This window comes from Felis catus, chromosome A3 (genome assembly GCF_018350175.1).
Source record: "Felis catus isolate Fca126 chromosome A3, F.catus_Fca126_mat1.0, whole genome shotgun sequence".
Taxonomy (NCBI): domain Eukaryota; kingdom Metazoa; phylum Chordata; class Mammalia; order Carnivora; family Felidae; genus Felis; species Felis catus.
This window is the reverse complement of record NC_058370.1, coordinates 49,512,070-49,800,427: the sequence shown is the minus strand read 5'-3', so window position 1 is coordinate 49,800,427 and position 288,358 is coordinate 49,512,070. Positions and strand designations below refer to the sequence as shown.

At 43.7% G+C, this 288,358-nt stretch overlaps 4 protein-coding genes, 1 long non-coding RNA gene and 1 other non-coding gene across 25 annotated transcripts; 3 read left to right on the top strand and 3 right to left on the bottom strand.

Annotated features, from left to right (window-relative positions):
* Positions 1-91,870: 91,870 nt before the first annotated feature.
* Positions 91,871-98,851, top strand: VSX1 (visual system homeobox 1). Its single transcript, XM_019826923.3, has 5 exons — positions 91,871-92,753; positions 94,498-94,576; positions 95,018-95,141; positions 96,193-96,373; positions 97,803-98,851. The coding sequence occupies exons 1-5, from the start codon at positions 92,330-92,332 to the stop codon at positions 98,087-98,089; spliced, it is 1,095 nt and encodes a 364-aa protein (XP_019682482.3). The 5' UTR covers positions 91,871-92,329; the 3' UTR covers positions 98,090-98,851.
* Positions 98,852-121,161: 22,310 nt separating this feature from the next.
* ACSS1 (acyl-CoA synthetase short chain family member 1) lies at positions 121,162-180,865 on the top strand. 6 transcript variants are annotated; one of them, XM_023251525.2, is made up of 14 exons: positions 121,162-121,396; positions 131,463-131,559; positions 149,941-150,140; positions 157,129-157,304; positions 157,701-157,853; positions 162,342-162,489; positions 163,787-163,924; positions 167,912-168,004; positions 169,161-169,273; positions 169,658-169,784; positions 170,529-170,656; positions 170,772-170,835; positions 173,192-173,310; positions 180,078-180,865. In XM_023251525.2, exons 1-14 carry the CDS (start codon positions 121,177-121,179, stop codon positions 180,255-180,257), a joined length of 1,956 nt encoding a protein of 651 aa, XP_023107293.1. In that variant the 5' UTR covers positions 121,162-121,176; the 3' UTR covers positions 180,258-180,865. The 6 variants fall into 6 exon arrangements, with proteins under 6 accessions (XP_023107293.1, XP_044909888.1, XP_044909885.1 ...); XM_003983846.6 differs by lacking the exon at positions 121,162-121,396 and adding an exon at positions 121,457-122,091; XM_045053950.1 differs by lacking the exons at positions 121,162-121,396; positions 163,787-163,924 and adding an exon at positions 121,453-122,091.
* A 2,697-nt stretch (positions 180,866-183,562) lies between these two features.
* LOC109498103 lies at positions 183,563-194,573 on the bottom strand. 7 transcript variants are annotated; one of them, XR_006595421.1, is made up of 5 exons: positions 194,479-194,573; positions 191,281-191,343; positions 189,790-189,988; positions 187,428-187,609; positions 183,563-185,194 (listed from the first exon to the last, which is right to left on the bottom strand). It is a non-coding gene; the product is annotated as an uncharacterized LOC109498103 (long non-coding RNA). The 7 variants fall into 7 exon arrangements; XR_002740039.2 differs by lacking the exon at positions 183,563-185,194 and adding an exon at positions 185,775-186,063; XR_002740040.2 differs by lacking the exon at positions 183,563-185,194 and adding an exon at positions 185,775-186,060.
* Positions 194,574-194,603: 30 nt separating this feature from the next.
* Positions 194,604-231,622, top strand: APMAP (adipocyte plasma membrane associated protein). 2 transcript variants are annotated; one of them, XM_006930005.5, is made up of 9 exons: positions 194,607-194,775; positions 205,758-205,874; positions 210,802-210,917; positions 217,350-217,442; positions 220,889-221,005; positions 222,217-222,391; positions 222,992-223,126; positions 223,570-223,762; positions 229,355-231,622. In XM_006930005.5, the coding sequence occupies exons 1-9, from the start codon at positions 194,684-194,686 to the stop codon at positions 229,562-229,564; spliced, it is 1,248 nt and encodes a 415-aa protein (XP_006930067.3). In that variant the 5' UTR covers positions 194,607-194,683; the 3' UTR covers positions 229,565-231,622. The 2 variants fall into 2 exon arrangements, with proteins under 2 accessions (XP_044909889.1, XP_006930067.3); XM_045053954.1 differs by lacking the exon at positions 222,992-223,126 and having other exon boundaries at positions 194,604-194,775.
* LOC111559921 lies at positions 216,803-216,904 on the bottom strand. The gene has a single exon (XR_002741389.1). It is a non-coding gene; the product is annotated as a U6 spliceosomal RNA (small nuclear RNA).
* A 3,278-nt stretch (positions 231,623-234,900) lies between the features above and the next one.
* Positions 234,901-247,635, bottom strand: CST7 (cystatin F). 8 transcript variants are annotated; one of them, XR_006595419.1, is made up of 5 exons: positions 247,403-247,613; positions 237,800-237,993; positions 236,018-236,134; positions 235,560-235,627; positions 234,901-235,440 (listed from the first exon to the last, which is right to left on the bottom strand). XR_006595419.1 is itself a non-coding variant. In XM_019826920.3 (4 exons), exons 1-4 carry the CDS (start codon positions 247,470-247,472, stop codon positions 235,622-235,624), a joined length of 387 nt encoding a protein of 128 aa, XP_019682479.2. In that variant the 5' UTR covers positions 247,473-247,613; the 3' UTR covers positions 234,901-235,621. The 8 variants fall into 8 exon arrangements, 6 of the variants coding, with proteins under 6 accessions (XP_019682479.2, XP_019682478.2, XP_003983897.2 ...); XM_019826920.3 differs by having other exon boundaries at positions 234,901-235,627; XM_019826919.3 differs by lacking the exon at positions 235,560-235,627 and having other exon boundaries at positions 247,403-247,591.
* Between the last annotated feature and the right edge of the window lie 40,723 nt (positions 247,636-288,358).

Genomic DNA, 288,358 nt, shown 5'->3' with positions numbered 1-288,358 from the left:
ATCCCTCAGCCTGCATACCTGCTCCCTGGGATTGCTCCCCAAACCAAGCCTGCATGCCAGCCTGTGTCAGGTTCCACCTTCTGTGGACCAGCTGTTAGCCTCAAGGTTAGACTGAAGGATACTATATGTTTGTACCTTTACAGGGCAGGGTGGAGGCTTGACTTTGCTGTGGGTATGTCAGAAAGCTCAATGGGATGACAAAGTAGTTTAATCAGATCAACACTAGGTTGCAGGGCAAGCAAGGACTGGTGAGATGGGGAAATTCTTCCAATGTGTCAACCATGTCTCCATGTTCAGAAGTAGGCAAAGGGCAGAACAGTATTGAGGATTGTTGCTCAACGCATTTCTTTCCAAGGTACAGAGAAATTTCAGGGGAAGGGTCACCTCTTCATTTTTCCTCATTGTCCTGGAATTCGGGGCCACAGTGTGAAACAGCACTGTTGTCACTGCCCCTTGCTGACAGCAACTGTCTGAGGGGCTCATGTGGCAAATCCAGAGAGCACCTATGTAACCGTGTTACATTTATCAAAACTAAAAGCTTCATACTGGTACTGCTGTTCACTGAACTACAGACTTTATTTGGATTTCACTAGTTTTAGCTCTGTCATTTTTCCTGTTTCAGAACCCAATCCAGAATGCCACATTGTGTTTACTCACTGTGTCACCTTAATCTTCATTTCTGGCAGTTCTCAGTATTTCCTTGTTTTTTCATGACTTTGAACTTTTGAAAAGTGTGTTTACCAATTTTAGAAAAGTGAAGCTGGCTGACAACCAGGTTGGTTGTTTTGTTTCTGTGACTTTTGGCATTCTGGCACGTGAGACCTAATTTCACAACAGCCAGAGGTCATCTGCATTCCCTGGTGCAGTGAAATCATCAAAGATTTCCAAAAATGAATTGAATGTCATTGTTTTCCCATGTATGTGCGCTTTGATGCACTCTTTTGTCGTTGGAAGGGTGCTCCTGTGAAAATAGGCTGCAGTAGGAAGCATTTGGAGATGGTTGCCCCACATGCTTGAGTTTCTGTAGTAAGGGCACGTTTTAATCCCCACAAACCGCTTGTTCCAGCGTGGTGATGTGGTTCTCTCCTCCTGGCACCTGCGTGGAAGGCTCATCACCTCTGCGGGGAATTCTCCCTTGGCTCATGTTCTACCCAGCAGATGTCAGTCAGTCTCTGCGGTGGTAGCTCCAGGCCAATATGGTTCCTTTTGGCCCTCCTTGGCCCTCTTCCCTGAACAAGGTTCATCTGTGTTTCTGTGCAGAAACAGCCCTGTAGAACCTACTGGGATGAGCTCCTTGGATTGCAAGTACTAAGTGCTCTGGATTCAGTCTCTCAGGACTTGTCTCTGCATTTGTATGGTTCCTTAAACAGGCTTGGGAAGTACAAGGGAGAGAGACAAGAAGGAAGACAGCCAATTACCAAAGACCCTTAGAAGCCATTTGAGTGATTTCAGACTCCATGTCCTCATTGGTGAGGGTGCCCCTGGCACTTCCTGGCTTTCTCTGGGTGTGGACTGAGAAGGTTCCCAATATACCCAGAAAGCCCCCAGCATTGTGATCTTTTTATTTAAAAGCAATTTGGCTGTATTGAAATCCTGGGCTCACATATTCTTGCTTTGCATCTTAAATGGATTTCTCTAATTCTTTTTGGAATAAACGTTGCTGTCAACACTGATGGTGATCTGATTTTCTATCCCTTTTTTATTATGTCCAGTCATGCCCTTTTTGCCCAGCTGTCCAAAGGAATTATTTATTTGACTTTAAAGCTCAGTACTTTTACTAGGATCTGTCTTGGCTTTGGTCATTCTGGTGATATTCTCAGGTGTGTATTGTGCTCTTTCCAAATCTCTTTCTAACCCCTATGTTTCAGGAAAATTTTCTGCAATTACAGATTTCAAAATTTGTTCTCTTTCTTTACTCTTGTTTTTTCTTCAGGTACTGCTATTACCTATATGCTGACTTTGTTGTTGTTGCCTAAATGTCACTTCTAGCAAATTCCTTTTTGCATCTTTTTAGATTTCCTTATGATTAAAATAATGTTCTATTTTTCCCAAGGCATTGACTGTTGTGTTATTTGCTCTTATGTTCCTTGAAATTTAGTCTCCATCTCTCAGGTGATTTTCTTTCTATTTGAATTCTTTCCTGAGTTCTCTCTTTTCTGGTTTCTCCAGTTTCCTTCACTTCTCTCTCCTCTCTTGACACAGTGGTGATACCAGGCAGGGCTCTGGCCATATGGTGGTTGTCCTACTTGCTTGTATTTGGGGACTTCGGGGCAGATACTTTCTCATCTAGTTTTGTCGTAAGTTTGTTCATGTGTTTTTGGTTTCGCTTTCTAATTGTCATATTATTTTTGTTATTATTAGGATTCAAAGAGATTCAAAACTTTCGTTACTACTGCTATCTTCCCAGAAGCCCCTTAAATCCTCCTGGATTTGATGACATTAAGCATGTTCCTGAAAGCCATCCCCATGCTAAGATGGCTGCAGTAATCTAGCTGCAACCAGAAGTGATGTGAGTCACATAAGTGCATCCCCCACTCAACTTCCCCCGAATGCCTCCCACCACCCAGAGCCACTTGACACACAGGATGTGAGGGAGACAGGTTGGAGAGGTCTTAAGTGCCTGCAATTACAGTAGTTCACTGTGTCAGATTTTACAAAAACATATGACCATGTGAACACATTGCTGGAGCTCTTTCTAAGACCTTGAAAAGGCCAGATAAAGACTGTAAACCAGAGGGTATTTGTAAGATGAAATATTACACAGCTGAGGAGAACAATTTTTTTGTATTTAAAAATAATCTTTTCATAATAATAAATGTGCATTTCAGAAAATTAGAAAATATAGATAAAACTGCATAATATAAGAAAATAAAAACATCATATTCCTGTCACCAAGAGGTGACCACTGTTAATACCTTAGCATATAGCTTTGCAGATTTTGAAATCTCTTGATGACAGTTAAAACTGCCCAAAAATGATGTGGAGTGAAAAAAAAATCATTACAAGTTGTCTCAACAATGATATTGAGTTGTGAAGTTACATATACGTTGAACAGTATTAAAATGAAATATACCAAAAATGTTAACAGGGTTTATTTGTGGATCATAGGTGTAGGGGGATTGTTATTTTCTTATTTCCTATATTTCCTACATCAGGCATGCAGACTTTTATAATCAGAAAAAAAATGAATCATTTAGAAAAGTAATTATAGATTTCCAGAAGTGAGATGCAATTATGAGCGTATGTAAAATCGGATAAACAGCTTATTTTGTGTCTGATGATTATGTAGCTGCATTATGGTGTTTCATGTTCTCCTTCCTTAAAAAAAAAAAAAAACAAAAAAAAACCCCAAATCAGATCAGATTGTGATTTTGTTCCCTGACATTAACACGTGGACATTACAGGAACGTGTATGTCACATGGTCAATTCATTGCCAGAAGGATTATGTCGTCAGGGAAATAAATTTGAAATTCTCAAGGTACTTTGCTCTGGTAATCAGGACTTTATTTATCTCTAAGCTAAAAGAGGGGATTGAATTCTTTAACAATGATCAGAAAATGCTTTTAGGAAGATTCCTTTCCTATTAAAATTTTTCTTAAAGTTGCAGCAAACACTGTGTGATGTGCCCGTGCAGGTGGAGCCAGCAGAAGGCTTGATGAGATGGTTTCCTTTTCCTTGAAAGACACAAGAAAGAATGTCACAGGACGCATGGAGGAAAAATGATTTGTAAGAGGAAAAGTTTGAGTAAGGTGCAGTCAATGATAGTGATGACATATTGGCAAGGTTTCCTGGCATAGTCACTTTTGGGGACTTTGATTTTCCAAGTAAAACTCAGTTGGTGACAAAATTCCCACCATTGGCCACAGAGTATTCTTAACTATTTGAGAAATGTAGGCCTTAAGTTAAAATCAGATTTATGCAACTTAATTACACTTTAGTAGTTCAATTTAAGTGCAACTTCTGTGTTTGAAATGTGTCTAATTTTTTTAGTGTAAATTGGAAGGGCTAGTACTTACCAGATGGCTGAGCCTCAGAAGACCTGAATGCTTCCAGTGAGAAGACCCTAGACCACACCCACTTAACCCTACCCTTTCTTTGGGGCTGCTGGAGATATCCGATATTTCCCATGGTTCATACTATTGCACTTACACTGTTGGAAGGGAGTGGTGGAATTGCTATCCCCATGCCACTGCCCAGAGGAGAGGACCCCATTTCCCAGGAACAATGACTGTCCTATCTCCTAGGCAAGAAAGTCAGCAGGAGCCCTTGTGCAGCGGCAGCAGCTTAGGTATGGGTCCTCTGCACTCCTCTCTTCTGCTTCTAGAGAGGCTTGGAAGATAAGGGAGTATTCCTACTTGCTTCTAGGTGACTCTTACCTGGGTCTGGATCCAGACTCACTCACAGGAGAAAGAACCTACTCATTTCCATGTTCAGAACTGAAAGGTGCATCTTTACTCAGACCAGAAAGTAGATAGTTACAACTTTGACCCCGGGGGAAAGCCACAGCTTGGACACTAATAAATATTATGTGTGGTTCTTTTTATCTATAAATCATATGAGAGAAGTTAAGTTGTGAGTCATGTACCTTGATAAACAAGAGATAAGAAGATAAGAAGAGATCAGGTGGGCGAAACTAGGTCAGACACAAGGAATTTCTAAGCTGGGGAATGGTGAATACGTGCAGTGTTTACCCATAAATGTTGTGTGGCCTTCATTACTTGTAATCACTGAGGATAGACACTCCATTTGCTCTGGAGAGTGATTGAGTGGCTGCACCACTACAGTGTAGATCTCAAACGACTTCAAATAGAAGGCATGAGTACTAGTGGCTTGGGAAACTCGGAGGTCCATGCCCTACTGCCAATGAAAGAACCGGGACCCACGGACCTGCTTGATGAATCCCAGCTATCCAGCCCATCACAGCTTAGTAAGGCTCTCTCTCAGTTGGGAGCACATGGGCAGAAGGAATGTATACAACAATTCAAGGGCAGCTAGGGCATCTGCTCATGGCACGTCTTTTTCTTGCCACTATCTCCAGCACCATATTAGGCACTGGGAACATGAAGAACTGAAGCAGTGCAGCTCCCGCCTTGGCTTGCTGCAGGTAAGTCTTCCTTGGTGGCACTCCCTGGTCCTGTCAGTCTTGGGTAATCATCATTAGCCCCTCCATGATTCAAAGGGACCACAGGCCATCCTAGGGTAACTCCCCTCTGATCTGTACCTTGTAAAGGTGTGGACACAGCGACTCCAAGGACTTGGCTGACAAACAGTGAGTGTCTTTATCTTTCTTTATCCTGAGGGCAGTAGTTCACCTGCATCACTCTGCACTACAATTGCTCCCTCAACACACAGCTGAAGAGTGAGAGCAAAACAGTATGTCTATTACATATTATCTAATTCAGAATTAGATTCCTAATTCACTCAGAAACAGCCATATTTATTCTATGTCTGTGGCAATTGGCATGGCACTTTCATTGGCTGATTTCCCATTCCATAAATATTTCTTCTCTCAGATTCACTATTCAGACTCAGACGTGGTGTGGGATTAGCTGTGGGAGACTCAGGCAAGCAGAAGGAGAGTTTAAAGCATTGTAAATGCACTTTGTAGACAAACTTACAATTATTGTCTGGTTAACTCTGTATGTCTACATTTCAGTTTACATATGTCAGGTTTAGGTAGACTTCAGACTTAGGCTGAATACCAAAACTGAAACCAAACTTCAGTGCATTTCTACATAATATTTTCCCCTTAGAGTTTAAGGTGGATGGCGGTGAAAGGCATATTTCATATTGATGAATATACAAGTCACCCAGAGGATATATCACAAACCTTCATGTATCTAACTACGTTGTCAAAATAATGTCTGAGACACATGTTTTTTCACCTTTAACATTTCCAAAATGAGGATGTGCCATAATCGGAATGTCTTCCAAGAGCTATCAACCAGGTGGCAGTCACTGCCTGTTAACACAAGAACTGGCCTGTTACTCCTAATGGCCAGATGGATGATGACAACCGCAGCATGTCTGTCAGGAAACCAGGTGAGGGTCACCGGGGAGCATCATTGTCTGAAGAGCTTCTGGTAATACATCAACAAAGCAGCAGCTTTGATATGAATGGATATGGACACCTAGGAAGGAAACCTCAAAGACAATAGTGATGAACTTTATTTTTATTTATTTATTTATTTATTTATTTATTTATTTATTTATTTATTCTTTTTAAAAATGCTTATTTATTTGTTTTTGAGACACAGAGAGAGAGAGAGCGATTGAGAGAGAGTGATTGAGCGAGAGAGATTGAGAGAGAGCGATTGAGAGAGAGTGATTGAGAGAGAGAGAGAGAGAGAGAGAGCAGGAGAGGGGCAGAGAGAGAGAGTCAAACAGAATCTGAAGCAGACTCCAGGCTCCAAACTTCCAGCACAGAGCCTGATGCTGGGCTCGAACCCACGAACCGTGAGATCATGACTTGAGCCAAAGTCAGATGCTTAACTGACTGAGTCATCCAGGCACCCCGAGAGGCACTTTATTATTTTTTTAATATGAAATTTATTGTCAAATTGGTTTCCACACAACACCCAGTGATCATCCCAACAGGTGCCTTCCTCAATGCCCATCACCCACCCTCCACACCCTCCCACCCCCCCATCAACCCTCAGTTTATTCTCAGTTTTTAAGAGTCTCTTATGTCTTGGCTCCCTCACTCTAACTTTTTCTTTTCTTCCCCTCCCCCATGGTCTTCTGTGAAGTTTCTTAGGATCCACATAAGGGTGAAAACATGGTATCTGTCTTTCTCTGTATGACTTATTTCACTTAGCAGAGCACTCTCCAGTCCCATCCACATTGCTACAAAAGGTCATGTTTCATTCCTTCTCATTGCCAAGTAGTATTCCATTGTGTATATAAACCACAATTTCTTTATCCATTCATCAGTTGATGGACATTTAGGCTCTTTCCATAATTTGGCTATTGTTGAAAGTGCTGCTATAAACATCGGGGTACAAGTGCCCCTATGCATCAGCACTGCTGTATCCCTTGTGTAAATTCCTAGCAGTGCTATTGCTGGGTTATAGGGTAGATCTAGTTTTAATTTTTTGAGGAACCTCCACACTTTTCCAGAGCGGCTGCACCAGTTTGCATTCCCACCAACAGAGCAACAGGGTTCCCGTTTCTCCAAATCCTCGCCAGCATCTATAGTCTCCTGTTTTGTTCATTTAGCCACTCTGACTGGTGTGGGGTGATATCTGAGTGTGTTTTGATTTGTATTTCCCTGATGAGGAGCGACGTTGAGCATCTTTTCATGTGTCTGTTGGCCACCTGGATGTCTTCTTTAGAGAAGTGTCTACTCATGTCTTCTGCCCATTTCTTGACTGGATTATTTGTTTTTCGGGTGTGGAGTTTGGTGAGTTCTTTATAGATTTTGGATATTAGCCCTTTATCCGACATGTCATTTGCAAATATCTTTTCCCATTCCGTTGGTTGCCTTTTAGTTTTGTTGATTGTTTACTTTGCAGTGCAGAAGCTTTTTATCTTCATGAGGTCCCAATAGTTCATTTTTGCTTTTTTAATTCCCTTGCCTTTGGGGATGTGTCAAGTAAGAAATTGCTGCGGTTGAGGTCAGAGAGGTTTTTTTTTCTGCTTTCTCCGCTAGGGTTTAGATGGTTTCCTGTCTTACATTCAGGTCCTTTATCCATTTTGAGTTTATTTTGTGAATGGTGTAAGAAAGTGGTCTAGTTTCATTCTTCTGCATGTCACTGTCCAGTTTTCCCAACACCACTTGCTGAAAAGACTGTCTTTATTCCATTGGATATTCTTTCCTGCTTTGTCAAAGATTAGTTGGTCCATTTCTGGGTTCTCTATTCTGTTCCATTGATCTGAGTGTCTGTTCTTGTGCCAGTACCATACTGTCTTGATGATTACAGCTTTGTAGTATAGCTTGAAGTCTGGGATTGTGATGCCTCCTGCTTTGTTTTTCTTTTTCAAGATTGCTTCGGCATTTGAGGTCTTTTCTGGTTCCATAAAAATTTTAGGATTATTTGTTCTAGCTCTGTGAAGAATGCTGGTATTATTTTGATTGGGGTTGCATCAAATTTGTAGATTGCTTTTTGAGTAGTATTGACAGTTTAACAATATTTGTTCTTCCTATCTAGGAGCATGGAATCTTTTTCCATTTTTTTGTGTCTTCTTCAATTTCTTTCATAAGTTTGTATAGTTTTCAGTGTATAGATTTTTCATCTCTTTGGTTAGGTTTATTCCTTGGTATTTTATGGTTTTTGGTGCAACTGTAAATGGGTTCGACTCCTTGATTTCTCTTTCTCTCACTTCATTGTTGGTGTATAGGAATGTAATCGATTTCTGTGCGTTGATTTTATATCCTGCAACTTTGCTGAATACATGAATCAATTCTAGCAGTTTTTTGGTGGAATCTTTTGGGTTTTCCATATAGCATATCATGTCATCTGCAAAGAGTGAAAGTTTGACCTCTTCCTGGCTGATTTGGATGCTTTTTATTTCTTTGTGTTGTCTGATTGCAGAGGCTAAGACTTCCAGTACTATGTTGAACAACAGTGGCGAGAGTGGACATCCCTGTCTTGTTCCTGACCTTAGCGGGAAAGGTCTCAGTTTTTCCCCATTGATGATGACATTAGCATTGGGTCGTTCATATATGGCTTTTATGATCTTGAGGTACGCTCCTTCTATCCCTACTTTCTTGAGGGTTTTTATCAAGAAAAGTTGTTGTATTTTGTTAAATGCCTTCTCTGCATCTATTGAGAGGATCACGTGGTTCCTGTCCTTTCTTTTATTGATGGGATGAATCACATTGATTGCTTTGCGGTTATTGAACCAGCCCTGCATCCCAGGTATAAATCCCACTTGGTCGTGAGTGATTAATTTTTTTTTCAATATATGAAATTTGTCAAATTGGTTTCCATACAACACCCAGTGGTCATCTCAACAGGTGCCCTCCTCAATACCCATAACCCACTCTCCCATCCCTCCCACCCTCCATCAACCCTCAGTTGGTTCTCAGTTTTTAACAGTCTCTTATGCTTTGGCTCTCTCCCACTCTAACCTCTTTTTTTTTCCCTTCCCCTCCCCCATGGGTTTCTGTTAAATTTCTCAGGATCCACATAAGAGTGAAAACATAGGGTATCTGTCTTTCTCTGTATGGCTTATTTCACTTAGCATAACACTCTCCAGTTCCATCCACGTTGCTACAAAGGGCCATATTTCATTCTTTCTCATTGTCACATAGTACTCCATTGTGTATATAAACCACAATTTCTTTATCCATTCATCAGTTGATGGACATTTAGGCTCTTTCCATAATTTGGCTATTGTTGAGAGTGCTGCTATAAACATTGGGATGCAAGTGCCCCTATGCATCAGTACTCCTGTATCCCTTGGGTAAATTCCTAGCAGTGCTATTGCTGGGTCATAGGGTAGGTCTATTTTTAATTTTCTGAGGAACCTCCACACTTTTCCAGAGTGGCTGCACCAATTTGCATTTCCACCAACAGTGCAAGAGGGTTCCCGTTTCTTCACATCCTCTCCAGCATCTATAGTCTCCTGATTTGTTCATTTTAGCCACTCTGGCGTGAGGTGATACTTGAGTGTGGTTTTGATTTGTATTTCCCTGATGAGGAGCGACGTTGAGCATCTTTTCATGTGCTTGTTGGCCATCTGGATGTCTTCTTTAGAGAAATGTCCACTCATGTTTTCTGCCCATCTCTTCACTGGATTATTTGTTTTTCGGGTGTGGAGTTTGATGAGCTCTTTATAGATTTTGGATACTAGCCCTTTGTCTGATATGTCATTTGCAAATATCTTTTCCCATTCCATTGGTTGCCTTTTAGTTTTGTTGGTTGTTTCCTTTGCTGTGCAGAAGCTTTTTATCTTCATAAGGTCCCAGTAGTTCATTTTTGGTTTTAATTCCCTTGCGTTTGGGGATGTGTCAAGTAAGAAATTGCTGCAGCTGAGGCCAGAGAGGTTTTTCCCTGCTTTCTCCTCTAGGGTTTTGATGGTTTCCTGTCTCACTTTCAGGTGTGAGTGATTAGTTTTTTAAATGTATTGCCCACAATACATCTGGTTGGCTAATATCTTGTTGAGGATTTTTGCATCCATGTTCATCAGGGAAATCGGTCTATAGTTTTCCTTTTTAGTGGGGTCTTTGTCTGGTTTTGGAATCAAGGTAATGCTGGCTTCATAGAAAGAGTTTGGAAGTTTTCCTTCCATTTTTATTTTTTATTTTTTATTTTTATTAACACTTTCAAGAAAATAGGTGTTAACTCTTCCTTAAATATTTGGTAGAATTCCCCTGGAAAGCCATCTGGCCCTGGACTCTTGTTTTTTGGCAGAATTTTGATTACTAATTTGATTTCCTTACTGGTTATGGGTCTGTTCAAATTTTCTATTTCTTCCTGTTTCCGTTTTGGTAGTTTATATGTTTCTATGAATTTGTCCATTTCTTCCAGATTGCCCATTTTATTGGCATATAATTGCTCATAATATTCTTTTATTATTGTTTTTATTTCGGCTGTGTTCGTTATGATCTCTCCTCCTTCATTCTTGATTTTATTTATTTGGGTCTTTTTCTTTTTCTTTTTGATCAAACTACCCTAGTGATTTATCAATTTTGTTAATTCTTCCCAAGAACCAGCTTCTGGTTTCATTGATCTCTTCTGTTTTTTTTTGTTTTTTTGTTTTTTTGTTTTTTTTTGGTTTCGATAGCATTAATTTCTGCTCTAGTCTTTATTATTTCCTGTTTTCTGCTGGTTTTGGGCTTTATTTGCTGTTCTTTTTCCAGCTCCTTAAGGTGTAAGGTTAAGATTGTGTATCTGAGATCTTTCTTCCTTCTTTAGGAAGGCCTGGATTGTTATATACTTTCCTCTTATGACTGCCTTGGCTGCATCCCAGAAGCTTTGGGTTGTGGTGTTATCATTTTCATTGGCTTCCATATACTTTTTAATTTCCTCTTTAACTTCTTGCTTAGCCCATTCATTCCTTAGTAGGATGTTCTTCAGTCTCCAAGTATTTGTTACCTTCCAAATTTTTTTCTTGTGATTGATTTTGAGTTTCATGGCATTGTGGTCTGAAAATATGCACGGTATGATCTCAATCTTTTTGTCCTTGCTGAAGGCTGATTTGCGTCCAGTATGTGGTCTATTCTGGAGAATGTTCCATGTGCACTGGAGAAGAATGTATATTCTGCTGCTTTAGGATGAAATGTTCTGACTATATCTGTTAATTTCATCTGGTCCAGCGTGTCATTCAAAGTCAGTGTTTCCTTGCTGATTTTTTTGATTAGATGATCTGTCCATTGCTGTGAGTGGGGTGTTGAAGTCTCCTACTATTATGGTATTACTATCAATGAGTTTCTTTATGTTTGTGATTAACTGATTTATATATTTGGGTGTTTCCACATTTGGCACATAAATGTTTACAACTGTTAGGTCTTCTTGGTGGATAAAACCCTTGATTATGATATAATGCTGTTCTGCATCTCTTGATACAGACTAGACTTTATTTTAAAGTCTAGATTTTCTGATATAAGTATGGCTACTCTGGCTTACTTTTGTTGACCATTAGCATGATAGATGGTTCTCCAACCCCTTATTTTCAATCTGAAGGTATCTTTAGGTCTAAAGTGGGGTTCTTCTAAACAGCATATAGATGGATCTTGTTTTCTTACCCATTCTGTTACCCTATGTCTTTTAACTGGAGCATTGAATCCATTGACCTTTAGAGTGAATACTGAAAGAAATGAATTTATTGCCATTATGATGCTTGCTTGTAGAGTTGGAGTTTCCGGTGGTGTTCTCTGGTCCTTTCTAATCTTTGTTGCTTTTGATATATATATATATATATATATATATATATATATTTTTTTTTTTTTTTTTTTTTTTTTTTCTGCCCTCAGAGAGTCCCCCTTAAAATTTCTTACAGGGCTGGTTTAGTGGTCACAAACTCCTTTAATTTTTGTTTTTCTCGGAAACTTTTTATCTCTCCTATTTTGAATGACAGCCTTGCTTGATAAAGAATTCTTGGCTGCACATTTTTCTGATTCAGCACATTGAATATATCCCGCCACTCCTTTCTGGCCTGCCAAGTTTCTGTGGATAGGTCTGCTGCAAACCTGATCTGTCTTCCCTTGTAGGTTAGGGACTTTTTTTTCCCTTGCTACTTTCATGATTCTCTCCTTGCCTGAGTATTTGTGAATTCGACTATGATATGCCTTGTTTATGGTGGGGTTTTGTTGAATCTAATGGAGGTCCTCTGTGCTTCCTGGATTTTTATGTCTGTGTCTTTTCCCAGTTTAGGAAAGTTTTCTTCTATGATTTGCTCACATAACACTTCTACCCTTATTTCTCTCTCTTTCTCTTCTGGGACCTCTATGATTCTGATGTTGTTCCTTTTTAATAAGTCACTGATTTCTCTAATTCTTAAATCGTGCTCTTTTGACTTAATCTCTCTCTTTTTTTCTGCTTCATTATTCTCTATAAGTTTGTCCTCTATATTGTTGATTCTCTGTTCTGCCTCCTCCATCCTTGCCGCCATGGCATCCATCCATGATTGCAACTCAGTTATAGCATTTTTTATTTCATTCTATTTTTTACTTCGTTTATCCCTGCAGAAAGGGATTCTAATCTATTTTCGACTCCAGCTAGTATTCTTATTATCATTATTCTAAATTCTGGTTCAGACATCTTGCTTGTATCTGTGTTTTGCTCTTTGTTTTGGGATGAATTCCTTCGTTTTGTCATTTTGATGGGAGAAAAGGAATTAATGAGGTAGAAAATTAAAATTAAAAAAATTAAAATTGGGGCACCTGGGTGGCTCAGTTGGTTGGGCGACTGACTTTGGCTCGGGTCATGATCTCATGGTTTGTGAGTTCGAGCCCCACATCGGGCTCTGTGCCGACGGCTCGGAGCCTGGAGCCTGCTTCAGATTCTGTGTCTCCCCATCTCTCTGCCCCTCCCCTGCTCATGCTCTCTGTCTCTCAATGATAAATAAATGTTAAAAAAATTTAAAAAAAATTAAAATTAAAAAAATATTAAAATAAAAAAATTCAAACCCCCCCACACAAAAAAATCGAATAAATGATGGTAGATCCTAGGTTTGTTTTGGTCTGGGTGTTGAAAGTGGTTTGACAGATTAGAGGAAAAAGTGGAGGGAAGAGGAATCATGTGAGAATTTGAAAAAATGAATACACTGAAGTAGACTAAAATAAGATGATGGGAGTAAAATAGAATTTGGAAAAATTTACACAAAAGTAAAGAATATAGGAGAAAAAAATAAAGAAAAATATTTTTAATAAAAATTAAAAATAAAAATGAATTTTTCTCTTTCTGTATTCAAGAAAAAGAAACGCAATGAAAAAAAGAAAAAAAGTCAATCGTTTGAAAAATTTTAAAAAGTGAATACACTGTAGTTGACTAAAATAAAATGATGGAAGTAAAATAGAATTTGAAAAAATTCACATAAAAGCAAAAAATACAGTCAAAAATTAAAGAAAAATATTTTTAATAGAAATTGAAAATAAAAATGAAGTTTTTCTCTTTCTGCATTCAATAAAAGGAAAAAAACGAAAAAGAGAAAAAAGAAAAGAAAAAAAGGAAATCACTTGAAAATTTGAAAAAAGTGAATACACTGAAGTAGACTAAAATAAAATGATGGAAGTAATATAGAATTTGAAAAAAATTACACAAAAGTAAAAAATATGTTAAAAGAAATGAAGGAAAAATATTTTTAATAAAAATTGAAAATAAAAATGAATTTTTTTCTCTTTCTGTATTCAAGAAAAAGAAATGAAATAGAGGAAAAAAAAACAAGAAAGAAAATTGAATAGGTGGACCTGCTAACACATTGAAATAGGACTGAAATTACTTTGTTTTCCCCTAGAAGTCAGACTATGAAGTGCTTTATAGTCCATATACTAAGTAGGCAGTGAGACTTGTGTTCTTCAAGAGTGTGGTTGGCCCAGTTGGGCGGGGCTCAGTGTAATGGCTCTGTTATCCAATAGATGGCGCTGCTAGCCTACTGGGGTGGAGTGTTGTGGTGCTCATAGGTGCATATGCAGATGTGTGGGAGCGGTGAAAATGGTGTCACCCAGTTACCCAGTCTCTAGTATCAGAACTCTGTTCTCCCTGATCAGAACCCGTCCTCTGTCTTCAGCTCTCATCCACTCCCCGTTTTTTCACTGTCCTTGACCAGGCCCCAGGCAGTACCTCTCTCGAGGTTTGTCTCAGATGTGGCTGTTTTCCCTGGCCCCTTACTTCTGAAGGACTGCGGCTTTGACCTGTTCTGCCTCTCTGCAGGAGGGTCTCATGGAGCAATGGCCGAATGAGCAATGGCCGAATGTCGGCTGCACCCAGGAAGGCTTGCTGGACCCTGCTGCTGCTGGTGCCCTGAGACTGCAGCTAGGTGCCAGCCTGCCCCAGAAAAAGTTTGTGAGATAGTGTAGCAGCAGCTTTTCAGGGATTATGGAAAATCACAACACACATTTGGCACCAGGCTTCACCCTTAATGACCTTGTTCCAGCACCAGAGAATGTGGCCATTCTCTGGGGTCTGCTGGAACCAGGTGGTTTCAACAGTCTCTACCAAATGTCCTTCCAGCAGTGGAACCAATTTTCCCCACGTGGCCCGAGAATCTCCCAGACCCCATTCTGTTCCTGGCGATTTACCCTTCCCACCAGAGCACCACCAGGTATCGAGCTGTGGAGTTGGAGGCTTTGCACTCCCCTTGCTTACAGTCTTGAGTTTATACCCTCTCCTTTCTCCTTTCCCCCTTTTTAGTTTAGTCCCTGCGGCTGTTTCCAATTTTCCACTTTCTCTCCAGCTGCTTTTGGGGAGGGGTGCCTTTCCTGTATTCTCCTCCTCCCCGTCTCTGTCCTCTCTCCACCCGCAAAAGCACCTCCCTGCCTTCCATGGCTTCTCGTTTCCCATGTTCACCTTTCTGGGCCATTGTACCTGCTGAATTCTGTGGTTCAGGTTGTGCAGATTTTTGTGTTAATCTTCAAATTAGTTTTCTAGGTGTGCAGGATGGTGTAGTGTTGGTCTCCTGTATTTCATGGATGTGAGACACACAAAAAACTTCCATGCTGTTCTGCCATCTTGGCTCCTCTTACCTTTTCTTTTATTAATGTGATGTATCAGATTGATTGATTTGAGAATATTGAACCAGTCTTGCAGCCCAGGAATGAATCCCACTTGATCATGGTGAATAATTCTTTTTATATGCTGTTGAATTCGATTTACTAGTATCTTGTTGAGATTTTTGTGTCCATATTCATCAGGGATATTGGCGTGTAGTTCTCTCTTTTTTTGCTGGGTCTCTGTCTGGTTTGGGAATCAAAATAATGCTGGCTTCATAGACTGAGTCTGGAAGTTTTCTTTCCCTTTCTATTTTTTGGAACTGCTTGAGAAGGATAGGTAGTAACTCTGCTTGAAATGTCTGGTAGAATTCCCCAGGGAAGTCATCTGGTCCCAGACTCCTATTTGTTGGGAGATTTAAAAAAAAGTTTTTTTAATGTTTGTTTTTGAGACAGAACATAAATGGGGGAGGGGCAGAGAGAGAGGGAGACACAGAATCCAAAGCAGGCTCCAGGCTCTGAGCTGTCACCACAGAGCCCGACACGGGGATCAAACTCATGAACTGCGAGATCATGACCTGAGCCGAAGTCAGATGCTCAACCGACCGAGCCACCCAGGAGCCCCTGTTGGGAGATTTTTGATGACTGATTCAATTTCTTCACTAGTTATGGGTCTGTTCAAATTTTCCATTTCTTCTTGTTTGAGTTTTGGTAGTGTGTGGGTGTTTAGGAATTTGTCCATTCCTCCCAGGTTTTCCAGTTTGTTGGCATATAATTTTTTATAGTATTCTCTGATAATTGCTTGTATTTCTGAGGGATTGGTTGTAATAATTCCTTTTTCATTCATGATTTTATCTTTTGGGTCCTCTCTCTTTTCTTTTTGAGAAGCCTGGCTACAGGTTTCTCAATTTTGTTTATTTTTTTCAAAAAACCAACTCTTGGTTTCTTTGATCTGTTCTACTGTTCTTTTTGGATTCTATATTGTTTATTTCTGCTCTGATCTTTATTATTTCACTTCTTCTGCTGGGTTTGGGGTATCTTTCTAGTTTCTTTAGGTGTGCTGTTGGATTTTGTATTTGGGATTTTTCTTGTTTCTTGAGATAGGCCTGGATTAAACTGTATTTTCCTCTCAGGACTGCCTTTGCTGCATCCCAAAACATGTGGATTGTTGTATTCTCATTTTCATTTGTTTCCAAATATTTTTTAAATTTCTTCTCTAATTGCCTGGTTGACCCATTTATTCTTTAGTAGGATGTTCTTTAACCTTCATTTTGGAGGTTTTATTTAACCTCCATAAAGAACCTTCTTCCATAAAGAAGGTTCATTTAACCTTCTTTTTGGATGTTTTCCAGGCTTTTTCCTGTGGTTGATTTCAAGTTTCATAGCTTTGTGATCCGAAAGTGTGCATGATATGATCTCAATTCTTTTATACTTATTAAGGGTTGTTTTGTGACCCAGTATGTGATCTATCTTGGAGAAGGTTCCATGTGCACTCGAGAAGAAAGTATATTCTGTTGCTTTGGGATGCAGAGTTCTAAATGGACCTGTCAAGTCCATCTTGTCCAATGAATCATTCAGGGTCATTTTTTCTTTACTGATTCTCTGTCTAGATGATATTTCCATCGTTGTAAGTGGAGTATTAAAGTCCCCCGCAATTACCACATTCTTATCAATAAGATCGTTTATGTTTGTGATTAATTGTTTCATATATTTGGGTGCTCCTGAATTTGGCACATAGACATTGTTAGCTCTTCCTGATGGATAGATCCTGTAATTATTAAATAATGCCTTTCTTCATCCCTTGTTACAGCCTTTAATTTAAAGTCTAGTTTGTCTGGTAGAAGTGTGGCTACTCTAGCTTTCTTTTGACTTCCAGTAGCATGATAGATAGTTGTCCATTCCCTCACTTTCAATCTGAAGGTGTCCTCAGGTCTAAAATGAGTCTCCTGTAGACAGAAAATAGATGGGTCTTTTTTTTTTATTCATTCCGATACCTTATCAGACAAACTAGATATTTAACAAAAGACTGTAACAAGAGATTAAGAAGGGCATTATATCATAATTAAGGGGTCTATCCATAGAAAATATCTAACAGTTGTAAATATTTATACCCCTGTCTTGAACACCCAAATATATAAATCAATTAATAACAAACATAAATAAATTCATTAATTGTAATACAATAATAGGATGGGATTTTAACACCCCAGTTATAGCAATGGGCAGATAATCTAAGCAGAAAATAAATAAGGAAACTGACTTTGAATGACACATTGAACTGTATGGACTTAACAGATATATTCAGAACATTTTATCTGAAAATAGCAGAATACACATTCTTTTCAAGTGCACATGGAACATTATCCAGAATAAGATCACGTACTGGGTCACAAATCATCTCTCAACAAGTACAAGCAGATTGAGATCATGCCATGTATTTTCAGACCACAACACTATGAAACTTGAAGTCAACCACAAGAAAAAAAAAATGGAAACCCTCAAATACATGGAGGTTAAAGAATATTCTACTAATGAATTAACCAGTAAATTAAAGAAGAAATAAAAAAATACATGGAAGCCAATGAAAATGAAAATATGACAGTCCAAACCCTTTAGGATGCCACAAAGGCAATCCTAGCAGGAAAATGCATTGCAATTCTGGCCTATCTCAAGAAGCAGGGAGGTCCCCAATAACAACTTAGCCTTACACCTAAAAAAGCTAGAAAAGGAACAGCAAATAAAGCCTAAAGCCAGCAGAAGAAGGGAAATAATAAAGATTAGAGCAGAAATAAATGATATAGAAATCAAAAAACCCAGTAGAACAAATCAATGAAACTAAGAGCTGGTTCCTTAAAAGAATTAACAAAATTGATGACCCCCTAGCCATACTTATCAAAAAGAAAAGATAAAGTACCCAAATAGATAAAGTCATGAATGAAAGATGAAAGATCACAATTCAACACCACTGAAATACAAACAATTATAATATAATACTATGAAAAATTATATGCCAACAAACTGGACAATCTGGAAGAAATGGACAAATTCCTAGAAACTCACAAGGTACCAAAACTGAATCAGGAAGAAATAGAAAATTTGAACAGATGCAAAATGAGCAAAGAAATTGAATCAGTTAATCAAAAATCTCCCAACAAAAAGGAGTCCTGGGCCAGATGGCTTCCCAGGGGAATTCTACCAGACATTTAAAGAAGAGTTAATGCATATTCTTCTCAAACTGTTCCAGAAAATAGAAATGGAAAGAAAACTCCCAAACTCATTCTCCAAATCCAGCATTACCTTGGTTCCAAAATCAGGCAAATACCCTGCTAAAAAACATTATCACAAGCCAATATCCCTGAAGAACCTGGATGCAAAAATTCTAATAAAATACTATCATATTGAATTCATGGGACATTAAAAGAGTTATTCACCATGTTCCAGTGGAATTTATTCCTGGGCTGCAGGGCTGGTTCAATATTTGCAAATCAATCAATGTGATATACCACATTAATAAAATAAAAGATAAGAACTATATGATCCTGTCAATAGATGCAGAAAAAGCATTTGACCAAATATGGCATCAATTTCTGATAAAAATCTCTCAACAAAGTAGGGATTGATGGTACATACCTCAACATCATAAAGGCCATATACAAAAGACCTGCAGCTAATATCGTCCTCAATGGGGAAAAACTGAAAGTCTTTCCCCTACAGTCAGAAGAATCAAGAAAAAGATGTCCACTCTCACCATTACTATTTAACATAGTACTAGAAGTCTTAGCATATGAAATCAGAAAACAAAAGGAAATAAAAGACATAAATCATCAAGGAGAAAGTCAAACTTTCACTATTTGCAGATGACATGATACTCTACATAGAAAAACCAAAAGATTCCATGAAAAAATTGCTAGAGCTAATACATGAATTCAGCAAAGGCAGATTCAAAATCAACATATAGAAATCTGTTGAATTATATACACCAATAATGAAGCAGCAGTAAAGAAATCAAGGAATAGATCCCATTTGCAACTACACCAAAAACAATAAGATACCAGGAATAAATCTAACTAAAGAAGTAAAATATCTATACTCTGAAAACTACAGAACACCTATGAAGTAAACTGAAGAGGACACAAAGAAATGGAAAAGAATTCCATGCTCATGGATTGAGAGAACAAACATTGTTAACATGTCTATCCTACTTAAAGCAATCCACACATTTTATGCAATCCCTATAAAATAACCAACAGCATTTTCTGCAGAGCTAGAAAAACAATCCTAAAATTTGTGTGGAATCACAAAAGACCATAAATAGCCAATCCTGAAAAAGAAAAACAAAGCTGGAAGCATCACAGTTCTGGATTTAAGGCTATATTACAAAGCTGTGGTCATCAAGACAGTATGGTACTAGCACCAAAATAGACACATAGGTCAATGGAACAGAATAGAAAACCCAGAAACAAATCCATATATATGGTCAACTCATCTTCAACAAAGCAGGAAAGAATATCCAGTGGAAAAAAGACAGTCTTTTAAACAAATGTTGTTGGAGAAACTGCATGGCCACATGCAAAGGAGTGAAACTGGACCACTTCGCTACACCATACACAAAAATAAATTAAAAATGGATGAAAGACCTAAATATGAGACAAGAAACCAGCAAACTCCTAGAGGAGAACACAGGCAGCAACCTCTTTGACCTTGGCCAAAGCAACTTCTTATTAGATATGTTGCTGAAGGCAAGGGAAACAAAAGCAAACATGAACTATTGAGTTTTCATCAAGATTAAAATCTTTTGCACAGCAAAGGAAACTATCAGCAAAACTAAAAGCAGCCTATGGAATGGGAGAAGATATTTGCAAATGATATATCTGATAAAGGGTTAGTATCCAAAATCTATAAAGAATGTAATCAAACTCAATACCAAAAGACGAAATAATGCAGTTAAGAAAGGGGCCAAAGAGAGGCACCTGGGTGGCTCAATAGGTTAAGCATCTGACTTCAACTCAGGTCATGAACTTAGAGTTCGTGAGTTCGAGCCCTGCATTGGGCTCTGTGCTGACAGCTCGGAGCCTGGAGCCTACTTCAGATTCTGTGTCTCCCTCTCTCTCTGCCCCTCACTTGCTTTCACCCTGTCTCTCTCTCTCCCTTAAAATAAATAAACATTAAAAAAATTGTTTTAAAATGAAAGGGGCAGAATACACAAATACAATTTTCCAAAGAAGGCATCCAGATGGCTAACAGACACATGAAAAGATGCTCGACATCACTCATCCTCAGGGAAATGCAAATCACAACCACAATGAGATACCATCTCACACCTGTCAGAATGGCTAAAATTAACAAGGCAAGAATCAACAGGTGTTGTCAATGATGTGTAGAAAGGGGAGCCCTCTTGCACTGCTGGTGGGAATGCAAACTGGTGCGGCTACTCTGTAGAATAGTATGAGGGTTCCTCAGAAAATTAAAAATAGAAGCACCTTAGAATTCAGCAATTACGCTAATAGATATTTACCCGAAGGATACAAAATACAGATTCGAAGGGATACATGCATCCTAATGTTTATAGCAGCATTATCATCAATAGCCAAACTATGGAGAAAGCCCAAATATCTATCAACTGATGAATGGATAAAGATGTGGTATGTGTGGATATATATGTGTATAATATACACATATATATATGAATATATAATATATATATAAATATGTATATATATAATATTCCCTTGATATGTATATATATACATACATACAAGGGAATATTACTCAGACATCAAAAAGAATGAAATCTTGCCATTTGCAATGACGTGAATGGAGCTAGAATGTATTAGGCTAAGTGAAATAAGCCAATCAGGGAAGGACAAATACCATATGACTTCACTCATATGTGGAATTTAAGAAACAAAACAGATAAACATATGGGAAGAAGGGGGAAAGAGAAGAGAGGGAAACAAACCACAAGAGACTCTTAATGATAGAGAACAAACTGTGGGTTGACAGAGGGAGATGGGTGGGGGATATGGGCTAGATGGGTGATGGGTACAAAGGAGGGCACTTGTGATGAGCGCTGGGTGTTGTATGTAAGTGATGAATCACTGAATTCTATTCCTGAAACCAATATTGCACTGTATGTTAACTAAAAAAAATTTTTTTTTTAAATAAAAAGAGTCAAATGCCTAACCAACTGAGCCACCCAGGCCCCCTTTGAGTGACTTAGATCTAAAATAAAAACTGATGGAAATACAAAGAGAAATTTATTTATTTGGTTTTAAGTTTTTTTTTTAAATCCACTTAGTCAACATATAGTGTTATATACATTTTAAGTGTTCAATATAGTAATTCAACACTTCCATACAACATCCAGTGCCAATCATGACAAATGCATCCTTAATCCCCATCACCTATTTCACACATCTCCCTTCTGGTAACCATCAGTTTGTAACTTCACCATTATGAGTGGGAATTTTAATGGACATTTCTCAAAATTGACAGAGATCATGAAGATAAAAATAAGCAGAGCATTTGAATACTACAGACAACAAACTTCATGTGATAGATAATAGGTCTACTGACCCATGAGAGAATCTACATTATTTTCAACCATACATAGCATGGTCACAGAAATTGAGTATGTGTAAGCTATAAAGAAATTGTCAGGGCACTTGGGTAGCTCAGTTGGTTAAGCATACAACTTCGGCTTAGGTCATGAACTGGCTGTTCATGAGTTTGAGCCCCATATCAGGCTCTGTGCTGACAGCTCAGAGCCTGGGACCTGCTTCGGACTCTATGTCTCTCTCTCTCTCTCTCTGCCCCTCACCCACTCATTCTCTCTCTCTCTCTCTCTCTCTCTCTCTCTCTCTCAACAATAAATAGACGTCTAAAGAATGTGTGTTTTTCAAAAATTGTCAACAAAAGAAAAAAAATAGAAATCATGTTATAGGTCACACTGATCACAACACAACACAATAAAATTAAGAATTGACAACAGAAGATAATATATAAATATACTCAGAAATGATAAACTATATAGAAGTAAATGTTGTACAAAGTTTATCATTGTTAGTAATAGGAAAAGTACAAATAACCTAAATCCCCTTCATTAGGCAAATAGTTACAACCATGGTACATCCATAGTATGGGATGCCATGCAGCAGTTAAAAGAATGAGGTAGATTTATTATATACATAAACATGAATGATATCCAAGATATGTTGATAAATGAAAAAGCAGTTTGAAGAGCAGTAATACACTGTATGACAGAGTTTGTGAAAAAACCCACAAAATGAAATTACCTTTCTCATTAAATTAAATCCATTTCATACCTACACATACACATGATATGTAATACAAAGAAAACTGTAAAGGAAAATTCTGGGATATTAGATCAATGAGATAACAGTGATTGCCTCTGGGATGGGCCTGTCATTCAAGGTAATGTAGTCAAGATGTGGTTTCTCCTTTTGTAGCAATGTGGATGGAACTGGAGAGTGTTATGCTAAGTGAAACAAGTCATACAGAGAAAGACAGACACCATATGTTTTCACTCTTATGTGGATCCTGAGAAACTTAACAGAGTCCATGGGGGAGGGGAAGAAAAGAAAAAGTTAGAGAGGGAGGGAGCCAAACCATAAGGGACTCTTAAACACTGAGAATAAACTGAAGGTTGATGGGGGGTGGGAGAGAGGGGAAAGTGGGTTATGGGCATTGAGGAGGGCACCTTTTGGGATGAGCACCGGGTGTTGTATGGAAACCACTTGACAATAAATTTCATATTAAAAAAAGAAGGCACTTCTCATCACATGCATTGTTAGACATTCTTATAATGGTGATATATGTATGCACTATTGATAGCATTTTTAAACCACTTAAAATAACAAGAAATGTAAGAAAAGAAAAACAGTTCTGGGTACCACTGTCCAATGGAAGTACAAGAAGGTTTGCTTGTAATTTTTTCTCTTCTTCTTGTTCATTCTTCATCCTTCACATCCTCTACCAATGCTTACAGTGTCATGGACTTGACATGGACTGCTCATCATTTCCTGTTTTCATAGATTGTTGTGTCTCTGTGTTAGCCAACTTCCAAGATGGTTGTCAGTGATTCTTGCCTCCTGGGAGCCACACTTTCATGCACCCACACCGAATCAAGGTGGACCTCCAGCCTCCATGGCTGAGAAATCATTGCAGTTTCCATCTTGCTCTCCTCGACAGCTCAGGCTGAGGGAAGCCAGCCACCCTGCCCTAAGGATGCTCAAGTAGGCCATTGGAAGGGCCCGTGGAGAGAGGTGCTAACGCTTCCCCCAAAGCCAGCACTACCTCAATAGCTATGTGAGGGGACTAGTAGGAGCTTCCCAAACGAAGCTTCAGATGATGGCAGCCCAGGCAGATGTCTGACTGTAGCCTCTTGAGAGACCCTGAACCAGAATCACCCAGTAAATTCCTGACCCACAGAAATCATGAGAGATAATGATTATTTCTGTTTTCCACCATTAAGTTGTATGATACCTGTTATGCAACATTATGGGACATTCTCCCAGGTACCTTCCATTCATAGCCATCTAATGATTTCAGCTATAATTGATTACCCTAATCAGCATCCAATGCCATAATCTGTGTTTGATGTTGGATCATCCCTCTCTGACCACTCATCTTTATTCACCTGCCTATGAGGCCCCCACCACTTGGCCTGCCCCCTAGGATGAGGAAAAGTCATCAGCATGCCGGTGGTTGACCCAAGTCTCCCACTTGGACACTGTGGCAGACATGACAGTTTTGTGGGCCAACCTTTGTGTAAGTTTGTAGCTGGACAAGGGGTTCCAAGGAGGACAGAGCCTCATTTGTTTTCATGGCTTAATTCTCTTTTTATTTTCTAGAGGACGAACCATTGTGGCGGGAACACTATCCTGACACAAGGGGCCAGACCAGCTTTGGGCAAAGGCAAGGGAAGTCCTTTAGGGCCAGGAATTTTCTGGAATGTGTTTGAGTGGTTTAGGGGGTCAGGTTGCTGAGTATCCAATGTTTGGTAATGGAAGCCTCCACCTCGTGAGTACTGTAGAATAAAGCCTTTTTAGGCCTGGTTTGCCACCAAGATGCCACTTGGCTATCTAATGGCAGTCCCAGGTCTGAAGAGAGGAGTGGGCTGGTTAACAGGAGGAGTCTTTCCAGAGCACCTCCTGGTGGAAGAGGTAAGACTTCCTGGGTGGCAGACTTCATGTTGCTCACTTTGGGAAGGCTGACAGGCAGGTTTTAATGGATAACTTGGATAATCAGAGCTGGAAGGGAGCCTAAAAAGTCATCTAAAATGCTAAGCAAAATACATTAGTCAGAGAAAGAAAAATACCAAATGAATTCACTCATATGTGGAATTTAAGAAACAAAACAGATGAACATAGGGAAAGGGAAAGAAAAATAAAATAAGATAAAAACAGAGAGGGAGGCAAATCATAAGAGACTTTTAACTATAGAGAACAAGCTGAGGGTTGCTGGAGTGGAGATGGGTGGGGAATGGGCTAACTGGGTGATAGGCATTAAGGAGGGCACTTCTTGTAATGAACACGGGGGGTTATATGTAAGTGATGAAGCACTAAATTCAACTCCTGAAACAAACATTACACTGTATGTTAACTAATTTGAATTTAAATAAAATCTTGGAGAAAAAAAAATGACCTATCAGGTTTTGCACAAAAGTAAAAATATTGAAATGATCCCCTTAGGATCTATACAGTATATATTGCAAACAAGGCAATATAAATTATCCTCTTGCACTTAAAAAATAACATAAAGGGTGCCTGAGTGGCTCATGAACTGAGCTGAAGTCGGACATTTAACCATCTGAGACACCCTCATGGCCCTGTTGATTTTAAATAGATTTGGTATGAACAGATAATAGGGGCACCTGGGTGGCTCAGTTGGTTGAGCAACCAACTCTTGATTTAGGCTCAGGTCATGATCTCATGGTTTGTGGGCTTAAGCCCAGTGTCAGGCTCCATGCTGACAGCTCAGAGCCTGGAACCTGCTTCAGATTCTCTATCTCCCTCTCCCTCTGCCCCTCCCCCACTCACACTCTGTCAGTCTTTCTCTCATTCTCTCTCAAAAAATATTAAAAAGTGGGTTGTTCTCAGAGAAGATGGTGGTGTAGGAGGACGCTGGGCTCACCACGTCCTGCTGATCACTTAGATTCCACCCACATCTGCCTAATTTACCCTGATAACCACCAGAAGACTAGCAGAATGGACTCTCTGGAGCCAAGCATAGATGAGAGGCACATGGAAGAGGGTAGGAAGGGCAGAGAGGTGGTGCACGCTACATGGACTGGCGGGAGGGAGCCAGGGCGGTGGAAGGGCAGCCAGCCCACCCAGCAAGGCAGAGCCCCTGAGTCTGGCTAGCAAAAGTGGAGGGGACAGAAGGAGTGTTCTCTGACAGCCAGTGGGACTTAACATCTGGAATGTTATAAGTCAACAGCTCTGTTCAGAGAGTGGGAGGGAGAGTTGTTGAGCCCGGGAGGACAGAGCTCAGCTTGATGGGGAACAAAGGCGCTGGGAAGCACTGTCTCCCTCGCCCATCCCCCAGCCAAAATCCCAAAAGGAACCAGTTCCCATCATGGAACTTGCTTGCACTGCACAAACACCCAACGCTGTGCTTCTGTGGATCCATCCCTCTGACGGGTCTGCCTCCCTCCAGGTGCCATAGGGCCCCTCCTGAAGTGGACCACTGAAGGCAAAGTGAGTGGAGCCTGCCCCTCCCACCCCTGTGCACCTTGCGAATCCACCACAGCTAATACGCCAGATCCCATCGAAGCAGTACCACAAGACTGGCAGTGTGCAAGTATCCCAGACAGAGGCCACACCAATCCACGGTGAGTCCTGCCCTGGGAGAGGGGATGATAAGGTATACACCAATCTGACTGTGGCCCCAGCGGTGGGCTGGGGGCAGACATCAGGTCTGACTACAGCCCGCCCACCAACTCCAGTTATTCAAGACAGCACAGGGGAAGTGCCCCGCAGTCCTGCACCACTCCAGGGACTATCCAAAATGACGAAATGGAAGAATTCCCCTCAGAAAAACATCCAGGAAATAACAACAGCTAACAAACTGATAAAAAATGATTTAAACAATATAACAGAAAGTGAATTTAGAATAATAGTCATAAAATTAGTCGCTGGGCTTGAAAAAAGTATAGAGGACAGCAGAGAATCTATTACTACAAATCAAGGGACTAAGAAACAGTCAGGAGGAACTAAAAAATGCTATAAATGAGCTGCAAAATAAAATGGAGGCAATCACAGCTCGGATTGAAGAGGCAGAGGAGAGAATAGGTGAATTAGAAGATAAAATTATGGAAAAAGAAGAAACAGAAACAGAGATATAAAAGAAATCCAGGAATATGAGGGGAGACTTAGAGAACTAAGTGACATACTTAAACGAAATAATGTATGCATAATTGGGATTCCAGAGGAGGAAAAGAGAGGGAAAGGTGTTGAGGTGTACCTGAAGAAATCATAGCTGAGAACGTCCCTGAACTGGGGAAGGAAAAAGACATTGAAATCCAAGAGGCAGAGAGAACTCCCTTCAGACGTAACTTGAATCAATCTTCTGCATGACATATCATAGTGAAACTTGCAAAATACAAGATTAAAGAGAGAATTCTGAAAGCAGCTAGGGATAAACATGCCTAACATATAAAAGATGACCGATAAGACTTGTGACGGATCTGTCTACTGAAACTTGGCAGGCCAGAAAGGAATGGCAGGAAATCTTCCATGTGATGAACAGAAAAAATATGCAGCCAAGAATCCTTTATCCAGCAAGTCTGTCATTTAGAATAGAAAGAGACATAAAGGTCTTCCCAAACAAACAAACTGAAGGAATTCATCACCACTAAACCAGCCCTACAAGAGATCCTAAGGGGGATCCTCTGAGACAAAGTACCAGAGACATCCCTGCAAGCATGAAACTTACAGACATCACAATGACTCTAAACCCATATCTTTCTATAATAATACTGAATGTAAATGCACTAAATGCTCCAACCAAAAGACATAGGGTATCAGAATGGATACAAAACCAAGACCCATCTATTTGCTGTCTACAAGAGACTCATTTTAGACTTGAGGACACCTTCAGATTGAAAGTGAGGGGATGGAGAAATATCTATCATGCTACTGGAAGTAAAAGAACGCTGGAGTAGGCATACTTATATCAGACAAACCAGACTTCAAATTAAAGGCTGTAACAAGAGATGAAGAAGGGCATTATATAATAATTACAGGGTCTATCCATCAGGAAGAGCTAACAACTATAAATATCTATGCGCCAAATACAGGAGCCCCCAAATATATAAAACAATTAATCAAAAACATAAGCAACCTTATTGATAAGAATGTGGTAATTGCAGGGGACTTTAGTACTACTTACAACATTGGATAGATCATCTAGACACAGGATCAATAAAGAAACAAGGGCCCTGAAAGATACACTGGATCAGATGGACTTGATAGATACATTTAGAACTCTGCATCCCAAAGCAACAATATACTTTCTTCTCGAGTGTACATGGAACCTTCTCCAAGATAGATCACATACTAGGGCACAAAACAGCCCTTCATAAGTATACAAGAATTGAGATCATACCATGCATACTTTCAGACCACAATGCAATAAAGCTTGAAATCAACCACAGGAAAAAGTCTGGAAAACCTCCAAAAGCAAGGAGGTTAAAGAACACCCTACTAAAGAATGAGTGGGTCAACCAGACAATTAGAGAAGAAATTAAAAAATATATGGGAACAAATGAAAAGGAAAATACAACAATCCAAACTCTTTGGGATGCAGTGAAGGCAGTCCTGAGAGGAAAATACATTGCAATCCAGGCCTATCTCAAGAAACAAGAAAGATCCCAAATACAAAATCTAACAGAACACCTAAAGTAAAGAGAAGCAGAACAGCAAAGACACCCCAAATCCAACAGAAGAAGAGAAACAATAAAGATCAGAGCAGAAGCAAACAATATAGAATCTAAAAAACTGTAGAGCAGATCAATGAAACCAAGAGTTGGTTTTTTGAAAAAATAAACAAAATTGACAAACCTCTAGCCAGGCTTCTCAAAAAGAAAAGGGAGATGACCCAAATAGATAAAATCATGAATGAAAATGGAATTATTACAACCAATCCCTCAGAAATACAAGCAATTATCAGGGAATACTATGAAAAATTATATGCCAACAAACTGGACAACCTGGAAGAAATGGACAAATTCCTAAACACCCACACACTTCCAAAACTCAAACAGGAAGAAAGAGAAAGCTTGAACAGACCCATAACCAGTGAAGAAATTGTCTCAGTTATCAAAATTGTCCCAACAAATAAGAGTCCAGGACCAGATGGCTTCCCAGGGGAGTTCTACCAGACGTTTAAAGCAGAGATAATACCTATCCTTCTCAAGCTGTTCCAAAAAATAGAAAGGGAAGGGAAAATTCCAGACTCATTCTATGACGCCAGCTTTACTTTGATTCCCAAACCAGACAGAGACCCAGTAAAAAAAGAGAACTACAGGCCAATATCCCTGATGAATATGGATGCAAAAATTCTCAATAAGATACTAGCAAATCGAATTCAACGGCATATAAAAAGAATTATTCACCATGATCAAGTGGGATTCATTCCTGGGCTGCAGGGCTGGTTCAACATTCTCAAATCAATCACTGTGATACATCACATTAATAAAAGAAAAGATAAGAACCGTATGATCCTGTCAATCGATTTAGAAAAAGCATTTGCAAAATTCAGCATCCTTTCTTAATAAAAACCCTCGAGAAAATCGGGATAGAAGGAACATACTTAAAGATCATAAAAGCCATTTATGAAAATCCCACAGCTAACATCATCCTCAATGGGGAAAAACAGAACCTTCTCCCTGAGATCAGGAACACGACAGGGATGTCCACTCTCACTGCTGTTGTTTAACATAGTGTTGGAAGTTCTAGCATCAGCAATCAGACAACAAAAGGAAATCAAAGGCATCAAAATTGGCAAAGATGAAGTCAAGCTTTCACTTTTTGCAGATGACATGATACTATACATGGAAACCCGATAGACTCCACCAAAAGTCTGCTAGAACTGATACATGAATTCAGCAAAGTCGCAAGATACAAAATCAATGTACAGAAATCAGTTGCATTCTTATACACTAATAATGAAGGAACAGAAAGACAGATAAACTGATCCCATTCATAATTGCACCAAGAAGCATAAAATACCTAGGAATAAACCTGACCAAAGATGTAAAAGATCTGTATGCTGAAAACTATAAAAGCTTATGAAGGAAATTGAAGACATAAAGAAATGGAAAAAACATTCTGTGCTCATGTATTGGAAGAATAAATATTGTCAAAATGTCAATACTACCCAAAGCTATCTACACATTCAATGCAATCCCAATCAAAATTGCACCAGCATTCTTCTCGAAGGTAGAAGAAGCAATCCTAAAATATGTGTGGAACCACAAAAGGCCCCGAATAGCCAAAGTAATTTTGAAGAAGACCAAAGCAGGAGGCATCACAATCCCAGACTTCAGACTCTACTACAAAGCTGTAACCATCAAGACAGCATGGTATTGGCACAAAAACAGACACATAGACCAATGGAATAAATAGAAACTCCAGAATTGGACCCACAAAAGTATGGCCAACTAATCCTTGACAAAGCAGGAAAGGATATCCAATGGAATAAAGACAGTCTCTTTAACAAGTGGTGCTGGGAGAACTGGACAGCAACATGCAGAAGATTGAAACTAGACCACTTTCTTACACCATTCACAAAAATAAACTCAAAATGGATAAAGGACCTGAATGTGAGACGGGAAACCCTGAAAACCCTAGAGGAGAAAGCAGGGAAAAACCTCTCTGTCCTCAGCCGCAACAATTTCTTACTTGACACATCCCCAAAGGCAAGGGAGTTAAAAGCAAAAGTGAACTATTGGAACCTCATGAAGATAAAAAGCTTCTGCATAGCAAAGGAAACAATCACCAAACCTAAAGGCAACCAACGGAATGGGAAAAGATATTTGCAAATGACATATTGGACAAAGGGCTAGTATCCAAAATCTATAAAGAGCTCACCAAACTCCACACCCGAAAAACAAATAATCCAGTGAAGAAATGGGCAGAAGACATGAGTAGACACTTCTCTAAAGAAGACATCCAGATGGCCAACAGGCACATGAAAAGATGTTCAATGTCACTCCTCATCAGGGAAATACAAATCAAAACCACACTCAAGTATCACCTCACGGCAGTCAGAGTGGCTAAAATGAACAAAACAGGAGACTATAGATGCTGGCGAGGATTTGGAGAAATGGGAACCCTCTTGCTCTGTTGGTGGGAATGCAAACTGGTGCAGCTGCTCTGGAAAACAGTGTAGAGGTTCCTCAAAAAATTAAAAATAGACCTACCCTATGACCCAGCAGTAGCACTGCTAGGAATTTACCCAAGGGATACAGGAGTACTGATGCATAGGGGCACTTGTACCCTAATGTTTATAGCAGCACTCTCAACAATAGCTAAATTATGGAAAGGGCCTAAATGTCCATCAACTGACGAATGGATAAAGCAATTGTGGTTTATATACACAATGGAATACTACCTGGCAATGAGAAAGAATGAAATATGGCCTTTTGTAGCAACGTGGATGGAACTGGAGAGTGTTATGCTAAGTGAAATAAGGCATACAGAGAAGGACAGATTCCATATGTTTTCACTCCTATGTGGATCCTGAGAAACTTAACAGAAGAACATGGGGGAGGGGAAGTTAGAGAGTGAGGGAACCAAAATATAAGAGACCCCTAAAAACTGAGAACAAACTGAGGGTTGATGGGGGGTGGGAGGGAGGGGTGGAGGGGTGATGGATATTGAGGAGGGTACCTGTTGGGGTGAGCACTGGGTGTTGTATGGAAATCAATTTGACAATAAATTTCATAATAAAAATATTAAAAATTAATAGTAAAATAAAATTAGAGTGCCTCCCTCTAGTGGGAGACTCTGCAACCTAAAGAAAGAGAAATGACACAGCACTTTTGAGCTGGCATGGCACAATTCCAAGGTGTGTTGTGAGTGAAAAATGCAAGGTGTGGGAGTTCTGTGTAAATAAAATAAACCATGCACTTGTTAATAAATGCATGAACTACTTCTGGAAACATGCACAAGTGGGGTTGGGGTGAGAGGGAGATTATCACAGAATATACTTTGTAATTTTAAACTCGAATTGTCTGCATTTATTCTTTTTCCAAGAATAAAATACACAGAACACAAATATATCTAATTTAGCTTCCCTTTTACTGATCATCAAAGTGGTGGCCAGAGAAGGGTCAGACAGTGAGTCATGAGGTTAGGACTGGAATCTGCATCTTCCAACTTCTATTTCTCTTTGTCATTACTTGTTTCAACTTTCTGAGGCACCTGCTGGCTCTTTGCAACCCATTTTTTATGGGAATACCCCCAAGTTATAGGATGTGGGGTGGGGGTTACAAGCTGGGCTGGAAAGAGGGCTCTCTGTGACACCTTCTTAGGCCATCATCTATCAGGTGGCGGGGGGTGGGGTCTGAAATATGCATGTTGATTCCACACACAAGAAGCAAATTTTTCATCTGCAGAGGTTGAATCTCGTTGTGCTGTTAGGAAGGATTTCAGATGTGATATGTTGTATAGACATTGTTGGAGCCCATACCATTTCCATCTGACTATGATTCCTATGCTTTTTTATTTGCTTTCCATTCCTAGTTAAGTAACTATTATTTGGAAGAATTTGATGCTGTTGTCCTTACTGAACTTCTCATGGTTTTGTCTCTTTGGGCATCCACTTGGCCTTATAGTATCTCTTTCCCTAGTTCCCTCCCTTTCTTTAAGCCACTATCTACATGGCATAAAACATAGTAAATAATTGCACGATGGTGGTGATGGTGCCAAGGAACTAAAATCCAAGACATGATTGTCTACCTGAGCTATAAAACTTTTCTAACAACTTTCTGTATTTTTAGCTTTTGCAAATGGGAATCTTAGGCACCTTTGGTGATTTTTACTCCATTCCCTAATGTTAACCAGTCATTTATATGTGCTAGACATTGTACTAAGCATTCAGGCATTGTGCTAAACATGCTAACACACCTGTATACAACAATGTGTTGGAGATATTACAGGTCCAGTTCCAGAATAAGGGTTCTGGAAATTTTGACTCATAAAATCAAATTAATTTTTTGGTTCCTCAATGCATATAGAAGTTGTGTTCATATTATACTGTAGTCTGTCCAGGGAGCAATAGCATTATTGCTAAAAAAAATGCCAACCACACTATCTGAGCCTTCAGCAGGCATAATCAATGATCATAGATTGCCATAACAAATACAGTAATAATGAAAAAGTTTGAAATATTGTAAAAGTTATCAAAATGTGACACAGAGACCCAAAATGAGCAATGCTATTGGAAAAAATGGTGCCAACAGCCTTGCTTAATGCAGCATTGTCCCAAACCTTTGATTTGTAAAAAATGCACCTTTAAAGTGCAATAAAGTGAAGCAGAATAGAATAAGGTATGCCTGTATATCAAAAAAGGCACATTTATTGTCTCCATTTTACAGAGAAGAAAACTGGAGCTTAGAAAGGCTGGGTGAACTGCTCAAAGTGCACACAGCTTGCATGGAGAATGAGCCCATGGTGGTCATGGTCTCCATCATTCTGTGGGCCTGCATCCCACAGAATGTTCATGCTCCCACAGCCTCTGATCAGGGAAATCTTTGCTTACAAGGGGTCTCAAAGGAAGGCGCTCATGTGGGCTGGGGCTGAGGCTGGCTGAGGCTGAAACCATGCAAGGGGGTTGGCCATAGAGAAAGAGGTGGGTGTCTCTAGTGGTGGGAACAGTATATACAAGGTTCAAGGTGGGAGAGAGAATGTGGCTTCTCTGAGATTTGTCAAGAGGTAGGAGTGGTGGGCAATGAACAAAGTAAGGGAACACTTGGCTGGGGTAGCTGGCCTCCAGGGGTCACAGGTCACCCATGGGTGTCAAAGGTCACCCATGTCCCAGCCCTCCAAGCAGATGCCCCTCTGATGAAAATTTCCCAATTTCTCCACGGAAGCCTTTTGCCAGCTCAGGTAGTCACAGATGCACAGGGTTTCCTGAAACAGTCCTACTTTCATGAAGTTTAACATTTTCAGTAAGATTTGGTTTATTAATTATATAACTAAATGTGGTTTACTTACGTGTAATCCTTGGTAAGAAATGCTCTCATATGAAAAAAACAGTTGAATAGAAACTTTCCTTTTCTAGATCATGCTTTGATCTTGACATCTGATACTTTTGAATCTTTTGGATCCATCCAGACCTTTGGTCCTGACATCCATGTACAAGCTCTGGCTTACTCTCTATACCTTTAAGCCATTGTAGCAGATGTTTTTTGTGCCCTGTCCAGACCCTTGGGATCTCCTTTTCTGGTCAGAGGGTATGTCCTCCCCAGATATATGGGGGTTTGGGTTTCACTCCTGTCACCTGCACCTGGGCCCTTCCAGGGAACTGAAGCTGCCTGGTCCAGAGCAGCTGCTTCCATCTGCTGATGCCTGGTTGCCTGTAGCCTCTGATTGCCTGGCTGGGGTGGGTGCCATGTGGGTACAAAGTCCCTGCCTCCTGTCTTAATAGGATGGTCCCTGCTCCAGGACCCCTGTGGGATCAGTTTGGAACCAGACTTCACCTGAAACCACATTCTTGCTTCTCTCTGTTTCCTGCCCTGCTTCTTCCCTCTTTCCCAGGGTTTACTCCAGTGCACTATGCACATATGGATCCCATCTGGGCTCTGCTCCCTGGGGGCAGGGGATATGGACTGGCATTTTTGGCAACTCCTGATAGTCAGGCACAGCATGGGGGTTCTATGGACCTGAGATGGTGTAGATACCAGTTAGACAGTGGCTGGACCTACTTGTAGAAAGACCACCAGAAGAAGGTGGTAGATGATGTTTCAGCCTCCCTGGTGAGAGAACAGCTCACCAGGTGGTGACCTAGGTAAACGGGTTAGTCAAAGGTGGTTGATTGGTGGCTATGTAAGATATGCAAACCAGATGTGAAGCTGGAAGGTAGAGTGGTGGCAATTCGCAGGGCTCAGCATTGGTGGGAAGGGGCATATGGGACCAGGATGAAACAGCCATAGCTAAGTGTTGCTGGTGATTCCAGGAAACCCCAACCTGGAGAGGAAAAGTGAGGCAGGCAGTGGGGGCAATACCATTGTGGATGACTAGAGCTTCTTCCCAGAGGGGAGCACTGGGAACCAGAGAGCAGGTACCTCAGGGTCATTGTAGCTAAAGTCCATGGAGCTGGAACAGTTGTCTATCAGCTCCTGCCCTTGTTTTTTGGGGGCTATTTCTGGGGCCATTAACTCTCTGGAACTCCCAGTAGTTAGGTAAGTGTCCAGGCCAGAAAAATTCCCAGAGGCAGAGTTATAGGTGTTTACAGTGTGAAACGTAAAATGAAATGGAGTCACTTATATCAAAGAGTTTTAATTCTTTCTTTCTTTCTTTCTTTCTTTCTTTCTTTCTTTCTTTCTTCCTTCCTTCCTTCCTTCCTTCCCTCCTTTCTTTCTTTCTTTCTTTCTTTCTTTCTTTCTTTCTTTCTTTCTTCTTTCTTTCTTCCTTCCTTTCTTCCTTTCTTCCTTTCTTCCTTTCCTTTCTTTCTTTCATGAGCTCTATGTAGGGCTCGAACTCATAACCCTGAGATCAAGAGTTGCATGCTTTACCAACCAGGTGCCCCTCAAATGGTTTTAAAATGAACCAGGGGGGGGCGCCTGGGTGGCGCAGTCGGTTAAGCGTCTGACTTCAGCCAGGTCACGATCTCGCGGTCCGTGAGTTCGAGCCCCGCGTCGGGCTCTGGGCTGATGGCTCAGAGCCTGGAGCCTGTTTCTGATTCTGTGTCTCCCTCTCTCTCTGCCCCTCCCCCGTTCATGCTCTGTCTCTCTCTGTCCCAAAAATAAATAAACGTTGAAAAAAAAAATTAAAAAAAAATAATAAAAAAATAAAATGAACCAGGGGGCCATTAAGGAAATGGATCTCATTGTAATACAAATTTTTGTAATACATAAAATGACATAATACAAAAATATAGAAGCAAAGTTAATTGTCTTCCCTTGTCTGCCTTCTGATTAAGCCTGTCATTTCTCTCTGGAAATCAATTTTAGTGGTCTCGTATATATTTTTCCATACATTTTTGTTGTTCAAATGGATATATAGCATAGAAAGGGATTTTGGTTGATTGATCATTTGTGCTTAAATGGTATTTTATTACACACGTAAGTTATTCTACAGTGTCCTTTCACTTGTCAATATGTTGTAGAGATTTCTAGAAATCAGTAAAAACAGATCCAACTTGCTTTTCCAATTTCCTTATGTAGACAAAAGCACACAAATATTATAATGATAACCTAATGATCTCATATCTTATATATGATTATATCATATACATATATAACATATATATTCATATGTATAGCATTTTTTAATTTTTTTAAAATTTACATCCAAATTAGCATAGAGTGCAACAATGGTTTCAGGAGTAGATTCCTTAGTGCCCCTTACCCATTTAGCCCATCCCCCCCCACAAGCCCTCGATTAACCCTCAGTTTGTTCTCCATATTTATGAATCTCTTATGTTTTGTCCCCCTCCCTGTTTTTATATTATTTTTATTTCCCTTCCCTTATGTTCGTCTGTTTTGTCTCTTAAAGTCCTCATATAAGTGAAGTCATACTATTTTTGTCTTTCTCTGACTGACTAATTTCACTTAGCATAATCCCCTCCAGTTCCATCCACGTAGTTGCAAATGGCAAGATTTCATTCTTTTTGATTGCTGAGTAATACTCTATTGTGTGTGTATATATATATATATATATATATATATATATATATACCACATCTTATTTATCCATTCATCCATCAATAGACATTTGGGGTCTTTCCATACTTTGGCTATTGTTGATAGTGTTGCTATAAACGTGGGGGTGAATGTGTCCCTTCGAAACAGCACTCCTGTATCTCTTGGGTAAATGCCTAGTAGTGCAATTGCTGGGTGTAAGGTAGTTCTATTTTTAGTGTTTTTTAGGAACCTCCATACTGTTTTTCAGAGTGGCTGCACCAGCTTGCATTCCCAGAACCATGAACTTTTAACTGGGCCAAACAGCAAATATTCCAAGGACTTTGCTGGAAAACCTGCAACTTGCTACAGTGAGAGACTTAGCTTAGTGTTAGCCTTAGCAACCAATCATATTTAGTCACGATTAGCTTTCTATCACCACAACCAATCAAAATTATTTGCAAACAACACATACAAGTATTCCTTTTGTCTTCTAAAATCCTCGACTTACTTTTGTTCCCTAGGGGGATGTAATTTGGGTTATTACCCCTATTGCTCCCCGAATTGCAATTCTGAGACCCCAAATAAATTCTTTTGTTCTGTTTTAGCTCTGCCTTCTTTCTCAGTTGATAGTAGGAAGTACTTTCAGCATTTGCAGGAATAGAGGGGGTCTGGCCAGTGAGTCTTACTGGTATTATGTTCTATCTGTCCTGAGTTGAAAGATAAACTGAGTCATATTAAAGGCTTTAAGAGTTTATTTGAGCAAAAATTTGAATAAGGCAGCATCCAATCCAGCAGATAGAAAGGAGCTCAGAGGAACTGCACAAAATGAAAGGCTTTTACAGGCAGAAGGGAGCAAGAGCCAAGAAGTTATAGTAGGCAAAAAGTGGGTTGGTTATTGCAAGGTTACTTTCCTTTAGGGGATTGCAAGGGTCTATCAGGCAGATATCCAGCTAGTGCTGATCAGGGAATTCCTGACTGACTGGTTTATGATTCCATTCCTGGGAGAGCTGAAGCTGTAATTAAGTTAGGTCTTGGTTTGATGACATGGGACTGAGCACAAGAGACTCCATTTTGGGCTCTTTGTCTTGTGTCCTAAAACCTCATTCCTTCAATCCTTACCACCACCTGTGGGATACACAAGACTGCTATCATATTACAGAAAAGGACACTGGTGGAGGCTGTAAGAGGCCACATCAGCTGCTGAGTGTTGCACAGCCACCAAGATGAAGAGTGGGGACTCAAGTCAGCCTGGCCCAGAGCTCTTGTCCTACCACCACCCGAGTTGTTTGTAGTCTAAATTGGAACTTCCCCACATGTTCTGAAGGCAAGGGCAGGTCCCCACCCTCCATGGACCATCCCATCCCATCTTGGGGCCACTGTAGCCCTGCAGTGGCCCTGCTCCTTAGGGCTGTGCTCTGGGGCTGAGCATGCTCATCCCCCCAGTTCTTCTATCTAGCCTTCCCCACACCTGGTGTGGGGAGTTCTCCCTCACTCATGATAAAGGATAATTTCAACTTTTAATATTTATGAACTCTGCTTCTGGGCTCCCAGGGAAGCTATACTTTAACATTCACTAAGGTCAAACAAAATGACTCGGCAAAACCTTAAAGTATGACCTCTATTTCTGCCCTGGGCACACATTGTACGTCTGCTTTTTAAACAAAGCAAAATAAAAAACCAAAAAGGAGCATTCCAAACATAAAGATAAGAAAAACAAAAATACCTCTCTGGTTCCCATAAGACTCAAGTCCTATAGCCTTAACACACACTAAAAACATGAGATAAAGTCTGTAACTTTTTGGAATGTCCTTTACCATGATGATTTGTAACTCTTTATGTAAAAAATATATAACCCTGCACCAAATGTTCCTTCCCTGGAGCACTCTCTTCTTCATGAAGATTGTGTACCCTGGACAGCTGTCCTCACTTGGGCTTGAATAAAACTCTTTTCCTTTCTCTTTAAAATTTTAGTGTTTATTTATTTTTGAGAGAGAGACACACAGTGCGAGTGGGGGAGGGACAGAGAGAGAGGGAGACACAGAATCTGAAGCAGACTCCAGGATCTGGGCTGTCAGCACAGAGGCTGATGCGGGGCTCAAACCCACAAACTGTAGGATCATGACCTGAGCCAAAGTCAGATGCTTAACTGACCGAGCCATCCAGGAGTCTCTTTCTTTAAAATTTTATAAAAGGTTTGTTCATTTTGGGCCTAAACTCACTGAACTCATACAAGTTGTTAATCCCTGCTTGGAGTCGGGAGGAGAGGCAGGTGGCTGCAACTCATGTTCATGTCCACATGGGAGTGTGATCAGAATTTCCTGCTTGCCTCTGTGAACCACAAAAGGGTTAAACACTTTATTTAGATGGCTTTGCTTGTTCTGGAGAATTAATGGAAGATAAGCTAAAAGTTCATTTATAAGAGTATTAAAGGATAATTATGATGGAGTAAGTGCAGAAGGTCAAAAGGCATTATGATGAACAGACTTATGACACAGAGCTGGGAAAATAGGCTACAGTATATTCAGTAATGCAGCACCCAACATTTCTCCCACAGATTCCAGTATATGTGAAAATTTCTCTCCCTCCTTTCCCCTGTTTCCCTGCCCCCCTTTTAATTAAAAGAATAATAATTCAATCCCTGGTTAGGTCATCTATGAACTTATAATTATAAATTTATCCCAGGAACTTAAGAGTTTCAGTCAGATGCAAATAGGTGACCTTTTAATAGCTACAAAATTAAAAAAAAAAAAAAGACTTCGTACAAAATCTGCTTCAATCAGATTAGATGGAAAGTGGGTAAAGCTGATTACAATCCCACTAAAGACAGTATTTGGGCAGTATTTGTTCTCAAACAATAGTATTAATTCTTCTTTAACAAGCATTATCTGGAAAAAATCAATAATTAATGGGAACTCAGTATTAACTCAGTATTAACTCATGCTCCATGTGGCATAGGGAGAAGGAAAGATTGAAGCCCTGGCTGTTGCCTGACCCGAGGAAAGCAGAAGTCACCTGAGTTCCTCAAGTTTTGGGTTAGATTTGAGCATGTTTGCCTGTATAAAACATAACACTTTTTTTTGAGGAATAATTAATGCACTATGAAATCCAACCCTGTAAAGTGTACACTGCAAGGTTTTCAATGACAGGATGTTGATAATATTCTGAGGTTTTCAGCAGACACTTGACTGATAAAATGGTAGGGGCTTTGTGGTGATCTTTAGCCGAGGACTGTGTGTCTATACAGGCATGTGTGGTACAGGATGATCTGTCAGGCACCACCCGGTGGGGATGCATTTTCCCAGACATAGCCCTCAGCTCCTGCCCAGTTTCCAGGAATGTTTTGTTTGGCCCCAAGTGTATTAAAACAAAACTTTGAGCTACAATGAAAAATAGATTGATTTTATATAAATATATGGATTTTTTCTTTTTTTAAAATATGAAATTTATTGTCAAATTGGTTTCCATACAACACCCAATGCTCATCACAAAAGCTGCTCTCCTCAATACCCATCACCCACCCTCCCCTCCCTCCCACCCCCCATCAACCCTCAGTTGGTTCTCAGTTTTTAAGAGTCTCTTATGCTTTGGCTCTCTCCCTCTCTAACCTCTTTTTTTTTTCTTCTTCCCCTCCCCCATGGACTTCTGTTAAGTTTCTCAGGAGCCACATAAGAGTGAAAACATATGGTATCTGTCTTTCTCTGTATGAGTTATTTCACTTAGCATAACACCCTCCAGTTCCAACCACATTGCTACAAAAGGTCATATTTCATTCTTTCTCATTGCCACGTAGTATTTTTTCTTTTTACAGAGACATCAGAAGAGCTACAGAACTCCAGGCTCTCATTTACCCATGGTCATGACGAGCTGTTACCTGAGAAGTGTGTCCCCTTGGAAGAGGTGCTCTGTTTCCCCCCAGTCCCCACACTCCCTATCCATTCCCAACACTGTGTGTCTGTACATGTGCAGTTACCTAAGAGGAAAAGAGCATTTCATTGCAGTGTTGCCACTCTCAAGAGGGCTTAAATAAATAATAGTTGGGAAGGCCTCATGGTCATTTTCATACTCCTTTCACTTTGTTTATCACCTGCCTGGTTCCTATGCAATTGTTCTATCTATGTATCATCTATGTTTTCAATTAAAAAACTGGCCTAAGTTTGTTTTTCATCAACTTTGCTTTAGTGACAATTTAAGAAACAAGTAATCAACTGCCACATATAGTGAAATTGGAATAGGAACTGAATAAATAGGCCTTCGGTGTGAGGTTTTATGTTACCCTGGCTGGGAACTGTATGTATTTTGCCTGTACTTTTGGTGTCATGTCCATGAAATTATTGACAAATGCAGTGTCTTTAAGCTTTCACCCTATGTTTTCTTCTAAGAATGTTATGGTTTTAGGTCTTCAATCCACTTTGAGGTAATTTTTTTAATATGGTATAAGGTAAGGATCCAACTTCATTGTTTTGCATGCAGATATCCAATTTTCCCAATACCATTTGTGGAAAAGTCTGTCTTTTCCTCACTGAATGGCATTGGCACCCATCAAAAGTCATTTGACCATATATGTGATGGTTTGTTGCTGGGTTCTCTATTCTATACCACTGATGCATGTGTCTGTCTTCACGTGAGTACCATGTGGTTAGGTGACTATATCTTGCAGTAAGTTTTGAAATTGGGAAGTGTGAGTCCTACAGTTTTGTTGTTTTTCAAGATTGTTTTGGCTACTCCAGGTCTTCTGATATTCCATATGAATTTTAGGATTCTGTTTCTGCCATAAACATTATTGGGATATTGATGGGGATTGCATGGAGTCTGTAAGATCCCTCTGGGTGGTATGAACATCTTAATAATATTAAGTCTTCCAGTCCACGACCACAGGATGTCTTTTCATTTATTGGTGTCTTCTTGAATTTCTCTCAGTAATGTTTTGTAGTTTTCAATTTATAAGTTTTCACAACCTTGGTTAAGTTTATCCCTAAGTATTTTATTGTTTTAGAAGCTATTGTAAATGGATTTTTTTCTTAGCTTCCTTTTCAGATGTTCATCTTTAGTATATAGAAACAACATATTTTTGTGTGTGGATTTTGTATCCTGCTGTGTGTGTGTGTGTGTGTGTGTGTGTGTGTGTAATCTTAAGGGTTTTCTACATATAAGATCATCTCATCTGTGAACTGGCCCTCATTATTGAAAGATTATATCAGATGGGTAGAATGCTAGGATTCCAGTTATTTTTTTTAACAGGAGAAAATCAAATTTAATAGGTGTACATAAGGGGAACCCATAAAGGCATGGAAATTCCAAAGTTAGTCCGACAAAATGAATCCTGAACTAAGAAGAAGGGGGCAGGGGGCAGGGATTTCAGAGGAAAGGAATGCACTTCACAGGGTGATAAGAGGAGTAGATGTTTGGCAGGTGGATGTTTACCCTATGATACAGATGGGTCACCCAGATGAAACTTATCTCCATTAATAACCCTTATTCTGGGAAAGAGCTTCAATCTAGATTCTTCTGTGAAAGTTATTTTCTCTCAGTTTTTGAAGGTATCAACCACTGTCTTCAGGTGTCCATTGTTGCTAGAGAAGTCTAACTGTAGCTTCTTTGCAGGTAACTCTGTTTTATCTCTACTTGCTTTTTAAGATCTTCTTTTTGTGGGGCGCCTGGGCGGCGCAGTCGGTTAAGCGTCCGACTTCAGCCAGGTCACGATCTCACGGTCCGTGAGTTCGAGCCCCACGTCAGGCTCTGGGCTGATGGCTCGGAGCCTGGAGCCTGTTTCTGATTCTGTGTCTCCCTCTCTCTCTGCCCCTCCCCCGTTCATGCTCTGTCTCTCTCTGTTCCAAAAATAAATAAACGTTGAAAAAAAATAAAAAAAAGATCTTCTTTTTGTATTTTTGTTTTATCCTTCTTGGTAAATATTGCACTTTTGTATCTGCAGGATTCAAGTCTTTCCTTAATCCTGAAAAATACTTAGGAATCATTAGGACAAATAACTCCCTCTCCCTTATTCTCTCCTTCAGAGATTCTGATTAGACACAAGTTAGGTTTTCTTTTTTCTTGTTATCTCTCTTTCATATTATCCATGTCATTTTCTTCCCTTGCTGAAATCTGGGCATTTTCTTCAGCTTTGTCCTGTTCACTATTTCTGTTTTCAGCGAGGCAATGAAATTATTACCTTAGTGAATATGAAATATTCACTAAATACTCACAATGAAATACTTTTCTCAGAAATTTCATTTTCAAACTATGTTAATTTAAAAAATTTCTTGATTGTTCAGTTTTGATAGTATTTTCAGCCTTGCTCATTTTTTAACATCACTGTTTATATCCTCAAACTTTTCACATGTAACAATTTTATAGACCATATTTGATAATTCTAATACTTAAAGTCTTGGAGGGGGTATCTAAATCTGATGCTTACTTTCTGTCTTCATTTTGAGTCATTAGCTGAGTATGAACCGTGAGAACTCTTAGCAGAACATTGTGTTTTTTCTTTAGAGTTGATTAGCACTTTCTAGTGGCATTTCTATTGGTGCTTTCCATCTGGTACGCAGATGATTAGGTACCAGAGAGCACAACCAGCCTTGAAATGATTTAATTTAATTTTACTGCAATTATTTTGTTTTAATCTCTTGGGCTTGGCCAGGTTACTCTTTTTTTTTTATATGAAATTTATTGACAAATTGGTTTCCATACAACACCCAGTGCTCATCCCAAAAGGTGCCCTCCTCAATACCCATCACCCACCCTCTCCTCCCTCCCACCCCCCATCAACCCTCAGTTTGTTCTCAGTTTTTAACAGTCTCTTATGCTTTGGCTCTCTCGCACTCTAACCTCTTTTTTTTTTTTCCTTCCCCTCCCCCATGGGTTCCTGTTAAGTTTCTCAGGATCCACATAAGAGTGAAACCATATGGTATCTGTCTTCCTCTGTATGGCTTATTTCACTTAGCATCACACTCTCCAGTTCCATCCACGTTGCTACAAAGGCCATATTTCGTTTTTTCTCATTGCCACATAGTACTCCATTGTGTATATAAACCACAATTTCTTTATCCATTCATCAGTTGATGGACATTTAGGCTCTTTCCATAATTTGGCTATTGTTGAGAGTGCTGCTATGAACATTGGGGTACAAGTGGCCCTATGCATCAGTACTCCTGTATCCCTTGGATAAATTCCTAGCAGTGCTATTGCTGGGTCATAGGGTAGGTCTGTTTTTAATTTTCTGAGGAACCTCCACACTTTTCCAGAGCGGCTGCACCAATTTGCATTCCCACCAACAGTGCAAGAGGGTTCCCGTTTCTCCACATCCTCTCCAGCATCTAGAGTCTCCTGATTTGTTCATTTTGGCCACTCTGACTGGCGTGAGGTGATACCTGAGTGTGGTTTTGATTTGTATTTCCATGATAAGGAGTGACGCTGAACATCTTTTCATGTGCCTGTTGGCAATCCGGATGTCTTCTTTAGAGAAGTGTCTATTCATATTTTCTGCCCATTTCTTCACTGGGTTATTTGTTTTTCGGGTGTGGAGTTTGGTGAGCTCTTTATTGATTTTGGATACTAGCCCTTTGTCCGATATGTCATTTGCGAATATCTTTTCCCATTCCGTTGGTTGCCTTTTAGTTTTGTTGGTTGTTTCCTTTGCTGTGCAGAAGCTTTTTATCTTCATAAGGTCCCAGTAATTCACTTTTGCTTTTAATTCCCTTGCCTTTGGGGATGTGTCGAGTAAGAGATTGCTACGGCTGAGGTCAGAGAGGTCTTTTCCTGCTTTCTCCTCTAAGGTTTTGATGGTTTCCTGTCTCACATTTAGGTCCTTTATCCATTTGGAGTTTATTTTTGTGAATGGTGTGAGAAAGTGGTCTAGTTTCAACCTTCTGCATGTTGCTGTCCAGTTCTCCCAGCACCATTTGTTAAAGAGGCTGTCTTTTTTCCATTGGATGTTCTTTCCTGCTTTGTCAAAGATGAGTTGGCCATACGTTTGTGGGTCTAGTTCTGGAGTTTCTATTCTATTCCATTGGTCTATGTGTCTGTTTTTGTGCCAATACCATGCTGTCTTGATGATGACAGCTTTGTAGTAGAGGCTAAAGTCTGGGATTGTGATGCCTCCTGCTTTGGTCTTCTTCTTCAAAATTCCTTTGGCTATTCGGGGCCTTTTGTGGTTCCATATGAATTTTAGGATTGCTTGTTCTAGTTTCGAGAAGAATGCTGGTGCAATTTTGATTGGGATTGCATTGAATGTGTAGATAGCTTTGGGTAGTATTGACATTTTGACAATATTTATTCTTCCAATCCATGAGCAGGGAATGTCTTTCCATTTCTTTAAATCTTCTTCAATTACCTTCATAAGCTTTCTATAGTTTTCAGCATACAGATCCTTTACATCTTTGGTTAGATTTATTCCTAGGTATTTTATGCTTCTTGGTGCAATTGTGAATGGGATCAGTTTCTTTATTTGTCTTTCTGTTGCTTCATTGTTAGTGTATAAGAATGCAACTGATTTCTGTACATTGATTTTGTATCCTGCAACTTTGCTGAATTCCTGTATCAGTTCTAGCAGACTTTTGGTGGAGTCTATCGGATTTTCCATGTATAATATCATGTCATCTGCAAAAAGTGAAAGCTTGACTTCATCTTTGCCAATTTGGATGTCTTTGATTTCCTTTTGTTGTCTGATTGCTGATGCTAGAACTTCCAGCACTATGTGAAACAGCAGCGGTGAGAGTGGGCATCCCTGTCGTGTTCCTGATCTCAGGGAAAAAGCTCTCAGTTTTTCCCCGTTGAGGATGATGTTAGCTGTGGGCTTTTCATAAATGGCTTTTATGATCTTTAAGTATGTTCCTTCTATCCCGACTTTCTCAAGGGTTTTTATTAAGAAAGGGTGCTGGATTTTGTCAAAGGCCTTTTCTGCATCGATTGACAGGATCATATGGTTCTTCTCTTTTTTTTTTTTTTTTTGTTAATGTGATGTATCACGTTGATTGATTTGCGAATGTTGAACCAGCCCTGCATCCCAAGAATGAATCCCACTTGATCATGGTGAATAATACTTTTTATATGCTGTTGAATTCGATTTGCTAGTATCTTATTGAGAATTTTTGCATCCATATTCATCAGGGATATTGGCCTGTAGTTCTCTTTTTTAACTGGGTCTCTGTCTGGTTTAGGAATCAAAGTAATACTGGCTTCATAGAATGAGTCTGGAAGTTTTCCTTCCCTTTCTATTTCTTGGAATAGCTTGAGAAGGATAGGTATTATCTCTGCTTTAAACGTCTGGTAGAACTCCCCTGGGAAGCCATCTGGTCCTGGACTCTTATTTGTTGGGAGATTTTTGATAACCGATTCAATTTCTTCGCTGGTTATGGGTCTGTTCAAGCTTTCTATTTCCTCCTGATTGAGTTTTGGAAGAGTGTGGGTGTTCAGGAATTTGTCAATTTCTTCCAGGTTGTCCAATTTGTTGGCATATAATTTTTCATAGTATTCCCTGATAATTGTTTGTATCTCTGAGGGATTGGTTGTAATCATTCCATTTTCATTCATGATTTTATCTATTTGGGTCATTCCCTTTTCTTTTTGAGAAGCCTGGCTAGAGGTTTGTCAATTTTGTTTATTTTTTCAAAAAACCAACTCTTGGTTTCGTTGATCTGCTCTACAGTTTTTTGTAGATTCTATATTGTTTATTTCTGCTCTGATCTTTATTATTTCTCTTCTTCTGCTGGATTTAGGCTGCCTTTGCTGTTCTGCTTCTAGTTCCTTTAGGTGTGCTGTTAGATTTTGTATTTGGGATTTTTCTTGTTTCTTGAGATAGGCCTGGATTGCAATGTATTTTCCTCTCAGGACTGCCTTTGCTGCATCCCAAAGCATTTAGATTGTTGTATTTTCCTTTTCATTTGTTTCCATATATTTTTTAATTTCTTCTCTAATTGCCTGGTTGACCCATTCATTCGTCAGTAGGGTGTTCTTTAACCTCCATGCTTTTGGAGGTTTTCCAGACTTTTTTCTGTGGTTGATTTCAAGCTTCATAGCATTGTGGTCTGAAAGTATGCATGGTATAATTTCAATTCTTGTAAACTTATGAAGGGCTGTTTTGTGACCCAGTATATGATCTATCTTGGAGAATGTTCCATATGCACTCGAGAAGAAAGTATATTCTGTTGCTTTGGGATGCAGAGTTCTAAATATATCTGTCAAGTCCATCTGATCCAATGTCTCATTCAGGGCCCTTGTTATTTATTGACCATGTGTCTAGATGATCTATCCATTTCTGTAAGTGGGGTGTTAAAGTCCCCTGCAATTACCACATTCTTATCAATAAGGTTGCTTATGTTTATGAGTAATTGTTTTATATGTTTGGGGGCTCCGGTATTCGGCGCATAGACATTTATAATTGTTAGCTCTTCCTGATGGATAGACCCTGTAACTATTACATAATGTCCTTCTTCATCTCTTGTTACAGCCTTTAATTTAAAGTCTAGTGTGTCTGATATAAGTATGGCTACTCCAGCTTTCTTTTGGCTTCCAGTCGCATGATAAATAGTTCTCCATCCCCTCACTCTCAATCTAAAGGTGTCCTCAGGTCTAAAATGAGTCTCTTGTAGACAGCAAATAGATGGGTCTTGTTTTTTTATCCATTCTGATACCCTATGTCTTTTGGTTGGCGCATTTAATCCATTTACATTCAGTGTTATTATAGAAAGATACGGGTTGAGAGTCATTGTGATGTCTGTATGTTTTATGCTTGTAGTGATGTCTCTGGGACTTTGTCTCACAGGGTCCCCCTTAGGATCTCTTGTAGGGCTGGTTTAGTGGTGACAAATTCCTTCAGTTTTTGTTTGTTTGGGAAGACCTTTATGTCTCCTTCTATTCTAAATGACAGACTTGCTGGATAAAGGATTCTTGGCTGCATATTTTTTCTGTCTAGCACCCTGAAAATCTCGTGCCAATTCTTTCTGGCCTGCCAAGTTCAAAAGAGAGATCAGTCATGAGTCTTATAGATCTCCCTTTATATGTGAGGGCACGTTTACCCCTTGCTGCTTTCAGAATTTTCTCTTTATCCTTGTATTTTGCCAGTTTCACTATGATATGTCGTGCAGAAGATCGATTCAAGTTACGTCTGAAGGGAGTTCTCTGTGCCTCTTGGATTTCAATGCCTTTTTCCTTCCCCAGTTCAGGGAAGTTCTCAGCTATTATTTCTTCAAGTACCCCTTCAGCACCTTTCCCTCTCTCTTCCTCCTCTGGGATACCAATTATGCGTATATTATTTCTTTTTAGTGTATCACTTAGTTCTCTAATTTTCCCCTCATACTCCTGGATTTTTTTATCTCTCTTTTTCTCAGCTTCCTCTTTTTCCATAATTTTATCTTCTAGTTCACCTATTCTCTCCTCTGCCTCTTCAATCCGAGCCGTGGTGGTTTCCATTTTGTTTTGCATTTCATTTAAAGCGTTTTTCAGCTCCTCGTGACTGTTCCTTAGTCCCTTGGTCTCTATAGCAAGAGATTCTCTGCTGCCCTGTATACTGTTTTCAAGCCCAGTGATTAATTTTATGACTATTATTCTAAATTCACTTTCTGTTATATTATTTAAATCCTTTTTAATCAGCTCATTAGCTGTTGTTATTTCCTGGAGATTCTTCTGAGGGGAATTCTTCCGCTTGGTCCTTTTGGATAGTCCCTGGCATGGTGAGGACCTGCAGGGCCCTTCCCCTGTGCTGTGGTGTATAACTGGAGTTAGTGGGCGGGGCCGCAGTCAGACCTGATGTCTGCCCCTAGCCCACCGCTGGGGCCACAGTCAGACTGGTGTGTGCCTTCTCTTCCCCTCTCCTAGGGGCAGGATTCACTGTGGGGTGGCGTGGCCCCTCTGGACTACTTGCACACTGCCAGGCTTGTGATGCTGGGGATGTGGCGTATTAGCTGGGGTGGGTAGGCAAGGTGCACGGGGGCAGGAGGGGCAGGCTTAGCTCGCTTCTCCTTAGGTGATCCACTTCAGGAGGGGCCCCTCTTCCGCGGGCCTCTCGTCTGTGCTTGGCTCCGGCGACTCCATTCTGCTAATCCTCTGGCGGTTTTCTAGGTTATTTAGGCAGGTGTAGGTGGAATCTAAGTGATCAGCAGGACACGCGGTGAGCACAGCGTCCTCCTATGCCACCATCTTGACTAGAATCCCCCCGGCCAGGTTACTCTTACTGCTTGGGCAGTGTAAGATTACCAGATCCACATGTTCAATTATCAGGGTAGTCTAATTTTTTCTATCCAGATCAGGGCAGAGAGGAGGGCTTTTGAGGATACTTATGACACCATACCTCCAGAAGCAGAAATCAAGGTAGCTTTTCCAGAGTTTTACAATTTCTCCCTAATGTTGTACAGGTATAATCTCCGAATCTAATTTGAAAGTTTTTTTTTGTTTGTTTATATCTTGTTGGTTTACATATTATTCATATCTTATTGGTTTACATATTACTTCTAATTCTTTGTTTACAAATTATTTAACTAACTTGCATAATGTAGACAAGTACAACTGGCATAGATAGCTTTGGTAACAACCCCTACAAGCACACTACTTGATTAGTAGGAATGGAAGTATGAAGTCATTTTTGAAAGTAACTATAAGCATTCAGTGTGCATTTGGATTACTGCAGAGGAAATAGAGGATGTCTTTTGGCTTACTAGAGATTATTTTAGAGACCCTAAATGTAGTTTAAAAACTTAGGGGTGCCTGGGTGGCTCAGTCAGTTGGGCATCCAACTTCAGCTCAGGTCATGATATCACAGCTTGTGAGTTTGAGCCCCACATCAGGCTCTGTGCTGACAGCCCGTAGCCCGGACCCCACTCAGATTCTGTGTCTCCCTCTCTCTCTTCCCCTCCCCTGCTCACACTCTGTCTCTTTCCTTCAAAAATAAATAAACACTAAAAAAAATATTTTTTTAACTTAAGACTACTGGTAGCTTATAAAGTACAATAATACCTTGGTCCAAGTAGCATTTCTGGTGCCCCATTGCTACCCACTTTGTCCATCTCAGATGTTATCTGTAGTCTCAGTGTACATGCTCATGAATTCCTACCTTGAGCACCTGCATCTATCTGCTTGAAGGTACAATTTGACCATAGGAGTGTGCTTGGTGCATGCATGGAGCAGGCACAAAATTCCAGTGAGTTAGTGCCTCCAGGAGCAGCCCTCAGTCAGTAAGGGATGAGTAGTGATAATTCTGGGTATGTTCTACATAGTCTCTCAGAGATTTCCAGGAGGATTGAGCTCCAGCTGTCTACAGTGGCAACCTGATCATTAATTCATTCTGTATTGGCTTCCTTCCTTTCCCTGTCCCACTCTCCACTTTGTCTACCAGTGTTTCCTGGAATCATCTTCCAAATAAACTTCTTGTACTAATTGCCTGTTTTAGGATCTGCTTTGGGGAGAAACTGGGCTAAGATGTCCTACTACTTCTCACCCTCCCTTCCCACTGTACAGAGGCAACAAATTCCAATCCTTTTAGCTATTTCTAGAATTTATCTTATTACTAAATAACATGTTTATCTAGCCATTTCTTGGTACAAGCATTTTAGAGATTATAGTGTATTAGGACTTTGCTATCTTCTCTGCTTTCTTCTTTTTCTCACATCCTCCTTATAATTTTTGTTAAACTGATTATGTTTGTATTATTAGAACTATGTAGTGTGTTATAACTACAGTTGATTTCTTGTAGAACTTCTTGTTTCCCTGGAGTTAATGATTGTCTCATTTAAAATTTGCTTTGTTGTATGGAAAGAGACCAAATGTCTTTTGACGGATGAATGGATAAAGATGTGGTTTATATATACAATGGAGTATTCCTCGGCAATCAAAAAGAATGAAATCTTGCCATTTTAAACTATGTGGATGGAACTAGAGGGTACTATACTAAGTGAAATTAGTCAGTCAGAGAAAGACAAATATCCTATGACTTCACTCATAAGAGGACTTTAAGATACAAAACAGATGAAGATAAAGGAAGGGAAGCAAAAATAATATAAAAAGAGGGAGGGGAACAAAACATAGAAGACTCTTTAATATAGAAAACAAGCAGAGGGTTGCCGGAGGGGTTGTGGGAGGGGGAGGATGGGCTAAGTGGGTAAGGGGCATTAAGGAATCTACTCCTGAAATCATTGTTGCACCATATGCTAACTTGGATGTAAATTAAACAATAAATAAGTTTAAAAAATTTGCTTTGTTTTCTGAGAATACCACTAATTCTTTCTCCACCCTCTGACAGCCTGCTATCACAACATTTTTTTTTATGCTGCCAAGTATGTCAGATAACATTACTGATCTACTGATCTATTTTCCCTACAAACATATCTCCTGGAGCCCTCCAATCTCCTCTTCAGCCAGAGAGTTGCACAGATATCATCTTGGAATTTCTTCAAACTCCCAGGAGTTTCTTTGGGTTTTCCCTTATGTGACCTTTTTTCCTGGATCCCATATTTTCCTCTTTCTCGGTTTCTGGCCTTCATTTTAGTGGAGTGCTTTTTCCAGTGGCTTCATCTGGGAAGATGAGTCAAAATTGTTGCATCCACATGACTCCTGAAACAGAATGCTACAGGCACCAGTGACAGTCACAGCAAAGTTTATTGCAATGAGAGGCAAGGCCAACCGATCTATCGGGACCAACACTCTTGACCAGAGTGTGGTCCTGAACAGCCGGGATACAGAGTTTTTATAGCTGACTACATCCTCTTATCATCACCTGGGAACAAAACAAAGAAATAGTTCCCAAATGGGGGTGGAAACAGTTCAGACATGCCCTTGCCCCAGTCCAATCAAACACGAATCCAGTTGATTTTCCTTGAACTTTTGTTCCCTTGATTGATAGGTCAAGGCTGTTATCTCTTAATCTAAAGTGTTAAAACAAAGCTGTTATTTCTTAAAGCTACAGGTTAGCCCTACACTACAATTTAACCCTTACAAAAATAATATTTCAAGTCTTATAGATCTGAGAAAAGCCTAATTTTCACATTAGAGATCACTTCCCAATTGATTGACAGTTTAGTTGTGGATAAAGTTCTAGGTTGGAAGCAATTTTCCTTCAGAATTGTGAAAGCAAGTCCCCCTTGGCTTCCATCATTGTGTTGGGGAATCTTTTCCAGTTTCTCACCCTAGGTTTTTGAATTGTTTTTTCCTCTCTAAGGACTTCTGGGATCTTTTATTTGTCCCTAGTACCCTGTAATCTCTTCGTGATGTGCCTCAATGTTGGGCCCTCCATCATTTCTATTTCTGGGTGTCTGGTAGGCCTTTTGATCAAGAGAAAAATTCTGTTCTGGGACATTTTCTTGTATGCTTTGTTTGGTGATTCTCTCCATTTCCCTCCCTTGACTCCCTTTGTAGAACTCTGGTCAGCCAAGTGTTGTATCCCTGAAGTGATTCCATAATTTTCCTTAAAATTTTTTAATGTTTATTTGTTTTTGAGAGGCAGAGGAGAGACAGAGTTAGTGGGGGAGGTTGCAGAGACAGAGAGGGAGACACAGAACCTGAAGCAGTCTCCAGGATCTGAGCTATCAGCACAGAACCCGACGTGGGGCTCAAACTCATGAGCTGTGAGATCATGACCTGAGCCAAAGTCAGATGCTTAACTGACTGAGCCACCCAGGCACCCCTGATTCCCTAATTTTCTTACATTTTCTCATACTGTTCACCTCCTTGCCTTTCTCCACTTGCCTTCTGGAGGATGTCTTCAACTTTATCTTAAACTCCTGCTACTGAACTATTTTTGTTTTGGCTATCACATTTTTTAATTTTCAGGAAATCATTCTTAATTTCTAACTGTTCCTTTAAAAAAAAGTATGTTCTAGTTTCATAGATAAAAATATCATCTCTTTGAAGATGTTAGTTATAGTTCTTTTAATGTTTTCTGTTCCACACTTTCTCTATTTCCATTGGGTTTCTCTAGCTCTTGGTTATTTGTTTTCATCTCTGTGTCCAATATTAAGGGCTTTCCTCAGCTAGCCCCTCACATTTAAGAATGATTAACCCCAAAGCAGATGGAAGTTTTGTACATAGGTGTGGTGGAGTGTGTGGATGTGTGAGAGTATGTGTGTGTGTGAGTGTGGGTGTACATATGTGTGAGTGTGAATGTGTGAGAATGAGAAGAGAGTGTATGTCATTGTGTTTGTGTTAGTGTGTGGTGGGGGTGCTTGTTGACTGCTGGCTTTCCCTGTAGGTAATTAGGCACCAACCTAGTGTCCTGGCCAGGGGGGTCTCACAATTTCTTCTCAAAGTTGCCACTTTCTGTCTTGTGCCAAGCCTTTCCCTCCACTGTGATCAATGTCGCCACCTCTGGAGCATTTCTGGGTTAATTTCTCTAGAGAAAAAGCCCTGGCTTCTGAAGTGCAGGGAGAGGAGTGGTCCTGTGGTGAAAAGGGATGGCTCTGTGGGAGTCTCCTTCTTCATACAGATTGCTCCCACTTTTAGCCCCACACCTTGTCCTGCCTGCAGTGGTACGTGGGTTTTCAATACCGGAGGCTTCCTGGGTCTCTGTGGCACGTGATAGCCCACATTTCATAGGTGTTCCTGCACCAGCCCTCAGGCCTTTCTTGCTCTGCCCTGAGCACCAGTCCTCTGTTTACTGTCTCTGAAGTTTTGTTGACCTTTCCTGTCTACTGTTATCTCCTATTCCATTTGCCATTGTAGGTTTATACATCTTCCCCCTTTACTTTCATTTGGCAGAATTTGGGAAAGTAATGAGGACAAAATCTGCTGCTCAATTTATCACTGTTAACCAAGTGTCAGACTCCTGTGTTAATGGTCATATCATAACCAGTCAAATGAACTTATAATTATTTATTATCTGCCTTAAAGGGATATTTTAAGCTCTTCTCAGTTTTTTGCTATTTAGCAAATACTTCAATGGACATCCATGTAAATTGAGCCCTTTATTTCTGTTAAAATTTTTTTCATTAAAAAATTGAGATACAATTGACATTTAACATTGTAGGTGTTTGAGATGTACAGTGTGTTGGTGAGATACATGTATGTATTGCAATATGATTACTAACTATAGTGGTGTTAACTAATACCTTTATCATGCCACATAATTGTCATTTCTTTTTTGTTTTGAGAATAGTTAAGGCCTAGCCTCTTAGCAACTTTGAGTTTATAGCACAGCATTATTTACTATAATTACTATGTTGTGCATTAAGTCTTCAGAACTAATTTATCTACTAGTTGTAAGTTTGTACCCTTAAATATTTCCCCAGTTCCCCCAGCCCCAGGTTACCACCATTCTACTCTCTTTTTGCAATTCAGTTTTTTCAGATTGAACATGTGAGATTGTATGTATTTGTCTTTCTCTGTTTGACTTTCCTCACTTAACATAAAGCCCACCCCACAGTTGTATCCATGTTATCACAAATGGCAGGATTTTTTTCTTTCTCATGACTGAAAAAATTCCATGTATATATACTCCACGCCTTGTTTATCCATTTATCCACTGAATGACATTTAGATTGTTTTCATATCTTGGCTATTGTGAATAATGCTGCAATGAACATGGGAGTGCAGGTATCTCTTTGAGACCCTGACTTCAAGTCCTTTGGGTATATACCCAGGAGTGGGATTGCTGGATCATATGATAGTTCACTTTTTAGTTTTCTGAGGAACTGTCTTATTATTTTCCATAACAGTTGCACCAATTTACATCCCTACCTACAGTGTATAAGGGTTCCCTTTTCTCTACATCCTCACCAACATTTGTTATCTCTTGTCTTTTTTGACAAAAGCTATCCTAACAGGTATGATGTGATACCTCATTGTGGTTTTGATTTCCCTGACAACAAATGATGTTGAGCATGTTTTCCTTTGTTAAATGATCTCCTTAGGATAAATTCCTGGGAGGGCACTGGTGACCATCCTCATGAACTTTTGTACCTATTGTTTTCTCACCTGTAGCCACTCCCACCTGAGGATGTGTCCATATTGGCTTTTATTTTCAGTTGGCAGCAATGGTGCTAGTTGTCCCAAAGTGTCCTCTGTGTTCACTTGGGAACAAGGAGGAGCACATGGGTTCACCTCTGAAGAAGGCCCACAACTTACAAGGAAATGTAGGTTTTTTTGACAAGTGGTGGCACTGGCTTTAAGAAGAAAAGAACAAGCTGTGGATGAAGGGGGAATGAGGGAGCCTCACAGAGGAGGAGGTGCCTCTGCAGTTTCATTTAATCACTGGACATTAACAGAGGACATCTGTCACTGCCCTCAACAGGGAGGGCAGGCTTGCAGCCTTGGTATGGCAATATGTTCTGGGCCTCATAATCACTTGAAAAATACCACTTTTGCAGAGGGTTCTTCCAACGTTTGTTGTAAATCCTTCTATTTTATTACAGAAATCCGAGGCAAATCCTTCATCAAGGGGGGCTTTCTATTAACATGCAGCTGTTAAGTGAAAAATAAACAAGAAGAAAACTATGCCACACCCCGAATAATCACACTGACCCTGTGAACACAGCACAGTTAGGCAGAGGAAAGCCTTTAGAGCTTTGAGCAGTGCTCTTTTGAAAGGCAGAGCAGGAATCCCAGCCCAGACTTTGTCATAGATTACCAAAGGAGCTTGGAAGACCTCTTCTGTGGGTGGGGAATGTGGCCATAGGTCCAGACTTTCCTGCCTCCTCTCTTTTCCTTTCCATCTCTTGCTTCCTCCTTTTCTCCCAAAAGGGAGATCACTTTTGTTGTTGTTGTTACTGTTATTAGCCATTGTGAGCATGACATTTATTCTTCTTTATTTTTTATTTTGATTTGAGTATAGTTGATACACACTGTTACATTAGTAACAATTGACTTAGCAATTGACTAGTTTATACATTATGATATGTTCACCACAAGTGCAGTGTCTGTCCTATTACATTGTTGTTACAATATCATTATATGTATTCCTTATACTCTGCTTTTTATTCCTATGACTTACTCATTCCATAACTGAAGGCCTATATCTGCCTCCCACAAGGGAGATTTTAATTGTACTTGGTCAGTACTTGGGACACCATGGAATGACCCAACCCTTAGCTCATTCTCTCACCTGTGAGATGTTGCACATTAGGAAGCCTAGAGAATATTTTAAATGCAGGAAGGGATCCTTTGTCATGCTTCCCTTCTTGCTTTTCTGAAATCTTCCCTTGGTTAACATGTTATAAACAGAGATCTTTTGTTCTTGCAATAATAACTATTTTTCCATGGAAGTTCATCTTCCTTTTAAAGGGCAGGTTTATTAAGGTAAAATGGAAAGGCAGTGGGATTCATCCTGTTTGATGCACAGTTCTATGAGTTACACTCATGTACCCACCACTTGGAGGCCCATTCTTCTGTAACCACTTGGCTTAGGTGGGTTTCCTGGAATCAGTGTCTGAGATGGAATTTGTGCCTGTGATTTGTTGAGGGAGGGCTCTCAGGGAGTGAGGAGGTGGGATGGGCCAGGAGAAAGAGCTGAGCAAGGACATGGAGCAGCAATTGTACCACAGCGAATCCCATCTTGAGGCTGGGGCTATACCTGAGGACTTGCTCAGTCAGTCAGTGTCTGCTACTGAGGGGAAGTTGAGTCCTCAGGTACTTGAGGGCATGGCAGTTCTGTCAGCCTTAGGAAGATCCCCAGGGAAGGATGTCCAGTGAGCCCATAATCAACAACTCCCACAGCAACAGGGGATTGGTGGCACTGGCCCAGCAAAAGCATTTGGGTGGGCACTGACCTTCCATCTACACTTCCTTAGAAGCAGAATATTTAACATTCACAAAAACCATCCTGGGAAATACCAGTGTCCTAGAAGCATGCCAGTTCTGCATCCCCTGACTTCTCAGTTATGGGGAAAAGCTTGTGGGTGGTGAGGCCTGTGTCTCTGCTCTGTGTGTGTATGTGTGTGTGTGTGTGTGTGTGTGTGTGTGTATAATATTTATATATTATATATAAATATATATGTGTATATAAATATATATATTATTTATTTATTTATTTATTTATTTTGAGAGAGAAAGAGAGAGAGAGAGCACAAGTAGGGGAGGGGCAGAGAGAAGGGGAGACAGAATCCCAAGCAGGCTCCATGCTGACAGCACAGAGCCTGATGCAGGACTCAAAGTCACAAACCAGGAGATCACGACCTGAGCCAAGATCAAGAGTCCGACGCTTAACCGACCACACCATCCAGGCACCTCACTGCTGCATATTTTAATGTCAAGGCAAAAGAGGTGAAAATTTTCACCTTTACTTCTGACTAATAAATATTCTATTTGCATGTAAAAATATGTTGGAAATAAGTTCTGAATTTATATTTTTGAAAAACATTCATCTAAATTTGTAGGAAAAATATCGTCATTGACTTTTGTAAAAAAAAACAATTTTTGGGTACTGGAAATCCATGAAATAGAAAATAAAAATAAAAATATATTTTACGTTGGCACAAATCTCCTGCTGTCACTCATGAGACATTTCTCTTCTCTTTCACTGGTTGGGGAGTGCGTTGTGGAATACTCTGTAAATAACGCACTTAGAAGCAGTCATTCATGCCCCTGCTGTAAGCCTGGATTATGATGCTCTCCTACCAGCAGAACATATACTGCACACATGTGCAGGATAAACATCTTCCTACAACATAATCTAGGAATCAATTCCCTGAATTTGAGAAAACCGGCTTCATTTGAGTAGGATTAATTCCTCCCTCTCAGATGTGGAGAGGCTGTGCTAATTCTGTCAGAAACATTAGTGTGAAGTCAACTCCTCTGTGTGTATTATACATATATCTGTCTCTCTGTCAGGCATTTTATTTTTAAGCACTTTAAGATAACATATAAAATGGAAATTGATTGAATGTATTAGTTTTTGCTCAGCATTGCTGGAACATTTCTAAAATGCACATCTTTGAATCTTCCCTCAATTTCATGGTTTTGTTCCTTAAACAAGTTATCTCTAATAGATCCTAGGAGATGGTACTAATCAAGGTGCCTGTAAAGCAAAAGAGTAGTAGGTATAATTGACAGTCATTTGATAGATCTAAATAAAACCTTTTGGGTTATGCTTTTTTGAAAAGGAAAAAGTGAAAGACTCCAATGGCTGGATAAGAAATAATTTTGGCAGTTTTCTTATTTTTGTTTTAACAAATTGAAAGACTACCTGATTAAGTTGTTAGTTAATAGATAATTGAAAAATGGGACTTGGGGTGTGGGATAAGAAAGGGTTCAAATAATTGAGTGAGGTTGCTCTGAAGAAACTGCTTCGAGCTCCATCCTCTTCTTTACATAAACAGGCAATCCAATGCTCTGCAATACTCTGTACATAAAAAATGAGAATTAAGACAAAATGGATGATGTAAGCTGTCCCAGGTTAGCAACAATGAGTATTCACCCATGCATACATGAAGTAATTGACAAAAGTTCTATTTTAATAAAAGATACATTTCCAATAAAACTGAAGTTTCTGTATTCAATGGTTATTTAAAACTGAAGTATGTTTATTGTGTACTGTTCAATTGTGCATTAATAATAATTGTTATAATTCAACTCAGGTGACTTTTTTTTAGTTTTTATTTAAATTCCAGTTAGCTAACATACAGTGTAATATGTATTTCAGGTGTACAATACAGTGATTCCACAATTCCATTCAACAGTTGGTGCTCATCACAAGTGCACTCCTTAATCCCCATCACCTATTTCCCCCCTTACCTCCCATCTGGTAACCATCAGTTTGTTCTCTATAGTTAAGAGTCTGTTTCTTGTGTTTTTTTTGTCTTTTTTCCCTTTGCTTGTTTGTTTTGTTTCTTAAATTCCACATATGCATGAAATCATATAGTATTTGTCTTTCTCTGACTGACTTAATCTTGCTTAGCACAATACTCTCTAGCTCCATCCATGTTATTGCAAATGGCAAGATTCCATTTTTAGTGGTTGAGTAATATTCCATTTTACACATATACCACATCTTCTTTATTTATTCACCACTTGACAGACACGGGCTGCTTCCATGTCTTGACTATTGTAAATAATCCTGCTGTAAACATAGGGATGCACGAATCCCTTTGAATTAGTGTTCTTGTATCTTGAGTAAATACCCAGTATTTTGATTACTGCATCATACAGTAGTTTTATTTTTATCTTTTTGACGAACCTCCATACTAGTTTCCACAGTGGCTGCACCAGTTTGCATTCCCATCAACACTCTAAAGGGGTTCCCCTTTTTTTACATCCTTACCAACATCTGTTGTTTCCTATGTTGTTGATTTTAGCCATCCTGACAAATGTGAGGTGATATCTCATTGTGGTTCTGATTTGAATTTCCCTATGATAAGCATCTTTTCATGTGTCTTTTGGCCATCTATATGTCTTCTTTGGAGAAATGTCTGCTCATGTTGTCTTCTGCCCATTTTTAATTGGATTATTTGCTTTTATAAGTTGTTTATGTATTTTGGCTACTAATCCTCTATTGGATATATCATTTGCAAATATATTTTCCCATTCCAGAGGTAGCCATTTAGTTTTGTTGATCGTATCCTTTGCTGTGCCGAAGTTTTTATTTTGATGTGATCTCAATAGTTTATTTTTGCTTTTGTTTCCTTTGCCTCAGGAGACATATCTAGAAAGTAGTTGCTATGGCCTATGTCAAAGAGGTTACTGCCTGTGTTCTCATTTAGGAGTTTTATGGTTTTGGGTCTCACAGTTAGGGCTTTAATACATATTGAACTTATGTTTGTGTATGATGTAAGAAAATGGTCCAGTTTCATTCTTTTGCATGTAGCTGTCCAGTTTTCCCAACACCATTTGTTGAAGAGACTGTCTTTTTCCCATTGGATATTCTTTTCTGCTTTGTTTAAGATTAATTGACCATATAGTTGTGGGCTTATTTCTGGGTTTTCTATTCTGTTCTACTGAGTTATGTGTCTGTTTTTGTGCCAGTACCATACTGTTTTGATTACTACAGCTTTGTAATATAGCTTGAAGTGTGGAATTGTGATGCCTCCAGTTTTGCTTTTCTTTTTCAAGGTTGCTTTGCAAACTTTTAAGGTCTTCTGTGGTTCCATACAAAATTTAGGATTATTTGTTCTAGTTCTTTGAAAAAATGCTATTGGTATTTTGATAGGGATTGCATTAAAAGTGTAGTTGTTTTGGGTGGTATGGACATTGTAATATTTATTCTTCCAATCCATGAGCATGGAATGTCTTTCCATTTCTTTGAGTCATCTTCAATTTCTTTTATCAGTGTTTTATAGTTTTCAGAGTACATATCTTTTGTCTCATTGGCCAGGTTTATTCCTAAATATCTTATGGGTTTTGGTGTAATTACAAATGGGATTGATTCTTTAATTTCTCTTTCTGCTGCTTCATTATTGGTGTGTAGAAATTAAACTGATTTCTGTACATTGATTTTTCATACTGTAACTTTCCTGAATTCATTTGTCATTTCTAGCATTTTTTTGGTGGAGTCTTTTGGTTTTCTACATCCAGCATCATGTCATCTGCAAATAGTGAAACTTTGACTTCTTCCTTGTCAAATTTGGATGCCTTTTATTTCTTTTTGTCTTATTTCTGAGGCTGGGACTTCCAGTGCCATCTTAAATAATGATGGTGAGAGTGGACATCCCTGTCTTGTTCTTGGGTGCAGAGGAAAAACACTCAGGTTTTCCCCATTGAGGATGATATTAGCTGTGGGCTTTTTATATATGGACTTTAATATGTTGAAGTATGTTCCCTGTAAAACTACTTTGTTGAGGGTTTTTATCATGAATGGATGCTGTACTTGTCAGATGCTTTTTCTGCATCTATTGACAGGATCATATGGTTCTTATTCTTTCTTTTATTAATATGGTGTTATCACATTGATTGATTTGCAAGTATTGAACCAACCACACTTTGAACCCAGGAATAAATCCCCCTTGATTCTGGAGAGTGATTTAAAATTTTTTTTAAACGTTTATTTATTTGTGAGAGAGAAAGAGACAGACTGTGAGTTGGGGAGGGCCAGAGAGAGAGGGAGACGCAAAATCTGAAGCAGGATCCAGGCTCTGAACTGTCAGCACAGAGCCTGACACAGGGCTTGAACCCACGAACTGTGAGATCATGACCTGAGCTGAAGTTGGATGCTTAACTGACTGAGCCACCCAGGTGCTCAGAATGATTTTTTTTTAATGAATTGTTGGATTAAGTTTGTTAGTATTTTATTGAGAATTTTTGCATCTATGTTCATCCAAGGATATTGGCCTCTAGCTTTCTGTTTAAATGGAGTCTTTATCTGTTTTGGTATCAGGGTAATTCTGGCCTCATGGAATGAATTTGCAAGTTTTCCTTCATTTTCTATTTTTTGGAATAGTTGGAAAGACTGGATAGTAATTTCTCTTTAACTGTTTGGTAGAATTTCCCCGTGAAGCCAACTATCCCTAGGCTTTTGTTTTTTGGGAGATTTTTTTTTATTACTGATTCAGTTTCTTTGTTCATTATTCATCTGTTCAAGTTTTCTATTTTTTCTTGTTTCAGTTTTGGTAATTCATATATTTCTAGGAATTTATCCATTTCTTCTAAGTTGTCCTTATTGGCATATAGCTTTTCACAATATTCTAATTGTTTGTATTTCTGTGGTGTTGGCTGTTATTTCTCCTCTCTCATTTGTGATTTTATTTATTTGGGTTCTTTCTCTTTTGTTTTTGATAACTCTGGCTAGAGGTTTATCAATCTTATTAATTTTTTCAAAGAGCCAGATCCTGGTTTTATTGATTTGTTCTATTGTATTTTTAGTATCTGTATCATTTATTTATTCTCTAATCTTTATTATTTCCTTCCTTCTGCTGATCTGAGGTTTTGTTTGTTGTCCTTCTTTATCTTTTAGGTGCAAGGTTAGGTTGTTTATTTGAGATTTTTCTTGCTTCTTGGGGTAGGCCTGTATTGTATATACTTCCCTCTTAGAATCTCTTTTGCTGCATTCCAGAGGTTTTGGACCATTGTATTTTCATTTTCATTTCTTTCCATGTAATTTTTAATTTCTTCTTTGATTTCCTGGTTGACCTATTCATTGTTTAGTAGCATATTATTTAACATCCATGTATTTGTGCTCTTTCCAGATTTTTTCTTGTGGTCGACTTTTAGTTTCATGGTGTTGTGGTCAGAAAAGATGCATGGTATGACTTCACTCTTCTTGAATTTGTTGAGACTGGTTTTATGAGTTAATATGTAATCAATTTCCATCTGAATTTGAAAAGAATGTGTATTCTGCTGTTTTATGATGGAATGTCCTGAATACATATCTGTTAAGTCCACCTGTTCCAGTGTGTCATTCAATGCCATTGTTTCCTTGTTTTATTTTCTATTTAGATGATCTGTCCATTGATATAAATGGGGTGTTAAAGTCCCCTAGTATTATTGTATTATTATCAGTTAGTTCCTTTATGTTTGTTATTAACTGTTTTATGTATTTGGGTGTTCTATGTTGGGTGCATAAATATTTATAATTATTAGATCTTCTTGTTGGATTGTCCCATTTATTAGTATATAGTGTCCTTCTTTGTCTCTTGTTACAGTCTTTGTTTGAAAATCTATTTTTTCCAAAATAAGTATTGCTATTCCAGCTTTCTTTTGACATCCATTTGCATGATAGGTGTTTCTCCATCCCCTCACTTTCAATCTGCAGGTGTCTTTAGGACTAAAATGAGTCTCTTTTTATAGGCAGCATATAGATGGATCTGCTTTTTTATCCACTCTGCCACCCTATGTCTTTTGATTGATTTAGATATGTATTTCTTGCCATTTTATTACTTGTTCTGTGATTGTTCTTATGATTTTCTGTGATCCTTTCTTGTCTTTTTCTCTTTCATAGTTTGCTGATTTCCTTTAGTGATATATTTACATTTATTTCTCTTTGTTCTTTACATGTTTATTAGTGACATTTGATATATGGTTATCGTTAGGTTTGCATATAACATCTTCTGAATATAGCAGTGTATATTAAGTTGATGATCATTTAAGTTTGAATGCATTTTTTCTTCTCTCCTCATTTTTATGTATATGTTATTATATTTTATATCCTTTTTTATTGAGTTCCTTCATTTTTTATAGAAGTATTCATTTTCACTGCTTTGTGTATCCTACCCTTTTACTGTCACTTTTGGTCTCTCCTTTAAACTCAAAGAGTTACCTTTAATATTTCTTGTAGGGCTGGTTTAGTGGTCACAAACTCCTTTAGTTTTTGTTTCTAAGGAAACTCTTTATCTCTTCTCCTATGCTGAATGATATCCTTGCTGGATAGAGTTTTTTTTGGCTAGAGATTTTTCTCACTCAGTACTTTGAATATATCATCCCTCTCCCTTCTAGCTTGCAAAGTTTTGTGGAAAAATCTCCTGCTAACCTCGTGGTCTTCTCTTTTAAGTGAATGACTTCTTGCTGATTTTAAGCTTTTTTTCTTTACTGCTATATTTTGCAAGTTTAATTATAATATAACTTGCTGCTGGTCTCCTTTTTTTATTATATATTTTTATTTATTTATTTTTTCAATATATGAAATTTATTGTCAAATTAGTTTCCATACAGCACCCAGTGATCATCCCAAAAGGTGCCCTCCTCAATACCCATCACCCACCCTTCCCTCCCTCCCACCCCCCATCAACCCTCAGTTGGTTCTCAGTTTTTAAGAGTCTCTTATGCTTTGGCTCTCTCCCACTCTAACCTCTTTTTTTTTTTCCTTCCCCTCCCCCATGGGTTTCTGTTAAGTTTCTGAGAATCCACATAAGAGTGAAAACATATGGTATCTGTCTTTCTCTGTATGGCTTATTTCACTTAGCATCACACTCTCCAGTTCCATCCACGTTGCTACAAAGGGCCATAATTCATTCTTTCTCATTGCCACGTAGTACTCCATTGTGTATATAAACCACAATTTCTTTATCCATTCATCAGTTGATGGACATTTAGGCTCTTTCCATAATTTGGCTATCGTTGAGAGTGCTGCTCTAAACATTGGGGTACAAGTGACCCTATGCATCAGTACTCCTGTATCCCTTGGGTAAATTCCTAGCAGTTCTATTGCTGGGTCGTAGGGTAGGTCTGTTTTTAATTTTTTGAGGAAACTCCACACTGCTTTCCAGAGTGGCTGCACCAGTTTGCATTCCCACCAACAGTGCAAGAGGGTTCCCATTTCTCCACATCCTCTCCAGCATCTATAGTCTCCTGATTTGTTCATTTTAGCCACTTTGACTGGCGTGAGGTGATATCTGAGTGTGGTTTTGATTTGTATTTCCCTGATGAGGAGCGACGTTGAGCATCTTTTCATGTGCCTGTTGGCCATCTGGATGTCTTCTTTAGAGAAATGTGCACTCATGTTTTCTGCCCATCTCTTCACTGGATTATTTGTTTTTCGGGTGTGGAGTTTGGTGAGCTCTTTATAGATTTTGGATACTAGCCCTTTGATATGTCATTTGCAAATATCTTTTCCCATTCCGTTGGTTGCCTTTTAGTTTTGTTGGTTGTTTCCTTTGCTGTGCAGAAGCTTTTTATCTTCATAAGGTCCCAGTAATTCACTTTTGCTTTTAATTCCCTTGCCTTTGGGGATGTGTCGAGTAAGAGATTGCTACGGCTGAGGTCAGAGAGGTCTTTTCCTGCTTTCTCCTCTAAGGTTTTGATGGTTTCCTGTCTCACATTTAGGTCCTTTATCCATTTGGAGTTTATTTTTGTGAATGGTGTGAGAAAGTGGTCTAGTTTCAACCTTCTGCATGTTGCTGCCCAGTTCTCCCAGCACCATTTGTTAAAGAGGCTGTCTTTTTTCCATTGGATGTTCTTTCCTGCTTTGTCAAAGATGAGTTGGCCATACGTTTGTGGGTCTAGTTCTGGGGTTTCTATTCTATTCCATTGGGCTATGTGTCTGTTTCTGTGCCAATACCATGCTGTCTTGATGATGACAGCTTTGTAGTAGAGGCTAAAGTCTGGGATTGTGATGCCTCCTGCTTTGGCCTTCTTCTTCAAAATTACTTTGGCTATTCGGGGCATTTTGTGGTTCCATATGAATTTTAGGATTGCTTGTTCTAGTTTTGAGAAGAATGCTGGTGCAATTTTGATTGGGATTGCATTGAATGTGTAGATAGCTTTGGGTAGTATTGACATTTTGACAATATTTACTCTTCCAGTCCATGAGCACAGAATGTTTTTTCCATTTCTTTATATCTTCTTCAATTTCCTTCATAAGCTTTCTATAGTTTCAGCATACAGATCTTTTACATCTTTGGTTAGATTTATCCCTAGGTATTTTATGCTTCTTGGTGCAATTATGAATGGGATCAGTTTCTTTGTCTTTCTGTTGCTTCATTATTAGTGTATAAGAATGCGACTGATTTCCATACATTGACTTTGTATCCTACAACTTTGCTGAATTCATGTATCAGTTCTAGCAGACTTTTGGTGGAGTCTATCGGATTTTCCATGTATAATATCATGTCATCTGCAAAAAGTGAAAGCTTGACTTCATCTTTGCCAATTTGGATGCCTTTGATTTCCTTTTGTTGTCTGATTGCTGATGCTAGAACTTCCAACACTATGTTAAACAACAGTGGTGAGAGTGGACATCCCTGTCGTGTTCCTGATCTCAGGGAGAAAGTTCTCAGTTTTTCCCCATTGAGGACGATGTTAGCTGTGGGCTTTTCATAAATGGCTTTTATGATGTTTAAGTATGTTCCTTCTATCCTGACTTCTGAAGGGTTTTTATTAAGAAAGTTGTTGAATTTTGTCAAAGGCCTTTTCTGCATCAATTGACAGGATCATATGGTTTTTATCTTTTCTTTTATTAATGTGATGTATCACGTTGATTGATTTGCAAATGTTGAACCAGCTCTGCAGCCCAGGAATGAATCCCACTTGATCATGGTGAATAATTCTTTTTATATGCCATTGAATTCGATTTGCTAGTATCTTATTGAGAATTTTTGCATCCATATTCATCAGGGATACTGGCCTGTAGTTCTCTTTTTTAACTGGGTATCTGTCTGGTTTAGGAATCAAAATAATGCTGGCTTCATAGAATGAGTCTGGAAGTTTTCCTTCCTTTTCTATTTCTTGGAATAGCTTGAGAAGGATAGGTATTATTTCTGCTTTAAACGTCTGGTAGAACTCCCCTGGGAAGCCATCTGGTCCTGGACTCTTATTTGTTGGGACATTTTTGATAACCGATTCAATTCCTTTGCTGGTTATGGGTCTGCTCAAGCCTTCTATTTCCTCCTGATTGAGTTTTGATAGAGTGTGGGTGTTTAGGAATTTGTCCATTTCTTCCAGGTTGTCCAGTTTGTTGGCATATAATTTTTCATAGTATTCCCTGATAATTGCTTGTATTTCTGAGGGATTGGTTGTAATAATTCCATTTTCATTCATGATTTTATCTATTTGGGTCATCTCCCTTTTTTTTTTGAGAAGCCTGGCTAGAGGTTTGTCAATTTTGTTTATTTTTTCAAAAAACCAACTCTTGGTTTCATTGATCTGCTCTACAGTTTTTTTAGACTCTATATTGTTTATTTCTGCTCTGATCTTTATTATTTCTCTTTTTCTGCTGGGTTTAGGCTGTCTTTGCTGTTCTGCTTCTATTTCCTTTAGGTGTGCTGTTAGATTTCTATTTGGGATTTTTCTTGTTTCTTGAGATAGGCCTGGATTGCAATGTATTTTCCTCTCAGGGCTGCCTTTGCTGCATCCCAAAGCGTTTGGATTGTTGTATTTTCCTTTTCGTGTGTTTCCATATATTTTTAAATTTCTTCTCTAATTGTCTGGTTGACCCACTCATTCTTTAGTTGGGTGTTCTTTAACCTCCTTGCTTTTGGAGGTTTTCCAGACTTTTTCCTGTGGTTGATTTCAAGCTTCATAGCATTGTGTTCTGAAAGTACGCATGGTATAATTTCAATTCTTGTAATCTTATGAAGGGCAGTTTTGTGACCCAATATGTGATCTATCTTGGAAAATGTTCCATGTCCACTCGAGGAGAAAGTATATTCTGCTGCTTTGGGATGCAGAGTCCTAAATATACCTGTCAAGTCCATCTGATCCAATGTATCATTCAGGGGCCTTGTTTCTTTATTGACCATGTGTCTAGATGATCTATCCATTTCTGTAAATGGAGTGTTAAAGTCCCCTGCAATTGCTACATGCTTATCAATAAGGTTGCTTATGTTTTTGATTAATTGTTTTATATATTTGGGGGATCCCGTATTTGGTGCATAGACATGTATAGTTGTTAGCTCTTCCTGATGGATAGACCCTGTAATGATTATATAATGCCCTTCTTCATCTCTTGTTACAGCCTTTAATTTGAAGTCTGGTTTGTCTGATATAAGTATGGCTACTCCAGCTTTCTTTTGGCTTCCAGTAGCATGATAGATAGTTCTCCATCCCCTCACTCTCAATCTGAAGGTGTCCTCAGGTCTAAAATGAGTCTCTTGTAGACAGCAAATAGATGGGTCTTGTTTTTTTTATCCATTCTGATACCCTATGTCTTTTGGTTAGCGCATTTAGTCCATTTACATTCAGTGTTATTATAGAAAGATATGGGTTTAGCGTCCTTGTGATGTCTGTATGTTTTATGCTTGTAGCGATGTCTCTGGTACTTTGTCTCACAGGGTCCCCTTTAGGATCTCTTGTAAGGCTGGTTTAGTGGTGACGAATTCTTCAGTTTTTGTTTGTTTGGGAAGACCTTTATCTCTCCTTCTATTCTAAATGACAGACTTGCTGGGTAAAGGATTCTCGGCTGCATATTTTTTTTTCTGTTCATCACATTGAAGATATCCTGCCATTCCTTTCTGGCCTGTCAGGTTTCAGAAGAGAGATCAGTTACGAGTCTTATATGTCTCTCTTTATATGTTAGGGCACGTTTATCCCTTGCTGCTTTCAGAATTTTCTCTTTATCCTTGTATTTTGCCAGTTTCACTATGATATGTCATGCAGAAGATCGATTCAAGTTACATCTGAAGGGAGTTCTCTGTGCCTCTTGGATTTCAATGCCTTTTTCCTTCCCCAGTTCAGGGAAGTTCTCAGCTATTATTTCTTCAAGTACACCTTCAGCACCTTTCCCTCTCTCTTCCTCCTCTGGAATATCAATCATGCGTAGATTATTTCTCTTTAGTGCATCACTTAGTTCTCTAATTTTCCCCTCATTCTCCTGGATTTTTTTATCTCTCTTTTTCTCAGCTTCCTCTTTTTCCATAATTTTATCTTCTAGTTCACCTATTCTCTCCTCTGCCTCTTCAATCCGAGCCGTGGTCATTTCCATTTTATTTTGCAGCTCGGTTATAGAATTTTTTAGCTCCTCTGGACTATTCCTTAGTCCCTTGATCTCTGTAGCAATAGATTCTCTGCTGTCCTCTATACTGTTTTCAAGCCTAGCGATTAATTTTATGACTATTATTCTAAATTCACTTTCTGTTATATTGTTTAAATCCTTTTTGATATGTTCGTTAGCTGTTGTTATTTCCTGGAGATTCTTTTGAGGGAAATTCTTCCGTTTGGTCATTTTGGATAGTCCCTGGAGTGATGCGGACCTGTATGGCACTTCCCCTGTGCTGACTTGAATAACTGAAGTTGATGGGTGGAGCCACAGTCAGACCTGATGTCTGCCCCCAGCCCACCGCTGGGGCCACAGTCAGACTGGTGTGTACCTTCTGTTCCCCTCTCCTAGGGACAGGATTCACTGTGGGGTGGTGTGGCCTGTCTGGGCTACTTGCACACTGCAGGGCTACTTGCACACTGACAGGCTTGTGGTGCTGGGGATCTGGCGTATTAGCTGGGGTGGATCGGCAAGGTGCATGAGGGCAGGAGGGGCAGGCTTACCTAGCTTCTCCTTTGTGATCCGCTTTGGGAGGGGCCCTGTGGCAGCAGGAGGGAGTCAGATCCGTGGCAGGAGGGATGGATCCGCAGAAGCACAGCATTCGGTGTTTGCGCGGTGCAAGCAAGTTCTCTGGCAGGAACTGGTTCCCTTTGGGATTTTGGCTGGGGGATGGGTGAGGGAGATGGCGCTGGCAAGCGCCTTTGTTCCCTGCCAAACTGAACTCTGTCGACCTGGGGCTCAGCAACTCCCCCTCCCGTTGTCCTCCAGCCTTCCTGCTCTCCGAGCAGAGCTGTTAACTTATAACCTTCCAGATGTCAAGTCCCGCTTGCTGTCGGAACACACTGCCTCCGGCCCCTCCGCTTTTGCAAGCCAGACTCAGGGGCTCTGCTTGGCCAGCCGGCAGCCCCTCCGCTCCGGCTCCCTCCTGCCAGTCCGTGTAGCGTGCACTGCCTCTCTGCCCTTCCTACCCTCTTCCGTGGGCCTCTTGTCTGCGCTTGGCTCTGGAGACTCCATTCTGCTAGTCTTCTGGCGGTTTTCTGGTTTATTTAGGCAGGTGTAGGTGGAATCTAAGTGACCAGCAGGACACATTGAGCCCAGCGTCCTCCTACGCCGCCATCTTCCCCTGGTTGAGTATCGCTGCTGGTCTCCTTTTGTTGATTTTGTTCGAAGTTCTCTGTGCCTCCTGGATATCTGTTTCCTTTTCTAGATTAAGGAAATTTTCATGTCTTATTTCTTCAAAATAATTTTCTGCCTTCTTTTCCCCTTCCTCCTCCCCCTCTTCCCTCTCCTTCCCCTCCCCCACTCCCTCCCCCCCCCCCCTCCTCCTTCTTTCTGTTCTTCTACTCCTTCTCCTTCTCCTTCTCCTGGTCCTCCTCCTCGTCGTTGTCCTCCTTCTCCTCCTCCTCCTCTTCTTCTGGGACTCCTGTAATATGAATATTATTATGTTTGATGTAGTCACCAAGTCCCTAAAACTATTCTCATTTTGTGTAATTCTTTTTTCTTTCTTTTTGTTCAGCTTTATTATTTTCCATTACTCTTTCTCCCAGGTCACTAATCATTCCTCTGCTTCTTCCACCAGCTATTAATTTCTTCAAGTGTGTTTCTCATTTTGTTTACTGAGCCATTTACTCTATTATTCTTTGTCTCTGTGTTAAGTGTCTCACCCATGTCTTCCACTCTTTTCTCAAATCCAGCATGTATCCTTATGATCATTGCTCTAAATTATCTATCAGACATATTACTTATATCTGTTTCACTTAGCTCTCTGGCTGTGTCTTTTTCCTGTTCTTTTATTTGGGATAAATTTCTCTGTCTCCTTATTTTGTCTGCCTCTCTGTGTCTGTTTCTCTATCAAGAAAGTCAGCTGTGTCTTCTGCTTTTGAAAGTAGTGACCTTATGAAGAAGGGGTCCTGAGGTGTCCTGCAGTGCAGTGTCTCCTGTTCACCAGAACTTGACATTTCAAGAGAATATCCTATGTGTGCTGCTTATGCCCTGCCATTGTATCTGAGTCACTTTTCTTTTCAGTGCAGTCATCTGCAGTGACTCTCTTTCTGTTCTGGGCTGTGCTTTCTCTGTGGTGTTAGTGGGACCCAGGCAGTCCAGCTTTATGGAGGATGCCCACCGGGGAACTTGGGAGTGGAGTGGAAGTAATAGCAAAATCTGCATTAGACCACTAGTCCTATGCAGTACCCCCAAAGCACTATGGTGGCTGGGGGCTGTGTGCCAGGGCTGCCAAGGGTGTGCAATGATGGCTGGAGGCATGTGACAGGGATTCAGGGTGGATGGATGTGGTGCATGTAGCAGCTGTGCACACAGAGGCTGGTCAGGGTGCATGCATGGCCAGGACCAAGGCCAGCAGGTGGGAAGTGGACTAATATTCAGGAGAACTCAGGAATGTGATGCACTGCCAGCAGGTCAGGCAGCAAGTGTGTGTGCAGCCTCACCTCTTGCAGGTTGCTCTGTGTTTATGCTGGGGGTGGGGCAGGGGAGGAAATTGGCACCTGTCAGCTTCCTCATTTTCAGAGAAGTCCCCCAACATGCTTCAAAATCATTATGAGCAGAGCTGTCTCCCATTTGTCCCTGGCATTGTGCAAACTGCCATTTTTTAGATGCCTGTGTGTGCAGACTGCTGTCTCTTAAAGGCAACAACCCAGCTATCACTCACCCTTCTGGCCTGCCCAAAGCTGAGTAAGGAGACTTTTAAACCTTCAGATCCATTGATTTTATAAATTCATGGAATTCAGTCCTTCTGGCTTTTAAAGCCAAAAGTTATGGGGATTAGTATTTCCTGTGTGAACACCCTGGTACAAGAGCTTGCTTCTCTGCTCTCTCTACACACACACATGCCTCCCTCCTGTGGGCAGCCTCCCTTCACCTTTCTGACTTTTCTAACCTTTGAGCTATAGATTCTTCCCTTTATTTATTTATTTATTTATTTTATTTTATTTTTAAAATTTTTTTAACATTTATTTATTTTTGAGACAGAGAGAGAGCATGAACAGGGGAGGGTCAGAGAAAGAGGGAGACACAGAATCCAAAACAGGCTCCAGGCTCTGAGCTGTCAGCACAGAGCCCGACGCGGGGCTTGAACCCACAGACGGGGAGATCATGACCTGAGCCGAAGTCGGACGCTTAACCGACTGAGCCACCCAGGCGCCCCATTTCTTCCCTATATTTAGTTACAGAGTTTGTTTTTCCATCTTTGGACTGGTTTCCAGTTTGTTGACTTGGGTGTAGATAATATCTAGTCAAAAATGTGGGATGGAGTGAGCTCTGGGTCCTTCTACTCTGCCACCTTCCCAACCTCTTGATTCAAGTTGTTTTTGACACCTGCACCCAGAAGAGCCTTGAAAATATTTCTGAGGGAAAGTATCTGATTTCCATTTGGGGCCATAATTGTGAACTAATTACACTAACAGCCTTACCTAGAAATGCTGAATAAAATATAATAAGTGTCCTTTTAGAGTCAAAGCTTATTTCTCATCATTCAAGGGGAATTTCCAGGGACTATTTATAGTACACATTTATGTGTACAAAAATCAGGAGTGTGAAGTACTGAGAGCAAACTTTCCCTTGTGGGCCTTGCCAACATCAATGATAAGACTTCATTTTTTTTTTCTTTTAGTTTTAAAAGTTGAGCAGAAAGTACAGAGGATTCCTATATACAAAATCTGCCAAAACACATACAAGAAGAAATAGACAATCTGACTAGGACTCCTATCACTAATTAACAACTATTTACTTATTTTAAAATGTTTATTTATTTATTTAATTTTTAAGAGAGAGAAAGCACAAGCGAGGGGTGGGGGCAGAGAGAGAGACACAAAGAAATCATAACCTGAGCTGACATCAGATGCTGAACTGAGCCACCCAGGTACCCCGATAATTAATAACCTTTTAAGTAAAAAAGCACCATGCCCAGATGGGTTCAGTGGTGAATTCAACCAAACATTTAAGGAAGAGATTATACCAATTCTCTGTAATTTCTTTTAGAAGGTACAGAAGCAGAGAAAATACTTCCTAACTCATTCTGTAAGGCCAGCATTATTTTAATACTATACGTAGATAAAGACATTACAAGAAAGGAAAACTACAGTATCTCTTATGAACATAGATGCAAAAATCCTTATCAAAATATTAGGAAATCCAAGTCCATTAATTTATAAAAATAATTACATCATGACCAAGTGGGGTTTATCCCAGAAATGTAAGGCTGGCTCAACGTTTGAAAATCAACTAACATGATCCATCACACCAAGAGTCTAAAAAAGAAAAATCACATGATGGTATCAATAGATGCTGAAAAAGCTTATGACAGAACACAACATCCATTTATGACCAAAACTAGGAATAGAGGGGAATTCTGTCAACTTAATAAAGCATAAATATATCAACAATAGCCAAATTATTGAAAGAGCCCAAATGTCTATCAACTGATCAATGGATAAAGAAGATGAGGTACATACATACAATGGAATATTACTTGCAAATCAAAAAGAATGAAATCTTGCCATTTGCAACAATGTAGATGGAACTAGAGTGCATTATGCTAAGTGAAATAGGTCAGTCAGACAAAGACAAATATCATATGATTTTACTCATATGTGGAATTTAAGAAACAAAACAGGTGAAACACGGGGGAAGTGAAGGAAAAATAAGATAAAAACAAAAAGGGATGCAAACCATAAGAGACTCTTAAATGCAGAGAACAAACTGAGGGTTGTTGGAGGGGAAGTGGGTGTGGGGATGGGCTAAATGGGTGATGGGCATTAAGGAGAGCACTTGTTGGGATGAGCACTGGCTGTTATATGTAAGTGATAAATCACTGGGTTCTACTGCTCAAACCAATATTACACTGTATGTAGGTTAACTAACGAATTTTAAAAAACAGAATACCTATAAAACCTACAGCTAACATCGTACTTTTTAATTTAATTCTAGTTAATTGATATGGAATATATTAGTTTCAAGGGTACAACATAGTGATTTGATTTTTTTTTTACATTACAAAATGATTACCACACAAAATTATTATTTAAAAAAATTTTTTAATGTTTATTTATTTTTGAGAGAGAGACAGAGCACAAGCAGGGAAAGGGCAGAGAGAGAAGGAGGCACAGAATCTGAAGCAGGCTCTGGGCTCTGACCTGTCAGCACAGAGCCCAATGTGGGGCTTGAACTCATGAACTGTGAATCATGACCTGACCCGAAGTTGGCCCTTTAACTGACTGAGCCACACAGGTGCCCCCACACAAAATTATTTTAATATTATTGTTGACTATATTCTCTATGCTGTATATTACACTCCCATCATTTATTTATTTTATAACTGAAAGTTTGTACATCTTAATCCCCTTCACCTGTTTTGCCTTACCCCACCCCCCTCCCCCCCACTGTTGGCAACCACTGTTTTTTTCTATGTATCTATGGGTCTGTTTCTGTTTTGTTTTGTTTTTTAGATTCCACATATAAATGAAATCATATTGTATGTCTTTCTCTGTCTGACTTATTTCACTTAGCATAATACCCCAAGCTCTATCCATGTTGGTGCAATATATATGTATGTATGTATACTACATATATATTATCTCCTTTATCCATTTATCTATTGATAGACAATTGTCTATTGTAAATAGTGCTGCAATGAACAGAGAAGTACACATATTTTTTCAAATTAGTGTTTTTGTTTTCTTTATATAAATACCCAAAAGTGGTATTAATAAGTGCTGGATCATATGGTAGCTCTTTTTAAAACTTTTTTGAGGAATCTTCATACCATTTTCCATAGTGGCTGCACAAATTAACATTTCCACTAACAGTGCATGAGGTTTCTCTTTTCTCTACATCCTTGCCCACACTTGTTATTCCTTGTGTCTTTGATCATAGCCATTCTAAGAGTTGTCAGGTATTATCTTATTGTGGTGTTGATTTGTATTTTCCTGATGATTACTGATGTTGAACGACTTTTCATGTGCCTGTTGGTCATCTGTATGTCTTCTTTGGAAAAACGTCTATTTGGATCCTCTACCCATTTTTAAATTGGATTCTTTTTGTTATGGAGTTGTATGTGTTCTTTACATATTTTGGATATCAACCCCTTTGTCACATATATTGTTTGTAAGTATCTTCTGCCATTCAGTAGTTTATCTTTTCATTCTGTTAATGGTTTCCTTTGCCATGCAAAAGTTTTATTAGTTTGATATTCTTATTTGTTTATTTTTATTTTTTATTTTATTCTTTTGCATATAGCTGTCCAGTTTTCCCAACATCATTTATTGGAGAGGGTTTCTTTTCCCCCACTGTATATTCTTGCCTATTTTGTCATAGATTAATTGACCATATAAGTGTGGGTTTATTTCTGGGCTCTCTATTTTGTTCTGTTGATCTATGAATATGTTTTTGTGCCAGTACCATATTATTTTGATTACTATAGCTTTGTAGCTTAGTGTGAAATCTGGGATTATGATACATCCAGCTTTGTTCTTACTCAAGATTGCTGTGGTTATTTTGGGTCTTTGTGGTTCCACAAAAATTTTAGGATTATTTGTTCCAGTTCTGTGAAAAATGACATTGAAAATTAGATAAGGATTGCATTGAATCTGTAGATTGCTTTGGGTAGTATGGACATTTTAACAATACTGATTCTTCCAATTCATGAGCATGGTATATATTTCTTTTTGTTTGTATCATCTTCAATTTCTTTCACCGATGTTTTGTAGTTTTCAGTGTACAGGTCTTTCACCTCCTTGGTTAACTTTATTCCTAGTTATTTTATTCTTTTTGATGAAGTTATGAGATTTTTTTCTGAATTTCTCTTTTTAATGATTCATTATTAGTGGATAGAAATGTAACAGGTTTCTTTACATTAACTTTGTATCCCAAAACTAATAAATTCATTTACTCTGATAGCTTTTTTGGTGGTGTCTTTAGGGTTTTCTATATATTGTATAATGCTGTCTGCAAATACTGACAGTTTTACTTCTCCTTTTCCAATTTGCATGACCTTTATTTCTATTTCCTGCCTAATTGCTGTGGCTAGGACTTCTGATACTATGTTGAATAAAAGTGGTGAGCATTGGCAACCTTTTCTTTTTTCTGATCTTAAAGGAAAACCTTTCAGCTTTTTACCCCTGAATATGTTACCTGGTGGTTTGTAAATACAGCCTTTATTATGTTGAGATTCATTCCCTCTATACTAACTGTTGTAAGTTTTTACCATAAGTGGATGTGAAATTCCATCAAATGACTTTTCTGCACCTGTTGAGATGATCATATAATTTTTCTGCTTTGTTTTGTTAATGTGGCGTATCACCTTGATTGGCTTGTGGATGTTAAACCTTCCTAGTGATCCTGGAATGAATCCAATTTGACCATGTTGTATGATTATTTTCATATATTGTTGAATTCAATTTGCTATATTTTGTTAAGGATTTTTGCATTTGTGTTCACCAGGAATTGGCCTGTAATTTTCTTTCTTTCGTTTTCTTTTATTAAATATAATTTATTGTCAAATTGGTTTCCATACAGCACACAGTGTTCAATCCAACAGGTGCCCTTCTCAATGCCCATCACCCACTTTACCCTCTCCTCTAATCCCCATCAACCCTCAGTTTGTTCTCAGTATTTAAGAGTCTCTTATAGTTTGCCTCGCTCCCTATCTGTAACTTTTTCCCCCTTCCACTCCCCCATAGTCTTCTGTTAAGTTTCTCAGGATACACATATGAGTGAAAACATATGATATCTTTCTTTCTCTGTATGACTTATTTCACTTAGCATAACCCTCCATTTCCATCCACATTGCTGCAAATGGCCAGGTTTCATTCTTTCTCATTCCCAAGTAGTAATCCATTGTATATATAAACCACATCTTCTTTATCCATTTGACAGTTGATGCGCATTTAGACTCTTTCCATAATTTGGCTATTATTGAAAGTGCTGCTATAAATATTGGGGTACATGTGCCCCTATGCATCAGCACCCCTCTATCCCTTGGGTAAATTACTAGCAGTGCTATTGCTGGTTTTCCAGAGCAACTGCACCAGTTTGCATTTGCACCAACAGTGCAAGAGGGTTCCCTGAGTTACTCATTTTACCCACTGTGACTACCGTGAGGTGATATCTAAGTGTGGTTTTGATTTGTATTTCCCTGATGAGGAGCGACATTGAGCATCTTTTCATGCACCTGTTGGCCATCTGGTCTCTTCTTTGGAAAGGTGTCTATTCATATTTTAGCCCATTTCTTTACTGGATTATTTGACTTTTGGTGTGGAGTTTGGTGAGTTCTTTATAGATTTTGGATACCAGCCATTTGTCTGATATGTCATTTGCAAATATATTTTCCCATTCTGTTGGTTGCCTTTTAGTTTTGTTGATTGTTTCCTTTGCAGTGCAGAAGCTTTTTATCTTGATGAAGTCTGAACAGTTCATTTTTGCTTTTAATTTCCTTGCCTTTGGAGATGTGTCAAGTAAGCAATTGCTGTGGCTGAGGTCAGAGAGGTTTTTCCCTGCTTTCTCCTCTAGGGTTTTGATGGTTTCCTGTCTCATATTCAGGTCCTTCATCCATTTTGAGTTTATTTTTGTGAATGGTGTAATAAAGTGGTCTAGTTTCATTATTCTGCATGTTGGTTCTCCCAGCACCATTTGTTAAAGAGACTGTCTTTATTCCATTGGATATCCTTTCCTGCTTTGTCAAGGATTAGTTGGTCATACTTTTGTGGGTCCAATTCTGGAGTCTCTATTCTATTCCACTGGTGTATGTGTCTGTTTTTGTGCCAATACCATGCTGTCTTGATGGTTACAGCTTTGAAGTAGAGTCTGAAGTCTGGGATTGTGATGCCTCCTGCTTTGGTCTTCTTCAAAATTACTTTGGCTATTTGGGGCCTTTTGTGGTTCCACACAATCTTAGGATTGCTTGTTCTACCTTCGAGAAGAATGCTGGTGCAATTTTGATTGGGATTGCATTGAATGTGTAGATAGCTTTGGGTAGTATTGACATTTTGACAATATTTATTCTTCCAATCCATGAGCACAGAATATTTTTCCATTTCTTTATATCTTCTTCAATTTCCTTCATAAGCTTTCTATAGTTTTCAGCATACAGATCTTTTACATCTTTGGTCAGGTTTATTCCTAGGTATTTTATGCTTCTTGGTGCAATTGTGAATGGGATCAGTTTCTTTATCTGTCTTTCTGTTCCTTCATTATTAGTGTATAAGAATGCGACTAATTTCTGTACATTGATTTTGTATCTTGCCACTTTGCTGAATTCATGTATCAGTTCTAGCAGACTTTTGGTGGAGTCTATCAGGTTTCTATGTATAATATCATGTCATCTGCAAAAAGTGAAAACTTGACTTCATCTTTGCCAATTTGGATGCCTTTGATTTCCTTTTGTTGTCTGATTGCTGACACTAGAACTTCCAACACTATGTTAAACAACAGTGGTGAGAGTGGACATCACTGTCGTGTTCCTGATCTCAGGGAGAAAGTTCTCAGTTTTTCCCCATTGAGGATGATGTTAGCTGTGGGATTTTCATAAATGGCTTTTATGATGTTTAAGTATGTTCCTTCTATCCCGATTTTCTCGAGGGTTTTTAATAAGAAAGGATGCTGAATTTTGCAAATGCTTTTTCTAAATCGATTGACAGGATCATATGGTTCTTATCTTTTCTTTTATTAATGTGATGTATCACAGTGATTGATTTGCGAATGTTGAACCAGCCCTGCAGCCCAGGAATGAATCCCACTTGATCGTGGTGAATAATTCTTTTTATATGCTGTTGAATTCGATTTGCTAGTATCTTATTGAGAATTTTTGCATCCATATTCAGCAGGGATATTGGCCTGTAGTTCTCTCTCTCTCTCTCTCTTTTTTTTTCTGGGTCTCTGTCTGGTTTGGGAATCAAAGTAATGCTGGCTTCATAGAATGAGTCTGGAAGTTTTCCTTCCCATTCTGTTTTTTGGAATAGCTTGAGAAGGATAGGTATTATCTCTGCTTTAAACGTCTGGTAGAACTCCCCTGGGAAGCCATCTGGTCCTGGACTCTTATTTGTTGGGAGAATTTTGATAACTGAGACAATTTCTTCACTGGTTATGGGTCTGTTCAAGCTTTCTCTTTCTTCCTGTTTGAGTTTTGGAAGTGTGTGGGTGTTTAGGAATTTGTCCATTTCTTCCAGGTTGTCCAGTTTGTTGGCATATAATTTTTCATAGTATTCCCTGATAATTGCTTGTATTTCTGAGGGATTGGTTGTAATAATTCCATTTTCATTCATGATTTTATCTGTTTGGGTCATCTCCGTTTTCTTTTTGAGAAGCCTGGGTAGAGGTTTGTCAATTTTGTTTATTTTTTCAAAAAACCAACTCTTGGTTTCATTGATCTGCTCTACAGTTTTTTAGATTCTATATTGTTTGCTTCTGCTCTGATCTTTATTGTTTCTCTTCTTCTGTTGGATTTGGGGTGTCTTTGCTGTTCTGCTTCTCTTTACTTTAGGTGTGCTGTTAGATTTTCTATTTGGGATTTTTCTTGTTTCTTGAGATAGGCCTGGATTGCAATGCATTTTCCTCTCAGGACTGCCTTTGCTGCATCCCAAAGCATTTGGGTTGTTGTATTTTCATTTTTATTTGTTTCCATATATTTTTAAATTTATTCTCTAATTGCCTGGTTGACCCATTCATTCTTTAGTAGTGTTCTTTAGTAGGGTTTTCTTTTGGAGGTTTCCAGACTTTTTCCTGTGGTTGATTTCAAGTTTCATAGCATTGTGATTTGAAAGTGTGCATGGTATGATCTCAATTCTTGTATACTTATGAAGGGCTGTTTTGTGCCCCAGTATGTGATCTGTCTTGGAGAATGTTCCATGTGCACTCAAGAAGAAAGTATATTCTGTTGCTTTCGGATGCTGAGTCCTAAATATATCTATCAAGTCCATCTGATCCAATGTATCATTCAGGGCCCTTGTTTCTTTATTGACCATGTGTCTAGATGATCTATCCATTGTTGTAAGTGGAGTGTTAAAGTCCCCTGCAATTACCACATTCTTATCAATAAGGTTGCTTATGTTTGTGATTAATTGTTTTATATATTTGGGTGATGTTGAATTAGGTTCATAGACATTTATAATTGTTAGCTCTTCCTGATGGATAGACCCCATAATTATTATATAATGCCCTTCTTCATCTCTTGTTACAACCTTTAATTTAATGTCTAGTTTGTCTGATATAAGTATGGCTACTCCAGCTTTCTTCTGACTTCCAGTAGCATGACAGATAGTTCTCCATCCCTTCACTTTCAATCTGAAGGTGTCCTCAGGACTAAAATGAGTCTTTTGTAGACAGCAAAGAGCTGGGTCTTTTTTTTTTTTTTATCCATTCTGATACCCTATGTCTTTTGGCTGGAACATTTAGTCCATTTACATTCAGTGTTATTATTAAAAGATATGGGTTTAGCGTCATTGTGATATCTGTAGTTTTCATGTTTTTAGTGGTGTCTGGTACTTTGTGGTCCTTGCAACATTTCACTCACAGAATCTCCCTTAGGATCTCTTGTAGGGCTCATATAGTAGTGATAAATTCCTTCAGGTTTTGTTTGGGAAAACCTTTATCTATCCTTGTATTCTGAATGACAGATTTGCTGGGTAAAGGATTCTTGGCTGAATATTTTTTTTCTGTTCCTCACATTAAAGATTTCCTGCCATTCTTTTCTGGCCTGCCAATTTTCAGTAGATAGGTCTCTACTACACTCATGTGTCTACCTTTGTATATTAAGGCCTGTTTATCCCTAGCTACTTTCAAAATTCGCTCTTTATTCTTGCATTTTGCCAGTTTCACATGATATGTCATGCAGAAGATTGATTCAAGTTACATCGGAAGGGAGTTCTCTGTGCCTGTTGGATTTCAAAGCTTGTTTCGTTACCCAGATCAGGGAAGTTCTCAGCTATGATTTGTTCAAGTACACCTTCAGCCCCTTTCTCTCTCTTCTTTTTCTTCTAGGCTCCTATGATACTGATATCGTTCCGTTTGCATCACCTAGTTCTCTAATTCTCCCCTCGTACTCTGGGATTTTTTTTTTATCTCTCTTTTCCTCAGCTTCCTCTTTTTCCATAATTTTATCTTCTAATTAACCTATTCTCTCCTCTGCCTCTTCAATCTGCACTGTTGCTGCTTCCATTTTATTTTGCACCTCATTTATAACATTTTTTTAATTCATCATGACTATTTTTTAGTCCCTTGACCTCTGTAGCAATAGATTCTCTGCTGTCCTGTATGCTTTTTTCAAGCCCAGTGATTAATTTCATGACTATTATTCTAAATTCTTGTTCCATCATATTGCTTAAATTGGTTTTGATCAATTCATTAGCTGTCGCTACTTCCTGGAATTTCTTTTGAGGAGAACTCTTCCATTTCATCATTTTGGCTAGTTTTCTGTCCCTTATGCATTTTAAAAGCTTGTGTGCTCAGCACCTGCCAGCACTGCTATATGAAAGGAGGGTCATACACTGTCCAGGGCCTGGCCCTTCAGGAGGTGTTTTTTCAGAGATTGTTACTTGATCTCTGTTGTGACTTTGCTTATTTTATTACCCTACTTGTAGTAATAGTTTGGACCCTCCACCAGGTGTGCTTTGATTTGTTCCTTGGAGTAGCCCTGTAAAGGAAAGCAGACAAACAGGAGACAAAAACATGCCAACACACAAACAAATAACACAAACAAACAAAAAACAAAAGTAAAAACCTAAAGACTAAAAACAAAAAACCCCAAAACACCTAGTACAAGTAAAGAAGAGGGTGGAGGTGGTGTGATGGAAGAGCACATACAAAGAGAGAAATGACAGGAGTGGGGGGGAGGAGGGATAACCATTGATTAGGCAGAGAGACTAACTTAATCCAGAGAGAGAGAAAAGAAAATAAAGGAGGCAGGGAAAATGAAACAAAGATAAAGTTACCAAGACAGAAAAACTATATGGCTTGATTATTCCAGAGAGAGAGAAAGGAGTGTAAAGAGGGAGGTGTAGAACATGTATCAAGACAATGGATTAAATATGTCTGTTTAGACAGACCAATAGCAAGAGTAACCAGCCTAGGTGAGGGAAGAGATAAGGAGGAGAAATGGGGACGAGGTGGAGAATATAGCTATATATCCAGAATTGACCTAGAGTTAATCTAGGCAATGCTGCATCACTTGTTGGGAGTAGCTGTCCATTGGGTCTGTGCTGCTCCGGTGGATTTGCAGTTACCCAGTGCAAAGCGGTGTGGTTTGGCATAATCTGAACCCATCTCTACTATGGGCCCGGGACTGATCTCTGAGGCCCCGCCTTGGTGGTGGTAGGGGCAGAGGAAATGGTGATTCCCCAGTCTCTTCTCCATGGAGCTGGACCCGTGGACTCAGTTTGAGTCGTCCTGACTGTGCCATGGGTGCAGATGGGGTGGTCCTTCTCTCTCCACCAACTGCCCTCACCCTACACGCTTGGCTAGGATTCAAAGTCCTGCTCTGTGTGCTCTGGCCCTGGGGAAGCGCCTCTCAGTGTGGTGATATGTGGTCCTGGCTGGTTTTGTGCCACAATATTTCAGGGAGGACCGCCTTCTACTGCAAACTGAGCCACTGCCCTTGCCGCCTCCAAGCCCCTGGGGTGGGGGGATGCAGGCAGCCTTTTCCTTTTCCCCCCAGCACTCTAGGGAAACAGTGGCGTTTTTTTTTCCTGCAGATTGTGCTCTTGGCCCAGCCACTGCACCCGGTGTGGCTAATGCAGGCAGATTCTGTAGTAAGGTGCAGCCCTCCAGGGAGGGAGGGAACCACTTTCTCCAGCTTCAGACTGAGCCCCTGAGCTACAACCGCACCCAGGCCTGGCTCCCCTTATAAAGAACTCTTTTTTAAAAAAATGTTTATTTATTTATTTTGAGAGAGAGAGATAAAGTAGGGGAGGGGAAGAGAAAGGGAGAGAGAATTCAAAGCAGGTTCCCTGCTGACAGCACAGAGCCCAACACAGGGCTTGAACCCACAAACTATGAGATCATGACCTGAGCTGAAATCAAAAGTTGGACACTTAACCGAGTCACTCAGTTGCCCTTAAAATGTATAAAAAACTTTTAAATCTCAACGGTAAGAAAACAAACAATCTGATTAAGAAATAAGCCAAAGACCATAGCAGACACTTTACCGAAGTAGATATATAGGTGGAAAATAAGCATGTGAAAAGATGTTCCACATTATATGTCATCAAGGAAATGTAAATTAAATCAACAGTGAGATACCACTGCTATTAGAATGGCTAAAATCCAGAACACTGACAACACCAAATGCTGGTGAGGATGTGGGGCCACAGGGACTGTCATTCATTGCTACTGGGAATGCAAAATGGTTCAGCCATTTTGGAAGACAGTTTAGTGGTTTCTCACAACACTGAAAATACTTTTACCATAAGATCCAACAATTGCACTTGTTGATATTTATTCAAAGGGATTGAACACTTATGTCCATACAAAAACCTTCACACAGATGTTTATAGCAGCTTTATACATAATTGCCAAAACTTGGATGCAACTAAGCTAAGATATCATTCAGGAGGTGAATGGGTAAGTAAACTATGGTACCTGCAGACAATGGAATATTATCTAGCACAAAAAAGAAATGAACTATCAAGCAATGAAAAGGCATAGAAGCACCTTAAGTGCATATTACTAAGTGAAAGAAATCAATCTGAAAAGGCTACATAGCATACAATTCCAACTATATGATATTCTTGAAAAGGCAAAGCTATGGAAATGGTAAAATGAGTGGTTGCCAAGATTTAGAGGGAGGGAGGAATGAACAGGTGGAGTGCAGGGGATTCTTAGGATAGTGAACCACTCTGTATGATACTGTAATGGTAGATACATGTCATTATACATTTGTCCAAACCCATAAAATGTACAACACAAAGAGTGAACCAAATGTAACCTATGGACTTTGGGTGATAATGATGTGTTGATGTAGCTTCATCAAATGTAACAAATGTACAATCTGGTGGGGGATGTTAATAGTTGGGGAGGGTGTGCATGTGTGCGGGTAGGAGGTATATGGGAAATCTGTGTACCTATGCTCAATTTTTCTGTGAATTTAAAACTGATCTAAAAAAAAGTCTTAATAAAAAACAAAAATCAAAACAAAACTACTCTGAGCAGGAGTCAGCAGAAACAACAAATAACAGAATTTAACCTTTAAGTGCTCAAATACTGTTTGAGGCAGATTCTAAAATGAGTGAGTTTAAATCAGACAGTAATGAAAAATATAGCCACTGAACTTAAAGCACAATAGACTACTTTAGGAGATTGGGCACAATTTAAGAGATATTAGGGAATATCAAGTTAAAGCTGTAGCAAAACAAAAATATGAAACAGAGGCTTAAGAGTCATGGAGGAGAGAATAAGAAAGTCTGACCAAAGAATAACTGGAACTCAAAAGGGACAGCCTAGAAGGAATGGAGGAAGGACCATATTAAAAAGGATAAAATCTGATAATTTCCAGAACAAATGAAACAAAGGTGACCCCAGGCTGGGGAATCACCAGTGACTTCCCAGCATGTGAGGAGTATGCAATGAAAGTCCCTCCAAGTGTGAGAGGACCAAGAACACAAATCACTTCTAAATACCTTCCCCTTTTGGTGGGTGAAAGCCTCGCCTGTAATAGCCCTGTAAAGAATGAAATATCTCAGTGTTTGCCACTTCCTCTCTCTCTGGGGAGCTGCCCTTTGAATAGAGGCATCTTTGTTGTGTTCAGGAAGGGCTGATTTAAAGCATACGACAGCCTGTGGTGGCGGGGGGGGGGGGGGGGGGGGGGCGGGAGGCTTCACTGTCATACCTTCTTTTCTGCTTCCTCCTCTCCTCTTTAATGAGGATTTCTTTAGTCAACTTGAAGATGTCTGGTTAGTTAGCATGTTTGGAGGTAGTGAGGTAGAACAAGTAAGATTCAATCACCAGATAGACACGCTGCAGTCCTTGCCCAGGCTGATGGAGCACAGATGGCTTGTTCCAGCCCCATCCTGCCAAAGACCTGGGCCACCACAAGTCCCATACCCACTCCAGCCTCTAATGCCACCTCCTTTAGCCTCACAGGCAAAAACCCAGCACAAATGAAAATACAGTTTCAGAGTGGCTGCTTGGTGCCATGCATTTCAAAACCTTGGTTGGCAGCAGTGAACACAACAGCTCTGTGAAAAGAAGTACTAGGCAGGATGACTAGTCCCAGGGTTGGGTTGTGAGTTCCAATGTTGGTCTCCTTTCTGCCCTGAGTGCCAGGGTTGCTATGGAGGAGATGTGCTCTCAGCTCATCTTTGTGGACCAGGCCTTGAGCTTCTGGGGTGTGAACTCTTGAGAAAAAGTGCTGAGTAAATGGGGAGGAACTGAAGTTTTGGCAACAGGCATGTGGTCTATATGTGTCACACCCTTGGATTCTTTCATTCAGCAAAGCTTCCAAAAGCACTCATTCTGTGCCAACCATGTGCTGGACACTGAACACACAGTGCTGCCATGCTGGCTTAGCCCTGCTTTTGTGGAGCTTATCCACTGTTAAGGTTTCAGTCCCTTCCCCCCACCCCAAAAACCCTGAGACAGGGACTGGGGTAAAATAGTTCACCTGGAAAGTGAAACAAGGCAGCTCTGGTAAGGGAGAAGTGGAGGAAGTCTGTGGTAATGAGTGGTGTTTGCTGGGGCTCAATCCTGATGGGGTCTTTGGAATGACTGTGTAGAATGCCCGCAGTCTCTTTGCCCCAATTGGAAAGGATGCTTTGGTATTACCCACCAACTCCCAGTCATACTCAGAAGTTTGCTGCTGAGGCCGTTGCCTCCCCAGACACCAGACCTGGCCACTGCATTCCTGGGGCCTGAGAATGTCTTTAGGCAGCATTGAAGGTGCTGTGGAGGAAGCTGTTGGTGTGTTTGGGAACTGTCCACAGATGCTGCAGGTGACCTAGGGGGCTGGTGGACAGTCCTCAGACAGTGCCAGCTATACCATCTTGTAAGGGGGATAGGCAAAGCACAATAATCCTCTAGGCAAATGAATAATTACAAATGTGGCAGGTATTTCTGAGAGAGCTGACAGAGAAAAGTGCTTGGCAGGAACAAGGACCTCCTTCAAATGGGAGATGTCTGTGTCCTTGGGGGGTGCTCCTTGAGCTGGAGGAACCTGTAGTCACCCCTCCCTGGTGGAACTGTTCTTACCTTCACCCAGAGCCTCAGTGCCTAGGTATGGACCTGGATGGTGATCACATATTCACCTCTTCTACAAATTGGTTACAAACTCATTATCATTTGCTGCCAGATAGTTGTCTCCACCAGTAGATGACCTAATGCATGTTTAACACTGGAAATGAAACTCATCAACAGCTCCTGTCTGCCCTTAGTGTCCCCTTCCCATGACCTTTTGGTTGACATGACCTGTGCCATTACCCCCTCACTCCATTCCATGCCCAAGCAACATACCTGTTGGTGTCTCTTCCTCCCATTTGGTGAGGCAATGCACACCTTCTGTCTGCCCTGGGGTTCAGTTGACTCACAGATGGCAATCATGATTCATGGCCGTGAGTCCTTTTGATGACCTATATTGAAGGAGGCGCTGAGCAGGAGGAAGAAGAAGGAGGAGAGAGACAGATACAGGGTCCCAGAAGGAGGAAGGAAAATACATTCCTTGGGGCCAAAGTGTTACCTACATTCCTACCTGGGATTTCCCTACTATCTCAGAACCTAAGGAGAAAAGACCAATGATGGGTATGTGAGTCTCTCACAGAAATCTGCCTCAAGCCCACTGTACCATCGACTGACAGCAGTTAGAGACGTGCCAGATTAAGTCCTTTACAGGACCCAAGCATATAGAAATCAGGCCAAATCCAATGCCAAACAACAGACAAGTGTGAGGAACATTGTCATTTTCCCCATCATGACTTTGCTGCTTCAAGGCTGACAGTCAGGGTCTGGATCCTGACTTCACTTCCATCCAGGCAAGTTACAGTTCTGTGCCGTGGTTTTCTCATCCACAAAATGGGGATAATAATAAGACTTCTCTCATTACTGTTGTTGCAAGCATTAAATTGATACATATAAAGCACTTGCACAGCACATGGCACACAGCCAGTGCTCCACTACTGGGGGATATTAGTTTTATTATTAATATATTTTTTGACATACAACATTTTTAAAATAAAAGTTTCTCTCCTCGTTTTTTTTATGCCCTTGATTTACAGGTCCTTTTAGCTCACATCTGTCTGCTGTGAGTTCCTCAGAGCATTGGGGAATAACTGGGAGTTTGTGTGCTCAGACCATATTTGTTAAACAAAGAAGAACACAAGGTTCATGAAGCATTGCTAGAAGACCCTGTTTCTCAAGCTTGAACAGGCAGCGGAGTCCCCTGGAGAGATTACTGGGTCCCACCCTGAGTTTCGATTTAGTAGGTGGGTGGGGTCCAGAGTTTGTTTTTCTAGCCAGTTCCCAGGTGATAACTGATTCTGCTGGCCCAGGGACTACACTTTGAGAACCACTGGTCTAGAGTGAGAAGATAAATCCAGAAGCCACATGAAAAAATGCATTGTTTTAGATGATAAAGAACATTTTTCTGGGAATATGATTGTAAGACTTGGTCCTGGGCACCTGAAGACAATGGAAGGATAAAGACAGAAAAGACTGAAGGGCAGGACAAGATGCATAAGGAACATCAAGTACTGCAAGAATGTGGAAGAGATTTTTTCCATTGGGGAATCTGGGAAGGACTTAAGGTGAGGAGCCCTTTGCACTGGCCTTCTATGGCTGGGTGACTACTGTTCAGCACCTGCCTTTCAACTGCAGTGTGGAGGTCTTAAAACATGTGCTTCTGGGGCACCTGGGTGGCTCAGTCGGATGAGTGTCTGCCTTCAGCTCAGGTCATGATCTCACAGTTTGTGAGTTTCAGCCCCGGGTTGGCTCTGTGCCGGCAGCTGAGATCCTGGAGTCTGCTTCAGATTCTGTGTCTCCCTCTCTCTCTGCCCCTCACCTGCTCACACTCTGTCTCTCAAAAATAAATAAATGTTTAAAAAAAATTAAAACATGTACTTCTGCTATGGAGAGGTAGGGTCTATGTTCTATCCTTGACTCTGGCTGGACCTGTGCCTGCTCAAATCACAACAGAGACAATTTATTGATTAGACACAGCAGGTATGGTGCCCAATGGCTTATACTTTAGGTCCCATGAATATATTTTAATTTATTTTAAAATCAGAAATAATATAATTATAATGAACAAATAATAATGAATCCAGACTGGATTACACTTACTTTTATACCAACACAGTCGTAAAATAAAATCTGAATATTTTTTATGGAGGAGGGGGCCATTATGGCAAAAGTTCCAAGGTCCCTAAAGTGTCATAATGTGGCTCTCCTAGTTGAGAGTGCTGGAGGTGCTACTCTGTGACTTTTGAGGCAATGTCAGCAAAGGCCATGCAACTCTGGTTCTCTTGGGAGGCTCCCAACTCCCCTAACTCAACCATGCTGGAGAGGCCATGGCCCCATCAGCCTTGGGCTGAGTGAGTGAGCCACCTTGGACACTAGCCTCCCCAGAAGACTGCAGCCCCACATAGCAATAACATGACAGGCTCCAAGCCAGATCTGTGCAGTCAAATTCTCCCAAAATATCTGATCCACAAAACCATGACCACAATAAAATGTTTCATTTGAAGCAGCTAAATTTTAGGACAATTTGTTATGCTGAAATAGTCTGCAGAACATTCAGCCAAGGAAGGGACCTCAGAAGTTGGGGGCCTCATGGGGGTGATGAAGGATAGGTAGTTCCTGATCCCAGCACTTCCCACAGTTTTGGGTCAGTTTTATAAGAAACTAAGTTGCTGACTCCCTATAGTCCACTAATTCATTGATGAGCCCTGCATGTGATGGAATCTCTTCTTCAGTCAGTGGAATTAGGGGCATTGGCAGTGGGATCTTCGCTGTTGGGGAATTTGAGGTCCTGAGCAACAAGGTTGCATTTTAGAGGGATCACTGTGGCTGAGGAATAAAGATCAGTAGGGGAGGTATATGGGAAGTGGTATAAGGAAGGTAGGGGAGATACCAGAGGAGAGGCCCAATGCCTAAGACAGGGTTCTTGGATTCAGATCTCAGAAACCACATCCAGCTAATTTATGCAGCAAAAAAGTTTACTAAATGGCACCTTCTCCCTCTCCCACTCCAATTGATGGAAGCCTGGAGAAAAAGGGCAGGGATTGGCAGCCAGACATCTGTGAACAAGGCCAAATTGTGCCAAAGGACAGTGACAATGATATGCAGAGTAGCTGTTGGACACTCAATGCTGCCATTGTACAAAAATCACCACCTCTTCCTCAGTCTTTGGGGGGAGGTCCCAGGTAACTGAACTGCCAGAGAGTGGGAAGAGAAAGCATCTACCCCACCTTGAGGTACCATCTTTGTGGGCACCTCAAGACTTGTTTGGATACTGAGTAGCCCTAGACTGACAAATACATTTCCCTTCAGAAAGTGCAAACTTCTCCTGACCCACAGTGTGGTGATGGGCAGGGAGGAGAACTTGAAGACAGATGCAGGCTAGCTAGTGGAACAGAACCAGGCATTAGTCTCACAGTTGTTTGGTTCAAATCCTGGCTCTGCCACTTGGCAGCGGGGTGAATGTGGGTAACTTATGTGATTATTTGTCCCCCTAAATCTTTGCTTCTTTACCTGAAAGATATAGGACAATAATAGCATCCACCCTTAGAGCTGTGGTCAGGATGAAACATGATCCTTTTGATAAGCATATGCAATAGTAGCTGCCCATAGTAAGAACCTAAGACGTATTAGCCCTTGTCGTTATTTATGTTATTTTTGGCAACTGAAGGTAGACCTGTGGGCAGCGTGCTGTTTGGGCCTGTGGGGTGAAGGTGAAGAAGTCTTGGGGAGATGTACACTGGAGGGTGCAGATGTTGCATTCAGCACTGGTGGGCTGTGCTTTGGTGCTTCTGTGAGACTGGGACAGAGGTCCAGAAGGCCATAGATGTGCATGAAGGAGCATGTACCCAGGCTGGAGACAGATTTGGCAGTTCTTGGCAAGCAGATGATGACTGAATCATGGGATCTCACATGCGGGAGAGAGAAGAATGCCCAAGGGAGCTTGAGAAATACAACGTGTGAGTCTGGTTTTTCCTAGAGGCAGGCTCTGAGTCAAGCACTCCAGCATAAGTCATTTATCTGGGAGATGCTTTGGGACAACACCAGTAGGGGAGTGGGGAAGCAAGGTGGGAACAGGTCCCTAGAAGTAGAGCTGAACAGAGAGTAGGATGTATGAGCTTTATTGGGGAAGGGTCTGAAGAGGTCTCAGGGGTGAGGGAGGTCAGAAAAGAAGGAGGAATTAGGCAAGGGTGTGCTCGTAGGTCCAGCTGAGCCTTGGCCTGATCTATGAGCAGAAAGAAGTTTGGAGCAAAAAAGGCTCTGCAGAGTTGTCCCTCTGCAGGCAAGCGGTAGCTTTGTATCAGTCTAATATGTCAGTCAGACATTGTGGATGTGGGGATAGAAGGGTCTAGGTTAAGGGCTTTTGTCAGCAGAGGGCAATTCTCATTAGGGGCAATGGTGAGCTGTTAGCAGCCTACAGTCAAGGCAGCTGAAGGGAGGTGTCAGAGCCCAAGAATGGGAGTCTGGGTGGGGCACCTACAGCACCTAGGAAGAAAGCAAATTGAAATGTAATAATTAGCAAGTAACTGGGGCACACCCTTTTGGGGACTTCTGGGAAGCAGAATAGAATGCAAGTGTGAGTTATTCTACCCTAGGCCTGGGGCTGGTGGTCCAGGGCTTCTCAGGGCCTGTTAAGCCTTGGCACCTCTGGCTAGGAGGCAAAGTGGCCTCTGGAGACCAGACAAAGACCCCAGGCAAAGACGTGGTCGGGTTGGCACTGGAGGCTGGGCTGCCTGTAGGCAGAATGGTCAGGGCATGAGATGGTGGACAGGGCAGAGCAGTGTCTACACAGCCTTTGAGGGGCGATATGGAAGAAGGAGCAGCCAGAGAGGCAGGAAGTAAATCAGAAGAGGAATGAATGAATGGGCTTGTTTGTGCACTCACATGGCAATACATTTTTTTCACCCGTGTCTATCCTACTCCGATTGTATCTCTAATGCTGCCAGCCTGGCCAGGGCCGTCTCGGAAAAGCTGAGGAGTCATCTCTGTTGAGCCACTCACACCTGGTCTGCTGAGAAGAGCTGGGATCCGTGGGAGACCAGGGGAAACGGAGCGCACATTCCTGGTTAGCCCCAGAGAGGAGATGGAAACATTCCTTGGAAAATAATGAGCAGAGGAACCTTTACTGATTAGTTAAATCCCGGATAATCCCAGTTGAGGAAGACAGATCCGGACCCCTTAACAGATTTAGGGTTCCAAAATGACTCCGAGAGTGACCCGGGGCAGAGAGGCTCGAGAGGGCTCTGCCTCTGGCTGCAGATTTGTTTGTGAAGAGAGGGGGCTGGGAGGAGCCTACCCTTCACCCTTTCAGGGTCGAAGTTCCCCAAATTCTTGCTCCCGCCCATAGACTCTCTAACTGCAAGGGGCGCAAGGGGACTCGCGGAGTGTGGGTAGGCTCGGGGACCAACTCGCACTCTCCTTTCCCAGTCTCCTAAACGACTGGAAGCGCTCCCCACACCGTGGCGGTCGTGGAGCCAGGCGCTGGGTCCTGCTCCGGTGGCTGCGTTCCCATCCTTGGGCGCCGGGCCTCTGAGCAGATCCCGCAGAGTCCTGCGCGGTAGGCGACCTTCCGCCGCAGGCTGCTGGGGATGGGAGTGTGGACCTGGATTAGCGCTGCGAGAGAGAAGGGGAGGCACTTCTCACTGGGGAGGAGACCATGAGAGTGCCCTCAGGCGCTGCGTTCCAGTCGCCGCCACAATTCAAAAAGGAAGACACCCGGAGTTCAGCGGTCTCTCCAACCTGGTCTGGCGGACCCCTTCCTGCAGGTGGAGCAGGAGGAGGCCGTAGGGATGCTCCTATACAGGAATTGCAAGGTTCCCTTAGAGCTCTGATTCCGGCTCCTTCTCTCGGCTTTCTTTCAGCTTCGCTTTCCCGGTTTCTCTGTGACCGGTGTGACCGGGTTAATAAGCCTCAGTAGTTTTCATCTGCAAAAGAGGTTTTGTAAGATCCTTCAGAATGGGTTTAACCGGTGTGCTCTTGGCTCACCCCACCGTGTGGGGTGGCCGAAGTTGGGCTCCTCCCGCCCTACCTTTTGGTACTTTGGGATTCCTAGCCATCCACTTGAGGTCTGTCCTCTCGGTGATCACCTGCCTCTTCTGCAGAGGGGAGGGGAGGGAGACTTCAAGACCCTAGTGGAGGCGAGGGGAAGCTGTCGGCACTCCAAACTGCTAGAGCTGCGAGAGCATCCGGGCTAGCAGGGGAGCCGCCTCTTAGACCCTCCCCTTACGAGTGACCCGGGTTGGGCCACCCTAGGGCCAGTGGTTCAGCCTGTTGGCCCAGGAGTTGGTCTGCAAAATGTGTGGATCGTTAGGTGTCTTCCTAAACTGCGGCCCCAAATTCTGAATTACAAAACGACTATTCTGCAGGGCAAAGAGCTAGAGCACTTTGGTTTGGTCCTTTACCACCAACACCCTACTTTAAACCCAGAGATAAATTTGGGGAAAATTCCTGGCGGAGCCGAAAACGACGCTGGCGTCTAAAGCCGCCCCCGCCCCTGAACGATTCAAATGACAATTATCTCAGAGGAAAGTTATTGTTTTGCTAATCCCAGGAACAGCTTGCGAGGGGGAGATTTGGGTCTTCCTTTAATAATGGAAAGCTAATGCGCAGCCTCTTGTAATTATCTTTATCTGAAACCCCTCGTTTAATCTGCATGTTTAACAGTGGCCCCACTCGAAGGCGCAGGGAGCGGGAAACCCACTTTCCCTGACTCGGGGTCCTCTCTGGCGCGCTCAGGGAGACAACGCCGCGTACGGGTGGTCTCAGAGAGTTGCCGCCTGCTCGCTGGGCGACCTCAGACCGCTGGGCCCTTAGGAGGTGGGACTGAGGAGATTCTGTGTCCATGGTTCTATGTTTGGGAAGGGTGGGCTCAGGGTTTCGAGCGATTCGGGTTGAGTGGACTCAAATTTTCACAAATTTCACTTGTGAGCCAGGAGTGATTTACTCACGTGCTTTGGCGCCAACTTCAACAAGCCAGGGAGTTTCACAGGAAAGTCTTTCTTTGAATAATTGTAAAATCTGACAGTAATTTGTTTGCCTCCGTGAAGAGGGGTGTGTCCCAGTAGACAGGTCCTATGTTCCAATTTACGCCCCCCCTACACACCCAATTTAGAACTGTCAGATAAAATACTGATACATACTCATACTAAAAAAAAAAAAAGTTCATTGTATATCTGAAATTCAAATTTCACTGGATCTGCAGTATTTTTGTTTGCTAAACCGGCACCGTTCCTTAGTCCACTCTTTATCTGTTTCTCCCTACTCCCCCTTCTCTCAGCTCTTGTGAGTTTTGTGGCCCGCTGCAGCTCAGCCATTAGGGCTCTGGGGGTGAATTTGGCTGGAGGTGGAGTGGGCGTGGATTAAATAAACGTTTTCCACTCCTCTCCCTTCAGAGGTTTTCGTGGAAGGTCTTGGCTCTGGCGGTGGAGTTGGAGGGCTGGTGAGTGTCATACTGGTGGTAGTGTGGCTAGGAATGAGGCCCTAGGTCTTAATGAGCAACTGTGTCTTGGGAGGGAGCCTTCGAGGTAGCTGTGAGGGGGACCTCCACCTAGAGAATCTGGAAGGAAAGGAAGACCACTCCGGGGCCTGGAAACTGCAGCTCTTTAGAGGAACCAGCAGATAGCAGGGTCGTGCCCTCCCTACTTTCCTTTCACGGAGAACGGGGGAGGGGGCTGTCGGGTGGGGACTGGGCAGGGGGACAGCTGGAGAGGAGAGAGAAGGAGGTAATTGAGGGGACTGCAGCTGGGAGGGCGGCGACCGAGGGGAGGGAAACTGGTGGCGTCCCCATCTCGCAGGGTCCTGGGCGATGACGCGTCCGCGCCCCACTGATTGGAGCCCTCCCGGCCTTCCGCGCCCGACGGGCTGTCAGGGAGTATAAAGCATCCTCCGAGCTGTGCCCTCTCCGCAAACGTGACCTAGAGAAAGTCAAGCCTCACCGACTGAGAAGCCATGACATGCCGGGACGCACTTTGCGACGGGCGCTCCAGGAGCAGGGTGCTGGTGCCTGGCAGCTCCCCCAGCGGCTTGCGCCCCCGCGGGTTCGCCATTACGGATCTTCTGGGCCTGGAAGCTGAGGTGCCCGCGCCTGCCGGCCCCGGGCCAGGATCTGGCTGCGAGTCCTCCGTGGCCGCACCCTGTACGGGTTCGGGTCTCGCGGGCTCCTGCATGGCGCGCGGGGCCCTCCCATTGGGGCTCGGCCTTCTATGCGGCTTTGGCGCACAGCCTCCCGCGGCCCCTCGGGCGCCTTGCCTGCTCATGGCCGACGTGCCGTTCCTGCCACCCGGGGCGCCTGAACCCGCTGCCCCGCAAGCCCCTGGTCGCCCGCCGCCCCCTCTCGGCAGCCAGAAGAGCAGCGAGAGCGTCTCGACGTCCGGTAATCAGGCCAACGCATCGGGGTCTTGCCCCTGTTTCCTCAGGCTTGGGGCCGTACAGGGGTAACTCACCATCGTCTCATTGAGCCCCTACTCCCAGCATCCCGGATCTAAGGGAACTCGGGACCCCAGAGCGCGGCCCCGTCGGGGGAGGCGTATTCTAGCAGTCTCGCTCCCTTCCCCTTGTCTTTCCCTAAGTCCCTGCCTCTTCTCCGGGACCTGGTCCCGCAGCACAGCAGATACTGCCACCACTCCGTTCCGGACCTACCCCGGGGGTCTTGGCGACTAAGCAGCGGTCTCTGAGGGTTTTTCCCTAGCCCCCGCCTGAGCCTCGGTCTCTGCGAACGGCATAGGTCGGGGGAGCCAGGGCGTGCTTGTTCATCACCAGCACAGAACCCACTACCCCGCGGGGGCTCAAAGGTTTGCTGGATTCAAAGAGTGAAGAGCGCAGGGCCTGGAGGCCTAGAACTGTCCGCCTCCCGGGGTGCTGAAATAGGAGCCTAGGTACCGCGCTTTTTTCCTTGCGTTGCCTTCCGTCCTCCCGCACACATGAGAAAGGAAGCAACCTTGCCAATTTCATTGCAGCTATGCTCAACATTTTGTTCCAAGTCCAGCTATTTCTTCAAAGAAGTTGAGGTGCATTACGGGGAAAGAGAAGGCAATGAATGTCTATAAAGAGCAAAGGCCAAGAAATTGAGAGGTTTGGGGTGTGGGGGGAATAAAATGGAGAATTATACAAGAAAACGCAGACTGAGAGAAACTATGTAGTAAAACCTAGAGCTAAGCCTCTAGTAGGCAGATGAGGCAAAAAAGTACGTTGAGTCTCTCCACTGAAACTAAAAGTAATAATATAATAAAAGTAAGCATGCCAATTTAGCAGACAAGCAAGCTTTCATTCAGTTTTTTAAAAAAAACAACACTTCACAAGTCTCTGTGTAAGATAAAATGACGCCTTCTATTAGTGGTTTCATTAAAAATGCAAAAACCACCTTCATAGGATGAATTCTTTCTGTGAGAAAATGAAAGGCAAAATACCACTAGATCTTGTCAAGAGTGAATTTCCTGGATCTGCTTCCAGAGATTTGGAATTGGTACAGGAGAGCAGGGAGTGCACGTCTGACAAAGGTTTTGATGTCAAACCTTAGCCGCCCCACTTAGAGAAATGTTGGTTTATTGGTTAAGATGAGGAGTTGGAGGCAGAAAGAAGTGGATGAATTTGGGAGCTAAGTGGGAATAGAGAGTGTCATTAATGGCCAAGTAGCTTCACGCAGTCTGGGGTTTGACTCCCAACTTCACCATGTACTACCTGTGTGATCTTGGGCAAGTTACTTAATCTCTCTGCACTTCAGTTTCCTCATCTGTAAAAATAGAATAATACTAGTAGCTATCTTGGAGTTCTTTTATGAAGAATAACTGTGATAATGCATGGAAAATGTTAAGCACAGTGACTGGAATATAGTGAGTGCTAAAAATGCTAGCGGATATTGTTAAATACTCACATTCTCCAGCAGAATAATAACTTCAAACCTCATATTAAAATCCAGAGAAGAAAGTGAAAAATGTGCTCACCTTTAAAAAGTTTTCCTTCCTTCCTTCCTTCCTTCCTTCCTTCCTTCCTTCCTTCCTTCCTCCCTCCTCCTTCCTTCTTTCTTTCTTTCTTTCTTTCTTTCTTTCTTTCTTTCTTTCTTTCCTATAAAAGGTAATATGCTCACTTTTAAAGTCCTCTCTTTTCTCTGGTGCTAACAGATGAGGACAGCCCATCTGAAGATAGGAGTGACCTGAAGGTGTCCCCCACCCTTGGCAAGAGAAAGAAGCGGCGACACAGGTATACAGCCAGGCTGTCCTCCCTGGCTATTTCCTCAGGACACAGTATCTGAGAATATATGATGCTGCATTATGGCAGGCCCAGTGACCTCCTGGTTGGCACATAGTAGGCATTTGGGAACATAATTCTGCTATTCATAGGAGGCTACAGGACAATCTTTGTAGCATTTTAAAGACAAATTTGTGGACCTTTAAAATAGATATTCTTGGAATGAGTTGATAGAATTCATTGAGGAGAAAAAAATGTCAAAGAACTTTATTGTTGTTTTTGAACGAAACTTCTGGACTTTCCAGAGGCTAATCATTCAGAGGTGATATGTCCAGTTATCATGAGGAGGGCTTTTAGGGTGTGGAAAGGCAGGCATGGGGTCTTCTAAGTCTGGGAAGCCTGGTAGCCTCCTGCGGACGTGTGCCCACGTATGTGCTTTGGGCTTCCCTACAGGACTGTTTTCACCGCCCACCAACTGGAAGAGCTGGAGAAGGCATTCAGCGAGGCCCACTACCCTGATGTGTATGCCCGGGAAATGCTGGCTGTGAAAACTGAGCTCCCTGAAGACAGAATACAGGTGTCTAGGGTCCCTTTTCTCTTTCCCAGAGACATCACAGAGAACATGTTTTTCTCACACACAGTGGGTCAACCCACAGCCACCTGTAGACAGCCTAACACATTCCCATTGACACACACTGAGGCTCACTGGCTGCAGGTACCACAATGCCAGAGACTTTCTGTATTTTTATTCCAAGAAGATATTTCCTGTAATCTGCATGTCTTTTTTTCCTTTTATTTATTAATTCTTTAAAATTACACAATAATGTGTGCTGCAACTAAAAACTACATATATAGCTATATATATCTATAACTCTATTATCTATCTATCTATCTATCTATCTATCTATCTAATCTTTGACTATCACTCCTTGAGAGAAAACAATGTAAATATCCTGCTGTAATCTTCCTTCACACCATCTCTGTGTTTATATCTGGCTGTGAATATGTTTATATATCTCTATCTCTCTATCTCTATCTCTAGCTCTATCTCTATCTCTATCTCTATGTCTATCATCTATATCTATACTTACACACACAGGATTTTGTGTGTAAGGTATTGAGTTATACTTCTTAGTCTTTTGTTTGACAATGCACCTTGAACATTTCTCTAGGAAAGATTTGCCACTAACTCACTCTTTTTTTTAACAGCTAAACAATATTCCATATTATTCCTTTATTAAGATAATATTTTCCAGGAGAATTATCACCAACAACCCAAAACCTGGGGGTTAGAAAGGACCATTGCCAGTGTGAACTCTTTCTAATCAATTAAAAAAAATCAGGAAACATAATAGTCTACTTCTTTACACAATCTGCGAAAGAACACTTTGATTTTATTTTTTGTCATTTCTCATTTTCTGGAAACCCTCAGTGGAAACTGCACATTAGCCCCACAATGATGAGTCCTTTTGAGTTCTGAGTGAGCAGTAGGTACAGCTCCTCAAAGGTCTGGGACTTGAGTGGATAGTGGCCCTTTTAGAACTCCCTGCTCAGGGGAACCTAGAAGCATCCTCTTTACTGTGTCTCCTCCTGTATGCTCTTCTGCTTCCTGTCCTGCCTCATATTAGGTCTGGTTTCAAAACCGGAGGGCCAAGTGGCGGAAGCGGGAGAAGCGCTGGGGTGGCAGCAGCGTGATGGCGGAGTATGGGCTCTATGGGGCCATGGTGAGACACTGCATCCCGCTGCCAGACTCTGTCCTCAACTCCACCGAGGGTGGCCTGGTTGGTTCCTGTGCACCATGGCTTCTGGGTAAGGAAGAAGGGCCCTCCAGCCAGCAAGAGGCCCAGAGATACTGGGGGAGGGAGTGGGGTTCCCACAAAAGGCAGCCATTTGCAAAGCCAATCAATGTAAATTTACTCAGATTTGGGCCCAGAATATCACATCCAATTTTTAATTAATTCAAAAGGTTGAACTGTGGTCAATTGATTTATTTTGCATTGGAACTGTGTACACAGTGTGTGGAAAGGTCACATTAAGCCTTGGTTTTAAGAGTGGAATGATGTAATATGTGAAATACATTCCAAAATGTTAGAATTTTTGGAAATCATACAACTTAGAGCTTGTGGTAATAGTAATGAGGGCAGTGCTAAGCAGTGAAACCTGCAGGTGATTAACGCCCTACAAATCAGAGCCAGGAGGTCTGGGTCTGGGTCCTGGCAGTCTGCCACTAACAACCTGCTTTTCTGTCTCTTAGACTTTTGGTGCTAGAACAGCCTACACTGGTAAGGTCCAAGTTTTGAGGCTAGGCATTCTGGTGTTTTCTGTTGTTACTAGAGACCAATGGGCAGAGATCACACCTTAGAGGAATGAGTCACAAGATAGCACCTAGGGCAGGGTGGGAGATTAGAGTTAGGTGTATGTATGAGGAATTCTAGGCTGGTAGGGGGAGGAGGTTTTTTGTTTAGCAAACATTTTTTTTAGCCCCTACCCCCAGACACTATGCTGAGACTAGAGATACCAATAGTAAATATGGTCCTGACTTTGCCCTCAAAGACTGAAGAGACAGAATTTGGGGCAGGGAACCAAGTTCACCCTTCTGAACTTCCACAAGCAGGTCAGTTGTGGGGCAGTGATGCTCACTGGCATCTGCATATCTGTGGCCTTGTAAGAAAGTGGGCTCAGTGCTGCCAGACACTCTTACTTCCAGAGAAGCTGGAAATCTGGCTTTTGATGTAAAATCTCCTGATTTTAAAATATTGGCAACAATTAAATTTGAACAATTACTGTGATATCCAAATAAGGCACCTTTGTTGGGTACACCCCACAGACAGATATTAGATTTAACCCTTAATGGGGGTAGTTGCCTAGCTGGTTCCCCTAGAGGCCCTGGAGACAGATGCTGATGAAGGCATTTTTTTTAACGTTTAATTATTATTGAGAGACAGAGAGAGACAGAGCATCAGCATGGGAGGGGCAGAGAGAGGGGGACACACAGAATCAATCCAAAGCAAGCTCCAGGCTCTGAGCTGTCAGCACAGACCCCCACATAGGGCTCCAGCCCACAAACTGTGAGATCATGACCTGAGCAGAAGTTGGATGCTTAACCAACTGAGCCACCCAGGTGCCCTTATGATGAGGACATTTCTAATGGGATTTAGAGAAGCTAGACAAGGAAGAATTTACAAAATTGCTGAATTTGGAGATACCTATTTTTATTTTTTCTCTTCTTTTTTGCAAGGGATGCATAAAAAATCCACAGGGATGATAAGGAAACCAGGAAGTGAAGAAAAGCTGACAGGACTCTGGGACTCAGACCAACTCCAGGAAGGTTCTAGCCCAAGGCAGACAGGATCCCAGAGAAGCTCAGATGAAGCCAGCCCTGAGAATGGCTTGGAAGATATGGCCATTGATCTCTCCAGCTCTGCCCGGCAGGAGACCAAGAAAGTACACCAGGGCACCAATGCTAGAGGATGCTCAGACTCCTCAGGGCTGGAGGGGCTCCAGCCAGGGAAGGTGGGAGCCTGATGAGGCTGGCAAGTTCATCCCTTATGGCATTTTCCACAAGATAACAGTTGTCTAAGACAAGGACTCTCAGTTGGGTTTTCTTCTTCCAGTGTCAGGATAAAATGTAATGCCACTTGCTTTAAGAAGACAAATGGGTACCTTAGGGAAAGCCCATTTCACCCTAGAATGGAAACCATTCCTTAAAGGCAGTTAATTTTATGTAAAATTTTACTTCTTTTTTGTAGAACTTGAGAAGGGAGGATTTAAAGTTCAAAAAGTGTATTCACTGCTGGGCCTCATTTGAGATTTGGTTCAATATATTTGGTTCAATATACTGTGTAATTTAATAGGTGGTCTGATGTCCTCCATCTGAATTTGAAAATATAAATGTATTTAATATCCAGAGAATCAGATGTCTTTATAAATAGCAAAGACCCCATACAGACATATGAATGAATTATAGTATCTTTACCTTGAACTTGGCTTTGGACATTTCACTTTTCTCATTAAGCAATACTTTGTATTATCCTGAGTGTCATTTGATAGGCTGTGCATATCAGAACTCATAAACAAGAAAGCAACCCATACTTTCCCTTCCCTTCTGAAATAGGATGGGGCTGTGTTTAATATCTATAAACAGTGTTTTAAGGTCAGACAAAGCTTCTTGGTCTTTTAAAATTTATGTTTGAAAGCACTTTAGCAACTTGGATTTCATGAATGTTTTGTTTCTTGTATTTCCTTTGCAATTTATTTATTATTTAAGAATAAACATTGTGTGGTGTGTTTGCTTCTCAAGGCACTATTTCTGTTACACATATGTGTATCTCCAAGATCACTGATCCCCTAATGAAGCTCTCCCCCCATCCCCCATTCCTATTGGCCCTTTTCAATCTCAGGATTGAAGGATTGAAGGATTTCATTTTCCAGGCTGCAGCACGTGTCATGTGTAGCTTTGTAAACTCCCATAGGGTGGTGGCTGGGTCTAATTCACCTTTTAGAGTTCAAGTTCAGAGAGACTTAGGTTTGAGGGGGAAATGTGAAGCTTCATGAAGAAGGCAGAATGGGGAAGGAAAGTGGGGAGCTTGAGAGGCTTTCTCTGGAAATCAGTGCAGTCAGGCTGGGCCTGCTTTCTCTCATCTCTCCATGAGAACACAAAGGATCCCTTCCTTTGGCCTATTTTTCTCATCCTTGTTAATTCCATACTCTGTGAGAATTAAATATCACCTATCCTTACTGCAGAAGCAGAAAACCATGAGCACTACCTTCTTTTATTCATTCTGGCTCATAGAAATTATTGCTGAATCCTGACACTGCACAGCGAAAGAGCAGGTGTTGGTGAAGAACTCTAGAAGTTATGTTCTATCTTTCCTGTCTAGAGGCAGCATGCCAGGCTCTAAGCCAAGTGGCCATACTTGCTCTGGACCATCTTCTGCCTTCCAGCTGGTCATAAGATTCTTGCTTCCATCTCTCATCCTTAGTTTATCCAGGGTTGAATTTGAGCTAGTAACCTGTTTAACTAATATACATCGCACTCATAGAATAAAATATTGCGCAACCTCTAAAAATGTTAACAATAGGGCATATTGTTTCATGTTTCATATTAATTAAATATTGGTGATTAAAAACTAACTCTAAATAAATGGAAAGAAAGATATAAGTAGAAGTAAACAAATATGTAAAGCAGAATGAAATAAAGAAACAATTAGTTTTACATAAAAATATACAAATAGTGGACAAATTTCTATGAAATATTATAAAGAAAGAACAAACAGGAAGAGGCAAAGAGAAAGGGACCAGAATGAGTAATGTAGACAATTTTAAATACATAAGAAAATACTATTCACGACTGGCAAGTATACTGATATGTTTTAAAACTCCCCCACAAATGGGCACATTTTCTGGAAAAATACGTATTACTAACATTAACTCTAGAATAAACATGGGATTTGAAAAATCACTAACCAAGAAAGTCAATTGTATTATAAAGTGGCTCTAGATCTAGATGGGGTTACGTGTGAATTCTTGACATTTTTGAAGGAAGAGATCATTTTCATGGTATATAAGTTGCTGCTGAGCATAGAAAGAGGTGAAAGGGTTTCTAACCCTAACATAACCTGGATTCCAAAACCCAATGAAGACAGTGTAGCCACTCTCCTCAAAACTCTCTAGTTAGCACCACTAATGGGAATATGAAATTCCTAAATAAAGTGTCAGTGTCTGGAATTTAATAGTATGCTGGAAACAATCTTGGACGACAGAAGGTCTACCCCAGGAATCCAAAGAGAATTTAATATTGTGAAAGAAAATTATTTAAACATTTTATTGACAACCCAGATAAACAAAAAGCTATCTTAACAGATTCATTCAACAAATACCTATTTCTTTTTTTTTTTTTTTCAACGTTTATTTATTTTTGGGACAGAGAGAGATAGAGCATGAACGGGGGAGGGGCAGAGAGAGAGGGAGACACAGAATCGGAAACAGGCTCCAGGCTCTGAGCCATCAGCCCAGAGCCGATGCGGGGCTCGAACTCACTGACCGCGAGATCGTGACCTGGCTGAAGCCGGACGCTCAACCGACTGCGCCACCCAGGCGCCCCAACAAATACCTATTTCTTTAAAAAAAAAAAAACCTTAAAGGTAGGAATAGAAGGATGCTTATTTCAAAAACAGCATCTCAATATTTTATAATGCACATATACATATATATAAAAACACAGTCTTTGAGGTAGCTCTGTTACCTTCTCACTTTGTAACTGTGGATGCATTACATAACCTTTTTGATCTCTCACTTTTTTCAGTCATAAAATGGGGATAATAATAGAACACTCATTTTCCCGGAAGATTAGATGAGAGAACATGAGTAATGTACTTAGCTTGGTTTCTGGCATGCAGAGAAAGCAAAATAAATATTAGCTATCATTATGACTATTAATGGCATTCCTATTAATATCAAGACTCAAATGAGAATACTTACCACCATTATTTAACAACATGGTACCAACTAAGTACAGGATGGAATAGTAGTAACCTGTTGGAATGCTTTGTGTAAATAACATTTAGGAAGAGCTCCAGGAACAAAGTAGGACAGACTTTTGGTCTTTTTTCATGTTTTCTAAGTTCTGTAAAGTTGGTATGTAAAAATAAAATAAATTTGTTGTTAATATTAATATTATTAAAATAGTAATACCTCTTTTTCAATTTAAGACTAAGTTCACACTGGACAAGAACTCTTTTAGGGGTGCCTGGGTGGCTTAGTCAGTTAATCATCTGATTCTTAGGCTCAGGTGATGATCCCAGAGTCTTGGGAATGAGACCTGTGATGGGCCCTCTCCCACCCCCCACTCCACCCCCACCCACGTGGCTTGGGTGTGGAGCCACCTTGAGATTCTCTCTCCCTCTGCCCCTTACCTCCTTTCTCATGCTCTTTGTCTCTCAAATTAAAAAACAAAAACAAAACTTTTTAAAAACACAGTGTGAAAACTTTTTTTGATGAGAAATCTGCACTTTGCTCATGTCTCCTGTCTGGTTCTCGAAAGTGCCAATTTAATAATGAGGAAACAAGCAGGCATTTTATACAAGTGTTTTAAAATCCTTACTAAAATCATGCAGCAGGTCAAATTTAAGCCTGACCACAGACTGACAGCAGGACTGAATCATTTCCAGCTTTCAAAATTGTTTTCTGGCTGAAATGTGGCTGTAAAAGCCCCAAAGCAGATTTTTAAAAATTGCAAGGCCAATTTGGAAAGATTCCTAATATGTCACACTCCCAGAGTCATACTCCCAGCTGGCTGAGAGTATCAGGAGGCAGCATATCAGTGCATGAGAAACATTCATGATTTCAGGAGATATTTTCAGAAATGACAGAAGAACAAGAGATAGAAATCAATATTGTTTCCTTTGGTTTAGCAGTATAAATACAATAAACTATCCACACACTATGTATATACATACATACATATCTGAACCATTTGAGAGGAAGTTGCATACAAAATCTGCCCCTTTATTTTTTTTATGGCTTTATTGAGGTATTATTGACATAGGCCATTTTGTAAATGTAAGATGTACAATATAATGATTTGATACATGTATATATTGCAAAATGTTTGCTGAAATAGGTTAGTTAACACATGCTTCACCTCACAGAATTATCATTTGTTGTTGTTATAGTGAGAACATTAAAATGCTACTCCCATAGCTACTTTCAAGTATGCAATACAGTACTGATAAATATAGTCACCATGCCGTACCTTAGATCTCCCAAATTTATTTATCCTATAACTGAAAGTTTGTACCTTTTGACCATATCTATCTATTTCCTTCACTCCTCTGCCCTGGCAGTCACCATTCTACTCTCTGTTTCTATGGGTTTGGTTTTTTCAGATTCCACATATAGGTGAGATGATATAGTATTTGTCTTTCTCTGTGTTGGTTTGTAAGCCCCTTGGGAGCATCCTAGGTAAAATCTGAAACCTGCAACTGTACACTGAAGGCAGAGAGAAATAAAGAGGCGGCCACTCAAGGTTGGTAGGTGGGCATTCTAATACACAAAGAAAACTCACGTATGAGGCTTGTCTTGGGTGGCAGCAAGACAAATAGATTTCTGCACCCACCTGCCAGATCTTAAAAGTTTTTACAGAGGCCTTTACTGGGTTTAGTCATATATACTGCCCAGATGGTCTCAGGACCACATTCACTTTCTCAAGGTTGTGTCCTTGGGGAAACCTCTAGAGTGGGGAAAAGCAAGTAGAATACATATTCTAAGAACAGGGGAGGGGGTGAGGAGCCAGATTGCCAGGGTCCAGTTCATAGGTGAACCAACAATCAAGTCATATCCCCCAAAAATCTATCTGACTTATTTCACTTAGCATAACCACCCCCACCAGGTCCATCCATGTTATTGCAAAAGGAAGGATTTCCTTCTTTTTCGTGGCTGAATAATAATCCATTATTGTTATTATATATTATAATATTATATATTATATGTATATCACTTTCTTTAAAAATTTTTTAAATGTTTTTATTTTATTTTTGAGAGAGAGAAACAGAGCATGAGCAGGGGAGGGGCAGAAAGAGAGACACAGAATCTGAAGCAGGCTGTACTGTCAGCATAGAGCCTGATGCAGGGCTTGAACTCATAAACCTCTAGATCATGACCTCAGCTGAAGTTGGTGCTTAACCGACTGAGCCACCAGGTACCCCATATATCACTTTCTTTATCTGTTCATCTGTCAGTGGACACTTAGGTTGTTTCCATGTGTCAGCTATTATAAATAATACTGCTATGAATATGAGGGTGAAGTTACCTCTTTAAGTTACTGATTTCATCTCCTTTGGATCTACCCCCAGAAGTGGGATTGCTGGATCATATGGCAGTTTTATTTTATTTTATTTTATTAAAAAAAAATTTTTTTTCAACGTTTATTTATTTTTGGGACAGAGAGAGACAGAGCATGAACGGGAGAGGGGCAGAGAGAGAGGGAGACACAGAATCAGAAACAGGCTCCAGGCTCCGAGCCATCAGCCCAGAGCCTGACGCGGGGCTCGAACTCACGGACCGCGAGATCATGACCTGGCTGAAGTCGGACGCTTAACCGACTGCGCCACCCAGGCGCCCCGGTAGTTTTATTTTTAATTTTTAAAACAACTTCCATTCTCTTTTCCGTTGTGGCTGTGCCTTTTTATCTCTTAACACTGTGTGTATTTCCTAAGAATAAGGACTTTTTTTTTAATGTTTTTTACTTATTTTTGATAGAGACAGACATAGCAAAAGTGGGGGAGGGGCAGAGAGAGAAGAAGACACAGAATCTGAAGCAGGCTCCAGACTCCTAGCTGTCAGCACAGAGCCCAACGTTGGGCTCAAACTCACAAACCGCAAGATTATGACCTGAGCCGAAGTCAGATGCTTAACCAGCTGAGCCACCCAGGTGCCCCAGGACATTCTTTTATATAACCTGAGTAGTTATAAACTTCAGAAAATCTGAATCAATATTTTGAATATGAACACAATATTCTAAAATTGAACAGAATACAGTATTTCTCAATCTGAATCTTACATTTTTATCTGATACAATACAGTATCAATTAGATACATACCTAATACTGAATTAAATACAGTATTCTAATCTGAACATACATTTTATTTAATACAACTCTGTATGATTACAATATTCTAAATCTGAAAAAAAATACAGATTTCTAAATGTGGATGCAAGCCTCTTATCTAACCCCACAGTCACATTTCAATTTTGCGAATTGATTCCATAATGTCCATTGGTTCCATAATGTCCATAATGTTACCACAATTTCCTTTTTCCATACAGAATCCAGTCGAGAATCATGTATTACATTTAGTTGTCATGTCCCTTCAATCTGGAACATTGCTCAGCCTTTCGTTGTCTTTCATGACATTGATATTTTTTAAGCACATGGATCAATTATAAGATGCCCCTTCAGTTTGGGTGTGTTTAATGTATCTTCATGAGTAGATTTCAGGTTTGGTGAGACTATCCCTGATGTGAACAGCTGACAGGATTAGAAAGGTGGCTGAGTAGAAAGGCTGCAGGTGGGAGATAGGAGAGCAGGGGCTCCTGTTACCTGCTATACATCCACTTGCATTATTTGAGCTCTTAACATATTACTATTTGATAACTTTTTTTAAGACTGTATTTTTAAGTAATCTCTACACTCAACATGGCGCTTGAACTCACAACCCTGAGATCAAGAGCCGCACACCCTACTGACTGAGCCAGCCAAGCACCCCAACAATTTTTTCAAACTAAGGGAAACTTATATTGGAAGGCACATATTTTGGAGATAGATGGGCATGGTAGTTGTTTTTCAAATCCTTTGAGGAGGTTAAAGAGATGGACAAGGCAATACATGATCTAAGGAAGAATCTTTTCTATTGAGGAGAGTAAATCACTTTCCATCTACTTAGACATTTCGCAACTCTTGGAGGTGGTGTCCTAGAAATTCAAATCATAAGTGCTTTGAAGGTTGACAGACCTAGACTTTCTGCTCTCCCTTTCATGCTGGGCATATAATGGCAGCTCATGAACTCTGGGCCATTGGTTCAGATATTGCTTTTGAGATTCTTTGGCCTCACTTTGGATGCTGAGTAAGGGCTGGAAAGTTTTTAAGAATTCTGGGAATGGGACCATGGGTTTGTAATGGGTGTAGTGATTTCCCTAGCAGTTCTAAGATCTGACTTTCCAAGAACTGTTGTGAAATACTCTCACAATTTTAACTTCAGTTCATCTAGGCCCCTATTTATAGGATTTTATCAGATAGCAAGCAAGCCGCTTCAAACTCTGTTTTGGTTCATGATCACCTTTAGCTACACCCTCTACTGCTGTTGAATTTTGCTCCTCTGGGAAACTTCTCATGAAGTTTTGTTCTGCCTAAATAAACATGCCAATTTCCCTTTGTCATCACTTATGATCCCCTTTCCAGACTCCCCACTTGCAGGCCTCCTAGAAATGCAAAAATTTCCCAGGTGGTTGTATTCTTTCCCACATCTGGTACCTGGCTGATGAGAGTAAAATCTTATTTGTGACATCTAGGTCCAACATACAGATGCAGGAATCTGTTCTTTTGGAAACACCTCTCCATATTAAAGGGCTTTGTCCATCCTCTCAAGTACTCCTACAGCACTTATCTGTCAGGAAGGAACTATAGATACCCATGGTGCTATTCTCACTTTTTGGATACCTCCTTTCCTTAAAAGTTCACCCCAAGGCTGGTTATTTTCTCTCTTTCTTCTATAAAGGAAATAAAGAGAAAAAGAGAGAAAGAGAGAAAGAGAGAGAGAGAGAGAGAGAGAGAGAGAGAAAGAAAGAAAGAAAGAAAGAAAGAAAGAAAGAAAGAAAGAAAGAAAGAAAGAAAGAAAGAAAGAAAGAAAGAAAAAAAGAAAGAAAGAGAAAGCGGGAAAGAAGGAGCAAAGGAGGGAGTGAAAAAAGGAAGGAAAGAAAGGAGGGAGTGAAAAAGGGAAGGAAGGAAAGGAGATAGGGAAGGAAGGAAGGAAGGAGAGAAAGAAGGAAGGCAGGCAAAAACCCCCAAACCCAAAACTCACATAAGCATCACAAGTTTACCCACTGGTGCCACCTGTTGGCAAGCACACTGATATGCTTTTGCCTTGCTTGTAGCTTAATATCCATCTAAATTCACAGCTTGAACATTTTTATGTGAAGGACATTCTGTGTTTTTCTACCTTCATTTTTCTAACTCATTAGCCACCTTGCTTGTTCAGCTTCACAGCCTTAGGATTTCTCTTTCACTCCCTTCCACCCAAGGCCACCTGCACTATCTCTTTTCTCTTTCTCTCTTCAACACACTGTCAGTTTTGTACAATGACTGAAATTGCATTAAATCCTGAGCACAGGGAATGGGGATGCAGCCAAGGATGGGAGGTAGGGGATATTCTGGGATATCTTTAAATGTCATGTGTAGGGAGCCCATGGCCGGGCTGGAATTCCATAAAAATAACCAGTGTAAGCCCAATATTGCAAAGAAGTATGTGTTCATGTGTGTGTGTGTGTGGGGGGGGGGGGGGGACAGAAATCCATTTCTTTTACCAAGCAATACAGTGAAGAGTCCTTCAAGAAATTTCTGATTGAGATACTCTTGTGCCCCACATTACATCTTCTCGAACATCTCTTAACTTTGGCTGTATGCACTGGCTTTGCAAGTCTGGGCACTGCATTGAATGTCTCCTGCTTTCTGCCTGAGATTCTGGAACACTGAGGCGTGGATCCTTCTGGGAGTCCACCTGGTACTTCCACCTGTGAGACCTGGAAGTGCAAAAAGTCATAACTCATGACCAGCAGGTGGTGGAATCCTTGTGGATGAATGCTCTCCTTTCCACCTCTGTGATGGACAACTCTACCCTGCGTTCTACAAAGCACCTTGAAAGCCTTGGTGGATCCATCTCTCATGGTCCACAGGAGTGACAGACAGGAGAATGGACTCTTGCTGTGGCATTCCCTCTTTCTTGTTCTGTCTTGGACTCCTCTATTACCCCTCCTCTTTCTCCCTGGATGTCTTCTCAAGCCAAACCACCTGTCACAAATTCTCAAGGGTCTCAGGCGGGTGTGGTAGAACAACATCCTAACCATGACAGAGTGTAGTGGAAACTGAAAGAACTCTTATGATCTGAAATTCCACCTGCACACACAAACTGGCTTTACTGAATTCAATTTTGTAAACAAAGCTTGAATCCAATCAAACAGCCATTTTTGTAAATCTAAATCCAGTCACTGTCCCGATTTTTATAAGATGGTTTTGGGATTGTGTATACATGACCTGAAAATTATGAGGGTTAATTTGTTGGTTTCTCCTTGTATTTCTGTCAATTTTTACTTAATGCTTTTGGAGTTGTATTTTTTTTATTTTTATTTTTTTATTTTTTTTATATATATGAAATTTATTGACAAATTGGTTTCCATACAACACCCAGTGCTCATCCCAAAAGGTGCCCTCCTCAATACCCATCACCCACCCTCCCCTCCCTCCCACCCCCCATCAACCCTCAGTTTGTTCTCAGTTTTTAACAGTCTCTTATGCTTTGGCTCTCTCCCACTCGAACCTCTTTTTTTTTTTTTTTCCTTCCCCTCCCCCATGGGTTCCTGTTAAGTTTCTCAGGATCCACATAAGAGTGAAACCATATGGTATCTGTCTTCCTCTGTATGGCTTATTTCACTTAGCATCACACTCTCCAGTTCCATCCACGTTGCTACAAAAGGCCATATTTCGTTTTTTCTCATTGCCACGTAGTACTCCATTGTGTATATAAACCACAATTTCTTTATCCATTCATCAGTTGATGGACATTTAGGCTCTTTCCATAATTTGGCTATTGTTGAGAGTGCTGCTATGAACATTGGGGTACAAGTGGCCCTATGCATCAGTACTCCTGTATCCATTGGATAAATTCCTAGCAGTGCTATTGCTGGGTCATAGGGTAGGTCTATTTTTAATTTTATGAGGAACCTCCACACTGCTTTCCAGAGTGGCTGCACCAATTTGCATTCCCACCAACAGTGCAAGAGGGTTCCCGTTTCTCCACATCCTCTCCAGCATCTATAGTCTCCTGATTTGTTCATTTTGGCCACTCTGACTGGCGTGAGGTGATACCTGAGTGTGGTTTTGATTTGTATTTCCCTGATAAGGAGCGACGCTGAACATCTTTTCATGTGCCTGTTGGCCATCCGGATGTCTTCTTTAGAGAAGTGTCTATTCATGTTTTCTGCCCATTTCTTCACTGGGTTATTTGTTTTTCGGGTGTGGAGTTTGCTGATCTCTTTATAGATTTTGGATACTAGCCCTTTGTCCGATATGTCATTTGCGAATATCTTTGCCCATTCCGTTGGTTGCCTTTTAGTTTTGTTGGTTGTTTCCTTTGCTGTGCAGAAGCTTTTTATCTTCATAAGGTCCCAGTAATTCACTTTTGCTTTTAATTCCCTTGCCTTTGGGGATGTGTCGAGTAAGAGATTGCTACGGCTGAGGTCAGAGAGGTCTTTTCCTGCTTTCTCCTCTAAGGTTTTGATGGTTTCCTGTCTCACATTTAGGTCCTTTATCCATTTGGAGTTTATTTTTGTGAATGGTGTGAGAAAGTGGTCTAGTTTCAACCTTCTGCATGTTGCTGCCCAGTTCTCCCAGCACCATTTGTTAAAGAGGCTGTCTTTTTTCCATTGGATGTTCTTTCCTGCTTTGTCAAAGATGAGTTGGCCATACGTTTGTGGGTCTAGTTCTGGGGTTTCTATTCTATTCCATTGGGCTATGTGTCTGTTTCTGTGCCAATACCATGCTGTCTTGATGATGACAGCTTTGTAGTAGAGGCTAAAGTCTGGGATTGTGATGCCTCCTGCTTTGGTCTTCTTCTTCAAAATTCCTTTGGCTACTCGGGGCCTTTTGTGGTTCCATATGAATTTTAGAATTGCTTGTTCTAGTTTCAAGAAGAATGCTGGTGCAATTTTGATTGGGATTGCATTGAATGTGTAGATAGCTTTGGGTAGTATTGACATTTTGACAATATTTATTTTTCCAATCCATGAGCAGGGAATGTCTTTCCATTTCTTTAAATCTTCAATTACCTTCATAAGCTTTCTATAGTTTTCAGCATACAGATCCTTTACATCTTTGGTTAGATTTATTCCTAGGTATTTTATGCTTCTTGGTGCAATTGTGAATGGGATCAGTTTCTTTATTTGTCTTTCTGTTGCTTCGTTGTTAGTGTATAAGAATGCAACTGATTTCTGTACATTGATTTTGTATCCTGCAACTTTGCTGAATTCCTGTATCAGTTCTAGCAGACTTTTGGTGGAGTCTATCGGATTTTCCATGTATAATATCATGTCATCTGCAAAAAGCGAAAGCTTGACTTCATCTTTGCCAATTTTGATGCCTTTGATTTCCTTTTGTTGTCTGATTGCTGATGCTAGAACTTCCAGCACTATGTGAAACAGCAGCGGTGAGAGTGGGCATCCCTGTCGTGTTCCTGATCTCAGGGAAAAAGCTCTCAGTTTTTCCCCGTTGAGGATGATGTTAGCTGTGGGCTTTTCATAAATGGTTTTTATGATCTTTAAGTATGTTCTTTCTATCCCGACTTTCTCAAGGGTTTTTATTAAGAAAGGGTGCTGGATTTTGTCAAAGGCCTTTTCTGCATCGATTGACAGGATCATATGGTTCTTCTCTTTTTTTTTGTTAATGTGATGTATCACGTTGATTGATTTGCGAATGTTGAACCAGCCCTGCATCCCAGGAATGAATCCCACTTGATCATGGTGAATAATTCTTTTTATATGCCATTGAATTCGATTTGCTAGTATCTTATTGAGAATTTTTGCATCCATATTCATCAGGGATATTGGCCTGTAGTTCTCTTTTTTTACTGGGTCTCTGTCTGGTTTAGGAATCAAAGTAATACTGGCTTCATAGAAGGAGTCTGGAAGTTTTCCTTCCCTTTCTATTTCTTGGAATAGCTTGAGAAGGATAGGTATTATCTCTGCTTTAAACGTCTGGTAGAACTCCCCTGGGAAGCCATCTGGTCCTGGACTCTTATTTGTTGGGAGATTTTTGATAACCGATTCAATTTCTTCGCTGGTTATGGGTCTGTTCAAGCTTTCTATTTCCTCCTGGTTGAGTTTTGGAAGAGTGTGGGTGTTCAGGAATTTGTCAATTTCTTCCAGGTTGTCCAATTTGTTGGCATATAATTTTTCATAGTATTCCCTGATAATTGTTTGTATCTCTGAGGGATTGGTTGTAATCATTCCATTTTCATTCATGATTTTATCTATTTTGGTCATTTCCCTTTTCTTTTTGAGAAGCCTGGCTAGAGGTTTGTCAATTTTGTTTATTTTTTCAAAAAACCAACTCTTGGTTTCGTTGATCTGCTCTACAGTTTTTTGTAGATTCTATATTGTTTATTTCTGCTCTGATCTTTATTATTTCTCTTCTTCTGCTGGGTTTAGGCTGCCTTTGCTGTTCTGCTTCTAGTTCCTTTAGGTGTGCTGTTAGATTTTGTATTTGGGATTTTTCTTGTTTCTTGAGATAGGCCTGGATTGCGATGTATTTTCCTCTCAGGACTGCCTTCGCTGCGTCCCAAAGCGTTTGGATTGTTGTATTTTCATTTTCGTTTGTTTCCATATATTTTTTAATTTCTTCTCTAATTGCCTGGTTGACCCACTCATTCGTTAGTAGGGTGTTCTTTAACCTCCATGCCTTTGGAGGTTTTCCAGACTTTTTTCTGTGGTTGATTTCAAGCTTCATAGCATGTGGTCTGAAAGTATGCATGGTATAATTTCAATTCTTGTAAACTTATGAAGGGCTGTTTTGTGACCCAGTATATGATCTATCTTGGAGAATGTTCCATGTGCACTCGAGAAGAAAGTATATTCTGTTGCTTTGGGATGTAGAGTTCTAAATATATCTGTCAAGTCCATCTGATCCAATGTCTCATTCAGGACCCTTGTTTCTTTATTGACCGTGTGTCTAGATGATCTATCCAATTCTGTAAGTGGGGTGTTAAAGTCCCCTGCAATTACCACATTCTTATCAATAAGGTTGCTTATGTGTATGAGTAATTGTTTTATATATTTGGGGGCTCCGGTATTCGGCGCATAGACATTTATAATTGTTAGCTCTTCCTGATGGATAGACCCTGTAACTATTATATAATGTCCTTCTTCATCTCTTGTTACAGCCTTTAATTTAAAGTCTAGTGTGTCTGATGTAAGTATGGCTACTCCAGCTTTCTTTTGGCTTCCAGTCGCATGATAAATAGTTCTCCATCCCCTCACTCTCAATCTAAAGGTGTCCTCAGGTCTAAAATGAGTCTCTTGTAGACAGCAAATAGATGGGTCTTGTTTTTTTATCCATTCTGATACCCTATGTCTTTTGGTTGGCGCATTTAATCCATTTACATTCAGCGTTATTATAGAAAGATACGGGTTTAGAGTCATTGTGATGTCTGTATGTTTTATGCTTGTAGTGATGTCTCTGGGACTTTGTCTCACAGGGTCTCCCTTAGGATGTCTTGTAGGGCTGGTTTAGTGGTGACAAATTCCTTCAGTCTTTGTTTGTTTGGGAAGACCTTTATCTCTCCTTCTATTCTAAATGACAGACTTGCTGGATAAAGGATTCTTGGCTGCATGTTTTTTCTGTCTAGCACCCTGAAAATCTCGTGCCAATTCTTTCTGGCCTGCCAAGTTCAAAAGAGAGATCAGTCACGAGTCTTATAGATCTCCCTTTATATGTGAGGGCACGTTTACCCCTTGCTGCTTTCAGAATTTTCTCTTTATCCTTGTATTTTGCCAGTTTCACTATGATATGTCGTGCAGAAGATCGATTCAAGTTACGTCTGAAGGGAGTTCTCTGTGCCTCTTGGATTTCAATGCCTTTTCCTTCCCCAGTTCAGGGAAGTTCTCAGCTATTATTTCTTCAAGTACCCCTTCAGCACCTTTCCCTCTCTCTTCCTCCTCTGGGATACCAATTATGCATATATTATTTCTTTTTAGTGTATCACTTAGTTCTCTAATTTTCCCCTCATACTCCTGGATTTTTTTATCTCTCTTTTTCTCAGCTTCCTCTTTTTCCATAACTTTATCTTCTAGTTCACCTATTCTCTCCTCTGCCTCTTCAAGCCGAGCTGTGGTGGTTTCCATTTTGTTATGCATTTCGTTTAAAGCGTTTTTCAGCTCCTCGTGACTGTTCCTTAGTCCCTTGATCTCTGTAGCAAGAGATTCTCTGCTGTCCTGTATACTGTTTTCAAGCCCAGCGATTAATTTTATGACTATTATTCTAAATTCACTTTCTGTTATATTATTTAAATCCTTTTTGATCAGCTCATTAGCTGTTGTTATTTCCTGGAGATTCTTCTGAGGGGAATTCTTCCGCTTGGTCATTTTGGATAGTCCCTGGCGTGGTGAGGACCTGCAGGGCACTTCCCCTGTGCTGTGGTGTATAACTGGAGTTGGTGGGCGGGGCCGCAGTCAGACCTGATGTCTGCCCCCAGCCCACCGCTGGGGCCACAGTCAGACTGGTGTGTGCCTTCTCTTCCCCTCTCCTAGGGGCGGGATTCACTGTGGGGTGGTATGGCCCGTCTGGGCTACTTGCACACTGCCAGGCTTGTGATGCTGGGGATCTGGTGTATTAGCTGGGGTAGGTAGGCAAGGTGGACAGGGGCAGGAGGGGCAGGCTTAGATCGCTTCTCCTTAGGTGATCCACTTTAGGAGGGGCCCTGTGGCAGTGGGAGGGAGTCAGATCGCTGCCGGAGGATTGGCTCCGCAGAAGCACAGAGTTGGGTGTTTGCGCGGAGCGAGCAAGTTCCCTGGCAGGAACTGGTTCTCTTTGGGATTTTGGCTGGGGGATGGGCGGGGGAGATGGCGCTGGCGAGCGCCTTTGTTCCCCACCAAACTGAGCTCTGTTGTCAGGGGGCTCAGCAGCTCTCCCTCCCTTTGTCCTCCAGCCTTCCCGCTTTCCGAGCAGAGCTGCTAACTTATGTCCTCCCAGACGCTAAGTCGCACTTGTTGTGGGAACACAGTCCGTCAGGCCCCTCCGCTTTTGCAAGCCAGACTCAGGGGCTCTGCTTGGCCGGCAAGCCGCCCCTCCGCCCCGGCTCCCTCCCGCCAGTCCGTGGAGCTCGCACCGCCTCGCCGCCCTTCCTACCCTCTTCCGTGGGCCTCTCGTCTGCGTTTGGCTCCGGCGACTCCGTTCTGCTAATCCTCTGGCGGTTTTCTGGGTTATTTAGTCAGGTGTAGGTGGAATCTAAGTGATCAGCAGGATGTGCGGTGAGCCCAGCGTCCTCCTAAGCCGCCATCTTGCCGGAACCAGCTGGAGTTGTATTTTTAAGTGTACACAAGTTAAGAATTACTGATGACCATTTATCATATGTAATTTCCCTCTTATTTTGAATTACTGTCCATTTTGTCTGATATTTAATTCATATTCATTTGGTAAATATTTTCCATGCTTCATTATCAATATTTCCATATATTTACATTTTATTTTTTCCCACATATTTACATTTTAGATTGAGGTAAATTTCTTGAAAAAGTATCTAGTTGGGATTTTTTTATCCATTCCAACAATCTTTGTTTTTAATAAGAGAATTTATTCCATATGCATAGAATATAATTATTGACCTTTTTGAATTTATTTTCACTAATTTATTTTTATGTGTATTTAAAAACATTTTCCACCTTTTCTTTTTTTCTTTTAAATTTGTTTCTTTCTTTCCATTTCTCAGATTGCTCAGACTTTCTTACTCCATTTTCCCTGCTACTAGACTAGAAGTTATAGATTCTGTTTCTATCTATGGTTAATCTAGAAATTGTAACAGGCATATTTATTTAAGTTTAAAACTCTCCTAACCGTGGGAAGAATTATAGAATGCTACTCCCATCAACTTCAACACTCCTGTTGTTCAGATTTTGTTTCCATCTCATTCATTAACTCCACCATGTAGACATTGTTACAATTTCATATAGATAATGTTTGTTTTGATTTACCCACAAGTGCAATGATTTCCTTGCTTATCCTTTTGAATTTCAGATCTTTATTTGGGGCTAAATTCTCTCTCTTCCTTCTGAAGTAATTCATTAGTAAAGGAATAGAGAACTCTATTAGTTTTTGTTTTGTACTTTGTACTTGTTGAAAAATGATTTCACTAACTACACTATAGTTGACAATTATTTTCCTGTAATACTTTATTTTTTTAAAAAAATTATTTATTTTGAGAGAGGCAGAAACAGCACGAGTGGGGGAAGGGCAGAGAGAGAGGGAGACAGAGAATAATCCAAAATTGGTTTCACATTGTCAGCATGGATCCTGTAATACTTTAAAGATATTCCTCTTTTGCCAGCTGTCAACCTAATTATTATTCCTGTGCAGGTGATCCACCTTTCTTTTATGTTTAAAAAAAGTTTTTTAAATGTTTTATTTATTTTTGAGAAAGAGCGAGTGAAATCGGGGGAGGGGCACAGAGAGAGGGAGACACAGAATCTGAAGCAGGTTCCAGGCTCTGAGCTGTTAGCACAGAGCCCAACACGGGGCTTGAACTAACAAACTGTAAGATCATGACCTGAGCTGAAGTCGGACATTTAACCAACTGAACCACCCAGGAATCCCCCCTTTTCTTTCTGTTTTTATGACCTGCTATTTGTCTTGTCTTTGATTTCTGACAGTTTTACAATGATGTGTATAGGTGTTGATTTCATTTTGTTTAACTGGCTCAGAATTTGTGCACTTTAGAAGTTGAGTATTGTCTTTCATTAATTCTATAAAATTTGAAGGTTTTTAGTCACTGAGTATTGCCTCTTCTCACTCTCTCCTCTAAAACTCCAAGGGTGTGTGTGTGGGTGTGTGTGTCTTCCACACTCCATGTCTTGCATCCTCTTTTCCAAACTCTTTATCCTTTTGACTCTGTGATACAATGTCTATTTAGTGGGGGGAAATTTGATTAATTAATTCATAGCTATTACTGATATGATGTTTGATATACCCCTTGATCTTGTTTTATATTTTCTAATTTATCATTCTTGCTTGTTCCTTTCCCATCTTACCCATTTCTGCTTTTTATTTTTTGATTGACCAAATTTTGTTCCATTTCCTTCACCAATGGTTTGTAACTACATTGCCTATTTTTAGTTTTCTAGAATTGTTTCTAATTTCTAAGAACATACTCTATGTGTGTTTTGGGCTGTAGTTTCTTCCCAAAATTCCACCATTTGTCTCCTATCTTCCAAGGGCTCCTCCCTCAGGATATCTCTTCAACCAGTTATTATGGACCAAATGTTTGTGTACCCCCAAAACTCATGTGTTTAGATCCTACCCCCAGGGTGATGGCATTAGGAAGCAGGGCCTTTAGGAGATGCTGAGGTCATGAAGGTGAAGCCCCCCTGATCAGGTTTAGTGCTCTTGTGAAAGAGACCCCAGAGAGCTCACTCACCCCTTCCACCATGTGAAGACACAGTGAAATGATGGCTGTCCATGAACCAGGAAGAGGGTTCTCCCCACCAGACACCAAATCTGCTGGCACCTTGTCTTGGATTTTCCAGTCTCCAGAACAATGAGAAATTAACTTTTGTGTTGAAGTCAACCAGTTGGTGGTACTTGTATAGTGTTGCATCCACACGACTCCTGAAACAGAATGCTACGGGCACCAGTGACAGTCACAACAAAGTTTATTACAATGAGAGGCAAGGCCGACCGATCGGGACCAACACTCTTGATAAGAGTGAGGCCCCGAACAGCCGGGGTACAGAGTTTTTATAACCGATCACATCGTTTTATCATCACCTGGGAACAGAACAAAGAAACAGTTTCCAGATGAGTTAGAAACAGTTGCCTAATGAGGTGTTTACTTTAGACTTTCTGCCTCTAAGTTGCAACCAGTGGGTCTCCTTGACCCTGCCTCTGATGCTCTTTTCTTTGAACTTTTGTTTCCTTAATTGGTGAAGCCTAATTTACAAGAGTATGAGTCATAGTTTACCAGAGCAAAGCAAGGCTGTTATCTCTTAACCTTCAGTGTCAACACAAAGCTGTTATTTTTCAAGCTAAGCATTAGCCCTACACTACAATTTAACCCTTACAATCGCAGCTAAAATGGACTAAGACATGAAGTCTATCTTTTCCCATTTTATCAGAATTTCAAATAAATTATTTCAGTTATTTCATATACCCTGTCTACCACCTTGATATCCCCCACCGTCACCGCCCTCCCCCCTTCCCCCGGTCATATATAACAGATGTCTCATCTCCTTAACCAGAGTGTCTGTCCCTTGAGCTCAGGACTGCCACACTGCTTTGTACATAGTCAGTCTTTGTTCACGAACTCACTAAAGAGACAAAGACTATTTCAAGGGGTGTCATTATTCAGGAAATATTTCTGGTCTTTCTTTGATGATGACATGATTTCAAGGAATGTGTTGTGTTCTTCTGGTTGACCTTTCCTGTAAATTATAATCATTAGGTTTCCCAGTCAGGATAGGAAGTAACTTTAAAGTTACATGTAGACTCCCCATAAAAAAGAATGAAATCTTGCCATTTGCAACAACATAGATGGATCTAGAGAGTATTATACTAAGTGAATAACATCAGTCAGTCAGAAAGACAAATACCATATGGTTTCACTCATATGCGGAATTTAAGAAACAAAACAAATGAGCAAAGGGAAAAGAGAGAGAGAAGCAAACCAAGAAACAGACTCTTAACTATAGAGAACAAACTGATGGTTACCAGGGGGGAGGGAGGTTGAAGGTTGTGTGAAATAGGTGATAGGGATTAGAGTACACTTACGATGAAAAAAAGTTAAACATAGAATCTATCACCAGGTGGCAGTGTTGGCCAGCTTGAACTTTCTCAAAGTCCTTGCTGTCAGAAATTTGATTGATACTAGTTTTGTATTTTCTATCACTGATTTTTCCATCCAATCAATCAATATAGCAATCAATACACATCCTCTGGACACTCAGTGGGTGCTTTCAGGGTTGGGACACTGTTTAATCTCTCTTTGGGACCCACAGGGATTGGCCCCAGAGAAAGCAGTGTCCATTCCAGGCAGTCAGCACATGTTTGCTGGCTGACCCCTTTCCTGCCACAGTCTTTGTCTCAAAGCTGTGCGTGTATGTAAACCCTTACACTTGGGTTGATTGAGCTAAGAGGCTGGAGAGCCCCTGGAGACATTACCAAGGCCACAGCAGAGATGGCAAGAGTGGTTTCAGCTGCCATTGCCCTCTTGGGGCAGGAAAAGGGGCCCAACTCCTCAGACCTGCCCAAAGAGTTCTTCCTGGTTTGCCTTCCTCTCTTATAGACTCTTGCATCAGAGAAGCCAAGCATCCAGGGTGATCACTGCCAGACAAACTTCTGAGCAAAGATATCTGTTGGACTGAAACCATGAATGGGACAGGGTGGGCATTAGGATCTCACCAGGAGTGAGTGGACTCTACAGACTTCTGCCAGATGACGAACCCATAGGATGAACCATGAGGACAAATGGCCACTGGGCCTTCCTGGCACACGGGGAAATCCACACACTGTTCAGGATGACTGTCCTGGTTTAAGAGTTGGCTTCTCTGAGCAGTGTTGCTCTTGGCTGTCTCATCTGCTTTGCCCTCTGGAGTATAAATAAGCCTCCTCCTCCTCCTGTTATCTCTCCACTAGTCACCATTTGAATTCAAAGAAAACTCTAAGAGTGAGCTGAGAGCACTTTCTCTAGCTGTCCACCCCCTCAATTTTTTGTTTTATGCAAGTTGAAATAAAAACCTTCCCAGGCAGAACTGGCTGCCATTCTTAGAAGCTGCTGGATCAGAAACCCATTAGACGTAAACTCTGATTGCACTTCTGTCCAGAATAAAGCCAATTCTAGTTGTGCCAACTTTAAAGGAAATCACAAACAGTGCTCCTGACTGCATCACTCAGCCCTAAAGGAGTGTGAGACACAGTGGCTGTCCTGATCTGATGGGGACAGTGCCCATCGAGCTGGGCTGGGGGCAGTTTACTGAGTTGGAAGCCTAAGAAAGATAAGGAATGGGGAGGGGATAGGGCATGAGATCCATAAACCTGAAGAGCAACAGTCTTTAAATCTATCATTAAGTTTCCCATACCAACAGAAGCTATGATTTTATTGAAACAGAACAAAAAAAACCCTTTGATATTAAATCTGGCATCTTCTTATGAGGAAGAATACACTGCTTGGAATTTTAGAGCGAAAGGATTTAGAACTTGCTACATTTGCTCATCTTGTAGATAAGAAACCTGAGGCCTAGAGACATCATGGGGCTTGCCACATGGTGGGCTGGGGGAAGAACTGAAGGCCTAATCCAGTCTCTTGGCACCCTGTCCAACGCTGTCTGTCTACTCAGCTTCCCCAAGGGCTGCTGAATGAGGAAGCAAGGGTTTGACCCATGGATGATGGTTGCCAATGGCTCAAAGTTCTTACCACTTGGTGCTTGGAGGGACCCTCATTGTGTCTGTATGATCACCACTAATAATGTCAGCCTGCCATTGGGTGAGAGCAGGCAGTGCTATTTCGACAGCAAGGGTGTCTGCAGGAGAGGCAGCTCTGAGACTGAGGAGAGTATACGTGGGTGCAGGGAGCCTTGCTCTCTTCCCTTGGCCCTGTGGACCCTAGCAGTTAGAAGATTGGTTCTTCCAGCTATCAATGACTATAGACACAGAGATGCCATTGTCTTTACTGACGATGCTTTTGACTATGTGGGCTTTTGTGTGTGAGGGGGAGGGGGTCTTATGGAGGTGAACCCAAGAGCATAAATCCTTTCTGTGGGTTTGTGGATAAATGACACTCTAGCCTTTCATACTCATGTAGGGCTAGATAACTTCCAGGGCTTGGTGTTGATGAAATTGAGTTAGCATATTACTAGAATTGACAGAGAACACACCTGCCACAATGTCTGGCTGCTGTACATGCAGCACTGCCTTCAGATGGAGGGTCCCCCACATCCAGGAGGACACTCGCTGTCAACCCAGTACCACCTGGAGGTGGTCCTGGTTTTCACTTCCTCTCTGTTTTGTTCTTTGGTGGTGAACCCTCTTGCTCTGTGGTTGCTGTGCATGTTGGGTTAACCCCACAGGGTAGATACAAAGTAAGCCCCAGCTTCCTATGGAAAATCTCTCAGGCCTCCCTACTTCTGCACCTGCCAACGTACATCTTTCAGCTGTAAGGGCTTGGCCCAGGGGCCTCTTGGGAAGAACATGTGACTAGCACTTCCTGGATGTCCTGCTGCTCTCTCTCAGCACCACTGAGGCTCCACAGAAGCAGTCTTGTGGATATGACAGGGGCAGATGGATAGAGTGGTTCCACCTTGTTCTGAGAGATAGGCTTCCTGGAGGCAGCAGGGATGGCCTTGGCCTCAGGGGCCCCAAGGGCTGTGACACTCAGGAGGAAGCTCCTCCAAGTCACCTCTTGGGTAATGGGCTGCAGGAAGTGCAATTCTGTACCACCCGAATTCTGAAATATTTTATGTACACATAATAACTTTTCTTTATGCAACCTGAAGGAAATAAGAATTATGTACTTCTTTGTTTTATTAAAATCTTTTTTAACATTTATTTACTTTTGAGACAGAGAGAGACAGAGCATGAACGGGGGAGGGTCAGAGAGAGGGAGACACAGAATCTGAAACAGGCTCTAGGCTCTGAGCTGTCAGCACAGAGCCTGACACGGGGCTCGAACTCACGGACCGCGAGATCATGACCTGAGCCGAAGTCGGCTGCTTAACCGACTGAGCCACCCAGGTGCTCCTATTTTAAAGTTGAGTCAATTCTATGTACTTTCCTCATTGTTCTCATTGTGGGGTCTCTTCCTCTGGAAGGCTATATGGGCTCCCTTACAGCATCACAGCTGGGTTCCAAGAAAGACGGGGCTGTGGCTGGGGTCTCACAGGGCCTAGACCTAGGTCCATCAGAGAGGGGTGCTCCCTGTGTTCCAGCATCAAAGCAGTCCACCAGCCTGCATTCAAGAGGTGGGGGACAGGCTCCTCATCTTGCTGGAGTGTACACCATCACTTACAGGGGATGAAATGTTGTTAGCCATCTTTGGGATCCCCTGCCAGTTATAATCTTCATTCACAATTCTATATGTTCTATTAAAATGAAGATCCAGGCCAAATGGTGAAGCAGATAATGAGGAAGGAGCGGGGGTGCTGGATGTTACTGCTGCTCCTCCACTGTTTATTTCTTTGGGCTCAGTTTCCTCATTTGTTCCACCAGGGGGTTGGTAATTAACAGAAATTGATTGCCCTAGATAATTTTTAAGCTAAGTAAAAGATGCGTCTGGCATAGAGCAAGGCACATGTCTAGTGCTAGCCGTTGTCACTGGCTTACCAGCCTCAAAATCCTTCATTCTCTGGCAGAAGACAGGCATTACACACACACACACACACACACACACACACACACACACACGGCCTGGGGTTGACTTCCAGTGGAAGCTCCTCCAAAAGACCGTCTTCTGCATTGTATTTCCCTTTCCAGATCTTACAGCTAACAGGAAGTAATCTTTCCAAACCCAAAGAACTCAACCAACCAGTTTTCCAAATTCCCTTTCCCCTCTGTTTGTCTTCTTTAGTATGTGTTTACTCCTTGGGTGTTGATATATTTAAGTATCTGGTTGAGACAAGATTCTATGAGTTTCCTTCTTAGCTTGACAACAAGAACACAGCCTCCACCACTGGGCTTCCTGTGTGCCCATTCCAGGCTAGACTTTTCAGATACTACTGCATTTAGTTTTGACTGAGGCCCTGGGGAAAGAGATGTTACTCTTGTTTTGAAGAAAAGGAAAATGAGGCACAGAGAGGTTAAGAAACTTGCTCAGGGTCACAGAGCTCGAAAAGTCAACGTTTGAACGCAGGCCACAGACGCTGGAGCAATGGGAGAAACCTTCATGTTTCCAAATCAGCCAAGGTTAGTAGGCCATTTGCTTCCCTGTTACACTCTCGCTCACCTCCCCTTAGCAGGTGACCTCCGCGAGGGCTGAGGCCGGCAGCTGGCTGATAAGAACATCAGACTCCGGACCAAGGTCCTGGCCCAAGGATCACTAACCAGCCCATTTGGCCCACGGGAGCCACTTGTGTGTATGTTGGGGGGTGGGGCATGGGCCAGCCTGGCAGGGTGACTGGCTCACTCTCAAGGGTACACAACGGGATTAATACTTTGACTTCAACCTATGAGATGCTGAAACGACCTAACTTTGGTGGTCCTCGGACCCACCTGCTCGCTTCTCTCCACCAGTCACATTCTGCGCTGGCTCCTTCCTATTGCAGACGGTTCCGGGAGCCACTGCCTGGGAGCCTGCGTCCCCCAACGCAAACAGGTCGCTGTTTTGTTCTGTTTTGTTTTTTCGTGGCGCAGCTCTCAGATCCTGAAGACCCACAAACTGAAACCAAAACATCCTGGCCTGATGCCCAGAGTCTGGACGGGAGCGAAGAGACGGGAGGGGGGCTGTGGCATCGCAGTCCCGCGAGAGCCGCGGCCCTCCCTTTCGTATGCATGCCCCAGCGCTTCTTCCTCCGCGGACCCCTTCTCAAAGGCCGGAGAAGAAAGGGTGGGACCCGGGCAGGTCCGGGAGAGAGGCAGGTCCCTACAGGACCCGGGCCCCGAGAAGTGGGTGGTGGTCGGAGGGCGGAGACGGGGCGGGGCTCGCGGAGACACCAAAGGGCGCCCCCGGCTCTCCGCATCAGATCTCGGCTCAAGAGTGCCTCCGGGCGTCGGGCAAGATGGCTGCGCGCGGGCTGGGTCGCAGCTTGGGGAGACTCCTGGGCAGCCTGAGCTGGCGCTCCGGTCAGCCCGTGAGGCCGCTACGCGGGGTGAGCGCCCCCGCCGCAGCCGCAGCGCAGCCCGGCTCATACCAGGCGCAGATCGCACAGGCGGCCCGAGAGCCCGCCGCTTTCTGGGGGCAGCTGGCACGGGACATGCTCGTGTGGGACACCCCCTATCACACTGTCTGGGATTGTGACTTCAGCAGCGGCAAGATCGGCTGGTTCCTGGGAGGCCAGTTAAACGTGTCTGGTGAGTGGGTTGCCGGGGACCCAGGGCGCCTTTAGCTCACGCGTCTCGAGGGGACGTGACAGAAACTGGCGGGCCCAGCCGTCCCCGGCCCGGCGGGTCAGGCCCCACGGGAGGCCCTTTTTCCAGTCTTCTGCTAGTCGAGCTCTCAACTGTGGCGCCTCGCCATCCCCGCCCCCATCCTACCCAGCCCGGCAGGCTCCAACTGCCACTGCAACCCCGCGCCCCGACTCCACCTTCCCGGCTTCCGCACGCACCTGTGGAGACCTCCGGGCATGAGCTTGAGTCGCCCAAAAGCTGGCCTTGTCCCAGCGCGGCTCCTGTCTCCACTGCCTCCAGAATGAACTACTTGGTCCCACCGCACTGCGGAGCGCGCGCCTGCGGAGTTGCGGGCGAACTATGTGCCAGGCTGGGGTGTAGGGTATGGGGCGCAGAGGTGTCCGTCAGGACTTGCCCGTTCCTATCCCTGGGGGAGGCAAAAAACGATAAGTGTCTGACTTGTCACCGCCAGTTGCGGGGCCCAGCGACTTGCCTGGGGAGAAACTACCCATGTAAACAAACATAGGAGTGGAAGGCATTCGGGTAGGAACAAATCCTGAGCCAACAGTAGGAATCGGTTATTTCCTTGCTTCTGGGACTGTGGGTGGGAAGGATGGAATGGGTGTCTCCTAACTGACAGTTTCAGCTGCACCCAGAAGACCCACGACTTGCTTCAGACCTGGTGGTGATTGAGACCCCATTAACCAGTTTCATATCTGCTGAGATTGAATCCGTTATAGTTTCATTAAGATTTGGGATTGGGAACACTGTGTTCCCATACCACAAGGGGAGAAGGTCCAGGAACTGGAGGCAGTAGTGGCCAGGCAGGGTAGGCCTGGTGTTGGTCTGCTGGGGCAGGATGGGACTTGCAGGCAGGTGCGGTGGTCAGAGGGGCTGCCTCCGGTCTGGGAATATGGAGTTAGATGGGCTCTGGGAGGTGTTTAAGAAAAGGGCCTTCAGGTCTTCACCGCAGGGCCATGCCAGGGTCTGAACTTGGAGGTTGGATCTGCTGTCTGGCACAGCTCCACCAAGTTTTTCTATTCAGAGCCTCAGTCTTCTCCTGTGCAAACTGGGGGTGATAATGCCCACCTGCTACTCTGGTTGTCAGAACAGAGTGCCAGAAAGTATGGACCAGTCCAGCATTTATTGGTGATCAATAGGTAGTAATGATTTTAACTTAGTACATTCTGAAATGGTCTTAAAATTATAGGTAGTGCCTGGCAATTATTTTTCCGGCAAAGAAACTTAAGGGAACTTTGGACCATGTATATATTTTTTCATACTGTACATTACTTTGCTGGTTTAATCAAAATGAGTCACTTACTAGCTAAGTGTTTTCTCTAAAATTGAGTCAGCAACAAGTGTCCTTGAACTAAGTGGGAAAAAAAACCAAACCCTTAGGTTTGCAGAGTGGGTGGAATGTGCCTTTGAAGGGGAGGACAGTGACTTACAGAAGGAAGGTGCATAAAGTGCAGCTCCTTGAGGCTGCTTTTGGACGTGGAAGGCCTGAAGTGGGTGTAAACATTCATGGTTAGCTTGTGCGTACTTGCAGCCTCTTACTCTTTGATAAGAGAGTGAGGATGGACCTTGTGGGGCAGGTACCTAGGGCCTGGTGAACCTCAGTCAGTCATGGCTGGGTGTGGTCAGCAGGAATTCTTCTGCCTCTTTTTCCTTCACTTATTTCTCCTTTATGGCTGCCTAGCCAGCAGCTGAGCTTCAGGAAACTGTTATGGAGAGAGACAGCTTTTTGCAGCTTCCTTCCTCCAGTGTGTATGCCCACCCATTCATCTGCCTGGGATATCTCTGTCCTTTGCCAGTGTCTGTAAATCACAGAGGTGACACTGTGGAAGAGGATCAGGCCAGGCCATAGCTGCCCTGAGTGCCATCTAGAGAGTTGTGGAAGGGGTGGGGGTGTTTTGGCCTGATCTGTCTGTGTGATAGCACAATGATGGCTTGTTCCAAAGGTGCATTGCTCTCAAAACTGCCATTACCCCTTCAGGGTACTAGCAACTGTACTAGCAGTTTTCAAAGTGTGGTCCCCAGACCAGCAGTATCAGCATCACCTGGGAACTGTTTAGAAACACAAGTTCTCAGACTCCATGCTAGACTGTCAGAATCAGAACCCCAGTGAGTGGGGCCCTGCCATAACAAGCCCTCCATGCACATTCAAGGTGGAGAACCACTGACCTATCAACCCCAAACCAGGGCAGATGAAGGCACTTTTGAAATGGGCAGGATTGGGATTAGTGTCCTGGAGATGACTCTGCTGAACGAACAAAAATGGTATATGAGTGATGCAGTACAGTTTAGTGGTCCTGGGTGTGTCTAGAATCACACCTAGGTTTGAGTCCTTACTTTCCCCTTACTGTTCTTCGTATGCATCTCCTCCTCTGTAAAGTACAGATAGTGTATAACCAAACTCTGTTCTAATTACTATTGTTGCATATCCACCACCCCACGTTTACTGGCGTAAGGTAGCAACCATTTTATTATTCTTGCAGATTCTGTGGCTCAGGGCTTTGGACAAGGCCTGTTGGGGATGACTTATTTCTGCTCCTGAAGGCTGTCTGGGCTGTTGCATCTGCCTTGTTTCTCAGTCCCAGGTCTGGGGCTTAGGCTGGGATGACTGCAGGCTGGGCTCAGCTGGAACTGTGGCCCAAAGCACCTACACAGGGCTTGTCACAGCATGTTGCTGGGCCTGGGGAATGCTGATGACCAGTGGTCTCAGAGACCAAAGCAGAAGCTGCTAGGCTTCTTCTGACCAGGAGGGAACAACCTGGGGACCCCTGGGGCTGTGGTTAGCAGCAAGTGAGAAGTGAGAGACCTTGTACCCAATCACTGGCTTTTGTTATTTATTAATGAATCATGGGGAAGCCTGTGACCTTGAACTTGGCCTTCAGCAGTGTTACTGGGAATGACGTTTTCTGTTAAGACCATAGGAGTTTGCATTGGATCATTCTTGGATAAGCGGGAAGCAGGCTTGGGAACACATGCTGGTGGCCGACATGGCTCTCAAAGTCCATCCTGGGGCTCTGGGATAGCTAGAGTGTCAGGTGGGGTCATGGTGTCAGAGGACCCCTGAGCAGGGCAGATAGAGTATCCAGCCTTCACTGATTTGCTTCTATTACATTTACATAAAACTGCTTTTCAAGTTTCTGTGGAAAGCCAAGACCTAAAACTGATTCTAAAAAAGATTCTTTTTTTAATTGAGTTTTTTATTTTAATTCCTATGTAGTTAACATACAGTGTTATATTAGTTTCAGGTGTACAATATGGTGATTCAACAATTCTATGTATTACTCAGTGCTCATCATGATAAGTGTACTCTTTAATCCCCATCACCTATTTCACCCATCCCCATACCCACTTACCCTCTGATATTTGCAAATGACATAGCCGATAAAGGGTTAGTATCTAAAAAGGATTCTTACCAGTCTTTGAAATTTGGCTCTGTCTTTTGCAGGGCTCAACAGATTAAGGTTTTTGCTCTGTGGCATATAAACTCAGGATGTCAGGAAATTGCAAATGCAGAACTGGAGGGTAATGATGTGTGTTGGTTGCAAAACACACAACTAAATTCTGTTTTCTGAACACCAAATTCTGCATCAGATTTTTAAAAACTTTTTTATTGAACATTTTTTAAAATGTTTATTTACTTTTAAGAGAGAGAGACGAGTGCGAGCAGGGGAAAGACAGAGAGAGAAAGAGGGAGACACAGAGTCGGAAGCAGGCTCCAGGCTCTGAGCTGTCAGCACAGAGTCTGATGAGGGACTTGAACCCACAAACCGTGGGATTATGACCTGAGCCGAAGTTGGACGCTTAACTGACTGAGCCACCCAGGTGCCCCAATGAATCAGATTTTTTTTTTTTTAATATGAGTTTTCTTACTTTTAAGCAAGGGTGTAGAAAAACTATTTTTAATCCAGAGATTTCTGGATGCTTTTTGGAGCATGAGTTGCAGCTGTGGAAACCATTTTGCTATACTTTTCTCCTCTTTACAATTGCACCTCCCCTAATTCAGAAGACAGACACACTGAGAATGGAAGATGCTGCACTTCTGTGGTCCACTTTTCTGTCAATGGTTAAAGTAACTTTTCTGAAGTCTTTCAAGGAAGTCTAAATGAAAGTCTAACCCCAGGTCTTAGGAGGAATGTCCTCCTGAAGACACTGAATCCTTCCCAGTTGTCAGACGCACAACTTACTTTAAATAGCAGATGCTTCTGGAAAATTGGCAAATATAATTTATGACTGATGTAATCTCTTAAAATATGCCAGGGAGATTTCCTATTTAAAGAAAACCCATTATGAATCCCTTTGTGAATATTAACTCCCTCATTTCTTTTGATTAAAAAATTGAATTTCCGTATGTGGGTTCACTTAAAGTTGGGGAGGGGGAGGGATGTACTTAAACATCTGACAAGAGTTCTTGAAAATCCCTACATAAGTGTGTGTCATCTTTATAATGGAAATGATAATCCTATTGTAATCTTTTTTAAAAAACACAGCTCAAGGGGCGCCTGGGTGGCTCAGTCAGTTAAGCAGCTGGCTTAGGCTCAGGTCATGATCTTATAGCTTGAAGGCTCATGGGTTTGAGCCCTGAGTTGGGCTCTGTGCTGACAGCTCAGAGCCTGGAGCCTGCTTCCAATTCTGTGTCTCTCTCTCTCTGCCTCTCCCCTGCTCGTGCTCCATCTCTCTCTCTCTCTCTCTCTCAAAAATAAATAAACATTAAAAAAAAATTAAAAAAAAAAAACACAACTCAAAACCCATGAACCACCAGCAGGCTTTGCTTATCTGTTTGCAGAGTAGTGTCAGGCCTGAGTTGTAGATCTGTACTTAGGAACATCTCTTCTCATCTCATCCTCATGACACCAGTGTGAGGTGGTTGGTCTTCCCATTGTACAGATGTGGAAATGAAGGCTGCAACTTAAGCACAGTGATGAACAGTACAGAAACCACGCCAATCCCACAGGGCATACATTCTGCCCAGGAGACGAACCACAAATCAATAAGTGAGAAAATCCACACTGGGGTAACTTGCTCAAGATTTTTCTAGCTGCTAAGGAGAGAATTATGATAGCGCCCTTCCACCCCAACCCCGTGATAAATGAATCTTAGGCACATGGTCCCTGTCCTCAGGGACTTGTGACCCAGATGGGGGAGGATTTTGCAGAGTTAGCATTATGTCCCAGAGTGGAGACCACTGGGCAGGTAAGTAAGCATTAAATGGTGTGAGCCATGGAGTGACAGGGAGGGAGAGGTCACTGTGTGCTAGGATATTGGAAAAGGCTTTTAGTAGGAGGTGGTGTTTGAGCTGAGCCTTAAATCGACCTAAGTCCTTGCCCACTTGTTCTTGGAAATGGAATTTTCTTGTCCCACTGCCCAGTTCTTTTGGTAGAAGCTTTGTTTTAAATGTGGAGAAGGGGGAAGTGCTTGGGTGGCTCAGTTGGCGTTTGACTCTTGATTTTTGCTCAGGTCATGATCGTAGGGGTGTGGGATCAAGCCCTATGTTGGACTCCACACTCAGCGTGGAGTCGGCTTAAGATTCTCTCTCTCTCTCTCTCTCTCTCTCCCTCCCTCCCTCCCTCCCTCCCTCCCTCCCTCCCTCTCTTTCTCTGCCCCTTCCCCTGCCTCAGATAAAAAAATTAAATGTGAAGAAAGAATTTCCTTTCTTTCACTCCCATCCCCCTTCTTTCTTTTCCTCCCTGCAATGAAGGCAATAGCAGGAACCATACACATGTGTTAAAAGCCAACACATACATGGCATTTTAGGACCACTATCATCTCAGACCCTGAGCTGTGCTTTGTGTATGTGTTTGTGTCATCTGAACATCATCCAGGGCAGCTGTGGAGGGTGCTTCTCTTGGGGACACAGCAGAACCATCTGACCCCATGCAGGAAACCCTCAAATGGCCTTTAATTCTTACCTTCTCTCTGAATCAGGAGCCATTACCCCCATGATGGATTAGGAAAGCAAGATTTAAATTAGATAAGCAAAGCACTGTCTGTGGTTAGTGAGTGGTTGGACAGGGTCCAGATACCAGAGCATGGGTTTTTCACATGATTCCAGGCTGCCATCCAGCAAAGGTCTGGCCAGATGTCTTACAGAGAGTCTTATTTTTAAAAAAATTTTTAATGTTTATTTATTTTTTAGAGAGAGACACAGAATGTGAGTGGGGGAGGGGAAGAGAGCAGGAGACATAGAATATGAAGCAGGCTCTAGGCTCTGTGCTGTTAGCACAGAGCCCGGTGTGGGGCTTGATCTCATGAACTGTAACATCATGACCTGAGCTGAAGTTGGACACTTAACCGAATGAGCCACCCAGGTGCCCTGAATCTTTAATTACTCCTGTCCCCAAAGGGAAAAGAAAGGCCCCCCCCGCCCACCCATCCCAAATCTAGAATAGATTGTGTGTAGATTTATGCATTCACATCTATCTGCTGGGGCAGGGTCCTGAACCACCACCAGCAGCAGCAGCAGCAGCAGCAGCAGCAAGTGGGATCTTCCTAGAAGTGAAGATGTTCATGCCCACCCAGACCTGCTCATTCAGAGACTCAGGGTGAGGCCTCACCATCTTTGTGCTAACAAGCCCTCTGGGAGTTCTGGAGGATTCAGAAGTGCTAGTTTAGATTAGAAAGAGACTCTGAGGGATAAGGCCACAAAGACAAGAGGTCTGTTCTTTCCCTAAGGGTGGAGCTAACCTGGTGTCCTTTAGACTCCAGTGTTACCCTCCAGCCTGAGGACTTGAATGGTCTGTCCATCATTCCGAGCTATGGTACTTCTTTGCTCTGTGCTATGGGTGAGGCTTAGAGTTTGCTCTTATAACTAGCTCCCCTGTGATGCCTGGAACAGCCAGGGGCCAGTGAGCACTCATGTGCACATGGGAGCAGCCCCCTCCTCCCGCTGGACCACCCATCCCCACACAGTGCACAGCTGTAACCCAGTCTGTGGATTCTCAGCTGGGCACTTTCAGGTTTGTTGTGACCTTCCCAGGGTCACTTCTTCCTGATTCATCACTTAAATCCTTCAGGACCCGGAAGCATGGGTGGAGGGTGGGGTGGTGGGCTGGTGTTGGGGGGTGGGGAAGTGGGGGGTATGAGTGAGAAAGGGTAAGTCCCTCCTGGGGAGGGGGCAGTCACTGCTTTAGTTCCTAGGTGAGGATGTGGCCTCATCTGCTGATTGTTCGAGAGAAGCCAGAAATCTGTGGTTTTGTGTGAAAACTCTTGATTTCTAAATTTTGGACTAATTGACACCCCCCCCCCCCCACACACCCACATACACATACTGAGGTCAGGTTTCTTGTGCAAACCCAGATTTTGCTACCAATCTCCTCAGTTTGACTTCTTTTTGCATTTTCTATCTGCTGTTTTTTTCCTCTCTCTTTTTTTTAATGTTTATTTTTGAGAGAGGGAGGGAGAGAGAGAGGGAGAGAGGGAGAGGGGCAGAGAGAGAGGGAGTCACAGACTCTGAAGCAGGTTCCAGGCTCTGAGCTGTCAGCACAAAGCCTGACGCGGCACTCGAACCGATGAACTGTGAGATCATGACCTGAACCGAAGTTGGACACTTAACCGACTGAGCCACCCAGGCACCCCTCTATCTGCTATTTTTATGCAGATAGAATCTGCTATTCTTCTCTTTTGTTTTTCTAGTAATTTAAAGAACTTTCCTGCATCAGTAAGTACTAATAGTATTAATAATTTTTCCAGATGACCTCTATCTTTGTTTATTAAATTTTTTGAGGTATAACTTGTATACCTGTTAGGAGTCAGAAAGTTCAAATGAAAATTTGTTTAATGTTTATTTATTTTTGAAAGAGAGAGGGAGAGAGATAGAGCATGCACACATGCGGGTGCAAGGGAGGGGCAGAAAGAGAGGGAGACAGAGAATCCCAAGCAAGCTCTGTACTGTCAGTGCAGAGCCCCATGTGGGGCTCAAACCCGTGAACTGTTGAGATCATGACCTAAGCTGAAATCAAGAGTTAACTGACTGAGCCACCCAGGTAGCTCTGAAATTTTTTTATTATAAGAGTAAATGATAGATAAAATAACCCAAGAAGGAGAAAATGTAATTCAGATGCACATGCAGCTAAAGTATGTAAATATTTTCGTGTGGGTTCACCCTGTCAAGAATTATGGGAATCACATGATCTTTTATGAGCTCCCATAACTTTTGTCAGAACAGTTACTTCAGCAAGAAATATTTATTAAAGTCTCTGTAGCTCACTGCATGGTATTATCAGTTGATAACAGTACCTTGCATTCATATAATAGCACTTCAACATTCAGTCTTTGTATTTGATATATATATATATATATCAAATATGATATATATATATCAAATATATATCATATATATATCATTTGATATATATATATACATATATATATGTATTTGTACATATATATATATATATATATATATATATATATATATGCCTGAACACTGGGGTGACTTTGAAGACCAGGTTGGCAGAGGCCTGCTGGCCCCAAAAGCTGTTTGTGGTTTTTGTTTTTCCTGTTGAAGGAGAAGTGAGTAATGAAAATCTGGCTGTGAGGGCTGATAGGAAAGGGCGCCTGCATGAATCAGGCAGATCGAAGCTCACCTTGAAATCAAGAGTACTGAACAGGATGTTAGCAAATGAACCTGATCTTACTAATCTTCAGGTTTACAGTAAATCGTCAGAACTGATTTTCTGTTTTTGCGGGCAGTCATGTGATCTGAGCTTGGGTAACAGAGGGGGTGGGAAGCAGAACCTTCCGGAAAATGAGCATGACATTTCTCCATCATTTCATCACATGGAGTAGAGGCTTGTTTGTAGGGTACTGGCTGGACATCTGAGAAGGGATATTGATCCTTGTCTTGGGTCGCACCTCCAGCAGACTCCAGAGCTTTCTGCATGAACTGTATACTGAATCGGGCGGCTTGTTTGCATTAAGCATTCTTTCCAGCATCTCAGGTTACAGTGCTCAGCCCCAGCTGCATGTTAGAACTACCCAGGGAGCCTTGAAAACCATGGAGCTAATTGGGTCAGGGTCCCTGGGGGTGACCTGGGTGACACCCATGTGTGGCCAGGGTTGGGCCCGCAGAGATGAAGTTCCTGCTTCAGAGTATTCACAAGAGATCACCCTGCACATGTGAAATCCTATTTGTGTACTGGTAGTTTCATTTTGCAGGCTCTGACAAATCACCTTTCCTGCAAGGAGGTAGAATACTTGCTTTTGAGGATGGTAGGGTCCACCTCAGTGGAGAGTAGCCCAAGCCACAGCAAACCAAACCCTCCCCTTATCCAACTTTAAAAGCACCAAGTGTAACATCCGTAAAACCTGTTTTTGTGCAGTCAACTGCTTGGATCAGCATGTTCGGAAGTCCCCAGAGAGCGTCGCTTTGATCTGGGAGCGGGACGAGCCTGGAACTGAAGTGAGGATCACCTACAGGTATTGTGTATCCCCTGACAGCATCTCAGTGCCCAGCAGGGTCTCCTGGGCCTTTACATGTGTGTCTGTGGTACACACCAGCCCCAAACACTTTTGATGGGCTGTTTATAGGAGCAAGATTGCCCAGCCTGGGGCAGGGCTGCCCTTGTTCACCTCAGCAATACTTGGTGCTGTTAGGTTCCCACAAAAAGAACTGGGTCTTTGGACACAAATATGACAAATGTTCAAGGCATGGGGAGGCTTTTGCCACAGTGCTGTGTGCTTCTGTCTGGTTCTGAGCAGGAGGTCATCTGAGTATCAAGGGGCATGTTTCAGCTTTGGAAATGTTCTCTGGTCCCAGGAAAGTAAACATGAATGCAAACTGAATAAAATACATGCTGGAATTAACAAATGAGTCTAATTAGCATCTTTCTCCCAGTGCTCTGAGAGTGGCACCATAAATAAGATCAAGCCATTTCAAGAGGGGTCCTCCCGACATCTTTAGATAAGTGTTCCACACGTTCCATGTGTCAAGCACCTTTTGGGATGTTGTGTGCATGTTGAGGGTTTGAAGGAACCCTGTGTCCAGGAATAGTAACCTGGCTTCCTAAAGCACTGCCTCCTTCTGGAACTGCCTTGCTCAGGGATCTCTGTGGTCAGTCACTGCAGGGCATTGGTTTCCCCTTCCAAGGGGTAAGCCCCCCTCTGCTTAAGCCTAAAGTTACCTTTACAATGCTATCTCAGACCCACTGTGAATCTAAGTCATATGACCTTTATCACTACGCACCCTTCACCATCAACTAGTGATCACTCTCCTTGTGGGCAGCTTGTGGCTTTTCTCGTCCAATCATTCAACAAGTTTCACTGAGTGCCATTGTATCTGTCAGGACAGGCTGGGGTATATTGTAGTAACAAACAGTCCCCAAATACATGGTAGCATGTGGCTGGATGGCTACTTTAGACTGAATAGTCTGAGAAGGTGACATTGGAGCTGAGGTCTTGTTGCCAAGAAGGAGTAGCCAAGATTGGGGGGAGAATTCTCAGGCCCACCCGGGACTCTTAATAAGCACAGGTGTCCAGGAAACACCTGTGGCTGGGGCAGTAGGAGCGAGGGGGGCATGGTAGAAGGAGTGTTCAGGGAAGGAGGGGGCCTGAGAGTGGCAATAACTCCCCTGCCACTTCGGTGACTTGGGGACTACTGGGCACCCCTAGTTTTCTGTTTGTTTCTCAGACTCAGGTTTTATCACAGACCAAATTCATCAAACCTGGTAAGAGTGTACTCATTGACTTTTGGATGCAGCAAAGTGATGTTTGTTAATCTGCTGCAGCTCCTGGTGGGCACCACCTTACCATCCCCCAACTTCAACAACCCTCGGCTGTCCCAGCTTTTACCAGTGCCTGCATTGTTTGCTGACCTGTCTCTCCATGAGCCTGTACAGATAAACCTCTTGCCTCCATGCAGCCCACCGGCCAGCAGCATTGCCCCCTGGGAGCCTTGGGCCCCATGCTGACAACTGAGGCAGAGCCCCAGGCCCCTATGCACATTTGAGTTTGAGGAACACTGCTCTAACAAACAAACTGGCTTCACTGTTCATTACTATTATTGGCCCAGCTTGATTAATGTGTGATTCTTTAGTAAAAGATTAAGACTGTGGGTGGGGGTAGAAGGGCTTACCAACTAGTTGTTGGAGATAAGCTGGCCCAGTGATGAACCATTTTCCCTTTGTCACTGCCTCAGGTGTGCCTGGACTCCAAGGATACCCCCTTAACTGGACACCCCCCATCCACACTGAGTTAATGGTCAGCAGTGTTAAGTGATCCGAGAGCTGGGCTTGGTCTGGCCTGCTGAGATGTGTGGTTACATGTAAGCCATGGGGGAATTTTCAGGACTGCAGCCAGTGTGTTAAATCTCAGTTCAGTTGCACCAAAGCAGTCCCAGGCAAGGGACATGCTTATGAGTACAGGCAAAGTATTTATTATTCTCTTTCTAAAAATAAGCAGACTTAGCTTGAAATGGTTTTATAAACCTTATCTGGACTTAGTACCAGATGACTGTTTCTAGTTGCTGTTTGAGTAAGTGTGTGTTTGAGTAAGCGTTTGAGTAAGTGTGTGTACAGGTTGTTTATAATTCCAGCTAGTTTTTGAGAGATATGGGTTAATTATTCTCCTGGTCATTTTAGGTTTTTGACATGAGGTTTTCTTTCTCCCTGTTCAGAGGAAAGCCACCTAGACATTGGTGCTGGATGTCCTGCCAGCATATAAACTGGCACTAAAATAAAGTGCTCTCCTGCCCAGTGTCTCATGTAGTGGCAGCCAAGGTGACTTTGTCGGCATGAAGACCAAGTTCCAGACTTGGAGCCCTAGCTCTTTCAAGAAACTCTGTGGGGCTGGGGTTCTCAGAGGCTGTGTGCTGGGGACCACACCCACCTTGTCTGTTTGGAAGTTGTGGGTGGCCACTCCAAACTCTTCCCCCACTGTGACCTCAGACACAGAAGGTAGCAGGTTGATGAGTCCAGGACTCACCCCTGAGACAAGCACTGTGGCCTTTGCTCTGGACATGGAGGAATTTGCAATCTGCCATTCTGAAGCTGCCTCCTACTAGCTGGGTGATCTTGTGAAGCTCTGTAATCTCCCATCTGTAGGATGGGTTAATTGTGATAACCAAAGTAATTGTAGGCATGGGGAAGTGACAAAATGTGTTGGAGGTTAAAGTAGTACTTATTAAATGAACATGGTGATGATTATGGTAGCCGCTACTATTTATCAAGTACTTCCTGGGTTCCAGAACTGTTTTAAGCATTGTAGCTAAGTTATTTTGTTTAAGTACCACCGCCTGATTACATAGGAATTATTATTGTTCTTATTGTTACTTCCAACATTTTATTATGGAAAATTTCATAATTTGAAATTTTTCAAGTAGTGCACCTACTGTCTCCCTACCACCTAGATTCTACCCTTAACATTTTACAATGCTTGTTTTTATCACATGTGATTTATATATCCATCCCTCCATGGGTCAGTCCATCTTATTTTTTGGATACATTTCATAGTAAGTTGAAGACATTAACATACGTCCCCTGAGCAATTTGATGGCATGATATTAACTACAGTTAATTGTGTTTATTTTCTATTTTTTGCTGTGAGGTTTATATACAACAAAATGCACAAGTGTGCGTTTGCTGAGTTTTGATCAATGTATATACCTGTATAACCCAAACCCCTATGAGATACATAACAAGGAGCACTGTCCCAGAGGATTCCCATGGCCTTTCTCAGTCACCATCCCTACCCTCCTGAAGCAACCGCTGTTCTGATTTTTTTTCCCAAATAGGTTGTCAAAGCTTTATCTTACAGATAAGGAGGAGACTCAGAGAGAGGAGTTGATCTGTCCTGGGGCAGCAAGGTCAGAGTGGTGAAGCCATGTCCCATCCATCACCTACCTCAGCCATGATCAGCAGTCTCACTGGGGCCCGATGATGGAGTCTCTCAAATGGGCTGATGCGGAGCCTCTGCCTGGGGTTTAGCTCACAGGGAATGGTCACTAACTTGTCTCATTCCTTGGGAGCCCAGAATCTCTCCCTTCTGTGACTGCTAAAGTTTTTTGAGGAAGCATGTTCCTGGAGAATCATTGTAGAGCTGGTAATGGGCGCAAGTGACACCTCCACCCTGCTTACCAGAATCTCCACTATTCATCACATGTCTGGGCAGACACACACGTGGTACACTTACACACGTACATTTTCAGTGTGCTTATTCTCCAGGTGCATTTCTACAACCTGCTTTCTCTTAGTGCTTGGGATCTGTCCTGGAACGTTCTCTTGGGTGGCAGGTAGGGTCCTGCCACCTGTTCTGGGAGCTGTGCCCAGAGTTGCCTGTGTGTGGACTCTGCTATTCTGAATACTGGCACATATTTGTAATCTCACCTCCCTCGGGTGGGGAAGGCCTGGCAGGATTGGCTTTGGGAATCTTGGGGAGGCCCTGTGTCCTCGCCTGCCCCATCAGTTCCTTCCCTCTGCGACACCAGCTGGCACCGGTTCCAAGGCGTACCCTGCCAGATTGACCAGGAAGCTGCAGGAATGTGCTCAGCAGTGCAGGTGGGCCCTGGGATGGCAATGGGGCTCTGGGAGGAGGCGAGATAATCAGCATGGTTCTGTTGAGCTCCCTTCTTTAGAGGTGTGACACTTTTTTTCCTGCAGGGAAGTGAGGGAGCAGGAATGCTTTGCTTGGCAGGGATCAGCCTGGGACGGTCTGTGCACATCTCCCAGAGAAGAAGGCAGACTGTGACTTTAGGCTGGAGCCAGAGCCAGAGGGCTGCCCCAGCCCACCTTCTAGCCTGCCTCTCTGCCCAGAGAGATGTGTTCAGAGCCAGTTGGAGGAAGCTGTTCTATCCTAGTGAACCAGCAGACTTGAGACCCTGGGCCCCTTCTGCATCCCCTGAGGCTGGGCCTGTGGGCTTGAGGTCTCCGAGGGCAGGGACTTCAGAGGCCAGCTGGGGCACAGATAAGCTGGGTGGCTCCTTGAGGCTGTGTAGCCAAATAGCACTCTAGGCACTGCCCCTTTCAACTGTCCACGTGTCCTTTTCTAGCATAGTGCCTTTTTAGAAGATTGTCCTTCACCTGTAGTTCAAGTGACAGATTCTAGAGGTCCCTGGGGATGAGGATGTGGAGAAAAACAAACTCCTCAGGAAGTTGGTGGTGAGGTAGATTATGAGGCTTCAAGATTACTGTCTGCCTGGAGCCTGGAGGTCTGGACTAGGGATTTCGGAAGCTGGACGAGGGCATAGAGTGGAGCAAACTGAGGTCCTGTGGCTGGTCCCAGACTGTGGGGTATACGTGGGTGCCCTGAAACAGAGGTGACAGCAGGATGTGGGTGTCTTACGTAGAGTATTTACCAAGGCTTAGCTCATCTTTTGTCTGAGTTCTCCAAAAAGAGGTCTGAACTTGAACTCGAGCCCAGAGCTTAAGAATTTTAGCCCTGGCCAGTTCTGTGACCTTGAAGCCTGTCACTCTGGGCCTCAGTGGGCCCAGCTATAAAATGAGGGACCAGATAAGACCTGCACTATTCCAACACCGGCAGGTGTGGTTCAGTGTGGTGGTCACGACCAACATAGTTCAATAGAGCTGGACGTCCACAGGCTTCACCAAAAAGGGTAGGTGTTGTCTTGGGTGTGCCCACAACATGAACTGAGTATAGTTTTCACTGTGGGTCAGGGCCCTGGAAGGGGTGATTTCTATGGCTGTTCCATCTTCTTACTGGTAGCAGGTGTACACAGTGAGGAACCCCTGTCCAGAGGAGTGAAGGGGATGTCAGGCCTCCTTCTACCCTGCCTGCCTCAGAACCCCTGGATGGACACTGAGGAGACGGCTTTCTTCCCAGACATGGTGGGCAGACACTGGGTGTTATTGAGACTGCACAGCCTTGTGCCTAATGTGGAGGGCCCACAGAGAATACAAGATGGGGCCCACAGGGAATACTCTTTCTGGGGCAGCTAGACCAACACACATAGAGCTGTGGGGCAGGTCTGCAGTTTGGAGGCACCTCCTGCACAGGCTTCTTTGTTTCCTTGGCCCTGTTTGTGACAGAAAGGAGGGTCCCTCTGGATTCCAGCAGTAGGAAGTAGGACTCCAGCATGGACACCAGGTTGGAGAAGGCTTTGGGGAAGTTCTGAGGAGGGCTGGGTTTTGAGAGGCACAAGAGGGGGCAGTGTGATGAAGACAGAGAAACAATGGCAGGTGAGGGCACTGTAGGGTGAAGTGGCCAGGGAGGGTGGAGGTGGATGGACCCTGTGCTCCGTGCCTGCTCTGTCCTCTGGCTGTGTATGACCTTGAGTAAGTCATTCTACCATTCTGACCCTCTGTCTCCTCATCTGCAAAATGGAAACATCCTTCTCCTCTGCTGGGTGTCTGAGTGTGGAGCATGGGGAACAAAAGCCCAGAACAGTGTCTGGGATGATGAAGATTTCAGATTTGATGATGGAAAGGCATGGAATGGCCCTGTGGGGTGGCGTTTTCAGAGTGAGGACTTCACCTCAGGAGAACAATCTCTAGTCAGCTAAAAGGCAGCCCCTTCTCCTTCTTGTGGGCCCAACCCTTGCTGCTTGCTCTTCTCCTTGCCCCCAAATTAATTACTTAAATGAGCAAACTCCTTTGTTAAAATATTAGGGCAGTTGAAGGGGAGGATCCTTAATGGGCATAATGAGGTTGATGGGTTAGGTGCTTTGGGGTAAAACAGCCCTGTGATTAGTGAAGTTTCCCATGGCACGGGCCATCTGTCACACAGAGCAAAGTCAGTTTGCTCAGTGGGCTCCCCTGGATATGGGGAGGAGAGGCCAGAGGCCCTGGGCTCATGTGCTGTGTCCTGGCTTCCCTGACTAAGAGGAGGGAGGTGCCCTGGGCACACTCTTTCCCCTGCTGACCTCTGAGTAACTCTGATTGCAAAACTTGGTCGGGAATCCGCATGCTGACTGCCAGGATCTGGTAGAAACCCTGGGTCACTTGGATTGTGTACTTATCTTTCCTTAAGACTTTGGCTCCAGATGTTGAAACTGAGGAGGGTTTTGAATCTTTCTATACATGATCACTTATTGTTCTTGTTCTTCTTTTGAACCAGCTAAGTCTCTTGGAATTTCATATTTTAGAATGCCAAATCTTGGGACTACAGCAGGAATATTGTACCCTGAGAATGTCTATCTTCATGGCTAGGGAAACCTCCTTGATGGGGACCCTTCTGAGAATTCTCTGGGGCAAACAGTGGCAGAGGTTTACTTCTGGGAGCACACTTAAGCAAATGCCTCCCTTGGAGCTGGATTCCTCTTCTGCATGCAGGGATTATTGGGGGATGGTTGGGTTGTGGGAGGTGGAGGGGCACAACCTGGTGAGGGCATGGTGCAGGCCCTGGGGTGGGAGTGGACGGGGGAGCACACACCTGAAGGGTGGGGAGGAGTCAAACTCTGGGGTGGGGAAGGGGCTTGATGCATGTTCCTGAGGAGTGGGGACAGTTTGGGGAGGCGTCTTCTAAGACTAGGTGTTGTCGTTTCTGACTTTTTTCCTTTCTGCTTCTGGAGGCTCAAGACAGTGGGATGAGCCTGACTTACAGCTTCACTGTGGGTGGCCGTGTGGTGTCACATGGCCCTTCCCCATGTTGGTTTTCATCAGGGCAGCACCGTGGGCACAGAGGGCAGTGGTTGAACCTCCTCACCTGTCCAGAAGTGCACATCGAGGGGGCTGCATCTTCATTTCTGCCCCCTCTCCCTCCCAGTGCCCATTTCCTCTCATGCTAGGTGGATACAGAAGGAAGGGGTCACAATGAGGTTAGACATACTGTCCAATGTAGAGTTGACAATCGATGCGCAGCTAGAAGGGAGTGGGCCCCTGGCTGGCTGGGCCCCTGGGGAGGGTGATGAAGCATGGCCCTCACTGCTGGGGGGCACATATGGCACTGCACTTGGCCCAGTCCCCAGCGGTGTGGCCCCTGCAGTGCTGGCTTCTGGGCACCCAGTCTGGGGCAGGGCTGAGAGGAGGGCAAAGTGGGTAGGTGGCACGTGGGTGTGCCCCGGGGGTCCCTTCCCATGCTCAGCCCAGTGTCCAGTCTCCAGTGCCTGCCAGGCTGGATCCTTCTGTCCATGGCCTGCCTGGAACAAAGGGCACCAAGAACAACTCCTGGGAATATTCCTGGTGACTGAGAATGGGGTGTCCAGACTTCCATTCTCCAAAAGTCATGTCTGACCCTGCTGTCTGGGGGTAGCCCCTGGCTGATTGGACAGGAACTCACACTGATGATCTTAGCTCACATTCATGGTCATCCTTGGTTTTAAAGTCCAGGACCTGAGGTCCCAGTGAGCTTCCAGGATCCTCAAGCTTACTCACCTGGAAAGGTCAGAAATGGGGTTTGAGTTCAGCTTTGTCTGGCTCTAGCTGACGTACTGAGGAATCTGAGTCTTCTTTCTCCATCCTGAGAGAGGAGGTGACAGTGTAAAGGGGCCTCTGGCTGCTCTGCTATACTAACTCGGTGACAGGCTGGACTCCTGGTGGTTCCTGGTGGTTCCTGGTGGTTCCTGGTGGTATGTGCAGAGAGGGTGAGCTCTGCTGACAATAGCCTTTTACTGACCAGGACCCTGTGTTCCCAGCATCTGCCCCCACCCCCTGCTTAAGCACACGTTCATTAAGTGCTAACATCAGCTGGTGATGAGGAGGCTTGTCAGTGCCAGCATGCTCTGGGTGGCCTTGAAGAGGGACAAGGGTCAGCTACAGAAGAAGGCGGGGCTAAGGGCTGTGGAGTCCTGCCGTGACTGTGGGACAGTGAGGGGCAGGAAGCAAAGTGTGTGAGTGGTGCTCTGGGCCTTGGAACACCTTAGAGGCAAGGGTGGGGGATGCCATGGGTGCTGGGGGAGGGGTGACAGAGTGACAGATGGGTGCTGTCAGAACAGGGGCTGGCTGGCCTGGCACTCTCTTACCCTTCACTCTTTGTCCTGGGCCTTCCGTGGCTGTCTTGGACCTATTCTTCCTCCTGGCCCTGCCCAAGACTGTCTTGCACCTCATCTGAATGTGGTAACAGCAGTGGGTCAGGTTTGAATGAGAGGCTTGACAATTTTCCATCAACAAATCCATGTAAACTTCCTCTGAGAGGGCTGGAGTGAGGTTTCTGAGCCTTTGGCAGATAAGGTGACTCATTTGGGCCAGCATATCCCCATTCTCCCTGCTGGTTTTGTTTGAAGTCTTGGGGACACAAGCTTTGACTGAGTTAATGTGGCAACAAGGACATGGAATTTGGAAGAGGGCATGTAGGGTCCTATCAGATGCAGACATCTTCAGAAATTCCGAGTGGTCTCCACACCTCAGTGATGTGTCATTCTGGTATCATCTAAAGCAGTGATTTCTAGCTCAGGGTGTGCCTGACTCCCCTGAGGAGGTTTCCAACAATAAAGACCCAGCCCTGCTTGGGCCCTGCCGAGTCAGGATCTCCTGGGGGTGTCTGGAAACTTTATTTGAAAATACATCTCTGGTTATACAGCTGCTGGCACCCATCATAGGGAACATATCTGTTAGGATTCAGCTGTAGAAAAGGGAAGTCAGTGCCACTCTTTTAAGCAGAGAGGGAGCTTACACAGAGTGCTTACAAAGCCTTTGGGCTGACTCCAGGCCTCACCCTCTGGCACAATCAGAATGGACTCAGGAGACCCCGCAGGCACTGCTGAGTGCTCAAAACACACCACTGTGGCTCTGGTCTGGGGCCAGGAAACCACCATTTTGATGGCTCAGCTGCTCAGTTTTCTCTTGACATCTTTGTAGCTAGTGGAATCTCTCCAGGAAAACCCCAGCATCTCCCAAACTGCAGCAAAACAGCAGCCCACACTGCAATTGCTCCCCATGTGCAGCTACCAGGTGCAGCCTGAGTCCTAGATGAGAATTCCAGATGAGAGGTGTCTGAGGTGGCAGGTGCATCCTGAGGAGGCTGGAACAGATGCCGAGTGAGAGAAAAGCATGGTGACTGCAGGCAGGTCTAGTCCAGCATGGGTTTTTGGACCCTGATTCTGTTCGATTCCTGTGCAGTTGAATGTAACAGTATGAGGACCGGGCCTATAACCGCCCAGATCCCAGGCCACTCAGGTGGGGCCTGGTGGTCCTTCCTCCTGGTGCAGGTGAACAAACCCTCTGAGTCACTCCTGTGTGTGCCAGAGCAGTTCAAGGTCTGCTCTAATAGGTTCTGATCTTAACCCTGTCACTCACTTAATCCTTTCACCAAGGTAGGCCTGGCTAGATATGGATTCATTGCAGGATAGGCCATTTTCCAAAAGGGCAGTCTTCTATCCTCACATTATAAACCTGTTAGTTTTCTGGGCTTTATGACTGAACTGTGGGACAGTTTTCCAGTCTAGTGTTCTACCTGAGGAGGTCTTTGGCATGTTACCAGCTGGTGCAAATGGGGGCACTTTTGTGGGCCTCCAAAAGGGTGCCCCTCAGAAGGGGTGTGCAGCCAGCATCCCGGGGCAGGTGCCTTTGAACAGGGCTGAGCTGAGCAGCCATCTGCAGGGGCCCTGGTGACAGGGTTGCTGTGGAGTATATGTGCACAGTAGGGGGAAAGCCTCAGAAAGCCCAATTTCTGAACTTACACAGAATGCAGTGCCTTAAACTCAGGGTCAGAGAGACTGTGGCCTGAAAAAGGAGCTGGCTTGAGTGGAAGAAAGAGTGTGCATTTTGCTCCTCCCTTTCCTTCCAAATGAATATTTAAATTTCTATTAGCAATTGTTTGCTTATTATTAAATGCATGATTATTAATGAGTTAAATAAGCAAACAACAATTACTGCTTTTATGAAAGAAACAGTTGAAGTAACCTTTACGGACAGCCTCCATGGGGGTCACAGGCAGCTTTTGGGGTGTTGAGGGCTCATGAGGTGAGTTCTGGTGTCACAGGGGCTCCCCCTCCTGGCCCCTTGCTCAGTTGGTCAGTAAATTGTGTTGGTAGCTGGAAATCTTTCATGGGGGGAATATTCACACCACAATAATTGGCAAATGCTATTATAAATCAGGGCTTCCCCCCGCCCCACCGAGATAATTTGTTATTAAACATTTGGCAGCACAATAGTATGTTTCATGGACCCCTTATTCTTTTTTTTTTAACGTTCATTTATTTTTTGAGAGAGACAAAGACAGAGAGACAGAGCATGAGATCATGACCTGAGCTGCAGTTGGTGTCCCAGACCCCCCTGTTCTTTTTAGCAGTTTCTCCAAGCTGCTACCAAGAGGCCGGAAAGGCACCCTGGACCCGAGGCAGTCGTACCAAATTCTTGCAGCCTCCAGATTGCCACTGGTGCGGCTGTGTCTTCTTGCGTACTTTACTCTTGCTAACTTGGAATGTTCTGCAGACTCACAGGAATGCCTGGAAATAGAGGAACCCCTGGGTCCTGTCTGGTCTGGAAGTGTCGGCGTGAGCTCTGCTGCCCTGTGTCCTGTTGCCCTTGCTGTCCAGGCAGCAATGTGGAAAGAGCTGCCACACCACACGTGGGACATGTGAGCCTGGAGTGGGACCTGAAAAACATCCTGTGGCTTTTGTTCTTTTTAAACCAGGGAAAAGGGAATGTTTTTAGAAAGTTAAAACTTCATTCTGTTCCAGATTCCACCAGGGAAAAGAAATACTTCTGTGACTTTCCCTGGGAGTAAACATGCCTGGCCAGCCAGTGGGTGAATGTCCTGCCAGGGCGCCAGCTGTTTTCTGGGCTGGTGGCCAGGACTGGAGTCCACCAGCGCAGTCTTGACCGGGGCCGCTAGCCTGGCATCTGGCTCCCTCAGTTTTGTGAACTAGGCTTTGGGTCTGGAAAGGAAAGAACTCCTTTTCCGGAGACAAGACTTGGCTGGAGGCCAAGCATTGAGGTCTGAGGGGAAATCAGGCGTTAATTAGGACAGAGATTTTTTTCAAGTGTGACTGTTACCTCCATTCCCCAGGGGTTTGTCTAGAGGCCGGCTGCATGTCAGGTTGTGTCAGAGCAGGAGAGAAAGACTTAGGGTGAACGCTTCAACCTAGATATGCCTAGCAAGGAATACCCTTGGGCAGGTGGTCCTGAATGCAGAGCCAAACACAGAATCATGAAGGAAAAGTACACCCCACCCCCATCCCCATCCTCTCTCTTGTTCTCCTCTATCCTAATTACAAGAAAGCCTCCATGTAACTACAGTGAGCTGGCTTTGAACACTGCTCTTATTAATTTTCCTTTTGAACAAGGTCAGCCTCAAGTTTAGAGTTTTTAGTTTATTCTTAAAAATAATTTATGTTAAAAAATAAACTACCCTCCCCCAAATGTTACATAAATAACAATAGAGTTGGCAGATAGCAAAAATTATGAAATTTAGGAAGCTTTGCCATGGAAAACAAGCTGTCCTGATGCTGAAGGCTATGGTGGGGTGGGGGGAAACTGCTTAAGAGCAGGACCCTCGGAACCACGCCAGGTTCAAATCCAGCCCTGACCCCTTCAGGAAGTCAGTTAAGTTCTGTTTGCTTCAGCTTCTTTATCCAAGAGATGGAAGGGGGGTGGTGGTGATGGCAGCTCATACCCATGAGCTGTTGTGAGGGGTAAATGGGTGTGTGCAGTCAGAGCAGTCCTAGGCACTGGACATTCACTGAATAGCTGTTACTGTTGTTCCATGGGAAGAAAATGTGAATGGGGGGATTGATAGGCAGGAGGGAGGTATCCTGGATGCCAACATATGGGGGTTGGGGAGGGAACTAGAAGGTAGTCATGGTTGGCCTGGAGAGGAGGTTCCTTGTATTCACAATAGGCGACAGGTGTTGCTGGAGAAGGTGGGGCAGCTAGTGGAGATGGTGGAGACACAGTAGGTGACAGACAGGTGGGGTGCTCAGAGCATGGCACCTCCAGCCTCTCAGAACCAAGGCCAAGGGCTGAGTGCCTGTGACCTGCAGGACATAGGCAGTTCCAACTGTGCATGACACATGCTTCTCAAATCCACTGACCCCCTCAAGGTGAAGCCTTCCTGTTGCCACCTGCTGTGAGGGTACAGAACAGGTGGGCTATGCAGATGAGGGCTTCAACACAAGGCATTCAAATATCCTTGAGTCTCTTTCATCCTGAGCTAATGACACCATGACTGACACAAAACCAAACTGGGATTTTTATTCTTTCTCCTGAGAAGAAGCATGGGGGTTACCCACTTCTATTAAGGAATCACTGATTTACACTGAGTTTCTTTTTCTGCCATAATTATCGCTACTGTTTATAGAATGACTTTAAATGTGCATGGGACTTCATATTTGGTCCTTCTCTTCATCTTTTGGGGCTGCTGTAACAAAACACCACATCCTGGGTGTCTTATAAACAACAGAAACTTATTTCTCACAGTGTGGAGCCTGGAAGTCCAAGATCAAGGCACCAGCATGGTTGCATTCTGCAGAGGGCCTTCTTCCTGGGTGATAGCCATTGTCCTCTCACATTGTTCCTGTGGGAAAGGGCAAGGGAACTCTGTGGGATCTCTTCTGTGAGAGCATTGACCCCACTCCTGAGGGCACCCTCATGATCCAATCACCTCATGACCCCATGCCCCAGCTCGTAAACCGTCATCTTTGGGGTTAGGATTTCCATGTATGAATCTGGGGACACACACATCAGACCACAGCAGTCCTCACAGATACCTTGGTAATGAGTCCTGTTATTAGGCTGTTGTCTAGATGAGACAGTCAAGGCCCCAAGTGTATAGGGAGCTGGGGTGGGAACCCGTTTCTGATCAGATGTAGTTTGACTTCTGATGAGACACTGTCCTGAGATATTAGCTCCCCAAATCCAGTACTTTCCATAAACTACAGCATAGCCTCGAGAAAAATACACTTGTTTGCCAAACACTTGTTTCTGTAGAAAACATGCAGCTGTAGTGACCCCAGGTTCACTGGTTGACCTAGTGTTACCAGTGGCAATTCAGCTATTATTTCTTGAAAACCCTGTGTCTGGGGCCTTCCTTGGCAAATAGCAGCTTCAACAATTTTTCATCTTTAAGTGTGGTTACTGTTTTATATTCCACTGCAGCTTTTCTTTGCTAAAGGTCATGGTCATGAAAACAAATGATTATGTATAAGAAATATCAATCTTGGTTTATGAACGTATTTAGCCCATTTCCTGGGTGTCTATTCTCCCAGTGGTAGTGAGTGGCAGAGTGACCAAATTTTATCACCATTAAATCAGATTTAGCAGCTACAGTAGGGGTCTGCTCAGAGGAAGGAGTTTGTTCCTAGAGCTGGTTCTGAGATTCATGAGCCATCTCCATGCCCCATCTGGCCCTCCAGGCAAACCCTGTATGAGGAAGGGATCCTCATGCTTTCTTCTCATTCCCTTTCTTCTCTTACTATCCCATCTTCCTGAAATGGCTTGCTGAAGAGAATATCGAACTGCAGAGAAGCAAGATGAATGTCCTTTCAAGTTCTGCATCTAGACCCTGGAGTTGGCCCCTCCTCTGTCAGCACCAGGCTTGCTGGGGAGCAGGGACTATGAAGTACTTTGTGTCTGTCACAAGCCTTACATTCACAATATTGACATAATTGCCTGGGTTTATTTCCCTTATTGGCATAAGAAAATGAAGAGAAAAGTAGCTGTGAGTAGTTTATCAGTGGGAGTAGTCCTTCCCATTTGCTGTCAAAGGGATAGGACATCCTGCCAGTGTGACACTGATGTGATGGCCAGCCTCACCTTTTCTAGCACAGAGAGACAGAAGGCGTCTGCAGAGTGGACAGGTGCTCATGATAAGACCACAGGCCCAAGTTGTCCTACATATGCCAGAGTTCTCATCATTTCTCACTTATCTGCTGTTCTTACTGATTCAACAAACATTTATTGAGCGCCTTCTATGAACTAGGCTCAGCTCTAGGCACGGGGAAGAAGGCAATATCCCCTAAATCCTTACCCAAGTAGAGCTTGTACTTAGTGGGGCAGATGGACAATGAAGGTGGTAAGTATCTATTTAATGAACACTAAGAGCCAGAGTAATTATAGGAAGTGAGCAAATCATGCATTCCTAATTTGTTTATTTCTTAAATACAAGACGCACATACACACACAGCTTTTCTTACTTCCCTGGATTGGGAAATGGCTAGGAGGGAAAGATACTTTCAAATAGTAGCCATGAAAAAACAGCTTTAATTAGAAGATAGATAAATAAATAAATAAATATCAGTGTATTTCTTCCTTGGTTTCTTCTGAACTCTGTTTCCAGCTGTGTCCTGTTTTGGACTGAGTTGGGCCAGGGAGCCTTTATCCCTGCTGACAAGTGTCATGTTGTTTACAAATACTTGAGGCCAGATTATGTCTTTAGCATTATATAAACATTATTCTCTGCTGATGTTTAACAGTTGGCTATAGAATGTCTCCTCCCATTTCCCAAGGTCAGTCAGCGTTTTGCTGGTAGTAAGCACCATGAAAACCATGTCAAATTTATGTATTTGTGCACATTATTTCCATATGTCCACATTGAAGGTTTGGCCTTGAGGAGTCTACATTGCAGATAAACTTCAATATCTTGCTCAGTACCTGACAAACAAATGTTACTTTTCCCTTTGCACTTGAAAATATAACTAACTCACTTCAGTGAGATCATTTCTCAGAAAGCTGTATGTTGCCATCCCTTGGAAAGACCCTGTAGGCACAAGGAAGCCAGTATTTCCTGCAGTGACATCCTAAAGCACCAGCCTCTGAGTGGCTGCTTTATCTTTTTGGTACAGAAATAGTAGCATTTTAGTTTGTGGGAGTCTTTGAGAAGTCACAAATGTCCAAGAACATGCTTTTGAACAGGTTTTGAGTATGTAGAATGACAGGATCACTCAAATGACATTGATTTTTCAATGATTTGAAGACCCAGGTTTGCTGATCATATTTTCCAATGGTACAAGTGTGGAGGAAATTAATGTGCTCTTAATTTATATTATTAAATGTAGAGTTGAGGTTAAGGGTCTGGGTACCCATATTCTTCACTGAACAGGCACCATGGGAATGTAGGGGTCCATTTGGTAACCTGGAGGTATGTCTACAGAGAGTAAGTGGGGTCATGGATGGCTGAATAAAAGAACTGGGAGAAGAAAGGCTTCTTGGGGTGGGGGTATTGAAGAATTTGAAGGGGTGTTATTGAATGACAAATTAGATTTATTCTGGGTAGCTTTAAAGGGCTGAGCCAAGACTGATGGTTGGAATTTGAATGGCTACAAAACTTAGTCCAATTTTAGGAAGACTCTTTCTCTACTAAAATGACAAAGCAAGAAGCAGCCTGGTGAGATGGTGACCTCCAGCAGTATGATACTGAAACAGAGGCTGGGCCACTGTGGGCAAGAGTATGGCAACGAGATTTCTGGACCCCAGGGAGGCTGTACCATCTGACCTTCAAGGAGCCCTTTGATTTTGAGGTTTATGGCTTTGGCAGAGTGCATAGGAAGGGGAGTGTGCTTGGAGATTTACCCAGATCAAATTCTTTATTAGAAACTGCTCCTGATGCAGAAGCAAGAGTATGGGACCCACTGCATGCAGCTCTGGGTCCAGCACATGTTGATACCCCTTGATCCTCCAGGGAACATGTAGGTTGCCTCAGCTTGGTCTTCAGACCTCCTCCAGGGCCATAGCTCAACTTCCCTACAACAGCCAGGTGACTCTTGCCCCTGTAGGGAAAATCCACCGTTCCTTTCCTCTTTGCTGCCTTGCTCCTCCTCACCACAGACAACTTTTCCAGAAAGTTCTCCCTGCTGCTCTCAGCGACTGTAGCATGAAGTTGAGGTGATAAATGCCCTTCACACTGTCATGCATGTGTCTGCATTTCTCTAGTCAGAGCTGTGGTCCTGGAGGATACTTTCTCTCTAACCCTGTGGTGTTTGGAATGGAATTTTTAACATCTTAGGATTTAACCAAAGTAGTTAGTTGATTTTAGTGGTTTTAGAAAATGATTTTAAACACAGACATCTGATGGGAAAGGTAATGCTTACTGAATGTTTGGCAGGGTCCTGGGTGGATGACGCTTGTCATTAACACTTGTGACAGTTACACAAGGTGCATGTCACCTGTTGTTTCTCAGATGATCACATGGCAGCTGAGAAAGGTAAGCTGCCATGTTTAATACAGCTACTATGGAAAGCTAACCCAGGCCACTCTGTCTAGACAGTTCATACTTGTTCCTTGACTTCTGACTGCTGCCTTTGGTCTGCAGGATAAGGACCGAATTTCATCACCATATGCGTAACACACATTCAAGCCTCCATCTCCCTGAGCACTGCTCAGAAGCTTAAATCCTTAGCTATGAAAATGGTGCCTGCACTGGACTTGAATTATTCTCCTGCAACACTGATCATAGCTACCTCCTCAGTACTGTCACAGGCTGTCCCATCCTCCTTCCCTGGAGTAGTAGGAGTGCTTCTGAGCTCTGGATTCTGGGGAGTTTGGTGTTGGGGACTGTCAGGAAGTGCTCTTTCCTTCATCATAAACTTAGGCAAGGGGTGGGTGAGGCACCAGTGAATGGAGCCTTTGTCCTGAAAGCTTTAAGGAGAAAAGATGAAATCCTGCAGAAGAGGCAGGCTGGGGCCAGCCTGGGCAGAAACCACTGGTTGGAGGGCAAAGTGCAGGCTGGGCTTGTGATCTTGTTCTCATTAGGTCTCCTTGCAGGATGGCTTTGGGAAGAAACAAAGGCCCCCCTGAAGTCTCTGCCTGAAATGGGGAGTGTTCATTTTCATTCCATTGGTGTTTCCAGGCGGCCTCTTGTTGAACTTGGCCTTTCTCTGGAGCCCTCTCCTTGATGAACAGAGGGGAACTAGACACACAAACTTTTAAGGAGCTTTGTGAAGCTTGGAGGGTCTGGCCTCTGGCTTCCAGAGCCTGCAGAAGTCGGTGCTGCCCCACTAGGGCCTGCTGAAGTGATGCAGAGGCTGGTGTGTGGTTCAGGTGGTTGCCCCTCATTCTGTCTTTCCGTGTTAGTTCCGTGATTAAATAACAAATTAAAATCAAATTGTGTACACAAAAATGGCAAAATGACTGGCTATTTGCTAAGTCCAGGGTCAGCTGGACCAGCTGGTGGAACAAGATGGAAGGGAGTGCCTAGTTCTCAGGGTTGCCTTTTCTCCACTTCCTGCCCCACAGTCAAGTGGGCGGTGCCTGCGTGTGCTCCCTGTTTCCAGAGTTGACTCTCATTGACTCTGACTGGGCTGGATTAGGTCACATGCCAATCCCTAAACCAATCCGTTTTTCCGGGGAGATGCTGTGCTCTGATTGGCAGGCAGAACCTCAAGATTAGCCTGGGAGTGGAGGGAAGGGTCTCATGGGTAGGAGAGGTGCCAGGTGGTGGGTGTCAGGCTGCCTCTGTGTATGCTCTGCCTATTTCCATCACGCCAAGCCCATTCAGTGCCTGGACCGGAGGAAAAGGCGGTGCTGTCACTACCCCACAACCATTCCTTGGGGCTACAGGGTGGTTGGTTGTCCTGCGACCTGCTTTCCCTCCCTATTCGATGTGGCTATGCAGAATAGGAGTCTCTTGCATGAGCCTGGGCCCTTCTGGCTAGAGCCTTACTTGATGGCCTGCATTGATTCAGAAAACTGGGGCCTTACTTTCCCCACTAAAGGCCTTAGGAGATCTCTTTTGAGGACGAACATTTCCAGAAGTCTCAGGGATATGATGATTTTAGGCTTTGGACTCTGTGTTGAGAAGCCCTACTGTAAATGGACACAAGGACAGCCATTTTACCACAGTAATATGGGTGTGAATCTCTGTAACAGCCTACAAAATTGAAAACATTATTTTCTGGAAAAGATCTTGCCATGCAATAAGCACTTGAATGCCTGCTGGGTGTACAGTACTTGCTGTTTGCAGAATTATTCCACCCCAAATTACTCTGTGTTTTGGCCCTTTCCTATCTCTGATGCCCTTCTCTCCCTTGTGCTGCAGGGAACTGCTAGAGACCACGTGCCGCTTGGCCAACACGCTGAAGAGACATGGAATCCGTCGAGGGGACCGTGTGGCAATCTACATGCCTGTTTCACCACTGGCTGTGGCTGCAATGCTGGCCTGTGCCAGGGTTGGAGCTGTCCACACGGTTGTCTTTGCTGGCTTCAGTGCAGAGTCCCTGGCTGGGAGGATCAATGATGGTGAGCATGTGGGAAGGACCCTAGTCTTTGTTCCTTGGGGCCTGGCCATCAGGGACTTAGACAGATATTAATAAAAGTCACACAAATGACAGATACCACCAGGGACAGGGACATGGCTGAGTGTGCATTTAGTTCTCAGTTCTGCGAGCTGAGATCTGAGGGCAATGAGATGAAGAAGGGAAAGAAGATTCCAGGTGGAGGGAACAGCTAGGTACCAGCTGACTGGTTGGAGGAGCACAGCTTGTGAGGGCTTGAAGGAGGCTGGCGTGGCTGTGGTGGAGGAGGGAAAAAACATGTAGGGTGAGATAAGGCTGGAGATGTATGGGGAAGGTCTCACAGGTCAACAACTAGAAGACTTTCATCATGAGAGAGGGTGGGTGGACCACTTCTGGAGGCCTGGAGTCAGGTAGGGGCTTATGTTGCATCTTTAAGGCTTTCTGTCTACAGGTAGGTCAGAGTCTTTTGCACAGTGTGCAGAACAATAATGTCTCCCTTCTTTTTCTGGTGGGAGAGCTGAATGTATGGATGGTGACCCCATGTCTGCAAAGTCTGACCGCTGCTCTAGTAAGATCCTAGAGAGTCCCCTGAGCTGGTTCCCTAAGAAGGTTGCCAAATTATGGGGGTCACTGAGAGTTCTTTGTGTCTCACTGAAGACTTGCCTTTGGGTAGTGAACAGAGCTAAAGGGCAGAATTCTCAGAACCCTGCTGACTACCTTTAGGAAGGGCTGGGAAGCCTTTCTACTTTCATTCTGTGTCTCTCCCTCCACTTTCAAGGGTTGGTGCTGTCATTCATTTCTCTTTCTCTCTTTAAACTCTGTAGCACTGACTATGTGCCAGGCACTGTTCTAAATACTTTGCAAAAGTCATCTCCTTAAATTTGACTAACTTTGTATTTGTAAATATGGTATGAGATAATACTCTATTTCTCCTTTTCTTCATTTTTTATTACTGTTATTGCCATCCTAGAGTATACAATTCAGTGGCATTGAGCACATTCATGCAATGAATGTTGTGCAAACACCATCACGGTCTATTCCAGAACTTTTTCATCACCCTCAATGGACACCTCATACCCATTAATCAGGAATTCCCCATTTCCCCCTCCACCCAGCTTCTGGCAACCACTAATCTGCTTTCTGTGTCAATGATTTGCCTATTCTGGGTATTTCATATAAATGAACTCATATAACATGTGGCCTTTTGTTTATGACTTCTTTCACTACTCACAATGTTTTCAAGGTTCATCCATGTTGTAGCATGTATTATTGCTTCATTTCTTTTTTCCATAAATAAAATTTCACTGTATGGATGTACCATGTTTTGTTGATTTATTCATCTGTTGATGGACATTTGACTTGTTAACACTTCTTGGTTATTGTGAATAGAGTTGCTGTGAACATTCATGAGAACATCTGTTTTCAATTTTTTGTGTATATACCTAGGAGTAGAATTGCTGGCCCATATGGTAAATCTATATTTAACTTATTGAGGAACTGCAAAACTGTTTTCCAAAGTTGCTGCTCTGTTGTACCTTCCCACTAACAATGTATGAAAGTTCTAATTTCTCTGAATCTTCATCAACACTTGTTATTTTACTTTAAAAAAAATTATAGAGGCACCTGGGTGGCTCAGTTTGTCAAGGATCTGACTCTTGATCTTAGCTCAGGTCTTGATTTCAGGGTCATGAGTTCAAGCCCCACATTGGGCTCTGTCCTGGGTGTGAAGCCTACTTAAAAAAAATTATAGTCATCCTGGTGGGTATGAAGTGGTTTTTCATTGTGGGTTTGGTTTACATTCCTAATGACTAATATCACTGAGCATCTTTTCATGTGCTTGTCCGTTACTATGTCTTCTTTGGAGAAATGTCTACTTAAGCCCTTTGTCCATTTTTTAATTGGCTATTTGCTTTTTGTTGTTGAGTTGTAAGAGTTCTCTGTATGTATTCTGGATGCCAGACCTTTATCAGATTTATAATTTGCAATGATTTTCTCCCATTCTGTGGGTTGTGTTTTCATTCTCTCCATAGTGTCTTTTGATGCACAAAATTTTTTAATCATGATGAAGTCTGGATCACCTATTTTTTCTTCTGTTGTGTGTTGTTTTGGTGTATTATTCAAGAATTCATTACCAGCTCCAACGTCATGAAGATTTGTTCCTATGTTTTCTTCTAAAAGTTTTATGGTCTTAGCTTTTATATTTAGGTCTTTGATCCAATTTGAGCTCATTTTTTGGGGGTATGGTGTGAGATCCAATTTCATTCTTTTGCCTCTGGGTATCCAGTGGTACCAGCACCATTTACTGAAGAGACTGTTTTTTTCCCCCTCATTGGATGGCCTTGGCACTTTGTCAAAACTAATTTGTCCTATTGAGGGCTTATTTCTGAGTTCTCTATTCTATTCCAATGATCTGTATATCATCCTTGATTTTCATGTGTCAAACCACCCTTGCATTCCAGGAATAAATTCCCCTTGGTCATGATGTGTAATCCTGCTAATATGCTGCTGGATATAATTTGTTGTCATTTTGTTGAGGATTGTTGCATCAGTGTTCATAAGGGGTATTGGTTTGCAGTTTTTTTTTTTTTTTTCTTGTGATGTGTTTATCTGACTTTGGTATCAGGGTAATGCTGGCCACATAGAATTAGTTAGAAAGTGTTTCCTCCTCTGTAGTTTTTGGGAAGAGTTTGAGGAAGACTGATGTTAATTTGTCTTTAAATGTTTGGTAGAATTCACCAATAATACCATCTGGTCCTGGGCTTTTCTTTGTTGGGAGGCTACTGTTTTTGAAGGTGAGGAGACTGAGGCACAGAGAGGTTAATTGACTTGCTCAAGGTTACATTGCTAGTTAATGACAGAACTAGGATTTGAACCCAGGCATTGGGCCACCAGAGTTCATGCTTTTAGCATTACACTAGGCTGCTCTTTTTCTCTCTTGTTGACATGGTCATGGTTGTCAAGTGTTTCTGTTAAGATTCTTTTTTTTTTTTTTAGATGTTTTATTTATTTATTTATTTATTTATTTATTTATTTATTTAAGTTTTTATTTATTTTGAGAGAGAGCGTGAGCAGGGGAGGGAGAGAAAGAGGGAGATGGAATCCCAAGCAAGCTCCACACCATCAGTGTGGAGCCTAATGTGGGGCTCAAACTCATGAACCATGAGATCATGACCTGAGGTGAAACCAAAAGTTGGATGCTTAACCAACTGAGCCACCCAGGCACTCCTGTATTTTTATTTTTTTGAAAGACAGAGAGAGGGCACAAGTGAGTGAGGGGCAGAGAGAGAGACAGACAGAGAAGGAGAAAGAGAGAAGCAGGGCTCACCTGAAGCAGGGCCTGTGCTCACCTGAAGCAGGTTTCAAGCTCACCCAATGTGGGACTTCAACTCATGAACTGTGAGATCAGGACCTGAGCTGAAGTCAGATGCTTAACTGACTGAGCCACCCAAGTGCCCTAAGATTCTTTAAAACAAGCAAAAGCAGTGGGCCCTGGAGATTCAGTAGCTGGGTGCTGGAGCAGATCCAAGAACTTCAGAAATCCTAAACAACAGGCCATGGAAGGGTAGGAGCCAGGTCATATCTGAAGCCCTCAGCAGGGGAAACTCCTGTAACTTCTTTCTGGAACTTTACCATTAAGAGGCTCTTACGCAACACCTACAGCCTCCATGTACATCTGTTCAGGTGTCCATTTCCAGGGACAAGACTCTACTGGGACAGTTGTTTGCGTCAATGAGGGTTTTTTTTTTTTTGTTTTTTTGTTTTTTTTTTGTTTTTTTTTTTGTTTTTTTTTTTTGTCATTTATTGCTGTGTAACAAACTACTCCAAATCTTAGTGCTTAAAACAGTAAATTTTATTATTATATTTCATGATTCTGTGGGGGCAGGAATGCAATGGGCTTAGTGAGAATGTCTTTTTTTTTTTTTTTTTTTTGCTCCATGTAATCTGGTATATAAACTGATTGGTTTACATGATTGGAGCCTGCTGTGCATCTCTTTCATGTGGCCTGTTTGTATGACTAACCCAGACAACCTCAGGCAGTCAGACATGTTATATGATGGTTCATGGTTCCAACAGGAAGGAAGTGGAAACTGCCAGTTGCCCTAAAGGCAAGGTCCAGAATACACATGGCATCATTTTTGCTATATTCCACTGGTTCAACCGGTCTGGACATTCCAAATTCAAGGGAAGGAGACCAGGACTCTACTTCTACTTGAGAAGTACTATGAGACCAGGTGAAGGAATTTGCCATTACCTTTAATCCATCAGTGTGAGGGGCAGGGTGAGAGTGTGAGCATGGCCACCAGGGTCTCATCATGAGTTAGGCATGGAAACCTCAGTCAGTGTGTTCTAGTCTAAAGTTTCTTTCTCCTGGCCTGGCATCCAGGCTCTGACCACTCCTCTTCCCTTTATGTTCTCTGTTGCTTTAGGCTGTGTGAGGAATAGAGAGAGAGGACAGTATGGTGGGGAGGGTAGAGGACAACAGGAGGATGATTCTGAGAGGTTGTGGGTAGGGGCAAATAATGGCCACCACAGATGTCCACGCTCTAATCCCCCCAAACTTTGAAATATGTTACCTTACATAGCAAAAGGGCTTAGGAGATGGGATGGGCCCTAAAATGTGGAGATTATCCAGGTGGGCCCAATCTAATTACATAAGTCCTGGAAAGCAGAGAACTTTCTCTTGTTGGAGGCAGAGGACATGTAGCAGAAGGGGAGTTCAGAGCATAAGAAGGACTTGACCTGCCTTTGCTGGCTTTGAAGATAAAGAGGGTCACAAGCCGGGGGATGTAGGTTGCTCTAAAACCTGAAAATGATCCCTGGATGACAGCAAGGAAAATGGGGAAATGGGGACCTCAGTCCTCCAATTACATGGAGCTGAGTTCTGCCAACACCTGGGATAACCTGGAAGTAGACTTTCCTCCAGAGCCTTCAGATAAGAACTCTGCCTGCTGACACCTTGATTTTGGGCATGAGATTCCAAGAAAAGAACCCTATCAAGCTCACCTAGACTAGAGAACTGTGAACTAAATTATGAGTTTTCCAAACCACTAAGTTTGTGGTAATTGGCTATGGGAGCAATAAGAAATGAAGGTAGATGCCAATACCTGCTCAAAAACCAAGGAGGTAAAATTGAAGCTTCCTAGATAAAGTGTCACACTGATCTGGTCTGTGCCCTAATGCTATACACACACCCTGTGCCCATCACACAGCCTCGGTGGGGGGAACCACAGAGTGAGCTGTGCTCTCCAAGCACCTCCTAGGGACTGGGCATGTGCACGCAAGTTCCTGCCCTGGAGAACTGTTTGGGCAGGAAGCCTTGGACAAGTGAGTGGCAGGAACAAGGCAGGTGCCATGGGAGGCTGTGGAGGGGCCATAACCCACATAATGTGATTCTAACACCCGAGATGGGCTGGGGCCACTACTTTCTCCTGGGGGATCCTGAGCTTTCTTTGTCTATCATCCCCTTGAGGATAGTCTCTTTCTACCTGCTGGGTCTTCTCTCTTCCTGCCCCACTAGTTGTTTACCTGGACCAATTCCAGCTTCCAGGATGTAGGCCAGGGTGGTCTCTGACAGACTCTGCCCAACTGATTTAGTTGTCCCAGGGTGACCGATGGCCAAGGCCTGAGGAGCAAAGAGTGTGTAGCTGGGGGCCTCTGGTGTGCAGAGCTGGATGACACTGCCCTGGGCACTGCAAGCACTCTGTATCTATCTGACCCTGGGTGACCCAGAGAAGGACTGAGAGAATTCTTAGGTGGTCCTCAAGGTCATGTCATCTCTAGCGCCCTTGGAAGGAAGAAAGAATGAGTATGTTGCTAGAAGGCACTTTTCACACTGAAAAGCTGAAGGAGATTGGTGCCTCAGTCAGGGCTCCTGCAGAAGCAGATGCTAAGAGCTCACGGTAGCCAGTTCATTTGGGAGGTGGTCCTAGGAAGCACTGTAGGGCAGTGGGGAGTGGAGCTGGAAGAGGAATCCACCAGACAAGCATCCACAGTGGGTGCCCGGAGCTCAGTCCCTCAGGGAGCCCTGGGAGGTAATGGAACCACATGTGTCAGGATGTGACACCACATGTGAGGGACCTGGGGTATGTATATTCCAGCTCTTGAGTCATTGGTGGAGGGCTCCTGGGTTTGTGTAATCCCCTAGTGCTTCTTCCTTTGGCTTTGGAAGAAGCCCTTGATGCAGAGTGATAAAAGGTCTGGGGATGTGTGTGGGACCCTGGCAGTTAGTACTACAGCTGAGTATTTGTTCTGGGATCTTCCTTAGGGACCAGCTATATAATAGCCCACTACAGCCTTGATCCCTCTGGGTCATCCCAGGTTGAGGCACGATGTTGGTGGTTGGGGGGTCATTCCTTTGCCTGTGGTTCTGATGCCCAGTTTTTGTCTGTACCTGATACCTTGCTCAGGGCCCACCCTAGGTCAGCTGTGGAAGCTTGGGTCTTCCCTGCATTGCCCTGGGCCTGGCCAAGCCTAACCAGGTTGTTGAAGAGCAGGTGTGAATCTTGGAGCTCCTTCAGTTAAAGGCAAGGGTAGGGACTGGCAGCTCCTGGCACCCACTGGGGTGTGGCCTCTATTTTCTGGGCAATGAAGCCTCTTGACCCTGGACAGGGCAGGGGCCACACAAGACATGTTGGGGCTTGGTCTCTGGCTGCCCAGCTTTCTTGGTCTCTGCATCTTAATGTTGCTTTGCCACTATAGTGGCTGTGGCTGAGGGCAGTATGATGGCCTCTCACCTGGGAAAGCTCCCAGGGCAGGTGGGAGGGAATGGTGGAAGTCTCCCACTCAGAGCTGGGAAAAGGCCTGGCATTTCTGCATTGAGCACAAAGATCACAAAGCAGGCAGACCCCCTCCCCCCACATTTTGCTGACTCTTTTACTCAAGAATGGACTTTGTGTATCACACTCTTAGGCCTGGACTGTGTGGCTGTCAGTCTGGGCTGTGAGAGTCATAGTAGGAAGGAAACTGACCAGAAATATGTTTGTCTCCATTAGCTAAGTGCAAGGTGGTCATCACCTTCAACCAAGGACTCCGGGGAGGACGCGTGGTGGAGCTGAAGAAGATAGTAGATGAAGCTGTGAAGCACTGCCCGACCATCCAACATGTCCTGGTGGCTCACAGGACGGACAACAAGGTCCACATGGGGCGTCTGGACATCCCCCTCGAGCAGGTGGGTTTGTCTCACATTGTACAGTTTAAGGAGAGGTTAACTCCTATTGGGTTAACTGGGTCTGAGTCTTGTCGGATCGTGGTTCTCAACCTGGGTCCCCCAGCAATGTTCAGGGTTCCCTGATGGTATCTGATGGACTTACATCCTGGTTGGGAAGATGGAGCTCAAATACCACAAACATACTGAAACACTTAATGGAATAGAAATGATCAGATCCATCCTTTTATTTTGTGTTCTCTGCATCTGGAGTTGAACTAGGGCAGAGTAGAGCAGGTGAACTGAATCTGGTCTGGTGAGGCCTGCAGCAGCTGGGCAAGAGGTGTTCCTTAGGATGGGTGAATGTGGAGCAGAGCGTAACTGCCTTGGATGGGGCTGTTTGTGTCTTCCCCCTTCTAGGAAATGGCCAAGGAGGACACTGTTTGTGCTCCAGAGACCATGAGCAGTGAGGACATGCTCTTCCTGCTCTACACCTCGGGGAGCACCGGAACACCCAAGGGACTCGTCCACACGCAGGCGGGCTACCTGCTGTATGCCGCTGTGACGCACAGGGTACGGGCCTTGGTGGGGAAGGTTGAGAGTGCGGGGTGTCCCACCTCCCGGGCAGGGCTCTGAGCAGGGGGCCAGGAGAGGCTGAATTTAGGGCTAGAACTCCTGCTGTAACATAGTGCCTGAATGCATGAGGTGTTAATGTTTCTTCTTGTGTGCTCAGGAGCAGGGCCGTTGTGAGTTGTAGCACTGGCATAGCGAGTGGTAGGCATGGGGACTGAGTTCTGTCCTTGTTGGGAGAGTCTGGATCGAAAATTTGAGACTCACTGCAGGTCTTTAGCCCCTTTGCACCTGTGTCTGTGCTGTCTGCTTGCTCTGTAAGAGTTGAGCCCTCCCCAGGTCTGACATGTTCACTGGCACAGCTGTGTTCTGATGCTCAGGGGCCCAGGTGCTGAGGCCATCCTGGGCCCCTCCCTCCCTAAAAATATGTCAAAACTCATGTTTTACAACTGAGTTGTTATAGAGATGAACATGTTAAAATGTTCTCTTCTACTTAAAAGGTCTTTTTTTTCCTTGTGATGTTAAAAGAAAGGAAAACATCTTTTTTTGTTAAAAAAAATTATTTATTTTGAGATTGGGGGGAGGAGGGGCAGAGAGAGAGGGAGAGAGAGAATCCATGCTGACAGCGCAGAGCCTAATGGGGTTCCATCTCACAAACTGTGAGATCATGACCTGAGCCAAAATCAAGAGTTGCACACTTAACCGACTGAGCCATCCAGGGGCCCCTGGGGCCACATTTTAAAAGTAAAATTAGAAAAAGATTTACTTTTGTAAGGAAACTTAAATTTAGTATATGGCAATTATATTACAGTGGGCCATCCTTTAGGGCCTATAAAGCAGATGGTATGTCATTTTTTTTATTCCAATAAGTGCATTTAAAAAATCAGTTCTGATTTGGGGGCACCTGGGTGGCTCAGTTGGTTAAGTGTTGACTCTTGATTTCAGCTCAGATCATAATCTCATGGTTTGTGGGGTTGAGCCCTGTATCTGGCTCTATGCTGAGTATGGAGCCGGCTTGGGATTTTCTCTCTCCCTCTCTGCCCCTCCCCTGCTTGCACTCACTATCTCTCAAAATAAATAAATAAACATTTAAGAAAAAAAATCGATACTGATTTGAATATTGGTGGGTTGTGGGGGTTGTGTTTTAATGTGTCATCCCTGATTACTTGGGGAGTAGTTGACTTTTCCCAGGTAGGATTTGGTTTCAAGATAGTGTTTATGCACCTGTCTGTTGCAAAAGGCACAACTGCACTGCTGGTGCCAGCTGCAAAGGGAACTGGGTAGCCAGGTGACCAGCAAGCCCAGGCCCATCCAAGAAGGGCTCCGATTTTGGTCCCGCGTGGTGGCATCTCTCCTGCCTTGGCCCCCTTCCTCTGTGCTGACCACATTCCTTCCCAGGGACTGGAGAGAGCCTCATAGTGCCAGCAAAATCACTGGCCTGGTTGCAGTCAGGGCCCCATTTGCCTCAGTCACTGTGGCTAGGGATGGGGGTGGAATGTGCTCATTGGTCAGGCTTGGTCATGTGGGAGGTGAATCTCCTGAAATGAATGGGGAGGAGCAGGTGCTGGGAGGCAGGTAGCAAGCATGCACACTGCGCATCACACAGTCTCTGAGTGGTGCTGCACCAGTCCCACTGGCGGCTACTCACACCCAGGACTAACGATGTTGAAAAGCAGAAAGACAGATGTTGTACCGAACCAGGCTGAGCAGACAAGTACCTGAACTCAAATCCATATTAGAACAGTTGTCTTCTGCCTGCTGGGTGACCTTGAGCATGCCACAGAACCTTTCTTGACCTCAGTGTTCTCAACTGGAAAACCCCACCCCTCTTCAGCTCTCGGTGGTGGGAGGAAGGTTGAAGGATTGACACATCATGTAAGTAAAAATACTTTGGAAAATATAGCTAATGAAACCAAATACCAAGAAAGTCACAGAGTAGATCAAATTGTTTCCACAAGTTTACAGTGAAGTTAACATTAGGGAAGCTGTAAACATGGAGAGAGATTAGTTTTTAGTAATAATAATTACCAAAATTGTTGGAGGACCCAGTCTACATGAGCAAAAGCAGTCAGAGTGTAGGCATGGGACCATCTTTTGAATTTCTCTTCAATAAGAATTTTTTTTTTTAAGAATTGGGAATAGAAACTTTGAGCCTACTATAGATGAAAGTATGCACACATGTGGTTCTCTAGGGGATAAGGACAGTTGGCTTTGAAGGGTGTGAAGAGATTTTGGAGGTATACAGTAGGGTCAGGCCCTTTGGAGCATGGCTGGCCCCAGGCACTTGCTACCCTTCCCAGAACTGCAGGGAGAGAAAGACTTGGCAATTTGGTCCAAGTTGTATTAAACATTCTTTCAGTCCCCAGTGCTGTGGGGCTTTGGGTGTGGGCGTCCTGATGCTCTGGTGCTGTGAAACCACAGTCTTCCTTGAAATAATCCCCCCAGCCCCCTGCCTTGGGACACAGCTCCACAGGGCCCTGCCCATCTCCAGACCACTATACTGTCTGGAGACTCCTGGGGATTCTCCACATTCATCTGTGGCAGCAAGAAACTGGTCCACTTGCCCAAAGATTGATTGATTGATTGATTTTTATTTTTTAATATGAAATTTATTGTCAAATTGGTTTCCATACAACACCCAGTGCTCATCCCAACAGGTGCTCTCCTCAATACCCATCACCCACCCTTCCCTCCCTCCCACCCCCCATCAACCTTCAGTTTGTTCTCAGTTTTTAAGAGTCTCTTGTGTTTTGGCTCCCTCCCTCTCTAACCTCTTCTTTTTTTTTTTTTTTTTTTCTTCCCCTCCCCCATGGTCTTCTGTTAAGTTCCTCAAGATCCACATAAGAGTGAAAACATATGGTATCTGTCTTTCTCTGTATCACTTATTTCACTTAGCATAACACTCTCCAGTTCTATCCATGTTGCTACAAAAGGCCAGATTTCATTCTTTCTCATGCCCAAGTAGTATTCCATTGTGTATATAAACCACAATTTCTTTATCCATTCATCACTTGATGGACATTTAGGCTCTTTCCATAATTTGGCTATTGTTGAAAGTGCTGTTATAAACATTGGGGTACAAGTGCCCTTATGCATCAGCACTTCTGTATCCCTTGGGTAAATTCCTAGCAGTGCTATTGCTGCGTCATAGGGTAGATCTATTTTTAATTTTTTGAGGAACCTCCACACTGTTTTCCAGAGCGGCTGCACCAGTTTGCATTCCCATCAACAGTGCAAGACGGTTCCTGTTTCTCCACATCCTCTCCAGCATCTATAGTCTCCTGATTTGTTCATTTTAGCCACTCTGACCCACTCGCCCAAAGATTTAAAAGAAATCTTTTTATTGCAAAATAGATCAGAATACAGAATAGAATCCAGAAAACCACTCAAATCCCATGTGTGGCTTACTGAATTATTATAAGGCAACCCACTTCAGTAAAGAAGTGCAATGTCACTGGGGTACTGGGTGTTGTATATAAGTGAAGAATCACTGGTTTCTACTCCTGAAACGAATACTACACTGTATGTTAACTAACTTGAATTTAAATAAATTAATTTAAAAAAAAGGAGTGGAGAAATGTCCTGTCAGCCTCACAGAAGCCCGTCCTGGCCTGTCCAACCACAGTCCCTCCCCCATATCCTGACTTTGATAGTGTCACTGCTCCGTGTTTCCCCTCTTCTTGCTTAGTCACCCAACATGCATCCCCTGATACTGTAGCTTACTGTTTGTTTTTTTTAATATGTCTTTTAAGCCTTTTTAACCTGTTGGTTCTCTTCTATCCCTTCCGTTTCCTTCAACTTTGTTGTAACACCCAGAGGTTTGTCCCTCTGATCTCTGTGTTTCCTGCAAAGGGGCATTTGTATCCAGAGGTAGGTCAGGCTCAGGTTGGACCCTGTGGCAAGAATGCAGGAGGTGCATGTCTCCCTGCTCAGGCTCTCAGAAACTGATGATGCTTGAGGCATTTCTTGGTCTTTTTGGCTTTCTTTTTTGTTTTTGTTTTTTTGTTTTTTTGGCAATTTTTGAGATTTAAGAAATTGGAGTATAACTTAATGCAGAAAGGTGCCCTTATTTTGGACATATGGCTAGATGAGCTTCGACCTGTGGATACACACTTGGCCACCACCTGCCTCAGGACTTGGGGCGTCTCCAGCTCCCAGAGGCGCTGACATGCTGCTGGCAAGCAGCCCCCCAGCAGGGCTAGTACTAGCATGACCTCCAGTATACAGATCAGCTTTGCTGGGTTGGGGCTCATACAGTATACACCTGGGGTCTGGCTTCTTTCACTGTCATCTGTGAGAATCCACATGTTGTGTGTGGCAGTAACTCTGTCTTGTTACTGCTGTAGCTTCATTGAGCTCTGGTGGTGCACTTATTCTTCCTGCTCTTGGTGGCCTGGGAGCAGCTGTGTCTTGCATTTATAGAACACTGTTAGTGACTTATGGGAGCATGGGGTGACAGGCTCCTAACAGCCTCTTTTCCTGTTTCTGCAGCTTGTGTTTGACTACCGGCCAGGCGATGTTTTTGGCTGTGTGGCCGACATTGGCTGGATCACAGGACACAGCTATGTGGTGTATGGACCCCTGTGCAATGGAGCGACCACTGTCCTTTTTGAGAGCACCCCAGTTTACCCTGATGCTGGTGAGGACTGGGGACCAAACAGGGTCCCCAGGAGGAAGCTTGAGGAAGGAGGAGAAGTTCACAGGAGGGTGGAGTAGATTCCCTCACTCTGTCCCGGCTGTGGTCCTTGTGGTCACGTGGCATAGCTGCCAGGCCTTTCGCTCTGCCAGGTGGGCTGGGGCCAGGGGCCATGTCTGCAGTAAGATCAGATAAGCAGTAGATGGGAGTGTGATTTGTCACTGGAAGCTGTCTCAGGACAACCCACTCCAGAGTTCTTGTCCTGCTAGCAAACTGGGTGCCTTGGGCCATCCCCTTAGCACTGTCCCTCTCCCCTCTCTAGCCACCTGACCAGATCCAGCCCTTAACACCCAGGCCAGCTGCCAGCCTCCTGTTACCACAGACAGGGGGGGTTTTCTCCAGCTCTGCTGCCTGTGCCTTCAGGGACATCTGTCAGAGAGCATTGTATGTGTCCTGGAGCCACCTCCATGAATTGAGATTGCTTTGAGGACCCACATCTTGCTCACCTTGGCATCTCTCTTTCAGGCAGCACAAAACCCCAAGTATTTGTTATAATTCAGTTGAATTGTGGTGGCTCTGCCAAGCATTCCACAGTGCTAATAATGATGTGTGTAGAACTTCTTTGTCACCTCCCCTGCTCCTCTTCAGCCTCCTGATGGACTAGATGCACCCTAGGAAGATTATGTAGGGGGCATAGTGAGGGATTAAGGGCCACACCTTAGGTGTGATCTCAGGCTCATCACTTCAACCCCTCGAAGCTCAGCCCACTCCGTGTGTAGAGCCATGGTGGTGAGTTGAGGGGGATTGTGGGAAACCAGGTGTGTGTGTGTGTGTGTGTGTGTGTGTGTGTGTGTGTGTGCTGGACAATTGCCCTGCTCCCCAGGGCTCACTCAGTTGTGGCCACTGCTATTCCAGGGGAAGCACCTGTCACAACCTCAGAGACATCTAAGTGTGAACATAAGTTCTTTGTTAGTGCTACATGGGTTATTTTTTAAATTCACAGTGATATCCCTTTGAACCAATCTTTGCTGTATCTTGTGGGATATACCACGTGGATGCAGCCATCCAGAGCCAGGGGAAGGCTGTTTCCAAATGCACCAGCCCTGGATGTGGGGTGTGCTGGGTGATGATTGCCACAAGGCTCCCTTCCTATCCCAATGATGGGTGTTGGATTCCTTTCTGTTAACACAGGGGTTTGCATGTATCCAGCACACAGTAACTGTTGTCTGATTTCTAAATAAGTTAGAATAGATGCTATCTAGTGGGCTCAGACTGATGGTGAACTTGGGCCTTTTTGTAGGTCGATATTGGGAGACAGTGCAGAGGTTAAAGATCAATCAGTTCTATGGGGCCCCGACGGCTGTCCGGCTATTGTTGAAATATGGCGACTCCTGGGTGAAGAAGTACGACCGCTCCTCCTTGCGGACTCTGGGGTCAGGTGAGTGGCCTGCTGTGCTGCTGGAGAGGTGTGTGTGCCATGTGGCAGAGCCAGTGCAGGCTTCAGGATGGTTTTAATTATGAAAGCTGTGTGGCTATGGCTGTGGTGAATTCAAACAGTGCCATACTGAATAGAAAGCAGATGTCCCTGCCCATAAGCAGCTTCCTGGAGCCCCCAGGTGATAACAAACAGTCTGGAGCACAATATTCCAGATGTTTCTGTGCCTGAGTTCTGTGCTTCATCTTCATTATGAAAAATTCCCAACCTGGTAAGGTGGCCCAAGCCCTCCTTCAGTGGTCACATGGGACTGCAGTGCAGGAGCTGACTGGGTCACTAAGGTGTTCCTCTGTTGCTTATTGCTGGATAGTCCCAAGGACTATAATAAACATCATTCTGTGCTTGTGTGCTGTTCTTGCTGTAGATATTTCCAAGGCAAGGAGTTATGAGATCAAAGGTTATCTCCATTTATAATTTTTATATATGTCACCAAGTCACATGGAAACATCTGAGAAAGGTGATGTGGGGTTAGTTCAGATGATACCAGTGGGGTGGAAGGTACCCATGCCCGTTCTCTCTCCTTGTTCCTGATTTATTTCATTTCTGCCCCTACACATGTTGTGAATAGGCAAAACAAGGGCAGGGAGGTCCTCTGTGCTCCTTGGGTGAATACTTGGATCTTCTTGGTTTTTCACAGAGGAGGCATGTAGGGCAGATACCACAAGGGGGGTGTCTTGCTGCCAAATGTGTCCACGGGGAAGGGAGCTCAGGACAGCATGTGCATGTCACTCATCAGTGGCACAGGTGTGTAGCGCTGTTATAGGTCTCAGGGCCCTGGTTCATACTACTCCCCTTGCCTGAAATGCCATAGTGCTCCTCTCCATCTGTGTGGGTTCCAACCTTCTCTCAAGGTCCGTCTCTGTGCACCTTCTCCCTGTGGAGTTCCCTGGCTGCTCTGGACCTCGGGCTCTCTTTTCTCAGACAAATCCATATTCTGTACTTGGATATCTGTTCTCATGCTGACTGTTTCCCTGGGCAGTGAGCTCCCAAAAGTCACACCCATCAGTATCCTCAGCATCCCAATGCCCACACACAGGGAAACACAGCAGGTCAGTGAGGGTTGACTGCTCTTTGTGAAGCTGAGTTGCAGGGCCAGAAACAGAAGGCTCAGATTTGTGCTGAGGGCTCAACACCCAGATGCTGGCATCTCCAGGGCAGTTGCTACCCAGCAATGCTGCTTCCCACCCAGGATGGCCTGGATCCTTGCCTGGGAGACCTGTTTTCATGTGCCTAGCTCCCTTCTATTCAGAGCCTCCCTTGTGATTAGGGTCAGTTGGTGTCTGGATGACCAAGTACTTTGAATTTTCCAGGTGGGGTCAGCAGAAAGTGTTTTGGGCTCCTTTCTAGATGGTGGTGAGTCTGAGATGCCTCTCTTGGCATGTTTAGGCTTTGGAGTGTGAGTCCTGTGTGTATTGACTGGGGGCTGTGTGGATGCAGAAGACCTGCCCTCCACATCACAAGGGCTATGACGTGCCCCTGCACTTTGGGCTGGGCAGTACTTAGGGACTGAAGGCGAGAGGGCCACAGAAACTCACTCAGATCCTCCAGGTGCCATTTGTAGGCCATCTGAGTGGGACCAGGAGTTAGGTTAGTGATGAAGGGAGGTTTGATTTTCTAGATGCACTCATGGGATTCAACTGCTAAGGAAGACTCACTAGGACCCCCAGTGATAAGTCATTTGCTCTGAGCATTTCAGAAGGAGATGCTCAGTAGCTGCATTAGAGTGGGGGTGCACGTCCCATCCAAAAGCTGCCTCAGCCAGGCATCCTCTAGGCCAGACAGGCTTCTGTAGTCCTCTCTCCACTTCCTCTCTTGGATCAGGCCCAGAACAACTCTGTACCAGGGAGCACACACAGAGGATTGGCCAGGCTCTGTGTATTTTGCTGGTCTCATGGGCACATTCCTGCCATGTAATGAGCACCACCAGTGGAGCCCTGCAGGGGTTTCCCTGGGACCCGGTTATCAATAAGCAGTGCTGGCAGGCAGGTAAACAGCACTTGGCATCTTCTCACACCGGCAAAAGAGAGTAGCACCATGGACCAGGAAGCTTCATGCCTTGACCAGAGCCAGTGCGGTGCTGATCTCCACTGTGGTTCCACAGTTCAGGCTGCTTCCGTGTGGCTGGATTAGCCCCCACAGCACAGGCTTTGGGTGCATTGACTTCATTTAATCTGACTGGTCAGCAGAATCTAGTTTACTTAGGACTTTAACCCCAAGATTTGCATTAATTTTTTTTTTTTAACTTTCAGCTTCACAAGTGACACATAGTTATACTCTTGCTGGGAAAAAAAAAAAATTGGAACATGGTAATGAAAGCTGATGTCCTCCATGGCGCTGCTCCAGGCAACTCCATTGCCTATGCACCTTCTGATGCCTTCTTCATAGTTATATTACTGTGAAAGACATAGCTCGGTTCTGAAATGTCTTCTTTCCCTGAACAAGATCAAACTGTGCTATTATCCTATGTTTATTGTAACTCAGCAACATGCAGTTTTCCATATGGCTCTGTTCTATGTTTTGAGAACTTGATTTTACCCTCCTGTGGGGGCTACCTTGGGTGTGGTCCAGTAGTCATGCCCCAGTGTTTGCATATTCTGTCTCTTGCTGTTCCTCAGTGTATGGGCCAGTGCTGCATGGTATCCTCTGGCCTCCCTGTGGGTGTGGGTGAGTGCAGGGGCAAAACACACAACATCCAGCACCTGTGTGACCAGCATGGGAGGCCCTGGCCAGGTCAGGCCTTGGTTACTTGCTGCACGTGAGTGGTCCTGAGCAAGAGACAGCCAGCATGAGAGGATTTCACTATTTTAGCAGCGGTATGTTTAATCTGGCAAGTTCTGACTGAGTGCCAGCCTTGTATGGGCATCTCATTAGGGTGGTAGCTTAGTCATTTGGGCTGCTATAACAAAACACCAATGACTATAAACAACAGGGATTTATTTCTCACAGTTGTGGAGTCTGGGAAGTTCACAATCAAGGTGCTAGCACGATTGTCTTCTGGTGAGGGCCCTCTTACTGGTTCATAGATGGTGCCTTCTCCCTGTGTCCTCATATGGTCCAAGGGAGGGGGGAGCTGGGTGGTCTGTTTTACAAGGGCACTAATCCGATTCCTGAGGGCTTCATTACCTCCCAAAGGCCTTATCTCCTAATACTATCATCTTTAGGGGTTAAGATTTCAACATATGAAATATTGGGGGTACACAAACATTGAGGTCAGCAGCTAGACATTGCTGTAGAAGTCAGGCTATAGAGTCATAGGATGCAAGCACATTTGTGTGTGTGTGTGTGTGTGTGTGTATGTGTGTGTGTGTGTAGCATGTGTGTGTATATACGTGTTTAGCTTTAGTGGATTCTACCACAGTTTCCTAAGTAGTTGTATCAGGTTTATGCATGTTTATTTTTTCAATTTTTAAAAATATGTTTATTATTTATTTTTGAGAGAGTGAGAGAGTGCGCGCACTCATGCTAGTGGGGGAGGGGCAGAGACAGAGAGGGACAGAAGATCCAAAGCAGTCTCCGCGCTGACAGCAGAAAGCCTGATGTGGGGCTCGAACTCACGAATGACAAGACCATGACCTAAGCCAAAGCCAGTCAGTTAACTGAGCCACCCAGGTGCCCCTCCACTTTTAAATATTAAGAGAACCACCCAAGTTGTTCCCCAATTCCATACCAAATTACACTCCTATAGTGTATGTGCTATTGGTTCCCCCACATTTTATCCAACTTAAAAATTTTTTACATGATGGCTAAAATATCTTGTTGTAATTTGTATTTTTTTGATGGCCATAAATATGCTGAATCTCACTGCTTTTTCAAATTTTATGTCCTTCAGAAAAATTATAGAACAGTTTCCCCTATAAAAACCTATCCTTTTTATTTTCAGTTTTGTTGAGGTGTATTATATCATTTTTTTCCTTTTGTGTGTGGTTTCAGTGGGAGAACCAATCAACTATGAGGCCTGGGAGTGGCTCCACAAGGTGGTGGGGGACTGCAGATGCACGCTGGTGGACACCTGGTGGCAAACAGGTGAGAATGCCCCTGAGGAGAAGGGGACCTGATGCAGGGCTCACTCACTGCATGTGACAGCATATGAGAACATGTGGCTGAGCCTGAGTCTTGGAGGGTCAAGTGTGAGTGAGGCTCTGTGAATGCCATCCAACACCACTAATGCTTCAGCCCCTCAGCATATGTGGTGGTTGAAAAATCTGATGTCTAGAGTGAGAGACAGTGTGTGGCTGCCCTTTTGCAGCTGTAAGATGTGTAATGACTTCTCTGGGCCTTGGGTTCCTCATTGGTGAAATGGGGGCACTCCACTACAGGCCCCAGTGAGGATGGAAAGAGATGATAGAAGTGCTGCACGTTGCCTACTGCTGACAGGTAGTAGGTGCTTAGCTAAATGTTCATTTTCCCTGTAGGGTCCATGTGTCCAACACAAATACATCTGATGCAGATGGACCCTGCTGTAAGGGACCAGGGTCTAAATTTAGATTTTAGTGGGAAACACATTTTTTTCTGTGTCATTTTGTTTTTCTTTGTCCTCTCTGCTCTGGAGTATTGTTCAGAGTAAGAGATCACCACTGATGTAATAAATGTAGCGAACTGTGGTCTCATTCTTCAAGAAGCCAGAATGTGAGGTATTGCAAATAGCTCTGTTCTCCTCCATCTGGGAAGGCTCAGGACAGAGACTCCCTACAGCTGAGTCTTGTGAGGCATTTCCATGCAGGCTGATAGAGGGAAGTGCCAGAGATGTGAGAACAGAACGGTGAGCATCACTTTTCATTGTTTGGTGTGGGGGATGGGGCACTGGCCCAGAAGCAGTTCTTTTCCTCCATCTTCCTGTGCAAGTAGGTGGGTTCTTCCCCTTCCCACAGAGCCATGGATGAAGGGAGGAAGCCCCTATCCCTGTGGAGAGCCATAGCTGGACTGACCTCTCTTCCTTGGGTCCCCATCTCGTTTCTGCAGATGAGAGGACCAGAACCCAAGTCTGGGCTTGCCTCAGAAAGAGGTCTTTGTGTCACTGGGATCACTGTGTCATTTCCTTGAGCAGACAGGGGCAAGCACCCATCTCCCACCCTGGGAGAGCACTTGTGTGTCTGCAATGGACACTTTCATGGCAGTGTCTCGATAAACATTCCACTAGCTGCTAGGCCCATCCTGCATTTCTTCCCCATTCTCCCTGCAGAAACGGGTGGCATCTGCATCGCCCCACGCCCCTCGGAAGAAGGAGCAGAAATCCTCCCTGGCATGGCTATGAGACCCTTTTATGGCATTGTCCCAATTCTCATGGATGAGAAGGTAAGGGCCTTGCAGAGGCATCTCCTTCCTTCACGGGTGCCCTGCCAAGCTCCTGACACTCCTGTCTGCCTTCATGGCCTCCTCTGCTCACTGTCCCACGTCACATGTGCCAGGCTCTTTTAGGTGGTGGAGGGCAAGCATTCAAGGACACAGTTGAAACTGCCACATGGGGTGAGCCCTAGGTTTTCTGGGAAGCCCTCTCCATGCTGCTTCCTTACGGAGGAGAAAGGCAGTTCCTCTTGGGGCCTCCTTGTCATTTTTCATGTTTCTGTTTTCATGCATTTTTCTGGCACTTCCCTCTATCATTTTTCAGAAGAATGTTAGTTTTTTGCTTCTGAAGCAGAATCTGCCAGTTCTCTCACATGTGTGTCTCTGGGTCTGTAGGGGAACGTTGTGGAGGGCGGTGATGTCTCTGGGGCTCTGTGCCTGTCCCAGGCCTGGCCGGGCATGGCCAGGACCATCTATGGAGACCACCAGAGATTCATGGAGGCCTACTTCAAGCCTTACCCAGGTAAGCTGGCTAAAGTGGATCATGTCATGCATTTTTGCACACACTGGGAATCATAAGCTCAGAAAACATTTTTAAGGAAATGATGACTGAGTGTAGAGCAGTGATACTTTGGAGTTGGAATCCTCCCCCCATCCACTTCACCTCCCTAAGTCCCCTGGTCTCTGGACTGGTAAGAATTCTTGGGGGTTAAGTGGGGCTGCATGCAGAGCCCAAAGTGCCTGGCCTGTGGTGTGCATGCCTTAGGCTACTAAGAGAGAAGGATGAAGAAACAACTTTGGAAAACTGTCATGATGGCTGTGAGTTTTCTTCCGGTTTACTTTTTGTTTTTTTCCTGCTTTGCTTTGTGTTGTTGGGTTGGAAGATTATATACACAGTGTGCCTGTGGGAACCCATCATCTTCAGTCACAAGCTTGTGAAAGAGACTCACTTTTGGGGATGCTTGGGTGGGCTCCTTGTACATCTTCTGCTCCCCAACGTTTGCGGTTATGACATGGTCAGAATTCTGACTCAGAGCCACTGCCCTCTCTCTAGCACATAGCCAGATGGCACTATCTAGAGAAGTGTCTCCACAAGGGGTTGCCAGGAGTACAAACAGGCAGGAGGTCAGCAGAGCTGGGGCTTCAGGGCTTTCTTCCATAGAGAGAGTTGGGGTGTGGGTACTACTGTATCCTTCCTGGAGGGACGGGAGCCCTGCTGGGTCCTGGTTCAGAGGTATTGGTGCTGAATTCTCCCATTGTGGTGCAGGCTACTACTTCACTGGAGATGGGGCTTACCGGACCGAGGGCGGCTACTACCAGATCACAGGGCGGATGGATGACGTCATCAACATCAGCGGCCACAGGCTGGGGACTGCTGAGATCGAGGACTCGATGGTGAGAATGGCCCAGCCTCCTTGGGTAGGATGCCTCTTTGAGGCCTCAGATTTACTTGCGTGCTGACTCAGGCGGTTCACCTCTTGCATGTTTTGTCTTGTTGTGTTCTGCACAGGCTAGCCACCCCGCCGTGGCAGAGACTGCTGTCATTGGCTACCCCCATGACATCAAAGGGGAAGGTGAGTGCCCACAAAAGGAGCTCCTCATTCCTGGTCTTACGCCCATTGTGGGCACTTTGTAAAAGGAGCAGAATCTGGAAGGTGGGTGGCAGGGGATTTTTATAGGTCAAGCTGTTGCTTCCTTCTGTCTTACGTGGATTTTGGGTGAATAGACTTGATGGCATGCATGTTAGGTGAGGGTCAGATTTCTGAAATGTCCTAATTCTGCCATCCTTTGAGGACACACATCCACAAGCAGCCAGGACCTATTTGGCCTCTACTGAGCTTGGGAGTCTATTTGGCCTCTACTGAGCTTGGGAGTTTCATCCTCTGTCTGTGTGGCCGTGGTGGCCCAGTTGCCGACGGTTCACATGAAATGTCCTATCGTGCTCAGAGCGTCTCCTTGCACATGCTGGGTTACAGCGCCTGGTGCCAGCTCTGCAGCCACATAGGAGCTGGCAGACAGGAGTGTGCCCTGGAGTGGACTCTTCTGCTGCTCTGGGACTTGTTCTGGAGGAATTTGACCTGTGGTTCCCATGCAGGTGACATGCCAGGGGAGTGCTAAATGATGGTCAGGGTGGTCTTACTGAAGACACACATTGTTCCAAAGTCTGCCAGATTCTAAGCAGGTGGGTGTGGGAAGTGGCAGGATCACTTGAGTTATCATAGTGCGTGGTGCACAGTGGCCACACTCACTTGGGTTGGCATTAGCTGGACACTTTTGACCCTACACTGCCCTGCTGGGCAAACCATCCTCCACTGCCTGGCCAAGCAGCCTGGGATTGGACACTCTCCCTCTTGGTGTCAGGGACAGCCCCTGTCGCAGCATGTCCCATTGTTACCTGCCTTCCTGCCATGTTTATGTGCCACTATTCCATTATTTACGCAAACACCTTATCTAAATCAACTCATTGTAAAATTTAACATTTATTGAAGTTCCTTTAAAAAAAGCATTTTCAGTTGCCGTGAGAAGCATGTGTTCATGAGGTTGCCCCCCCCCCCCCCCCCCCGCCCTTCCTTAGCAGGAGACTGGGAAGCACTGGAGAGGGGGCAGGGATAGGAGGGGGATGGAGATGGAAACACGTCCTTGCCTGTGACACTCAGAGGCCTTGGGCCACCTCATAATCCCATCAGCAGATGCACACAAATAACTTTGGGATCACCAGGACTTTAGTACTGGGGAAGACGTGTGTATTATGGGTATGGTGATACACATTTTTCTGATTTCTAACAAATTTGAACAGCCATCTATTTGTAATACACAACAGCAAAAGCTGTTGGGTACCTGTTTGTCCCTACTCCCTGTGCACTTGATCTAATCGAGGGGAGGCCCTGGGTCTTGTCTGATTAGGACCCAGACCTGGCAAGGGACATAAGTCCCTGCTTCATTGAGCTTTCATGCTGGAGGGTCAGGGAGTAGAGGGGAGAGATGGACAATATGCAATAAACACAATCAATGAAGAAGCTACAAGTAGGTTGTGCCATGGCATGTGCCATGGGGAGAATTAATTAAGATGGGTGGAATGGTGCAGGTATACACAGGCTACACATATATAGGAACTCCATGTATGACAGGGCATTGCAGATCCATGGGGAAAGAGACTGTCCCCACTGGTTGTGGGATTGCTCACGTAGAGAAACAATAGAATTGGATCCCTGGGTACCACATATGCAAGATTATCCCAGGTGGATTCACAAGAAATGTAGAGACCTGTGGGAACCACTGTTAATCCTTTCTGGAACCTGGCAGGATACTGACAGACAAAACTTAGTGTTTATGTTAAAATATTGGTTAGTCAGCATTGCCCAACAGAACTTCCTGCCAAGATGGAGCTTGCTTTTCATCTGTGCTGTCCAGGAGAGTAGCCATAGCTATAAGTGGATCATGCGACCAAGGAACTACATCTTAACCTTAACTTCATTTACATTTTAATAGCTACTGTGGCTAGTTCCCACCATGCTATACATGTACCCACAAGATTAGTGCCATGTGCTGTGTTCCCATGTGCCATCTCACAGGAGTGGATAGTATTCTCCTGTCAGCCCACATTATGGTCTACTTCACAGGTGCAAGGACAGTGGGAGGGGGTTAAGTTATGCCTCCAAGGTCACACCCCCAGCCAATCAACACCAGAGCCCCAGAGAGCTCTCAACTACGTGTTGGCTTCACTGGGATGTTCAAAGGAGCTGTGAGAATTGCTTCTGCTTTGGATGAAATGGAAACACATCTTCAGGGCTACAATGAAACAAAGCAGCTGCTACAAGGTCATCAGTGTATGATTTTAAGATCTTTAGGATTTATAGTGACTATATACAATGCTCTGCCTCAGGAGATGGTTTGTGGTCTAATACACCCCAAATCTTTGCTTCCTTCCAGCTGCATTTGCCTTTATTGTGTTGAAGGACAATGCAGGTGACCCAGATTTGGTGGTGAAGGAGGTCAGGTCAGCAGTGGCCAACAAGATTGCCAAGTATGCGGTGCCTGATCAGATTCTGGTGAGTGGCACCTGCCCTTCAGGTGTGATGGCGCTACTGGTTGTAAGCCTCCTTCTCTGCTTCCCACAATTAACAAACAACAAGTGATCCCTTTCATCAGCAGCAAAGTGGACATTAGCTGTTTGGTTTCCAGGGAGGTAGGTGGGGATGGTGAGTTGCTGTATCCTCATAGAGAGGGGAAGGTCAGAATACCTCACAGCAAACCTTTACACAATTCACCTGTTCAGGGTACAGTGCTGGGCAGGATTAGGCATTCTCTTACTTTGGCCTTTGGAAGCTATTTATAGGAGCAGGTCTGAGTGGTGAAGAAAATTAGAGATTTTAGTTATTTTTTTTTAAGTTTGAATTTAAATTCCAGTTAATTAACAATACAGAGTGATAATTAGTTTTAGATGTACAATATAGTGATTCAACCATTCCATATATTACTCTGTGTTCATCACAACGAGTGCACTCCTTAATCCCCACCACATATTTCACCCATCCCCCTGCCCACCTCCCCTCTGTAGTTAAGAGTCTGTTTCTTGGTTTGCCCATCTCTCTTTTTTCCCCTTATCTCTGTTTTTTTTCTTAAATTACACATATGAGTGCAATCATAATGGTATTTGTCTTTCTCTGACTTAATTTTGCTTAGATAATATTCTCTACTATATATATACACACATATATATATACACACACACACTCTACTATATATACTATATATATATATATATATATATATATATATATATATATATGTACATACACCCACACCCACACCACGTCTTCTTTATCCATTCATCAGTTGATGGATACTTGGGTGTTTCCATAATTTGGCTATTGTAGATAATGCTATAAATATCAGGGTGCATGCGTCCCCTTGAATTAGTATTTTTGGATTCCTTGGGTAAATACCTAGTAGTGCAATTGCTGGATCATAGGGTAGCTCTATTATTAACTTTTTGAAGAACCTCCATACTGTTTTTTGCAGTGGCTGCACCAATTTATATTCCCACCAACAGTGCAAGAGGGCTCTCCTTTCTCCACATCATCACCATGACATACTGTTTCCTGTGTTGTTGATTTTAGCCATTCTGACAGGTGTGAGGTGATGTCTCATTGAAGTTTTGATTTGTACTTGCCTGACGATGAGTGATGTTGAGGATGTTTTCATGGGTTTGTTGGCCATCTGGATGTCTTTTTTGCAAAAATGTCTATTGATGTCTTCTCCCCATTTTTAATTAGATTGTTTTTTTGGGTGTTGAGTTATAAAACTTCTTTATACATATTTGATATTAACTCTTTATCAGATATGTCATCTGCAAATATCTTCTATTCCATAGGTTGCCTTTTAGTTTTGTTGATTGTTTCCTTGCTGTGCAGAAACTTTTTATTTTGATGAAGTCCCAATAGTTTATTCTTGTTTTTGTTTCCCTTGCCTCAGGAGACAGATCTAGAAAGAAGTTGCTATGGCTGATGCCAAAGAGGTTACTGTCTGTGTTCTCCTCTAGGATTTTGATGATTTCGGGTCTCACATTTAGGCCTTTAATACATTTTGAATTTATTTTTGTGTTTGGTGTAAGAAAATGGTCTAGTTTCATTCCTTTGCAAGTAACTGTCCAGTTTTCCTAACACCATTTGTTGAAGAGACTGTCTTTTTCCCATTGGATATTTTTTCCTGCTTTGTTGATGGTTAATTGACTATGTAGTTCATTCTGGGTTTTCTGTTCTGTCCCACTGATCTGTGTGTCTATTTTTGTGTTAGTACCATACTGTTTTGATTACTACAGCCTTGTAATGTTCCTTAAGTCTGGAACTATGATGCCTCTAGCTTTGCTTTTTCAAGGTTGCTTTGGCTCTTCAGGGCCTTTTGTGGTTCCATACAAATTTTAGGATTGTTTGTTCTAGTTCTTGTGAAAAAATGCTGTTAGTATTTTGATAGGGAATGCAGTAAATGTGCAGATTGCTTTGGGTAGTATAGACATTTCAACAGTATTTGTTCTTCCAACTCATGAGCATGGAATGTCTTTCTATTTCTTGATGTCATCTTCAGTTTCTTTCATCAGTGTTCTATAGTTTTCAGAGTACAGGTTTTTCACCTTTTTGGTCAGGATTATTCCTCTGTATCTTATGGTTTTGGGTGCAATTGTAAATGGGATTGATTCCTTAGTTTCCCTTTCTGCTGCTTCATTATTGGTTTAAAGAAATTTAACAGGGGCACCTGGGTGGCTCAGTTGTTTAAGCGTCCAACTCTTGATTTCAGTTCAGATCATGATCTCACAGTTCATGGGTTTGAGCCCCATGTTGGGCTTCACGCTGACCGTGCAGAGACTGCTTGGAATTCTCTCTCCCTCCTTTCTGTCCCTCCCTGGTGCTCTTTCTCTCTCTCTCTCTCTCTCAAAATAAATACATAAAAACTTTAAAAAAAAAGAAATGCAACAGATTTCTGTATGTTGATTTTGTGTCCCATGACTTTACTGAATTTGTGTATCAGTTCTAGCAATGTTTTGGTGGAGTATTTCAGGTTTTCTATATAGAGTATCATGTTGTCTGTAAATAGTGAACATTTTACTTTTTTCCTTGCTGATTTAGATGCCTTTTATTTCTTTTTGGTGTCTACTTGCTGTGGCTAGGATTTCCAGTACTATGTTAATTAACTGCAGTGAGAGTGGACATGTTCTTGACCATAGAGGAAAAATTGAGAGTTTTTCCTCTTTGAGGATGATGTTAGCTTTTCATATATGACCTTTATTATGTTGATGTATGTTCCCCCTCAACCTATTTTGTTGATGGTTTTTTATCACGAATAGATGCTGTATTTTGTCAGATGTTTTTTCTGGGTCTATTGAAATGATCATATGGTTTTTATCTTTTCTTTTATTAATATGGTGTATCACATTGATTGATTTGTAAGTATTGAATCACCCTTGCAGCCCAGGAATATATCCCACTTGATCATGGTGAATATTTCTTTTAATGTATTGTTGGATTCAATTTACTAGGATTTTATTGAGAATTTTTGCATCCATGTTCATTAGGGATATTGGCCTGTAGTTCTCTTTTTTAGTGGAATCTTTATCTGGTTTTGGTAAGAGGATAATGCTGGCCTCATAGGATGAATTTGGAAGTTTTCTTTCCTTTTTTATTTTTTGGAATGGTTTGAGAAGAATAGGTATTAAGTCTTCCTTAAATGTTTAGTAGAATTCATCTGTAAAGTCATCTGGCACTGGACTTTTTGTTTGTTGGGAGTTTTTGATTACTGATTTATTTTCTTTGATGGTTATTGGTCTGTTCAAGTTTTCTATTTCTTCTTGTTTCAGTTTTGGTAGTTTTTATGTTTCTAAGAATTTATGCATTTTTTTCCAGATTATCCAGATTTTTGACATAATTTTTCATGTTCTCTTATAGTACTGTTTGTATTTCTGTGGTGTTGGTTGTTATCTTTCCTCTCTCATTTGTGATTTTATTTATTTGGGTCCTTTCTCTTTTCTTTTTGATAATTCTGGCCAGGGGTTTATCAATTTTGTTAATTCTTTCAAAGAGTCAGCTCCTGGTTTCATGAACCTGTTTTATTATTTATTTTGTTTTAGTTTCTATACCATTTATCTTTTCTCTAATCTTATTTCCCTTCTTATGCTGGCTTTAGGCTTCATTTATTGTTCTTTTTCTAGGTCCTTTGAGTGTAAGGTTAGGTTGTTTATTTGAGATTTTTCTTGCTTCTTGAGGTAGACCTGTATTGCTACATACTTCCCTCTTAGAACCACTTTTGCTGCATCACAAAAGTTTTAGACCAACGTGTTTTCATCTTCATTTGCTTCCATATATTTTTTTATTTCTTCTTTGATTTCCTGGTTGACCAATTCATTCTTTAGTAGCATGTTGTTTAATCTCCATGTATTTGTTGTCTTTCCAATTGTTTTTCTTGTGGTTGACCTCTAGTTTCATAGTGTTGTGATCAGAAAACATGCATGGTATGTTCTTAGTGTATTTGTACTTGCTGAGACCTGTTTTATGACTTAATATGTGATCTATTCTGGAGAATGTCCAATGTGCACTCAAAAAGAATGTGTATTCTGCTGCTTTAGGATGATATGTTCTAAATATATCTGTTAAGTCCATCTGGTCCAGTGTGTCATTCAAAGCTATTGTTTCCTTGTTGATTTTCTGTTTAAGTGATCTGGCCATTGATGTAAGTGGGGTGTTAAAGTCCCCGATTATTATTGTATTATTATTAATTAGTTCCTTTATTTTTGTTATTGTCTTATATATTGGGGTGCTCCCAATATTGGGAGAATAAATACTTACAATTATTATATCTTCTTGTTGGATTATCCCCTTTATGATTATATAGTATCCTTGTCTCTTGTTATAGTCTTTGTTTTAAAATCTGTTTTGTCCAAAATATGAATTGCTACTCTGGCTTTCTTTTGACATCCATTTGCATGGTAAATATTTCTCCATCCCCTCACTTTTAATCTGCAGGGTGGCTTTATATCTAAAATGGGTCTCTTGTAAGCAGCATATAGATGGGTCTTTTTTTTTTTTTTATCCATTCTGTCACTCTATGTCTTTTGATTGGAGTGTTTAGTCTATTTAAATTCAAAGTAATTTTTTTAATTTTTTAAAAATGTTTATTTATTTTTGAGACAGAGAGAGACAGAGCATGAATGGGGGAGGGTCAGAGAGAGAGGGAGACACAGAATCCTAAGCAGGCTCCAGGCTCTGAGCTGTCACTATCAGCACAGAGCCCAACGCAGGGCTCGAACTCTCAGAGTGTGAGATCATGACCTGAGCTGAAGTTGGACACTCAACTGACTGAGCCACCCAGGCGCCCCTCAAAGTAATTTTTGATAGATATGTACTTATTCTTATTGCCATTTTATTACTTGTTTTGTCATTGTATCTGGAGATTTTCTCTGATCCTTTCTTGTCTTTGTCACTTTTCGTCCTTCTTTTCCACTCAGAGTCCCCTTTTAATATTTCTTGCAGGGCTGGTTTAGTGGTCACAAACTTCTTTAGGTTTTGTCTGTCTGGGAAACTCTTTCTCTCTCTTTCTGCTCTGAATGATAGCCTTGCTGGATGGAGTGTTGTTGGCTACAGGTTTTTCCCATTAAGTATGTTGAATATATCATGGTCTGCCAAGTTTCTGAGGACAGATCTGTAGCTAGCTTTATGGGTCTTCCCTTACAAGTTGAGGACTTTCTTTCTTGCTGCTTTTAGGATTTTCCTTTCTCACTATATTTTGCAAATTTAATTATAATAGGTCTTGGTGTTGGCCTGCTTTTGTTGATTTTGATGGGAGTTCTCTGTGCCTCCTTGATCTCGATGTCTGTTTCCTTCCCCAGATTAGGAAAGTTTTCAGCTTTCATTTCTTCAAAAAAAAATGTCTGCCCCCTTTTCTCTCTCCTCTTCTTCTGGGACTCCTATAATACAAATGTTAATGTTATTATATTTGATGGAGTCACACTTAGTTCCCTAAGTCTATTGCTGTGTTTCATAATTCTTTCTCACCTTTGTTCAGCTTCATTATTTTCCATTATTTTGTCTTCTAAGTCACCAATTCATTCCTCTGCCTTTTCCAGTCTGCTGTTCATTGCATTAAGCCTGTTTCCAATCTTGAGTATTGAGTTCTTCATCTCTGGTTGATTCCTTTTTAAGTCTGTTATCTCTGTGGTCAGGGTCTCACTGATGTTTTCTATTCTTTTCTCAAGCCCAGTGAGTATCCTTAGGATTGTTGCTTTACATTCTCCATCAGGCATATTACTTATATCTTATAAGGCGTGTTACTTATATATGTTCCACTTAGATCTCTGGCCATGGACTTACCTTTTTCTTGCATTTGGGATAAATTCCTCCATTGTTGCATTTTGTCTAAGTCTCTGCCTTATTCATAAGAGATTTTAAATAGAGAAACATGGGGAAAGTACCAGTGTTCCCCAGCCCCAGTTAGATTCTGAACATATCTCCTGGTGTCAGTGCAGGAGACACTGCCAGACCCTGTCTGAGAGGGTCTGTGTTAGAGTCAGGTCTGGGGAAGAAGGGGGCCCATTCTCTAGCCTTATTAGGTTTCCGCTCCTTCCTTTGTTAACATTTCCCCCCACAGTCTTCCTTGGTTCAGAGGAGGTCCTCTGAGACAGGAAAGGCCCTAGCTTCCCCTGGTGTCATACAAAGTCAAGCTGTTTGGTGACCAGAGTTTTAGGGAGACCTGAACTCCCCTTTCAAAAGATAGGTCACTGTTCCAAATAAGCCCCAAACATAGCTCTTAGCATGTTGCTGTTCACATTAAAGGGGCCATGGCTGTTTGAAAATGCTGAATTTTCAAATACTAAGCAAGACAACATTTTTGTCTGAAGTAGCTCTTACCACTTATGTCAGCAAAAAGTCACTTTGGGCCAGGCCAGTGGGTGGAGACGAGGTGCCATGGCATATACTTGGTTCTGTTGCTATCTAGGAGCCCTCATTAATGTAGTGAACAGGAGACAGAGGTATCAGCAGTGAGGCAGACCCAGGTATGGACAGACCTGACCTGGAGGAAGGCTTTAGCAAACCCCTGATGTGTGGTTGATTCTGCCCTTCAGGTTGATTTCAGCTTTAGGTCCAGATGGTGTGAAGATATAACCAGAGACCACAGGTCTCCATATCTTTGGGGCAGGCCTGGCATCTCAGTCATTCATTCCTGAGCCCCCAGCAAGGGTGTCATCCCTTGCTGTTATCCCAGTGCAGCTGGACACTGCTGGGAGTATGGGCACCACCTGAACTTGAATTCCACACCCTTTCCTTGCCAGGTTGTGAAGCGTCTTCCAAAAACTCGGTCTGGAAAAGTCATGCGGAGGCTCCTGAGGAAGATAATTACAGGAAGAGCTCAGGATCTGGGAGATACCACCACCTTGGAGGACCCCCATGTCATCATGGAAATCCTGAAGGTCTACCAGAAGTACAAAGACAAACAAACTGCTGCTCAGTGATGGGCTTTGGCTGAGACCCAGTGCCCATGCCCCTAACTGTCCTTCCAGAATGTAGCTCTCAGATTGGCTCATTTCCTACTGTCCCAGAAGCATTCCTCTCCTAGAGTGTAATCCACACCGCCCAAATGTGAAGTCTGTGCTAAGCCCTGCCTTCTTTCTGCTGAGGACCCATGAAGAGATACTATTAGATATGCTTAGCATTTGTTTCCCTTGTCCTGAATTTGGTTTCCTGGGATGAAAAGTCAATGTCATCTCCATTTCTGTGTCACCTCCAGACAGCACAGGAAGGTGAGGTGTGCCTGCTCAGATGACTGAGAACCAGAAGCAATCATATTTTTTCCCCCAGATGTACTAGATACAAAAGGCAGAAATTTTATTTTTATACTTTTATATTTTGGAAGAATGCGCAGATATACACATGTAGTGTGCAGATTTACTTATACACATTCTTCGTAACATTTAGAGTTATGAAAATATCCTTTTGTGCCTTTGCTCATGGGGACATGTGGAGAGGGTCAGATGATGCCTTTTTAATGTTGGCATTCTGGGAATCTGAATTTGAAATGTTTGTACCTCTGTCTAAATATAGCTATCTTGAGAACTTTCAAGCTTGTAGCATCCTTGTTTTGGTGTATATTTCTATTTACCCTGTCTTATGTATAATGAAATATAACTTCTAAAAGTGATGGTATGAACGTGCTCCAATTTTAGTTCTAGAACCACTCATATGTTCTGTTTCTCCAAGCTGTGATGTGGAAAGATTCCCCTTTCCACCTCAAATGCCTCTTGGTGGAAGGTCAGCATGCTCCAAATATGTACAGATGTTCGGGGAAGCCCATGAAAACTCAGGTGACTTGTTTGGCCAGGACTGGATCCTTGAAAACTGCCTATCCTTCATTCTGTGGTTGGTGTGGGAAGAACTACAGAGGTCCAAGGATGAGACTTAGAACTCTGAATCAGGTCTCTTTTTCTTAAGAATGCCTTAAGCCATCTGAACATTAGCAAGATGACATAAACCTTTAGGTTTGCAAAGTGTTTATTAGCCAAGCACAAGAGGGCCAGTGGTGTGGAACACAGGTGAAGGCAGCCTGCTGAGCTGGGTCCTTGGGAACAGGGAAAGGTTGTCCTTATCTTTACCCCACATTATATGTGCCTTGCAGCTGTGTAGGTGTTCAAGGGGTGTCTGGGGTACTGAACACCTACTGTGGGTCATAGTTGTGCTGGCTTCTCTCTGATTAGGCAAGTATGCCTGTGACACCAACAGGGTGGCCACTGGCTGTGGCCCACAGAAATAGAGTGATGGTCTGTTCTCTGTTGCTAAGGAACAAGCAGTGCTTAGCAACAGAGAACCATGCACTTGGACCTGTCACATGTGTGGTGGACTTGGCAGACTGTAGTTATGGTGCTATTTATGAAATGGCTTGGGTATAAACTCGGACAGTGACCAGGATAGTTAAAATAAAGTTTATTTTGTTCATTCTCTTCCTTCTGTTGTGATGTTTTTGATCAAATAATGCTATTGTTATTGCTGAATATAATCCCAAGGACAAAACTGAAAGGGCCTAGTCATTCAAAAGAGAACACTTAAAAAAAAATCCATTGGGGAGGAAATCCTTTACAGGGAGGAAATACACACTAAGAGCTTACCTATCTTACACTCTTATTTGGTAAACCTATCTGTGTCTAGATTGCTGTGCTATCCAATACACTAGTTATACATAGCTATTTAGGCATAAGTAAAAAATATATACAGAATAGAGCAGAATAAAATAAAATATTCAGTTCCTCAGTGGCAGTAGCCACAGTTCACATGCTCAGTAGCCATGTGGCAAATAGCTACCGGATTGGACAGCATGGACAAGAACATTTCCACCTTCACACAAGGTTCTGGTGGTGGGCACTGATTTGGAGCACAGACGAGGACAGGGAAGCAAAAAGAATCTCATTGTCATAGACTGCCTCTGTGAAAAGCACAGGCTTGCCTGAGAGAGACGTCCCATTACTCAGGTTTGTCCTTTCTTTAGATGTGGGTGGATGAGGTTTCTATGAACTGGGGACATGGGGGGTGGGAGGTGAAAGGCCCTGACCCAACTGTCTCCTAAGAAAGCTGGACCAAAGCAGGAACTGGGAATGGCTGTTCCTAGGAACAGTGCTTGTTCTTGTGCTCTGGAGGTTGGGGGGCAGGGAGGCTGGGAGTATTCCCAGGGGCCTCAGCCAGGCACTGAATGCATGGGGGAAAGACACATTTTTGCACCCCAGGTTGCGGTGGGAAGTCACAGCAGGATCCCTCTTTTGCGGGAATAATCTATGGCCACAGACAGGATGCAGAGATGAGCTACAGTAGGATTTTGGCTGCCCTGAGGCAGGGCCTATCTGAGAACAGAAGGGCACAGGAAAAATGGAGCCCAGGAGGTAGATGTGCAGAGGCTGGTCAAGCTGTACCACATCTGCCTGACCCCAGATGTCACTTTTTGCTTTGGATTCTCTGTCAGAACTGAGATGTCCTAGCAAAAACCGAGTCAGGACCACTGAGAAGCAGAGAGAAGAGAAGGCAGCTATAGTGAAAGCAGAGAGGAAACATCTGTAGGTGTGGAAACAGAGACAGGGTTGGACTGGGATCCAGAGACAGCTGATCTCGGCATTAAGTGCGTCTCCAGGCCAGCATGAAATTGGTAATAACAATAAACCCAAAGGGAAATTCTATTCAGATTCAGAAAAAAAGCAGTATGCGGTACCTTTGAAGAATAATTCTCATTTAGAGTAGCTAAAACAAAATGAAAAGTTGTGCTTCAAGGGAAAATTCAGCTTTCCAACATAATTAATTCCCAAGTGGAAAATGTCCCTATTGAGTCTAGAAACAGAAAAATCACAGCTAATGTTCATGACAGCAGTTATCTAAAGATCAGTCATGAGCTGAATCAGGCTCATGCTCATTCCAGGTTCACCCACAGCAGTGAGTTCATAGAAAAGCAAGGGGAGTGTGAATTCTGACCCAGTCTCCCTGGCCTGACTTGAGAGAGGAGATCTGGCCGTGGAATGAACCTGAGCCATCAATCCTTGCAGAGCTGACTTGCACCCACTGCGCCAGCTGCCCTCAGGATACCCAATGTCAGGAGCACAGCAGCAATGCTTATACTGTTGGGCACTGTGTGCAAGGAGGCCCTAAGCAGGTCACCCCATCTCCTCCTCTCATTTCACTTCGGGGCAGAGCTGGGGTGTGGATGGAGCTGGTCTGACTCCATCCTTGACCCCCAAGTTCAAACCAAAGGTGGTGTGGTCCCTTCTTGCGAGAGCTTTGAAGAATATTAACGGCATTTTAGTTTTATTATTTTATTGCTTTTTTAAGGCACCTTACTGTTGACCTCTGAGTAGCTCTATCTTTGATAGGGGGGAGAAGCCTAAATCCAGACCGAGAGGAAGCTTTCCAGGAGACAGTGCTTTTGGAGGGGTGGTGATGCCAATTTGAGTTTTAGTGATCTTTAACTGGAGTTATGTAAGGTTTCCCTTCATCACTGTTTGGGAATTTTGCTGCATAACAGGATTAAACCAAGTAAATACACAATTTCTCCACCTGTGAATACCAACGGTCTTTAGTTTTTGCAGTATTACTTTTTGGTTGACTTGTTTTATTTGTCCTGCTTGGGCTCTGTAGGGCTTCTTGGTCCATCTTAATGGCTTGTTGTCCATCTTAATCAGTTCCAGAAATATTTCAATCATTATCTGTCCATATGTAGTTTTTGCCTATTTGGTCTCCTTTTTTGAAGATCGTTAACTTCCCATATGTTGGGACCTCTCACATTCTATTTTCTAGTTCTCTTACTGCCTTCATCTCCATGGTCCTGAAGCAGAAACTGAGATGAGGGCCTGCGTGCAGGTGATTTGCTTAGGAATGTGATTCCAGGGACAGGTGTGAGGAATGAGGTTGTGAAACAGGGAAGGAGGGAAACCAACGCAAGCAGACTCATGTCGGGCCAGCAAGCGCTGTGAACCACTGCTCCGTCTCACATGACTCAGTAGGACTCTTACTGGTGTGTCTTTGAACCAACTGAGAACCAGCTGTCTGAAACGCGGCATGGCCTCCCAACTTTCCCCAGAACTTGCAGATGCTGTCGGGAAAAAGTGGCTCCCAGCAGTGGTCTCACCTCCCTGAGCCCGTTTTCCCTGGCCCAGTAATTCCTTACCACGCTCAGGCTCTCTGGTGTTGGTATGCAAGTGTTGTAAATGTTTTGCTCATCATTATCCCCATGGAGAGTGTGAGTCTCAATTACTCAATCTGTTTTCACATGAGGAGGAAGTCTTGCATAATGTCCCTAAAATGTGACAGATTCTGGCTTCCAACATACATTTCATCCAAACGTTTCACTTAAGTTAGTGAGGCCTTTTCATATTACTCTGTACTTCTTTTCTCCCTTCCAGTGTCACATGACTATCTCCCCATCCGTAGACGGTGACCCATCTTCTTCTTTGTAATGGCTGCATGTAGCAAACCACTGAATTTGAGCATTTATTTAACCATTATGAATGGATATGTAAGGTGATTACAAGTTGTCTACATTAGAAACAAGACTTAAATGGAATCCATGTACATCTTTACACCATGTAATCAATCAAAAGATGTGCTTGGCTATCGCAATGGTGTGAATGTTTGTGTCCCTTCAAATTCATATGTTGAAATCCTCATCTCCAAGGTGATGGTATCACAGGAGGTGGTGGGGCCTTTGGTAGGTGGTTATAAGAGGTTATAAGAGGTGGTTATAAGAGCAGAGCCTTCATGAATGGAATCAGTGCACTTCTAAAAGAGGACACAGAGAGCTCCTTTGCTCCTTCCATCATGTGGGGCACAGCGATGACAAGATGGTGACCTCTGAACCAAGAGGAAAGTTCTCGCCAGACACCAAATCTGTTTGCACCTCCATCTTTCACTTCAGCCTCCAGAGCTGTGAGAAATAAATTTCTGTTGTTTATAACCCTCCAGTCTATGGTGTTTTGTTATAGCAGCCTGAACAGAGTCAGATAACTGCCAACCTACAAATTTGGGGTTTTTTTTGTGAATATGGTCCACGAATACAGAGTGTGCAGAGAATCTTATGTGGTGAATCTTATGTAGTGTAGGTGAGAAATGTAGCACAAATAGGAGGACCAATGTAATATAAATAAATAAAACCTGGCAAAAGGTTATCTTCACCCCAAAGCTTAAAAAGCTGGAAATTACTCATATGGTGTGTTATCAATCAGTCAACAGCTGTAGAGATAGGTAGTAGCCAGTGATAAAATGCCATACAATAATTTTCAGACCATGACTTTTCTAGTCATTCCCTTTTTCCTAAAACATTTCCCTAGAGGGCTGCAGTTACTACTTAATATAACCTTTAAAATTTGTCTCTGTATGGGACTTAGATTCAGAAGTAGCTTTTATGATTTGGTCATGTGAAAATATTTTGTGTAACTTTCATACTCCAGGCACAAGAAAGACATTTGATGAAATTCTCTTCCATTATATGTTTTGGAAGCAACTTCTTGTGTTAACATTTTATTTCTAAACTGTTGGGTTGGATGGACATTTTTGCTTTTTTGAGTTCAAGTAATTAAGACACTGATAAAAATAAATTCACTTTTCTCTCAAAAGTGGATCTAAGCCAGCTGCATGCTGATTGCTATTCCAAGTTGTGGATTCTTGGGTCCAGAGGGCTTTCAAAGTCAGGTCCCCACTTGGGTCTGTGTTCATGATAGGCTGCTGGCTGTAGAGCATGTGGTGGTCCCCGGGGAAAGTTTCCAGGGACTGGTGCCAGGCTCACCTGGATGCCTGCTTGATGACAACACAGATTCCTGTCTCAGAATTGTTAAGCCTGAATCTCAGGAGGCGGGGGTTGGGGAATCTGGACTTTTAATAATTCTGCATAGTCAACTAGGCCCTAGTGACCAGCTTTCAATCCCAACACTTCATGTATTTCTGTTTCCATTTAAGAAAGTGACCTGGAGAAAGAGAGCTTTCAAACTAGACAATAGCTTTTTTAAAAAAATGTTTGTTTGTTTACTTGTTGAGAGAGAGGGAGACAGTTGGGGGATGGGGCAGGGAGAGAGAATCCCAAGCAGGCTCTGCATAGTCAGCCCAGTGAGGGGGCTCAATCTCATGAACCATGAGATAATGACCTGAGCCGAAATCAAGAGTCAGATGCTTAACCAATTGAGCCACCCAGGCACCCCTAGGCAATAGCTTTTTTTTTTTTTTTAAATAATTTTTTTGGATGAAACATAACATATATAGAAGGGTGCATAAAACATGTACAGCTTAACAAACTGACATGAAACAAAACCCAGGTAACTTCCACTGAGGTCATGATAGGAAACACTGCCAGCATGTCAGAGCCTCTCTCCTCCCATTCCTGACCACAGTCTGTGTTCCCACCAATAAATCACAGCCCCTCAGGGTCCCAGACAAGAGGAGGGGTGTTTTGTCAGGGTTTTGCCAAATCCCTGCAGCCTCTTTCAGCCCAGAGCTGCCTCTCAGATGTTCCTGCAGGCAGGCAGTTCTTCAGGATCTGAATGCAAATTGGTAAAAGGGGTGATTCTTTTTGTCTCTTAATCATAGCGACACTGGACTCAGACCCCTGTCCCCTCTACCTCCCTAAAATGGAATACTATACATATTTCTCTATTTCTTATTTCCTCTGTAAGCAGTGATGTTCAACTTGGCTTTTAAAAGTACCTAGAGAGCTTTCAAAACTCCCAATGCCCAAGCCACACCCTAGACCAATTTAATCATAACTTCTGGGGTGGGGCACAAGCATTGGAGTTTTTTTAACTTTTTATTTTAGAGAGCGAGTGCAAGTATGGGAGAGGGGCGGGGTGGGGGGGAAAGGGAGAGAGAGAGAGAGAGAGAGAGAGAGAGAGAGAGAATAAATCCTAAGCAGGCTCCATGTTCAGTGTGGAGCCCAATGCAGGCCTTGATCCCACGACCCTGGGATCATGACCTGAGCCAAAATCAATTGGTTGAGTGGGATGCTCAACCAATGCAGGCATCACCATATTTTAAAGCTTCCCAGATGGTTCTAATGTGCAGCCAAAGTTGAGAACCACTGTCTTGAAGCTCAGCACTCTGGAGCAAAATAATTCACTAGGGACCCACTGAGGCACTGAGCCACTGCTGCCTAGAATCAGCTTTATTTTTACCTTCATTTTATGCGAGTCCAGCTGTTGACACTGTGAAGGCCACACACTCTGATTATGACTACTAGGATGGTCCTCCTGGCACAGGTGATTTAAGGGGAAGCAAGCTGAGAGAGCAGTACTATGGGGCAGAAAGGGGAAGAAGAAGCAGTCATCTGCTTGGTGTTGTCTCTGGTGTGTGGACCCTGGGCAAAGAGTAGAACAAGAAAATGCCCTTGAGAAAGTGTAACTACTTAAAATCAGTGGATAAGTTCAGGAATCCTTTTTCTCAGTGAATTTGTAAATGCCCTGTGTTCAGGGCTCACTTCCCTGCAAGGACTTTAGGAGCTTGGTGACACTTATGGGAATGAAAGCAAACGTGTTCACAGCCTATGTCTGCAGCCACACCCTGATAAACAATGCAAATAATACCCAAACACCAAGACCCCGATCTTCCCACTCACATTCAGTTAGTGGACTTTATTCACAGTTTAGTGTCAACTGCTTCCATCTACCACCCCACACAAACAGTAGCCCCCACTCCCTGCCCTCTCACCCACTATGCAGTGTACGTGCATCTACAGTCTCCTTCCTCTCTTGAAGGTAAGCTCCCTGAGGGCAGGATCCACCTGCAAATTACCAGTGCCTAGAGTACTGCCTAACACATGACATGGCAAGTGCTTAGTATCTGTTGAATGAATAGACATCACACTTGCCTAGCTGGTAGCTGGTATGTGTCAAGAATGGCTCTTTGTCTTGCAGAGTGAAGACACACACTCTGGAATTCTCTGGTGGAATGAGGGGAAGGTGCCACTGTGAAAGAATGGCACAGGCCTGTGAAGAACACAGCCCATTTTGACCAAACCCTGTGGCTGCCTATGGGACAAAAAAACCCCTCCTGCCGGCTGTCTTGGTTTACAAGTATTGGAGATGGGAATCATTTTGTTCTCACCCTGCTCTCTGGAGGGGAAAGAGTGGGAAGAAAAAAAAAGAAGTCTCTATTTCAACACTCTTTTGCTTGGTTGCTGGGATTCCTCTTCTCCTTATCATAACGATATGGGGAAACTAGGGGACACCACCAAACTTGTTCCCAGCCAGTCATGCCAGAGGCAAACTGTGACCCTCCAAGAGTACCACTTTGAGGGTTCCATCACTATGGCCTTTGCTAAACGTGAAGCTGAATTCCTGCCTGCACCAGCCTTTATTCCAAATAGCACAGGAGCTGATTAGTGCCCCTGACATCTGCACGATAGGGTACCAACCATGGCCAAAGAGGTGACAAGCCAGAGGCAAAAATCCGACTCTAAATAAACTGAGAAAGAGACAAGGGAAGAAAGCTGTGGCTGCCTGTCCTAGGACATTATTAACAAACTGTAAGTACCAAGGAGTTTAGAAAACCTGTTGGAATAGTTGGCCTGCCAACTTCTCTTGCAAATAGGGTGGGATTTTCTAACGTTTATTTATTTTTGAGAGAGAGTAAGAGACAGAGTGCGAGTGGGAGAGGGGCAGAGAGAGAGGGAGACACAGAATCCAAGGCAGGCTCCAGGCTCTGAGCGGTTAGTAGTCAGAACAGAACCCAACACAGGGCTTGAAACCACGAACCGCAAGATCATGACCTGTGCCGAAGTTGAACACTTAACTGACTGAGCCACCCAGGCGCCCGCAGGGTGGGATTTTCTTAGTAAGAGCCCCCAACTGGGTAACTCTGTCTAGTCTCCTTGCTCTTGCAGACCCAAACTTCTCCCAAGCAGCCTTCTGGATGCACAGACATATTTTCGGCTGATTTCTTTCCCAAAGAAGGACGTCATCTCCGCCAATCATATATCTCTTTATTCTTGAGAGTCAAGGAAACACTTAACTCTTTTATTTGAATATTTTTAAAGTTTATTTATTTTGAGAAAGAGCAAGCATGAGTCGGGAGGGGCTAAGACAGAGAGTCCCCAAGCAGGCTCACGTGGAGCTTGACACAGGTCTTAAGATCATGACTTGAGCTGAAACCAAGAGTTGGATGCTTAACCGACTGAGTCACCCAGGAACCATACACTTACAAGTATGCATATGTTTGCTCAAAAAGGCAGAGTAGAAATTGCCTAAGGGAAATAATTAGTTGCTTTCAAGAAATGATTTCTGGGTGTAATGAAACGTGATTAACAAGTGACCTGTGCCAAATAGGAAATGTCAGTGTTAAGATTCCCAAAGAACAATGGGACAGACGAGCTACTTGTCAACAGAAATAATAACAATGAATGTCCATGTCCATGCAGACACTGGGGAATGTCTTTCCTACTGAGAACCATTTCCTATCAAGTCTGGGTCGACCTTAAGAATCTTCCTCATTAGTGTAATTAAGGGAGTTTTCTCCAGTCAACTTATTTATAATCCTTACCTCTTCCCCTACCTGCTTCTCATTGGAGCAGACATCATTCAACGTGCTGTCCTGTCCTGCTCACGCATAGTCCTGCCGCCTAGTTCCCTCTCTCGTTCCTCCTGAACGTTCAGTGGAACGTGGGATTTTGTCCTCTAACACAGCACCAGGCTTGGGCACCTCACCAAAGTTGGGAACATTAGAGTCTCAATTCAGGAATCTGGACTTGGGACAAAGAGACTGTAGTTAGTTGGATTCCTGAAATGGGAAGTAATGGAGAACTGGGCTTGAGGCAGTAGTTTTCTGCCATGGACATGTCCATGCAGAGAATGCGTGTCAGATGGAACGCATTCTGGTGCAAGCACAAACTGCTCACATGCATGAGGGGTTGTTTTCCTCATGTAATCTGAAAGCCCAGGTGTAGGTGGTTGCTGGCAGAGGTGAGCAGCCTAGGTTTTCTGTTCTCAGACTGCTGTCGTTTAGACCTCAAGGTGTTTTCCCATGGTCAGAAGACACTACTGTCACTCTAAGCACAACTCTGGGGTTCAGAGCAGCAGAAAGGGCAAGGCCTATCTCTCCCTTTTATCAGAAAAGCAAAAACTTTTCCTAGAGGTCAAAAGAAACCCTAGATTTCTTTATCTCAAGGCCAGAATCTAGCCTAGGAGCACCTTAGCTTTAAGAGCTGGAAAAGTAACAATGTATCCAGCTGTAGTAGAGGGCAGCAAAAAAGAAGGGAGGCAGTCAAATAACAGGGCTTGCCCCAGAAACATGCAGGGACCAAGAGACAAAACGTGGCGAGGCCCCAGGGAGGATGAGACGAACATTGTTCCTGTTTTTCCAGGCCCTTGTTCCAGTCCCTGTGAGGCTTGGCTGTACTTTCTGTGATGGTATTCTGTGAGATATCCCCATATCCTTCCAATAGATCCCTCCCTCATCTTAAGTGGGCTTTTGTGGATGTCTGTGCCTGGCACCTGCATGATCTCTAAGATGCTTTTTCTACAGTGAACAAGTTATTCTACATTCTCTAACTTTACACTTTCCACTTTCCTGCCCGAGCTGACACCAGAGCTTCCTATCACAATACAAGTTAGCTTGAAGCCCTGTTTAGGGCAGGCCACTCTTTCTCTCCCCTGGATTCAGGGCAGGGAGAAGGGCTCTGTCTATTGCTGCTCTTCTTTACCCCTTTGAGATGGTTTGTCTTCCTTGATTACTCATAACCTTGAAGTCTGCCCTGATTGTCATCACCTTATCGACCAATCCATGGGCACTCCATACTTTTGGCCTGTTTCTTGTCCTCTTCCATCCCCTCAACCTGCCCATTATAATGTTACTTATCCAAGGCCTGGTTCACACATCACCTCCTCCATGAAACCTTCTCTGGGCATTGCTACCTGATGGCACTTGTTCCTTGTGGCCCCCAAGGCATCATGCAGTTCTTCCATGACACTGTTTTATATCGGTTATTAGGCTTATCTCCCTCTGAGATTATAACATGTCTGCATGTTGGCTCACCTTATTTCACCTTCGTTTCGTCACAGCACTTGGCTGAGCACCTGGAAGGCTCTCAGCAGATATCTGTGAAAGAAATGGAAACAGTATGGGACTGGGAAAAAGCACTGGACTGGAAATAGGGAGTATTTCTAGTTTAAGCTGTGAGGCATACAATTGGCTGCTTGCCCAGCATCACTGCCTCTCCTTCCATGCTGGTAGAACCCTGATTTATTGAAATCAATTGCCCTCCATGTGGGCCAAAGTTTCAATGGAAGTGGGCCTCATTCCCAGTCTCAGGGTGCAAAAAGGGTGGCTTCTGGTTGGTCTAACCCAGTGGTTCTCAACCAGGGGCTATTTTGTCTCCCAGGGGACACTTGGAAATGTCTGGAGATATTACTAATTAGCATCACTAGGTGGGACGCTATTGGCATCTGGTGGATGGAGGCCAGGGATGCTGCTAAACATCCTGCAATGCACAGGAGAGCTTCTCCCTGCCACCCCCAACAAAGAATTATCTGGCCCAAAATGTCAGTGGTGCTGAAGTTGAGAAACTTGGTCTAACCAATTATAGGGGTCCCATCTCCCTGCTGATAACTGGGTGGCAGCTAGGCTGGAGCCTGGGGGGAGAACTGAAGCCACAAACAGTAATGTGGACCTCACCATGACTTGCAAACAGAAAAACGGTACTAAACTGCGCTGCCCAGCAAAAACAAGCATTAAATTCAGACCATTTAACTAATTTAGCTCATTCAGACCATTTGCTCCAAGATAAGACAAGCTGACCTCCCTATAACTCCACATGGACTCCACATGGACTCATGTGTTCCAGATAAGACCACTGATTCCTCCAATGACTCTCCAAGTTTATAAATTTTGACCCATCCCTGCCAAGACTATCTGTTACTAACACCAGCCCTAACCCTCACATGGATGCTTCCATAACTCCCCCCTTTTAAGGAGCCTCACAGGTCCTCTGGTGAATTCCTTTGCTGTAGCAAGTTCAATAAACTTAACTTATTATTATTACTTTTTTTTTTTACAATTCTGTTCCTGGCTGTTTTTTGTTGGTGGTCCTTACCACTGCGCATGAAATACAAATAAATCTAATGCAATGAGCTAAGTCCTATAATTGGGCATGTTCAAAGTGTCTTAGACATAAAGATGTTCTGCTTGAGAAATTAGGAGAAGGGTTCTCAGCAGAGAATTAGAAACAGCAAGCAATGCTGAGTATCTGAAAGATAGGATTCAGAACCGGAGAGATAGTCCAGACAGGCAGGAAGGGCCAGGTCATGCAGTGCTGTTTAAATTATCCTTGATACAACAGCTATACCAGTTGTATTGGAGAGGGAATGAAATAAAATACTTCCCAGGCCTTAACTATATCCCTGGCAGTCCTGGAATCCCTGAACTGGATTTATATATACTCATTTCCCTTATGCTGGCTCTTGGTTTCTTATTAAACAGTCATGTGGGATTCTAGTGCCTAAGAAAGATAATGGCATGTTTGATCAGGGGAACCTTCAAGTGCAATAAGGAGATTCCTTTTTTTTTTTTTTTTTTTAAGTTTATTTTGAGAGAGTAAGAGAGTGCAAGAGCACATGAGGGGAGGAGGGGCAGAGACAGAGAGGGAGAGAGAATCCCAAGCAGGCTCCCTGGTGTCAGCACACAGCCCAACATGGGGCTCAAACCCACAAGATCATGGCCTGAGCTGAAATCAAGTGAGATGCTTCATTGAGCCACCCAGGCAACCTGGAAATTAATTCTTTAATACTTCATCCTGAACATGCCTTTTCTAGAGATGATGCACAGTAACAGGACTTGGTTTCCTCTGATTGGCAATCCTGTTTTTCCCCCAAATCCAATCCTTTCTCAGCTCCTTCATGTGTCAAATGCTCTCACAAGATCATATTATTCTTTTCTAGTTCAATTATTACATTTCACATTTTACATTTATCTTTATGATGACCTGATTAAAGTCATCTCTCATTAGTTTACCTTCAGTGAGGGGACTTGTCTATGGTTGGCTCATCGTCACCTCCCAGCACCTAGAAATATACCTAGTTGACTAAAATATTGCTAACGAACGAACTGAAAATTGCTTCCTGCTTTCTTAAGCCTTATTTGTTGCAATTAATGATAGCTTCTATTTATACCTCACTTTTACTTTTTTTTAATTTAGACAAATTCTGATTTTATTCACATTAAATCATGTTAAAGGGACTAAAATAAAAACAGGCATAGCTGTGCTTAGTAATGCCCATTATGAGTAACGCACACGAGAAAAATCCTAAACTTACAAAACAATAATTTTCAAAATTCCTCCTTTTGTCATTCTAAAGTCACTCTGCTTCTACTCTTGCTATATTGAGGGACTCTTAAAACAGTAATGTCACTTTCTTGGCCTGTTCTGCAAATCCTCTGACCAATCATTTAATTACTTTTCCCCTCTTCATCAAAGAAATGCAAGGTGTACACAGCTTAATGGGTTTCCCATTCTGTCTATCATTATCCACAACTTAGTGTATGCTACCTCAGATACATATACTTACAGCATGGACAAAACAGTATGTATTAGTTAACGCGATTTTTGCAGTGTATTAAGTGAAAACACCTGCACGTTCAGTCAATGGACTATTCTACCCAGTGGTTCTATTAAGTATAGACCTGGGATAAGCTCTCTAGTTGCATATATTCTACTTACGACTATGTCAGCCCCACTTTTACTTCTAAGGGTAACTCTTTCACAAACTTTATCAAATGTTCTGTTAACAAAAAGATTTAATACTCAATGTCCCTAATCCAAAGGGCGGCATATTTGTCCCAAATTTTCCCCTCAAGTGGATGTTTGTAAAAGGTAATATAAATTTCAGGCGGGCGTTACTTGCACTCGTGTCCCTCCCAAAATACGAACTTGTTATTTTTTTAACCCGCTTATATGAGCCAGGGTCTTTGTCACTTCACAAGCAGCGCCAACTTCTACCGACACAAAAGGCCAACACCTAAGTCCAGCACCGCCTATGTGCACTACTATTAGCATAACGTTTCCGGCCTCCCCACCGCCTGCAATGAAAACACAGGAAGCGCAGACGCTGAGCTGGGCGACCCCGGGGTTAGGCTACGCGCCTCCCGATGCCTCTAAGGCGTCCGCACTGGGCCGGGACCCGTTTCGGAGCCCCGCACCCCGAGCCAGGTACGTGACCCCAGACCTGCCCCACTCACTAGTCCTGGCGGAGAGGAACCTCTGACCTACGCCCCGGAGGCCGCGCGCGCTAGCTCCCGGAAGGGGCGGTGGTCGTAACGTCACATCCGCGCGCTGTCGGGTGAGGGGCGTGGCCGAGGGCGGTGCGGCGGGATTGGGCAAGTGCTGAGCTCTCGTTGCAGTCTCCCGGGTTGTAGCGGGGCTGGGAGCCGTGGCGCTCGCACCATGAGCGAGGCGGACGGGCTGCGGCAGCGCCGGCCGCTGCGGCCGCAGGTCGTCACGGACGATGGCCAGGTTCCCGAGGCCAAGGACGGCAGGTAGGCCGGGACCCCGGACGTGGGCCGCGAATGGCTGGGTCGACCCTCCTAACCAACAGGACAGCAATAACAGCAGTTGGGTAAATGCGTTGCCAAGCGGGGTGCAGGTGCCATTCCAGTTAATTCCTCTGGCTAAATTCATTTTACAGGGCAGGAAACAGGCCCTGGCCAAGGAAATGCACCTGCCGCCTTCTTGAGGCTTTCGTGCATTCTGCTTCCAATCTCAGCATTGTTTCCCGGCTCTCGGGGTCTCAAGACCGCCTTGCTTCCCATTTGCCCCTTTCTTCGTCTCAATCTCACCCTAACTTCTAGAGCAGTTGCTTCCTCGCCTTTCCCTCAGCCCCCCTCCTCCTCCTCCGCCCTATTCTTCTTGCTGGCTTACCTGATCCCCGGGGGAGAGCCATCTGGCCAGGGTCCAAGGTCTTCTCTGTCCCCGGCTCGCTCTGTCCTGAAGGAAGGTCCGAAATGCTGAGGTCGCGCCTCGTGTTCCAGCGTAGAGCTGGCCTCTGCACCTGCCCACCTCTCTCTGCGTGGTCACCAGCCTTTACCGTGGTTTTCAGGGAAAAGTAGAGAACAGAAGTGACATTTAATGTTAAGCAAATTTTGTGAGAATTCAAGCTTGCAGATTTTTTCCTGATAGGGACGGAGAAGCGTAGGAAACTAGTTGATGCCTACCTAATAAAGAAATCTCAGATTTTTGGCCTTTGCTTCTCCCAACCTTCCAGAATTTAAGCACACTATTTTGTTAGCTAAAAACTGAAGCATGGCCCTTAAACATCTATTTACATATATAATACTTAAGCTTCTTTTTTTAATTTTGTCTCCTGAGGCTTGTAACTTTGAATTTTTAGGGAGAACCAAGAGGCTCCATGTAGACCAACCTCAAAGTTGTGGAACTGATTGAATTCTAAGTTGATGGAGATATTTAGTGGAAATATCAGTATGTCAAAGGGTGTGGTGCATACTGAATGAGGGCCAGTTTTTGTGGGGAAAGACTGAATTTATTCACTGATAATAAGAGGACCACATTTGAAGGAGAGCTATAGCAGAGACGAGTGTTTTGACTCTAGAAAGGCAAATGGCAGAGAAGAGATTTTGGTTATTTTTGACTCCCGGTGCCTGTGGAAAGGTCAGGAGTATGCTGAATAAACTCAGAGGTTTCCACGGATGCAGGACTTTCAATGCTAACCCTGGGCAAACCAGGACAAGTTGGTCACTCTACTTATTGTGGATATTGTGAAGTCATGGTCTGCTGATGACAGAGGAGGTTTTTAGAGTTAACATGCAAGGATTGGCAGTGCTTTATGGCAGAAACCATGAAAACGAGACTTGTTGCATACTTGCTATATGAGAAATGAAAGAGCAGCTGGCCCTGAGTTTGCTTTGAGGTGCAGTGTGTTGAAAACCAGGGCATGTAGCATCTGCAGGCACTTGTGGGATGGGCCTATCTCACCTGGGCTCCTCTGAACACTCCTGACCACAGGACAGAGGGGCAGAATTAAATTGTTTTTCAGTTTCTCTGGGATTTCTGACTTAGTGGCAGGATAAATTGGGTGTTCCAGAATCATCATCTGCTGCTCATCTTTAATACTGTGTCTTTTACAAAACTATGTTTATTTAAGAAATTTTCTTGACTTCCCTGTCCATGAACATTGTTCTTATTTTCCTGTGTTTCCTTCTTTCTCTTATGTATTTGATCCCATTGCCATATATCTGTAATGATCTTTTTTTCAAAATGAGTTCTCACCTTCTTCCTTACATTTAGTATTGTATATTATAGTTATAGTTGTTTTTCTAAATTTTCTCATTGTCTTCTTGATTACCTTAAAAATTTAGGATTCACCAAAAGACAGGGAAGCATTGTGTATTGTGGGTGAAGTAAAGGAAACTGAAGGAAATAGAAATCTGACAACTATAGAATAAACTTTAGATGTGCTAAACAGGAAAAAAAAACAAACCCTTGAATAATATGTTATTCAATTAACAGAAATAGGACAGTAGATTTTAGTGGAAGGGATGCCTAGTGATACCTTAGCTAGTCTCCTGACTCTTGACATAAAATGTGATGTTAGCTCTGATTGCTAAGGTCATTGAGATCTATGTGAGTGAAGTGATTTATATAACATTAGAGTAATGGAGTCAAAAGAGAAGCAGAAATGAATGAATGAGGACAGCATGGCAGCTGGACAAGGATTGAGAAGCATATTTTTAAAATTATGCTTTGGAAATAAGGTTTTATACCAAAGCTCTTGAATTTCTGTACTTAAGCTATAATGGGGAACGTGGTCATTAAATCCTTTTATTCAGTGTGGAATATAGATGAACTAAGCACTTGAACAATACTGGAGCAAGCTGATAATTATTTGGCATTAGTTTCCCCGTATGCTTTAGAAACTCTATCAGAATGATTGTAACACTGAAACTATTCCTCTTCTTTTGGAACATAGTTCAGTCTGGAAGAGAGAATAGCTACTTAATGTCTTTTTGTAACTGTTAAGGACTGAAGAGTGAATACATTGAAATTTAACAACTGCTTTTTCAATAAACTTCTAAAGGATTTTAGGCTAATTAAAAATCTCTACTACATTCATTTTTCTTTTTAAGACTGAGGAAAAAGGGAGGCAGGGTGGAGAGACAGATGTGGCCATCATAAAGTCATGGACATGAAGAGTCAGGAATCCATGATTTCTTCTCAGCCCTTCCCCCTGAGTGTGTGTGTCAAATGGCTCTTTTAACTTGTTTCTTATTATTTTCAATGCTAAAATGAAGATATCTACGGTCCAGGAGCCCCAGTTTAAAGTAATGTGTGACACCAACAAATTCAAGGTGCAGTTGGTTAAAAGACTAGGCTGGCTGCTATTTGACTTTCTCAGATTCCACGGGTCACCTTGACACCTGGGCCTCTGGTGCTCCACAGATTTGTGGCTAATAGGTTTTCCACAAAATCACAGGTTGTTTTTGATCTCATGAAATCTTCAGTCCATGAATGATGCCTTGCCCTGATGTTGGAGAACATCTTTCAGGTTTGCCTGGTGAAATTATAGAGGATTTTGCAAATCATGGATGAACCAATAGTAGTTGCCAAATCCTGTTGTATCACCATGATTGTTCTATTGCCCTTAGAAATGTTGGAAATTTCAGTGTGCAGGTGTCTTCAAGGAGGTGAGCATCACTCTGGGGTTTTCTAAGAGATTGGGCAAACAAATTGATTTCCCAAACTGCCCCTGGAACGGAAGTTGCCAGCCTTCCTGGATGTGTCAACACAGATTGGGAAAGAGAGTATTGTGGGAACGTGCACACTTTTGTCAGTGAAAATGGATAGAGATAAATGGAGTGTCCTTTATTTAATAAGGCAGATGTGCAGAGGCAGGGGGCAGACATGGAGGAAAGGCAGAATTATAGGTAAATGTGAGTTTGCAGGAATGAAACTTGGGCTAAAATAAATGGGTACAGAAGCCCCATTGCCACACAGTCACAGACTCAGATGCTGCCAGGGGAGCAGCATTCCTGCTACCTACCATTTAGGGAGTGCTTTTATTTTTATTTTTTATTTTATAAAAATTTTTTTTTTCAACGTTTATTTATTTTTGGGACAGAGAGAGACAGAGCATGAACGGGGGAGGGGCAGAGAGAGAGGGAGACACAGAATCGGAAACAGGCTCCAGGCTCTGAGCCATCAGCCCAGAGCCTGATGCGGGGCTCGAACTCACGGACCGCGAGATCGTGACCTGGCTGAAGTCGGACGCTTAACCGACTGCGCCACCCAGGCGCCCCTATTTTTTATTTTAGAGAGACTGGGGGAGAGGGGCAGAAGGAGAGAGAGAGAAAATCTTAAGCAGGCTCTATATGAGTGTGGAGCCCAATGCAGGGCTCAATCCCATGACCCTGGGATCATGACCTGAGCCAAAATCAAGAGTCAGATGCATATCCAACTGAGCCAGCCAGACACCCCAGTGCTTTAGATGTTCCAGGCCCTGGCCTTAGCACTGCACATGTAGTGGTCATTTTGTTTGTGGTAGAGTCTGTAGCAGGTATGGGGCTGGGAGAAGAAAAGAGTGTGTGTTTGTCTGAAGAGTGGAAAGCCCTGTGCACCTGTCCTGCAGCCTTAGGTTTCATAGATCTCTTTTTTCCAGAGAAGTTGGAAACCCAGATTTTTATGTAAAATCATCTTATTTTTCAGTTATGGCAATTAAAGCCATTTTGTGGAATGATGGTTATGGTTTAAACTAGAGCTTTGCTTTGAGTTCTGGCACTTTTTTTTTTTTTTTTTGAGAGAGAGCAAGTGAGAGAGCACATGCGCATGAGAGTGGGAACCTGTGGGGTATGTGGGGGAGGGGGAGAGGGAGAAAGAATCTTAATCCGGCTCCATACCCATCACAGATGGGCATCACATTTAATTTATTGGGGAATTTTGACAAACTCTGAAACAACCAGGAAAGTTCTGCAATCCCTACCATCTGAGGAACTCCTGCAGGACTGGGGATGCTTTGCCCAAGGATGGTGGTGTGATCTTGGGTGTCTGGGAGGTCAAGGGTTTGCTGCCCCTGAAGGCACACAGCTGGGCCCAGTCAGTGCAAGCAGAGATGAAGTTTGTTTCGCAGAACATATTGTGTGAGGTGACCTGAGCAGCCAATGTCCCCCAAGTAAAAGAAGTAGGGAAGTGCTCTATGTTGTAGCCTTCATGGACATTCATCCTGCATGCCGGCAGGCACTTCTCTGACCTTCAGGGCACTGTGGGATCTGCCCCTGGCTGTGGGCCTGACCTGTTCCAGCAGCTTCCCCTCAATGCTTGCCTTGGTCATTCTGTCTCTGTGGTCAAGGTTTGGGAATGGGGGCTTAAAGTTAACCCCTTAAAGCATGTATTCTTTATTCATGCCATGTGCTTATTGAATCTTACTGTGTTACCTGTGTCTACATTGCTATGCCTCAGATATTTGATTTTTTCCCCAGCTTTACTGAAGTCTCTGTTCAGAGGTCATCTGCTTTGACACCTGTGTGTGGCCAACCTTACCCCTCTGTACCCCATCACACTGTGTTTTTCTTCATTGTATTTGTCACTGTTTGGCATCTACTTATTTACTAAAATAAACAGAGGGCAGGAAACTATTTTATTTATTGCTATCCTCTCAGGGCCGTGGATAGTACCTGGCACATGTATATGGTTTGTTATTAAATGCTCATGTGTGAAGGAATGTTAAATGAGCTGTCTGATGTGCTAGCTGCTTGCCATATGTAGCTATTTAAATTAAATGGACTAATGTTAAAAATTCAGTTCCTCATTTGCACTATGTAGGGAGTGTGAGGGATTTGGGGGCTCATCAAGAAAAAAGATACAACTGAGGGAGCAGTGGCACACATGAGCTTTATTGGGTGACACTTGGACAGTTTCGCATATGGGAGCAGGAGAGGGGTCCACAGTCCAGAAAGGGAGGGGAGTCAAGGGGGAAGGAGAGGGGCCACCTGTATCTCAGTAAGTCTCTGTGTCAGAGAGCCCCAGGGGCAGCAGTAGCAGGTAAGGGCCTTAAAACTTCAAGGCCTGTCTTATCAATGGGTAACTGCCCTCCACGAGCTTTCATAGAGTATGGAAGGCAGGTGACTCTAAATGGCTAAAAGTTTGCTTGTTTGGCTGTTTTAAAGATAATTGAGTATGTAAAAGTTAGAGTTTGGTGCTGGTGGGCCTTTTGAACTAAAGGTCTCAGCCTGCAGTAAAGAAATAAACAACACAGAGCCAATATACAGAGGCCATCTTTGGCTCATTTGTATAACATGCTGGCCCCATTTCAGGTGCTCAGCTGCCACATGTGGCTAGTAGCTGCTGTATTTCTATCATGACAGTTCTGTTAGCTGGCACTGCTCAAGGAGTTTAAGTTTAGGCTGTTGTTTCTAAAACTTGACCATAGAACTTTCCATCAGAGGCTGTGTCTCATGATCAGCCAGGGAGATGTTGATGGACTTCTTTCACCTGGTCGGGAGTTGGACAAGGTTGATGGTATCCAGTTGCACATCAGGAACAACTGGGGAGTGTGAAAACAGAAAAAGGGTTCCCAGGCCCCTGTTGGTCCTGCCCAATCAGAATTTCTGGACTTTATTTAAAGTTGCCCTAGTCATCTGGTGTAGGCCCTCCAGGGACTGGCCAGCTTTGGGAGTCCAGGACTGGGTGGCCTCTGAATTTTGTTTAGCTTTTTAGACTGTGATTGTAAGAAGACAGTAGCTAGAACTCTGGCAAGGATGGACTTCCAATTTCTGGCTGCCTTTTTAGCTGTAAGCACCTGCTTTCAGTCCTGGCTGGACTTTTTGTTCTGGAGATCAGTGAGCTTTTTACTATTATGTAAAGGGGCAACCAGATATTCAAGCAGGGACTCGAGATCTCTGAATTGGGTTACTAAATTAAGATTAAAATAAATGTAAGCTATGGTGTGGTAAAGGAGAGTTTAGAGTCTGAGACAAATGAGAAGGATGTGTTTTATGTAGAATCATGTTAGGTAAGGAAAAGGTAAAGTCGCAGTTTGGCCAGAGTGTCACCATTTTTGTTAATGACAGCTCTGTGGTGAAAGATTGCACAATGCAGCTTGCTCTGGGGCTGACTGCACCTTTAGCAGGGGTGGTGAGGGGTGATTACATTGGCCTCCTTGTAAGGACAGGACCTCCTTGTTGGACCTTACCTGAATGCTGTGTGCAGTGCAGCCCCACACGTTCACCACACGCCTTTGCATTTGTCTCTCTTGGGATTCTTTTAAAAGAATCACACAAAGTTATTCCTGTTATTTGGACTTGTAAATAGCCCTGCTTTACCATACAGAAACATTGTTATTTCCCGTGTGTTGAAAGACTTTAGGCCACTTAAAGAAAATCACTTTGAGTTACAGTGTCCTGGCCTCAGAGTGGCACTTTGCATAGTTTGGGTCATTGACTTTTTTAAAAACAAGATATAATTCACATACTGTGAAATTCACCCATTTTAAAATGTCCAGATCAGAGGTTTTTAGTATATTCAGAGTTTTGCAACAGTCACCACAGCCTTAAGTTTAGAACATTTTCATCACTGTTAACATTTTAAAAAATTGAGGTGAAATTAATATAACATGAAAATAACCACTTTAGAGTGTACAGTGATACTTAGTGTTGGGCAACACTTTCTAGTTTCAAAACTTTTTCATCACCCCATAAAAACATGTTGTACCCATTCAGTAATCACTCATTTCCCCCTCTCACCCAAATGTCCATGAGTGGATAAACAAATTGTGTTACAGGCATACTTCTGAGATAATGTGTGTTCTGTTCCAGACCATTTTTACCTCAATAAAGTGGGTCAGATGAATTGTTTGGTCTCCCAGTGCATATAAAAATTATGCTTACACTGTAGTCTATTAAATGTGCAATAGCATTATGTATAGAAAAACAATGTACATACCTTAATTTTAAATACTGCCTAAAAATGCTAACCAGCATCTGAGCTTTCAGTGAGTCATAATCATTTTGCTGGTGGAAGGTCTTGCCTCGATGTTGATGGCTGCTGATGATCAGGATGGTGGTTGCTGGAGGCTGGGTGGCTGTGGCAATTTCTTCAAATAAAGCAATGAAGTTTTGATGCGTCAATTCACTCTTCCGTTCACAAATGATTTCTCTGTAACAGGTGATGCTGTTCAATAGCATTTACCCACAGTAGAACTTCTTTCAAAATTGGAATCAATCCCCTCAAACCCTGCTGCTGCTTTATCAACTAAGTTTATGTAATATTCTAAATCCTTTGTTGTCATTCCAACAATCTTCACAAAGTCTTCTCCAGGAGTAGATGCCATCTCAAGAAACCACTCTTTGCTCATCTGTAAGAGGCAGCTCCTAATCCATTTAAGTTTTATCACGAGATTGCAGCAATTCAATCACAATTTCAGGCTCCACTTCTGATGGTTCTCTTGCTGTTTCCACCACATCTGCAGTTATCTCCCACTGAAGTCTTGAACCTTTAACTTGTAAAAAATGCAATATCTGTGAAGCGCAGTAAAAGAGACATGCCTGTATATACTTGCAATCGAATATTGTTGAGCCATAAAAAAGAATGAAGTAGTGATAACATACTGCAACCTGGATGAATCTCAAAACATATGCTGAGTGAAAGAAGCCATTTGTGAAAGGTCACATTTTTATATGATTCTATATATATGAAATGTTTAGAATAGGCAAAACACGGTTAAGTTGTGCAGAGTTTTCAAACCCCAGCTCTGAGGGCTCCAGGTCTGGGCATCTTCTCCCCGTCCACTTGTCCTTGGCAGGCAACATTGTTAACGGTGACTACAGCCTTACATTCAGATCTGGCCCTCCATCGTGCTCTTCCAGTTCTGGCAGTGGGCTGTGGGCCCACTTGTCTCTCTCTGCTTTCTTTTCTCTTTGGAAAGCAGAGAGGTACATAGTTCTACCTGACTACCCATGTGAAGCCCATTGTATGGCACATTCTTATTGTCACTGTTTTTATCATTACTCTTTTTATGGCCCTTATTCCTTCCCTTGCTGCAGATCTCTCAGGTTGCCTTAGCCAGCTGTCATGTCAGGTCATAGCTGATCTGTGCCATATGTGCATTTTCATGCACTGTATTCTTGTACCCTTGACTGGTGTCAGTCACATTAGAAGACTCTGTGGCTTAGGGTTTGGAGACAGGGCTGAGAGGGAGAAATTGGCCTGAATTTTCCCTTTCTGGCTACCTGTCCCCTTCTGGGAGCTTGGGCACCCTTGGCCTCTCCCAGCCGGGTTCTGTGGGAGGGACTGCCTTCTTTCCCAGCTAGCAAAAGGGTAATGACTGATGACCTGGCCTGGGGTGGGGGTTGGGCTCTGAGCCCTGTGTGAGTGAAGAGAAGGAAGTTAGGAACAAAATTCATTTTTGGAAGGTTATTAGAAGGAAGGTAAACACAGACTAGAGTTCTCATTAGCAAAGGAGGAAATGTCAAAGGCCAAAAGAAGTGCTTAGTGCTGCCCCCTATGCTGTCCTCTGGAGGAGAAAGGACAAGAAGAAATCAGGCCACACCTTCCATTTTGCTTGGAAAGGGCCTCAGCTCAGCATCCTGGCTCGTCATTTACAAGTTCTACTTTCTACATTGCTGCAGGACACAGTATAATAAGGATTTGCTCTCTTCCAGTTTCCAGTAACTTGTTCCTGACATCCTTCTGAGCCCTTACTAGCAGTGCCTTCACTGTCCGTGTTTCTGCTAACAGTCTGTTCCCAACAATTTAATCATTCCCTGTGATGATGTACATTTTCTCTGCCATGCTCCTCGCTGCTTTCTGAGCCCTTGCTAGCAGAGTCCTTAACATCCATTTTTCTACCATGTCTGTTCAAGGAAGTACGGACTTTTCCTGTCCTGCTTCTCAAAATGTTTCCCTCTATCTACTGCCCAATTACAAAGCTATTTCCACATGTTACAGCAGTCCCCCACTTCCAGGCAACAAAAGTAGTTTAATTAGAAGACTGTGTTAGTTTTCTATGGCTGTCATGGCGGATGACCACACACTTAGTGGCTTAAACAACACAAATGGATTAACTTGTGGTTCTGGATGTCAGCAGTGCTGGACAGGTCTCACTGTGCTAAAATCAAGGTGTCAGCAGGGCTATGTTCCTTTCTGGAGGCTCTAGGGAGACTGTTCTCTTGCGCATTCAGATTGTTGGTGGAAACACTCCAGTTATGCTGTCCATGGTTCTGCAAGGTGACACTATGAAAGCTTTTCACTCTCCTCTTTTGTCTTTCTTTCCCTTTGTCTTTCATTTCTACCCAATAGAAACAGATGCTTTATTTTCTTCCATATTCATTTATTAAAATCATGCATGTTCAAATTGGGCAAGACTTTGAGGTTATCCTGCCCCAAACCCCATTTCATAGTGGGAAACTTAAGGACTTTGGGTGAAGAACCTTGCCTGAAGTGGAGTTGCTGACTATTGGGAAAGTTAGGACTTTCCCTGAAGCCCCCACATTTCTATGCTCTACCTGGATCAGGTTTATACAGTGGAAGCCTAGCTTGTCAGAAGTCAAACAAAACTTTGTCCTTAAATGAAGTGTTTGTTAAGTGTGAGTCTGGATTTTTTTCTTTAAGTCAACTTTTTTTTTTTTTTTTTTTTTTTTTTTTTTTTTTTTTTTTTTTTGGACAGAGAAAGATTCTCTGCCTTAGGAGCTCATGATTTTATTTACTTTAAGTTAATCTTGATGTATTTAGTAAATTTTCATTTACAGCAAATAATGATCCTATAAAGTTTATTTAGTTGCAAGAGGCTAAATGTGTTCTCTTGTTTAGCAGATGAGCAATGATGTATGTGAGATCATTTGAGAGTTATTTTAGTTACCATTGGTCATTTGTCCAAAAATGTCACACAGGATTCCCAAGACATCTTCTAGATCTTTGTAAGGCTTTAGTAAAGATGACTTGGAATTGTGATCGTATAGATTCTTTTTAAGTAACTGTCAGTATCTGTCAGACTTCTACCAGGTAGAGAGCTGGGATGTGCTTTTGAGTTCTTAAAAGTGTGATTGGAAAAATGATTGGAGAGTTGGTCACTCAGGAAGTTGTCCTGTGTTCTTTTTGCTTCATGAATTTGTTTCTCTTGTATCTACAAAATCTGGGAATCTTAAGGTTGCTGCTTTGAATCTATGTGCCAGGAAATAGTGGCTTTTGGGAAGCATGTGTCTTCTCTATAGACGAGTGTGTCTCCATTACCTCCTTGTACCTCTTTTCTCCCATTTTTGTGTTTATCAATTCTTTGATTTGCCCTCTTTGAGACATTACTAGAGGACTGAAGGTGCAACCTATCATACTGTCTGGCCAGTAACTGGCAAGTAAGAGTTTCCCACACCGCCATCCTAAAGTGTCATCGCAAGCCACAGAGGTTGGCAGCCTTGGGGTGAATCTAGGCTAGAGGCCTGCTCCTGCTTGATGGGCTTTAAGACTAGCTTGTCCTGGCTGAGCCTCTGCTAATTGCCTTTTTATATTCCATCTCTGTCAGCTCCTTTAGTGGCCGTGTGTTCCGAGTGACCTTCTTGATGCTGGCTGTCTCCCTCACAGTTCCCCTGCTTGGAGCCTTGTTGCTGCTGGATTCTCCCATAGACCCACAGCCTCTCAGGTGAGCTTCCCTGGCCATTCTTGGGAGGGCTTGCATGGCAGATAGAGTAGGCTGGGATAGTATCTAGGGTAATAAACCAATTTGGTTTGAAAGGTAAGTTACTAGGGGGGGCACAGAGAGAGAGAGAGAGAGATAGAGACTTGTGATTTCTTTACTGCCTATGCTTTGTGTGGATTCAGGTGTACCAAAATATATGCATGGTATTGTCCATGATACTCTTTCAAAAACAAAACTATACAAACCAAATGCAAAACCCAGAAAAAATCCTGAATATGAATCCCGAATATGTGTTAGAGATAATTAAAACTTGAATTCATTTGAAGTGGCAAAAGCACACACAAAGGTTGTTACCTTGTTTAAAATTTATAAGTAACTGATTTTTATTTTAATTTTTTTAATGTTTATTATTTTGAGAGAGAGAGAGAGACAGAGCATGAGCAGGGGAGGGGCAGAGAAAGAGGGAGACACAGAATCCAAAGCAGGCTCCTGGCTCCAAGCTGTCAGCACAGAACCTGATGTGGGGCTTGAACCCACAAACTGAGTTCATGACCTGAGCCGAAGTCGGACGCTTAACCAACTGAGCCACCCAGGTGCCCATATAAGTAACTGATTTTTTTTTTTTAAACTTGTGATTAGTGTTCTATTTTTCCTAAATTACCTTTCATTGGTGGGCATCTATGAGTAATGTAGTCCATTATAACTTGAAAAAAATAGTATACACCTAGGGGCCCCATGAAATGTATTCACACTTGTAATTATAATAGTGCAGAGCCAGGCTCTTACTGGTGGGATGATTTATGACGTTGATGTTGAGGGTTGTGCAGTCTGGTTCAGTAAGTAAATTCCCCTTTTCTTTTGAAACTGCCCAGAGGTGATGCTTTCTGAAGTTTATTTTAAGTAAGTTAGTCCATGTAAGGCTTTAAAAACTTCAGACCTGGGGCGCCTGGGTGGCGTAGTCGGTTAAGCGTCCGACTTCAGCCAGGTCACGATCTCACGGTCCGTGAGTTCGAGCCCCGCGTCAGGCTCTGGGCTGATGGCTCGGAGCCTGGAGCCTGTTTCCGATTCTGTGTCTCCCTCTCTCTCTGCCCCTCCCCCGTTCATGCTCTGTCTCTCTCTGTCCCAAAAATAAACAAAAAACGTTGAAAAAAAAAATTAAAAAAAAAAAAACAACTTCAGACCAGAACTATGTCCCCATTATAGAGTGAATATAACATATACAATGGAATTATGTGTTGATGTTTTATAAATAAAAAGGCATTATATTGGACTCAATTTACTGAGAAAGTATTTGGCACCTACAGTGCTTTAAGTAGGTACCCAGCTGGATTCAAGGATATAAAAAGGACACAGTTCTGACCTTAGATTGACATCTGTATACAAGAGTCTACTTTTTGTTGTTGGATTTAGAATTAGTAAAGGCACAAAGTGCTGTTAAAATATAAGATTGAGATTGGGTGAAGGCCTGGGCATTCTAGACTCATGAGATTGCTAGCTTATAATTCCTGGTGTGTCAGTGGACCCTTGCATGCGGCTTTTTGGCTGAGCAGGACCCAAGTGCATACTGGGTATCCTCTCAGAGGGTGTCTCCCAGGATACATGGTGGAGGAAGGAGGCTGTCTTTGCTAACCCTTCTCAACATGTAGAAGGATGTAGCTCAACCCACCCCAAATAGAAACTGACCTGGGGCTTTCTAGGTAATCTAGTTGTTTAAGGTGGGAGTGTGAACCGTGTCCACAGCCGGGGATCAAAACCTTGGCTGGGGAGCTAACCTTGGAGAAGAGCAGGAGAGTGGAAAGAGCAGGCAAAGATGGAGCTTCGGTAACTAGAGGCCTTTGATCTCAGTAGAGGTGAATTTGTGCGTGGAAAGAGTAAAGAAATTCAAAGGAAAGATAGGTGTTTGCTCCTGACCAGAAACTGAAAGGAAACATGGCCCACTAAGGATTTGAAGTTGTACAAAGCAAGTTCTGTCTGTGGAGTAGATGAGCCTGATGAGGAGGAAAGGGAGGAGAAACTCAGTGAAACCAGAATGGCTGACAGGGATCTCTCCCATGCTCAGACTTCAGGAATGACTTGCTCAAAAACTGGAAGGAGTGGCCCCAAAATGCAGAACAAAAGCAGAAGACTGGCGAAGGTGTAAGAATAGGAATGAGCTGAGGTTTGGAAGAAAATGCTAGTGACGACAGCAAAAAAGCTTCTTTCAAACTCTATTCAGAGCAAAAAGAGCAAGGAAGGGGGAAACCCACTCTCTGGAGCAAGTAAGTGGTTGCAGTATTGATGATGATGGAAAAGCAGAGCTACCAGCTTCTGCTCCGCTTCTGTTATCTCCACGAGCCAAGGAGTATGGGACATGGCAGGGAACGGGGCCAAGCCAACTGGCCAGGTGGGAGGGCAGCTGATGGAGGTGCCTCAGAGAGTCTACCTCTAGTTTACATGACATCCTGTGAGACCTTACACCACACTTAGAAATCTCTGAGAAATCAAAGAGAAAAATGAAGAGGGGTGCAGATCCCTCCAGAATGGATTATACGAAGTTGGTTTCAGTTCTAAGCAGCAGTCACCAGGAAGATTGCAGGGCTTTGTCAAAAACCTGCCATGCAAGGTGCCTTTCTTTCATTCCTTGTTTGGCAGATTGGAGGACCATCGTAGACACAGCATGTATGACATCCTGATTTCTGGAGGATGTTGGTCAGTTCTTTCAGGATACATTTAACACATGGATTTAATGGGACTTGATATGAGTTAGCAGGACTTAGTAGGAATTAACAGGGAGTTAATAAGAGTTGATAAGTTCACAGGCTTTAACAAGGTTCCATGTGGCCTGGCTGGCCATAGAGCACTGATTTGGGCTTCCTGGGGCCATTCTTCCTTGATGCTTCTGCTCAGGCTACAGGAGTGGGAGCCCTTTCTTACCCATCCTTTACATTTTTTCATTTAAGTTTCTTTGTGTCTGCCAATCGAGATAATACCCAGACTTCTTGTTGGCAGGGACAGTGCACGATATACTGATTAGGTTGATGCTATATATATTTCTTAAGGACTTCCTTTGTGTAAGGAATTAGGCAAAGTCCAAGGACTGGGCAGTAGGGGGTGGCTGAGTATCTGGTGTGCTGTCCTCTATCTCTGGCTGTATGTGCTTGTTCAGTCTTCACGCACACCTCAGGAGGGCTGACCTTCCCAAGGTCAGAATTTGAACCCAGCCGTGTCCATCTCTGTAGCCTAGGCTCTTCTCACCAAAGTATGCAGGTTGCATACTTTATTTCCTTTGGAAATAAAACTCCTAGTTACACAGAGTGTTTTTTAAAGCAGGTAGAAAGCCATAATTGGGAGGCAGGGTATAGTGAAGGTGTGGGATGGGGGGTAGGGGTAGAGTTTAATTCAGAGGAAATTGTACAGTGTCTTGAGTACACACCTGACTCAGAGGAGGCAGTAAGAAGTGAAGTGCTCTGCTGGGAAGGAAGGGATTGGGCAAGGTGGGGAAACTTCTCCATCATTCCATAGCCTCAGCCACCACTCCCTCTTGGTTCTTGCACTCTGCTGGACTGGCTGGGAAACTGCCCTGCTTGAGGGCAAGGTAGGGAAGGAATTGGGAGATATTCTCCCTCTCCGCTCCATTCTTCCCTTCCTCTCCCCACTCCTCCCTCCCACAGTGTTCATTAGGAGCCTCCTGTATGCCAGGTGCTTGAGATTCGGCAGTGAAAAATAGAAACAAATCTCTGATCTCACGGGCCATGTGTTCTACTGGGGATAGACAGACAATAAATGTAACAGAGAAGTGAGAAGCTGATAAATACTATGGAAAAAATAGAGTAGGGTAGGTAGGGGCTAGGCTTTTGGGGGAGTATTAGGTATGGAATGTTATATTGGGTGTTAATAGCAGGCCTCACTGAGAAGGTGAGGGTGGAGCACAGATTTAAGGATTTAAGGTGGGAGGTGCCTGTTACGGTCAGGGGGAGAGGAGTGGAGAGAGGTAACTGTGGGTATGCTGGGAAGGGCGTCCCTGAAAGGCTGTAGGCTCTGGGTGAGATGGGGCTGTTGCAGGGCTGTGAGAGCCAAACGCTGTGATCTGACTGTGTCTCACAAAGTGCATGGTGCTGCTGGGTTGAGGATATACTGTAGGGAACAAGGGAGGAAGTGGGAATGAGAAGGTGGTGGCCTGGACCAGGGCGGTAGCAGATGACATGGGGAGAAGGGCTTTAAACTGTGTCTGTTTTCTGTAGGTGTCACCAGCAGGATTTGATGGCTCGGGAGAAGTAGGTGTATTTGTGTGTAGATGGGAAGGACTAGTGGAGAGGGAAGATCTCTGGAGCTGAAGTCTGTTGTCAGGGGAAGGGTCCAGGGCCCAGCGAAAGCTGGCTTCAGAGAAAAGCCAGGCTGAGCCCTGAGAGGGACAGGTAGGAGGTAGAGTGCACCTGTGCTGAATGATGGGCTGGTGGTACCAGCCCCAGGCCAAACTCCTCTTATTTCTTGTGTCTTCTCCTTGAAGCAGGAAGCAACTCTATCAGCTGTGAAATGTCAGCACCACTCTCCTCTGCCTTAGTTGGACTTTAATGACTGGGCAGACTGGGCAGACTGGGCAGCCACTGGGAAAATAAATGCCAGGGTGTGTGAATCAGAGGGTGTGAAGAGGTCTAACTTGCCTCAAGGTCTGGGACAGGAGCTTGTGTAGTTGGAGGCCCCAAGTTGTCTTAAGTGATTATCAAAGTTCTTGCATTAGGCATAATCATATTTTAATTTTTCTGTACGGTGACCTTTTCTGATATCCTAGAATGTTTTTTTCCCCTTGACCTTTGTGTTTCTGGCAACTGAGGATGTTATTGCAACATGCCCTCTTTGTCAAAAACCGGGGAATAATGCATGAAGGTCCCCGGTTAACACTTTCTTCATGTATTTCTTATAGACAAATCCTTATAATTGCATTATTTTACAGCTTCAAAGAACCCCCTCTCTTGCTTGGTGTTCTGCAACCAAATATGAAGTTACGACAGGCGGAAAGGCTATTTGAAAATCAACTTATTGGGCCAGAGTCCATAGCAAATATTGGGGGTAAGTAGTAAACCCCTTTAACATCAAGGCTCTATGAGGGGGGTTCTGCCAGAGCAGCCGCGATGCATCTGCTCCTGTGTGTGGGGGGGTCCTGGACGTCCTCCTCAGTTGCAGAGGCGCTGTGCTTGTCGAGCAGACGCCCCTCAGCTGTCTGAGTTACAGACCATTTCAGTGCTGTGTGGTTTTGAGTTCATGTCTGTGGAGCAGTTTTTTCTGCTCAAAGTGTTGGGCCCATCAAATTGAAGAGAAAAAGGAAAGATGATGACCTTGATGTTAGCTCATTTATCAGAGTTTGGTAGGTATTACTTGATAGGACATTGCTTCTTCATTCAGTTTGTCTTTGTACAGATTTCATTTTTGAAAAGAGTACAAATGATTCTCTGTATTTCCACTGTTGTTTTGTTCGTTTTTGTGTGAGGCTGACTTTGGTGGGTATGTTTAGGGGTAACTTAACTGTATGCTAACAACTAGATGTGACTCTGGTTCTGATTCTTGAATCTCTGGCCACAAGGCACTTTCTGCCTTTTAGGATGAAGATTAAGATCAGGAATCAAAGGACACGGTTAATGAGAAGTTAAAGAACTTAAAATGGGATGAGGATTTCTGAGCCGCTTAATGCGGCAGGCCACTCCTCGTTCCGAAGGATGGTGTGTTTCCGTGAAGTGGTGGTGGACTTGTGCGTCCTGTGTGCTGCTGGATGTGGGACCCAAATCTGATGCATTCTGTGACTATTGGTTTGTTTGGCTGGCTGAGTCAAAATTGTAAGAGGGATAGGCACTTCATGATAGAACCTCATGTTTCTCTTTAAAAGACATTGATATTTATTAATACATTTCGCAGATTTTGTGTTTTTTGGTGAAAAACCAAATATTGATATTTACAACTGGAACTTCAGGGAGTTACAGTGATCTTTTTCGTTATCTTTCAATGAGAATGTTTTTCTTAGTTCCTTCCTTTTGTCTTAGACTGACCCCTCATTGCACCTTGCCACCAGGGCTTGCTTTTTTTCCTTAAAGGCCCTGGTTATTCTCCTTGTGACATTTCTGGTTAGGCAGAGTGGGGGCCTGTTAATTTGCCTGCAGCTGTAACCACACGGAGGCCCCCAGGGAGCCCCTGCTTCCAGCTTCATTTGGAAGCTGTCCCTGGGGATTGGCTGGCATGTTGCTGGCAGCAGAAGGAGGCACTAGCCTCGGGACGGTGCCAGAGAAGAGTAATCACCAATTAACATGCTTTCATTTTTCTAAATAGATTTGTTTTTTTAGAGCATTTTAGATTCATAGCAAAATTGAGGGGATAGTACAGAGATTTACCATATTCCCCTACCCCCCCACCACATATAGACAGCCTCCTTCATTATCAACACCCTGTACCAGAGTGGCTCATGTGTTACAGTTCATGAACCTATACTGACACGTCATTATGACCTGGAGTCCATAGTTTACCTTAGGGTTCACCTTTGGTATTGTACATTCTATAGGTTTGGACAAATGTGTAATAAAGTGTATCCACCATTATAATATCATACAGAGTAGTTTCACTGCTCTACAAATCCTCAGAATTCCTCTGTGCTCTACCTTTTCATCCCTCCCCACCCTGCAACCTTGGGTACCTTTTTACTCTCTATATTTTTGCCTTTTTCAGAATGTCATATAATTGGAATCATGTAGCATGTAGCTTTTTCAAATTGGCTTCTTTCACTTAGTAATTTGCATTTAAGTTTCCTCCACGTCTTTTCATGGCTTCATAGCTCATTCCTTTTTATTGCTGAGTAATACTCCATGTGTGAGTGCACCAGAGTTTATCCATTTACCTACTGAAGGACATCTTGGTTGCTTCCAAATTTTGTCAATTGTGAATAAGGCTGCTGTAAACATCCATGTGCAGGTTTTTATATGGACTTATGTTTTCAACTCATTTGGGTAGGTACCATGGAGCGCAATTGCTGGATTGTAAAAATATGTTTAGTTTTATAAGAAACCGTCAAACTGTCTTCCAAAATGGCTGTAACATTTTGCATTCTGACCAGCAGTGAATGAGAATCCTTGTTGCTCTATATCTTCACCAACATTTGGTGTTGTCTGTGTTTTAGATTTTTGGCCATTCTAATAGGTGTATAGTGGTATTTCATTGTTTTAATTTGCAGTTCCCAAATGGACATATGATGTTGAGCATCTTTTCATACACTTATTTTCCATTTGCATACCTTCTCTGGTGAGGTATCTAAGGCTTTTGGCCATTTGAAAAATTGGTATATTCATTTTCTTATTGTTGATTTTAAGAGTTCTTTGTATATTTTGGGTAACAGTCCTTTATCAAATGTATATTTTGCAATATTTTTTCCTGGTCCATGCCTTGTTTTCTAAATCCCTTGACAGTGTCTTTCACAGAGCAGAAATTTTTAGTTCTAATGAAGTCCAACTTATTAGTTATTTTTTCATTGATTGTGCCTTTTCTGTTGTATCAAAAAAATAATTACCACACCCAAAGTCACCTAAATTTTCTCCTATGTGATCCTCTAGGAGTTTTATACTTTTGCATTTTACGTTCAGGTCTGTGATCCATTTTGACTTTACTGTTGTGAAGGGTGTAACGTCTGTGTTTAGATTCAATTTTTGCATGTGGATGTCCAGATGTTTCAGCACCATTGTGGGAAATATGATCTTTGCTCCATTATATTGCAATATATTATATAAGATTGCATTGTGAAAGATCAGTTGACTGTATTTATGTGGCTCTATTTCTGAATTGTGTTACATCAAACAATTTGTCTAATTCTTTTTGCCGTTACCACAATGTCTTGGTTATCGTAGCATTATAGTAAGTCTTGAAGTCAGGTAGGGTCAGTCGTCTGACGTTGCTCTTCAATACTGTATTGGCCACTCTGGATCTTTTCCTTCTCCATAGAATCAGTTTTAGGATATCTACAAATAACTTGCTAGGATTTTGATTGGGATTGTTTTTGAATCTGTAAATCAAGTTGGGCAGAACTGAACTTTTCACAATTTTGAATCTTCCTGTTCATGAACATGGAATATCTTTCCATTTATTTAGTTTGTTTTTTTTTTTAATTTCTTTCATCAGAGTTTTGTAGTTTTCCTCATATAGATCTTGTGCATATTTTGCTATATTGAGACCTAAATATTTTATTCTCTTGGGTGCTGATGTAAGTGCTATTCTGTTTTTAAGTTTAAATTCCACTTGTTCATTTCTGGTATATAGGAAAGTCATTGACTTTTAAATATAACCCTTGAATCCTGAAACCTTGCTATAATCACTTATTCTATGAGTTTGTTGTTGTTGTTGTTGTTGATTCTTTGGGATTCTCTACATAGACGATCATATCATCTATGAACAAAGATGGATTTATTTCTTCTCAGTATACCTTTTATTTCCATCTCTTTTTGCATTAGCAAGGACTTCTGGTACAGTATTGTGAAGGAGTTGTGAGGTGGGGATATTCTTGCTTTGTTCCTTAATCTTAGTGGGAAAGCTTACAAGTTTGTTGCCAAGAATTAGGATGTTAGCTGTAGGTTTTTTGTAGATGTGCTTTATCAAGTTGAAGTGCCCTTCTATTCCTAATTTGCTGAAAGTTTTTATCATGAACAGATGTTGGATTTTTGTCAAATGCTCTTCTGCATGTGTCAATATGATCATGTGATTTTTCTTTAACCTGTTGATACTGTGGATTACTTAATTGATTTTCAAATGCTGAACCAGCCTTGCATACCTGGGATAAATCCCACTTGATTGGGGTGTATGATTCTTTTCATATATTATTGGATTTGACTTGTTAATATTTTGTTGAGGGTTTTTGCATTTGTCTTCATGAGAGATCTTGGTCTGTAGTTTTTGGTAATGACTAGTTTTGTCATTAGGATAATGCTGGCTTCATAGAACGAGTTAGGAAGTATTCCCTCTGCTTTTATTTTCTGGAAGAGATTGTAGAGAACCGGTGTTATTTCTTCCTTATAAATGTTTGGAAGAATTCATTAATGAGAGGCTTGTGCTTTCTGTTTTGGAAGGTTATAGTTATTGATTCATTGCTTCCATAGATATAGGCCTATTCAAATAGTCTATTTTTTCTTGTGTTTTGGCTGATTGTGTTTTTCAGGGAATTGGTTTATTTCCTCTAGGTTGTCGAATTTGTGAGCATAGAGTTGTTATGATATTCCTTTATTATCCTTCTATGTCCATGGGGTCTATCGGGATATTCCCTTTTTCATTTCTGATGTTGGTAATTTGTATCTTCTCTCTTTTTTCTTAGCCTGGCTAAAGGATTGTCATTTATTGATCTTTTCAAAGAACCATCGTTTGGTTTTGCTGATTTCTCTTTTGATTTACTGTTTCCAGTTTCATATTAATGATATCAGTCTCCTCTTAACCTTTCTTTCTTGATTACCTTGGGTTTACTTGGCTTTTCTTTTTCTTTTTTAGTTTCCTAAGATGGAAGCTTAAGTAATTGATTTTAGTTCTTCTTTCCTAATATATGCATTCAATGGTATACATTTCTTCCTAAGCACTGCTTTCACTGCATGCACAGGTTTTGATAAGTTGTATTTTCATTTTCATTTAGTTCAAAATGTTTTTCAGTCTCTCTTGAGATATCTTCTTTGACCTTGGTGTATTTAGAAGTGTGTTTAATCTTCAAGTATTTTAGGATTTTCCAGCCATCTTTCTGTATTGATTTGGATTAAAAAAAAATTTTTTTTTCAACGTTTATTTATTTTTGGGACAGAGAGAGACAGAGCATGAACGGGGGAGGGGCAGAGAGAGAGGGAGACACAGAATCGGAAACAGGCTCCAGGCTCTGAGCCATCAGCCCAGAGCCCGACGCGGGGCTCGAACTCACCGACGGCAAGATTGTGACCTGGCTGAAGTCGGACGCTTAACCGACTGCGCCACCCAGGCGCCCCTTGATTTGGATTTTAATTCCATTGTGGTCTGAGAGTAGATTTGAGAGTCTGAGAGTATGATTTATATTCTTTTAAATTTATTAAGGTGTTTTTATGGCCCAGATTGTGGTCTGTCTTCCTGAATGTTCCATGTGAACTTGAGAAAAAGGTGTATCCTGCTGTATTTGGATGAGTAATTGATAGATGTCAATTGTATGTAATTGGTAAATGGTGCTCTTGTGTTCAACTATGTCCTTATTGATTTTCTGTCTGCAGGACTTGTCCATTTCTGATATAGAGAGATGATGAAGTCTTCAATTCTTATGGTGTTTTTATCTCTTTGTCGTTACATTTCTATCAGTGCTGCCTCATGGATTTTGATGATTTGTTATTAGGCACATACACATTAAAGCTTGTGATGTCTTCTTAGAAGATTGACCCTTTATTATATGTAATGTTCTTCTTTATCCCTAATATTCTTTTCTCTGAAGTTGGCTCTGTCAACATTTGACTTGGTATATCTTCTTCTTGGTGTATCTTTATATGTTAAGTGTGTTTCCTGTGGACAGCATGTAGTGGGTCTTGTTTTTTGATTTCTTCTGAGAGTCTCTGTATTTTTCATGGGTATATTTAGACCGTTGATGTTTAAAGTGATAATTTATATAGTTGGATTAATATTTACCATAATCATTACTGTTTTCTGTTTGTTCCTTTGTTTTTTGTTCTTGTTTTTGTCTTCACCCTCTTTCTGCCTTTTATGTTTTTTTGTTTGTCTTAGTATAGTTGACAGAGTGTTAACATTAGTTTCAGGTGTACGGCTTAGGGATTTGATAATTTTATACATTATGCTATATTCACCACAAGTATAGCTACTTTTATAGTTTTATTGACCATTTTTATGATTCCATTTTATTTTCTTGCTTAGCATATCAATTATACTTTTTCTAAAGAATTGTTTTAGTGGTTGTCCTAGAGTTTGCCTGTATACATTTAAAAACTATGGAATGTTTTCATGAATTTGTGTGTCATCCTTGCACAGGGGCCATGCTAATCTCTGCATTGATCCAATTGTATATGTGCTGATGAAGTGAGCACACAGTGTGCTTTAGTTTTATCCCGAGCGACTTTCTAGCAGTTCTTTCTCTTCAGTTGGATATAATCCACGCAGCAGCAGACACTCACTGGAGGCGGACATGATCATATATGCCCCTGAGTGCTGAGTCAGCCTGAGAGTCCTTGCTCCTTTGAGAGTAGAAAATCCTCACTTGTTTTTTCAGATTGGTGTCTGCTGGCTGCACCCTTGCTCCAACGTCAGGTTCAAGCCCACATACCTGGGACATTGGGCCCCAGGCCCCCGTGGTTTTATCACTGCTTGCTTGCTTTAAGGACTTTTTAAGGACTCAGACAACTTTTTCATCTTCAGAACTGCCATTTTCTCTCTAGAGATGAAAAATACAAACAAACCACCTCTGTTGTAGAAGGCTATGACAGTTCTTAGGCTAATCTAGTAACTCTTGTTCCTTTTTATTTTTTTAAACAGATGTGATGTTTACTGGTACGGCAGATGGCCGGATCGTAAAACTTGAAAATGGTGAAGTAGAGACCATTGCCCGCTTTGGTTCAGGCCCATGCAGTAAGTTAGTGACCGTCCCCCTGATACATGTCTCTTGTTACTGAGAAAAGTGCTGAATGACTGTGTGGAACTAACTCTCCCTAGAAGTCAGGTTCACCCTTGAAGAAAAAAGAGCCCCTGACCACCTGGCAGATCGAACCTGACCTGGGCATTACCACCAGCTCTTCATTTGCCCTGTGGTCCCTGGACCTCACTGTACCTGATTGTTACTCTTCGAGGCAGTGGCCTTCACACCTGCCAGTTATCTCATGGGCCCCGCCCCCTGCCATTCCATAGTGGCCTGTGTTCATCCTTGAGGTTAACTTTGGAGAAGATTATAGCCATTGTCACAGTGCTGCTGTGGAAGCACAGTTGGCTCTGTTGTTACTTGGAGGTTTAAATGTCATTCCTACATTAGCTTCCCAGGAATTTCAGCAGTGTCATTCAAAGTCAAAACACCCTGAAGTCACTCAGTTTTTGGGAAATGAGAGTAGAAGAATCTCACCATTAAAAACTGATAACCCACAGATTTTTTTATTAGTTATTGTTTTTTTTTTAATGTTTGTTTATTTTTGAGAGAGACTTAGTGTGTGAGTGGGGGAGGGGCAGAGACAAAGGGAGAGACACAGAATCTGAAGCAGGCTCCAGGCTCTGAGCTGTCAGCACAGAGTCTGACGCAGGGCTTGAACCCACAAACTGCAAGATCATGACCTGAGCCGAAGTTGGACGCTTAACCCACTGAACCACCCAGGTGCGCCTAGTTACTGTTTTTTAATAGGTAGAATGTTTTTGTAAAAATGATGCATTTTCATTTGCAAACAACACAAAGGTACAAAGAAGGAAGTAAAAATCATCTCAGAGTTTTCACAGATGTAACTGTTAACGTTCTAGTGAATAGCTTTTCAGATATCTTTCTGTTCACAGATACTCTGGTTTTGTGATGGAATCATACTGTATATCCAGTTTTTTAACCTGCCTTTTCCATTCCATATTTTGGCAGTAAGTGATCTTGCAGTCAGTGTCTTGAAGTAAGGATTCTTGTAGTAAGCACCCTGCAGTAAGCACCCCGCAGAAAGCACCCTGCAGTAAGCACCGCTCACCCCTTTACTGCAGTAAACAACCCTGCAGTAAGCAATCCTGAATGCAGTAAGCACCCTGCAGTAAGCAATCCTTAAAAACCCTGCAGAAAGCACCTTGCAGTAAGCAACCATGCACTAAGTACACTGCAGAAAGTACTCTGCAGTAAGCAACCTGGCAGAAAGCACCCCTCAGTAAACAACCCTGCAGTAAGCACCCTGCGGTAAGCAACCATGCAGTAAGCAACCCTTAAAAACCCTGCAGAAAGCACCTTGCAGTAAGCAACCTGCAGAGAGTACCCTGCACTAAGCAACCCTGCAGAAAGCACCCTGCAGTAAGTAACCATGCAGTAAGCACCCTGCAGTAAGCAACCCTGCAGAAAGCATCCTACAGAGAGCTCCCTGAAGAGAGCACCTGCACTAAGCACCCTGCAGTAAGCGACCCAGCAGAGAGTACCATGAAGTAAGTGATCCTGTAGTGAGCTCCCTGCACTAAGCACCTGGCAGTAAGCAACCCTGCAATAAACAACCCTGCAGTGAGCACCCTGCAGTAAGCAACCCCATAGTGAGCACCCCACAGTAAACAACCCTTCAGAGAGCACTCTGCAGTAAGCATCCTGCAGTAAACAACCCTGTAGAGAGCATCCTGCAGTGAGCACCCTACAGTGAGCACCGTGCACTAAGCAACCCTGCAGAGAGCACCCTGCAGTAAACAACCCCACAGTGAGCACCCTGCAGTAAGCAACCCTGCAGTGAACACCCCACAGTGAGTACCCCATAGTAAACAACCCCGCAGTGAGTACCCTGCAGTAAGCAATCCCGCAGTGAGCACTCCACAGTAAGCAACCCCGCAGTGAGCACCCCGCAGTAAACAACTCTGCAGTGAGCACCCCACAGTAAACAACCATGCAGTGAGTACCCCGCAGTAAGCAACCCCCCAGTAAGCACCCTGCAGTAAGCAGCCTGCAGTAAACAACTCTGCAATATGAGCACCCCACAGTAAACAACCCTGCAGTGAGCACCCCGCACTAAGCAACCCTGCAGAGAGCACCCTGCAGTAAACAACCCCACAGTGAGCACCCTGCAGTAAGCAACCCTGCAGTGAACACCCCACAGTGAGTACTCCATAGTAAACAACCCCGCAGTGAGTACCCTGCAGTAAGCAATCCCGCAGTGAGCACTCCACAGTAAGCAACCCCGCAGTGAGCACCCCGCAGTAAACAACTCTGCAGTGAGCACCCCACAGTAAACAACCATGCAGTGAGTACCCCGCAGTAAGCAACCCCCCAGTAAGCACCCTGCAGTAAGCAGCCTGCAGTAAACAACTCTGCAATATGAGCACCCCACAGTAAACAACCCTGCAGTGAGCACCCCGCACTAAGCAACCCTGCAGAGAGCACCCTGCAGTAAACAACCCCACAGTGAGCACCCTGCAGTAAGCAACCCTGCAGTGAACACCCCACAGTGAGTACTCCATAGTAAACAACCCCGCAGTGAGTACCCTGCAGTAAGCAATCCCGCAGTGAGCACTCCACAGTAAGCAACCCCGCAGTGAGCACCCCGCAGTAAACAACTCTGCAGTGAGCACCCCACAGTAAACAACCATGCAGTGAGTACCCCGCAGTAAGCAACCCCCCAGTAAGCACCCTGCAGTAAGCAGCCTGCAGTAAACAACTCTGCAATATGAGCACCCCACAGTAAACAACCCTGCAGTGAGCACCCTGCAGTAAGCAACCCTGCAGAGAGCACCCTGCAGAAAGCACCTTGCAGAAAGCAACCCTGCAGATAGCACCCTGTAGAAAGCACCCTGCAGTAAGCATGTTGCATAAGCATCCCTGCAGTGAGAATCCTTGCAGTAAGTGCCTCTGCATAAGGAACCCTGCAGTGAACACCACTGCAATAAATATGCATTGCCTCAGGTTTTAAAAAGGTATTAAAATAGTAGCTCTATTTAAAAAGGTATTAAAATAGTAGCCAGGTGGAGGGACAACTGGCAGTGCCATAGATGGGCACAGTGTTCAGGTCAGGCTATTGGGATTAAACTCACAATTCCTGAGATTCCGGGGTGGGGGTTCTAGAGTTGGGGCCTGGGGCCTGATGATGTCCCTGAGTTAACTGTCCAAGTCTCAGGGTGCTGATATGAATGTGATTCTCGGGTGCCAGTTGTTCATATGTTCAGATCCATGTTCTCAGTTGGTCTCTCTGGATACACCAGACAGTTGTCATAAGTTCTGAGGGGGCTGGAACGCTAGGGTATACATCTGTCTCTAAAGCCATGGTCTTTTTTGTTCTGAACAGCTTGACATATATTTAGTACGGGATGGATGAGATGCTTGGAGACACAGGTAGAACCTGGGACCAGCCACTGATTCCTACCATTTGTTTCTCTAGAAACCCGAGATGATGAGCCTGCTTGTGGGAGGCCCCTGGGCATCCGGGCAGGGCCCAATGGAACCCTTTTTGTGGCTGATGCGTATAAGGGACTATTTGAAGTAAATCCATGGAAACGTATGTAACAATGTCTTCTTTCCTTCTGTGGTGACTTCAGATGTTTTGAACAATATGTACATAAGTGGATTTAATGATATTTTTTCAGTAAGACTACTGGAAACTTTGTATTATTTTCTTATTCATTGAATAGTACTGCAAGTAATGCCTACGTGTATCATGTATCAGTTACATGATGGTATTTGTCATATATCCCAATTTCCTATTTGTTTTTTAGCTGCAGGATCTTATCCTTAAAAAGTTAGAACTCCTCTATCTTTGTTTTTCTGTGTCTCTCTGTATCTCGTCTGTTTGTTTTCTGTGTCTGTCTTTTCATTTGTTCTTTGTCCACCTGTTCCTCCTGTTTTTCTCTATGTGCTTCAGCAGGGGAGTTTGTATGATGGAGGAATTTGTTATTGTGGGTAGTACCTGGGACCTGTTTGCTGGCTGTGTGACTATGCAGCTGCCTCAGCCTCTCTGTGCAGTTTACCCATCCATGATACAGGGCTAATGGTAGTGCCTACCTTGGGGGATCGTGTGAGGGTTTAAATGAGATTATACAAAGAGAGAGCTTATCATTCCATAAATGGTTGTTTTCCTATTTTTAAAAGTTTACCACCATCACTATTTCTTTACTTAAAACCAGGTGAATGGAACATTTTGTATTTCTCTCAAGCAAATGAAAAGAAAGTTGCCTTTTGTCTAAGACTTGTAATAGATTATTATTTTTCTTTTCTTTTTGGGGGGGAGAGGGGGAGGGAGAGAGAGAGAGGGAGGGAAAGAATGGGGGAAGAACAGAGAATGAGGAATAGAGGATCCAAAGCAGGCTCTGTGCTGATACACAGGGTTTGAACTCACAAACCATGAGATTATGACCTGAGCTGAAGTCGGATGCTCAACCGATTGAGCCACCCAGGCGCCCCTAAGACTCATAATAGATTTTTAAAAGTCAGTTTGTCTTGATAAAAGGAAGAGGTCCTCATCCTTAGAGGGAGGATTCTGCCTTTAATGAAGTTAGTTTAAAAAAATTTATCACCTAACAGATGAAAGAAAGGAAAGCACTGGGTTTTAACTGTAAGGGAATAAATCTACTGGCATGTGAGAGAAGCTCATTTTAGTTTTTCCTTTTAAATCAGGTAAGCTGATTAATATTTTGAGATCATTGAGATACAATTTCTTGGAATGAAAACAGGTCTTCTCTCCCTCCCTTCTTTTCTTCCTTCTTACCTCAGGTGAGGTGAAGCTGCTGCTCTCCTCTGAGACACCGATAGAGGGGAGGAAAATGTCCTTTGTGAATGATCTTACAGTAACTCAGGATGGGAGGAAGATTTACTTTACAGATTCTAGCAGCAAATGGCAGAGACGAGATTACCTGCTTCTGGTTATGGAGGGAACAGATGATGGGCGGTGAGTGTTTATTTCAGACCTTCTGCTCAATGAGATCATCAGTCAGTCAGGGTGACTTCACAGAGCTTATTTGTGGGAGTCATTGGAGTGTTTCTGAGCATAATATTGCAGCTTTTGAGATAGGATATTAATGGCTTCTGGAAATGGGTGATGGATGCAACACAACAGAGCAAGATGTTCACACTTTCTCTTTGAAAAATGAAATTAAAACAGGCCAGTCCATCTGAGCATGTGGTCGGTTGGCACTCTAGGCGGGACTGTGCAGCCTGGCCTGGGTTTCAGGTCATCCCTCCAAAGGGGAACTCCTGTGAGGCTGGAGCCATGGGGGCCCTCCCTGGTGCTGAGCCAGATTCCAGCTCAGCGAGAAAACTGACTAGGGGGTTCTCAGGAAGAGGATGCCTGGGTCTGCTTCAGATGGGAAGGCCTCCAGGGGCAGCCTGGAGCCAGGTCTGGGCAGAGAACCATCAGGGGCCTTGTCACTGCAGTGTAAGGAGGATTCCCTTCTGCAGGCCTCTGCCCCAGGCTCAGAGGGGAGCAAGGCTCCAATGGGGCAAGGCCACGAACTCTCCCACGTGAGTCTTAGCTGTTGGCGCCCTGCAGCCTGCTAGAGTATGACACCAAGACCCAGGAAGTGAAGGTTTTACTGGACCAGTTGCGGTTCCCCAACGGAGTGCAGCTTTCTCCTGCAGAGGACTTTGTCCTGGTGGCCGAGACAACAATGGCAAGGATAAGAAGGTACGTGCGGTACCCACTGAGCTGTCGGGGTGGCCAGAGCTCACTGTGGCCTGGCCTGGGATGGGCTGGGAGACATCAACCTACATGATCTGAGATGCGGCAGGTTACCTTCTCCTTTGTGTGATAAGGAAAGCAGTAAAATTCAGGAATGCGTTTTCCTTCTCCCCCTGCTTGAAAAGTTGCAGCCTTGGAGAGTCTCAATTTAATGCTGATTGCATGCATCCTGGGTCCCTTTATCCATTAGGTGGGCCATCTTCCTGCAACTGCATCTAGTTGGGCCCAGGGCAGGGGCCCCTGTCATCAGCTGTGCTTTTGTTCATGATGGACAGGTTTATAGTTGTTTCCATAAATTGATTCGAACCAAGACAATTTTGGTGCTTGGCTAAAATTTTTCCATAAATCCGGGGGCTTCTGCTCACTACCTGCTTGGGTGAATTTTTCAGATTCTACGTGTCTGGCCTGATGAAGGGAGGGGCTGATCTGTTCGTGGAGAACCTGCCTGGATTTCCAGACAACATCCGACCTAGCAGCTCTGGCGGGTACTGGGTCGGCATGGGGACCATTCGCTCCAATCCTGGGTTTTCTATGTTGGATTTCTTATCTGAGAGACCCTATATTAAAAGAATGATTTTTAAGGTAAGTATGAAAACTACAATTCCAAAAAACAAAATGAAAATGTATCTAATTACGATCTTTTTTTGACCTTCGTAGCTTTAAAAATTCTCATTCTGATCATATTTAGTACTGTTAGTGACTTCTTTAAAACATATTTTATTATTCAGCCTGAAATGTAAATTGAAACATTTGAACCCTTTGATATTTTCCTTCTGGTTTTGTTGTCACCTCACCATCATGGTCTGTCAGTCATGCCTGCCCCCTCCATACCTCCCCTTTCCACAGATCCTGCAACTAGGCCTTCATATGGGGCCCCTGCAGACCATACTGCTGCTTCTCAAATGGTCATCAGGCACACACTTACCTTGGCCCCATCCCACCCTGCGTCCTCCTACCTTCTGGAACTTTCTGTCATTCACATCCTGATCTCTCCTGCACCCTGTACCAGATCTTGACCTTTGACCTCTTAGCAACCAAACTTTTTCATTAAAAAAAAAAATCACCTACCCCCACCAATGGCCAGTCACAGATCCTTTACAAAAGCCTTTTTCCCCAGTGAGTTCCATGAAATGTACTCAGTGTAATTCTATATGTTTTATACTGGATGAGCAACCTGCTGATATAGGTACTTCCATCATGCAGAAACCTTCATTTCTAACAAGCTCCATTTCGCAGACCGAATAGATGTTTGAAATTGATATTGGATATTGAATATTGAATAGATGTTAAAATAATTGTAACTTAAGGCCCTGAAAGGTACTAGGCAGCAATTACTGAGTCTCTGTACTGCTGGGCCCTTTGTCTGGGCCCTGCTGAGGGGCTGTGGGTACCTGCTCTGTCGGGCTGGCCCATGGCCTTCAGTTTTGTTCCAAATTCAGTGTGTCACTGTGGATAATCCTGATCTGTTTAGAAATAACACATTCTTCCTCTTCACTTTGTTGGTTCCAGAGCCACCATCTGTTCCTACTGGGACCTAAGAGGAGGCAGAATAGTGAGGTGGGAAGGACGGGAGTTTTGAAGAAGGCCAGACCAGTTGTGGGACCCTGGGCAGATGATATGATCTCTCTCTGCCTCAATTCCTCCATCTTTCAAGGGGAAAGAATAATAGCATTGTTCTATTTCATTAGGTACTGAAAAATGTAATGAGAATATGCACATAATGCCCATACTGACTGTAGTGAGTACTCCAATTCTGTGCCTGTCCGTCTTCCCACAGCAAGGATGTGATGTGGTGATGGGGGTGGTGGTTTGTCTCTTCGCATGACAGAACACATGCTCCATCTTTAGTTCGCTCCTGTGTTCGCAGCACCTAGAACAGTGTCTGGCACACGGTAGGCTCTCAGAATTACTGTGGAAGGATGTGTGCTCAGGGAGCTGAGACCACAGGTGTGAGAAGGAGCCAGAGTGGTGACACATGTTCCTGGTGCGGGAGAGCTCAGCACCTTTGTGTGGCCGCAGAGACGGCAGATTGAGTGCAATGGGAGAGGACCACAGGCCTTGCAGATGTGAAAAAGAGGCTAGATTTTATTCTAAATGTGATTGAAGTCATTGAAGATTTTGGTATGTTTTTAGTTTTTCTGTGTTTTTAGTTTTGAGACAGTATCAGACTTAGAAGAGCAGCAAAGGACTTTTGTCCTTGAACTATTGCAATAAGTTGCTGACCTGATGCCCTGCATCCTCAGATACTTTTGTGATTTTCCTGTAATAAGGACATTCTCCCCATGACCACCCACTGAAACAGGAAACTTACATGGATAGTGGTGGCCATCCAATCCACAGACCCCATTTGAGTTTTGGGAGTTACCCTGGTGATGTCGTAACAGAGGATTCAACTCAGGACAAGGAGTGGCCTTGACTTGTCACATCTCTTTATTCTCCTTCAGTCTGGAACAGTGCCTTAGTCTTGATCTTTTTGAGAATTACAGGTCAGTTATGTTGCAGAGTATACTTCCATTTGGGTCATCTGGCATTTCTAATGATTAGATTTAGGTTATGCATCTCTGGCAGGAAGACCATGAAGTGAAGTTGTGTTCTCAGTGTGTCCTGTGAGGAGGCACATAATGTCAGCTTGTCCCATGCTGGTGGTGGCAGTGTTGGCCACTTGATTCTGTGGTGAATGCCAGGCTTCTCCACTGTGAAGTCACTCTTTTTCCACTAGTAATTAACACATATTTTGTGAAGAAGTACTTTCTAAATAAGTAAACATCGGTATGATCTCATGGTTGTCTTTTTTATTCAATGGATTATAGTCTATTACTATCATTATTTATTTTGAGGCTCAAATTGTCTGGCTATGGCCAGTGGGAGCCCCTTCAGTGTGGCTCCCTGACCTTTGCACATATTCCTAACATTTTTGGAGTGGTTCCTTACTTTCTGGCACCATACAGTGTTTAGGCTCATCTTGTATTTTCCATGTTCGAGTATTTTCCATGTTCCAGCTCTGTAATCAACCATTTCTCCAAGGAGCCCTGGTTCCTTCTAGAGGGGATCTGGTGTTGCTTATGCTCATTGCTTTTGGTGTATCACTGCCACCAGGCTCCCTCAATAGACAAAACCAGGGAATATATGCATGTGTATTCATACATTTATCAATACATTTGACCGTTGAACAACATGGGGGTTAGGGACACTGGCCCCTGTGCAGTTGAAAATATGCCTATAACCTTTGACTCCCCAAAGACTTAACTACCAACAGCCTGTTGACCAGAAGCCTCAATGATAACAAACAATTGATTAACATATAATTTATGTGTTATATGTATTATATACTGTATTCTTACAATAAAGTAAACTAGAGAAAAAAATATTAAAATTGTAAGGAAGAGAAAATACATTTATAGCACTATATTTATCAAAACAAATCTGCATATAGGTGGACCTGCTGCAGTTCAAACCGGTGTTGTTCTGGGGTCAACCGTATATACAGTGTATGTACACATGTTCACACATGTTTATTTGCCATCTGTTTATTTAAATTGATGCTGGTAAGTAATGCTGGTATTGCTGCTTCCAGTCTCATACCACAGGATTTATTCTAGTTTTCTCCACTTCCGTATTTGTATTTCCCTTCTCTAGTAGTGAGAAACCTAGATCCTATTATCTTTCCTACCTATTTGATCAGATTCCCCAGACATCACCAATCTGACCATTGTCCCTCCATCATGGGTCCTGCTAGAGCTCTAGCATCCTACACTGGGCCTTCTTCCTCCTCCCAGCCATGTGAGGGGCTTGCCTTTCCTCTCAGAGGCTCTGGTACCTGCACCAAGTCGTCCCCAAACAAACACCCTCCTCACTCTGCCTGAGCTCTGCCAGCCTGTGCCTGATCACCCCACTGTAGGAACATGTCTCACCCTGCCTGGGTTCTGATGCCCTGCTTCATGCCACTGCCCTCTCCTTACCCCCAGCGTGGACTGTCCCTCACTCTGCTAAGACTGACTCTTGGTCTAGGCCACTGTGGTTCCAGCCTCTGCACACACCTACCCTGCTGGGTTTCACAAGTCACTTCTTGACTGAATTGTTTGGGTGGGGAGTGATATAGCACAAAGGAAATTTTAAAGTGACAACTGAAGCTGCTGTGTGGAGAGCAGCCTGTGCCATGGCTCCACTGGCTGTGAGGAGCTTGGCGTGGAGGAGGCTGCGGCAGCCAGGAAGGGTGGTAGGGCAGAGCCTGGGGTGGGAGGTACATACACATGATAAGACCCCATGGAGCCCGGCTTGCATGGCTTGGAGAGAAGGGATCAGGCATGAGGGCAGGGTTCTTGGCATCAGCAGCTGGTGTCAGGGGCCTGGTCTCCTCTGCTGGGGAGTCTGTTGAGTTTGAAGAGCTTTTAGAAAGTCTGGGTGGGGAAGTTTCAGCACTGGGGGTTAGAAATTGGGGCGAAGATTTGAGGGCTTTCTGGGAAAGCAACTTAAACCAAAGAGAGAGGGTGAGATGTCTTAGGGATAAGATAGAGCAGAAAAGGGAGGACCTAACACTGAAGTGAGATGGCATTTCACAGGCCGTGGGAAGTCTTATGGAGTGTTTTAAGTTATAATGTAACTTTGGTTGCCATAAAACTTTTTAGAACTCAGTCAACTTGTATGTCTGTTTGGACCTTTGCAAGGTTTCTCCTTTGTCTAGGAGACATTATCCACTGGACACGTGCAGTTGTTTGGCTGTTTCCCCTTACATTAAGAGGTAGATAGGGGTGCCTGGGTGGCTCAGTCAGTTAAGCATCCAACTCTTGGTTGTGGCTAAGGTCATGATCTCATGGTTTTTTGAGTTCAAGCCCCCTGTCTGTGCTGACAGTACGGAGTCTGCTTGGGATTCTCTCTCTCCCTTTCTCTGCCTCTCCCCCACTCACTCTGTCTCTTTCTCTCTCTCAAAAATGAATACATTAAAAAAAATTAAAAAGAGGTAGACATCTGCCTATTAATTTGCGCTCATTGGCCTTATGCAGTCGCGTACTGGCATCATTTCCTCCCTAGTGTCCTGCTGTGCCAGAAATTTCATATTTCACCCTCTGGTTTCTCTGCTCTTAAAACCCTTCAGTAGCCCCATGTGGCCCTTGACCTGGCTGAGTCAGGAGGCTGCTAGACGGTGCCTTGCTTAGCATGGAGGGGTTTTCCTCCATCTGTACTCTGGCCTTGAGCAGAGCTGCCAGGGCTCAGGGGGCAGGGACATGCTCATTTAACTTGTCCAGGTCTTTTCTCATCAACACAAACTGCCGTCATGTCTCCATCATTTGCACCTTGCATGTTTGAAATGTGTTAAACTTAGTCTGAGAGCTTGGCGTTCATTCTGGTTAAGCTGTGCTGGAGTCCATGTCAGTCTGGACATTGGCTTCAGTGTTGTGTCTTTGTCAGATGTGGGGAGCCCTGAACCCTTCTCTGGGTTCAGCTGGGTTGTTTGGAGTAGTGCCTGCATTGGGTCTAACGGGTACCATGCAGAGGGCTGTTAGAAAGCTGTAATCCTTGTGCTGGGCTAGTCTTGCCTCTGGGTGCACATGACAGGAGGCTCCTTGGCCTGATCTGCATGGGGGCAGAGGTGGGGGATGCCTGTGGGGTGGCAGGTCCTGTGCCAAGGGCAGGGAGCTGGTTTATTCTATGTGGCTTCCCTGTCACTGGAAGAGCTGGGTCCTTATGAGATGGCGAGTAGCTGTGGCATCTGTTAAAAGTAAAATTTAACTGAGTAAATGTCAAAGATCTTATTGGCTTTGATCAGTGACTCCTGATTCGGGCAGCATCTAGTCGAGCAGATAGGAGTTTGGAGGAACTGTACAAAATGAAAGACTTCCAGGCAGGAAGAGGTGGGAACAAGGGGGTTACACTGGGAAAACAAAAACAAAAAAACCCAGGTTGATTATTGCCGGGCTGTTTTCCTTTAGGGGATGGAAGGGGTCTGTCAGGCACATTACCTTGCTAGTGCTGAACAGGAGATTTCTGATTGACTCATGTAAGATTCTATTTCTGGGAGAGCCCAAACTGTAAGTAAGTTAGATCTGGTTTAGTGATGTGGGACTGAGCATAAGTGATTCCATTTTGGGCCTTTGGTCTTGTTTTTAGCAAATTGGATCTGCTCACACCACTCCCTTGGTCAGAAACTAACCTCTCCTCATGCCGTTTCCTTCCCAGCTGTTTAGTCAGGAGACTGTGATGAAGTTTGTGCCACGGTACAGCCTTGTTCTAGAACTCAGCGACAGCGGGGCGTTCCGGAGAAGCTTGCACGATCCCGACGGGCAGGTGGCCTCCTACATCAGTGAAGTGCACGAGCATGATGGGCACCTATACCTGGGCTCCTTCAGGGCCCCCTTCCTCTGCAGACTCAACCTTCAGTCTGTTTAGCCAGCCTGACTGTAGCTGTGCCAGGAGTCCTCACACTGGGCACCACTCCTATTCCAGGAGGTACTATGCACACAGCCCTTTCCACCTGCACCTGCCAGTCCTTGGAAGTGGACAGTGAGACCCTGTGGATGTCTGGGCCCCTGTGGGATACCTCTCCCCTGGGTTTGACATTGCATTTAGAGGGAAGCATAATTTGCCATAGGGAGGATAAGTCCATGTGAAACTATTTTCTGTTAAAAAAAAAACCTTTCTAAGTACAGTGATTCTCTAGGACTTAGGAGACTTCATACACTTATAACAGGCCTCAAGGTTTGGTGGATAGAGCGTAGATGAGCTGTCTAAGGATCTTGTTTTTGCTACTGGCTGTCCTGCCAGCCTCAGTGTCTTTACTGTAAAATGGGGTAATACCTGTCTTTGGGGGAGGGGCATGGGAAGGGCAAGGAGAGCTCAGTGCAAACGTGTTGAGGCCAGTGGGCGGAGCTATGTAAGTAAAGACCTTAGAGCCATATTCTAACTCTAGATGTAGAGTTGTGTGGGACTTGGGACCTTGATCCTGGGTGTTCCCTTCCATAGCTCACACCCTCCAGCCTGCCCCACTCTGAACCAGAGGCTTTTCAAGACTCCTGAGTCCCTATAACCATTTAAAGGCAAGGACCCGAGTAAATTCATAGAAGCAGCAGCTCAGGACTCCCTGGGCTCTTCTCTGTGAACAACTTACCACGTTGATGGAATGATCCAGCAGCTGGGTACTGCAGGGGAGAATTTAGGCAAGTCCTGTTTACATACCTTTGTTCCTCACCACTAGGCCCACAGATGAATAGTGCACATGCTAGTGCCATTTGCTAGAGGGTCACAAGCCTGAAGTTGCTGTATATCCTGACAGGTATGCCTGTACACTGGTCCTAATTTTGTCAGGGGAACCCATGTAATAATGATAATTAAATTGACTTTTCTGCTGATTAATCTTTTTTGATGGTGTTGCCTGGGAGTTTTTCTCTAATATAATTATGTTAACAGGGACTGGAATTTGATTCCATTGAGGGCTGATAAGAGGATCATTTTGGTCAGGACCTTGTTTAGGGACAAGCAGTCCATCTGACTGGCTCAGGGCACAGGGCAGCCCCTCCAGCCGTTGCCTCCTGGCAGTGCTTTATTCTTGGGCTTGTTGATGTCATACTGTGTTCCTGTTTCCAGGCTACAAAATGGGCCTAATATCTGTTCCTTTCTGTCCTGTTTGTGAGAATCCATAGGAGATCGTCTCTGTGGAATTGTTTTAAGTAACTTAACAAAGGAAGTATTTTCAATAGGTAATGATATTAAAATTCAAAGAGGATTGATAGCTGTGGTAAAATCTCAACCAATTATGTGGTGTTGCACTAGCTGGCACTAATCCCTTCATTCCCTTTCCCAACAGCGGCCACCCTCCTCCCATGTGCTGGGCTGGCCTCATTTTAGGGGAAACAGGCAGGATCTGGTGGTTGGCTCATCTGGTGTTACCTGTTCAGGGATGGCTTTATGTGCAGCAGCAGTAGCACAGGGTCAGAGATTGGCTTCAGTCCGGTTGATGCAATGCAGAATGTATTAGGTGAATGACTTAATGTTATTTATATTACTTTATAGGAAAGAAAGTTGAGTAGTGATTATTAAATACTTCTTAGTAGATAATGGTGCATCCCATACATCAGCTGTACAGGAAAAGGGAAAGCCTGATCATTCTGCCATAAAAAACAATTTAAATGTGAGGAGCATATATAAGTGGACTTCTTGATTGAGAACAGAGGGCTTTGGTTTTAGTGCTTACTTTTTAGCAGTGCAGAGAAGCTGGTAAATTGCTTTCCAGAGTTTTCAGCAAAGGAGTCTTGATTTTGACTCAGATTTTGATTTTCTGTCTCAAAGTGTCATTTGCTGTGTTTTATCTGGTAATTTGCCATGGTGAGGTACAAAATATAGCCTTGTTAGGTTTAAGTATGTGGTGTGCTTTTGTTGTAAACATGAAGCAGATTTGCACTAATGTGAATTACTAACATGCTTTTAAAATTAAATTAAGTGATTCATTCATTGTGTGCTTCTTTATTATCTATTACAAAAATTCTGTCAGGATTCACTTATTGCCTTTCATATGACAGAGGCCCTGTTTTGAGATTTTTATCATCAACATGCATTTGCAGAGTGGTCTGTAGTTTAGAAAGTGTTTTCACAGGGACTCCTGGGTGGCTCAGTCAGTTAAGCGTCTGACTCTTGATTTCGGCTCAGGTCATCATCTCATGGTTCCTGAGTTGGAGTTGAGCCTTGTGTTGGGTGCTGTGCTAACAGCATGGTGCCTGCTTGGGATTCTCTCTCTCTCCCTCTCTCTCTGTCCCTCCCCCAATGAGTGCTTTCTCTCTCTGAAAGTGTTGAGTTAATTTATTTTTTAAATAAATTAAAAAAAAAGGGGTTTTCACATACACTGACCTTTTACTGATGGAAAGAGATGTGGCCTCATTTTATAGGGGAATGGAAGCTGGGGGGAGTGATTTTCCCAAAGTCACTGGGAACACAGGGCCAGTACACTGCTGGGCCAGAAACCGTGCTCTGACTATAAAATGTGCCGGGGAAGCTGGGAGATGAGGAGGCAGGGTGGTGTTCCCAGGACCTGGCCTTTTGGTGGTCACTGCCCAGCCCAGGGGTTGGACCTTGGCTGCACATCAGAGTCCTCTGGGGTTCCTGGTCTTCTAGAGTGGCCTGGCATCATCATAGTTTCAAGCTTCACAGGTGGCCCCCATGGCAGTTGGGGAGGCACCCGTCATGGCTGGGGCCTGTCTGCACCCCTGGAGAAGGGACAGTAGAGCTGAATCCCTTAGAGCCTGTGTATAGTTAGTGAGGAGGCATGGCTGGGGAAAGCGCTAGAACACTCAGGGCAAGACTGTTAGAATTTGGACTGGTTTTGCTCAGTTTCAAGACCTTGAGCAATTAGTATTTCTTCTCTTCAGTCCTATTTCTGGTATGTCTTAGAATCCCAGGTACTTAACTTTACATTTCTCAGTGACAATAACATTAGATGGTATCACAGCTTCCCTCTGTATCAGTCATTCTCTCCTAGTCAGAGTAAAGCTCTAAGTTGAAAACAGCAGGTAAAATTGGGTTGGCAAGACGAGACTTCAGGGCATCACTGGCTGACATCTGCTCCCTGCAGTAAGTTACACCATCTCTGTGTGGGTGTTTAGTTTCATCTGTTTGAATCCTACCAAATGGCTCTCTGGCATCACTTCCCAGGTCAGTCTGGAGAGAAATCTTTGATAGGGCCAAAGTGCATTGATGGAACAAACAGTGTGCCCTCAGGGCCTGCTCAGGGGCGGCCAGAACAAAAAACGTCTGCGAGAGTATGATTGGTAGATATATCTCTATGGAGGACACAGGTATTCCAGCTCTTGTCTTCCAAAAATCAGAATAGCCTGACACTGGCTCACTGGCCCAGCCTCTTCTGTTGTGACCATGGCTGGTGTAAGAGTTATTTAAAGCATTGTTTTCTATGAGGTGTAGTACATAAAGCAGATTGGAAGTAATAAAACAGCAGATGTCCCATTTCCACCTGGAGTTTGGTCCCTGAGGCTCCCCAAGTAGAGAAGGTTTGCAGACGCCTGAGGTTGGGGGCCCACGGCCAACTGGCATCTTCGGTAGCTGGTTTGCCTTAGTTCTAAGACTTCTCTTTGTTTACTTTATAAGAAGAGATTTTATTTAAAAAAAAATTTAATGTTTATTCATTTTTGAGAGAGACAGAGTGCAAGCAGGGGAGGGGCAGAAAGAGAGGGAGACACAGAATCTGAAGCAGGCTTCAGGCTCTGAGTTGTCAGCACAGAGCCCAATGCCGGGTTCGAACCCAATAACCGTGAGATCATGACCTGAGCCAAAGTCAGACTGACTCTTAACCTACTGAGCCACCCAGGCATCCCTGTAGGACAAGATTTCAAATGATGTTTTGAAAATTGTGGGGATAGGTTAGTGTTGAAACCTGAGAGTTTTGAGATTAAACTGTGAGGCTTCCTTCTCTGTTCCCAGAGGGAAGGTCAGCCCTAGCTCTTGGCTAGGCAGGGGGAGTTCAAATGCAGCTCAGCTTGGAGCAGTGGTACTGTGAGGCTGCTCTACCCCAGACATGTGTGCATTCTCGTCTTTGACCTTGAGGCCAGGTGATACCACGTTGGCCAGTGGGACTGGAGGGTTAGTAATACTTTTCAGGAGAGGCCTGGCCGCCTGTGCTCTGATCCGTATTTAAATGTAAATGAGGACTGACTGGGAGCTAGCAGGGGGTCATCCCTTCATTTGCTGTGTCTTCTTGTCCCCTTGTCTGTGTCCAAGGTGGTGTTCCTGCCACCTTGTTAATGTATGTATGGGATCAACAGGGCCGGGTGAACTCATTTATCTTTATGAAAGGATGGCCTTCAGAGTCATCGAATAAATTAAATGTCTTGTGGCATAGTTGCCATTACTGTCCCTGAATTAAATGACCAGAAGGCGGCGAGCCAGCAAAAATGAATGAGGATTTGGATTATTAAAGTAGTTCTGTCCTCACTGAAGGAAGCCAAAGGATAATTCATTATGATGTTCACACTGATCGAGTTTATAACTGTGTACTAAGTTGTCATACATATTTAATGTTGATTTTCTGTTTCCTATGAATTATCAAGTTGTATTTTTTTTAAAGGCAACAGTGTACTTTGCCTGTAGTTTGAAGAGACCTGGAGAGGAAGAAGTCCAACATGAGGGGCTCTGCATTTGAACCCAGGGTTACACAAGGTGGCTGGGAGGGCTGTCTTCTCTGAGTGAAGCCTCTGTCTACAAGCTCCAGGGTGTCTCTGTGGCCCAGCCTTGCACTTTCTAATGCCAGCTCAATCCCTGTCTTTTACGAGGACCCTAGTGCCTCCCACCTCACAGTGGTCCCCTCCTTCTCCCAACTCCTCAACACAACACCTCCATCCCTAACCTCGACTCCCTTCTTTTGAAGTGCTGTGGGCAGTGGTCCCAGCACTCTGCCTCACCCCACCTGCCCAGGTGCTGCTGTGTGCATGCTGAGCCTCAGAGGCAGTGGAGAGAACTTGGGTGTATGGCTCCCTGTCAGAAGAATACCCAGCTGGAGGGTAAGTGCCCTCCAAAGTCGGGTGCTTTCTGTCCTGCCAGTTCATGATGTAGATATATGCTGGCCTGTTTTGGCTGCTTTGGTCTTCAGTATATTTTAGCTAGCAGTGAGTGGCTGGAAAAGCCTCCAAGGGGAAGTCACTTATACTCATTAGACCACTAAGTGAGGGGCACCCCTCACAACACCTCACCTTCCTAACTGTCCCTTTAAAGATGCTTTGAGATGGTCAGTTCTTTATTCCTATTTATTCATGACTTTATTCATCCATGAAAGGCCAAAGATGCTTAATAGCAGACTTGGGTCCTCTGCCCAGTGCTGTAACAGTTATTCAGTCAGAAGGATGGATCTCTGGGCTTTTCATTGGTGAGCGTGGGACCACAGGGTAATTGGGCTTGCTCAGGGGTCCAGAACCTGAAAAATTCCCACCAGAGGACTCGCTTCTGTGTGTCCAGACCCCAAATCTGTCTGGGACACAGCATTAGTAAAATGAAGTTTAGAAAAAAATGTGAAATAATCTAGCCAGGGGTAGTATCTTTTTCTTCCACTCCGGCTACTTTGCAGTGAACCTGTGGGCACTTCTGCTCACTGCTGAGCTCCTATAGAAGGTCCAAGGGTCTGTGACAGCCAGGACAGGGCTGTGACTGAGCACAGTAAACAGCACAGGTGCAGTCTTGCTGTGAGGTGGAAGTCACTGACAGTGGAGGACGGGCACCTCGAACCTCTGGAGCCAGGGGATGACCCAAACTTCAGAGTAGCAACTGAAAGTCTGAAACAAAGAAGAATCCTCCTGAGAATCTTCCTGGGGCAGAGGCCGCCCTCCCAACATGCTCCACAGAGGTTAAGTTCTGGTGCTGCTGCCTGTGGGCTATGCATGTGCACACATACCTGTGTGTGTGTGCATTTTCCTTATTAAGCTCTCCCTCTGCCCCAAGTTGTTTTGAAGAATTTCACATCTACAAAGAAGTTGAAAGAGTGATTCAAGAATATATACTTCTTTCATTTGCAAATTGAATTTTGCCACATTTGCTCTCTCCCTGCATGTATATGTGTGTCTATAATTTCTGAACTGTTTGAAAACTCTTTTTGCTGTAACTACCCCTGTCCCCAAGTTCGTGGTGCTTATTTCCTGGAGGTGTGTCCCTCAGGGAGGAGGAAGTGTGGGGTGGGCAGGTTGAGGTGTTCTCTTGGGAGTCTCATCTCTGTGTTCTCCTGGGTCTGTGAGTGAGATTTGGAACTTTGCAGGCAGAGAGGTGATGAAGGGGGTGTTTCCCAAAGTCCTGGGGAGTGGGTAGGGGCTGGGACAGCAGTGAGTGCGTGTAAGGAGGCGAGACCCCTTTGATTACCCGTTGTAAGGTGTGGTTGGTCTGGAAGTCACAGTTGTCTAGACTAGGGTGCTGGGTCTTCTTGCAAGAAGTTCTGCCAATCTCCATGTCCAGCATGTACTTCAGACCCTTCACAATCTAAGGGGGAAACAGGCCACATCTGTGTTACTTGGCCACACCAGCAGGAGGCATGGAGACAGGGAGGAGAGAAGCCTGGACGTGACCCCTGGAAAGGGGCTGAGGGTGTGCAGGCCTACCTGGGACTCACCAGAGAGCTCTGGGAGGGACACTGCCGCCTAGACCCCAGAACCCTCCCTTCTTACCCTTTCATGTTGGTCCTGCTCATGGCACCAGTTCTTGGTCCCCAAGGTGAGACTGCGGCTCTGTGTCCAAGACATTTCCTTCCTGCCCAGAACTCTCCATCAGCAGGGATGGGCCCTGTGCTCGTGAAGGCGAAGTGATGCCCCCTCCACGCCCAACACTCACCTGCAGCCTGTGCTGACCTGCTGGTTAGTCCCTGCCCTGCATGCCAGCAGTGGTTAATTTTTTCCCAGTTTCAAAATAGATCTCCACTTGCATGTGGCAGCAACCTGGATCATCTTGTTTGTGGTCTCTCAATAAAGCCTCAGCCCCACTAAGAACCAGGTGAAATAAAGTCCCCAATGTCACCAAGGGATACCCTCCCATCCCCAGCTCCTGTAGGCCCTCGAGCACCAGCAGGAGCACCACGAGCTTATGGTGTTCCCGCAGGAGGTGAGAGCCAGGCTTGAGAAGATCCCACAGCCCCTTGAGGGGAGTCCCTGCAGAGCTAACACTTTGGCTATTTCCATGGGACAGCTTTTCAAAGCCCACTGTACACCAGACTGCCTTTCTACAACACCCTTCTGATCATAAAAATATGCTGCTCTTTAACAAGTTTGCAGTTTTGGGGCACCTGGGTGGCTCAGTCAGTTGAGTATCCAACTTGGGTTCAGGTCACGATCTCATGGTTTGTGAATTAAAGCCCCACATCAAGCACTCTGCTGTCAGCCTGGAGCCTGCTTGGTATTCTCTGTCCCTCTGTCTCTCTGCCCCTACCCCACTTATGCTTTCTCTCAAAAATAAAGAAGTTTGCAATTTTCAAAACGTGTAAAGATGATAAGAATTTCCAATAATCTTGTCACACAGGGGTACCATTATTAGTATGTGTAAAAACTGTTAGAGTAGGACCACCTCACCACCTTTCCTTGGGGTTTGTGTGTGGGTAAGGGGCAGTGGTTTGGGCAAAGCTCTGTGAGTGAAAGAACATGGCCCAAATGGAGAATGGCAAGATGTCCTATGGGGCTGCTGCGGGGGCGAGACAGGGCAGGGGCTCTGATGGGTGGTGCAAGTGTGTGCACTCTGCAGGGGCAATGCTTTCCTCGCTTTGGTTCCTGTGGGGTGGCTTTCCACTTCTTCCCACTACCACCACCCCCACTCCCACCCAGCAGCCTTCAGCACGCCCAGTGCCAGTTGCCCCGTTCCGCCCCTGCCCTCTTTGGTTTAGCTCCAGATGTGCTGTGGGCCACAACCTGATGGCTCCACCCAGAAGCATGCTTTCGTAAGAGGTGGCTCAGGGCCTTTTGGCTGTGCCCTGGGTGACTCTGGCTTTGGCTGCTCATGGGCTGTTTGTGGGGCTGCTGCTCTCAGCCTCCTGGCCTGCCTGGGTCTGTGTTCTTGATGGATGGGTACTAGGTGGGCCAGCCCCTGGTAAGACAGGAGTCACTGCAGCCTGGCCTCTTAGGGATGTCCTTGACGGGCTGTTGGTGAGACCCAGATCCTCACCTGGACCAGGGCTCTGCTGATGTGGGACTCCTTGAACAAGAAGATATCATTTGTGCAGTTGTTGAACCTTTCAACGCTGTGTCTGGCCGCTTTGAGGACTGCTGAGTCATTGGGGTTTATTGTTTTAGGAAATCCTGGTTTCACATCTGAGTTAAGGGTCTGGGCACAAAAATCTGAAAGAGAGAAGCACAGAACTAGACAAGAACATTACTGTTAGCAGGGTCCTCAGGCCAGTGTTGCACCTCATACCTTGGTTCTCCTGTCTGCTCCCAGTGTGGCCTCCAGCTATCTACCTACCCCCTCAACCAGCCACCCCACACCCCACAGGGCATTTATCATGCGTCCCCATGGTTGCTCCCTACTCAGAGCTGAGGACCAGGAGCAGTGAGTGGTCTGGTGATGAATAAAATATAGTCCTGTCTCTCTGTGCCTGCCCATACAGCCTCCTTCAGAACCCAGGTTCCTAATGCATTAAAGAAAACCGAAACATGTCTCCAGGTGGCAGAGCCTTTGGGCAGGATGCAGCCCCAGGGGTTAGAAGAATCACCCCAGTTGGCCTTTGAGGCCACCACCATCTGGCCCCAGCTCCTCAGCTTGTCCCCAAGAAGTGGACCATGGGGAAGTGCCCAAAGGCCTGTCCTACTTTCTCATTTGTGGTTACACTCCTACTGTACCCTGCCTCAGTGACTCTTGTCAGAATCTGCCCACCTTCCAGGCTCTGGGTTGGCCTCCCCAGGGGCCCCAGCTCCCGGCAGCAGCATAGCACCCAGTACCCCTCACGTTCTGCCTCCTTCTGTGCTGTTCTGGATACAAGTCTGAGGATGGGGGTCAGGCCTGGGCGACGTTCCCACCCAGCTCCACTGCAGAGCTGGTGTATGGGGGAGGGAGGGATGGCTGGCTTGCTTTCATCCTTCCATGCTCTTCCTATTCCACAGAGGCCCATATTTGGATAAAAGATGGGGTAAACAACATGAGGGGCTTCTCCCCCAGCAGCTGGGTCCCTCAGTGCTTGACAGAGCCTGGCAGAACTAGGGACCCGCACACCCCTTCTCTGCTCTCCACATCCTCTGCTTTCAGCTCCCACAGAAGCAGAGCCAGGCCACACTCTGAAGAAGGACCCGACTTTATTTATTTGTCCAGCTCACTCACTGGCCCTTCTGGAGCCCTCCTCATCCCGCAGGCTCAGGGGGTGCAGAATCTATGTTCACTGGAGCTCACATTCCGTAAATAAACAGGCAAGACAAACACTACAGAAGCAGGCAGGTGAAGCAAGGCAGGAGCTGTGCAGGGGTCTGTCCACAGGAGATGCAGGATCAGGCTGTGCCATCTGCACAAATCTGTACAGAGAGCCCGGGGGCAAGCTGTGGGCCAGGAGGGCAGAGGAGTCTTAGGGCCCAGGACCCCAGCATGGCTGAAGCAAGGAGGGCATGTAGAGAAGGGCTGAGAGCCGAGGCATGGGTGTGTGCCAATTCGGGTTACAAACTAGAAAACACGAATATATTGGGTGCCCGGGTGGCTCAGTTGGTTGAGCATCTGATTCTTGATTTTGGTTCAGGTCATGATTTCACAGTTTTGTGAGTTCAAGTCCTACATCTGGCTCTGTGCTGACAGTGTAGAGCCTGCTTTAGATTCTCTGTCCCCCTCTATCTCTGCCCCTTACCCACTCATGCTCTGTCCAAATAAATACATAAACTTAAAAAAAAAAAAAAAAGCCCCACAGGTTCTGTATCACAACAAGCCAATGGTGGCCTTTTCTGGTTGGTGGCTCATCTCATGGTGAATTTAGGTTTCTCTGTCAGTTTTTCTACAGCATTTGTCAATTTTTCTACAGTAGACAACTGGTGTATTAAAAAGTCAGGGGCACCTGGGTGGCTCAGTCAGTTAAGCATCCAACTTTGGCTCAGGTCATGATCTCATGGTTTGTGAGTTCGAGCCCCGCGTTGGGCTCTGTGCTGACAGACAGCTCAGAGCCTGGAGCCTGCTTCGGATTTTGTGTCTCCCTCTCTCTCTATCCCTCCCCGACTAGTGCTCTGTCTCTCTGTCTCTCAAAAATAAATAAATGTAAAAAATAATAATAAAAAATTTTTTTAAAATAAAAAGTCAAAAGTTTGGAGGGAAAAGTCTAAATAAACTGGTGGGAGGGAGAATGGGAAGAGGATTTTACATTCGTAAACTGCTTTACTAAGACTTTCTCCCAGAGTTCCCTGAAATATTAGCATGCCAGAGATGATCCTGAGCTGAGTGGTTTTATTTCATTCACTAAATTAAACAGATTGTGACAATCAGCTCCTCAGTAGCATGGCCACATTTCAGGTGCTCAGTAGCTATACGTGGTTGTGGCTGTGGGTACAGATAGGGACATGGTGTCCTGAGCTGCTCTGAGACTTTGCTTCCCTCTACTGTGACCTTGGGGAGCACCTGTGGTGCAGGCAGCTATGTTCAGTCGGGGGAGGCCTGAGTTTAGCACCAGGCAGAGGTGCCAAAACAGCAGGAAGTGGAGACTCAGGATGTGTGGGTAGCAGCAGCACTAACCAAGCTTCCGGGCTGAGCATATGTAAGGTGGAGAGATTAGTCCTGACCTGTCCCCAGCCCACCCCAGCCCACCCCATCCCCTCCTGAGAGACAAAGTCTGGCTCAGGTTGGAGACACTCAAGTGTATTTGGGTTGAGGAAGATAATGGTGACAAGGCATGCAGGCCTTCAGGGAGTCAAGATACTTGCTGGTTCCCTGGGTTGTCAAGAAATCTCAACTTGAGGGGAGGAAGTGGCAGTGTAAGTTCAACAGAGCTTTAATAGAAGCTCTGGGAGCTTCTAGAATGGAAGCTGCATTGGGATGTTCCACTGGGGACAAGGAGTCCCCCACCCATGGGGACTGACAGAAGGGGGCTGAGGGAAATGCCTGTTATCTTGTATGGGAGTGGGGGTAGGGGTTAGATAGGGCCAGAGGGCTGGCTGGGCCTAGGAAGTGCTGAGCAGGATGGTGCCTTGTGTGCTGTGCCCCTGCTATGGCACAAGACCCCCTTGTGCACATAGTGCCTTGTATACTGTACACCTCCTTGTGTACATGAGACCCCTGCCAAGTGTGAGAACCAGGACAGGTGGGATGGGAGGTGGGCACTGGCTGGTTGCTCTCCCTTCCCCTGTGTGAGTAGTACAATGGAAGGAGGACTGGCATGGGAAGGTACAGGTCTGTGTGTTCTGTGGCCCTGGGCTTCCTGCTGTCTGGGGAGGGCCAGCACTGCTTGACCAAGCAGGGCCCTGCCTGGCAGATGGATCTTCCCCAGCTGGTTCCTTGGGCCAAAGGCGAAACATCAAGACTAAGCCCATGATACCTCTGCAAGGCTCCCAAAGCTTTAGCAGCCCCAAGGACCTGGCCCTCTGTCCCCTGTGAAAACAGCATACTGCTGGTGCCCTTACCAACACAGGGTTATGGCCATCTGCTGGCCTCAGTTTCCCTCATAGCTTTGTCCCTTACAACACTGGGATTCTCTTGCAGGAATCCAGTCCTCGCAGGACAGTCTTTGGTTAAAGTCTCTGAAGATGGAAACAAGGAAAACTACTTGTGATCCTTGAGCACCAGCAGCTCGGCTGGTTGGGCTGGGTCAGGCCCTGGAACATGCATTTCCCCAGCTTCCCACGTGGTTGTGACTCAGGTGGTGTTACTGGGGGGGCCTCCTGGCCCCTGTACACAAACATGCTAACGTGAGGAGGGAGGGGCTGGGCCCAGGGCCTGCTCCTCTAGCACCTGTGCCTGTTGACCACAGGAAGTGTAGCATGATCTTTAGTTTAAACAAAAAACCATTTTGATAGCTTCATTTCTGCTCATCAATGTAGTCTAGATGGCAGAGAAAGAATGAAACCACGTTGGCACAAGGATTGAAGCTCTAATGTTATTCCTGCTCTCAGAGATTAGAGGACCACCCCCCCCCCTTGCTATGGATCAATATGACTTCTATTTTTTGCTTTGTATAAATTACATTTATTGCTTTTTCGGATTATAAGCTTATGTATTTTTGGTGGGACATTCAAAAAATACAAGAATATAAGAACAAAATTAGAAGTCACTCATGATCTCAAAGGTAACCACTGCTAATGGTTTTTTAAATAAAACGTATTAAATTTAATTTTCCTTGAATTTAACAGGATTAAAAAATGAAGTGAAAATAGGTGCGGCCTAACCTCAGATAAGTGTCCTGTTCAAACATGTGATGTTGGTTCCTGAGCAATTTCGGTAATGTTACAAAAAGTTTAGGGAAAACACTGAAGTTGGTTTATTTTTATTTAACCACATTTCCTAAAATGTAGGCTTCAAGTCAGTAAAACTTCATCAGCACAGTTGTCTGAACAGTTTTTAATTAAAAAAAAAAAAAGTTGAAAAGTCAAATCTATTTTTAGGATCCTTCAAGAGAAATCAATAGGGAAAGGCTTTTCATGGAGAATCAATGTCCCAAAGAGGTAGTGGTCCTTCAGAGAAGAACAGGAGCCACCACGTGGGTTCTGAGCAAGAGATGACAGGGCAGCCTGGGTGGCCTGGGCCAGGGGTGAGCCCCTCCCACACGAAGGGGGCCCTGGGCTGTTGTCAGGGATGGGGCATCTGGGTGTGTGCTGTGCAGCTGAAGTCTGGGGAGCAGGAGAGCCAGGACTGTTCTTTTCTTGTCAGAACCAAGGGCAGCATGTGTCCCCATTCCACCCAGGAGAGACTAAGGCCCCAGAGGAGTGCAGAGTGGGTTTAAATCAGCTTCAAATAATTATAAAGACCAAACATTTTTTTTTTTCTCATCCAAGAAGTATTTCTTGTAGGTGCTACACTACAGGTAACGCCAAATGACTCAGAGCCTGGGGAGCCCACAGTCCTGGAGGGGAGGTTGGAAGGGGAGGTGCGCAGGCCGGGAGGCTCCCAGGAAGCTGACACTGGGCAAGAAGAGAGCCCTGGGGGGAGGGGGTGGAGGCTGGCAGATGGGAGGCCACTGAAAAAACTGGAGGTGACCCAGGTGAAGAGGACAAGGCTGTGCTAAGACAGGACTGACAGGGCAGCTGGAGGCTGGGGGGCGGGGGCAGCAAGCAAAGGTTGATCCAGGATTCAGACCGGGGGCATGGTGATGGCCTGGGTGACAATAGAAAGAGCAATGGGCAGAGGAGCAGTTTTGTGAGGAGAAATGAGAAATTCTGCATGGAGCTGCACTGTGCTGCCCCTGCCCAGGCAGGTGGGCCTTCCCTAGGGAGTGCAGTCCCAGATTCTGCATCACAGCCTGAATGGTTCTGATGCCAGCTGGGGAGTGAGTGGGGGGCACACCCAGAAGGGCACAAAGCCTGGGGGAACAGCAAAGATGAAGGTGGGCAGATGTCCCTTGTGGGGCCTGGCCAGGGTGGACAAGTATGAAAGGAGGGCATGCAGGCTCTGCCAGAGCAGCCCCGGGAGCAGGATGCCCAGGGACCCTTCCTGCTCTCAGGAGAGGAATAACTGTAGCTGATCTTGAAGAAAATGACTCAAGAGACTAGGCAAGACACCAGGGCACAGGGGGACCTGGGGGCAGATGAGGGAGACAGCAGGCTGTGCTGGGCTGAGTGGGGGACTGAGGTCTGCCCCCAGCATGCACAGTTGTAACAGCACCCGGGACTGAGCACTCGGGGTGCAGATGCAAGATGCTAAAGTTAGAGGGCTGCTTATCTGAGGCTGCTGTAGCCTCCTCCCAGGGGCCGTGCACTCAGCAGGCCCAGGACAGCGGGCACTGCAGCAGAACCTGTGGGTAGGAATCAGCTAGGGGGCAGCCGGGGATCCCACAGTCTCCGCAGCTGCTTGGGGCCTGCCCCAGGGGATCTCCCCCTGTCGTCTTCCATAAACCACCCCTCATTGTTCAACACCCAGAGGAGTCTAAAAGTCTCCTCTCCCTCTGATCAGAATGGGAGGCAGAGCTTCAAGGAAATGTTCTGCTATTCCTTGCTTAAAAATGTAATTTTCCATATAAATCCCAAATGATTCCTACTCCCAACATCCTGTCCTGTTCTCCATCTGCCTCCACACCCTTTCCTTCAGAGGTATGACACTGACCCCTGTTTGTGTGCCAGGCTCTTCAGGCCACCCCAAGGTGCTCTCCGAGCACCTCCTCTCTAAGGGGAGTACTGCATGTACAGGCCCCAGAACACCTAAGAATTTAAATGAAATCCACAATTGGACAGATGATGTCAGAGCTTGGGGACACTGCCAGGATGTTACCTGCTGCAACAGTTGACTGTTCCTACACAGAGTAAAGAGGAGTAATCTGCCTTGGAATTACCACCAAACTTACAAGCAATGTCTGCAAGAGACGTGGGGCAAAGACTTCCTCACCAAGAACAGCTGGTAAAATAATCCAGTAGCAAATGCTTTTGGTAGATGTTCCTTAATTTACTTTTCTGAAAAACTAAGATGTGTTGGACACATGTCCTGTAGGAAGGCAGTAGAACCCAGGATGCTGGCCATGTGTCCAAGTACTGAAGCTGTTTGGAAGACTAGACCCTTTGGAGAGAGCTGTGGTCCCCTCCGGCCTGCCCTGCCCCACCCTGATTGCTACTTTGGGGGTGCCAGTTATGAGGGGGGGGGCTAGTTCCTGCAAGTGGAAGGAAAAGGGGGTGCTCTGGGGAGGCTGGGGTTCCCCATCACCTTTCTCTTTCAAGAGTGTTCTACTGGAGGTGGAGGGAACCCCAGCTTGTGAAACTATCCCTGAGAAGGGAACCAGGGTGCCCAAGAGCCAAATGCTGACAGTCCCTGCAGATGCCTCTTCCCCTGTCACCTGGGGTGGTTTCCTCTGTGCAGCTGCTTGGACACATCCATGCTGGGCTTTCCCCAACAGCATCTCTGAGCCCTTGTTGTGGGTCAGGTGTTGAGACCCCTGGGGAGGGGGCCCTATAGGTTCCTGCTCCTAGAGCTTACAGTCTGGAAGGCTATGCTTAAGAACTTGGGTGGTGGGTGGTGAATGTTAGGCTCATGGGTACTGGGGTCCACTGGGGTAGGGTACTGCCCCTACCTGGAGATGTCACCCTGAGCCCCATATCCGTGTGCTCTTGTAAGACACAAAAATTCAGTAAGTCTGGGTCATTGCCATGAATTCCATGGGGCTGCACCCACCCAGCTGTGTTCAGGGGGCTCTCAGTTAAGGATAGGCCCATCCTTTTGAGGCTACATATGGTTAGTCCTTGATTTAACCCACTGACGCATGCTCAGAATTTGAATCCCAGCTATGCCTCTCAGGCTGTGAAGCCTTGGGCAAGTTGCGTACCCCTCTCTGAGCCTCTGTATCCTTCTCTGTAAAATAGGGATGTTAATGGCACTGGCCTCACAGAGCAGTGATGAGAAGACAGGAGCCAGTACACATGAAGCTGTATGGACAAATGACATGCAATAGTGTAATGATTATCAAATATCAAATATGCAATATGGCTACAGCAGGGGTCTCTGAGGGTAAACAGGTGACCCCCATGGGCCCAGATGCAGCCTATAGCAGTTCTCAGGGCCCCTTCCCAGGATGCAAGGGAGTGTGAACCTTGCTGCTGGTGGTCTCTGGGTGTGGCAGATGTACCTAGCCCTTGCTACTGGTAACAAGAACTCATGTCATCTTACAGGTGGAAGGAGTGGTGGCTGCTGGTCTCTGGGGCCTTTGCTCTGGCAGCCCTGTAAATGGGAAGATGGGCCACTGCAAGTTTGGCTAGGGGCAGGGGAGGGAGGCAGAGTATGACATGGCAGCCCAGTGGAGCCTCCCAGAGAGATAACAGATGGGCTAAGGACAATGATGCAGCAATTTCCCAAGTCCTGAAGGGATCAGAGAGGGAAGCTGCCATGGGGCTCTGCATTTCTGTCAGTGCAGTTTAGTGTCTGTGTATGGGGAAGTCATATGCCCAAATGGCACCATCATCAGGGGCCCTGTCATACTCTACTCCCCCATGGGAAGGCTCTGGAATCTGTTCTCAGAGGAGGGAAGGGAAAGGCTATCAGAGCCATGGAGGCAGAGTTGGGGCTGGGCTGAGTTCCTGTCTCTGTCCATCCACCAGACAGAGGGGCCTCCAAGCCCCTCTTTCTGTGGTTCTTGCTGGGCCTTCATCTGTCAAATGAAGGAAGCACCAGAAGGGATTACATCAGAGGGGTGGGGGTGGGGGTGGGGGAAGCTATCAGCATGGCAGAGACATGGCAGAGACTCAGAGCAGGGATGTGGGTGGGTGGCTCCCAAGCACCCCAGACCCAGTGAGAGTGCTTTCCATGGGCCCCTACAGTCAGGACTCTCCAAGGTGATGCAGTTATTTACCCATCTCATGGATGGTGACACTGAGGCTTAGGGAGGCTAGGCTGCAGGTTCCACAGCTAGTAGGTTTGGGGAGTCTATGGTGCCCCAAGGCTCTCTGCATGTGAGTGTGGGCTCTGGACTTTCCAGATGCTGCTCAGTGACAGAGAGTAGGTCTCACAGCAGAGGGCTGCTGCTGTGGTAGAGCCCATCTCCCCTACCTCCCAAGGGGACAGGCGGCTCTGGTGTGGGCATGGATTGGAGAGGGTTTGGTCCAGCAGTAAGCAGCAGCAGAGGGAGCACCTGCCAGCAAGAGGCCACTAGTAGTTGGCCAGTGCCACCTGTCTCTGGATTTCCCACTCAATCCTGTTCCCGTCCCTGCTTTGTTCAGTGAGGAAACAGAGGCAAGCAGAGGAACGTGGCAAAACAATTGACAATGAGTGTGAATAATGAAATCCCAGTATAGTTAAGACGGCAGGCTCCACATCTCTCCAGCAGACCCTTCACTAAAGTTTTGAGAAGGAATGTGCTGAACATCCAGTTTCTTCCCCTGATGTCCCCTCCTGGGATGGGCACTAAGTAGGGGGCACAGGAAGACAGTGGCATCCCGGGGAGAAGGGGGGTCTCCTAACCATGAGAGCTAAGAAGGAGGGTTGGGGAGAGAGAGGAAGCAGGGTGTCCTGTCCCTGATGTCCCCAAATGCAGCACCCACCTGAGACAATCCAGAGGTCAGAGGCAGTGTCACCATGAGGGCATGTGAGGCCTCCACCATATAAGTTAAAGGAGGTGGAGTGGGGGCCCTCTAAGTCCCCACCAGTGACCCTGGCCTATGATACCAGTGATGGGAGGGCATCGCCTGCTTCTCCGTGCTCTAGTGAGGACAGGTGCTCACTGGCTGTGTAGCTTGGGCAAGTCACCCAGTCTCCTGCCTCAGCTACCAGGAGCACAGCAGCGACTCCCTCCCTCCCCTTCTCCCCCAGCGCTGGACCGGCAGGAAGTATTTGATATTCAGGCTCCCGGGAGCCAAGTCGAAGGACAGCAGCAGGAACTAACCATTGGACATTCCGGGGCTAGGTTCCCGTGGAGGAGCCACAGGAAAGCTTCCCTCAGGCGGACGGTTCTCAGGCCCCCGGTCTCTGGAGGGGCGGAAAACAAAGGACGCTTCCCTGCCCGCCCCCTCCCCCCGCCCGCCCCAGGCAGTTCCCTGGGGCTCAGCAACATGACTTGGGCAACCTGGCTGGAAGCTCATGGCGCACCCAGCCGCCGTCGGGCAATTTCGGGACCTCGCCACGGGGACGACCAGAGCCCTGGAGCCCTGACACGAAGTGGCCCAGGGGAGAGCCTGTCCTTACCTCGCGAAGGGCGCCCGGTGGTGCTCAAGACCAGGCAGCAGAAGGCGAGCAGCTCCCGGGCTCGCCGCATGGCTGCCTGCGTGGAGAGCGGTGCGCACGGGGTGAGTCGGTGCCCAGTGCTAGAGAGCAGGGGGGGGCCCCGCCCTGCAAACCGCCCCCAGGCCGGGGTGGGGGCTGCCTGCCTCCGGCTGGGGCGGCGCGGGGCGGTGATGGTTTCTTGCTGAATCATTTTGACTAGAAGCTCCTCACCTCCACATCTTTGGGCTACCAAGTCAACCGCTTCCTTTACAAAAGTTTCCAAACCGATTATTTGCAAGGGGAGGAGGAAGAGAAATGAGAAGCTGTGAACAAAACCTTCGTGATTTTTCTACCTTCAGAACATACATGGAAGAGAACGCATTAAAAAGATAACGGGGGCGCCTGGGTGGCTGCGTTGGTTAAGCCACGGACCCTGTTTGGCTCAGGTCATATCTCACCGTTCCTGAGTTGGAGCCCCAAGGCTCTGTACTGACAGTGCAGAGCCAGTTTGAGATTCTCTCTCTCTCCCTCTCTCTCTCTCTGCCCCTCCCCCAGTTGTTCTCTCTCTCTCTCTCTCTCTCTCTCTCTCTCTCTCTCAAATAAACTAAAAAAATAATAGGGATTTTCAGAAGCAGAATGATCTGAGTTTCCTTTTCCAAAGAAGACACTTCTTAGGCCCAAGATTCCAGCGTTCTGAGTGGCCCCTTGCAGGAGACCACCCTCCTGTTGGTGTCAGTGGGCATCTCCCCCTAGGAAGTGGGCAGGAAAATGGGGTGCAGACTGCAGTTTCAGAGAATGAACATCACCAGGAAATCTGCTCCCTTTGGGTTATTACTGCACCTGGAAATGGGCAGACAGCAGTGTTTGCTGGTTAAGTGTATGATTACTTCCCAACTTTGGCTCCACACTGGCAAAGAAGAAGGAAGAACAGAATCTGACCCAAGAGGTTTCCCTTTACATTTCCAGCCCAGCAGTTAGAATGGGAGTTTTGCAGCCACACAGCCTGAATTTGTTTGAATTCAGCTCTGCCTCTTAACAGCTGGGGACCTTAGGTGAGGAACAGCCTCTCTGTGCCTCAGTTTCCCCCTGATGGTTGTGGTGAGGGTTTGGGGACTTCCTCAGTATAAATGCTCAGGGCTGGGCTAGAGCACATTGTATGGTCTTAGCTTTGGGGTGGTTCGTACAACCCCCCAGACTTTAGGACTGCCCTACAAGGAGGAAGAAGATGCATGAGCCTTCCTCAGATGGCTCCTGCTGGGTCATACTGACTTTCAAGTAGGAGATCAGACAAGCCATATCAACTCTTGGGGCCTCCTGGGTCCCTGGCTACCCAGATTTATCAGGAGGACTGTTATTAGCAAAGCTCATTTGGCACAGAGTGTAGATGGTAGATGGTGGCATTCAATAAGGGCCCCCGCTTTCTGCTGGGTCTGCTGTGTCAGTCGTGAACACTCACCCTCTGGCTGTCAGTGGCCATGACACAAGGGCTCCAAGGTGGTGTCTCCTTGCCAGGCTCTGTGCCCTGATCATATGTGCCAGGTTTGGTATTCATCCTCAGCAGGGGGCTGGGCTGCAGGAGAGGTGGGTGTCATGGCATTGGTGTCTGTGCCCATGGACACAATTGGCAGCCTCAAGGCAATTCAAACACATTGAATTTTACTGCAGAGGGTGCATCTTGGCACAGACGATGTGAACTTCCGGGCAGCCCTGCTGTCAGGGTGCTTGGCTTGTTTCCTCCACTGTCCCTCCCTTTGCAAGTTTGCAAGAAAAATCCAGTGGCATGGCTCTAGTTATTGGATTCATTACCTATTACTGCATAGCAAACAACTACAAACTTAGCAGATTGAAACACATGTTTATTGTCTCAGTAATTGCGGGTCAGGATCTGGCACAGCTTAGCTGGGTTCTCTGCTTCAGGGCTTCACCAGGCTACAATTCAGGTGTTGACTGGGACTGAGTCCCATTTAAGGGCGCAACTGGAGAAGGATCCCCTTTCAAGCTCATGTGCTTGTTGGCCATCCTCAGTTCCTAGCCATGTGGGCCTTCCCAACATGGCCACTGGCTTCCTTAAAGCCAGCAAGGGAGAGAGAATGTCCTAAAAAATGACTTCAGGCTCTCTGAGCCTTGAGAGTCTCATGTGCAAAAAGGGCACAAGCTGGGCTCTTTGTGGTTTGTAAGGGTCCAATCTTAGCAAGTGTGAAGGCAGCCCCCCAAGGCCTGTTGACTCACCTGAAGACAAATGGCAATGAAACATGCACCTCACAGAATCCATGGGAGGGTAAACGGGACAATGCGTGTTGGGCACTTGCAAGGTTGTAAAAGCTTCATCCGTTGAAAAACATGGTAAAGGTTTGTTTGTCCATAGCTTCCAGACCAGTGGCCTTCTCCCTAGTCTCTGGGAGGTCAGCTGATCTGGAGCTATGGAGGGCAGGTGTGCCAGGTGGAGGCAGAAAAGGTCTGAGGCTACCTAGGGTTGGTGTGTTGACTGGATGGAAATAATCAGAAGAGCTGATGTTTGTTGATCACCTCCTGGATGCACAATAGCAAATTGGCTCAGTAAATTGTTATCATAACTCTTTAAGATGGGTATCAGTGTTCCCACTTTGCAAATGAGAAAACTGAGCTTCAGGGAGGGAAGTCACTTGCCTAGGGTCACACAGATTGCTTATTCTAGGGCTGGGCTTGATCCTAGCTCTGAAGCTCAGCCTGAGGTCTGGACTGTGAAGATCAATAAAGGAAACCTCACTAAAGTGGGGTGGAGAGGCTAGAAGGGGGAGCCCTACCACTAAACACCAATTACAGGAAGAGTTGTCAATTACATACCCCAACAGAAGAGTCCCCAACAGGAAAAAATCATCAATCGCAGATCCTAATAGGGAAAAGATGTACATTGCATCTCCTGCAAGAAATCTACTACTTCTGCAACTCTGCTAATGAGAAACCGTCATCACCCTGAATTCTTGCTTCTATCCAATACACATTGGTTTCAAATAACCACTTCCAATTTCCTCCTTCTTCTCCATTAAATAATGTTCCTCTGCTTTGCTGGACTTGCCTATGGTTTTGCAGGAGCGTGCCTGTCCCAAGTTGCAGTTCTCTGCTATTCCTGGATAAACCCATTTTTGCTGTTAAAATAAGTGACTGTTTTATTTTTAAGCTTAGCAGGACTTTCCACAATGCTCTTTCCAGCAGAGGAGGCTGCTTGCAGATTCACCTGTTCAGCAACACAGCGATATTACACTGAGTTTTGGGAATGTTCTGGAGTCCTGGCATCCTAGAAGACACTTGAAGGCCACAGCCTTGTCCAGAAGGGAAGAGCCTGGCAGGCCCCTTTGGGATACTTTCAAGATGTGACATTTGATGTTCCTTTGCATATCTGTTGTTTCTATAGAGGAGAGAATGAGTGTAGGGTCAGAAGACCAGTTTGGGTTGATTCTGGGCTTGGAGTTTTGTGCTCTGTGACCTGAGCATGTGCATTTAATCTCAGGAAAGGTGACCTTCTGTTCTTGTACCCAACATCCTCTGTCAGTCCATGGCCCTCACTGCAGGGGCTGGGAGTCTGGGAGGCCCAGTCTCATGGAGGAGAGGCTGAAGGTGAGGGGGATGCAGAGGCCTGGGGGTGAGCAGTGAGGGGGCAGGGGAGTCTCCATGATGCAAGCCAGGATCCTGGGAGGACAGACCTGACTCCAGAGTGGAGCTCTGAGAGGCTGGATGAAGCCTGACTGGCTTCATGGCTGAGGATCCATCTTGGACCCAACTTGCATTTGTGCCCACTGGGGCTCAGTTGACCTGAACCAATCAGTTCTAACACTGTCCTGTCCCCAACCACCTAGCCACACAGCTGAGAAGCCAAAGGGACATCTGAACCATCCTGCTGTTTCCAAATCCTGAGCTTCCCTGCTTCATGCTGCCTGTCTCAGCCACAGCCAGACCCCAGGGCTCAATTAGTTAGTAATAGAAATGATGACAGTGAGAGGAAGCAGATTGACAGCTCCCTCTAGGTACTTGCTAGGTACTTTCTCAGCACATTATGACTACTTCCTCACTTGATCCTTGCACCATTACTATAGAGGCAGGAGACTGAGGCAAGAGAGGGTAAGAAGTTGCAAGATGTCCTGCAGAGCAGGGGCCTGGCCCTGGCAGTGTGGCTCTGGCTTCTGGGTCCTTGCTGCTGTCCTCCACCTCTTCCCTGCTTGGCCTAGTGCCTGGCCTGGGGTGTCTGTGCCAGCCTCATTGGCACTGGCCCATCTGGGATGGATGGGGTATGACTCCTGAGCTCTGGTTAGCCTGCAGATGCCAGTTTGGCAATGGGGGCCTCTGATGGTGGCCCAAGTGCACTGGGACAGATGCCAAAGGGCAGGTGGTGCTGATACACCATCCAGAAGGACTGTTGGCCAAAACATCACAAAGCCTTGCAGAGCAGGGAGTGAGTGGCCTCAGGAGTCTCATGTGTTGTGTGAATGAGAGAGATTTTTGTGTACCTAAACCAGGTATGGAAGAAACAAGAACCAGTTGTTCTTGAGAGGATTACCTGATGGCCTTCTGATACCTTTATGTTCTGCTTGTACTTTCTTTTTAAAGTCAGTGGTGGTTATCTGAATGGTGAGGTTACAAGACCCTTTTCTGTCCTTGTATTTCTCTGTTCACAGAGAATGTAGTTTACACATTTGTGTGAGGAGAATTTTATCCACATGCTGGCGCTGTGATCCAAGAAATGAGCATAGTGTTCCTTCTGCTGTAGCCACAGACCCATTTAGATTCAGAGGATAGGAAACAAAGCAGACCCCACCTCTCAGTGAGACAGTGTCACTGTCACATCTTAAGAAAAGCATGTGGGAGGGGATACACGGATGTGGGCATCTTTGGAAAGTTATCTGCTTCAAGTGGGTCCAGAAAGAACTCAGGTCTAAACCTCTCCGAAAGGGACCCTCTCTGACTTAACCCATCCAGTGAAGATGCCACCTGTTGCCATTATGCTGGGCATGGACAGGGCAGGGCAGTGGGGCAGTAGGCATGCTGGCCTTGTAGCCAAAGTGTTCAGGAGAGGTTGACACCACCCCAGCTCATGGAATGGGTTCTGATTGGTCCACATCAACTTGGTTTTTTCAGGTGGACAGGTGACTGAGGTGGCCCGGTCAGAGTCCAGTGAAGGACCTATTTCCCATAGTTGAGGAAAGAAAAGCTATCTCCCATTCCTCTATCCTGCTCCCTCTCTTTCTTTCTCTCTTCTTCCCTTGGATGAATAAAACAGTATGTAGTTCCTAGAGCTGCTGGGAACTGTCTTGGTATATAAGGGCAGGCCAGACTGAAGAGAAAGCCATAAGAGGGGAGAATTGTAGAGATTCAAGCATGATAACCCCTGAATCAAACCCATCCTGAGGCTCACATACTGCTAGATTTTCCAAGTATGACTTCCCATAAAATCCCTTTCTGTGTAGTCCATTCAAATTGGATTTTCAAGTTGTTTTCTTTTTTCTTAGAATAAAAGGGCCCCAGCTGACATGGATAGGAAGCAGGTTTGTGGCTGGACCAGATCAAGGGTATGTGCTTTTCAGTGGCCAGCAAACCAGGGAGTGTGCCAAAGCTGGCAATGCTGTTTACCAGGAGAACTGAGGCCCTTCTAGTGGTGATGGAAGTCCAGATCAAAGGGTGGAACTGAATTCAGGTGCCACAAGCCTGGTCAGTTTTCAGCAGACTGACGTGGAGTTGATTCTCAGAGGCTGGACACAACCTATCTTCCTTGTTGCCAGTTCTGTGGCATCTACGTATAGGCGACTTAGAGGCCTGGCATGGCTTCTGACATCCGGTTACCTAAGGTTGCCAGTTAAAATACAGGGCCAAGCTAAATTTGAATTTCAGAGAAACAACAGATGAATTATTGGTATAAGCATATCCTACATATTGCATGGGACATACTTGAACTAAAAATTATTCACTATCTGAAATTCAAATTTAACGAGGCATCTGTATTTTACTTACCAAATCTGGCAAACTACTTTCTGTAGCCTGGTGAACTTTGTAGGACAGAGTTGCTAACTCTCTACACATGATTCTCCTGTGTGGAATGGGGAAGCTATCAGCTTGGGGCTTCAGAGTTTAGAGCCTTGGTGGGTCAGCCTGATCAGCTGACCATACTGGCCAGCTTCAGAGTTCTTGCTTGGTCACCAGAGCAAGAACAGGTACTGACATGGCAGGATGTGTCTCCTTTGCTCCTCTCACCATTGTGTTTTTTAGGTAAGTATCCTCAGAAGTCCTAATACCTGTGTGGGGACTAGACTCTCCACCTGGCTGTGTCACTATGTCAATGATTCATGACATTAGTTGTGAGCGTTTTCAAGAAGGCTGCACCCCTTCAGTCAGATCTAGGTGATGTCTGGAGACCAGAGCTCTGTCAGCAGAACTATCTGTGCCTATCCTGAGGGTGTCTGAGGCCCAGGCTTGGTCCCAAGGAGCTCATCTGGAGGGGAGAACAGGTGTCACTCAGATAGCCAGTGCTGCCCAGCAAGAGCGGAGGGTGGAGCTGCTCACTCTGTCTGAGCTGCTTGGTGGGAACAGGGCAGCACTGGGCTCTAAGGCAGAACCAGGGTGCTCACTTCCCCAGCTGCTGGGAAGGTCATCCTTGGCTGAAGAGAGCCACCTGTGTCAGGGTCACCCCTTTCCTAGGGGCAGCCTGAACCCCGTTGGCTCATGGCAGGGTATGTCTGCATGCCCACTGCCGCTCCTGAGTTCCAACTGCTCTCACTCCCCACCAGGCTCCTGCTCCTCCAGCACCATCTATCTTATTTGCTCCCCAGGGAACTCATCCATAACAGGTGGGATGCACTGTATCCATAGAAGGGATATTTAAGTTGGGTTCTGGTGATTAGATAGGAGTGTCCTTGGACAGGAGAGGGGCAAGAGCTGAAGGAAGAGCTCAACTAAGGGCATGGCATGCAGGTGTGGGGAGCTCCTTGTTAGGATAGCCATGCTGCTTCCATATGGCTACTGCCAGTGGAGGCCAGTCCAGCCCTTGTCATGTGGTCCTGGATGTTTGGGTCATTCTTGGAGCTGCCTGACCCTAGAAAGGTGTGCTTGAGGGGAACAAGTGGTGTTAACAGTGAGATTTGTTTTATAGTCATCAGCAAGGCTATGTAAGCCTCACCCTGCAGAAGAGTGACAGAAGTGTGACTTGTCACCTGGCACAGGAGAGCCAAGGACCATGTGTAGATTGTGTGTTCACCCTAATTGTCCCCCTACCTGCCCTGCTGACATGCCCCCATGAGCTACACCCCCTTGAATTGGGCTTTCAGATCTAAGGGTATGAAAGGGTTGCCTCTTCTCAGGGGTTTTGGAGTTGGGACTCTGGGCAATCCCTGCAAGAGGTGGGGGCCAGAGAGGATGAGGAGGTAAAGGCACAGGGCAGGATTCCTTGGTGTCCAGAGCCTAGTGCAACCCCAGGGACATGGGGACTGCTGACAGCTGAGGGAAGGCATCTCGCTGACCGGTCTCCCCTCTTCACATTTTTCTGTCCAAAACCAGGTTCTCTGCTCTTTAAGGATTCATGTGATTACACTGAGGGATCACCTGGGTAACCAGGGAATCCCTCCACCCCAATGTCCTTAATCACATCTGCAAAGTCCCTTTTGCCCTGTAAAGTGCCATATTAATGTGTCTCGGGGTCAGGGCATGGGCATCTCTGGGACCATTACTGCATTAGCCACAGGGTGTGTCAGGAAGAGGAAGACCCCCTTTCATGGCTGCCAAGCTTAGGGCTACCCCCACACTGGATGGGCACCTTTGTGGCCTGCAAGGTGGCAGACAAAGAGCTGGTAGGCCTCTGGGGGCATGTCCCCTGGCTCCACTGTCTCGTAAGCCACTTAAATTTCATCCTTATCTCTTGGGGAAGGTCTTGTGCTAAGTCCCCTGGAAAAGACCTAAGACAAAGGTTGGAGTGTACCCAGCATATCAGGGAGGCGATTCCAGGGAGAGACACATACACATAACAGACAGCGGCCAGACCATAAGTGACAATAGAATCTGACCCACAACTTGCAGCACCAACCCAGGAAGCCAGACCACAACCTCTGTAGCAATTGGACCAACGGTCAGACTTGGTCAATAACTGCCAGCTTCCCTAATTTTTGTCCCTGTATCCAACTTAGCATCAACCAGAGAAAAAAGGAATATGCTTCCCTAACCAGTCACATAGGATGTGCTACATCTGATTGCCTGCCTGCAGTGCCCCCAGGCAAACTTGAAGCCTTCCCCTTTTCCCATCATAGAGCTCTCCCACTCCCCAGCCGGCACTCCAGACTCTGCCACATGCAGGAGACGGTAGCTCACCTCCCCTGCTATAACAAGTTCTGAAAATGTAGCATTTTCTTGTTCTCATTTGGGTAGTCTTTGTTTATTTCCACAGTAAGAGATGTGGGTGGAAGAGTGAGGTAGGGACACAGCATACAGGGTGGGCTAATAAGCAGGTTCTCACTGGGCATCTGGGGGTCTCAGAGCTAGTGCCCTGGAGGGTGAGGAAGCTATAGGGTCATGGGCTGAGGGCTGTCCTGGGAATGGTAAGAGAGTACCCGGGGCAGAGTTGGTGCTTGCGGTGTCCCTCTGTCAGCACTGAGGCACTGGGATGTGGGTGGGGCCCCAAGAGCACCTGCTTCCAGCATAGGTAGCTTTCAGGGTGATTCTTGGTTTTCATGGTGGCTGCTTATCAGAGTAGCCCCGCAGATTTGGTAGAAATGCAGCCTATTTGCTCCTAAGTGCATCCCCATTCTGTGGATCTGGGTGTGGAGCTGGGAATGAACATTTTAAAAGCTCCTAAGGATAGACCTTCCTACTCAGCTATGTCTCCACATGGTTCTCGGGCCAACTGCCCACTAGACATACCTGCCTCATGGCCCTGATTTGCCTCCAGTGTTTACTCTCCTCATTTTTCACAGAATGATTACTGACTTAAATGGAGATGGTATCTCTGTTTCAATCCCCCTTCTGCGACTGGCAACCCATTTATTACTGCATTAATTAAGTGCCCCGGGTGTATCTTCCCTCAGGCATCTGTAATTCTCCGGTGTCATTCATTGGCTCTATGCTGACATGGAACCATGGATAACATATCTCACTGGCTTTTCTTCTACCATTAGTTTCTACAGCTCTTGTATGAAATTTCCAGATTGTAATTCCAGGACTCTAATTTGGTCCATCTTGATCCAACCCCCCTCATATGGGAGAATCTAGGGTTGGTTCATTAGTTGGTTGAATCTAGGGTTGGTTCAAAGATCATTAGTGATCTTTTACTCTTGCAGGGGAATCTGCTGAGATATGTACCCTTCCAGTGCCTCTGGTATTGATCCAACCCTAGGGCTGGCTGGATTCACACAACACTTTGTGTCAGAGAACCACAAGTCCAGGGTCAAAGGATGGTTATTAAATGAAGTTCTTCACTTGACTTCTTCCCACAACATTTTATTAGAAATTTTTTCAGAAATGTTGAATGAATTGTTCAGCGGACACTCATATGCCCACCCTCTAGTTAATCCACAATTACCCTTTTCTACATTTGCTCTATGATCCATCTATCCATCCATCAGTTTGTCTTATTACTTTTGTGCATTACAAAGTAAGTCGTGCTTCAGTTGATGTTGAGTCTCAGGGACTCCACTCTGCCCAGTGATTGCTTGGCCTTTGTTTAAACTCCCCTGGAGATGGGAAACTCACTACCTGATATGATTCCCCATTACATCTACTCTGGCTGTCACCAAGTTCCCTTCTGTGCAAGGGGTCCAATGGCAAGCCCTCCCAGGTGTGCCTTTCAAAGGAAAGACACTGAGAGGAACAAAGAGTCAGAATTCACTGGAGTTGTTACAGCCTGGTTTTTGGTCCCTGCTCTAGGACTTCCCATGAAGGAGGTGGCTGGCAGGGTCTGAGAATGTGCATTACTAACAAGCTCCCAAGTGTGCCTGATTTGGCTCATCTAGGACCCCACTTTGAGAATTGCTGGTCTAAGCTTACACAGAAACCTGGAGGTACAATTATCCCTAAAACAACTGGCTAACCAGAGTGTCAGGTGTCCCTTTGGAATAGATCTGGAGACATGCTTCTGCTCTGAAAGTGCCACTGTCTTTACCTCAAGGGAAGCCAATGCCACCCCTCTCCTGATGGCCTTGAATGCACCTGGTTGCTGGCCAGGGGATGGGGCAGGTGCCTTCACTGAGCCAACTTGCTCCTGACTTGTGTGTGGTTTCCTTGCAGGCTGTGTCTGCTGGTGCTGGCATGGGTCCCCCCCAGTGGCTTCTTTGGCTTTCTTCTTCACTTGGGTGTACACTGGCTCCACTGACCATCCAGGGATGGGATCCTGCCCAGGGAGAGGCATCATCATTCGACCTGGATGAACTGGTGCACACAATAACCTTTGTTTGCTTTATTTCCTCTCTGCCCAAAGCTCAATGTTCTGTAAAAAAGCAAGTGTGTGTCTCCGAGGTTGCCTTTGCCTCTGTCGGCAGACTGGGGATGCTGTCTTTCACACTCTACTTTTGCAAATTAAGTCGTTTAAGAAAAAGTAAACTTGTGTTAGTTGTTGACGGCTTATTAGTACCCATCTAGATGGCCTGGCTGGGGATAGGTGTGAATTTCATTAATTTCCCCTATGCTTTTGGGGTTTGGCTTCAAGGTCTTTCTTGAACGACCTCTTGTGAGAGCTTTAATTAACTCTTGCCAGTGTCAATATGTTTTATTACCTTCTGCAGACTGCAGCCTTCCCCCATGACTAATTTACTCAGATGTTTGGGGCCTTGGTAATAAAGGCAGGAGCTCTGTGCAGACGCTGAAGTGGATTAAACCACTTCATGGGCTCCAGTTCTAGGGCAGTTCCTCTCCATCAGAGGTGATAATGGAGGGTCACTCCTCTCTGGGAGGAGGTGTGCACCCCAGCAGACTCTAAGCCTATGGTGAGTAATGCTCCTGTGAGGCCAGAGAAAAGTCCCAGAGGCAGCAATCAAGACATAGGTTTATTGGAGAACTTACATAAAGCCCAGGAGCAGCTGGCTGGATAAAGCTGCTGGGACCCTTACAGTAAGCATTTATAGCACAGCCACTGAGCCTAGTGACTCTCTGTAGCCCCTCCCTCCTTGCACCACCAGCACTCCAGGGAGATCAAGGCCTGCAGTCTTTGTCACAAGGCAGTCTTTGTCACAAGGGAGACACTCCAGGTTGTCCACCCCTGGGAACCACTGAACTTGAATGATAAAAAACATGTTATTCTGCACATTCTGCTTGATGGTAATAGAGAGGGAGGACAGATCTCCATGTTCTCAAGATAGGGAGTAACAGGGGCATTCAGGGTATGTCTGTACCAACTAGCCATCCAGCATGTTCCATACAAGAGGGCACCCTGAAGTTTTAGTCAGTTTTGTTGCATCAGAAACAGAGAGGCTGAGTTGGTCATATGACCTTGGGTGTGGCCTTTGAGATCACAGTCATGGGGTCCAGGACTTGAATTCAGGTCCCTGCCATCACTTAAAAGCTGTGGGGTGTGGCATATTCACCCCTGCCTTGGGACCCCTTTCCCTCTATTTGATAGTGTGGGTAGGAATCTTGTCCCTCAGAAGGCCAGATGTGGGAGGCATCATTTCAGCCACAGTGGATGTGGAGTAGCTGACCTCCATTGGTTGGGTGGGCTGGGGTCTGTGGAGGTGTGGCCGCTGGGGTAGAAGCAGGGAGCTGGCTGTCACATGCCCTCCAGCAGCTACATTCTAGGGTACACCTGCAGCTCTTTGTGTCTCTGCCCACAGGACATGAAGGGCTGGGGGGAAACACCCTTCTGAGGAGCACCTTCCCTAGTCTTAGAGCCCCCACAGATAGAGCCCAGGGGCCCATGGTGGCCACCAACCTTCCTCTTTCCTGGCCTTTTCTTCTGACCTCACATCCTTGGAAACTACTGGCTGTCATGTCCTTTCAACATCTGCTGAAACAACATCCTTTCATCGGGAAACCCATGAAGGACAGGAGTGTCAGAGGTGGGACGGAGGTGGGACAGCATGAGATTAAAGAGCCTCAAGGATATGGAGCCCTGAGGGGGTGGGGGGGGCAGATGTGGGAGGTTGTGGAGAAAATGAGAGAAGAACTATTGAAAACTTCATTGAAAACCCAGACATGTAACACCCAATACTCAGAACTCAGGTGATAAAACCCAGGACCCTGGACCAGGAGGCAAGTAGTCACTGTCCTGCAGACACAGGCCCGTGTAGCAGGTAGAGGCATGTAGGGTTGGGATACCTCAGCCCTCTGAGGCCGCATCCCCAAATCCAAGTTAATCCAAATGTTGATCTTTGAGGTTATTTGGATTTGATTGAGGTAAAATTCACGTACAGTGAATTGAATGTAAGGCTGTAAGTAAATGATTCCATGAGACTTGAGAAATCCATACACTCAGGTACCTGGCACCCAGTGGAGACAGTGAGCATTCCACCCTCCGGAAGCCCCTGCGATGTCTGCCCTCTCCCAAGGCACCAGGCATTCTGGTTCCTCACCACAGACCAGCCTTTCCCATCAGCTCCACGTCCAACAGAATTGCAGAGGTGACACTCCTGTCCCACTTCTTTTGTGTCATAACGTTCTTGAGGTTGAAGGTGCTTGCTTGTATGGAGTGTTCGTTCCTTTTTATTGGGGAGTATTCCATTCTGTGAACAGACCACATTTTGTTTGTTCAGGTACCTGTTGATGTACATGACATTTTTGCCAGGTGTTAGCTATCATGAGAAATGCTGATATAAATGTTCTTATACAATTTGTTCATTATGTAGACATATGATTTCATTTCTCTTGGGGACATCATTTCCCTGAGTCATCATGTGGGTGTATATTTAAGTTCACAAAAAACTGCCAGACGCTTCTCCAAATTGGCTGTACCATTTTCACTCCCAAGAAGGGTGTGTGAGTTCCTGGTGCTCCACATCCTCACCAGCACTTGCTACTGTCAGTCTTTTTTAGTCATTTTGGTGGGTGCATAACAGCATCTCATTGTGTATATAATTTGCAATTTTCTGACAACTAATGGTGTCGATCATCTTTTCATATACTTAATTCTGTGTATCTTATTTTGTGAAGCATTTGTTCATGTTTTTTTGCTCATATTTAAAAACTGTGCATTTGGTTATTTTGAGAGAGAGGGGAAGAGAGAGGGAGTGGGGGAAGGGCAGAGAGAGAGGGAGAGAGAGAATCTCAAGCAGGCTCTGTGCTCCTAGCACAGAGCCTGATGTGGGGCTCAATCTCATGAACTGTGAGATGGTGACCTGGGCCAAAATCGAGAGTCAGACACTTAACTGACAGAGCCACCCAGGTGCCCTGTTATTTACTCATTTTAAAACTGGATTGTCTTATGGAAAACAGTATGGAGGTTCTTCAAAACATTAAAAATAGAACTAACCTACAACCCAGCAATTGCACTAGTAGGTATTTATCCAAGGGATACAGGTGTGCTGTTTCGAAGGGGCACATGCACCCCAATGTTTATAGCAGTGCTATTGACAATAGCCAAAGTATGGAAAAAGCCCAAATGTCCATCAATGGATGAATGGATAAAGAAGATGTGGTATGTATGTACACACACACAGACACACACACACACAATGGAGTATGACTCGGCAATCAAAAAGAATGAAATCTTGCCATTTACAGCACTATGTGGATAGGGTATTATGTTAAGCAAAATTAGAGAAAGACAAATACTATATGACTTCATTCATATGAGGAATTTAAGATACAAAACAGATGAGCATAAGGGAAGGGAAGCAAAAATAATATAAAAACAGAGAGGGGGACAAAACATAAGAGACTTTTAAATACAGAGAATAGAGGGTTGCTAGAGGGGTTGTGGGAGGGGGGATGGGCTAAATGGGTAAGGAGCATTAAGGAATCTACCCCTGAAATCATTGTTGTGCTATATGCTAACTAATGTGGATGCAAATTAAAAAATAAATTAATTTAAAAATAATAAAATTGGATTGTATTTTAAATTATTAATTTGTATTTATTTATATATTCTTTTTTTTTAATATATTTTTTTAACATTTATTTATTTTTGAGACAGAGAGACAGAGCATGAACGGGGGATGGTCAGAGATAGAGGGAGACACAGAATCCGAAACAGGCTCCAGGCTCCCCTGATGCGGGGCTCGAACCCACGGACCATGAGATCATGACCTGAGCTGAAGGCAGATGCTTAATCAACTGAGCCACCCGGGCGCCCCTATATATTCTTTATATAAATCATTTATTAGGTATACCTAGTGCATAGTTTCTCCTAGCCTGTAGCTTGTCTTTTCATCATCTAAATGTTGCCTTCATAAACTGAAGTTTTTAATTTTGATGAGTGCATTGTACTTTTTAGATGGAGGTGTAATTAGACTCTTGGAGCTGGGTTTGTAACTTTAGGATTTTAAATTATTCCCATCTTGGGGCACCTGGGTGGCTCCATTGGTTGAGCGTCTGACTTTGGCTCAGATCATGATCTTGTGGTTTGTGGGTTCGAGCTCCGAGTAGGGCTCTGTGCTGACAGCTCAGAGTCTGGAGCCTGCTTCGGATTGTCTCCCTCTCTCTCTCTGCCCCTCCCATGCTCATGCTCTGTCTCTGTCTCTCAATAATAAATGTTAAAAAAAATTAAATTATTCCCATCACACACACACGCACACCCTTTACCCCAAGGTAACCTGTGTTGGCAGCTTCCTATGTATCCTTCCACATCTGTTTCCATGCTCCTACCAACATATACTTATGTATGAGTTTTTTTGTTTTTTTTTTTGTTTTTTTTTTTTTTTAATTAAATGGGAGCACACTATAGACCAAGGAAACTATTCTTCTCATTTAACAGTACACTGACCAACAGGTACATGAAAAGACTTGTCAGAATGGCTATTATAAAAAGGACAAGAAGAAGTGTTGAGGATGTAGAGAAAAGGGAACCTCCATGCATTGTTGGTGGGAATGTAAATTGGTGCAACAACTATGGAAATGGTATTGTGGTTCCTCAAAAATTAAAAATAAAACTACCATACTGCCCCATAATTCCACTTTTGGTAATTTATCTGAAGAAAACAAAAACACTGAACACTAACTCAAAAAGATATCTGCATCCCCATGCTCACTGTAGCATTATTCACAATAGCCAGGACATGGAAGCAACCCAAGTGTCCACTGATAGATGAATGGAATATATATATGTGTGTATATATATATATATATATGTATATATATACACCATATATTATATACCATATATTATATGGTATATAATCCATTATAGGGTATATATATATAGGATATATAATCCATTTTATATATATATATGTAAAATTATACAGCCACAAAGAAGAAGGAAATATATATATAATAATATAAATTATATATAATACATATTATAATATATATTATAATATAATATATAATATATTATATATATTATATAAGGAAATATAATATATTATTCAGCCACAAAGAAGAAGGAAATCTTTCCATAGGCAATAACATGAACGAACCCTAATCTGTTAAGTGAAATAGGCAGAGAAAGCAAATACTGTCTGATTTCACTTATATGGAAAATCTAAAAAGAAAAAAATAAAAAGAAAACCAAGCTCATAGATACAGAGAACAGATTGGTATTTGTCAGAGGTGGGGGGGGTGGGATGAGAGAAATGGGTACAAGGGGTTGTCAAAAGATTAAAAAAAAGAAAGACTAAGGCTAGCATAAGTATAACAAAACTGAAAGGGTTAGCGGGGGCCCAAATGTTTGGTAGATTTCTCCACCAGATAATGCACATTGTTTTATTTTTCGCTAGTTTGACGAACATTTTGCCATTTTTTTACACTGTATAGGAAAAACTGAACTGTAACTTACATTTTATGACATGGGAAACCGATTTCAAATGCAGTATTGAAATTCATTTATTATGAAATTTGACATACACACTTGAAGGACACCTAAACATGTGGACTGAACAAAGAATGTAACCACAGCAAGTGCTTTTGCAGCTAAGACCGAACCGGGTTGTGAGTGAGTGTTGCCAGGACCCCTGTACACTTCTGCACATCATATCCACTCCAGGGATATATCCCTGTGCAAAAAAATCACAAACAAACAAAAAAACACATTTTTTTTCCCTGACCATTTTGTTATGCCATTTTAAATTATATTCAAGGCTGTACTGCTTTAGAAATACTTCTGTTAAAACACAGACATAGGAAATGGAAATTAAGGACAAAATAACAGGCTGCAAAAAATAAACAAAGACAAAATGATAGGTGGGTTTATCCACTGAGGCTAGAGGCAGAGTTCTCAACCATTTCTTTTCTTTTTTTTTTTTTTTAATTTTTTTTTTTCAACGTTTATTTATTTTTGGGACAGAGAGAGACAGAGCATGAACGGGGGAGGGGCAGAGAGAGAGGGAGACACAGAATCGGAAACAGGCTCCAGGCTCTGAGCCATCCGCCCAGAGCCTGATGCGGGGCTCGAACTCACGGACCGCGAGATCACGACCTGGCTGAAGTCGGATGCTTAACCGACTGCGCCACCCAGGCGCCCCTCAACCATTTCTTTTTGGTTGCTGTTTAATATTCCAGAGAATGAATATACAACCATTGATTTAACCCCTCTCTTTTTAACGACTTTTCTCTCTTTCTGCCGCTGGACATTCGGGTTGTTTCCAACGTCTTGCCGCCTCAAACAATGCACACAAGTGAACCAACGAACACACCAAGTGCACAGCTCTGAGAAGCCTGTAGTTTTTTTCCTGTGGGATAAATTCCAACAATGAGATCGTTGGGTCATGGAGTGTGTGTATTTTGAAACTTAACAGCTACTGCAGATTTCTTCCCCAAAAGGCCATAGGAATTCACAAACTGTAGGTGAGGTTCTGTGTCCCTGTGTCTGCAAGCACAAGGTGTTGTTGCTGAACTCATTTTTCAGACTCACGAGGAAGAAAACTCTTATCTCACTGCAGCCCAACCATGCTTTTCTATTAACTCATTTTAAAAACTGATTTTTAAAATTTATATACTTTTTTTCTGTTCAGAAATGGTTTTCTTTTTTTATTCTCCCCTTTTTCCTCTCCAGCATTTTCTCTTGCTCTTCACCTTGTTATTTCTCAAATGACATGTTTCAGACATGTTTCAGATGTGTTTAAACATGTCCCAGGAGATCCTTGATTCGCAGTTATTTTTATGTGTGATTTCCTCCAGTTCTCAAGCCTTGCTTACAGAGCAGTGTGCCTGCTCGTGAGCTCCCTGGGGATTCAGCATCAGCATTTCTAGATAAAACTTTTATCACGGCCTGCTATGTAGGAAACTCTTCAGTTTTGTAATTGGGTCCAAGGGTTCTGAATGCATTTTCTTTTTCGAAAACTGATCCTGTCTGAGATCAAATGCATATTGCCTGAATCTGAACTTCTTGTGTGGAGGCTAAGCTGATTTCTGAGCATTTCTTCTCATGGCTGGGAGAGGCTCGTGGCCTCTGTGGAAGCAGCACCACCCCCCGCAGCACCGTGATATCCCAGCCAACGACCAGAGGGGTCTCTGTGCCCTGTGGGGGCAACAGACTCTTCGATGGCAGTGAGCAGGTGTGCAGGTTGGGTCATGCTGCCCCATTCACAGGGAGAGAGGCAAGCAGACTCAGAGCTACCACATTGGTGGCCACAGGCAATGGAAGTTTGGGGAGAGTCTTGGACCTTCTGAGTACCTTTCTCCTCATCGACTCCGGATAACTTTTGAAGAACTTCATAGAAAACCAAACCACAGAAGTTTCTTTCTTTCAGTGTTGCTGAGATGTAATTGACATGGAGCACTGTGTAAATTTAAGGTGTATAGCAAGGTGTAATGTCTTAGCTTACATGTGTCGTGAAATGATGACCACAGTAAGTTCAGTTAACACCCATCATCTATACAGAGTGGGGGGGGGAGAAGAAAGGATAATTAAAAAAATGTTTTTTGCTTTTTCCCTTGTGATGAGAATTTTTAGGATCTACTCTCATAGCAACTTTCAAATATACCAACAGCAGTGTTAACTATAGTCCTCATGTGTACATCCACAGTACTTATACCACTGGAAATTTTTACCTTTTGACCCCCTTCATCTGTTCCCCCACCACTCCTGCCTCTGGTAACCACACATCTGATCTTGTTTCATATGAGGTGTTTTTTTTTTTTTTTTTTTTTTTAAGATTCCACATATAAGTGAAATCATACAGTATTTGTCTTTCTCTGACTTATTTTGATGAGGAGAACAAAGGCAAGAAAAAGGTAGCCAAAACTAAATTTCCTTACAGCTGGCTGATACATGAAACATGCAGAGCATTACATTCTGCAAGGAACTCATGGCTGCCCTTATGTCTTAATGGTTATGTTTTATTAAAGACTAAGAGTAACCTTATCTTTTTTTTTTTTAATTTTTTTTTCAACGTTTATTTATTTTTTAGGACAGAGAGAGACAGAGCATGAACGGGGGAGGGGCAGAGAGAGAGGGAGACACAGAATCAGAAACAGGCTCCAGGCTCTGAGCCATTAGCCCAGAGCCCGACGCGGGGCTCGAACTCACAGACCGCGTGATCGTGACCTGGCTGAAGTCGGACGCTTAACTGACTGTGCCACCCAGGCGCCCCAAGAGTAACCTTATCTTAATAGCTAGTCCCTCAAGGTCCTGAAAGTCTTGCTTCCAAATTCCTTACAGACTTATGTTATCCCTAACCTCCACTAATTAAAAAGTATATAATCAGTCACTCGTCACAACCCTAGTGCAGCTCTTTCTTCCCAGGGGTCCTGTCCTTGTGTAGTAATAAAATCATCTTTTTTGCATCAAAAACGTCTTAAGAATTCTTTCTTGGTCATTTGCTCTAGAACCCAAACTTCAAATCACATCAATTTCATTTAGCTCAGTACCCTCACCCTCAAGGTCCATCCATGCTGCCACAAATGACAGTGTTTCCTTCTTGTTTAGGATGAATAGTATTCCATCCTGTGGTGTCTCTCTCACTCTCTCTCTCTCTCTCTCATCTATCTATCTATCATCTATCATCTATTGCCTATCATCTATATATCTATATCTATCTATCATCTATATCTATCTATCGATCGCTCTATCAGATTATGTGTTATGTAGAAAATTTGAATTATTATACCAGAGAATATAACAACTATAAGAAAAATTGTGTATAGTCTCACTATCCACAGATGTCCCACAGTAAGTAATTAACACACACACACACACAAACACATATATATTTAAGCATTTTATATATATTTAAAATTTGTCTCACATTGTATGTCCAATTCTCTTTAAATAAAAAATCATGTGCACAATTTTCACACCAGCAAAGTAAGCAGCAGGATGCAGAAACTCTGAGAAGGGCCAGTTTCACGTACCCTCTGTTCCCAACTAAATTCAGAGCCCAGTCATACGCATACATGATGTTCCCTGATCCTACCCTCTGCCTGAATGTGGGGTTCATTAACCCCCAAATCTCCAGAGCCCCAGAGCTGCCTCTGGGTGGCCCTCCACGTTCTGATAGACAAGACAGAGAGGAGAAGGTAATGCAAGCAAGCTCACATTGGTTATGAAGGGATGTGACACAGCAGCTACCAGTGCAAGTTCCAGACTCAGACATCCTGGGTTCAGAGGTCCTGCTTTGCCACCACTGGCTGCCGACCTCAGGCAGGTTACATGACCATTTTGTGCTGTGGTGTTCACAGCCATAAAATGCAGGTAATCACAGCACGTACTTCATGAGATGGAAATGTTGTGAGGGTTAACATGAGCTTAAATTGCATAGAAGAGGATCCAAACACATTAAGTGCTCAATAAACAGTGCTCATCATAACCCCATTTGGGAGATGCAAGACATGGCTGCCTTTTCTGGGAAAGGCACAGAGACCCACCAAGCCCTCAACTTTTCATGCTGGCTGTGTCCTGTGAGAAGGGGACACCACAGGGCAGAGTCAGGGAGTCGGGGGTCCCAGGGAACAACATTCCCAAGGAGCCGTACCACTGGGTGAGAAGATAGCCCTGGGCTCCTCCTTTAAGAGTGACATTGACTAAATCAGTCAAGAAAGAAATTCCAAAGCCAAACTAAGCATGGAGTGACAATCTATTTCCAGTCCACTGAAAATAAGGTCTGCCAACTAAGATGAGGCAGCTAAAGGCGCTAACTCGAATTTAGAAATATCATGGAAGGGAAGTTGGGGCAGCCAACTCCTGGGACCCTCTCAGACATGCAGATTTGGGGACTCCAGTCACAGACCCTGTAAGTCACGTTGAGGACAGTGTGTTTCCTGAGTGTCCTGTAACCACCCTGTCTTTCCCGTGGGGTCTGCTTCTAACAGTCAACACTCAGTGTGGGAAACTGGTCTGAAGCCAGATCAAGACAAACCAGCTGTGAAAGCTCTTGTTGAGACTACATCTCCCAGTGGAGGGAATCAGGTGGTATTAGGACTCACTGACAGCAGAGTGGAGGGCATATGTTCCCAAGCCATCCTCAGAGAGCCTCAAGTCTATGGCACCCTGAAAAGATCCCAGCTTCTCATAACTTCCTCTTTGTTAAGCTAGAGTTGGGATTGTCTCCCTTGAATGAAGTGTCCTTGAGAAGAGCTAAGACCTTGGGAGAGGCTGCCTTGGAGGTACCCCATTCTCCTGGCTGCCTGGACTTGCATAGTCCTCATGGGAAGAATTAGCATTTATGGAGCACCAGACAGACTTGGTGCTCCATACCCTGTGGCCAATCCTCAGAAAAACCTGTGAAGGTAGTTGTCCACTTTACAGTCAGGCCAGGGAGAATGAATGATGAAGCTTTCTTCAATAAAAATTACAATTTTAAAGAATACTTAATGATATGGATAAATAGTAATGATATAATGTTAAGTAAGAGAGAATTCCCAGAAAAGTCTGTAGAGCTCAGAGGGAGGAATGCTGATTCTAAGTCTTGGCCCCAAATTCCTTCTGGGCTGAAAAAGCACACCTGTGGAGTCTCATAGGGGCTGAGCAAGGGACCATGGTAGGTGAGGTTCAAGCTCAAGAGGGATCAGGTGGCATGCATGGAACCAGGCTCTGCCCTCTGGCCCTCTCCTTTCTGAGACTCCTGGAATAGTGAATGCACTGACGCGGTTCTCTGGCCTCCTGTGCTCTCTGGAGTTGCAGCTACTCTCAGTGCTAAGCCTGCCTGTTGGAAGCCGTGGGTCTCGAAAGTCATGGTGCACCTCTCTTCCTCCAAGTGTCAATGCCCGGCTGGCATCTGCCTACTCTGGGTGGTTTGGTAGTGCCTCCAGTGGTTGACTTTAGATTTTATCCTTATGTAGTTGTTGTAGTCCATGGGAAAGTCTGTCTAAGTGCTTGCTTGGCCATCACCAGGAGCAGGGGCTTGGATGCAGAGGATTTGTCTATACAACCTAAGATACACTATTCTTTTCCACATGAGTGGGTATCATCCAGCACCCATGGCCTTTCTAGGCCTGTCTGTTTCTGACCCACATTCCAGCACACATCTTCACTCTCCCACTTCCTTTCCCTTCCTACACATCACCCCCTCACTGTCTCTCCCCAAAGCCACTCTGTACTCTTACCACTCTTTACACTTGGATCTGCATTCCCACTGGCATGGGGGAAGGGCCCTGGGCCAGTGATTCTCAAACCTGGCCTATAACCACAGCAACCACATCAGGGTCCCTGGGGTGGGCCTGGGCTCACCAAGTGATCCCACTTTGTGGTCGAGGCCAAAAACCACTTCTAGGAGAAAGAAGTCTCGCAAGACAACTGCTTTTGATGCTTCTTGGTAATAAAACACAGTGTTGTGTCCAAAATGGTTTCTTGAGGGGTATTACTTCCTGCGGGCTACATCCTAACTGTGCAGAGACCCCTGAGGTGGCCACACCACCCAATCAGAACTGTGGGACATCTCATGAACGGGCCAGAGCTGACCACACGTCTGGGGCTGCTGCCCTTTCTTCCTTCTGTCCCATGTGTATCCCTGCTCACTCCTCTCTAGCCTCTGCCCTCCATCTCAGCTAGCTCAGCTTTTCTTATTCTCAGAAAGGCTGTTGCTCAGGCCATAGGGGCATTAGGGATCTTGGAGAAGGGCTCCATAAAATGAGAAACTGTATTGTCTGCCAGATGGCCCTTTCAGGACAATGGTGCTGGCAAGCAGAGAGCTTAATGAGAAGGGAAAAGTGAGCCTGTAATGGACTATGGAAGGCAGGAGATGCTCCTGCGTCTGAGTCAGGCCTGAGACGGAGAAGGCCTGGCTGTCAGAAGGGAAGATACTTCTGCAAGGAGGGGACATGACACTTTGGTGGCCCCTCACTACCTTGCTGGACCAGATGCCCTGGAGTCATTATGAATCATCTGAATTCATGTGAGGGGATGGTGTTCCTAATTGTTGCCACTCTTGGAGACTTGTGGCATTTGGAATTGTTTTGGGAACACAACAACACTTCTGTTGTGTTGCAGAACCTTTTTGGAAATGCAGGTGTTGGTGTGACCCAGTCCCTGCCTCATGTTGGTGTATTAGTGCCACAGAGCTGGCTGCTGAGATCCATTGTGTCCCGGCAGAATGTGCACAGATGGTTGGCTCCCTTGTGGCCAATGCAAAAGCACCAGGAAGGAACAAACCACAAGACAGGGAGGTGAGCAGGGAGTCTTCAGTACTAAGGATCTGAAGGTGCCCTGTTGGGCTGGCTAGAAGCAAAGTTCATGGCAGAAAATGGATTTTGAAGTGAAGCCAACAATGCTTCATCCATTCCTCTGTCATCTGCTCTACAAATGTTTACTGAGCACCTACTGAGTGCTCCAAAAAGCAACAGGCGTATGTGTTAGGAGTCTCACAGGAGATGTGGGAGAAATCTAGGCCTGCCACTTACCCAGGATATACTTCAGGACAGTCCCTCAGCCTCAGTTATCTCATTTGTGAAACCGGCTCTCAGTCCAGCCTGGATGTCATAACAATGTAGGAGGCCATTGAGATCCTATCAATAACTTCTATAGGGCTTATCTGTGCCAGAGTCTGTTCTCAAGGAACCCACAGGCCCTGGGGGTGGCTGGTCTGCAGGCATATGAGAATGTTCCAGAAACCCCCTGCCCTTGGAGCAGCAAGCAAGGGGTTCCTAATAGCTGTACTCCCTGGGAACACCTTCCTTCTGAAGCACCAACTTTCTATTAATGGGCAAGAGCTCCTCTACATTAGAGGTGTTATTGACTGAAAGGAGGGGGCTTTTAGGGCTCAGAGTTCACATAGATGTTCCCAGATTTTGAGCCAAGATGTTCCTGTTTTGACTTGAGATGGCAACAGGGGCTGCAATTGTGGTGGCACTGACATCTGCCTTTTTGGGAGCTGGTTTTGTGGACACCACAGACTCTTTGTTACACCCATGAGAACCAAATACGAAGGGGCAGGCTGCCTCTGCCACAGTCGAGGTGAGGTGGGAGGGGGCTAATCTGGGTCCTTGAGTTGTGAGAACCTTGGGGCTGTTTGAAGCAGAATTATTGAGGGCAAACATTCACTGGCTTGGAGAAAGATAAGACAAATAAATCAATGAAACAGAATAGAGAGCCTAGAAATAGGGCCTCATAAGTAGTCAGCTGATCTTTGACAAAAGAGAAAAGACAATGAAATGAGACAAAGATAGTGTCTCTAGCACCAGTGTTGTAACAACTGAACATCAATATGCAAATAAATAAATCTAGACACAGACCTTATACCCTTCACAAAAGTTAACTCAAGATGGATCACAGACATGAATGTAAAGTAAAAAATTATAAACCTCCTAAAAGGCACCGTAGAAAACCCAGACGACCTTGGGTATGGTGATGACTATCTAGATACAACACCAAAGGCATGATCCATGAAAGAAATAGTTGAAAAGGTGAACTTCATTAAAGTTAGAAACTTCTGCTCTGTGAAACACCCTGTCAAGAGAAAGAGAAGAGACGCCACAGACTAGGAGAAAATATTTGCAAAAGATACATTTGATAAGGGACTGTAATCCAAAATATGCAGAGAGCTCTTCCAACTCAACAATAAGACCAAAAAAAAAATCCCAATTAAAAAATGGGCCAAAGACCTTAACAGAAACCTCACCAAAGAAGATGTACTGATGCCAAATAAGCAAATGAAAAGATGCTCCACATTATATTCATCAGATACTTGCAAATGAAAACAACAATGGGATACCACTGCACTCCTATTAGAATGGTCAAAACCCAGTAGACAGCACCAAGTACTGGAATGAATGTGGAGCAACAGGAACTCTCACTCACAGCTGGTGGGGATGCAAAATGGTGCAGCCATATTGGAAGACAGTTTAGTAGTTTCTTATAAAACTAGAAATATTTTTATCATATGATCATTTGTGCTCCTTGGTATTTATTTACCCAAGGAAGTTGAAAACTTATGTCTGCCCAAAAAGTTGCACATGGATGTTTATAGCAGCTTTATTCATCGTTGTCAAAACTTAGAAGAACCAGGATGTCCTTCAGTAGGTGAATGGATAAATAAACTGTGGTGCATCCAGACGATGGAATATTATTCAGCAATAAAAAGAAATGAGCTATCAAGCCATGAAAAGACAGGGATGAAATTCAGATGCATATTATTAAGTGAAAGAAATCAATCTGAAAAGGCTACATGCTGTGTAATTCTACCTATATGACATTCTGGAAAAGGCAAAACTGCAGAGACAGTAAAAGGATTAGTGGTTGCTAGGGGTGAGATGGGGAAAGGAGGGATGAATAGGAAGAGTACAGAGGATTTTTAGGGCAGTGTAACTACTTTGTATGATGCTATAATGGTGGATATAGGTCATACATTTGTCCAAACACTGAGGATGAACCATGATGTAATCCCTTTGGAGGGGAGGCTGTGTATGTGTGAGGGCAGTAGATATTTGGAAAACCTCTGTACTTTCTTTCAATTTTGCTGCTTTAAAGAAATAAAGTTTTAAATAACTTTATTTTCTTAATGTTTATTTTTGAGAGAGAGAGTGAACACGAGTGGGAGAAGGGCAGAGAGAGAGACAGGGACAGAGGATTTGAAGCAGGCTTCATGCTGACAGCAGAAAGCCTAATGTGGGGCTCGAACCCACAAACTGTGAGACCATAACCTGAGCTGAAGTCTGATGTTCAAGCAACTAAGCCACCCAAGTGCCCCTAAATAAAGTCTTTAAAACGCTTCATTGGCTTAATCACCCCCGGATATCATTCTTGTTGAATTACTGCTGTTACCAACGCTGTGTGAGATCATGGTGTCTTTCCTCTCACTCCCACCCTTGAGGACGAGGTCGTTTTCTGAAAACCTTTAGAGGTATTGGACAGTGAAGGGTGAGGATGTCTTGGGTATATGGTTGGCAGGCAATTCAGGATTGGGGCTGCTGACTGGCAAGGCTGCCCTCTGGACCTTCCAGCAGAGGACACTGAAACTGAGGTTGGTTTGAGTTGGATGAGTAAATTCATTTCAGATGGAGCAAGTTCTTTTTGGGGCTGGCCCAGGAAAGGCTATGGGCACCAGCCAAGGGGAGCTGCCAGGGCTTTCTTCTCTTGCCTAGCCCCTCATTGGCACTAGTGGAACACCTGTGAATTATGTAGGGCAACCCATTCCCCAGCGCCTCCCAAGTGTGTCACTCGGGCAGGTGTTACCAGAGCAGTCCGCAGGCATTCTCCTGTCATAGGATTGGTTCTGGGGTCAAATACAATTTACAGTGGCTGTTAACCAGTGCTTCTCTGACCAGCATCAGTAGCTCCTGGGAGCTTGTCAGAAATACAAATTCTGGGCCTCCCCCAGGCCTACTGAATCAAACACTGTAGGAGTGGGGATGCTGATGATCCTTTCTCAAATCTGAGATCCTCTGCTGTGAACCAAGGGTGGCTGAGCCCTTGTGGCCAAATCTAGCTGAGGCTGTCGAATAAATAAAGTTTTACTGGGACACAACCCCACCCATTCATTTACGTGTCATCTGCTGCCACTTTTACTCTTCAACTTCAGAGTGGTTGTAACAGAGCCTGTGTAGCACACAACACTAAAATATTTACTATCTGGTCTTTTATAGAAAAACATGGCTGACCCTGGTTCTCAGCCTAAGCTGCACATCAGGATTACCCAGGGAAGTAAAAAGACCCCCTGAAGCCAATACCCAAGCCCAGAGATCCTGATTTGGGTGGTGTGGGGATGCCCTGGCTGCTGGAATTTTGAAAACCTCCCCAGCTGATTGCTCAGCCATACTTTTGAGACCTACAGCTTCAGACCAGCATTTGTTTTTGAGCTTTGCAATCTGCTCAGCCTTTCTCAGCCAGCTTTGCTCACATCCCATGCTCAGCCAGCTCACTCTTCCCGACACAGGCTGGAGGAATCGGTGGTTTCCTTTCCTTCTTTTGGAGTTGTGCCAGTTCTTAAGTGTGGTGAATGCTTGGGCTCCATGCGCTGCACTCCAGCAGTGCCTGCAGTCATGAAAGCATTTGAGTGGCTCTCCTGTGAGAAGGGCCACCTTGCAGCTGCCAGCCTGCAGTTTGGGCCAGGCGTCTCTCTCTAAGGGGTGGAAGGGCTGGCTTGACGGCAGTGTGGGTATTGACGGAAACGTGGTACCTAGATGTGCTTCTGCTCAAGGGTTCCAGCACACCGGGAACATCAGTGCACCAGAAGCCAGGAGACCTGGGAGCTGGGAGTAGGTCACAATTTACCAGATGGAGAAGCTAGGCAGGCAGCTCCAGGGCCCAACGGTTTACACAGGTACTGAGTGCAACAGGTCATCCAAGAGGAATTTACCATTTCTCATGCCCTATTAGTTGAGGTTCACACTTACTTGTTTTTAAAATAAATTATCCCTTTTATTGTGATGACAGAAAAAAAGCATCCAGTGGATGAAATTTAAAAACTAAAATTTAGATCAAATAAGAAACAAGAAATCACTCACCAGAGAAAATCCCTGTTAAGATGTTTGTGTGTATCCTAGTCCTTATTCCAAAACTGAACTCTATGTAAAATTTAGTTACTTCACAATAGCTCTGGGATGTTGGTGGGAGTGGACAATGCCATCTTAGCAGGTTGAGGAGAAGAGTCAGCCCTGAGGGTAATTGTGAAGGTGAAACATGCAGGGTTATGTAGGTGTGTGGATATTCAACTTTGGGAGATATAAAATCACTCATCTGTGATCTAACCTCTCCTGGAGACTTGCTAATATGCAGATTCTGGCCTCTGGGCTGGGCCTGAGAGTGTGCATTCTAACCAGCTCCCCAAGGAAGTCCATGCTGCTGGCCTGTGGGCCACATTTGAGTACCAGGGACTAGAGAAGAATTGAGAAAATCCAGCTGAGCTGTGTGCTCCATGCTCTTGTGGTGCTATGGTGTGAGATGGGGAAGGAGTTCATGTTCACTTAAATGTCTGCTGTTGACCTTTCAATGCAGAACTTGCAAAGTATTTTATTAGGAAAAAGTTCCATGTAAAAATTTCACTGTTTTCAAACTAAAATACTGTCTCTTTGGGAAAATTCTTTCCTTGTCAAGGATAAATATATCAGGCTGCTCACTCTGAAGCATCTTGTCAGCTTCTAGGGTGCCTGTTCTCCCACATCTGTGGGAGGGGTTCACTTCTGCCCCAGCTGGGCAGGCAGACCTGCTTTCTCTCCCCATAGGCCTTTTGCATAGCCCCTGATCTCAAGCGAGGAAGAAGGAATGAGCTTGCAAAAGAAAAGGTGTAGTTTTCTGACTTGAAAGAGCAGGAGGTGAGTGCAGGCAGGCTGAGTTGGCTGCTATAGCAAAAGACCTCACCCCCAAGTGGCAGGCACTGTGTGGGCCCCCTCTGCAGCTTGCAGCTGCAGGTGAAGAATCCCCCCTAGTTGCCTCTGTGGGAAAATGAGCTTAGGAGGTGAAGTGCAGGGCAGCTTCATAAACAGAGCCTGAAATGTCTTTTCCTCCAGCGAAATACATTTTCCCAGAAAACATAATTACACTGCCAAAACCACTCCAAGCAGCTTGAAGATAAGAGCACCACAAAATGGAATGAGGCCTTTAGTTTTATCTAAAGAAAAATCTGGAGAACTCAAAATGGCTTAATTGCAAAGCTATGAAACAGCTCCTAAATCTGGGAAGTTAGAGCTATTTAGTTACCAATATTTTCTTTCAGTGTGCTGAGCCCCCTTCCTCATTGCAGGTGGCATGTGTGAGGTTTGACTGCCTTTTCTCCTGTAGTTTGATGATGACCATTTTTATCCTGGCTGCAGGAGCATAAAACTCCAGCCTGCCTGGGTTTATGCAGCAGCTTCCCCAGGAGGGAATCTGCTCTGGAGACAATGCTCCTGGTCTGGGGGAGTGGATTCTTTTCCCCAAGGACCCTGAACCATTGAGAGTCTTCCCAACCTGTCCAACCCCAGGGTCTCTGCCAGAACAAAGAGGCTTAGTATGGAAGACAGATGGGGACTTGGGTGTATATAGTACTGAGGCCCTGTGAATGCGGGCAACCATTTACCTCAGGAGAATCAGAATTCAGAATCTGACTTAGCCAAGCCCTCTGTTTTCCTTGCCCTCTCCTGAGTGGGCCCTGGCCTAGAGACCTGAACATGGGGGTGGCATGGTGCAGGCATCCTTCTGGAGCCTTTTGTGTTCTTGCTCATCAGTTTGGGTGGGTAACAAGTGCACCCACCATGTTCATCACTTTATCAATGCTTTCAATAAGCAAGAAACTCGGGGTGCCTCGGTGGCTCAGTTGGTTAAGTGTCTGACTTCAGCTCAGGTCATGATCTCACAGTTCATGAGTTCCAGTCCTGTGCTGGACTCTGTGCTGACAGCAAAGAGCCTAGGGCATGCTTCGAGTTCTGTGTCTCCCTCTCTCTCTGCCCCTCCCTTGCTCACATTCTGTCTCTCTCTCTCTAAAATAAATAAACATTAAAAAAAACTAAAAAAAATTCAACTTGATTAAAAAAATAAACAAGAAACTGATGAGTGAACCCTCTGCATCCCTCTGCCTTCCCTGGCATGGAAGCACCCTTTGTCCCTATACCATTATATTTAGGAGAGTTGACCATATTCCTAAAACACTCAACACTGCAAATTGGCAAGCCTGCTGGGAGTCAGCACCAAAGGCACTACACTGCCTCTTGTTATTCTGCTTTACACTGTGGACTTGCACTTTTCCTGGTCCTAATGCAGCATCATCTTTTTGTTTCTTGCTCTTAACTTTTAGGACAGTCTTTGGCTCTAAGGAAGAGGGACCAACCACTCTGTGGGGGTTAAAAACCTGTCTGAAATTTTATTCTTTACAACTGGTACTAATTTTTAAGATTATGAAATATTTCAAACATACAGAAAATCAATAGAGTACCATAAGCACCTATACATCTACCACTCAGATTCAACCAACAAGCATCATTTGCTTCAGATTAAAATTAAAACATTTTAATTAAAAAAATTGAAAAATATATTAATTTTTTTTAATGTTTATTTTTGAGAGAGAAAGAGGCAGAGTGCAAGTGGGGGATGAGCAGAGAGAGGGAGACACAGAATCTGAAGCATGTTCCAGGCTCTGAGCTGTCAGCACAGAGCCTGACGTAGAGCTTGAACTCATGAACCACAAGATCAAGACCTGAGCTAAAGTTAGATACTTAACCAACTGAGCCACCCAGGTTCCCCTGGATTACATATTTTTTAAAGAAATAAAACATCACAGCTGAAGAAACCATCAACAAAGCTAAAAGACAACCTATAGAATAGGAGAATATATTTTCAAATAATATATCCAATAAGGGATTAAGATCTAAAATATATAAAGAACTTATACAACTCAACACCAAAAAACCCAAATAATCCAATTTAAAAATCCAAATTAAAAAATCCAATTAAAAAATGACATGAATACACATTTTTCCAAAGAAGATGTACAGATGGCCAACAGACAACATGAAAAGATGCTAACCACAGCAAGCTATCACCTTACACCTGTCAGAAGGCTAGAATAAAAAAGATAAGAAGTAATAAGTATTGGTGAGGATGTGAAGAAAAAGGCACTCTCATGCACTGTTGGTGGGAATGCCACTGTAGAAAACAATTAAAAAATTAAAAAAAAATTAAAAAGAGAAGTACCATATAATTCAGTAGTTCCATTACTGGATATTTACCCAAAGTAAAAACAATAATGATTTAAAAAGATATATGCACTCCTATGTTTATTTCAGCATTGTTTACAATAGCCAAGACATGAAATCAGTGATGTAGAAGATAAAATTACAGAAAATAATGAAGCTGAAAAGAAGAAGGGAGAAAAGTATTGGATCATAAATGTAGATTTGGAGAACTTAGCAACTCTTTAAAGCATAATAATATTCTTATCATAGGAGTCCCAGAAGAACAATTAGGGAGAAAAAGGGCAGAAGTTTTATTTGAGCAAATTATAGCTGAAAACTTCCCTAACCTGGGGAAGGAAACAGACATCAAAATCCAAAAGCCATAGAAAACTCCCATCAAGTTTAACAAAAGCTGATCCACATCAAGATATATCATATTCAAATTCACAAAATACACAGACAAGAATCCTGAAAGCAACAAGGGAAAAAGAATCTTTAACCTACAATGGAAGACAGATCAGGGTCACAGCAGATCTGTCCACAGAAACTTCACAAGCCAGAAGAGAGTGGCATGATATATTCAATGTGCTGAATGGGAAAAATATGCAGACAATAATACTTTATCCAGCAAGACTGTCATCTAGAATAGAAGGAGAGATAAAGGGTTTCCAAGAACAAAAAAAAAACCAAAGGAGTTCATAACCAGCCCTGCAAGAAATATTAAAAAAAAATTTAATGTTATTCATTTTTGAGAGAAGGAGAGTCAGAGGGCAAGCAGGGGATGGGCAGAGGGAGGGAGAGACACAGAATTAGAAGCAGGCTCCAGGCTCTGAGCTGTTAACACAGAGCCTGATGTGAGGCTCGAACTCATGAACCATGAGATCATGACCTGAGTTGAAGTCTGATGTTTATCCAACTGAGCCACCCAGACACCCCTTTGAAAGAAATATTAAACTTAGGAGACTCTTTGAGTGGGAAAGAAATACTATAATAAAAAAAAAACTAGAAAGGAACAGAGAATGTCATTGGAAAAATCAGTTTTACAGGTAACACAATGGCACTAAATTCATATCTTTAAATAATCACTCAGAATATAAATGAACTAAATGCCCCAATCAAAAGACTTAGGACATCAGAATGGATATAAAACCAAAACCCATCTATATGTTGCCTACAAAAGACTCATTTTAGACCTAAAGACATCTGCATATTGAAAGAGAGGGGATGGAGAACCAACAGCCGTGCTAATGGATGTCAAAAGAAAGCTGAAGTAGCCATATTCATATCAGACAAGCTAGATCTTAAACCAAAGACTGTAACAAGAGATGAAGAAGGACACTATATCACAATTAAGGGTCTATCCATCAAGATCTAAAAATTGTAAATATTTAAGCCCCCAACTTGAACACCCAAATATATAAATCAACAACAAACATAAAGGAACTTATTGATAATAATACAATAATAGTAGGAGACTTTAACACACCACTTATGGCAATGGACAGATCATATAAGCAGAAAATCAACAAGGTAACAATGGCTTTGAATGACACACTGGACTGGATGGACTTAACAGATATATTCAGAACATTTCATCCTAAAGCAGCAGAATACACATTCTTTTCAAGTGCACATGGAACATTGTCCAGAATAGATCACATGCTGGGTTACAAATCAGTCCTCAACAAGTCCAGAAAGATTGAGATCATACCATGCATATTTTCAGGTCACAGCACAAGGAAATTTGAAGTCAACCACAAGAAAAAATTTGAAAAGACCACAAATACATGGAGGTTAAGGAACATCCCACTGAGTTAACAAGGAAATTAAAGAAGAAATAAAAAATACATGGAAGGAAATGAAAATGAAAACACAACAGTCCAATACCTTTGGGATGCAGCAAAGGTAGTCCTAAGAGGAAAGTATATTACAATACACATCTACATAAGAAGAAAGAAAAGTCTGAAATACACAACCAAACCTTACTCCTAAAGGAGCTAGAAAAGGAACAGCCAATAAAGCTTAAAGCCAGCAGAAGATGGAAAATAATAATGATTAGAGCAGAAATAAATAATATAGAAACAAAGAAACCAGTAGAGCAGATTAACAAAACTAAGCACTGATTCTTTGAAAGAATTAATACAATTGATAACCCCCCTAGCCAGACTTATCAAAAGAAGAAAGGACCCAAATAAATAAAATAAATGAAAGAAGAGAGGTCACAACTAACACCATAGAAATACAAACAATTGTAAGAGAATACTATGAAAAATTATATGCCAAAAAACTGGGCAATCTGGAAGAAATGGACAAATTCCTAGAAACATAGAAAGTAGCAAAAACTGAAACAGGTAAAAATAGAAAATTTGAACAGATCCATAACCAGCAAAGAAATTGAATCAGTAATCAAACAAACAAAAGTCCGGGGCCAGATGGCTTCCCAGGGGAATTCTACCAGACATTTAAAGAAGAGCTAATACCTATTCTTCACAAATGTTTCCAAAAATATATATGGAAGGAAAGCTTCCAAACTCCTTCTACAAGGTCAGCATTACCATGATTCCAAAATCAAAGAGCCCACTAAAAAGAAGAATTGCAGGCCAATATCCCTGATGAATGGGGTTGCAAAAATTCTTAACAAGATACTAGCAAATCAAATTCAATAGTACATTGAAAGAATTATTCACCATGGTCTAGTGGGACTTATTCCTGGCCTTCAGCGCTGGCTCGATATTCACAAATCAATCAAAATGATACACCACCTTAATAACAGAAATCATAGGAACCATATTATCTTGTCAATAGATGCAGAAAAAGCATTTGACAAAATACAGTATCCATTCTTGATAAAAACCTTCAACAAAGTAATGATAAATGAAACATACCTCAATATCATAAAGGCCATATTCCAAAGATCCACAACTAATACCATCCTCAGTGGGGAAAAACTGAGAGCTTTTCCTCTACAGTCAGGAACAAGACAGGGATGCCCACTCTCACCACTGTTATTTAACATAGTTCTGGAAGGCTTAGCCTCAGCAGTCAGACAACAAAAGTAAATAAAAGGCATCCAAATTGTCAAGGGAGAAGTCAAACTTTGAGTATTTTCAGATGACATGATACTCTATGTAGAAAACCTGAAAGACTCTAGCAAAAAATTGCTAGAGCTAATACATGAATTCAGCAAAGTTGCAGGCTATAAAATCAATGTACAGAAATATGTTGCATTTCTGTGCACCAATAACAATGTAGCAGAAAAAGAAGTAAAGGAATCAAATCCATTTACAATGGCACCAAAAACCATGAGCTACCTAAGAATTAAGGTACCTAACCAAAGAGGTAAAAAATCTGTACTCTGAAAACAATAGAAAACTTATGAAGGAAACTGAAAAGGGTATAATTAAATGGTAAAACATTCCATGCTCATGGATTGGAAGAACAAACATTGCTAAAATGTCTATAGTATCAAAATCAATGTACACATTTAATACAATCCCTATCAAAATACCACCAGCATTTCTCACAGAGCTAGAACAAACTGTCCTAAAACTTCTATGGAACCACAAAATATGCTAAATAGCTAAAGCATTACTGAAAAAGAAAAGTCAAGCTGGAAACATTACAGTTTCAGACTTTGAGTTATATTGCAAAGCTGTAGTCATAAAATAGTATGGTGTTGGCACAAAACAGACACATAGATCAATGGAACAGAATAGAAAACCCAGAAATGGACCCACAACTATAAAGCCAACTAATCTTCAACAAAGCAGGAAAAAATATTCAATGGAAAAAACAGTCTCATCAACAAATGGTGTTGCAAAAACTAAGTGGCAGCATGCAGAAGAATAAAACTGGACCACTTACACCGTACACAAAAATAAATTCAAAATGGATGAAAGACCTAAAGATGAGACAGGAAGCCATCAAAATCCTATAGGAGAACACAGGCAGCAACCTCTTTGATTTTGGCTGGAGCAGCTTCTACTAGACATGTTGCCAGAGGTAAGGGAAACTAAAGCAAAAATAAACTATTGGGACTTCATGAAGATAAAAATCTTCTGCACAGTGAAGGAAACATTCAAAAAAACCTAAAAGGCAGCTTATAGAATGGGAGAAGATATTTTATTTATTTATTTTTTTAATTTTTTTTTTAACATTTATTTATTTTTGAGACAGAGAGAGACAGAGCATGAACAGGGGAGGGTCAGAGAGAGAGGGAGACACAGAATCTGAAACAGGCTCCAGGCTCTGAGCAGTCAGCACAGAGCCCGACGTGGGGCTCGAACTCATAGACCGTGAGATCATGACCTGAGCCAAAGTCAGCCGCTTAACTGACTGAGCCACCCAGGTGCCCCGGGAGAAGACATTTTAGATGACCTATCTGATAAAGGGTTAGTATCCAAAATTTATAAAGAACTTACCAAACTCAATGCCCCCAAAACAAATAATCTACTCATAAAATGGGCAGAATACATAAATTAAAATTTTTCCAAAGAAGACATCCAGATGGCTAACAGACACATGAAAAGATGCTTACCATCACTCATCCTCAGGGAAACACAAATCAAACCCATGAGGAGATAGTACCTCACACCTGCCAGAATGGCTGAAATTATCAACACAGGAAACAACAGATATTGGCGAGGATGTGGAGAAAGGGGAAGCTTCTTACATATTGGTGGGAATGCAAACTGATGCAGCCACTCTGGAAAATAGTATGGAGTTTACTCAAAAAGTTAAAAATAAAACTATCCTATGACCCAGCAATTGCACAACTAGGTATTTACCAAATCATAAAGATTTGATGTTTATAGCAACGTTATTAAAAATAGCCAAACTATGTGAAGACCCCAAATATCCACTGACTGATGAATGGATAAAGAAGATTAATGGAATATTATTTAGCCATCAGAAAATGAAATCTTACCATTTGCAATGAAGTGGATGGAGATAGAGTGCATTTGGCTAAACGAATTAAGTCAGTCAGAGAAAGATAAATGCCATATGATTTCACTCTTATGTAGAATTTAAGAAACAAAACAGATGAGCACTTAGGAGGGGGGAAAAGAGAGAGAGAGGGAAACAAACCACCAGAGACTCTTGAAGATAGAGAACAAACTGAGGGTTGATGATAGGAGGTAGGTGGGGGATGGGTATTAAGAAGGGCACTTGTTATGATGAGCACTGAGTGTTATGTGCATATGATGAATCACTAAATTCTACTCCTGAAGGCAATTTTAAACTATATGTTAACTAACTAGAGTTTGAATGAAAATTTGAAAAAACCCAAAACTCGCCTTCTTTATCATTTCCATCCCATTCTTCCAGTTGTTTTCTCCAAATTGCATCTTTATACATTTATGTTTCCAAAATGTAAACTAATATATTGTTTAATGCATTAGTCTCCAAAAATATGTAGAAAATAAAATGTGTAGTTGCAAAGTTAAAATAATATTACTTTTTAGACTAATAATTGTTTTTGTGTATGAAACAAAACCTGGAGTTATATACCGTTGTTACAATAATACAAGCTTTTGTAATTGCCCATGTATTTACCTTTACTGAGATATTTATTTCTTCATCTAGACTTTAAGTTACTGCTTAGTGTGTTTTCATTTCAATCTGCAGGACAGTTTTTTCATATATAGATAGGATCCTTGGTTGACTATGTTTTTCTGTTTTTCTTTTTTTTCTTCTGAATTTTATTTGAGAGAGGGGCACCTGGGTGGGTCAGTTAGGCGTCCCACTTTCGAACCCCGGGTTGAGGTGTGCTGACAGCTCAGAGCCTGGAGCCTGCTTCAGATTCTGTGTCTCACTCTCTGTCCCTCCCCTGCTAGTGCTGTCTCTCTCTCTCTCTCAAAATAAATAAATTTTATTTGAGAGAGAGAGAGACAGACAGAAGATCTGAGGCAGGCTCTGTGCTGCCAGCAGAGAGCCTGATGCGGGGCTCAGACTCATGAATGGTGAGATCATGACCTGAGCCGAAGTCAGACACTTAACCAACTGAGCCACCCAGGAGCTCCTGGCCTCCAAAATTTTGGACAAGAAATCTTCTGGTAATCTTATTGAGGACTCCTTGTTTGGAAAGAGTCACAATTCTCTTCCTGCTTTCAAAATGTTCTTGTCACCTTTTGAAAGTTTGATTTTAATGTGTCTAGGTGTGGGTCTCTTTGAGTTCATCCTTTGGAAGTTTGTTGAATTTCTTACATGTTTATATCATTCTTTCATCAGATTTGCTACATTTTTGGCTATTATTTCTTCAAATATTCTCTCTGCCCCTTCCTCTCTCTCTCTTCCTTCTGGGACTTTCACGATGCGTTTGCTGGTCTGCTTGATGATGCCCATAGTTCCTTTAGGCTCTGTTCACTTTTCTTTAATATTTTTCTCAGAGTCAATAATTCTCATTTAGTGATTCTTTCTTCTGCCTGCTCAAATCTGCCTTTGAATTCTTCTAGTAAATTTTCACTTCAGTTATTATATTTTTCAGTTCCAGAATTTCTTTTTTTGGTATCTTTTTAGATATTCTATTTCTTTATTGGTATTTCCACTTTGTTAACACATTTTTTTCTTGACTTTTCCCACATCTTTCTTTAGTTCTTTGCGTATCTTAATATAGTTGTCTTTGTCAAGTAGATCTGCCAGCAAGTCTTCTTTCAGGACAGTTTGTTTGTTTATTTATTTACTTTGGAGGAGCCATACTTTTCTATTTCTTTCTATGACTTGTTATTTTGTCATTGTTGTTGTTGAAAACTAGACATTTGAATCTAGTAATGTGATAACTCCAGAAATCTGATTCTTTCCCATCTCCAGAGTTTGCTGTTTTTGTTTTTATTTACTTTTGATCTGTTGTCCAATCTGTCACCTGACTGTGCTTAAAATCAGACAGAAGTATAAACTCAAGGTATTTTTCTCGTCTTTTCTGAGCCTTCACCTCCCCCTGGGCATGTGTGGTGACATTCTAATTTCCCCTAATATGTTGCTTTTGAATGTCCTAGTTTTTAGTGTATATCTCCCAAAAATGGAAAAAGAGAAAGACAAAAGGCAGGGAAAAGATGTCGGCCCTTTACAATCCCTAGAAGTTATTTCTGCCAGAGGGAAATGAACAGTGCAATAATGGGAGGAAGTGCAACAATGTCTGCCCTCCACTTTGTCTGCACTTCTGAGAGCAGAAGCAGCAGGGATCAGAGCATAATCCTCAGTATTTGGAGGATAAGTTTCTTTTTGCCCACTCTTGCTCCTGCAAGGTGTGTGCAAGCTACTCTAGAAGCACATGCACAGTTTTCTGCCATGTGGCTGGGGGTGGGGGATGGGTAGCTGCTTTGTGCTAAAAGCTGAAATTGACTAAAATTAACCATAGCTTACTGCTCAAGCCTTCCCCTGGAAGTTTCAAACCTTCAATAGCCTCCAGAGTTCCAAAATAGCTACATCAGGGGATTCTGCCAGTGCAATTGTCCCCTCTCTGTGGGGATATGGATTCCTGGTGCTTTCTACTGTGCCATCTTCCCAGTGTGTTTGTTAAGAAGTTTTTTTTTTTTAATTTTTTAAAATGTTTTTTTTTTTAAATTTATTTTTGAGACAGAGAGAGATAGAGCATGAGCAGGGGAAGGGCAGAGAGAGAGAGGGAGACACAGAATCTGTGCTGAGCTGTCAGCACAGAGCCTGACATGGGGCTCAAACTCACCGACTGTGAGATCATGACCTGAGCCAAAGTCAGACGCCCAACCGACTGAGTCACCCAGGCACCCTTAAAGTTTTTAACTTGTATAAGGTACTGAATTTTATCAAATGCCTTTTCTACATCTGTTGATGATATTGACATTTTTTTTTCAATCTATTATGTGATAAACCTCATTCCACAACTTTAAGCTAACTTTGCATTTCTGAGATAAACCCTTTTTGATCAAGCTATTAGGTTGTTTTTTGTTTTTTGTTTTTTGTTTTTTTTTTTTTTCCTGCAACAAACTTTATTGATTCCATTTGGTCCATGGCTTGGGAGAAGGCTCCAAGATGGATAAAAAGTTGCCTACTGCATCTTCAGGGAGAGGCTCAAGAACAAGCCCTGGCACCAAGGGGATGCTAAAGGGGCCCCTCAAAGGCTTCTGGGCTTCAGGGGCTCCTGGTCATGCTTGAAGGTGAGCCTTTTGAAGAGACACTTGCCCAACCAAGTCTGCAGAGGTTAGTCAGGTGGTTGCCCATATTCTTGATGAGTTTCACCTCATCATCTAGGAAGTGGTTCTCCAGGAAGTCACAGAGATGATGGTCTGTGTGGGAAGAACCCAGGGCATGCAGATTCAAAAGGGCTTCGTTCAGGTTCTCCAGAACAGGGTGGCTTCTGTGACCTCTAGGGTTTTATTCCACTCATCTTAAAATGGACTTTGCACATCCTGGAAGAGGGTGTGGCCACTTGCTGAGCTGGTTTTGCATCTTCAAGAGATACTCAGTGCCCTTGCACTTCTTAGTCAACTTGTGGAAGAAATGCCCATGCCCTACAGAGCCAACTCATTGTGGTCAAAATAGATGCCCAGAGAGAGGTATGTATGGAGCCCCACAGGTGCATATTGACCAGGTGGTTGATGGCAGCCTCCACCTTGGTGGAATAATTCTGATGAATCTGAGAGCTCATGGTTGATTGGTAATATGGAGCTATGCTCAAAATAAGGTGTTGGCTGGTTCCAGAGGCAGAGGGTGGCTGAGAAGATGCCTCCAAAGGTTCAAACTGGAAAAAAAGTTTGGAGGGTGGTCAGAGGCTGGTAGAAGGGGCATCCCTGGGTCTGTTCCATCCAAACAGTGTTGGAGCAAGAAATAGATCTGCAGGACCACCAGGTGTACTGCCAAGCTATCAATTTTTAAGTGCTATATTCAAGTTCCTAAAATTTGTATGGGATTTGAATTTATGTTTGTGGGTGAGCTTATCTTGTCAGTCATTTGGGTTTGATATCAAGGTTTTACTATCCTCATGAATCAAGCTCTTTTTTTAATGTTTATTTATTTTTGAGAGAGAGAGAGAGAGGACGAGTGGGGAAGGGGCAGAGAGAGAAATGGATAGATAGAGGATCCAAGGCAGGCTCCATGCTGACAGCAGAAAGCCAAATGCAGGGCTTGAACATGAGAACCACAAGATCATGACGCTTATCTGACTGAGCCACCCAGGTGCCTCATCAAGCTCTTTTTTAAAAAAAAGTTTATTTATTTATTTTGAGAGAGAGAGAGAGGAAGAGAAAGAGGGAGAGAGACCTTGAGTGGGGGAGGGGCAGAGAGCAGGAGAAAGAGAATCCCAAGCAGGCTCTGCACTGGAAGCCTGATGTAGGGGCTCAATATCATGAACCATGAGATCAAGAGTTAGACACCTAACCTACTGAGCCATCCAGATGCCCCTGAATCAAAATCTTTTTACATGCTCTGGGGAGGTAATGTGATTGCAGAGCTCTGTCATCTGATTCTGTCATCTGAGATATCAGCTGACTGTAAAACCATCTGGGCCTGGTGCTTTCTATGTGGGAAGATTTTACCTTCTTATTCAATTTTTTGAAATTGTTATGAGGAAATTTGGGCCATCTCTTAAGTAAGCTTTTCATTTTGAGTGTAACATGCATACAAAATGCCCAGTTTCTGTTACAACTTGATGAAGTTTTGGAGTAAACACATCCATGGACCATTCATCCAGATCAGCCATTCATGTCCTCATGTGGGTGTTTTATCAAATGCTTGTCTACATTTATTGAAATGGTTCTATTTTCTCTTTTAATCTGTTAATGTGGTGAAACACTATAAGTGATTTTCAAATGATAGACCAACTTTGCATTTCTGGGATAAATCCAATTTGGACATTCTATTACTCTTTAAATATATTGCTAGATTTGATTTGCTAATATTTCCTTTAAGATATTTGTATGTATGCTTATGAGAAGATTAAGCTGTAATTTTCTATTTTTGAAGCGTCCTTTCAGGTTTGGGAATCAAGATTATGGTAGCTTCATAAAACAAGTTGCTGTATCTATGTGTCAGTTTATTGTTTTCAACTGCAAGGAATTGATTACCAGCTTAGTAGTGGCTTAAAAAGCCACGTAATTATTTCACATCAGAAAGAGTAGTGAGGGAGATGGTTGGAGGGCTGATTTGGGGGCTCATCGTTGTCATCTGAGATGCAAACTCTTTCCGTCTTTCTGCCATACTCATCTTGTTGACTTTTTGTCTTCAGGCTTATTGCCTCATGGTTACAAGATGGCTGCCAAAGCTCCAGGCCATACTATCTCACCACATTATCTTGTTCAAAGTACAAGAGCAAGTAGAAAGACTGGGAGGTGAGATAGATAGAAAGATAGATAGATAGATAGATAGATATCTTGGCTTCTTCTTTCTTTTTACCTCAGAGGAAAAATGGCTTCCTTCAAAATCCAGAGAGGATTTCTCCTAATGTTTCATTGCAGAAGAACTGGGTCATATGCCCATACATTAAACAAGCACTACTAAAGGAATTAGGCACCAAAGTCTGCTTCTGACAAGTTATGACTCCCTGCCAACACTCCCTGCTCCACATTAGAGTTGGGTCACTGTTGTCTAAATACCAGTGAGATTTGTTGGACATGAAAAGGAGAAATATCTGTTGACTAACTTTATTTGAGACACTTGTATCCAATAAATTTAGTAGGTTGGTAACTGTCCATGGAGGAGCCTTGGCCCATGTTTTAAGAGCCGATATGTGCCTGTGAACTGGGCTCCTGAAAATGACCTGAGTTCTCAGAAAGTGACACTATTTTTTTAAGTTGCTTTCTTTTTAATGTTTATTTATTTTTGACAGAGAGAGAGAGGAGAGAGAGAGAGAAAGAGAGAGAGAGAGAGGGAGAGGGAAAGAGATAGGGAGCAGTGGAGGGGCAGAAAGAGAGGGGG

Excerpts from the sequence above, each read along its gene's own strand:
- ACSS1 (XM_003983846.6), top strand. The coding sequence starts at position 121,569 with ATGCATGCCCCAGCGCTTCTTCCTCCGCGGACCCCTTCTCAAAGGCCG. Across the intron at positions 168,005-169,160 it reads GGACACCTGGTGGCAAACAG|AAACGGGTGGCATCTGCATC; the intron begins GTGAGAATGCCC and ends TTCTCCCTGCAG. Across the intron at positions 170,657-170,771 it reads CTGAGATCGAGGACTCGATG|GCTAGCCACCCCGCCGTGGC; the intron begins GTGAGAATGGCC and ends TGTTCTGCACAG.
- CST7 (XM_019826917.3), bottom strand. The coding sequence starts at position 247,472 with ATGCGGCGAGCCCGGGAGCTGCTCGCCTTCTGCTGCCTGGTCTTGAGC. Across the intron at positions 237,994-247,402 it reads CACCGGGCGCCCTTCGCGAG|TTCTGTGCTTCTCTCTTTCA; the intron begins GTAAGGACAGGC and ends GTTCTTGTCTAG. Across the intron at positions 236,135-237,799 it reads TCAGCAGAGCCCTGGTCCAG|ATTGTGAAGGGTCTGAAGTA; the intron begins GTGAGGATCTGG and ends TTTCCCCCTTAG.
- APMAP (XM_006930005.5), top strand. The coding sequence starts at position 194,684 with ATGAGCGAGGCGGACGGGCTGCGGCAGCGCCGGCCGCTGCGGCCGCAG. Across the intron at positions 194,776-205,757 it reads CCCGAGGCCAAGGACGGCAG|CTCCTTTAGTGGCCGTGTGT; the intron begins GTAGGCCGGGAC and ends CATCTCTGTCAG. Across the intron at positions 223,127-223,569 it reads ACAATGGCAAGGATAAGAAG|ATTCTACGTGTCTGGCCTGA; the intron begins GTACGTGCGGTA and ends TGAATTTTTCAG.
- VSX1 (XM_019826923.3), top strand. The coding sequence starts at position 92,330 with ATGACATGCCGGGACGCACTTTGCGACGGGCGCTCCAGGAGCAGGGTG. Across the intron at positions 94,577-95,017 it reads AGAAAGAAGCGGCGACACAG|GACTGTTTTCACCGCCCACC; the intron begins GTATACAGCCAG and ends GCTTCCCTACAG. Across the intron at positions 96,374-97,802 it reads CTGTGCACCATGGCTTCTGG|GGATGCATAAAAAATCCACA; the intron begins GTAAGGAAGAAG and ends CTTTTTTGCAAG.